The following is a 288358-nucleotide window of genomic DNA, read 5'->3' on the forward strand; positions in this document are numbered from 1 at the left end:
AATTTATATGTGCTTTGGAACCATATTCTAATTTTTGAAGGAGCTATTTTTCTTCTTTTTTTGGCAGGCAAAATGAGCTAAACTCTTTTTATGAAAACCCTTGATGTTTTTTGAATGAGTCTTCTTGAAAATTAGCTGCATTATTCAATAGCTCTTTTAAAAGCCTTTCCACAATATTAAATAAACATATATTTATTAAATAAATAGGTCTGTGCTTATCAGTATGCTTTGGGTTTGGATGCAGAGGATGAGACGCTTAGATAGCATCACTAATTCAATGACATGAATTTAAGCAAACTCCAGGAGATGGTGAAGGACAGAGAAGCCTAGTATGCTTCAATACATGGGGTTGCAAAGAGTCGGACAGACTTAGCAACTGAACACCAAAAACAGCTTGTATTCTAGGCAAAATGTAAATGCTAAAGATCTTTGTCAAGATGGTATTAACCCCTTTTTATAATTTTCTCTTTGATTAAAATTTGGCAAATATGCCTATGGATATTTTATTTGAGTAAGTGTTTGCTTTGGGAGTGACAACCACAGAAAGTATAATATTTGTTATTACTTATTGAATACTTATGAATGCCAGCCATGTGTTGAGCATATAACATATATTGTCTCATTTAATCCTCTAGATGCTCCTGTGGAAGATAAACAATAATTACTTCTGTTTTAGAGACGAGGAATTAAAATTGCACCCAAGATGATAGAGCTGAACTGCTGGGTTTAGAACCTTAAAGTGTGAGTCGATCTCAATTTGTAGAGACCTTGTGATGTAATATATTTGATATAATCATCTGCATTCTCCAGAAAAGGAACCAAAGTTCACATATGTTAAGCAATCAGGCAACTCCATTCCTACCACATTGTGTTTTCTTACCAAAATTACAATCTGATGAGATTTTGTTTTTGTTACTTTCAGCAGTATAGTGAAATGTTTCTGGACATTTACAAAAATAGGTAAATAACTACAATACTTACAGTATTTTAATAATTACTTATTATACTACCTTTCTTTTCAGCATATATTTATATATATGTATACACACATATGTAAAAATCAGTGTCAGATTCTCTCTGCTCTGATTTTTTTTGGCACAGAAAAAGGGAACTGGTTGAAATTGAATTGGTGTAATTCCTAGTTTCTGTGGTCTTTCCTCAATCCCTATGGTCACCAGATTGTGTAATGTGTCACTCTCATCATGTTGGAGTGTGTTGTGGATATGTTTTGTGTTGTGGATATGTTTTGTGGAGTGTGTTGTGGATATGTATAGAGTGACTTTTCATAAATATCCATTCCATATGTCACTATCCTAGCTTACTTCATGTTGTTTCTAGATCATTCCTAAGTATATATATCACATTAATTTTTAGACAGGAGTCTAATTATTTAGTCTAATTATTATTTAGAGAGGAAACTAATTACTCATCAGTTTAATAATTTTAAAAACTTCATCAGTCATTGTTGTCTATATTTATTAATATAATATATATTATAGTAGAAAAGAGATAACTGCACATTTTTTACATATGTTTACATTTTCTTTAATATCAATCAAGAGTGTGTGTATTCAGTTCCTCAGTTGTGTCCGACTCTGCAATTCCATGGATTGTAGCCACCCAGGTTCCTCCGTCCATGGAATTTTCCAGGCAAGAATACTGGAGACGGTTGCCATTTCCTTCTCCAGACCAATCCAGGCAGAAAAGTATCAAGTTAGATCAATCAAATTTATGAAAAATACATGCAATATAGTTTTTTTTTATACACAGGAGTAAAAATTAGTATTCCAGACTATAATTCTGCTCAGGTGTCATTAAATAGGCAAACAAGTTTTAGAATGTCATCTCAAAGAATACAGTAGTAAGAACACTCACACTGGTGTTAAGTGCCCCTCTATTTGAATTCTAACTCTAGTTCCTATTTGGTCAAGCTTTGATCCTGATGAGCTTCAGTTCAGTAAGCAACAAAATGGAAATATTAAAACCAATGGCTGCTTTTCAGATTTTATTGTGTTTCCAATAGTAAGGTCTCATATATTGCAACAATATTTTATTAAAGTAAATAAATTTGTTTATCTTTTGAGTAAATGCAACTCTAACATGTAGCCTGTAAAGTTTCTTCATTTGAATGCATATTTTCTTCATTTTAAGAAGCACAGATTTATAAGTATCCAATAATTTTTCAAGTTATTGTTTATTATCTTGTTCAAGATGGAAGCCTTCCTATCCCTCTCTTTTCTTTTCTTTCAGAAATAAAAGATTTTCTCTTTTTCAATGCCTGGAAGATTCTTTTGCTGCAATCTGATTATAATATTAATCATTACCTGGATCTTCATAAGTGAATAGCTGGAATCAAAGATACTTGATTGTCAAAATGACTTTAAGTGCAATCAGAAAGAACATTTTCAATGATCGAAGGTACTGTCCATACTGCAGAGGAGTGAGACACTCTTTTGTAGACTAAAATGTCACAGACTTCAATTATAGTTAATAAGATTAATATAAAAGAAGGTCATATGCCAACATTCCAGTTATGAGAATATATGATCTGTATTAACCAAATAATTTAAATTTTGGTACCTTATAAATGTCTTATGCTATATGAGGATCATTGAATAGTGACGGGATTTTTTTAAAGACTGCTTAAAATTTAAGTTATATAAAGAGAGATTAATATATTCAGAATTATATAAAATAAACATATAGATGAGTAAAAGATTCTTAGTTCACTCAGAGTGGCTTAGGTTAATTTAAATATCTAAATTGTCAGAAAGTTTCAGAAATAAATAAAACCCTTGAACAGAAAAAAAAAAATTAGGGCATGTGAGAGAGGCTTCTTGCATATGACTCTTCCAGCCCCATCACATCTTCAGATGATGCAGCCTCAGCTGAGATCCTGACTGAAACTACACAAGAGACCTTGAGCCAGAACCACACATAGTTAGGCCACACCAGGATTTCAGACTTTGAGAAACTGTATGAGATAATAATAGCTTACTGTTTTAAGCTGCTAGGTTTGAGGATAATTTGATCTACCTCAATAGATGACTAATATACCCTTCTAAACTACCTTAGTGGCTTTTATTGAAGACTTTTATTTCAGTAATTGTAATGATTTAACTTTGGCATAAATGAGTGTTCTTTTCCCTACCTTATTTCAGGCTACCAGAATCCTGACAGATAAATGGTACATTTGGATACTGGACTTTTTGTTTTAATACTTCTTAGTAGGTTCTAAGGAAGAAGATAAATGGTTAACTTGGTGATGGTGATTGGTGTTTCACTAGAATTATAGTGACCTTCTTCAGAAGAATATTTGAAATGGTCTTCAGGATAAATGATTACTAAGGTAAGATACCTAACATTGAAATTGAATGCCAAAAATTATTGAACATTTGAGCTTTATAAGCCACTTAATAATAAACTATAAAACTTGCATTATTCTGTCAAAATAATAATTATAAATTGACTGAAAATAAAGATACTGAATTTTTATATTATGTTTTATCTTCCTTGATATATGGGTATACAACACAAATTATAAAGCTTTAAATTAAAGGCTGGTGCACTGGGACGACCCAGAGGGATGGAATGGGGAGGGAGGAGGGAGGAGGGTTCAGGATGGGGAACACATGTATACCTGTGGTGGATTAATTTTGATATTTGGCAAAACTAATACAATTATGTAAAGTTTAAAAATAAAATTAAATTAAAAAATTAAAAAAATAAAGAGTTTAATTAAATTAACAATTTATTGGTGCTATATATAAGAAGCAAAATGCAGCATTTTCACTTTGGCTCTGAAATGGATTTGATTGGCTTTGTGCATTTTGATGGTGATTATAGTGTGCGTTTTATTTCTGTAGAAGAGAAATACACTGACCTTGGAATTCTAATTCTTGTATCGACTTTCATAACTGCTCTTCCCATATCAGCAAGGCGACCTTGGACATGTCACTTAAACTTTATGAGTCCTGGTTTCCTTCTCTATAAAACAGGGATAATAACTTGCCCTTCTTAACTACCAGATTATTGGGAAGGTCAAAACATATAGTGGATATTAAATCACTGTCAAAATTAAAGCAGTTATACTATTATTATCATTATAGCTCCTTTGTTTTTACACCTTTGATTAAAAAAAAAATCTGTTTTAAAGTAGCTACTGACATTATGCCACTAGAAATGATGATAAAATTATTAACGAGAAAGTAAAGTAATCACTTATATTGTTGATGTCAATTCTCAATTGATGTTATTGGGCATGTGAAAAGCTTAAAAGAACATTTAAGGTTACCTGAAAAAACAGGAATTTGATTATTACATAATATAAGATGTTTTATTCATGTTAGTTGAGCAATGTTGAACAAGTTAAAAAATGACATTTAAACCAGAGTGGAGGAGTTAAGTGTGAATCAAATTATATTTGCCAAAATAGGTACCTGGTATTCCTACAGATTTCATGGGTAAAAATAATTTTTAAAGTTTATTCACACTAGACATATTTTTCTTCATGTAAGCCCTGTGTTTTAAAGGCTATTACTATAACAGTTTTTGTACTGTGTTAGTTTGGCATTAATAGTATACTGAGATGAAATTTTGAAAATTTGGAAGCACTCCATTGCTGAGAAACTACAGTTATTAGGAAAAATAGTGTGAAAGAAAGAGATTCAACTAAAATTGAGTGCTATTTAGAAAGATAGCCAGTATTATGGAGAAAAGGAGGAATTGCGTTTAACCAAAATTAATGACCCTTAGATTGTGGCTCAAAACCCTGAATCTCTTAAAGGGCTGCAAATCTAAAGCTGTAAACAGGGAGCAAATTTCAGATTTTAGCAAACAATACTGTGAAACAGTCAAAGGCTTTGGCAATAGTCAATAAAGCAGAAAAGATGTTTTTCTGGAACTCTCTTGCCTTTTCCATGATCCAGCGGATGTTGGCAATTTGGTCTCTGGTTCCTCTGCCTTTTCTAAAACCAGCTTGAACATCAGGAAGTTCATGGTTCACATATTGCTGAAGCCTGGCTTGGAGAATTTTGAGCATTACTTTACTAGCGTGTGGGATGAGTGCAATTGTGCGGTAGTTTGAGCATTCTTTGGCCTTGCCTTTCTTCGGGATTGGAATGAAAACTGACCTTTTCCAGTCCTGTGGCCACTGCTGAGTTTTCCAAATTTGCTGGCATATTGAGTGCAGCACTTTCACAGCATCATCTTTCAGGATTTGGAATAGCTCAACTGGAATTCCATCACCTCCACTAGCTTTGTTCGTAGAGATGCTTTCTAAGGCCCACTTGACTTCACATTCCAGGATGTCTGGCTCTAGGTCAGTGATCACACCATCATGATTATCTGGGTCATGAAGATCTTTTTTGTACAGTCCTTCTGTGTATTCTTGCAACCTCTTCTTCATATCTTCTGCTTCTGTTAGGTCCATACCATTTCTGTCCTTTATCGAGCCCATCTTTGCATGAAATGTTTCCTTGGTATCTGTAATTTTCTTGAAGAGATCTCTAGTCTTTCCCATTCTGTTGTTTTCCTCTCTTTCTTTGCATTGATCGCTGAGGAAGGCTTTCTTATCTCTTCTTGCTATTCTTTGGAACTCTGCATTCAGATGTTTATATCGTTCCTTTTCTCCTTTGCTTTTCACTTCTCTTCTTTTCACAGCTATTTGTAAGGCCTCCCCAGACAACTTTTTTTTTTTTTTTTTGCATTTCTTTTCCATGGGGATGGTCTTGATCCCTGTCTCCTGTACAATGTCATGAACCTCATTCCATAGTTCATCAGGCACTCTATCTATCAGATCTAGGCCCTTAAATCTATTTCTCACTCACACTGTATAATCATAAGGGATTTGATTTAGGTCATACCTGAATGGTCTAGTGGTTTTCCCTACTTTTTTCAATTTAAGTCTGAATTTGGCAATAAGGGGTTCATGGTCTGAGCCACAATCAGCTCCCGGTCTTGTTTTTGTTGACTGTATAGAGCTTCTCCATCTTTGGCTGCAAAGAACATAATCAATCTGATTTCGGTATTGACCATCTGGTGATGTCCATGTGCAGAGTCTTATCTTGTGCTGTTGAAAGAGGGTGTTTGCTACAACCAGTGCATTTTCTTGGCAAAACTCTATTAGTCTTTGCCCTGCTTCATCCTGTATTGCAAGGCCAAATTTGCCTGTTACTCCAGGTGTTTCTTGTCTTCCTACTTTTGCATTCCAGTCCCCTATAATGAAAAGGACATCTTTTTTGGGTGTTAGTTCTAAAAGGTCTTGTAGGTCTTCATAGAACTGTTCAACTTCAGCTTCTTCAGCATTACTGGTTGGGGCATAGACTTGGATTACTGTGATATTGAATGTTTTGCCTTGGAAGTGAACAGAGATCATTCTATCATTTTTGAGATTGCATCCAAGTACTGCATTTCAGACTCTTTTGTTGACCATAATAGCTACTTCATTTCTTCTGAGGGATTCCTGTCTGCAGTAGTAGATATAATGGTCATCTGAGTTAAATTCACCCATTCCAGTCCATTTCAGTTCACTGATTCCTAGAATGTCGCCATTCACTCTTGCCATCTCTTGTTTGACCACTTCCAATTTTCTTTGATTCATGGACCTGACATTCTAGGTTCCCATGCAATAGTGCTCTTTACAGCATCGGACCTTGCTTCTATCACCAGTCACATCCACAGCTGGGTATTGTTTTTGCTTTGGCTCCATCCCTTCATTCTTTCTGGAGTTATTTCTCCACTGATCTCCAGTAGCATATTGAGCCCCTACTGACCTGGGGAGTTCCTCTTTCAGTATCCTATCATTTTGCCTTTTCACACTGTTCATGGGATTCTCAAGGCAAGAAGACTGATATAGGAGTCAATAATTCTTGTCTCAAAATGATTTCAAAATGAATACTATTTTGACATCCTTACAGTTTTGGTTCCTTTGTAGGAAAAATAATTAAACAAAAGAACCAAATTCAAAGAGTCTGTGTTGATTAAAAATTGGTACTCTGTATGTACTTTCAAAGTTTGGCTTATTTGCAGTTTTTTTATTCAAAATAGTTTTTATTATTATTTTTTAGTTAACAAACTGAGTCTCTTTTCTCATCTTCAGTAAAAGTTTATTGGCATTGACAAGTATATTGGTCAGTTCACTTCAGTTTAGTTGCTCAGTCGTGTCTGACTCTTTGCGACCCCATGAATCGCAGCACTCCAGGCCTCCCTGTCCATCACCAACTCCCGGAGTTCACTCAGACTCAGGTCCATCGAGTCGGTGATGCCATCCAGCCATGTCATCCTCTGTCGTCCCCTTCTCCCCCTGCCCCCAATCCTTCCCAGCATCAGAGTCTTTTCCAATGAGTCAACTCTTCGCATGAGGTGGCCAAAGTACTGGAGTTTCAGCTTCAGCATCATTCCTTCCAAAGAAATCCCAGGGCTGATCTCCTTCAGAATGGACTGGTTGGATCTCCTTGCAGTCCAAGGGACTCTCAAGAGTCTTCTCCAACACCACAGTTCAAAAGCATCAATTCTTCGGCACTCAGCCTTCTTCTTATTGATCGGGTAAATACAAATGATAAACAATGAGTCCTTTTTCCCTGGTTATAATTGGCTAAAAAATTGATTTTAATATGCATATTATCAAGATATACCTCTGTTTGGCTAGAAATCTCTTATTCTATAATTGGAAACAGTGAATACAGCACAACTTGATTGTCAATAAAGTTATTCTTCTGCTGTACAGACATTTAACACATCAGGAAGACCTATCTCCTTAACTTAGTTCTACTGATTTTGAAACATATAATGCATGTTTAAATATTTTCTTTGCCAGTTATAATTTGGGATATTACATATTTTCATCATCTGTAAAATAAAGAAAGTGAATACCTACCTCATAATTCATTGCAAAGACTAAGTGAAAGAAATTTTTTAAAAGCTACTTTGCAAATTATAAAACTCTACACAAATATTGGTTATTGTCATCATATTACTGTTGGGTGGGTACGTAAATAATTTGACATGATACATACAAAGAAACAAAACCAACCTAACATAAGAATTTTTCCATTCTGATAATTTGATGTTATTTGGATTTCATCAGACTAACTCTAGCAAAAGGTAAGAGTAGGAACATAACTAAGGAGAGCTATACTGAGCTACTTTAGAACAAACTGATACAAGAACGTCAATTTGATGCTACTCAACATAAAATACTCGTGAGCTAAGAGCACTATTCACAACGAGGCAACAACAGAACAGCTTCCACTCATCTCCCTTGTTGACAGGATCTCTTCACTAATTCAATTGTTAATTCAAGGTTTTGACTCCTCAAAGCAGCACATTCATTTCCCCGTAGCCTGTGGAATCCTGGTTTCCCAGGTTCAGTCTGTGGAAGGAAATATGGAAATAGAATGAATGTTTACTTTTTTTAGATCTGAAAAGAAGCTTCATGTATTTCCTCTGTGTGGCATTGGCACAAACATACTCTTCATTTGGAACATTTGGAAACAAATGGAAAACTGTTTTCTATTCCTTGTGATAAAGACAGTCTTCTGTATTCCTGTGGGTTCTACATCTGCAGATTCAGAATCTGCAGAAAAGAAGGGTCAACTGTACTATGCCACTAAACATAAGGAACTTGAGAATCCACTGATTTTGGTGTTGTCTGGGGTCCTGTAGTCAATCTCCATTAGCTACCAAGAGACAACAGTACTGTTACAGGTAATAGTGTTGACAGAGTGAGCAGCTAGTGGATTGTAGGAGTATGTGACTCTCACGGACTGAATTCTGACAAGATGACTTCCTGCATGACTTAATGAAACTTGAGCAGTAAGATCTTGACACTTATAAGTCAAAAAGGTACATTCTATTCCAATTAACAACCTTACTATCTCATGTCTAAAGGGGCTTGGAGTTTTATGAAGATACCAGTAGAATTTGTTGAGGATCGTTTATTCACTCCTCAAGAATGAATACTACAGTTTACAGCCTTGTATGAAGTAAACTATAATAGTTGCTTAGTGTGATCTTATGTTACTATCTTTTTTTCCTATCAGGAAGCTCATGTAATATGTAAGTTAGGAGCTAAAGAAATAGCCTGGTTTTTTTCTTTTTCTGGTTCATTGCTGTGTTGCCTTGGTTCTCTTGCCCCATGTAATCTGTGCTGTGTTATTTGGTTCTTGTTTCAGTACCATTACTTATTCAAGAAACAATATTAACATTCAGGATTTATATCTATAGACATTTTGGCTGCCTTTCAACTGGCTGTGGCTGAGTAGTGCTGCAGATTTCAGACTATAACGTAAGCTTTGTCAGTCTTTGTTTTCTTCAATAAACCACAGTGTCTCCTGGACTGATCTTTTGATTTGTTGTAGCAATGTATGGGGCATTAAAAAAAAAAAAAAAGGTCTTTGTTGAGATAGCATGATTCATTTAATTAGTGTTTGTTGAACACTTATTATGTGCCAAGCATAGCAGATAAGAAAATAGACCAAAAAAATCCTCTCAGAATTTATTCAGTTCAGTTCAGTTCAGTTGCTCAGTCATGTCCAACTCTTTGCAGTCCTATGGACTACAGTACGCCAGGTCACCCTGTCCATCACCTTCTCCTGGAGTTTACCCAAACTCATGTGCACTGAGTCGGTAATGTCATCCAACCATCTCATCCTCTGTCCTCCCCTTCTCTTCTCACCTTCAATCTTTCCCAGCATCAGGGTCTTTTCAAATAAGTCAGCTCTTCGCATCAGGTGGCCAAATTATTGAAGTTTCAGCTTCAACATCAGTCCCTCCAATAAAAACCCAGGACTGATCTCCTTTAGGATGGACTGGTTGGATTTCCTTGCAGTCCAAGGGACTCTAAAGAATCTTCTCCAACACCACAGTTCAAAAGCATCAATTCTTCAGTGCTCAGCTGTCTTTATAGTCCAACTCTCACATCCATACATGACCACTGGAAAAACCATAGCCTTGACAAGACAGACCTTTGTTGGCCAAGTAATGTCTCTGATTTTTAATATGCTGTCTAGGTCATAACTTTCCTTCCAAGGAGTAAGTGTCTTTTAATTTCATGGCAGCAATCACCATCTGCAGTGATTTTGGAGCCCCCCAAAATAAAGTATGATACTGTTTCCACTGTTTCCCCTGTTTCCCCATCTATCTACCATGAAGTGATAGGACTGGATGCCATGATCTTAGTTTTCTGAATGTTGAGCTTTAAGCCAACTTTTTCACTCTCCTCTTTCACTTTCATCAAGAGGCTCTTTAGTTCTTCTTCACTTTCTGCCATAAGGATGGTGTCATCTGCATATCTGAGGTTATTGATATTTCTTCTGGCAATCTTGATTCCAGCTTGTGCTTCATCCAGGCCAGCATTTGTCATGATGTACTCTGCATGCTTATACTCCTCTGCCTTGAGTGCTCATCCTCAGATATCCACTTTTGTCTATCAATTTCCTTCAGGTTTTTTTTTTGTTTGTTTGTTTGTTTGTTTTTTTAAATTTTATTTTATTTTTAAACTTTACATAACTGTATTAGATTTGCCAAATATCAAAATGAATCCGCCACAGGTATACATGTGTTCCCCATCCTGAACCCTCTTCCCTCCTCCCTCCCCATTCCATCCCTCTGGGTCGTCCCAGTGCACCAGCCCCAAGCATCCAGTATTGCACAAGCATTCTTTCAGCAGTGAGGTCATCCCTGATCACACAGTTAGAGTTCCCACCTTTAGGCACATCCTTTCCCTTGCTTTATTGTTCTCAAATCTGCCCATGGGATTTTTTTGGCAAGAATATTGGAGCAGGTTGCCATTTCTTTCTCCAAGGGATCTTCCTGACTTATTTATAAGTTAAATAAACAGGGTGACAATATACAGCCTTGACGTACTCCTGTTCCTATTTGGAACCAGTCTGTTGTTCCATGTCCTGTTCTACCTGTTGCTTCTTGACCTGCATACAGATTTCTCTGGAGACAGGTCAGGTGGTCTGGTATTCCCATCTCTTTCAGAATTTTCCACAGTTTATTGTGATCCACACAGTCAAAGGCTTTGGCATAGTCAATAAAGCAGAAATAGATGTTTTACTGGAACTGTCTTGCTCTTTCCATGATCCAGTGGATGCTGGCAATTTGATTATTAATATGCTCTGAAGGTGAATAGGCAACAAGTAAATAAAATAAAAATATGTGCAGGTGGTACTGACATAAGATTCCCCAGTGGCTCAGTGATAAAGAATCTACCTGCCAATGCAGGAGCCACAGGAGACTTGAGTTAGATCCCTGAGTCAGGAAGAATGCTTGTGCAAAGACCTGAAGGAAAGTGACAGAGAAAGGTGGATATCTGAGGATGAGTACTCAAGGTAGAGGAGTATAAGCATATCTTATTAAATGTATAAGTATAAGCACATCTCAGAAAAATCTGAGAAGAACTGCAAGGAGGTAAGTATTGCTAAGGTATAGTGTTCAAGACAAACTTATTGATAAAGGGAGGTAAAATTAATAAAGTCATAAAGAGTGAAGCATGGATTTTGTAGAAGTGAATGGCCTTTACTTATAATCTTAATGAGATAAAAAGTCATTGAGTGGTTTTGAGCAGAATGTTGTCATAATTCATTGTGACCAATTCCTTCATTTGTTAAATCTTTATTGGAAGCCTATGTGTTCCTTTTTGGGAACCTATATGACACCAATCTAGATAAGTGGAATGCATCAGTAATCCAACAGACAAAATTCAAACTGTATTAGTGATTGCATTCTAATGAATGGGTTGATTTTTGCTCCTGCAACAAATTATCACAAGTTTAATGGATTCTACAAGAGAGATTTACTATCTTGTAGTTTGTAGGGCAGTGTGTCACTGGGCCAAGTTCAGTGGGTTGAAAGCGCTGTGTTCCTTTCTGGAGCTTTGGGTAAATTTATTTTTCTTCCCTTGTTGGGTTCTAGAAGCTGCCCTCTTTCCTTGCCTCAGTCTCCTTCCTCCATCTTCAAAGACAGTGAGCAATGCGGGTCTGATAATTTCTCACTTTACATCTGGAGGGTTCTCTTTTCTGATTTATTTTTTTTTGTTTTTCATTTTAAAGAAACTTGTTATAACATTGGGTCTACTGGATAATCCAAAATCATATTACTATCTGAGGGTCAGTTGATTAACAATCTTATCATCTCATCTTCAATCTTTATCTCCCTTTGCCATATAACTTAATATATTTAAAGGTTTTGAGTATTAGTACATAGACAACTGGGAGGGTCATTATTCTGGCTACCACAGGGAGGAAATGAATGTACTGCATATGCTAACGAAAACCTGCTGACTGTTATGTTAAAAATAGAATATAAGCAAGAAGGCTGCAAGCCAAGAGCCTAGTGACTATGTAACTCATATTGGTATGCTTACCAGCCAGACTGTAGTCAGCCACATAGTAATGTTGCATATTTTTTTCCTTTCAAACTTGCAGTTAAGAGCAGAGTTATCTAGTTTGAAACTGTAGCCCTTCCTTCACCGTTCCAAGGAAAGCTTTATTAAAATAGACTGAACTATTTTAAAGACGTTAACATTTTAAATTAGCATATTTTACTTTTTACTTTGTTCTGCAATTGATCAAGTTTATTTTCTATCATACTTGGAGTAAAATCTAAGCACCTTATTCTTATCTCTGGCCCTAGAGGTTCTCACTCCTATCCATCCCCTTTTGCCCCTACTTTCCAGTCAGAGTAGCCTTCTTTCCTTTCCTTAAAGATGCTGACATTGTTCCCATCATTTGGTGCACTCTTCTCCAGTACCTGTTTAGTTTTGGTTCCTTCCTGATGGTTGAGTCTCAACTCAAATTATTCACTAATCCCTTACTTATTTCCAGGGGCGTTTTTTTAATTTAAAACTCCACCCATCATTGGTCAGTAGCTCTTTTTCAAATGACTTTCAGCCAGTTCAGTCCCTCAGTCCTGTCTGACTCTTTGTGACCCCATGGACTGTAGCATGTCAAGCTTTCCTGTCCATCACTAACTCCCGAAGCTTGCTCAAACTCATATCCATCGAGTTGGTGATGCCATCCAACCATCTCATCCTCTGTCATCCCCTTCTTCTCCTGCCTTCAATCTTTCCCAACAGTAGGGTCTTTCCCAAAGAGTCAGTTCTTTTCATCAGGTGGCCAAAGTATAGGAGCTTCAGCTTCAGCATCAGTCCTTCCAATGAATATTCAGGACTGATTTCTTTTAGGATTGACTGGTTTGATCTCCTTGCTGTCCAAGGGACTCTCAGGAGTCTTACCCAGCACCACAGTTCAAAAGCATACATTTTTTAGTGCTCAGCTTTCTTTGGGGTCCAGGCCTTGCATCCACATGTGACTACTGGAAAAACCACAGCTTTGACTAGACGGACCTTTGTTGGCAAAGTAATGTCTCTGCTTTTTAATACGCTGTCTAAGTTGGTCATAACTTTTGTTCCAAGGAAAAAGTGTCTTTTAATTTCATGGCTGCAGTATCCATTCGCAGTGATTTTGGAGCCCAAGAAAATAAAGTCTATCACGGTTTCCATTGTTTCCCCATCTACTTGCCATGAAGTGATGGGACCAGATGCCATGGTCTTAGTTTTTTGAATGTTGAGTTTCAAGTCAGCTTTTTCACTCTCCTCTTTCACTTTCAAGAGGCACTTTAGTTCTTCTTCACTTTCTGCCATAAAGGTGGTGTCATCTGCATATCTGAGGTTATTGATATTTCTCCCATCACTCTTGATTCCAGCTTGTGCTTTTACTTCCTTACTATTTTCCTTAGTGAGTACTTTCTAAGCACTTAATCCTTATGTTTTCTTATCTGTGGTGGTGATTAGTCTCTAAGTCGTGTCCTACTCTTGCAACCCCATATACTATAGACCATAAGGCTACTCTGTCCCTAGAATTTTCCAGGCAAGAATACTGGAGTGGGTTGCCATTTCCTTCTCCAGGGGATCTCCCCAATCCAGGGATCGAACCCAATCCAGGTCTCCTGCACTGCAGGCAGATTCTTTACTGGCTGAGCACCAGGGAAGCCCCTGTTTTCTTATTTGTATATATGTATTTTTAAATAGTCTCCTTACCCATAAAAGTTGTTCAGTTGCTAAGTCAGTCATGTCTGACTCTTTATGACCCCAGGTACTATAACATGCCAGGCTTCCCTGTCCTTCACTGTCACCCAGATTTTGCTTAAATTCATGTCTATGGAGTCTGTGATGCTATCTAACTATCTTATTCTCTGTCACTCTCTTCTCCTTTTGTCTTCAATCTTTCCCAAAAGTTGGGTCTTATCCATTGCATCACATGGCTAAAGTATTGGCACTTTAGCTTCAGCATCAAACCTTCTGATGAATGTTCAAGGTTCATTTTTTTTTAGGATTTACTGGTTTGATCTCCTTGTAGTCCAATGGGACCACCCGAGTCTTTACCAGCACCACAATTCAAAAGCATCAGTTCTTCGACACTCAGCCCTCTTTGTGGTACAATTCTCATATCTGTGCATGACTATTGGAAAAGCCATAGCTTTTACTATAACAGACATTTGTTGGCAAAGTGATGGCTGCTTTTTAATATGCCATCTATGTTTGACATGACTTTCCTTCCAAGGAGCAAGCATCTTTTCATTTCATGACTGCATTCTCCACCCGTAGTGATTTTGGAGCCAAAGCAAAGAAAATTTGTTACTGTTTTCACTTTTTTACCATCTGTCTTCCATGAAGCGATGGAATTGGATGCCATGATCTTAGTTTTCAGAATGTTGAATTTTAAGCCAGCTTTTTTACTATCCTCTTTCACTCTCATCGATAGGCTCTTTAGTTCTTCTTCACTTTTTGCCATCAGAGTAGTATCCTCTAATGAGGTTGTTGATATTTCACCTGGAAATCTTGATTCCAGATTATGATTCTTCCAGCCTGGCATATCACATGATGTACTTTTCACATAAGAGAAATAGGGTGACAAAATACAGCCTTGTTGTACACCTTTCCCAATTTTGAACCAGTCAGTTGTTCCTTGTAAGCTTCTAACTGTTGCTTCTTGATCCACATATAGGTTTCTCAGGAGACAGGTAAGGTGGTCATTTGTTTAAGAATTTTCTACAGATTGTTGTGATCTACACAGCCAAAGGCTTTCACGTAATCAATGAAATTACGTTGTATATAATCACCACTCAATCCCTAGTGCTTAAAACAATGCCTGGCACATATTAGGTGCACATACTAAATATGCTAATGGATGAATAAGTAAAGTAACATTATTGTTCATAAATACCTGACTATCATAACTGGTTCAGGAATAGTTCAGAATTTTTGATAATTTTTATCTTTTACATGTATAATTATAGACAGAGATATATGCATCCTTTTGAAGAGTGCATAGATGAGTGAACATTTAAAAGTTTTAATTGCCTTATTTTCTTCCATCCCAAGAGTAGGAAGTATGAAAGAAGTAAGGCTTTCCTATAACCATGGAGAGAGGAAGAGGAAATCAAGAAAAAAAAATGGAATCAGGTAAGTGAAAAAATGTCAAACTAGAATGGTTTCAGGCCCGAGTTAAAGCATGCATTTCTCTATAACTGGGAAACACAACATAAATAAAATCTAGTTGGATAGAGACAGGGGAAGACCAAATATTTATTAGACAAATTAATTTTCCTTACCTGATACAGCAACCCTTTGGTGCTAAACTACATTCCTCTGTTTTTATCTGATTTTATAAATATAGGTTTGTGACAGCTGAAAAATAAGCACAGCTGTTTTCAGTGTTTTCACTTGATGTTTAAATTAATTTAAAATAAATTGTTTGAAATATGATTTTTGTCAACTGTTCATCACTGACATTTGCATAATATCTTATAAAAAGAATATTCAGTTGCATATTGCTATTTAATCTTTAAAAAACCCCTGTGAGAGAGACATGAAAATCCACTATTCTCATTTAACAGAAAGTTAATTGACTGGTTCACTGTTGCCAAGTTGTAAGACTTAGCAAAATCAGATTCAGATAGTAAACTGCTGAATATTAAACTCCTTGTATATATGATTCACAAACTGTCATACACTAAACAAATATTAACTTTTGTTTTTTAAGCATATACTTGAAAACACTTATTTCAGCATCTTCGCGTTGTATGCCATTCTGGTAAGTAAAATGTTCAAGGTAAGCTGTTTGCCTTATTTCACAACATTGATTTCCAAAAAAGCACACAATAAAAATTTAAAATTTTCAATCTTATTACACTTTATTAGCCACCTCACAGCAATTATTTCCCACAAGTGAGTTTTTGCTTCCTTTTGTTTTTATAAACAGACAGAAATAAAAGGCTTTATTAAAAAGAACTTGTCACAGGTATCATCACGCGTCACACACCTAGGTTTCAAAGCCCCATATCTAAATGATTGAAATATTGTTGGTATATTTCACTTGATAATAAACCAAGCAATGCATTAGGGCTAGAATTTGGAAAGCCCCCTTAAAATGAGCCATGATATGGGAAAATATTGTATTAGTCTTAATACTAGAAAAATTGTTTTTGATAATTCCTTGAGGATAATCAATATAAGAAGCCAATAGAGAGGATTTGCTGATTTCAGTAGCTCAAGTTGTGAGGTTGGAAAAAAAATCCATGTAGCCAAGCAGCCAAAGACAAGTTTAAATAAGTTTATTTAATTTTGCTTTTAATATTTAAAAATGTTTATTATGTTTGCTTATGAATTGTTAATATTATGTCAAATAACACATTTTCTTTATTTGATTATTTCATTAATATATTTATTTTGCTTATAGTTCAAACTATATGTGCCTAACATGCTGCTGGAGATCAGTGGAAAAATAGCTCCACAAAGAATGAAAAGATAGAGCCAAAGCAAAAACGACACCCAGTTGTGGATGTAACTGGTAATAGAAGCAAAGTCTGATGCTGTAAGAGCAATACTGCGTAGGAACCTGTAATGTTACATACATGAATCAAGGCAAATTGGAGTGGTTGAACTGGAGTTGTCAAGAGTGAACATTGACATTTTAGGAATCAGCAAACTAAAATGGACTGGAATGGGTGAATTTATATCAGATGACCATTATATCTACTATTGTGGGCAAGAACCCCTTAGAAGAAATGGAGTAGCCATCATAGTCAACAAAAGAGTCTGAAATGCAGTACTTGGATGCAACCTCAAAAATGACAGAAAGATCTCTGCTAGTTTCCAAGGCAAACCATTCAATAATCCAAGTCTATGCCCTGACTGATAATGCTGAAGAAGCTGAAGTTGAATGGTTCTATGAAGACCTACTTCTAGAACTGATACTCAAAAGAGATATCTTTTTTTAATTACAGGGGACTGAAATGCAGAAGTAGGAAGTCAAGACATACCTGGAGTAACAGGCAAATTTGGCATTGGAGTACAAAACAAAGCAGGTGAAAAGCTAACAGAGTGTTGCCAAGAAAACGAACTGGTCATAGTAAACACGCTCTTCCAACAAAATAAGACAAGACTCTACACATGGACATCACCAGAAGAATAATATGGAAATCAGATTGATTATATTCTTTGTGGCTAAAGATGGAGAATCTCTATACAGTCAGCAAAAGCAAGACTGGAAGCTGACTGTGGCTTAGATCATGAACTCCTATTGCCAAGTTCAGACTTACACTGAAGAAAGTAGGGAAAACCACTAGACCATTCAGGTATGACCTAAATCAAATCTCTAATGATTATACAGTGGAAGTGACAAATAGATTTAAGGGATTAGATGTGATAGACAGAGTACCTGAAGAACTATGGACAGAGGTTCATGACATTGTACAGGAGGCAGTGATCAAGACCATCCCCAAGAAAAAGAAATGCAAAAAGGCAAATGGTTGTCTGAAAAGGCCTTACATATAGCTGAGAAAAGAAGAGAAGCTAAAGGCAAAGGAGAAAAGGAAAGATATACACATCTGAATGCAGAGTTCCAAAGAATAGCAAGGAGAGATGAGAAAGTCTTTCTCAGTGATCAATGCAAAGATATAGAGGAAAACAACAGAATGGGAAAGACTAGAGATGTCTTCAAGAAAATTTGAAATACCAAGGGAACATTTCATACAAAGATGGGCATAATGAAGGACAGAAATGGTATGGACCTAACAGAAGCAGAAGATATTAAGAAGAGGTGGCAAGAATACACAGAAGAACTACACAGAAAAGATCTTCACAACACAGCCAGACATCCTGGAATGCAATTCAAGTGGGCCTTAGGAAGCATCACTACGAATAAAGCAAGTGGAGGTGATGAAATTCCAGTTGAGCTATTTCAAATCCTGAAAGATGATGCTGTGAAAGTGCTGCACTCAATATGCCAGCAAATTGGAAAACCATTCCAGTCCCAAAGAAAGGCAATGCCAAAGAATGCTCAAACTACTGCATAATTACACTCATCTCAAAATTTGGCAAAGTAATGCTCAAAATTCTCCAAGGCAGGCTTCGACAGTACATGAACCGAGAACTTCCAGATGTTCAAGCTGGTTTTAGAAAAGGCAGAGGAACTAGATATCAAATTGCCAACATCCACTGGATCATGGAAAGAGCAAGAGAGTTCCAGGAAAACATCTATTTCTACTTTATTGACTATGCCAAAACCTTTGACTGTGTGGATCACAACAAACTGTGGGAAATTCTGAGAGATGGGGATACCAGACCACTTGACCTGCCTCCTGAGAAAGCTGTATTCAGGTCAAGAAGCAACAGTTAGAACTGGACATGGAACAACAGACTGGTTGCAAATCAGGAAAGGAGTTTATGAAGCCTGTATATTTTCACTCTGCTTATTTAACTTATATGCAGAGTACATCATGCAAAATGCTGGGCTGGATGAAGCACAAGCTGGAATCAAGATTTCCAGGAGAGATATCAACAACCTCAGATATGCAGATGACACCACCCTTATGGCAGAAAGTGAAGAAGAACTAAAAAGCCTCTTGATGAAAGTGAAAGTGGAGAGTGAAAATGTTGGCTTAATGCTCAACATTCAGAAAACTAAGATCATGGCATCTGGTCCCATCACTTCATGGCAAATAGATGGGGAAACAATGGAAACAGTGACAGACTTTATTTTCCTGGGCTCCCAAATTACTACAGATGGTGACTGCAACCATAAAATTAAAAGACACTTGCTCCTTGGTAGAAAAGCTATGTCTAACCTAGACAGCATATTAAAAAGCAGAGACTTCTTTGCCAACAAAGGTCCATCTAGTCAAAATTACGGTTTTTATAATAGTTATGTATGGATATGAGAGTTGGACTATAAAGAAAGCTGAGCACTGAAGAATTGATGCTTTTGAACTGTGGTGTTGGAAAAGACTCTTGAGAGTCCCTTGGACTGCAAGGAGATCTAACCAGTCCATCCTATAGGAAATCAGTCCTGAACATTCTTTGAAGGACTGATGCTGAAGCTGAAGCTCTAATACTTTGGCCACCTAATGTGGAGAACTGACTCCTTGGAAAAGACCCTGATGCTGGGAACGATTGAAAGCAGGAGGAGAAGGGGACGACAGAGGATGAGATGGTTGAACGGCATCACTGACTCTATGGATATGAGTTTGAGTAAGCTGTGGGAGTTGGTGATGGACAGGGAAGCCTTGCATGCTGCAGTCCAGGGGGTCACAAAGAGTCAGACAGGACTGAGTGACTGACCTGAACTGAACTGAACTGAACTGATAGTTCAGATACTGCTTGGTTAGAAAGCTTTCTTTTTTCCACATAACCTGGCAACATTAAGACATATAAAACATTACCATTCAATAGGTTATAACAAAAACCTTTAAAAGTAAATTAAACAATGCTATAAATCTATAAAATATGATCCAGCAATCCCACTGCTGGGCATACACACTGAGGAAACCAGAAGAGAAAGAGACACGTGTACCCCAATGTTCATCGCAGCACTGTTTATAATAGCCAGGACATGGAAGCAACCTAGATGTCCATCAGCAGATGAATGGATAAGAAAGCTGTGGTACATATACACAAAGGAGTATTATTCAGCCATTAAAAAGAATACATTTGAATCAGTTCTAATGAGGTGGATGAAACTGGAGCCTATTATACAGAGTGAAGTAAGCCAGAAAGAAAAACACCAATACAGTATACTAATGCATATATATGGAATTTAGAAAGATGGTAACAATAACCCTGTGTATGAGACAGCAAAAGAGACACTGATGTATAGAACAGTCTTATGGACTCTGTGAGAGAGGGAGAGGGTGGGAAGATTTGGGAGAATGGCATTGAAACATGTAAAATATCATGTATGAAACGAGTTGCCAGTCCAGGTTCGATGCAGGATACTGGATGCTTGGGGCTGGTGCACTGGGATGACCCAGAGGGATGGAATGGGGAGGGAGGAGGGAGGAGGGTTCAGGATGGGGAACACATGTATACCTGTGGCGGATTCATTTTGATATTTGGCAAAACTAATACAGTTATGTAAAGTTTAAAAATAAAATTAAATTTAAAAAAAATAAAAAAAATAAAAAAAAATAAAATAAAATAAAATTTAAAAAAAAAGAAAAAAAAATACTCAGTAATCAACTCAACAAGAAACCAACAAAAGCCATGTGTGAAAAATTATAAAACTTTACAGAAGGACCTACAGAACACCTGAATAATTGAGAAGTCAATCATGTTGCTGATGGGAAAACTTACTATTTCAAATGTATAAATCTTTTATACTTTCAATTGATTGATACAGTAACTATAATATTAATAACACGTCCAAATTTTTTGTTAAGTTTATTCACACGTTCAGCTGGAAAATAAATATATGAGAATATGGGAATAGGGAAAAAATATTTGAAAAAGCAAAGTGAAGGCTATATGCTATACCAGATAATCAAGCAAATAAGAGTTTGAGCAAACTCTGGGAGATAGTGAAGGACAAGGTAGCATGGCATGAGATCCCAAAAATTGGACACAGCAACTTAATAACTTCGACAAATTTCAAAGTTACAGCAAATATTTACAAATATATCAGTAGAATATATTAAAATATAAAGAAATATATATTTATATACAGATGGATTATTCTACATTGATATTTTGCTAAATAACAATATATCTGGAAATTAATTTAAAAATAGATCCTTATCTCACATCATCAAAATATTTAAATTGAATGTGGAGATTCTTGAAAACTTCAAAAACACAGAAGTATTGGAAGGAAATATAAACAAATGTTATTTTCTGATGTTGCAGTTAGAAAATCACCCTAAGACATTAATGAAACTTGTCTGAATGAATGAAACAAAGTGGCAAAGATATATTTGACAAAAGGATGCTTGGGGCTGGTGCACTGGGATGACCCAGAGGGATGGAATGGGAAGGGAGGAGGGAGGAGGGTTCAGGATGGGGAACACATGTATACCTGTGGCGGATTCATTTTGATATTTGGCAAAACTAGTACAGTTATATAAAGTTTAAAATAAAATAAAATTTAAAAAAAATGAAACAACAAAAAAGGCAAATCAACTGTGAATGTCTATAAAGTCAAAAGTATTCAGAGAAAAGTGGAAAGTACATAAGTTCAGATTCATCTAAAATAAACCTCAAGTCACAATTGGGGGTGATTCAAATCAGGATACAGGAGACAATGTGGAGAGAGCAAAGAACAGGAGGCTTGACTAGGAAGTCTTGAACTTCCAACTGCAGAGTTACGAGATAATATTCACAGAGTCCTCAGTCCAAAATTGCACATAGAGGACTGCTGATTCTCACTGAAGTGGACCTGTTTAGTTCTCTGCCTGCTCAACGGACCTGTTTTAGTTTTCTGCCTGCTCAGTCACTGGTTAAGAGGTGCTTGTTGGGAAGCACCTTACCTGAGTGAACCTGGAGTTAATCCAGAGGGACAATAGTGGGGGCCATGAGTCAGTATTGCTTCCCACAAAGGGAGATCTGAGTAGTGTTATTTTTATTTCCACTCCAGAAGACATAATTTTTTAAAAAGACATGTAATAGGGCTTTCAAGGTGGAGATAGTGGTAAAGAATCTGCCTGCCAATGCAGTAGACCTAAGAGAGGCAGGTTCAGTCCCTGGGTAGGGAAGATGCCCTGGAGGAGGGCATGGCAATCCACTCCAGTATTCCTGCCTAGAGAATCCCATGGACAGAAGAACCTGGTGGGCTACAGTCCATAGGGTTGCAAAGAGTTGGACACGACTGAAGCAAGCAACTTATCACACACACATGCATGAGCCATTAGGAGTAAAATAACCCAAACAGAGATGAGTAAGAATATGAGCAAACCTCAATGTAAAAAATGAATTCATATGATAAAAAATCTATGAAAATCAGTTTCATCAAAGAAAGATTAAGTGAAGAGACAGTTAAACACACATTTTTACTTATCAGATTGCAAAAGCATTCAGTTCAGTTCAGTCGCTCAGGTGTGTCCAACTCTTTGTGATCCCATGAATAGCAGCAAACCAGGCCTCCCAGTCCATAACCAACTCCCAGAGTTTACCCAAACTCATGCCCATTGAGTCAGTGATGCCATTCCAACCATCTCATCCTCTGTCATCCCCTTCTCCTCCCTCCTTCAATCTTTCCCAGCATCATGCTTTCCAAGAAATCAGTTCTTCACATGAGGTGGCCAAAATATTGGAGTTTCAGCTTCAGCATCAGTCCTTCCAATGAACACCCAGGACTGATCCCCTTTAGGATGGACTAGTTGGATCTCCTTGCAGTCCAAGGGATTCTCAAGAGTCTTCTCCAACACCACAGTTCAAAAATATCAATTCTTCAGTGCTCAGCTTTCTTCACAGTCCATCTCTCACATCCATGCATGATCACTGGAAAAACCATAGCCTTGACTAGACGGACCTTTGTTGGCAAAGTAATGTCTCTGCTTTTAAATATGCTATCTAGGTTGGTCATAACTTTCCTTCCAAGGAGTAAGCGTCTTTTAATTTCATGGGTGCAGTCACCATCTATAGTGATTTTGGAGCCCCCAAAAATAAAGTTTGCCACTGTTTCCACTGTTTCCCCATCTATTTGACATGAAGTGGTGGGACCGGATGCCATGATCTTAGTTTTCTGAATGTTGAGCTTTAAATCAACTTTTTAACTCTCCTCTTTCACTTTCATCAAGAGACTCTTTAGTTTTTTTTTCACTTTCTACCATAAGATTGGTGTCATCTGCATATCTGAGGTTATTGATATTTCTCCCAGCAATCTTGATTCCAGCTTATACTTCATGCAGTCCAGCATTTCTCATGATGTACTCTGCATATAAGTTAAATAAGCAGGGTGACAATATACAGCCTTGACATACTTCTTTACCTATTTGGAACCAGTCTGTTGTTCCATGTCCAGTTCTAACTGTTGCTTCCTGACCTGCATACGGGTTTCTCAAGAGCAGCTCAGGTGGTCTGGTATTCCCATCTCTTTCAGAATTTTCCACAGTTTCTTGTGATCCACACAGTCAAAGGCTTTGTTTAGTCAATAAAGCAGAAATAGATGTTTTTCTGGAACTCTCTTGCCTTTTCCATGATCCAGCAGATGTTGGCAATTTGATCTCTGGTTCCTCTGCCTTTTCTAAAATCAGCTTGAATATCTGGAAGTTCCCAGATCATGTATTGCTGAAGCCTGGCTTGGAGAATTTTGAGCATTACTTTACTAGCGTGTGAGATGAGTGCAATTGTGCGGTAGTTTGAGCATTCTTTGGCATTGCCTTTCTTAGGGATTGGAAATAAAACTGACCTTTTCCAGTCCTGTGGCCACTGCTGAGTTTTCCAAATTTGCTGGCATATTGAGTGCAGCACTTACACAGCATCATCTTTCAGGATGTGAAATAGGTCAACTGGAATTTGATCACCTCCACTAGCTTTGTTTCTAGTGATGCTTCCTAAGGCCCACTTGACTTTGCATACCAGGTTGTCTGTTTCTAGATGAATGATCACACCATCATGATTATCTTGGTTGTGAAGATCTTTTTTGTACAGTTCTTCTGTGTATTCTTGCCACCTCTTCTTAATATCTTCTGCTTCTGTTATTTCCATACCTTTTCTGTCCTTTATCAAGCCCATCTTTGCATGAAATGTTTCTTTGGTAGCTCTAATTTTCTTGAAGGGATCTCTAGTCTTTCCCTTTCTATTGTTTTCCTCTATTTCTTTGCATTGATAGCTGAGGAAAGCTTTGTTATCTCTCCTTGCTATTTTTTGTAAAAGCATTAAACAGTTTCAATTTGCCGGTGTTATACATGCCACTGAGCAATTTTTAAGGGCAACTGTGTCAGAATTCTAAAAATTAAATGTACAGTTCTTATTGAACAAGTTTAATCTGAGTTTTCTAGTCAGACTTATTTATAATGGTGAAAATATATGTGACATTCTATATATCCATCACTAAAAGAAGGGTAGGTAAACTATTGGGAAGTTTACTTATTTTGCCTGTTTATTTGTCAATAAGTAAAGCCGAAGGTGAAGAACTAAAGAGCCTCTTGAGGAAAGTGAAAGTGGATAGTGAAAAAGTTGCCTTAAAACTCAACATTCAGAAAACTATGATCATGGCATCCAGTCCCATCACTTCATGGCAAATAGATGGGGAAATAATGGCAACAGTGAGAGAATTTATTCTGGGGGGCTCCAAAATCACTGGAGATGGGGATTGCAGGCATGAAATTAAAAGACATTTGCTCCATGGAAGAAAAGCTATGACCAACCTAGACAGAATATTAAAAAGCAGAGACATTACTTTGCCAACAAAAGTCCATCTAGTCAAAGCTATTTTTTTTCTGGTTTTCATGTATGGATGTGAGACTTGGACTATAAAGACAGCTGAATGCTGAAGAATTGATGCTTTTGGTAACTGTGGTGTTCTAGAAGGCTCTTGAGAGTCCCTTGGGCTGCAAGGAGATCCAACCAGTCAATCCTAAAGGAAATTTGTCCTGAACATTCATTGGAAGGACTGATGCTGAAGCTGAAACTCCAATACTTTGGCTACCTGATGTGAAGGGCTGACTCATTTGAAAAGACTCTGATGCTCGGAAAGATTGAAAACAGTGAGAAGAGGATGACAGAGGATGAGATGGTTGGATGGCATCACCGACACAATGGACATGACTTTGAGTAAGCTTTGAAAGTTGGTGATGAACAGGGAAGCCTGGGATGTTGCAGTCCATGCGGTCAGAAAGAGTCAGACACGACTGAGCTACTGAACTGAACTGAACTTTTCAATAAAATAGCTGTAATTCCCTACTCACAGATTTGTTGGGTGAGTGAGGATTTATACATGACATTTAAAGTGCTCAGAATATTAACCAACATATGGTATGTACTCAATATTTGATAGCATTCATTAACATTATGTGATATTATGTAATTAAAATACTAGACAAATAAGCACATATTACTAAATGGAATGAATTCTTCATTTTTGTTGAATGAAAAAATCAAGTTGAAGAAAAAATGTTAACATGCTATTTTAGTAAAAATAAAACTTAGAAGTGTGTTAGTATATATGCATGTGTACAGAAAAATATCTCAACAGATAGTTATAAACTGTTGGAAGTGATGCACTCTGGGGAATGAGAAAGGGTTATACCTAGGAATTCACTATTACTCAAAAAAGTTCTGAATTTTGGCTAGTAGCTCTAAAATAGCGCAAACTGTTTTTTAATTCTATTTATGAATTTAAGTAAAAAAATAATAAATTAGTAATACTCCAAATAATATAGGACTGCATTAAATTTAGCACATGTGCATTTAAAGAACAAGCCAAAATTAAAAATGTGCACTAGTACTAAAAATTTCTTTGAACCTATATTAAATATAGCTCAAATACCATTTACTAATATGTATTCATTCTGTGGAAAATTCTGAAAGAGATAGGAATACCAGATAACCTGACCTGCCTCTTGAGAAACCTATACGCAGGTCAGGAAGAAACAGTTAGAACTGGACATGGAACAACAGACTGGTTCCAAATAGGAAAAGGAGTACATCAAGGCTGCATATTGTCGCCCTGCTTATTGAACTTCTATGCAGAGTACCTCATGAGAAACGCTGGACTGGATGAAGTATAAGCTGGAATAAAGATTTCCAGGAGAAATATCAATAACCTCAGATATGCAGATGACACAACCCTTATGGCAGAAAGTGAAGAGGAACTAAAAAGCCTCTTGATGAAAGTGAGAGTGGAGAGTGAAAAAGTTGGCTTAAAGCTCAACATTCAGAAAAGGAAGATCATGGCATCTGGTCCCATCACTTCATGGGAAATAGATGGGGAAATAGTATCAGACTTTATTTTTTGGGGATCCAAAATCACTGCAGATGGTGATGGCAGCCATGAAATTAAAAGACGCTTACTCCTTGGAAGGAAAGTTATGACCAACCTAGATAGCACATTCAAAAGCAGAGACATTACTTTGCCAACAAAGGTCGTCTAGTCAAAGCTATGGTTTTTCCAGTGGTCATGTATGGATGTGAGAGTTGGACTGTGAAGAAAGCTGAGCACCAAAGAATTGATGCTTTTGAACTGTGGTGTTGGAGAAGACTCTTGAGAATCCCTTGGACTGCAAGGAGATCCAACCAGTCCATTCTAAAGATCAGTCCTGGGATTTCTTTGGAAGGAATAATGCTAAAGCTGAAACTCCAGTACTTTGGCCACCTCATGCGAAGAGTTGACTCATTGGAAAAGATTCTGATGCTGGGAGGGATTGGGGGCAGGAGGAGAAGGGGACGACAGAGGATGAGATGGCTGGATGGCATCACCGACTCGATGGACGTGAGTTTGAGTGAACTCCGGGAGTTGGTGATGGACCAGGAGGCCTGGTGTGCTGCAGTTCATGGGGTCACAAAGAGTTGGACACAACTGAGCAACTGAACTGAACTGATTCATTCTTTAAAAGGAACACATATTGGATTCTTATTTGTTTGGTATTTTCTGCTCAAGGCTTAAAATTTTTAAAAATTCTTTACCTGTGAATCACTGTAAGAATAAAAAATAAAAATAAGAATAAAAAATCACTCCTAATCAGGAGTTAATGATGTAGTTGAGAATTTTATAAATTTTGTAACCAAAATTCTTGCAATGTTCCAAACATTCTCTTATTGTACATCTTATATGTGTTGTGCTGGACTGACCAATTGAAAAAAAAAAAAAAAGATTGCTTTAAAACCCCCAAAGCTCCTGCCCACTTACTATGGGAAATGCTTTTTCAAGCCATTTGTTTCAGCTATGTTAGTTCAGTCATAGCTCCTGTCACTGTGATTAGATTGTGCTCATGATTTGAAGTAAGATAACAATAGTATTATCTTTATTTAAATAGAGCAATTGAAATATGGAGGATTTACAGCCCAAAATTTACCAAGAGCACTTCCACAGCTAGAGGAAGTCTAGTCTCTAGAGGAGAGGAACTAGTCTCTCTTCTAGTTGCTAAGCTTATAATGTGTGAATGTAACTTGAATCTGGCCATGGCCTAGTGTTTCACAGCTTGCCTTATCTCTTTGGGATATAATGAAACCAGTTAGAAAATGAAAAGATTGAGGGAGCTACAAGGACAGATATTTCAATGACATCTAAGATCTTGGTCTAGGTGTTTCAATGATGATTTCTCCTCTGTTCTTTCATGTGGTTTGGTAATGAAGCAATGCATCTAACTTTTTTCATGAACAATTTTGAGTTGTATTTCTCTCGGTTTCAATAAATGGTCTTATATTATATAGATATGTGCAAATACACAAACTTACATATAATTTCTAGGCATTTTTGGAACCCTTGAAATTCTTCATGGAATCCAGATTTTGAGCCACAGTCATAGAAGCTGATTAGTCTGATTATCTAGGGTGTTTTTTTTTTTTTTTTAATCTCTGCTAGGTATTAATGAAAGTTGCTCAGTCGTGTCTGACTCTTTGTGACCCCATGAAATATTCCATGGAATTCTTCAGGCCAGAATACTGGAATGGGTAGCCGTTCCCTTCTCCAGGGGATCTTCTCAACCCAGGGATCAAATCCAGGTCTCCTGCATTGCAGGTGGATTCTTTACCAGCTGAACTACCAGGGAACCTCAGGTATTAATATGTGCGCCTAAAACAGAGAAAAAACTAATATTCTTCATGTTTCCTAACCTCTCTCCAGTCATAGCTTTTATATACTGTTGACTTTGATGCTTATCTTGAGCAGATTCTTTTTTTTTCCAGCTATATAGTGTTCATTTCCTTAGCTATACTTTATGTTGGAAATTATATCCGTGTCCTTCAGTGGATAGAGAAGGACAGAGTTAGTCATGAGCAGTGGTATAAGGAAAAATTATTGAGAGTAACACAACTCTTACTCTCAAAATATAGATGAGAGCTATATAATGATTATTGCTTGCTCTTTTGGTCAATATTCAGTCTACAGTAAAAAAAGAAACACGTAGGCCATTTTACGCATGCTGTTCCCATAAAAAGTCATCAGTTTATTTGCCAACCATACAGTCTGCAATCTTCACTTATCTTTAGTTTTCATTGTGTTACTGAAAAGAAACTTTGCCCACCAGTTGCAGTGTCCCAGGAGACTACAGAAAATACAGAGACAAAATCTTACTGGCAAGAGTTTTGTTAATTTAAGTTATCTCATGGATCCAAGGCATGCTAAGGGAACAAGTGACATAAAGCACCTCTTTCATCATAACTTGATACAGATTTACATATAGCATTAAAATAATATCCTTCAATATACAACAAAAAATTGCATTTAATATTTATTATTATTTTAATAATTATGTTAGGAGAGGAAATAGGAAATAATTTATTAACTGTAAGGTAATTCAAGATAAATTACCCCTTCCTACAATCTGGTGAATAAGAATTTCCAAAGTTTGGGCCAAAATGTCTTATTTTCTTAGTTTTCAATATTAATCCTCTATAACCATAAGGCCCTGCTACAATTTTCATATACAAATTTTCATAGTTACACATTTTTATTTGTGAATTGGGAGAAGGCAATTAAGTCTTGTTAGTAACTGAAAATGTTAACCTTGACACCAGCTTTTTAAAAATTGATTAAATTGATTTAGTTAGCTACATTACATCATTGGATAATTTCATCATTTTTCCACGACTCAGTTTTCTCATAATGGAAAAAAAAATAATTCAAACAACAGACTCTTCAAATTCTTATTTAGCTTCAAAATATTATGAAGAGATGATTCAGGAATATAATTTAGTAGGACCAAATAATTGCTTCCATGTTATACAGAAAGAACACACTTCAGTTAATCTTCTTTAAACAGCATCATTGTCCTAAGTGCCTTTATCTTCCTATTATTTCCTTAATGTAGATTCATGAAGTTGCTCTGACATAAATTAGGCAAGTGACCTTAAATTAATGGTATAAACGGAATATTTGTGGAATCAAGTTTACAACTGAGATAGTTCCTCCTTTTCAAATGCTGTGCCTGTTTCTCTCTTTACATCCTTACATTTTAACATAATTAATAGGCTTATAAATATAAACATATATGTGTATGTATGTATATGGATATGTGCCTGTCAGTAATAAAAATGTGAATATTACCTTAACTAGAGAAAGGTATTTTGCTTCTATTGCTATTTGCTATAGAAGAATGCTTAAAAGGAGAATTACTCAAACTGAAATGGGGTCAACTATATTCAGTTAAACCTGACTCACTGGTTCTGCTTGGTTTTTCAGATGATTCTTGCACATTTTTACATTTGGTGTAGCCCCAAAATAACATCTTGAATTCCATCTATTTTAAAATATTTTGTATTTTCTTTTTTTTTCTTCCTCATATTTATATCATAAAGATACATTTAAAAATGAAGCACCTATGTCTTAATATTAAAATACTGAAGATGACTTCACTACTAGTGATGAAGACGTTTGTCCCCTAAACAAAACCTGATCAGTTCATTTCAGTTCAGTTCAGTTGCTCAGTCCTGTCCGACTCTTTGCGACCTCATGAACTGCAGCATTCCAGGCCTCCCTGTCCATCACCAACTCCTGGAGTCCACTCAAACCCATGTCCATCGAGTCAATGATGCCATCCAAGCATCTGATTCTCTGTCGTCCCCTTCTCCTCTTGCCCTCAATCGTTCCCAGCATCAGGGTCTTTTCCAATGAGTCAGCTCTTCACATAAGGTGGCCAAAGTATTGGAGTTTCAGCCCCAACATAAGCCTTTCCAATGAACACTCAGGACTGATCTCCTTTAGGATGGACTGGTTGGATTTCCTTGCAGTCCAAGGGACTCTCAAGAGTCTCCTCCAACACCACAGTTCAAAAGCATCAATTCTTCAGTGCTCAGCTTTCTTCATAGTCCAACTCTCACATCCAAACATGACCACTGGCAAAACCATAGCCTTGACTAGATGGACTTTGTTGGCAAAGTAATGTCTCTGCTTTTGAATATGCTGTCTAGGTTGGTCCAAACTTTCCTTCCAAAAAGTAGTGTCTTTTAATTTCAGCGCTGCAATCACCATCTGCAGTGATTTTGGAGCCAAAAAAAATAAAGTCTGATGCTGTTTCCACTGTTTCCCCATCTATCTGCCATGAAGTGATGGGACCAGATGCCATGATGTTAGTTTTCTGAATGTTGAGCTTTAAGACAACTATTTCACTCTACTCTTTCACTTTCATCAAGAGGCACTTTAGTTCTTCACTTTCTGCCATAAGGGTGGTGTCGTCTGCATATCTGAGGTTATTGATATTTCTCCCAGCAATCTTGATTCCAGTTTGTGCCTCCTCTAGCCCAGTGTTTCTCATGATGTACTCTGCATATAAGTTAAATAAGCAGGGTGACAATATACAGTCTGACGTACTCCTTTTCCTATTTGGAATCAGTCTGTTGTTCCATGTCCAGTTCTAACTTTTCCTTACTGACTTACATACAGGTTTCTCAAGGGCAGGTGGTCTGGTAGTCCCATCTCTTTCAGAATTTTCCACAGTTTATTGTGATCCACACAGCCAAAGGCTTTGTTTAGTCAATAAAGCAGAAATAGATGTTTTTCTGGAACTCTCTTGCCTTTTCCATGATCCAGCAGATGTTGGCAATTTGATCTCTGGTTCCTCTGCCTTTTCTAAAATCAGCTTGAATATCTGGAAGTTCCCAGATCATGTATTGCTGAAGCCTGGCTTGGAGAATTTTGAGCATTACTTTACTAGTGTGTGAGATGAATGCAAATGTGCGGTAGTTTGAGCAATCTTTGGCATTGCCTTTCTTTGGGATTGGAATGAAAACTGACCTTTTCCAGTCCTGTGGCCACTGCTGAGTTTTCCAAATTTGCTGGCATATTGAGTGCAGCACTTACACAGCATCATCTTTCAGGATTTGAAATAGCTCCACTGGAATGCCATCACCTCCACTAGCTTTGATCATAGTGATGCTTCCTAAGGCCCACTTGACTTCACATTCCAGGATGTCTGGCTTTAGGTGAGTGATCACAATATCATGATTATCTTGGTCGTGAAGATGTTTTTTGTACAGTTCTTCTGTGTATTCTTGCCACCTCTTCTTAATATCTTCTGCTTCTGTTAGATCCATACCATTTCTGTCCTTTATCGAGCCCATCTTTGCATGAAATGTTCCTTTGGTATCTCTAATTTTCTTGAAGAGATCTCTAGTCTTTCCCGTTCTATTGTTTTCCTTTATTTCTTTGCATTGATCACTGAAGAAGGCTTTCTTATCTCTCCTTGCTATTCTTTGGAACTCTGCATTCAGATGCTTATATCTTTCCTTTTGTCCTTTGCTTTTCACTTCCCTTCTTTTCACAGCTATTTGTAAGGCCTCCTCAGACAGCTATTTTGTGTTTTTGCATTTCTTTTTCATGGGGATGGTCTTGATCCCTGTCTACTGTACAATGTCAAGAACCTCCGTCCATAGTTCATCAGGTACCCTATCTATCAGATCTAGTCCCTTACATCTATTTCTCACTTCCACTGTATAATCATAACGGATTTTATTTAGGTCATACATGAATGGTCTAGTGGTTTTCCCTACTCTCTTTAATTAAGTCTGAATTTGGCAATAAGGAGTTCATGATCTGAGCCACAGTCAGCTCCTGGTCTTGTTTTTGTTGACTATATAAAGCTTCTCCATCTTTGGCTGCAAAGAATATAATCAATCTGATTTCGGTGTTGACCATCTTGTGATGTCCATGTGTAGAGTCTTCTCTTGTGTTATTGGAAGAGTCACCAACCTTCATCCATAGTTCATCAGATCAGTGCTTTAAATTGATGAAGATTTACTTTTTTTAATGAAGCAAGACATTTAGTGATCTGGTTGTCCAGGGTTGCAGAAATGTCTCAGTGATGACAGCAGATACCTAGGATTTATTCTTTTTTCTCTGTTATTCATGTCTGTGACTTTCAACCTTATAGGCATCACATATGGATTACAAGCAAGAAGATGAAAGTTGAAGAGGTGAAATTGAGCATTGCAATTGAATGTTTCTGTCTTAATCAGTTTGGGCTGCTATGAGATATTACCATAGATTGGGTGACTTATAAAAAACAAAAGTTTATTTCTCATAATTCTGAAGCCTAGAGGTCTGAGAGCAGGGTGCTAGGGTGGTTGGGTTCTGGATAGAGCCCTCTTCCAGGCTGCAAACTGCAAGCTACTTGTATCCTCAAATAGAAAAGCAAGAATGAGCTAACCTTCTGATCCGTACTTAGAAGAGCCCTAATGTCATTCAGAAAAGCTCCACTTGTATGATTAAATTACCTTCAAATAACAACACAATGGGGAATAGATTTCAACGTATGTATTTTAGGGGGACACAATCATTCATTCTATATCAATATTCTTTCTGCATTTATTTCCAGGGACCCTCACCTGTGATTCCCGCATCTAATTGGCCAACATTGTTTTGTCATCCCACTGCTAGCTGTAAGAGTGCTAGTAAAATGATTTTATCTGGGTACATTCACCCACCCCCTATAAGCTCAGGTTAAAGAAAGACAGTGAGACTGGATATTGAGTAAGCAATTAGCAGCACATACCACAACACATATTACCAGTGCCAAGGGAATTTCAGTATGTTATTCTCAAAGGATTCCAAGTACAAATTGGCTGGTCATGAATCACTGAAAGGGCATGTTTGCTCAACTGATGATTAAGTTGTCATTCATGATTTAACTTTATTTAATGTACATGATGAGGCTCTTTCCCATTACCTCTTTATAGGCTTTATGGTGAATGTGTGCATGTGTGGATGCTAAGTTGCTTCAGTCATGTCCCACTCTTTGATACCCTATGAACTGTAGCCAGCCAGGCTCCTCTGTCCATGAGATTATCCAGGCAAGAATACTGGAGTGGGTTACCATGCCCTCCTCCAGAGGATCTTCCCAACCCAGGGATCAAATCTGCTTCTCTTAAGTCTCCTGCACTGCCAGGCAGGTTCTTTACCACTAGCGCCACCTGGGATGCCCATTTATTATTGAGCATATAGAAGTTGTAATATTGCTTATGAATTAATTGCAGAATCCCTTAAGGCTTTAAGATTATACTTGTAAAACTAAGAGTCCCTATTGTAACTGAATAGAGAATTAATGACAACTGTCAGACAGATGAACAAAGATAGGAGGTGTGCTCTAAATGACATGGAAGATTGAGATCAGTGTCATTACAAAACATGAATAAATAACCATTACTGAGGTCTGTTGTTCCTCAATAACTCATGTGCTATTAAGAATAGCAAGTTGCCATATGAATAAACAAAAAACACAATTTAATAATGAATTCCAATAAAAGATTAGGGTAAAGTCTTCCTGTTGTTTCGAGCTTAATGGTTCAAGCTAGATATCCATTTCTCTTTATCAATAACTCTTATGATTGGGAAGCAATGCTAAAAATCATTTAAGAAGCAAAAACAAACAAAACCAATTTTTTGAGCTTTTATTATAAATCAAAATGGGAATCTAGGTCTGATTGATGACCAGGTTCTTATTCTTAATCTTCAAGACAATGCTACATGGTAAACATTGCTATTCCAAGTTTAGAAGAGCGAGGCTGAGGGTGAAGGTGTGAAGTCATTTGTCCAAAGCAGATTCAGGATTCTTTTGCAAAACTATCAAAGGTAACCCTCTGAGTTTATTATATTACACTTTGCAGCCTTCTTATAATGTTACTCCTTTTCTCTAATATTCCACTATCATTATCATTATCATTGGTACTATTAGCATATTTCTTCTACCTTTTCTTCCAAACTTCTGAATAAACTGATAATAACTCGTGAACTTCTCTCTTAAGCATGCTCTTATAGGAGATTACTTGTTTTAGGCTGTCCCTTCTTAACACTTCTCACTGTTTAGCAAAAATGTATACCTTTTGGTTTCACAGTGTCTTGTGATGGGCTTCTTTCCAAATTTACATTGCTGATATGAGAGGAATTAATTCTTATAGGTTCATTTTCAGCACAGAAGTGCTTGGCATTATTTGCAATCAGCTCATTCCTCTACTTCCCCACAATTTGCTTACATTTATCACAAGGCTTTTTTTTTTTTTTTTTTTTTTTTCAGATCTTTCCTATTGCATGTCATGGTGTAATAAGAAAACATCTGGTTGAGGCAGAAATCATTTAGTTGAAAGAAACAGAAATCACTTACCTTAGTTCAACTTCATTTGTTCATGAGATGTCTTAGAATTCCAGTAGTAAGACATTTTAGCCAGTCTTATTGCAAGCTTAATTAGAAAAGGAAAGTCATGAGCTAAAACACACTTCTTGGTAGTTGCATAGCCTCTTTTCTTTCCCCATCTTTCAGGCTTTCTCTTTTTTTCCCCTTTGTGGCCAAGTCTCTTTGCTAACACAAAGATGCATAGGATTGTCTGCCCCAAGTCTACATGGCTTCAGTTTTCCAACAAATCCCCTTTAGGCTGTGTTTTCTGAATCCTGTCACTGAAATCCTTAGAAGACGGAATGTAAGAAATAAGAGAATGTTCTCTTTTCCCATGGATCAGCTTTCCCCTCCTGCTGTAATCCACTCTGGTCACTCAGAAGGTTGTGCAAATAGAATTCCATTAGTGGGAGCTATTGGTAAGGAGTATTTTCAAAGCAGGGGTATGGTTTTGTCAGGCACTCCAAAATTTAACTACTCTTAACACTTAAACCAGAATAGTAATAAGAGGTGAAATATCTGGCAAGGAAAGCTAAATGGTACAGTTCATCCACATTGTTTATTATGTCAGGAGTTCATTATCATATACTGTTTACCATTTACTAGTGCTTTACATATGATTGTCCTCACAACTATCCAGTGAGGAAGATGTTATGATTATTAACATTTGACAAGGAAGGAGAGTTTATGTAGATGTAAGTACTATACAGAGAGGCCAAATTATTTACTAATACTGGCCAAGATGTGAACCTAGGCAGTCTGGCTCCTTACTGCACACACATAACCTTCACCTCGCATTGTCTTCCACACTGTTTTTAAGGAAAAGGATTCCCTTTAGTTGCTACTTAATCTTATCAGAAAAGTAAATTTTACCTTCTTCTACCTTCTTCTGACTCACTTGTAGAATGGGAACAGAAAAGTCAGACTTGCCAGGTGATAGAGCTTGTTGACATTATTTAATTTTAAAATATTTGGTACTCTGTTGTAGCATTTTAGTGTTTGCTCTTTGTACGTAAACATTAAAAAGTGGGAAAGTAAAATCAGGCAGAAAGACAGAAAGTCTTGTTAATAACAAGCAAAATTTGTGATACTGTATTTTCAGACAGCAGAGGTTAATGGTGACTGAAAGCCACTTGAGTCTGATGGCTCTTTGGTGGTCTATGTGATACACATTGGTGGTTTCTCTCTTGTTACTATTGGACAAATTTTCAAACCACTAAAACCACTTACAAAATTGACACTTGTAATAGAAAAAGCCAGTTCCTTATCTTGGGAATCCTCTACCATGGAAAAGAATGATCTCAGAAGAAGGACTTGAGAAATCCACTGAAAACTCCAAACAGGGAAAAAACCCACAAGCATTCTCTATTGTAGCATTCTCTCTCCTTAAGAGATTTCCATTTTGAATGTAAAACAGTATGAAGTAGTACAGTAGAGATTAACTATAAGAATAAACAAGCCTCTCTCTTTCTCCTTTCCCTCTCCTTTTCCCATTCTCTCTGTATTAGAGAACCGTGATTTTTAAGTTAACTACGACGTATTTACAACACTGATTCAGAATACGACTTATACAACTCAAAATTAAAATCAATTAAATTACTGTCATTTGCTGTCATTTCTTTAGGAAATATATGTTAGGAGCATAATTTTGTAGTTAGAACACTATTGATTTTGGTTTATCAGAATTAAATTTGAAATCACGTAGACATCAAATTGACTTAAGGCAATAATTTAACTATCATGCACTCAGTATTTTGCTGTTTTGCTCAATCTGTGCTTCAAAATCCTAGGGTTTAGGTCAGAAAATTAGAGTGATTCACATAAGCTATATCAGGGTATTTCATAATGAAACCTCTGAATGCATAATAAATAGGGTGCAGAATTTACCTTTAAAAGAGATTTAGTACTATTAAAATGTCAAAAGAAAAACAAATATATTTTTAAATGTTCAACCACTTATGCACTCAGTTTATGAGATATTTCTTTTCAACTTCAAAACCTTTCCAGTTAGAATTGTTAGCATTTTAGTTAGCCACTCAATATAATGCAAATGTGCTTTTTAATTTTGTACAGGTTATTCCTGGAACAATTCTGAATCATTTAACTGAACTTAGAAAAACAATAAGCCTGTACAAAACATTCAGAGACCACATATTTGAACTTTCTTGAACTATTTTATTTCTGGCACTATTCAATTACCAATTTGTTCCTTTTATGCATGGAAGCAATTTTTGTCAAGAGGGATATAATGTGCAAAGTGAATCTTTACAAATTTAATTACAGAAAGAAGATCTGGAGATATTTAGAAAATATGCAAAAGATTTTCTTTAAAATTTGATTTTGCAAAAGCTTTTCAAACAAGGTGGAACATTAGTTTTGCCATCTTTTACTATTTAATATATACAGCAGAAAATAATGTAAGGTGAAAAATAGAAGAGGTATTATGAAACTCCACTTAAGAGTGTTGTAAAAATTTTCATATAGTAATCACTACAATTTAACATGTTTTGTAAATTCTGTATATGTTTTACTGCAAATAATAGGAACATTTGAAAAAAGAAAAAGCGCTTACTTTCAGAATATATTTCAAAGACATTTTAAAATTATATATATTTAAAACATACTTCTGGTAATGAAAATAAATCATTTTATTTTAGAAAATATAGATGTACAACAAATTAAAGTGGTTCTAGGTATTACAATGCAATTATCTTTTTTTTTGCAAGTGTAATACAGTATTAGGATAGATTGATACACACATACCTACCTATCAGGATATATAGATACATATTGATAGATACATACTTATCAAGATATATAGATACATATGGATATATAGATACATATATGGATATATCGATAGTGTATACCTATATATACATATATACACACACTTTTGTATATCTTTGTATTTTAATTAACATTATAAACTGAAAATTTGTTTAAATATTTTTTTAGAAAAATTATATTCACTACTAAATAGAAACCTTAGTTTTCAACTATAATTTTCTACATTATAAATTCTGCTATTTCTGTTTCATTTAGCTTTCTAATTCTGATGTTATTGACTAATTTGTAGCTTTATAGAATTTAATTTTTAACTATTTATCTTTCTACTGTATCTGTCCTTCTCAGAACTCTAACTTTAAAATTTTACATTATAGTCTATTATCTGCTTTCACTTTCACTTTTTATTGTGACTTCAAAAGTACTTTATATTCTTAATTTTACAAAGCTTATATTGCAGATGTTTCTGAAATTTCTATTTTCTGTTTATCTTAAACATTCAAGCCATAACTTTCTCCACATTCTTCCTATTATTTTGCAAAATCTTCTTTGCTCTTCTTTAAAAGAGTACATTGATAACTAGGCCAAAATATTTCTTAGCTTTTATTGCTTATTAGCCCTTGCTGCCACCTGCTGCAAATAGGAGGAACCCACTTCTTTGTTTTAGCATCCAGCATTGCTGTGGATTGGGAAGATCACCTGCAGAAGGAAATGGCCACCCACTCCGGTATTCTTGTCTGAAGAATTTCATGGACAGAGAAGCCTGGTGGGCTACAGTCCATGGGGTCACAAAGAGTTGGACACGACTACCACTTTCATTTCATTTTTTTCTCAGTGCTGCTTATTCCTGGTACTTACTTTTCCTGCCTTTTTTTAGTTTCCTTTATTGCCTCATGGCCCATCCTTCTCCCTAGAAGTGAAAGGGTTTTAGTGAGTTTCTTTCAGAAATATTCTTGCTTCTTTTCTTTTTTTTTCAACCTTTTATTACTTTTTTTTAATTTTATTTAACTTTACAATATTGTATTGGTTTTGCCATATATTTTCCTCAACACTGTTACATTTTGAAGGATCAAAGTTGAAATTAGCCATGCATATCTTATTGGCCTATAATTCTATCAAACTGTTTATGAACTGTGAATTTCTTTTAATTTCAATAGTTGAGAGCATCCTTACTAATTTTTTCAGAGACTTTGAAGAATATATTTTTAATTTAGTATTTCATCAGTAATTTTAGTTTGGAGTTTTGGCAGGCTGAGTATTAAACATCTTGCTGACATGTAGGTTTTTTCCCATATTCTGCATTACAATGTTGGTTGCAAGGTTGCTTGGTGAATTTGATTAAATTTTGCATGGTAAATCTTTGAAATATAATTTGCTCTCATATTTCTGAATTATGTTTGTTTACAGGCTTTAGTTGTTTAGTTGCATTGCCCCTGCCCCTTATCCACCTCCCCAGGCCCCTCCTTCTTAGACATACACAGTCCCGTTTGCATACAATAAGTTCTCAAAAATGTGTTTGGCTACGTCTATTGAAATTGAAATTCAGTACCCTCTTCTTTACTGTGCCAAAAGACATATAGAATGTACTTAGAGAAACTGTATGATGGCTCTGTATTACTTTTGGTCCTAACTGCCACCTGTTATTGGCATTGTGGGAATACAACAAAGGATGGAGAATGCGATTGTGTATCTCCTTTGTCTGGATGAGTATATTCTAGTATATTCAAGATTTTTGTGTATCATGGGTTTGTGTAGGACTTATTAAGTAGAGACTGAGGGGAGAGGCTTTGGATTTAAAAATATCTGAGAAGTACTAATTGGATTCCTAAAAAATAATATGACTTTCAATAATAATTTTTACATTTCTTCTAAAGAATAAAAGTGAGAAAAAGTATGTATGAATGTTTTTACTGAATAAATTAATGTTAAAATAAAACAAACATTTGATTATTTATTAGTTAATATTTTATTAGTATCCATAATGTATAAACCTTTTCTTCTGAGAACAGATATAGTTGTCACTAAAGATTTGAAAATTTACTTAATTAAAACTTCAATCTAAGTAATACATTTATCTTGGGAGATTTAGGAAAAATGTATTTACCACATTTGTACTAAAATCATACTGGTACCTTTTAAAACTAACTTAAGATTTTAAAATTAATTTTTAAAATGTGTGACCTATATTTGTCTGGGTGAAAACATTTGTGTGCGTGTGTGTGTGTGTGAAACCAAAAAATTCCATTCTCCTTATGGTATGGTAAAAGTTTTTGCCTGTCCAAGGAAATACAAAATCTAAAAACCAAAAAGTAGTAAAAATGCAATCTAGTCTTCAATAGGACTTTCAAAAGCATTATTGGAAGGCCCTGATTCACATCCCTCAGTGACACTTCTATGAAACATATTGTCTTTCTCTTTCTAACTTTCCCACGTCTTATAATTGCTTGGGAGATTCTTATTTTACAACTGCTTTAACTCTTGTATTTCCACTCTTAGTTTCCCCAAATCCCCAATCTGAGTTTTCACTCCCAGATTGCTTCCACTTCTCCCGTTTCTGCGTAACAGAAGGCTGAGAACCTGAGGGGCAAAAAATGTCTTAGAGGGTAAGATAGGAGCAAGAGTTTAGCAAGGAAAATAAAACCTCTTATGCTCTGAGTGCATCTGTAGGGGTGTGTGTCTGAGAAAAAGGTCTGGTGGCAGGAAGAGATTTGGGTGGGGAACACACTAGTATTAATAAATCCTTTCCTCATCACATTCATATTCATGACCTATATCCCTATTATGTTCACGTTTTTATAGCTTAGATGAAACTCTGATGAGAATTTTGATTATTACTAGTAGTGAGAACTTATAAAGATGATGTCTCACCAGCTACATTATCTTACTACCCTTTCTTGAAGACTCCCTGCTAGAAGTGTTTCTTGATACTTTCTCCTTTTCAGTAAAGCAATGATTGTTCAATGACTCATTTAAATTTTTTGTTTAAAGATTTAATGTAATAATGCTTTTTTCATAAAATGTAATGAGATGGGGTTTGTGAAAACACACATTATAATTTAACAAAGAAGCCTGCATTTAAATAATACATGCACACCCACACACATGTATGTGTATATGTGAAGTGTTCTCACATTAAAATTACTTCTTAAATTATGATGAGGAGGAAAGTTGCCAGGGAATAGTAGGACTTCACTTATTAGTCATGTAAAAAATGAACATCCCACACACACTGGCTTTAGTACTGTAAAATGATGAAGGTGCTGGGTCAAGTCATCTGGTATTGTGATATTGATAATTACAGGGAAAAATTAATTTTAAAGCCTATATAGAATTGTTTTGATTTTCTTTAAATATCCTTCCATAAAGAAGAGATACGCTTCTAATTTGCATGTCACCTATAATATACAGATTGCAATAAAGCAGTTCTATTTGATATGGCTTTAAAATTAATTTTTTTTTAATTTTATTTTTAAACTTTACATAATTGTATTAGTTTTGCCAAATATCAAAATGAATCCACCACAGGTATACATGTGTTCCCCACCCTGAACCCTCCTCCCTCCTTCCCTCCCCATAATTTGTTTCTTTTGCTTCTATTCAAAAACTATAAATTTTAATTTTTGAAAATATAAATAAAACCTGTGACAAAAATAAATGCTAATACAACTTTTGATCTAGTGTCAGCTAGTCAACCTGAGTTTTCTGCACTCCATGTTCCTTAGATTTAAAATTTAGACAATATATTGCTAATGCACTTTAAAAACTTAGAAAAGTAGTATGTGTACTCATGTGGTGTACACATATATGGATGTGATCATTCTTACACCTAATTTATGAAAGAAAATACAAAATTACTCAGGATATAGAGGAAACAAAATTTACAATTTTTTTTTTTTTATGATTTCAATTCTTTTATTTTTTTTTTAATTTTATTTTATTTTTAAACTTTACATAACTGTATTAGATTTGCCAAATATCAAAATTAATCCGCCACAGGTATACATGTGTTTCCCATCCTGAACCCTCCTCCCTCCTCCCTCCCCATTCCATCCCTCTGGGTCATCCCAGTGCACCAGCCCCAAGCATCCAGTATCGTGATTAGGAAGAAATGTAAAGGTAAAATCTTGCATTTGATATATTTTTTAAAATTAATTTTAAGGTAAAAAATAGACCCAAAATCCATAAGAACTATTACATATACTCTCTCAAATTATACCTTATTTTTATGAAGGAACTCTCTCTGTACCTTGTTAATTTATTATAAGTTTTCTAATGTTAGCTTAAAAGAATTTAATGAATTGTATACTTTGTATTCATATCCAGTTGATCACTTCCCAAAAATACATGCATGGGACATTATATTTGGGTTATCACTGGTAAGTAGAGTCCACTTTGCATTCTCATTATTGGCTTTTCCTTTAAAAACTGGAAGAATGAATTCATATAGACTTCCTTACTCATTTAGTTCCATAAAATAGATGAAAATTACAGTGCCTTTGAACTACAGTGTACTCCATCAAATATTAAATACTAGACTTCAAAACATGTATTACTATTACATATTATTATGTATTATTATTATTTTGCAGTCACATGCCATAAAATATTGAGACATATACTTAAGATAAACAGCTTTTCACATTGGACAATTTTGGCTCATTTAATACACAAAGATTGATACCTCTGTGGAAAATATTAATGTATGTATTATTATTTAGCTATATATATCAGCAATACCATCAAATATTTTCTTGTAGCATGCTAAAGTTACTAAGTATTTTTAGTTTGAGTAATGGGAAGGTTTAGACACTTCTTTTTTTAAAATTTATTTATTTATGTATGTATTTGGCTGCATCAGGTTTTAGTTGCATCATGTGGGATCTTGTGTTATGCCATATGGACTCTCTGGTTATGGCACTAAGTCTTAGGTGCTCTGTGGCATGTGGGATTTTAACTCCCTGACCAGGGATCTAACCCATGTCCCCTGCATTGCAAGGTGAATTCTCAACCACTGGACCATTAGAGAAGTCCCAGTTTCAGACACTTCTATACACACTAGACAATATACTGAATTTAAAAATAATTGAATAAAATGTGTCTTGGTATCTTTGACTACTTCAAGTTATAACAATGTATCAAAAACCTACAGAAAACAAAAGGCACAATCAGGAGTGATTTTTGAGAAGGAGAATTTAGGTAATGGATACTTTGCAGAAGAGTGGCTGAGTTGCAGCGACTGAAAAGTGATAACTGAGTGTCCTAGGTTTTAGCTATAGTGGAAAGCTATAGAGGCAAGACGGAGAAGGCAATGGCACACCACTCCAGTACTCTTGCCTGGAAAATCCCATGGATGGAGGAGCCTGGAAGGCTGCAGTCTATGGGGTCGCTGAGGGTCAGACACGACTGAGCGACTTCACTTTCACTTTTCACTTTCATGCATTGGAGAAGGAAATGGCAACCCACTCCAGTGTTCTTGCCTGGAGAATCCCAGTGACTTAGCAGCAAGCAGCAGCAGCAGCAGTGTTAGGGGGTAGATGAGGAATGGAGATGATTCGCACAAATGTCAAACCTAGGACTTTAGTCATCCAGTGTAAAAATTCTTTCTCACTGTCCTCTTCTAATATTTCAGGCCTTCTTTAAAAAAAAAAAATAAATAAGTATATGCTGCTGCTGCTGCCGCCGCTAAGTGGCTTCAGTCATGTCCGACTCTGTGCGACCGCATAGACAGCAGCCCACCAGGCTCACCCATCCCTGGGATTCTCCAGGCAAGAACACAGAAGTAGGTTGCCATTTCCTTCTCCAATTCATGAAGGTGAAAAGTGAAAGTGAAGTCGTTCAGACGTGTCCGACTCCTAGCGACCCCATGGACTGCAGCCTACCAGGCTCCTCCATCCATGGGATTTGCCAGGCAAGAGTACTGGAGTGGGGTGCCATTGCCTTCTCCATACATAATATCAAAACCCATATTTCCCAAGCATTTAGATTTTGTGTAACAGCATTAGCCACATGATGATTTCAGCAGAATAACATCTAAACCATAGGCTTACAATTATCACAAAAATGACTCCTCTCATTAAGGCTCCTTAAATTGGGTACAGCCAAGACTCTTTTTCATTGTGTTTTACAGTTTCCTAAGCAGATTTCTTGGCAGCAAAACATCTTTAAGAAATTAGCTAAATTAGGCCTATTTACTCAATTAGAACTCCACCCTTATTGACTAAAAAAAGTTGTAGAGGATTATCCTTGTCTCATGTGAGATAAGTATAAGCAGTCTGATTCATTAAGTGCCTGATTTCACACTATTTTCAATACAAAGCTGTTTCAACTTGTAGTCTGCCAATCAGCATAACTTTAGAAGCAAAAGTTGAGAAAAGGGAGAAGAAATTAAGTTTACACCATTTATGCAGACCATAGAAGAAAGAAGAAAGTTGGTAAAATGTGAGAGACTATACTGACAAATAAAATCCACCCATCATGTGGTCACAGGATTACTTTCTTTCAATCACTGTTGATTGTCTCCCCTATAACAGGTTACTTGCTCTTCCTAGTTTCCTTACCACCCTGTTATCTATGGGCATCCCTGGTGGTTCAGACCATAAAGACTCTGCCTACAACGTTGGAGACCCAGGTTCAATCCCTGGGTTGGGAAGATTTCCTGGAAAAGGGAATGGCTACCTACTCCAGTATTCTTGCCTGGAGAATTCCATGGACAGAGGAGCTTGGAGGGCCTCAGCCCATGGGATCACACAGGCAGACACAACTGACAGACTAACACTGTTATCTATACCTTCTCCTTTATTTTCAATTCCAATACCACAGTATGGACTGCTGAATAATTAGGAATTTTTGCCATGATGCTATCAATAAGGACATATGTAGAACAAGAAATTATTGCTGCAGGAAATTGTTTGTTGCACTGTTCATGTTAGTCACTCAGTCCTATCCTACTCTGTGTGATCTCACAGGCAATAACCCATCAGGCTCCTCTGTCCATGGAATTTTCCAGGCAAGAATACTGGAGTAGGTAGCCATTCCCTTCTCCAGGACACTGCCAAGCTTAATTCAAAAACTAAGACAAGAAAGTACTTAATTCCCTCAAAAATCCAAAATCCAAATATGAATCCAAATTCATCCAGATATTTTTCTGCATAAGCAGACTTTAAAAATCAATTATAAGCCTAAATGTAACATCTCTAATTTAAGTTTTGGTAAAAATGAAGTCATGTGGTAAAATAAAGAGAATCTCGAGACAGACTAATAGACGTACTCAGCACTACCCTGTGTTACCCTATCAAACCTTTTTTTTCTAACATTTCTACTTCATATTTGTCATGATTATTTTAAACACATGGTTCAATGACCAATTAAAGATGTCACTGCCTTTTAAAAGTAAATATACAACAATAACTCAAAGAGGACATTTAAAGTTGTCTTTTCATTTAGAAGAAGATAAACAAACCATAATATTACAAGAGTTGAAAGTAGGTAGTTAGATAATGAATTTGTCTTAATATTTCAGGGTTGGAGCCATGATCTTCAGGAAGGATATCCCAGTCCAACTCTAATGAATCACTAATAAAATCTCTACAATAAGCTAATCACAATTAACGTTTGTGGTGCCATTAGGAGGGGAGAGAGGTGCAGCAGGCAGGGGACTGATTAAAAGCCTCAGTCTTTCATTGCTTTCAGAATCTTGTGTTCTTCTAGAGGACACCAAAAAGTAGTTGTATAGAAATAAGAGTAAATCAGCCCCAGGGAGCACCTTGTCTGTGAGATGCCAACTTTGAACTGAAATTGAGATGGGTTTCAAGTGGCTGAATACCCCCATACAGCGGTAAAAAGATGTAAGACATCAATACGGTCAGCTGCATCTTGTTAAAAGCTTCCTGCGGGTTGGCAGAATGAAATCTTTATTTAAAATACACAAATTATTATCAAGGGAAAGATGGAGAACACAGTAAAAGGGCCAAATGCTTTGCTTAACTCACCAGAAACAGCAGAAAGGGAGAAGTAGTCACACTGTCTTTGCAGCAACAGCAACAGAAAAGGTGACTCAACAACAGGACGGTCGGTCAGCATCCATCCATCTGCCCCTCCCATGGTTTCAGGATGCATTATTTCTTTTATTATTAATTATATGTTTTTCCGGGGGAGGGCAAATACATGATTACAAATAGCAGGAGAGGAAATCATTTCTGTTGCCACTTGGCATTAAGTACAGTAGTTTAGTAATGAGTGAGTGATGACAGGAAACACAGCAGCAGCGATGAACACCAGCATCTCTCCTACCAATCTGTTCCAACTCGCTCTTGGTAGTCAGAGGCTGTCTAACAGAAAGTTCATGTAAAACCATTATTGAGCACTGACAGGAAGGATCTGAGACGGGTGAGTGGTATGCATTTGTGCAGAGGGAGAAGGAGGGAGGGAGAGAAGGAGAGAGAGGAAGAGAGAATGAGTTAGTGATAATCTTGCACAGAGAACACCATAAGGGGGGGGCAGGTGCTTTGCGTAATTGCAAAGATAGACACGCAGTACACATGCACACACACTTGCACACATACAGGAGAAGTCTTTTTGGTTTAGAGCCTATCATTTCCGAGAGCAGCTTTAAGTAATATTTATTGTGTGCATGTGAACCTTCTTAAATGGGTGAGCTCAGTGCAGTTTAAGGAGGCAGATCAGGGAGGTTGGTAGGAGATGGGTTCAGAAGAGGGGTCACTGCTGAGGAGCAAAGGGACATGGCAAGCAATGAAGCAGGCAGAAAAGAAAACAGACCCTGGGGAAATGTCACCTATATTGATTAAGCTTTATTTCTCTTTGGTAGAAAGTGACATTTCTACTATTAGATCCTGGCCAAATAAGGCAAGTGGATGGCTCACAGCTTTCTGTTTGTATCCACAATGCTAACAGCCCGTTTAACTAGAGGGTACCTGGATGGCTCTCTGTTGCATTATTACAAACAGAATAATTATTATTTTCTTTAAGTATCAACGTAGTGACATTGCTCTCTCTTTAGTAAGAAAGACAGCATTAAAAAAAAAAAAAAAAAGTTGCCATAGTTGTGTGCCCTGATGAGACATGAACGAAGGTAGAGTGATAAAAGCTTTCTGCGAAATTTATTCCAGCCTGCCCACCCATCCTCTTCCCCAGCTCCAGTCTCCTTTTCTAGCTTTGCTCAAGGGATCTAAGTTCCTCTCCGAGTCTGTGGTACACCACCTTACTGGCATTGGCCGCTCTACGGTGGGGTACTGAGCAGGAGGGGAAGAAATTACTCCCCCAATGCCCGCCCGTGTCCTCTCAACAGCGAGACTGTTTCCCAGCAACTCTTTTGCAGTCCTCCCCACCCCAACCCCCTGCCTTTCTCAACTACCACTTGGGCAGAGCCCAATGTCTCCTTCAGTCCAGTCAGTCAGGCTGCCAAACCTCCCAACTGACAGCTGCATCCTGTGTCTGAGATACAGAACACCCCGGGCGCCTCGCAGCCTCGCTCCCCTTCCCTACCTCTTACTAAAGGGGATTCTTCCCAAGCATCCACTGTGCTGTAAATTTAATCTCTGCCCCTTGCATTTTCAAACCCTCCACCCCCTAACCCTTATCGCCAGCTTCCCTCCAAATCAGAAAACCCAAAACACCTGTAAAATTAATCGAAAGCACGCGAACACCTGAAGCAGCGCAAGCGGGATCCACACCTGGGCAAGTCCTCTGTGGCTTTAGTGGTCGGGAATAGCCCGTGCCTGACATGGCCTCCTCTCCCCGCTCCGACCGCTTGACCCCCAGAGCCCTGGAATCCAGCCAAGGTCTCGGGGGCGCAGGGTCAACCTGGTCAGCGTCGGGGTGGCTCTTCTCCCCTCATCCCGCCCCAGCCCGCGCGCCCGCACCGTCGCCGCCGCCACCGCCGCCACCGCCTCCCGGGTGGGCCCTCGGAACATCCCGCGCCGCGTCCTCCCCTCCCAGGCTCCCGCTTGCCCGCCCGCCGGAGCCCGGCCCGCGCCGCTGGCAGCCATCAAGTGGCTCGTTAAGGAAATGCAGGTGAGTGCGTGCGGAGGGGCGGCAGCCGCCGGAGACGTGGGGTGTGTGCCTGTCTGTTCGAGCGGGAGCAGGAGGGAGCGCGAGCGAGCGGGCCAGCGCGGGAGCGACCGGGAGAGGATCGCCGCCTCGGCTCCCCGCCCCGCCGCGCCCGCAGCCGGCAGCCCGAGCGCGTGGGGCAGCGCCTCGCCCTGACGGCGGACGGTCCCTCAGCTTCTCCGCCAGCCGCTTGTCGGCCTCCCCCGCCCCGCGCTCCCTCCCAGCCCGAGCCCTCCCGCTGCTCCTCCTCCTCAGCCTCCTCCCTCCTCGCGCCGCTGACAGGCAGCCTCCGCGGGGAGAGTGCAGGTACTTTGCCTTCAGAATAATTTGCAGGACCCCGGCGAGCTTGCGGAGCGCCCAGATTTTCTCTTGCCCTCGCCCCCTCCCTCCCGAAAAGACGATCCCACTTTTGAAACAAGCAGAACCCCCGAAGCAGAAGCAGCAGACCAAAGCCAGAGCCCGACGGGCGGCTGTGCATGTGCTGTCCTTTCTTGCAGTTTATTCTGGGCCTGTGTGGAATAGAAAGACAATTCTTTATTTGACTGAAAGGAGAGAAAAGAGAAGACTCCTCAGGGTTTCCAAGGAAGACTGGAGCGGCTGCTTTAGTAAGTAAACTGTGCTTCCGTATTTCTTGTCTTAAAGTGAGGCATATGCTGAATGAATGCTTCTCCCCCGATGGTATGGGCGGGCAGTTTGTTCGTTTTACCAGGGAACAAGTTGACTTATATAACTTCACTAGTTCTTAATTGAGAAGTGGTTTGCTAAGCATTTTTTGGGGGGTGGGGGGGAAGAACATTGCATTGAGCAGACTTCAGTGTGGGCAACCATACTGGAGATCTGTTTTTTAAACGCTCATTGTTCACGAGCTATGGGAAGCTTGGTGTTTGAAACGCTGGTTGGTTCAAAGATTCAAGGATGGGTTCCTAGGGAGAAAAAAAAAAAAAAAAACTTGAGAATTCTAACCCTACTGGTACCCCCCTACTGCTGCCTTCAACCTCAGTCTTAATCCACAGCAACTCCCATCCTTCACTGACTTCTCTTGGTTGCTTGTTTTATCTTTAGTTGTGAAGAGAGCTTGTTTAAAAAAAAAAAGGCGGGGGGGGGGGGGGTCAAGGGAAAGTTAATATAGGTGGTGTGGAAGACTGGAATAAAAGCCTTTTGAGGTGTTTTGTTTTGTTTTGTTTTGTTTTTAATGCTTGTAAATAAATGAGATGTGGAGGAAAATCTGAGAAATAGCCTCGTTTAGAAAAAAATGCATGGAATTAATTTGGAAAAGGAATCTGAAAAATGTTTTGGAGAGGGCAGAAGCTGAGGCTGTGACTTTGACACAGCAGGTTATAAACTGTGACAGGGCTCAGCAGCCTGTGACAGGTTTAAGGTGTCTCCTAGGGCTGAATATCTCTGCATCAAAAACTTTTGCAGGCAGTATTCCTCTTGGGGTTAACATCACCATGTCAGTAGCTGCAGCATTTCTGTAAAAACAAGTAGGACACTGTTCCTTTCTCTGTGAAAGGGTTAACAATATCTTAAAATTTAAAAAAAAAAGATACATTTGGAAATATTTTGTGATATCTAAATAAAATCTTTGTGTTATATCAGGACAAATATAGTTGAGTCAGTTTGTTTTGCAGAAGAGGGAGAGAATCAATAACATTTCAACAGTTTTTTTTCTTTTCTTTATCACTGCCAAATGGATCCTGAATCCAATTCTTCTCGCATTGTTACATATACAGTAGATACAGTAGGAATTACAGTTTAGTTAAAACAGACTGATTAACAAATTCAAAGTTCTTTGACATAACACTTATACTGACTAGTATAGAATACTGATTAGAAAAAGTTTGTTTTTTCTTTAACTTTCAATTTTCCATGTTGGTATAAAATACACTTTTCTAATCATTTTAAGAGTTAAAAACCAGACTGAAAATTAAAACCACGTGTCTCACAGATTTTATTTCTAAGAAAACACCGTACTATCAAATAATACCTAAGGGCTTTCTTATATTTAATTGATGATAATGGTAAAGTGAAAAAACACTTACCTTTTTATTTACTCAAGTTATTATATAAAAGCAGCTATATTCTTTTGACACTGAATTTTAAAAAATTGAAGAGTGAACTAATGATCACTGATTTTAAAAAGGGAGAGATCTTTCAGAACTGTTATTATCCAATGTCAAAGCTCTGAATATCTTAAGACATAAGTTTTTAGGATAATGAAATAACAGTAGGACAGTTGATGAATTTGTTGACATGAAGTTACCATACATGGAAATCACTTGGTAAAGACTTATCAATATTTCTTGTATATTACTTTATTTTCTATGCAAATGTGTTTTATTATACATATTACTGCTCTCAGTTGCCACTTCTACCATTAGTTTAAAGTAAATTTAAATAATTTAAAATAAAGACCCAGGTTGATCAGATTTGGATTATAGCAAATGCCCTCTACTCATCTGTGACCTCAAATATCTGAAAGAATATCTGATGTTTGAAAACATAATTATTGAAAAATAAAAGGTGAATTTGTACTGAGGTAACCAAATTTGAGTGGGCCAAACATGTTATTGCCTGTATTACTGTAAGACATGTATTCCACAGAAGGAAAAACATGACAGAATTAACATGAAGACTAATCTGACACAGATTCTGTTTCTAATTATGTCATAGTGCTGAGGAAGATAGCCTGAATTACAACCATTTCTAGTAAAGCTTGCACATATTATGTTTGATCATTGTCCCTATATAATAAGAGAAAAGAAAGTCAAAGCTGAATGGGGCAATTTAATTGTCAGGTCTTTTGGCCACCAGCTTTTTGTGCAGTCCAGAAGTGGTTGCAACTTTTAAGTTGAAAAAAAGAAAGTTGCTAAGGTCAGCAGTAATATGTTTTATTATGCAATTGTTCTTGTTATTCAGATCAGATAATGGCCCTATGAAATACATAAGCAGTCTGCAGGGAATGAATGATTAATTCCTCTAAACGTGTGCTTACTAAAGGAGTTCTTACTAATAAAGTGCTGTACAGCTGCATTTGCTTACAGTTGCAGTTGGCGAAGGCAAACATACTTTTCTTTTAATAGTAACATCGAATTTACAGGTATAGTCCTGAAACTATCAATATTTAAAGATTTTATGGACCACATGATCATATATTCTCTGGAACCTTTTGGATGTGATTATTATTTCCTTAAAACAAGTGAGACATTGTTAATTAGATGCAATTCTGAAATATGGTTAAATTACTTTGTTTTTGCGTATATGAAATGACATCCTTTCCTTCCTGTGTACTATTAGTAGGGTGCGGATGCAATCTGCAAGAGCAAAGGACGTTTTCTTTAGTAAGGTTAAGTGTAAGAGAAAAGCTAAAATATTGCTGGTTTATATAAAAAATTTAGTTGGATACTATATTAAAATTTTAGTAATGACTAATAGTACACATGACAAGTGTGGCTACCACTGGTGTAAATGGTTTTGCAGTTAGGAGAGTTTCAGTGATTTAACTTTTGCTATCTCTGCATTTCTAAGACTGGCTTATGGGAGAAGGTGGGTAATGGATGGATTTTTTATGGAAATTTGAGAACAGGTGATCTGAAATGTATGCTACATATTTTAAATTCACCTACCCAATGGCTTCTTTTATAGACATTTCTGAAAAAAGTGTGATTTTCAAAGCTGATTAATTAGTCAGGTAATTAGAATATCTATCAATATGTCTTTACATATGTATCTCTCAAATGTCATATCACAAATAACTTTAAAATTCCTCTGTCGTTTGAATAAAATACCTCAACTCCAGCAATGTCTTTTTGGACTTATACTGAATTTAATGCATTTTAACCATGCAAATTATATGAAAATACATATTTGATAATGCTAATTTAAAAGTTATAGTGAATATTGGATGAATAGTATTTTGTATCCAGTTTAGTGCCACTTGAATTTATCTCCTTATATATTTAAATGCAAATTCTTTATGGTTACTGTCAGTTCACTGGGTTCTAATCAGGTTGTTCAAAAGTAATTTGACATCCATAAGGAGTAAATGAATTTCCACCAGAACAGTTAAAAAATATCTAAGTTAAATGTACTTGTAATAACGGTTATGTTTCTTCAAACACTTTAAAGTGTGTTGAATGAAGGAAAATGAACAACCAAAAATGAACGTTACCCACAAGGTAAACATTTATGTGATTCTAGAATTGTTTTGAATTTTCCTCTGATCCTTATAATTGGCTGTGTGACCCCAGGGAGGTAACTTGGACTCCCTTACCTGGGTTTTATTCTCTGTCAAGTAGAGAAAGTGGGCTACAAATTGAGAATACTTCAATAACAAAATCTTAGAAACAAGTTAATATAATTACTAATATATGAAATACTAGTGTTTAGCAAATTGTTGAATTACACTATGTCAGCTTGATAATCCCTGTAGGAGCTGGGGCAGCCATCTTGTTTGAAGGAAGTCTAAGGATATTTTCCTGAAGCAATGTTGGCAGTGCTTGGACATTGTTTCTTTCTTGGATTAAGTGTTTATTTGAGTGGTTTTGAAGGAGGAGGATGGAGATTATCGAAGGAAGGGGCTTGATTAATTTTTCTCTAAACCTCCCTTTCCTCTTGCTACTGAAAGAATATTGCACAAGTATTTTTGTATTTGTTACTCTATTCAATACCAGAAGGATATAAAAAGATAAAAATGAGAGGAATTTCTTAGTTTGTTTTGACATCCCTTTTTCTCCTCTTAATTACTTCATATAAGCTATTTTACAATGTCATGTTTAGGTAAATATGTACAATTGAAATTAACTCATGTTTTCCCCTGTAACACCTGTAATAGATGTCACAGCTAGAAGAAGCTATAGAAAGAATTATTTCAACTAATATTTTAAAAAGGAAATTAAATACTTCAAATATTAAAAATTATAAAGATGAGATAAATTTCCAAAATTCACAGAGAGGCTTTCCATCACGGAGCAATATTATCTAAGGTGCTACATTAACAAGAAAAGAGTAAGTTATAAGTTAAAAAAATCATTGATGATATAGAATACATTTCATATAAAATATTTTATAATCATCATACTTATTGTGGAAAGTGAATACAGAGAAAGAAGACATATGGTGTTAATTTTAAGTACTTGTTTTTTAAATAGAAACCAATCATTTCTTCCTAGATGCAGTTCATGTTGTATAATTGATTAAATTAGACACTTCCTCCCCTCTAACAAAATCAGTGTGCCTAGTCTTCTCCTTTTCTGATACAAGTCTCTGAAATGTAGCAAGTGATCTATATTTCTACAAATGTTTTATGTTTTATATCATTGGAGATTGGGAGGTCATGCTATATTTAAACTTATTTACTTTAGTTCATGGGGTTGCAAAGAGTAGGACACAAATGAGCAACTGAACTGAATACAAGTTATTGCTGATTAATTATAGAGGGTTCATTTGCTTTTTGTTGAGTATATCTTCATATGTGTCCATGAGTATGTGTTTGTGTGTTTAAATACATCTATTAAAGATGAAACTTAGTGAAATTAGTATGCTTAAAATTTTTAGAAGTGTATATACAATAATTGAATAGTCAAAGAGAACATACCTTAGAGTGTAATGTATCAAAGTGCTCTCTGATTAGTCCTTAAATCAAATGAAATTTCAACAATATACCATTTTACTAAGGCCTTCCCCCTTGTAATAATTTCATATATTTTCCAAATGTTTGTTTTTAATCACTAACTTGTGTCTGACTCTTTTGCAACCCCATGGACTATAGCCCACCAGGCTCCTCTGTCAATGGGATTTCCCAGACAAGAATACTGGGGTAGGTTGCCATTTCCTTCTCCAAGGGATCTGCCAGACCCAGGGATTGAATGCATGTCTGCTGTACTGGCAGGCTGATTTTTTACCCCTGAGCCACTAGGGAAGCCCATATTTTCTAAATACCACATAATAATAATTATTAAATATTCCTTTTTAATATAAATTTATTTATTTTAATTGGAGGCTAATTACTTTACAATATTGTATTGGTTTTGCCATACATTGACATGAATCCACCACAGGTATACATGTGTTCCCCATCCTGAAACCCCCTCCCACCTCCCTCCCCATCCCATCCCTCTGGGTCATCCCAGTGCACCAGCCCCGAGCACCCTATATCATGCATCAAACCTGGACTGGCGATTCATTTCACATATGATAATATACATTTTTCAATGCCATTTCCCAAATCATCCCACCCTCGCCTTCTCCCACAGAGTTGAGATGTATAGGATTACATAGAACCTAATTGCTGTTTTTTTTTACATGTTCTTATGGACTTTACCTGATTAAGTATATGTACTTAGATCCTAAAAAAATGTAAGAAACAAATTAATATTTGGTTGTGACATGGTTTATTACTTTAGAACAGTCATCTTTAACCTCAGATTGGTGGTGGTGGCTTGGTTTACCAAGTTGTGTCTAATTCTTGCGACCCCATGCACTGCAACGTGCCAGGCTCATCTGTCCACAGGATTTCCTAGACAAGAATATTGAAGTGGGTTGCCGTTTCCTTCTCAGGTTAAACATATTTAATTTTAACTGAAATACCTTGCTGTAAGAGTCATTGCATATAGGATGCTATCTGATTTACTTTGCCAAAGAACAAAAACTATTAAACTTAAATACAGAATTAGTGAACTTTTAAAAAGTCCATTTCAAGCCTGCAAATATGTAAGCAATCAGCTACATAAGTGTATTAGTGCACTTATTATATTGGGACCTCTGTGAATTGTACCTTTTAAAGACTACCCAAAGTTATATTTCTCAAATATAGTTTGTATTGTTGAGAAAGAGACCCCCTTCAGCAGCTGCATGCACAGAGAACAAAGCCAGGCAAGCATATGTGCACATACTCCTTTTTACTACTTACTAAACACCTAGATGGAATTTGTATCACAGGATGTACTGTTTATTTTATTAGATTGTCTTGGGAGGCTTAGCACAAAAGCAGTAATACTCTACATGCTGTATCACTGAGTATTGTCCAAGTACAGTGACCTAGAATCTTCATGATCATAAATTCTACTTAGAGGTAGAATAAAGGATGTAGAGAGCAGAAAATGGAGAAAAGGAGAGACTTGTTAATCTCGCCCTAGATACTGTATCCTTCCACTATTTTTCTTCCCCCAAATGTTTGAGATATGACTTTCCACTTGGGGTGAATGGCCATGAGAGTAACAGGGAACTTGGCTTGCACCTTCACTGTCCCAGTCTTTGCCATTTCTACCTTGTATCCATCTAGAACCCTTAGGGAGGTCAGTTTATCAGTTCATGATCTATATCAATTCCTTTGATTTTGCACAAAAATTGAGGGCAATAATTTAGGCACCATATGCACTACACCTAGAAGTTAATTTCTCTTCTGTTTCCCAACTTAGATATATTTTCAAGTCAGAATCACTACTCAGGATTATGTAATAGGTACCACAAGGCAGCATAATCCATATAATATTTGATCGCCAAATATTTATTGTCTCCAATACTCCACGGAATGCTGAGTAAACATTCATAAGGGAGCAATATAAAACTGCCCAAATTGTGGTTATCTTGTATTCTTAGTAAATCTTTCCCTGTTATCAAGAATTTTTTTTTATTCCATAGAGAAAATATAATTTTCCTAAAGAATCTTTTAAATTACAGAAAAATTTCCTCAGTTCTTGGCTTCCTTTATCACTTTCCCCCTCTCATTGGCTGTCATCCTGAGTCAGCAGCATCTCTCTGGAAGCTGGTAGAATCCTTGTTGCTAGTGTAGCAGCTGTAGGCTATGTTCTATTCCTCTGCAGTTAGTTGATATACTTCATCATCATCACAGTTGGGTTACTCCATTGCTAATTGGGTAATGTGCCCACTGTCCAAAGTTCCAGAGAGGCAGGTATGATAAGCATAACACTATACCATCCTCATGTTGACAAAATATGGGAAACACAAATAAATCTCCAGCCCACTGTAGCAATTTACAGTCTATGTACCAGTCCTTTGTATTTTCAAATTCATGGCACACAAGTTATAGTCAATAATTGTGCTGCTGTTTCAGTTACAACCAAAGCATTATTGTAGGAGAGCATGGGGTTTTCCCGGTAAAAAGAACAGAGAGAAAGAGAGGAAATTCTGCCTGCATATTTGAATGTGTGACTTATTTTCATATTTTTTGTAATATATACTTTGCATCAAATAACCAAAGAGGAGGACCAAAGTATAATTTAAATTTTTAGAAACTTGCTTGGATTGTTAGATATCTTTGGAGTTAAAAAATTACCCTAAATTCATCTTTTGCTTTCTTTAGTTTATAACTTAATTTTAAAGAATTTCTCTTTTTATCTTCCTTAAAAGCCCTTGTCAAAGATATATTGATGGTACTCTTCAACAGTAACATTTGACAGTCCTGAGACAATATATGGTTTCACCTTCAAGGAAAATTGCATTTTACAATATGCTATTAGTTCTTAATTCATATTTATTAATGTTATTTATTTCAGTGGCTCGTTGCTTGTAATTTTGGTGTGTGAGGATGTCTGGTGGCTTTTCCTCTGACTGGATGCATTTGTCCTGTGTCATATGTGCTATCCATTTGTTTCCTCCTAGGAAACGTGTGGTTAGCTCTGTAAGACATGGCTTAGTCTCGTGATTTATACCTGTGTGGCTCAAGACAACAGAGCTTTCTTGCAGTAGAAATGTGTGCTTGTGGGACTGAGATCAGCACTTCAGTGTCCCATTTCCCTGCCCCTGAGGATCGCACGCCTTCCTCTTGTGTGCATGTGTTTTAGGTGCTTTCTGTTTTCCCATACACCTCTCCATTCTTGGTAAGTGGCCAGACTTAAGAACATAAATACACAGTCACGAAGACATACTAATAATTGCTAATTTTTTTGAAGTAGTATATCTTAAGAAACAGTCTAGTTATGTTTATATAATATACTACATATGCTTATTTCCAGGGAAGATATTTCAGGCAATATTTGTTCTGGTGTGAAATCTTATGTAGGCTGAACATGGAGATTAATCAGTTTAGGGAGCTAGGTCAGAAGAGATCTTATGTTTCCTACTATAGTAGGCTTTCTTTCTCCCTTATTCAGTAGGGTTTGGATATCTCTTCCCATTTCTGTTTCTACTGCCAAGTTTCCCTTTTATGCTCATTTCATTGCCCTTAATGGGTACCTGGTGCCATAGTTACCCAGGGATGAATCTGTTGGCCACATGAGACTCTAAAAGTATATTGTTAAGGTTTTTAAAAATAGATTCTATCATTGTTTGTATTTACATGTCCCTTACATTTCAGCCATCACTTTCAATAACATAATCCACATTTCCTAACTAGTTCATTACTTCTTATGATTCTAGTTATCACTTCTTATTACATCAGTGATGGCATCAGGGTCTTATTTTCATTATGGGTTTGGGAATAATTTTGTCTTATAGAATCTTCTCACGAGCTTTGAAAAAGCCTTAAGATAGAAGGTGATAATAACAGCTAAACATCTTGACTCTTTAATGTATGCCAGTCACTATTTTAACTGCTTCATGGGCGTTAACTCATTTTATCCCACCTCAGCCCCATGAAGTTGGTACAGTTATTATTTTTAATTTACAAGTGAGGGAACTAAAGTACACAGAAGCTAAGGAAAGTTGCCCATTTTAGCAATGTAGTTGCCATTGTAGCAGAGTGCAAAGTGAAAAAACTTTGCACTCTGCCTGCAGATCCCAAATTTTAAACCACTTTGCCATTTTGAAATAGGTCTGTTCTCCCGTCTGTACAGCATTAGTGTATAAAAATTCTGCAATCACATAGGTTATATGCATCAAATGTGGACAACATGAGATATCCAGCTCAGCTTTCATGATATAATTCCTTTCAAATGAAGCCAACACAAAATTTTGAAAGTAACAGCTAACATACAGGGTCAGAATACTGTGAAAGCATTGCTCCAGGATAAAAGTAAGAGAAGACACGAAACACAAAAGCGAACTATTTCCAGATAACTCTTTCCAAAGTTGAGTGGGTCAGGGTGGCACAAGTGCTTTAGAGTGCATTCCCTTTCTTTTTTTTTTTTTTTTTATATTGGAGTATAGTGTATTTACAATGCTGTGAAAGTTTCAGGTGGCCAGCAAAGTGAATCAGTTATACATATGCATATGCATAAGTTGCTTTAGGCATGTCCAACTCTTTGTGACCCAATTGACTATAGCCCACCAGGCTCCTCTGTCCATGGGGTCCTCCAGGCAAGAATACTCGAGTGGGTTGCCATGCCTTGTCCAGGGGATCTTTCTGACCCAGGGACTGAACCCTCATCTTTTGCATCTCCTGCACTGGCAGCTGGGTTCTTTACCACTAGTGCCACTGGGATATAGCCACTCTTTTTTAGAGTCTTTTCTCATGTAGGTCATTACAGAGTATTGAGTAGAGTTCCCTGTGCTATATATAGTAGTAGGTCCTTATTAGTTATCTATTTTACATATGGCAGAGTTTATTTCTTTTTTTCCTTGGAGACTGTTGATCTGATAGAAGGAGAATCTGATGTGCCCTCTGTTTTTGCCAGTGGTGTCTGCCCACATAGGCCCCTTCTCAGTAAATTGAGTGAGGTGGTTCCCATCAAACAGGTCCCTATAGACCCTTGGCCATAGATTTTATGCTGCATCAAGTGTTTACATACTTTGCTACACTTAGTGACTGGTGACCAAGAGCCAGAATTTTTTAGTCAAGCAAGATGTTTGAGTCACTTTGCTTTGTGTAGAAGGCATAGAGGAATAGAAATGTGAAGACAGGGAAGATGAGTTCTGCATGTATGATGCAGTGAGATTTAGGGTCCAAAAGGCCCCATCTGCCAGTGAATATAATCCAAGATACTATAATGCATGTTTCCCATGATAAGGAAATGAGCCTAGCATAATTAACTGATACAAAATATAAGTGATGCTGATGATGAGCAGTAAGGAAATAAGAAGAGGAAAGCCAAACAATTGGTCCTATAAGAGTCATTTTAATTACAATTACTTTGGTGCACTCTTAGTATTTATGTCTCATTGCCACATAGTCTGGGTAATATTTACACCGTTGTATCATGTTGGATTAAATTTGTTGTAATTTTAATTTGATAGCAATAGTAAAATACTTTCATATGCTTCTTTTCTTCCAGTGTGTTGATCAGTGTTCTTGAATTTTTGTGCAATTGCTTACTTGAAACTTAAATTGAGGGAATATGAGTTATAGCATAAATCATGATTTAATCTTTAGGTTATAAGAATAGAAAAGTTAAACTTGTATAGTAAAAGATTAAAAAAGACTGAATAATATAATCTTGTGTGTGCAGTGTGCTAAGTTGCTTCAGTAGTGTCCAGCTCTGCAACACTATGGACTATAGCCTGCCAGGCTCCTCAATACATGCAATTCTCCAGGCAAGAATACTGGAGTGGGTTGCCATTTCCTTCTCCAGGAGATCTTCAGACCCAGGGATGAAACCCACATGTCTCTTAAGTCTCCTGCATTGGCAGGCATGTTCTTTACCACTAGCATCACCTAGAAAGCTTCAGTTCAGTTCAGTTTAGTCGCTCAGTCATGTCTGACTCTTTGCAACCCATGAATCGCAGCACGCCAGGCCTCCCTATCCATCACCAACTCCCGGAGTTCACTCAGACTCACGTCCATCGAGTCGATGATGCCATCCAGCCATCTCATCCTCTGTCGTCCCCTTCTCCTCCTGCCCCCAATCCCTCCCAGCATCAGAGTCTTTTCCAATGAGTCAACTCTTCGCATGAGGTTGCCAAAGTACTGGAGTTTCAGCTTTAGCGTCATTCCTTCCAAAGTCCCAGGGCTGATCTCCTTTAGAATGGACTGGTTGGATCTCCTTGCAGTCCAAGGGACTCTCAAGAGTCTTCTCCAACACCACAGTTCAAAAGCATCAATTCTTCGGCGTTCAACTTTCTTCACAGTCCAAAAAGCTTACTAAACATTTATTTGATTTCTAGCATATGAGAAATACTCTAGCTTATTGATAGAAATCTGGTACCCTAACTTTGAAAGGACATGAGAAGTATCTTTGATGTTCTGTAAAATTATCAGAAATGTGTGACATTTTAAAATCAAACTCAATAAAATATTAGCTTTGTTCTTCCTTAACTTAATCAACACTTCTTATGTCTATGGTATACATTTGTCAAGTTATCATTTTATTTAATACCACAAGATGTAACACATGTATTAATACAAAAACTTTCATGCTCCCTATATTTGGGGAAATACAGAATACCAAATAGAGAAGGTTAAAGTTATATTATGGCTCATATTTCAAGAGGCACAAACCTCTTCCTTTCAGGTGTGAATGATATGGAAACAGCTTAATGAACAGTTTTATTGGATTACCTCCCCGCCCCTCCCCCCCCCAAGATCTTGGTAAGGTCTTTCCTCCCTAAGGTGTTCTGATTACTTGCCAAGAAATTCAGTGATTTTTCCTTTGTAAATTAGAATTAAGAAATAGAAAATGTGCCAGACTGGGCAGTTTTATGATGTAAACGTGTCCACTGGAAATGGTTAAACTGTTAAAACTCTTGTTGCAAGTTAAGATCTGGCCTTCTATCACTGAAAAGCTTGGAGGAAGAGTAGTGTCAAGCCTAAAAAACAAAGAAGCTCTGAACTCTTGCACACACTGACAATAATATCTTTGTATTTCTCTTGATTTATGAATAAATATATCATAATCTTAAGGTCCAAAGTATTTTTAAATGGGTAGTTAATTATTCTTAAAATGTAATATACTCATTATATACAGTATAATTTGCATATACAATATGAGTTGTGCAAGATATCTTGGATTAGATCTCTGCAGGCAAACAAATCTAACAGATCCAGAAAATTAGCTAAAATAAGCAGAATCTGCAACTTCAAGAGAGTAAATTTTTTAAAAGTCTAGTTGTCTCATCAGTTCTATGCTGGCATCCATGTTTATCTGTGAGGTCCTACCATAAAAATGATACTATCAGGACCAAGCTCTGTCAAGCCCACCCTCTATTATTTACTAAACTTTTCCCTATGCAGTGATTTTACTTCAGGATCTTACTGAATTGCTATATTCCATTCAGGCTGCTTTGACAAGAATACCATGAACTGGGTAGTTTATAAACAACAGAAATTCCTCACAGTTCTGGAAGCTGGCATGCCCAAGGTCAAGGTGATAGCAGACTTAGTGTCTGGTAAGAGCTCATTTCTTGGTTAATAGACAATCACTTTCACTTTCATTAGACAATCTTCTTACTGTATTCTCACTTGATAGAAGGGGCAGGAGAGTTCTCTGTAGTCTCTTTATAAGGGCACTGATTCCATTCATGATGATTCTACCTTCACTACATACCATTGAATAGGGGAATAGATTTCAACATAAGAATTTTGGAAGGATGCAACATTCTGTCCATAGCACATGTCTTACCTGGATGACTACTTCCCATCTTCCTACTTCCACCCTATCTCCTCTGTTCTTCTCTCTTCCACCAAACGATTTTTTTTTTTTAATGCAAATCTGATTATGCTTAAAACATTAAAGGATTCCTTATTTCATGGAGTATAATGTTAAAAACAGAAACTTAGTGTGATGTAAAAGCACCTTCCTGACCCAGGTTGCAAACTACCTTCTCATCTTTATTTCTTTCTTGTCTTCTACCACACTATGTACTCTATAATAAAGTCATATACACAGGTTGAAGTTAACACTTAAATAATTTAAGTAGCTTGTTATGAAAATTAAGAGACTATCTCAAATTTTGTATTGTTACATGTTTGTGTACTTCAGACACTAACTTTGAATCTGATTTCAGAGTATCATGAGTATTCTTTTCAGGCAATGACATAAGAATGGCAACTTTGAGGGACTTATTTCTTTTTGTGGCTTTGCTCAAGTTGAACCAGCTACTATATTATTTCTGCACAACAAATCGATCAGTTTTCTGTTGCTTCCCAGCAGCAGCCAGTATCTGCCATACAAAGTAATGATGTCTAGCAAAATTTTATGTTGTGTTTCCCCTGCCAACTCCAAAGTGGTCAGCTTCCTTTGGTTTACCATCCTGGAACTGTGTGGGATTCTTACTGTAGCCCAGCCCCCACAGGCACAGACTCTGCTGCTCACAGCTTGGCTGGGCTCCAGATCTTTGTTGCTGGAAATGCTACTGTAACATCTGTTGAGTATTGCATGTATGTAGTTACTCACATCAATCTTAAAAATTTGGGTGCACTTTCCAGGATCATGGCACACATTGTATAACAGAAAATTAAATGTCTTGAAAAGAATGTTGCAGATCAAAAAGGGAAACAGTTAATAAGTTTTTACAATGTTGCTTTCATACTAAGACCTTCCAGAAAAACTTTGTTGAATATTTGGATAACATATGACTGATTTTCTGTGGAATTAACCAGGTAGAAAGTTTTTTTTTTTTAATTATTTTTTTGAACGATAATTGCTTTATAGAATTTTGTTGTTTTCTGTCAAACCTCAACATGAATCAGCCATATGGAAAACTGTTTATATAAGGGCTTGACAAAATAATTGATTTTTTAAAGTTAATCAGTTTTGTCTTAGGAAAAGTACTCAGGATTTTAAAGTGATATATCATGAGATAAAATAAATATGTGCTCACAGCTTCCATGTCTGTATTTTTCATGACCTTGGAAAATACTGCACGAACCCCTTCTTTAGACCACATATCCAAAATAATGTGATGGCTACAGAAATGTTGATTGGCTCCATAGTAATATGTTTCTATAGTCTAAAGAACCCATTATATTGGATCTGTTTCTTTTTTTATCAGTAACTAAAGCTGATAAATATTGAGTCTGATCTGTTGGAAGATTGGAAAGACTGGGAAGGGGGAAAACTGAGTAGAAGAGGAAAGAATCAAGATGTTATTGCTGAAAATAACACAACTGAAGGGGGGAAGGCCTTTTTAAAAAAATTGAGTAATCTTATTTTAGTCTTTGCAAAATCTTGGAATTGAGCTTTCTGATTAAGTAAATTAACAACTACATGATCAGTGGAATAGTTTAGAAACCTATAAAATATTCATGACCAAACTTTGAAAAAAGAGGTGCAATATCAGTCCAGGTAAGCAGTTATTTGTACATTTGTTTTTTTCCCATAGAGTAACCAATCTAAGAATTCTGGAGCCCCATCCCCCACATTTTGGCTCATTTTTCAGGATTCCTAATTGATTTAAAATTAAATGAATTTAAAGTACTTATTTGCCCATAGGCTACACTTCAAATAATTATAGTCAACAGTCAATAAATCAGATTACAGTCTAAACCTTTATAACCATGCGACCCCAAAACAAAGTCTTTGAAATGAAATAGAAATATTTTTCTTACATAATAGCTTTAAATTGAGTGGTCCAGGCTGATGGGGTGACTCTTGTTTCACAAGGGCATTCATGAAATTCAGATTTCTATCGTCTTGTTGCTCAGCCATTACCTAGAGAGGGGTCCTCAACTGCGGAGTCCCATTTAGATAATAAGTAGATAGGAAGTCTAGGGAAACAGCTTTGCTTTTTTATATCCCAATCCCATTGTATCTAGTCACATGGTCATAGCTGGCTGCATGGGAAATTGGGAAATGTAGTGCGTAGCTGGGGGTTATGTACCTAGCTAAACAGGGACATTGCTGCTATTAACAGAGGAAGAGGAAAATGGACATTAAAGGAATTAATATTTCTACTTTATTTAGTTCTTTACCTTATGAAAAATTGGTGAGAACTTAGTCTTTTTTTTATGTGTATCTTATACTATCAAGAATTTAGAATATGTATTTGATATTTTGTCATCTATTCTGTTGTTCGAATTAGAGAAAAAAGTCTAGTTCAAAACATTTAATATCACTAATAATGAAGAAGAGACTCCATGATATTCAATGGCCAGATTCTTATAAATTTTTTTTTTTTTTTGCATGTAAAGGTGAAATTAGAACCCAGGTAACTTAACCAACATTCCAGACTTCTGTGCAATAAAGACTGTGTCTGCACGTCTATAGAAGTTTAATTTTGTACAGAGAATCACCTAAAAATGTACAAGTTTAAGAATACTGCTAAAATGTTGCTGCTATTTTTTTAACCTTCATTTTCCTTCCATGATAGTAAATCTGTCTGTGCTGTGTGGGTTGAGCTCACAAACAGAAATCATGGGCTGAGTCTTATTTGCTTTAAATTATGATAGTAGGTCAGTTCCTTTTTCTCATGACACATCTACTTTGAGCTAGGAAATTCAAAATGCATAATACGATAAAACTGAATACCGTGAGATGAAATCAAGGAATGAATTAATAAAAACATATAATTGGTATTTTATAGTTACAATCCATGTCTTTTCAGGTTTTGTAAAATTTTCTGAATTTAGAAAACAGAGCCTCAATCTGTGGCTTGCTGGTCACCCTATCCACAGTGCAGTTGTCTGATAAGACTATCTTGGTTTCTAGTGAATCCTGCTGGTAGATTTGATGAGGGCAGCTAATGCCTGAATTTTGCATCACACCCATCCATCAGGAATGTGTTAGCCTTCATGCTTTCTCAGTGAAGAATTGTTATAAAGTCACCCAGGAAATCAGAATAAAATGATAACTTGCAGCAGGCTCACCTGGAAAGACCCAATATTGGATGGAAGTCATGTTATGTTGTTAATATACACTGTAGAATTACTTATGAAAAGGTATAAAATGCTTCTTTCTGACATTCTGGCTGTAAATAATGCAAGAGTAAACACCTTAATAATTTCAATTAATTCTGAAGTATAGCTTTAATTTTTCTAATTAGAGCTGATATTCCTAAATCTGAGACTTCTGGGGGAAGTTAATGAAATCTTTGCTTACCATTGCAGTTACATTATAGAACTTGCTGTTGAAATTCAGGACACTTTAATTAAAAATATTTTCTAATCTAAAATGTGCTGTTTTAATGCTTTGAAAAAGTTTCAAGTCATACATTATTTTAAAATGGATTTTAAATGAATCCAACTGCACTTTTCGATTTCTGTTGATTTACTCTTTCAGTGTTAATAAAATGCCAGTTTTCTTCATAGAGTCAAATGATAACTTATTGAATTAGTTCTATAAATTCATTTGAATGAAACTCTGATAGTGCTCAAAGTATATTTATACAAAGAATAGTTTGTTATCAGTTTGCTTTGGAAGACAAAATAAAATAAGATATTAAGTTATTGTAGGCTACAAATAAAGCATTTAACAAATATATTTGCATAAGGTAAAATTTTTAATAGATAATATTCGTTCAAATAATAGCATGCTTCCTTACTAAGAGTATGGATAGTAAGCAAGGACATAAAAGGGCTCCTCCCAGATTTCTTCCCCAGACATGCTATTTGTTGCCAAAACTACTTAACAAATGTATTTACATAAAAAACCTTCATGGACAGTCTTTGTACCAAATAATGACTTGCTTCATTACCAATAGTACAGATAAAGTAAGGGCATTAAAAAGGCTCCCCCTGAATTTCTTTCCTAAATATATTATTGGTACCAGATAAACTATTTATTTATTTATTTTTTCAGATCATGAACTCCTTATTTTCTTTCTTTTTTTTATTTTATTTTTTAACTTTAAAATATTGGTTTTGATAAACTATTTAAAATGTGTATTTGTATATGATAAATAATTTAATGGACAATCTTGGTACCAAGTAATAGCATATTTGGGAAATTTTGAGAGCCCTTTTATATTCTTATTATCTGTTCTATTGGTGATGAAGCATGTTTTTCATGCAGTCCTTAACAGTAAACTATAATAGCGGAAAATTAAGACCTTGATGTTGTTAGAGAAAATACTTTAATAATCATGACATAGATAGCTCTTCATTGTCTTTAGCCTTTTTGAATCATTCTTTTTAGAAATACTCATACATTTTTCATGTTTGATTTGATTTACTTGACAGAAGTTACATAAAATACCTAGGACTTGGTCTTTATTACCAGTCAAATATGTCATGGTCTGCACATACTATATGCATGCCCATATGCTGTACTAAATATTCTAGTAGTAGATTTAACAACTGTGTCTTTTAACTTTTAGTTTGGTTGTATTTTATATGTGTAAATTATATATTTCCTAACAAAATAAATTATTTTTCTTTAACTTCAACTCCTGACCACTAATTTCTCATTTTTTTACACTTTACCAGCTCATCAAGGTATTCACTGTCAACCCAATTTGAGGTCACAGATAAATTTAACTAGTGCTCCATTTAACAAACATAACTAATGTTCATTTTTAATGAACATTAAATGAATGTTCATAAAACATAAAAATGAATGTTCATTTTTAATGTCTGCTTATATTTCATTCCTTTTATTTCATACTCTCTTTAAAATTTGGTCATTGTTTATAACCACAGAAACAATATACTTTTAGGAAAAAAAACTTAGTAATTGCTAGACTATAAAGGTCTATACTAATTGTGTGTAGCATGAACTCATTGAATATGAGTAGATTAACATATATACACGTGCACACACACAGTACATGTGGATATGGGTGTGACATATATGCTACATATAAACGTAATTAATTGCATTGGGGAAGTTTTGACAATTTTTGCTTTTTGCTCAATGTACATCCTGTAACAAAATAAGTAACAAATTTGATAACAAAATAGCAGTTCATTATTTTTAAGTATAGTGTTTAATAGTCACATTGATTAGGAACTTGGGCTTTAGAATTGTCAAACTCAGATCAGTTCTAGCTCTATGAATTATTAGATTCTTGGTCTTTGTCCAGTTACTAATTTAAAAAAACTTCAGTTTTCTCATCTATGAAGCAGAAATCCTGTTACTTAACTTTAAGATTTTTCTAAAATTAATTAAGTCAAAATATAAATGTAGATATAAACAAATGTGTCTTTATGTATGTGACCAAGTTTATGAGGGATAGAGAAAATATTTGAAGGAAAATAGATTATTTTTAAAGGCTACAGTAGAAATATATTCATAAAGGAGAAGGGGTAATGACAATATCTGATATTTTCTCTTTTAGAATGTACAATATTTGATTAATATACACATTTTTGTTTTTTGTTCAGTTACTAAGTTGCATTTAATTCTTTATAATCCCATGAACTGTAGCATGCCAGGCTTCTCTGTCCTCCACTGTCTCTTGGAGTTTGCTAAGGTTCATTCACTTCCATTAAGTTGGTGATGCCATCTAACCATCTCATCTGCCACCCCCTTCTCCTCTTGCCTTCAATGTCTTTTCCATTGACTGTTGGCATTAGATGGCCAAAGTATTGGCACTTCAGCTTCAGAATCAGTCCTTCAAATAGTCAGGGTTGATTTCCTTAGGATTGACTGGTTTAATTTCCTTGCTGTCCAGGGGACTCTGAAGAGTCTTCTCCAGTACCACAAATTGAAAACAATTCTTCAGAATTCACCATTCTTTATGGTCCAACTCTCACATCCATACATGACTCCTGTAAAATCAGTAGCTTTGACTGTACGCACCTTTGTCAGCAAAGTGGTATCTATGCTTTGTAATACTCTGTTTAGATCTGTCATTGCTTTCCTTCCAAAGAGCAAACGTCTTTTAATTTCATGGCTGTTGTCACCAGCTGCAGTGAGCCCCAGAAAAGAAAATTCATCACTGTTTCCACTCTTCCCTCTTCTATTTGCCATAAAATGATGGGACTGGATGCCACGATCTTAGTTTGTTAAACACTGAGTTTCAAGCCAGCTTTTTCACTCTCTTTCATCCTTATCCAGAGCATCTTCAGTTCCTCTTTGACTTCTGCTATTAGAGTGGTATCATCTGCATATCTGAGGTTATTGATATTTCTCCTGGCAATCTTGATTGCAGCTTGTGATTAATTTAGCTTGGCATTTCACTTGATGTACTGTGCATAGAAGTTACATAAGCAAGGTGACACTATACAGCCTTGTTTTATTTTCCCAGTTTTGAACCTGTTTATTGTTCCATGTCCAATTCTAACTGTTGCTTTTTGGCCTGCATACAGGTTTTTCAGGAGACAGATGGGTAGTCTGATACTACCATCCCTTTAAGAATTTCCCAAAGTTTGTTGTAATATACACTGGACTAATGCATATCCATTTTTTATCTCTTAATAAAAAAGTGAAAAGTACTGAAAGTGTGAAAGCTTAGTTGTATCTGACTCTTTGCGACCCCATGGACCATAGCCCGCCAGGCTCATCTGTCCATGAGATTCTCCAGGCAAGAATACTGGAGTGGCAACTCATTTCATACATGATATTTTACATGTTTCAATGCCATTCTCCCAAATCTTCCCACCCTTGATGCACGATACTGGATGCTTGGGGCTGGTGCACTGGGACAACCCAGAGGGATGGAATGGGGAGGGAGGAGGGAGGAGGGTTCAGGATGGGGAACACATGTATACCTGTGGCGGATTCATTTTGATATTTGGCAAAACTAATACAGTTATGTAAAGTTTAAAAATAAAATAAAATTTAAAAAAATTTAAAAAAAAAAAAAAAAAAGAATACTGGAGTGGGTATCCCCTTTGCAGGGGATCTTCTCAACCCAGGGATCAAAACCAGGTCTCCTGCATTGCAGGCAGATTCTTCACCATCTGAGTCACCAGGGATGCCCTTATCTCTTCCTACATGAGACCATCATGTTATGTTCTTAATTTTTAAAGGCTTAAATTTATTATGGAAAAAGTACTTGGTACATTAGATGTTAATTTTTTAAATAAAGTAGCTGTAGCTTGTAGGGAAAGTATTTTAAAATGTACTCTAAGATGGTCTTTGAAAAATAGCTAGTGCTTATCATTGATACATAATTCTAATTTCAATTTATTATAGAAATACATAGTAACATACATAAAATGTTTCCAGAACTATTAAATAATGTGGGCAAATGGCATTTAAGATAAGTTATGACTCTGAAGCTGCACAGCAGAATGAGCCAAAAAGCAAACCCAATTGCCTGTGGAAGATCAACTTATTTGGTGAATGAACTGAGAAGGAAACACTCTTTCTGAAAAGCTCTAGTTAGGTTTGCTTCACTTTGTAGAAATTTAAAGCCCCAATGGCTTACTGAATTATCACTGATTTTTCCAACTTACTTGGAATTATTGGTTATTTGAGGGAAAATTCATGTAAAACTATTCAGTTAGTCATAAATTGCCTCATTATTTTTTATAGTTCATCTATGTTTTTATTTTTTTAATTTACTTTTACAATTACTTTTCTTTAATTAGCAATTAACAATAAAAAACTTCTTTAGCTGCCTAGATCCACTCCTATGGATTTCTGTGGAGATAATAATATGTTAATGAATGCTTTCATTTGACCTAAGCCTCATTTTTCACTCTGAAAATAGTACCTGTACAGAGTTAGACAAGAGCCACACAATGTAAGCAAATTGGTTATTTTAAATTCTGAGGTTAACATATGGTCTAATTATCTACTATAAAAAGTTACCATTTGAATAATTAAGTCAACCTGTCATTGAGCTTTTTTGGGAGGGGGGAATACACACAAACTCTCTGGAGGGTTTTTTTTTTTTTATTCTTGACAACATGAAAGTAAAATTTGTATCACTTCTACCTCTTTAAAGTGCAAATTATTTCATAAAGAAGTGGCATTTTTCATTTAATTTGATATTGTGACAAGGATCCACTGAGAAATGTGTACACATACTTCAAGTAAGGATATGACTTTTTTTCTCTCTGCTGCCCTAACACACACCTTTGAACTAGTAGACATCTCATGATACCTCATTAGACAGAATAACTGTGGCAAGGGTGTGACCTTGTGTGTCTAAAGCATTCTCCCATTCGATGGATGGTGTGAAGGATGAACTGGGTCAGTCCCAGTTGATTATAAGCCATTCGTTCTCATTAGGCTGCCAACCACAAAACTCCAACAACATACCAGGTTGTTTGAGAAACACAGCAATTTATTGAAGACATTTTTATACCTGCCTCTCTCAAAGCAATCAGCAGTTCAAAGAACATAAATTAACTGAAAATTCAGGTATAAATAGCATCACTTTATTTTTTCTTTATTAAGCTCCTTGCTTGCATTTAGACTGATTTGATATTAATCAGTGATCATAATTGTATAGGTGCTTTCCCTTTCTGAGTTTAGTTGAATGAAGATGAAATATAAAAAGTCATTTCTTGTGTCACTACAAAGCACTGAAAAAGCAATATCCAGTTGAATTGTACTCCAGACATGTGCAATTTAATTTACCTTTATTTATTTTTAAGGAAAGTAGAGAACACACACTTTCTCAAAACTAGATGGAAACTGTCTTCCATAATTGCCGGTAAAGGAGATTATATAATATAGTTGTTGAGGCTTATTCTACAAATGGATGTCAACTAATAAAAACAATTTAAAATAAGTAGGAAAGATAGAAGCGTGACTCAGAAAGGAGTTTAATTTTTCTTTTTAGGATGATAGGGTAAAATCTAAATACTTCTTTTAATGACAATGTGATTTTTTTCATGCACTGAATATGTATTTTTAAAAACAAAGGAGAGGGCAATAATGATAATGAGAGAAGAACGACCTGAATTAAGAGAAAAGGCAGCACCATCCTGGACAGAGGAAATATTTTCAAATTGTCAATTTTGTATTTTCTTTCTTAGCAGTAAGAAAAAAAGAATAACAACAGTAACAACAAAAAGAATCAAAAACATATTTAGTCAAGGTGACAAACAGGCTTAGGTTTTATTTTTCTTAATAGAAATGCGTATTTTGCTTCAAGCTTTCCTTTCATTTGAAAATGGTTCATTTAAATCTCTTTGGCTCAAGTTCCAAAAAGCTGTCTCTCTGCCAAAAATCTTAGAGAATCCCCAAACTCTTTGTATTAATATGAAATGTGTCATTTATATTGAAACAGGATTATGCCTAATATTTGTAGAGATATACAGACTAGGAGATATCCGATTAGGTTTGAACAGCATTGTCGAATTTAACTCCGTGTTTTTCTGATTTGATTCACTTGTCAAAGTGTCCTGTCTGCCAAAGGGACATATTGTCACTGCTTTCAGTTTAGTTCAGTTGCTCAGTTGTGTCTGACTCTTTGAGACCCCATGGATAGCAGAACACCAGGCTTTCTGTCCATCACCAACTCCCCGAGCTTGCTTAAACTCATGTCCATTGAGTCAGTGGTGCTATCCAACCATCTCATCCTCTGTTGTTCCCTTCTCCTCCTGCCTTCAGTCTTTCCCAGCATGAGATTCTTTTCCAATGAGTCAGCTTTCACATCAGGTGGCCAGAGTATTGTAGTTTCAGCTTTAGCATCAGTCCTTCCAATGAATATTCAGGACTGATTTCTTTTAGGATTGACAGGTTTATCTCCTTTCAGTCCAAGGGACTCTCAAAAGAGTCTTCTCCAGCATGGCAGTTGAAGAACATCAATTCTTTGGTGCTTTCTTTATAGTCCAACTCTCACTTCTGTACACGACTACGAAAAACCATAGTTTTGACTACTTGAACCTTTGTTGGCAATGTCTCTGCTTTTTCATATGCTGTCTGGGTTGATCATAGCTTTTCTTCTAAGGAGCAAGCATCTTTTAATTTCATGGCTGCAGTTAACATCTGCTGTGATTTTGGAGCCCCCCAAAATAAAATCTGTCACTGTTTCCATTGTTTACCCATCTGTTTGCCATGAAGTGATGGGACTGGATGCCTTGATATTAGTTTTTTGAATGTTGAGTTTTAAGCCAGCTTTTTCACTCCTTTCACTTTCAGCAAGAGGCTCTTTAGTTCTTTGCTTTCTGCCATAAGGGTGGTGTCATCTGCATATCTGAGGTTATTGATTGTGCTTCATCCAGCCCAGCATTTCCCATGTCACTGGTTGGCCAATTGTAATTGGTGTGGCTGTTATCTCTAGCTGGGATTGCAACTTTTTTTTTTTCCTTGTTTTTAATTTTTTAACTTTATAATATTGTATTGGTTTTGCCATATATCAAAATGAATCCACCACAGGTATACATGTGTTCCCCATCCTGAACCCTCCTCCCTCCTCCCTCCTCCCTCCCCATACCATCCCTCTGGGTCGTCCCAGTACACCAGCCCCAAGCATCCAGTATCGTGCATCAAACCTGGATTGGCGACTCATTTCATATATGATATTATACATGTTTCAATGCCATTCTCCCAAATCATCCCACCCTCTCCCTCTCCCACAGAGTCCAAAAGACTGTTCTATACATCAGTGTCTCTTTTGCTGTCTCGTATACAGGGTTATGTTACCATCTTTCTAAATTCCATATATATGCGTTAGTATACTGTATTGGTGTTTTTCTTTCTGGCTTACTTCACTCTGTATAATAGGCTCCAGTTTCATCCACCTCATTAGAACTAATTCAAATGTATTCTTTTTAATGGCTGAGTAATACTCCATTGTGTATATGTACCACAGCTTTCTTATCCATTCATCTGCTGATGGACATCTAGGTTGCTTCCATGTCCTGGCTATTATAAACAGTTTTTATGAGATGTTTGTAGTATTCTATGTTTTAACACTTACTCTCAACCAGTAAGCAGTTTCCCCCTCCCTTAACTTCACAGAAAAAGAAACCATGCTGTTATTTTAAACAAGCAGACTGCTTCAAAAATGAATTTAATAGAGAACATGTGGACACAATTGAAGCAACTGTTCATGCACATATGTGTTAATCCCTCAGTCATGTCTGATTCTTTGCAACCCCATAGACTGTAACCCACTAGGCATCTCGATCTATAGAATTCTCCAAACAAGAGTACTGGAGTGGGTAGCCATTCTCTTCTCTCAGGGATCTTCCTGACCCAGGAATCAAACATGGGTCTCCCACAGAGCAGACAGATTGTTTACTGATTGAGCCACCAGGGAAGCCCCTAAACAGATGAATACATTTTAGTGTATTCTTGTAATGGAAACAGTTCAGTTCAGTTGCTCAGTTGTGTCCGACTCTTTGCGACCCCATGAATTGCAGCACGCCAGGCCTCCCTGTCCATCACCAACTCCCAGAGTTCACTCAGGCTCATGTCCATCAAGTCAGTGATGCCATCCAGCCATCTCATCCTCTGCCGTGCCCTTTTCCTCCTGCCCCCAATCCCTCCCAGCATCAGGGTCTTTTCCAATGAGTCAACTCTTCGCATGAGGTGGCCAAAGTACTGGAGTTTCAGCTTCAGCATCATTCCTTCCAAAGAACACCCAGGACTGATCTCCTTTAGAATGGACTGGTTGGATCTCCTTGCAGTTCAAGCAACTCTCAAGAGTCTGATACTATATAGCAATACAGACCAAGAATGCAAATAAATCTCAGAAAATATATGCTTACCTAAAGAAGACAGAAAAAAATTAGATATGTTTTTGTTTCTATGAACTTCTAAAACAGGCAATACTAATTCACAGTGTTAGAAATAAGATCACTGGTTGTCTGAGGGAGGGGGAGATAGAGAATATTAACTGCAAAGGGCACATTTTGGTAATTTTAGGATAATTAAAATGTTCTATATCTTAAGATAATTACCTGGTAATATATATTTGACAAACTGTTCACTAAAGTATTTGCAATATTTACATGGTATTTTCTAACTTCCACCTAGTATTATAATATATTATAGATTGAGTTTCAGCCTGAGTTCTCTGGTTCATATAAATTTTCTTATTGAATTTTCTGCTTATCACTATATTTGTGGAATGCATGTCAAATAAGTTTAGTTTTAAAATTATGACATTGTAGATTTTTTCCTTTGACACAGGTGTCAAAATTAGAGAATTAGGCTTCATTTTATACAAATTTTAATTTATTTTTGTACTTGTTTAATTGACATGAGTTTCTATAGGCCTCATTATCCAGTGGTTACAAACAGAGTCACATTAACAGTACTAGCATAAATTTAACTTTTTTATTGAAACTTCCTAGTTCATTCATGTTCTTAGCCTTTGGGAAAAATGCTCCCTAGATTTGGTCTGAGGTGTCCCAGACAGGCTATTTTACATGTGTTCAATCACAAATTCAGTCTGGGTACAAATCAGCTATTAGTTGGCCTATAGTAATGCTTTCCCCTTTTCCTGATTCTAAGCCTTTTGCTGGGTAATGGTACATCCAAATGATATGCCCAACTAATATTGTATGGCTGCTACCGGATCCCTCAGGTTCTTCTGTATCCTTTCAGGGATTCGCTGGGCCCTGGGTTTCCCTCTGTCTCCTAGCTGCAGCACTGGAGGCCTCTGGCTTTTTCCATGGCAATACATTACTGAGCTAGACAAGAATGTCTGCTCCTCAGACCCTCTCCCTTTACTTTTTCTGTCACACTTTAGGGTTTCTGTTTGTGCTCTAAGGCTTTAGTCATTTTGTTGAAATAGTTCCTTCAGTTTTAGTTACAAGTGTCCTTGCAACGCTTTGTTCTGTAGGACTCACATGTAAAACTCAAGGTAATTAGAGTGTCTGGTTCCACTCTTCACTGATCATTTATTTTATTCTTCTGTAACTAAATCTCTTTGATTAGGTCAAAGTCAACATTTCTGGTTCCCTCTTCTCTTAGGCTATGTTCTATTTGAAGGATATTCTCAGTTTCTTTGGATAATTCCTAGATTCTTTTGACCTGTGTATCAGACCCATACAAACATTTCTGATATCTCTATTTAAGTTTGTTGAGGATTCCTACTGTTTCCTGACACTGTTAGACATGATTCCAAGAATTAAGTAATTATGATTTACCTAGAATTAAAGACCTTAATCCTTATAATAGTCTATGTAAGAGATGAACTTAAGAAATTCTTTTAAGAATGTGACAGGACCGTGAGATCTTTTTTGGGTCCAGGCCTGCGAATTCATAGAGCAAGTCTCAACTCCATTTTTTTCTATCTGCAAAATGAGAAACTTTCCTTCATTAATTCATTCAGTAAGATCTCGTTTTGTATGGCTTATATCCTAGTGGGGGAAATAAGTTAAAAATTTAAAATATACATAATATATTAGATATTAAGTGCTAAGAATAAAAAAAAGTGATGAAGGAGGTGTAGGCAGTGGGGTATAAAATTTTAAATAGGGGATCAGAGAGGCTTTCATTGAAAAGAAAGCATTTGAGGAAAAAGCTTATAGAGGAGATAAATTTTTAAGTGCCTTCCAGACGCGTGTTCAGAAGGCATCAAATATGTAATTTCTCACAGTGAAAGATACTTAGTAATTTCTTGTTCAGTAGCAAACTTTTAGTAACAAGCAGTGTTCCTTTACTGAGTATATGCTTTATGGTTTTGAATTCTCTGTCTTTGAACTGTAACTGTGATATTCTTCTAGTATCAGTATTACAATATAAGTTCTAATTCTATGAGCTATTTCTCCAGATAATTGAGATTAACCTATGTTTAGCTTTATTGTTTGGACAACCACATGTATTTGTGTGTACAGCAAGCCACAGTGACACCTAATTTGTGATCCTCTATAGGCTGTCAGCATAGTTACTTGGTAGCATTTTAAAAAATCACCACCAAGTGGAGAATTCTCACTGCCAGAATTCTTGTTTCTCTCATGAACACTGTCTTAGTTGCATATTTGGATTGCCTTTAAAAAGTCCACACTTTGGAGTCAGAAAACTTTTGATTTCAATCTTGGATCTTAAATTTAATGTCTGACCAGGTGCTGACAAACTCCTAAACTTGAATTATTGCAGCTATAAAACTGAGACCACTTATAATTCAGTGTTGTTGCTGAGCATCTATTTTAAGAGCCAGGCAATGCATAAGGTATTGAGTGTAAAATGATGTCTAAAATGTCACCATCATGAAACAAATACTTGCTGGCCTCACAGATGGGTTATCTTACTCCCTTTTTAAAACATGTTTTACATAGTGCTTTATACTTTCAAAGCTTTGTTTCTGTGACCTATTAAATGTATGGTACAAAAGGTATCTGCCTGCAATGCAAGAGACCCGGGTTTGATTCCGGGAAGATTCCCTGGAGAAGGAAATGGCAGCCCACTCCAGTATTCTTGCCTGGAAAATCTCATGGACAGAGGAGCCTGGCATACAGTCCCTGAGGTTGCAAGAGTCGGACATAACTTAGCAACTAAACCACTACCACCACAGTAGGTATCAGGTTCATCTTTGTAGGAATGATCCTTACATGTGAGCTGTAATTCCTTCTAGTAGACTAAGAATATAAACGTTTTGTCAGAAGATCTGCTATCATTCATTTTTTGGTTCTATCCCCCATTTTCTGTTTTCGAGCTCTTGGAGTTTCTTCCTTCCTCTGTGTTTACAGAACATTTGTACGTATGCCTGAGCTCTATGGTCCCCTCACTAGAGTGTGTAAAAGGCAGAAGCCACATCTTCGGATTTGCATCTTGAGTACCTTGTTCAGTGCTGAGAACAAGGTATATATGAATATAGTCCTTACTTGCTGCTGCTGCTGCTAAGTCACTTCAGTCGTGTCCAACTCTGTGCGACCCCATAGACGGCAGCCCACCAGGCTCCCCGTCCATGGGATTCTCCAGGCAAGAACACTGGAGTGGGTTGCCATTTCCTTGTCCAATGCATGAAAGTGAAAAGTGAAAGTGAAGTTGCTCAGTCGTGTCCGACTCTTAGCGACCCCATGGACTGCAGCCTACCAGGCTCCTCCATCTATGGGATTTTGCAGGCAAGAGTAATGGAGTGGGCTGCCATTGCCTTCTCCAGTCCTTATTTGGAGAGGTGTAAACTGACGTGTTCTCCTCTGGTGACAAACTGTGTGCTCTTGGCCATTAAGTTTCTCTAAGTCAGTTTCTTCTGAAAGAAGGGATGTAAATGTGGTATACCTTTCAAAAGTTTGTTGTGAAGTTTAAAAGTAGTAATCTGGAACAGATACTTTTAACAAAGTCTACTATCTCATCTTCTCCTTTTTTCCCTTATAATAACAATTATTTTAAGTAATGACTATATGTATAATTATATTTTATTATTATAATGAAAATAATATTAATAATTATTATCAGTATATGTTCACCTTTAGGAAGTAGATGCAGTTTGTATTGAATTTTAAATACTGTATATACCATAGATTTTTATTAATTCAAGTTGATAAATCATGTTTATTAAGCCTCTATAAAGGCTTTAGCTCTGTAATACATGTTGTGTAAAATACTGCTGAGTGAGTATACTTTTCTCTACAGTATAAGTTTGTGGAGAGTATTTAAGAGTTTGGTCTTCAGGGAAAGATCATCCTAAGGCGGTCAGGCCTGCAGATGCCTGAGCTGCTCTCAGCTGCTTCCTTAGCTGAAAGTAGGACCTTTGCTGTCGGCTGTTCTGGCTTGTGCCTCATCCGTCATGATGCATCTCTTCATGCCTCCTCCTCCGCCGCTTCACTTTATCGATTTATAACACCTCAAGTGTTCTGTTGTTAGTGGTAAATATCACCTTGAAATTTTAACATGGATTCTATTTATCTATATTACATTTCTAGAGTCTTGATGGTAAAATAGCCTTTCTTTAATGTCTACTGTTAATTTCATTGAGAAATATAAGTGAAGTATTTTCATATAAAATACAAAGGATAAGTGAAAGAGTGTTAATACTTTATAGAGTTGGAAAAATAAGGAAAATTTTTTGTGAACTGGGAGTAGTTATCCATCTGGAACTTTAATTTTATCAACCACAAAAAGCATTGGTTTTAACAGTCGTGTGTATGTGTGTGTGTGTACACACATAAATTTTTGAAGAATCGTTTCATGGTTGACAGTACCTTGCTCTTTTCTGGGTATTAAGTAGAAGGAAATAAGGCTTTCTCTGTAGTAAGTCATTACTAACCTTAAGTTTTCAAGAAAATTTTATTCCCATATGCAAACCTAATGAAAGACATGAGAATGTAGTTCATTCTCTTTGGATTCTTACTATCAGTGTGGTTTGTTTCCTTTATGACTAACTGCAGATTTATTCTCAAAAGCTACTTTAGGTAGAATTGCCATGTAATTTTTATGCTTCCTTTTGCTTTTTTGACATCTTTTCTGAATATTTTCATTCTCATGAATGTTCGTTTCACTTTTTATTGAGCTGAATACAGCAATTTGAGGTTGGCATGATACCAGTCTATATTTAGCATTCTTTCTTGTAAAAGTCTCCTCACCATTTTTGTGAGGCTACAAAGATGTAAGGTTCACTTTTTTTTTAATATTATGCTTGTAGCTCGTGCCATTTAATCCTAGATAAAATAATTGTGAGTCCTTATTGAGTCTACCTACTAAATATTTTATTGCAAGATGTGGAGAGAGATTTGCCTAATAGCCAAAAACAGAAACCTCAGAAAATAACCTTTTATTACTTAAATATCTTGTCATTTATTTTATGTATTTTTTTCTGGATTGTGTTTTAAAAGGCACATCTTACTGATATAGCTTCAAATACATATCTCATGTGAAGTATGCATCTTATCATGCAGTTATATTTATAATTTTGTGCTCACACTGTATTACTTTCCATTTATCAGCATTAAATTTCAGGTTCTCCTTGCTAACCTAGTTACATCACTGAGTAGAATTCATTTACATATGACTTTTTCATGCATTAAAAATGTGAAATGGGTTATTTTTGTTATTGAACTTATTAAAATGATCAAAAATGGATAACTCAGCTATTATTCTGAAAAGTCTCCAGTGTTTTAATAGGGAAGGCCTTTTCCCAGCACACCTGTATGTTTGTGTTTTATTTTTTAACGTTATGGCCTTTTGAGTCTACTCATAGGACTTCGAGATATTTTAATTTTCTTACATTCTTTTTATTTGAAGAAAAAAACAGCATGAAAAATCATGTATTTTTGGATTTAATATATGTTTCTGTAGTACTTACCATAATGTGATGTGAGCTTTCTCCACCAAGTTTCCAGCCTGAAATACTTTTGAATTTAAAGTATTCATTTTCTAAAAGCCTTCTTGAAAATATAAGTATGTTTTTCCTGGATTGGATAATATATTCATCTTTTGATTTTTCAAGATGAATTTATTTAATCAGATAAATCATTATCTCTTAGCCAGGTGAATCTGGAGGAGTGTCATATGGTTTCTGAAAGGTGCAGAACATGTGTTATTATCTAAAGCGTGGCCTTCCATCAATAAGAGAATTGCACAAACAGTAATGAATGGGAGAAGGAACACTAAAATATGTGGTCAGTTGCTCAGTCGTATCTAACTCTTAGTGGCCCCATGGACTGTAGCCCACCAGGCTCCTGTATCCATGGAATTTTCCAGGCAAGAATATTGGAGTGGGTTGCCACTTTCTACCCCAGGGGATCTTCCTGCATCTCTTGTGTCTCCTGTGTCTCCTGCATTGGTAGGTAGATTCTTGACCACTAGTGCCACCTGGGAAGCCCCACTAAAATATAATAAGTATTATTATAAGCCCATTTCATAGTTTACTTTAGGATGGTCAAAACTATAAAACATAATTCAAAAGAAAATAACATTAGTTTACCATCACTTAATTATTTTCTGCAAGCTGAAACTTGCTAGTTTATATATCATGTTAGTTTGGGCTTAAGAGTAGTTTGGGTAAAGCTGTCAGAGGTGCAACTTAAATATTAAGGCCCCTCTAGCAGTGGTGTCAAAGTTCTAGCTCAAAAAGAGTCCAAGAGGCTTCCTCTTATTAAACAGCTAGACCTGAATACTTGTTATCATTCATTCATATATTCATTCATTGAACTAACTTCTGCTGCACCCAAGTCTGTGTTGCATCTTTAAAGATAAATAGGATCTGGCCCTTGCTCTCAGTGAATTATCTCTACAGGTATATTTTTTTGGCGGGAGTTTGTGAATATCTTATTCTCCCCTCTATGTTAACAGAGAATGATAATAATGTAGTATCTGCAAAATGTAGAGTATCCTTAAAAAACTATATACTCATCTTGGGACCTGAAGTTTGAGGAATAAGGTCTTGATGAATGATAAGCTATAGTCATTAGTTTAAGCTTATACTTTTATTTTGTATATACTGAGATTTATGACTTTGATCAAAGACTTACCAGAAAATATAATTAAGCAGAATATTGAGGCTACATCAACATTCTGTTTTGCTTGATGAGCTTGGGTCAGTGTTATACTACACAAATCACAAAAGTCTCATCAGTAATTTGGTTGAAGTCATTAAGCATATTGATTATACTTGTAAATGTTTATCAAATCCAATATAAAGTTCCTACCATGACTACTAAACCCATGGGTGCCAGCAACCCATCAGTCCTCTTGCAGTCTCCCAGTCTTTTTTTTTTAAGACTTGATTTACTTCATCAGATTTTTATAGTTTTCAGCTACAGATCCTCTACATAATTTGTTACAGTGGTGAATTGGTCTGGAATGTTGTTATTTAGGTTTGGGTTTCCAATTGCTTCATATGTCGAAATGTATTTGAGAGGATGTCTGGATCAAGATGGTGGAGTAGGGAGATCCTGAGCTCAGCTTCCCCCATTGGATACAGCAAAACTACAGCTACACAGAGGATGACAATACTGACAATGAAGAGACGACTCAGGGAATGTATTCTCTACAACTAAGAATATAAAGAAAAAGCCACATCAAGAAAAGTAGGAGGGACAGAAACAATCTATTCAGAACTTGCATCCCTGGAATGGCAATCCACAAGTGGGAAAGATAATCACAACCTTGGAGATTCCTCCTGAGAGGTGGAGGTTCTGAGCCAAATATCAGACTCCCTAGGCTGGGTAATCTGCACTGAGAAGACAAGACCCCTTTAATATTTGGCTTTGAAAACCAACAGGACTTATATTCAGGAAAGCCTAAAGCTGTGAGAAAGAGTCAGCTCTTAAAGGGCTTGCAAATAAAGTCACTCACTCCAAGTCACAGTTCAGAGGCAGCTGCTTGGAAAGCACCTGGGTCATTAAAGGAGATTCACTGTCTAATTTTAGGGCATGTGCTGGATGGGTGGTAGGGATCTGGTAGAACTTTCTCTGGGATGAAAGTGGTGGATATCTCCCCCCCCCCCCCCCCAACTTCCAGCTATCTGGTCTGGCACTAGCGGTGCCATATCTGTCATTCTCCATCTACTGAACTAACACCTTGTGTCTCACCCAGGTGCTCCCCTGAGCAATGGCCCCAAGAAACCAGCCTGTTCCTCCAAAGCAGCCCCAATCCCACCCTGCAAGCATGTGGCCTCGGTTGGCACCAGCACCCTTCCAAAATTGATCCAGGGGACAGCCCCACACATCAGTGAACTCATAACCATCATGGCTTGGCCTCAAAGCCAGTCACGGTGGGGGCTAGTCCTCAGTGCACCTGCAGCAGTCACGGCCTACAGCTCTCAGCCTGCCTGGGTGGTCCCAGTCCTGTGCACCTATGTTCTTATAGCAGTTGCAGCCCAGCTGCACAGGATGACACACATAGTCCATACAGAGGATACCCCTGAAGTCCCTCATTGTGTTGACCAGGGGAATTCTGCCCCTGGAAACAAAGGACCCTTACTACATAAGAGTCTTATTCTTATGTACGTAAGAGTTCATACTCTTACTACAAAAGGTACCCTTTCAAGACTGGAAGACATAGCTGATGTACCTGATACCTAGAAAACTAACACAGAGAATTAGCCAAATCGGAGACAAAAGAAGAATTAATTCTTCCAAATGAAAGAATAAGACAAAGCCCTAGAAAAAGAACTAAAAGAAAAACATAAGGAATTTATCAGATAGAATTCAAATAAATAGTCATAAGGACACTGACTGAACTCTGGAGAAAAATTGGTGAACTAAGTGAGAACTTCAGGAAAGAAATGGAAAATATATATAGAAAAAGAACCAATCAGTACTGCCTAATATAATAACTGAAGTGAAAAATGCACTTGAGGAAGTCAGCAGCAGATTAGAGGATGCAGAAAAGTGAATTACTGATGTGGATTATAGGGTAATGGAGATCACCAAATCTGAACAGCAAAAAGGGAAAAAAAAAATGAAAAAGAGGATAGTTTAAGGGACCTTTGGGACAATATCAGCCATAGTAACATTTGTATTATAAGAGTCCCCGAAGGCCAGAAGGAGAAAACAGAGAGAAAGGGCCAGAGAACCTATTGAAAGAAATAATGGCTGATCTGCCAATTTTTTATTGGATTATTCTTTTTTTTTTAATATGGAACTACAGGAGCTGTTTGTTTATTTTGGAGATCAATTCTGTGTCTGTTGCTTTGCTTGCACATAATTTCTCCCATTCTGAGGATTGTCTTTTCATTTTGTTTATGGTTTCCTTTGCTGTATAAAAGCTTTTAAATTTAATTAGATCCCATTTATTTATTTATTTATTCATTACTTTAGGAGGTGGATCAAAAAATATCTTGCTGCGACTTATGTCAGAGAGTGTTCTGCCTATGTTTTTCTCTAAGAGTTTTATAATGTCTGGCCTTACATTTAGGTCTTTAATCCATTCTGAGTTTATTTTTGTGTATGGTGTTAGGGAGTGCTCTAATTTCATTCTTTTATGTGTAGCTGCCCATTTTTCTTAGCACCACTTATAGAAGAGACTGTCTTTTCTCTATTATACATTCTTGCCTCCTTTGTCATAGATTAGGTGACCATAGGTACATGGGTTTATCTTTGGGTTTCTATCCTGTTCTATTGACTGTATTTATGTTTGTTTTTTTTTTTTTTTTTTTTTTTTTTTTGGTGCCAGTACCATACTGTTTTGGTAACTGTGTAGTATAGTCTGAAGTCAGAAAGCTTGATTCAAACAGCTCCATTTTTCTTTTTCAAGATTGCTTTGGCTATCAGATTGCAATATTTCCACACAAATTGTAAAATTTGTTTCCAAACAAATTTTTTTTAATTTTATTTTATTTTTAAACTTTACAATATTGTATTAGTTTTGCCCAACATCAAAATGAATCTGCCTGTGAAAGATGCTGTTAGTAATTTGATAGGGATTGCATTGAATGTGTAGATTGCTTTTGGTAGTGTAGTTATTTTCACAAATTTGGTCTTTCCAATCCAAGAACTCACGTGAACTATCTCTTCATCTGTTTGTATAGTATTTGGTTTATTTCATCCGTATCTTATATTTTCCTAAGTACAGCTATTTTCCCTTCTTTGGTAGGTTTATTCCTAGATATTTTATTATTTTTGTTGCAGTGGCAAATGGTATTTTTTCTTTAATTTCTTTTTCCGATCTTTCATTGTTAATGTACAGGAATGCAATCGACACTTCTCTGAAGAAGACATACAGATAGCCAACAGATATATGAAAAGATGCTCAACATAACTTATTATTAGAGAAGTGCAAATAAAACTACAATGAGGTATCACCTCACACCAGTCAGAATGACCATCATCAAAAAAATCTACAAACGATAAATGCTGGAGAGTGTATGGTAAAAAGGAACCCTCCTGTGCTGTTGGTAGGAATGTAAATTGGTACAACCACTATGGAGAACAGTATGGAAGTTCCTTACAAAACTAAAAATAGAACTAATATATGATCCAGAAATCTCACTCCTAGGCTTATATCCAGAGAAGACCATAATTTGAAAAGATACATGCACCCCAATGTTAGTTGTGGCTCTATTTACAATAGCCAGATCATGGAAGCAAGTTTAATATTCACTGACAGATGAATAGATAAAGAAGATATGGTGTATATAAACAATGGAATGTTACTCAGCAATAAAAAAAAATGTCATGTGCAGCATGGAGGACCTAGAGATTATCATAATTAGTGAAGTAAAGTCAGAAACAGAAAGATAAATATCATATGATATCATTTACATGTGGAATCTAAAAAAAATAAAGATACAAATTATTTAAAAAACTGAAGTAGTGTCACAGAAGTAAAAAACAAATGCAGTTTCCAGGAGATGGGGGATAAATTGGGAGACCGTGACTGACATATACACACTACTATATATAAAGTCGATAACTTTTAAGAACCTGCTCAATTCTCTGTAATGGCCTATATGGTAAAATAACTGATTCACTTTGTTTTACACCATTCCCTTCTTCAGAGGATCTTCCTGACCCAAGGACTGAACCCAGGTCTTCTGCATTGTAGGCAAACTCTTTACCATATGAGCCAGGGAAGACTTGTACACCTGAAACAAACACAATTAGAAAGAAAGAAAGAACGGCTGAAAACTTCCCTAACCTGGTGAAGGAGACAGAATGCAAGTTCAGGAAGCACATAGAGTCCAAATAAGATGAACTCAAAGATACTCATTACAATCAGAAAAAGAATCTTAAAAATGATAAGAGAAAAACAACTAATTAATTATGAGGGAACCCCCATAAGGCTACCAGCCAGTTTTTCAGCAAAAAGTTCACAGGCTAGACGAGACTGGCACAAAATATTCAAAATACTGATAACAAATGAAAAATACTTAAAACTAAGAATATTCTACCTGGCAAAGATATCTTTCAGAATTAAAGGAATGATTAAGAGCTTCCCAGACAGAAAAGCTAAAGAAACTTGTCACTACTAAACGAGTCTTACAAGAAATGCTAGAGGTACTTCTTTAAATGGAAAATGAATGCCATCACTAAGAACATAAAACTATGAAAAAAAAATCTCACTGGTAAAGCCAAACAGTAATGGTAATGGGTCAACTATTTACAGAACTAGTATGAAGGTTAAAAAGCAAAAATGGTAAAAATCATGTATATTTAAGCTAATTTGTTAAGCTATAAACATAAAGTATGACGTCAAAAACATAAAATGTGAGGGAAGTAAAACTGTTGTGTTTTTTAAAAATGGGCTCATAGTGGTTTTGATTTGCATTTCTCTGATAATGAGTGATGTTGAGCATCTTTTCATGTGTTTGTTAGCCATCTGTATGTCTTCTTTGGAGAAATGTCTATTTAGTTCTTTGGCCCATTTTTTGATTGGGTCATTTATTTTTCTGGAGTTGAGCTGTAGGAGTTGCTTGTATATTCTCGAGATTAGTTGTTTGTCAGTTGCTTCATTTGCTATTATCTTCTCCCATTCTGAAGGCTGTCTTTTCACCTTGCTAATAGTTTCCTTTGATGTGCAGAAGCTTTTAAGGTTAATTAGGTCCCATTTGTTTATTTTTGCTTTTATTTCCAATATTCTGGGAGGTGGGTCATAGAGGATCCTGCTGTGATGTATGTCAGAGAGTGTTGGGAAGATTTGGGAGAATGGCATTGAAACATGTAAAATATCTTGTATGAAATGAGTTGCCAGTCCAGGTTCGATGCACGATACTGGATGCTTGGGGCTGGTGCACTGGGACGACCCAGAGGGATGGAATGGGGAGGGAGGAGGGAGGAGGGTTCAGGATGGGGAACACATGTATACCTGTGGCGGATTCATTTTGATATTTGGCAAAACTAATACAGTTATGTAAAGTTTAAAAATAAAATAAAATTAAAAAAAAAAAAATGGGCTCAAACTCAACCAGTCATCAACTTGAAATAGACTGCTATATATATAGTTTGTTATGTCTGAACCTTATGGAAACCACAAACCAAAAGCCTATTTAATATAGGGTAAAGAACATGCTACTAAACCAATAACTCAACAAAGAAATCAAAGAGGAAATCGAAAAGTAGCTTGAGGAAAATGAGAGTGAAGACATAGTATTTTGAAATTTATGGGGCACAGCAAAAGCAGTTCTAAGAGGGAAATTTGCTGCAATAAAAACTTACCTGAAGAAACAATAAAAATCTCATATAAACACTCTAACCATATACCTAAAGATACTAGAAAAAGAAGAAGAAACAAAACCCAACATTAATATACAAATGGCAATAATAAAGATCAGAGCAGAAATAAATGAAATACAGGTATAAAAAGCAGTAGACAAAGGTCAATGAAAGAAGAATGAGTTTTTTGAAAAGAAACAAAATTGATAAACTTTAGCCACACTCATAAAGAAAAGAGATGGGACCCAAAGAAATAAAAAATGAAAAAGGAGAAGTTGCAACCCATACCCTAGAAGCACAAAGAATTATAACTGATTTCTGTGAACAATTAAATATATGCCACCAAATTGGATAAACTAAAAGGTAAAGAATCTGCCTGCAATGCAGGAGACCCCTGTTCGATCCCTGGGTGTGGAAGGTCCCCTGGAGAAAGGATAGGCTACCCACTGCAGTTTTATTGGGCTTCCCTGGTGACTCAGATGGTATAGACTCTGCCTGCAATGTGGGAGACCTGGATTTGATCCCTGGGTTGGGAAGATCCCTTGGAGAAGGGAATGGCTACCCACTCCAGAGTTGGACATGACTGAGTGACTTTCCCTTTACTTCAAAAGAGATGAATACTTCTTAGAAACATGTAATATTTCAAGATTAATCCAGAAAGAAATAGATCTGAACAGACTCATCATTATTAATGAAACTGAATCAGTAATTAAAACCAAATAAGCAATGACAACAACAATATTCCTTCAAAACAAAAGTCCTGGGCCAGATGGCTTCACAGGAAAACTCTACCAAACATTTAAAGAAGAATTAATACCTTTTCTTTTCAAACTTCCAAAAAATTGAAGAAGAAGAAATGCTCTGAAGCTCATTCTGTGAGGTCAGCATTACTCTGATAACAAAACCAGGTAAAAACACTACAAAAAAGAAAATAAGAGACTGATTCCAGGTGAAAATAGATGCAGAAATCCTTAACAAAATATTAGCAAACCATATTCAAAAATACATAAAAAGTATTACACATCATAACCAAGTGGAATTTACTTTAGGAATGCAAGGGTAGTTAACTATCCACAGTTCAATCAGTGTGATACACTATATTAACAGAACAAAGGATGAAAATCATATGACCATATCAAAAGATGCAGATAAAGAATTTGAGAAAATTCAGCATCTATTTATTATAAAAACTTTTAATGTGAATATCGAGGGAACATAGCTCAACATAATGAAGGCCAAATATGACAAACCCACAGGTAATTCAGTGGTAAAAACCTGAAAGCTTTTTTTCTTTAAGATGAGGAGCAAGGATTTCCACTCTTGGCACTTTATTCAACATAATATTGAAAGTCTTAGCCACAGCAGTCAGATGAGGAAAAAAAAAATCACCAGTTGGAAAGGAAGAAGAAAAACTATCACTATTTACAGATAACATGATGTTATACATAGAAATCTTAATGACTTGACAAAAAAAAATTAGGACTAATACATGCTTTCAACAAAATTGCGGAGTATAAAACCAATATACAAAAATCTGTTGCAATTCTATACACTAATAACTAGCTATCAGAATGAGAACTAAGAGAACAGCCCCGTTTACAGTTGCACCATAAAGAATTAAATATCTAGAAATAAATTTAATTATGGAGTTTAAAGACCTACACTATAAATGTTATATCACATTGATGAAATAAATTGAAGATGGCACAATTGAATGGAAAGCTATACTATTATATATATATATAAATATATATACAAACACACTCAAACATATATATGTGTGTGTGAAATTCTGAGTCTGCTTTTTTTAAATGAGAATAAACAATTTGTCTATACAGTTTTGGTAAAGTAGAAAATTAAGCTAATGTTTTATATATATATATATATTTAAATACTGTAAATTTCAAAAATGGTAGCATTAATTCTAGTTAATGCTACAATTAAATATTTTCAAGTTTTTAGTATAACATTATTTTCATATTTCATTGAGACTTCCTGTTTTGGAGTGGAACATAATGTCAACAGCATAAGCACAATTATAAGAAAAAGGGAAAAATAGAGGAGAAATGTATAGAAAATAAAAATCTAGATATAGAAATTGACCTTCATTGTTGAAAAATGGAAGATGGCTCATGTTGTTTACTGTTCACTAACAGCTTTGCCTTGATGCCCACTAATCCAGAAGCATCTTGAGCTATGTAATGTCTTTAATATATCATGTCTCTAATCTGCAGTTAGATTCCACATGACCTGGTTTAGTTTCTGTGAGGAGTAAACAAGACTTCCAAGAGCATTTGATCACATATCTAAAAAAAAAAAGTATTTTATTTTTCACTTCTGACAAAAAGTTGCCATATTTTCCCAGACTTTTCCAGTTCCAGAATCCATGTGTCTTGGTGTGATAAGACTTTTAAATCCTAGATACTTGGTTTAATTTTTTTTTTTTGGTGATAATGTTAGAAGATTCCACTTCCTTATCAGCAATATAGCTTGTTGATGCTTACCTTATGAGAAATATTTATAGTAACACAAGAACCTGCATTTTAAACTGTATGTCTAAGAGGAAATTAAATGTTTTCAAGTTTTTATAAGATCATCTCCATTCTATTTAATATTCTGATATCCCACAGAAATGACTTGAACTGCTGAGACCAAACTGATAGATAGTGAAATAAAATAGGTGATTTACCCAATTAACACAGCAAGTGAGTTGTCTCACTCTAGCATGCAATGAGTAATTGTACACAAAATACACAACCCCTGCTAAGTGCACTGGCATTAATTTGATTCCTGGTTACTATCATTGAAAATAGTATCATAGTCCTAAATTAATTGAAATGATGCTTTTTGGTCACTTATTGAGTATTTCCTCAAGGACTATTTGACAAGAGCTCAGTTCTTTATGGGTTTCCCTTTGAGCTCAGTCAGTAAAGAATCTGCCTGCAATGCAGAAAACCTGGGTTTGATTCCTGGGTCAGGGAGACCCCCTGGAGAAAAAAATGCCAACCCACTCCAGTATTCTTGCCTGGAGAATCCCATGGACAGAGGAGACTGGCAGGTTATAGTCCATGGGGGTCTCAAGAGTCAGACACTACTTAGCGACTCAGTTCTTTATTCCTTCTATGACATTCATCATAATATTTAAGTCTTTGAATAAATGAATCAGCAGTCTATAAACTTGTCAATCTCCTTTCAAGTGTAGAGTGGTTATAAGACAAATATCTTTTCTTGTACTAAATAAATAAATAGAATACATTATGTAAAAGCATACACTCCAGAATTTGAAATACAGTAAGCTCCCTACATACGAACAAGTTCCCTTCCAAGAATAATTTCATAACTCCAGTGTGTTCATAAGTCCAACAAATTTAGCCTAGGTATGCAACTAACACAACTGGCTAAATAGTACTGTACTATATTAGGTTTATAATACTTTTCACACAAATAATGCATAAAATAAAAATTAAAATAAATTAATTAATAAAAATTAAAATAAAATAAAAAATAAATCATTTTTAATCTTACAGCATAGTACCTTGAAAAGTACAGTAGTGCTGCTGGCATACAGGGGCTGGCATTGAGTGAACAGGCAAGAAGAATGATTGGAGGAGGGAGAGGAGGTGGGAGATGGTAGAGCTGAAGAATCATCAGCCATATATATGGAGGGCAGGCTGCAGTTTCACTCACACCTGATACTGATGGCACAGGTTATGATTCCTTGCTGAATTCAGTAGTGTCTGACCTCTTGAAAAATTATCTAGTGATGTCTGGGTAGTGGCTCTTTTTTCTCATCATAGATGACATGGTAGCACTAAACAGCATTCTGAATGGCTGCTGCAACCTTTGTGTACCATTCTTCATTCTGGTCATAAGCCTCAAAAACCAACATGCCTCCTCAAATAAAGAAAATTGCCTTTTCATTTTCTATGTCTTGTATCTCTTCAGTTCTTCAGTTACTTCTTCTTCCTCTTGCCTCTCTCTGTCCTTTCTCTGGGGCTCCATTTCCCAACAGGTCTTCATTAGTAACCTCCTTGTGTTGCACAGCAGGGAGTTCAGTGAAGTTGTCCTCTTGCAGATCTATCTCCAGCTTATCATTAAGGGTCACTAAATTGCTGAAGACCTCTTTGGACGTCTTGTCCATCTTCTCAAATCCACAAAAATCATGAATAAACTGTAGGTAAAGGTTCTTCCAAACCCCCAATATGGTGATGGCTGTATCCTCACACCAAGCAAAGCCAATGTTTTTTATGGTCTTGTAGACGTTATAGTTCTTCCAAAATTTTTGCAAGATTGTTCCTGATTTGTCATTTGCCTTCACTGCCTGATGAAAACTGATGTAAATAATATGAAAGTGAAAGTCATTCAGTTGTGTTCGATTCTTTGCGACCCCATGGACTATACAGTCCCTGAAATTCTCCAGGCCAGAATACTGGAATAAGTAGCTGTTCCCATCTCCAGAGGATCTTCCGAACCCAGAGATTGAATCCAGGTATTCCACATTTCAGGTGGATTTTTTTTTTACCAGCTGAGCCACCAGGGAAGCCCAGGAAAACTGGAGTGGGTAGCCTATCCCTTCTCCAGTGGATCATCCTGACCCAGGAATTGAACCAGGGTCTCCTGTGTTACAGGCGGATTCTTTACCAGCTGAGATACTAGGGAATCCCTGTAAATAATATAGGGTTGGGTATAAAGTTCATTTGGGTTATTCATAAGATGTTATGGAAAAACCAAAACAGAATTTTTGACCAACCCAATATTTCTTGAGAGTTGCCATAACTCACTGGTCCATAGGTTGGATGAACAATGTGTTATTCAGTGGTACATGCACTACTTTGATGTTAAGATGAAAGTCATCCATGAATAGGGAATGGCCTGGATCACTGTCAAGCAGCTAAAGAATGTTTAATGGAAGGTTTTTCTCCAAGTAGTATTTCTCTACTTCCAGGATTAAGTGATAGAAAAAAAAAGGTCCTGGAAGATGGCCTATGGAACCCAGACTTTGGGGTTACTTTTCCACAAAACAAGAATAAAGCCCTAAGCTGTGTTTTTAAGGGCTCTTGACTTTTCTGAATGATAAACTAACAGGCTTCAGCTTCATGTCACTGGAAGCACTGCCATCAAACAGCAGATTTAGACTATCCTTTGCTGTTTTATAGCCTGGCATCAACTTTTCCTTCTTACTGATGTAACTTTGGTCTTGCATCCTAATTCCAGTACAGTATTGTCTCATCCACATTAAAAACCTGCTTGGGTAAATAACACATCTTCATCAAAACTTTCTTGAGGCATTATGGGAAATTCCAGGGCAGCTGTTGTATCTTCACTCATTGCCTCACCACTTACTATTATATTCTGAAGGTTGACTCTAACCTTGAGTCAATGAAACCAGCCCTGGCTGGCATTAAAAGATGTGCTGTCTAATACTTCACTGCCATGTTTCTCCTTCAAGTCCTCATAAAGGCTTCTAGTTTTCTTTTGAATCAGCATTAAGCTGAGTGAGACTCAATGCTGATACTGATCCCTGCATCCACACACTAAGAAGTTTTTCCAAAAACAACAACAAAAAAAGAAGTTTTTGTATTTCCTCCATCATTTTTCCATGCTTCTTCAATGTTATTGTTGACATCTTCATCACAAGATTTCATATGTCCCATGATCTTGAACTTGGAAGTTCAAGATCTTTAGCACTGTGCCAGTGGCTGTCGGGGGAGACTTTACAAATAGCTGTGAAGAAAAGAGAAGCGAAAAGCAAAGGAGAAAAGGAAAGATATACCCATTTGAATGCAGAGTTCCAAAGAATAGCAAGAAGAGATAAGAAAGCCTTCCTCAGCAATCAGTGCAAAGAAATAGAGGAAAACAACAGAATGGGAAAGACTAGAGATCTCTTCAAGAAAATTAGAGATACCAAGGGAACAGTTCATGCAAAGATGGGCTCGAGAAAGGACAGAAATGGTATGGACCTAACAGAAGCAGAAGATATTAAGAAGAGGTGGCAAGAATACACAGAAGAACTGTACAAAAAAGATCTTCACAACCAAGATAATCATGATGGTGTGATCACTCACCTAGAGCCAGACATCCTGGAATGTGAAGTCAAGTGGGCCTTAGAAAGCATCACTATGAACAAAGCTAGTGGAGGTGATAGAATTCCTGTTGAGCTATTTCAAATCCTGAAAGATGATGCTGTGAAAGTGCTGCACTCAATACACCAGCAAATTTGGAAAACTCAGCAGTGGCCACAGGACTGGAAAAGGTCAGTTTTCATTCCAATCCCAAAGAAAGGCTATGCCAAAGAACGCTCAAACTACCGCACAATTGCACTCATCTAACACACTAGTAAGTAATGCTCAGAATTCTCCAAGCCAGACTTCAGCAATATGTGAACCATGAACTTCTGGATGTTCAAGCTGGTTTTAGAAAAGGCAGAGGAACCAGAGATCAAATTGCCAACATCCACTGGATCATGGAAAAAGCAAGAAAGTTTCAGAAAAACATACGTTTCTGCTTTATTGACTATGCCAAAGCCTTTGACTGTGTGGATCACAACAAACTGTAAAATTCAGAAAGAGATGGGAACACCAGACTACCTGACCTGCCTCTTGAGAAACCTGTATACAGCTCAGGAAGCAACAGTTAGAACTGGATATGGAACAACAGACCGGTTCCAAATAGGAAAAGGAGCATGTCAAGGCTGGATATTGTCACCCTGTTTATTTAACTTATATGCAGAGTACATCATGAGAAATGCTGTGCTGGATGAAGCACAAGCTGGAATCAAGATTGCCAGGAGAAATATCAATAACCTCAGATATGCAGATGACCCCACCCTTATGGCAGAAAGTGAAGAGGAACTAAAAAGCCTCTTGATGAAAGTGAAAGAGGAGAGTGAAAAGTTGGCTTAGGCTCAACATTCAGAAAACTAAGATCATGGCATCCGGTCCCATCACTTCATGGGAAATAGATGGGGAAACAGTGGAAACAGTGTCAGACTTTATCTTTTGGGGCTCCATCTGCAGTGGCAGATGGTGATTGCAGCCATGAAATTAAAAGACGCTTACTCTTTGGAAGGAAAGTTATGACCAACCTAGATAGCATATTCAAAAGCAGAGACATTACTTTGCCAACAAAGGCCCATCTAGTCAAGGCTATGGTTTTTCCAGTAGTCATGTATGGATGTGAGAATTGGACTGTGAAGAAGGCTGAGCACTGAAGAATTGATGCTTTTGAACTGTGCTGTTAGAGAAGACTCTTGAGAGTCCCTTGGACTGCAAGGAGATCCAACCAGTCCATCCTAAAGGAGATCAGCTCTGGGTGTTCTTTGGAAGGAATGATGCTAAAGCTGAAACTCCAGTATTTTGGCCACCTCACGCGAAGAGTTGACTCATTGGAAAAGACTCTGATGCTGGGAGGGATTGGGGCCAGGAGGAGAAGGGGGCAACAGAGGAGGAGATGGCTGGATGGCATCATCAACTCAATGGATGTGAGTTTGAGTGAACCCCGAGAGTTGGTGATGGACAGGGAGGCCTGGCGTGCTGCAATTCATGTGATCGCAAAGAGCTGGACATGACTGAGTGACTAAACTGAACTGCTCTGAAGTGGTTGAACAATCTGTGTTATAAGAACAAATGACATCTCCCATCTTTTCGTCTTGTCCCACCATCTCAATTATTTTCACTTTTGTTTCCATCATTATCGATTAGTACTTCTTAGCAGTACCAATTACATCACTGATGCTTTTATGTTTGTTTCTGGACATCCTGGTCTTAAGATAAAGATACTGTACTACTGTAGTCTATGCAGAACTGTGTGGTAAAGTACATAAAAGCTTGTAGAGGATGCATGCATATGACAGTGTACACCAGACATATGAACTAACTTAATGTGATTGGAGATACATATGTACATTTGCATCTTTTGAAGTTCCCAGTATAAAGGTTCATAATTTGGGGGCCTACTGCACAATTAAAATCCACTTGTTCATTTTAAGATTGATAAAGCTATTTTGAGACTTCATATTATTTCTCATTTATTAAATAAATACTTCCACTGTACCTTATATATGTGTGTGTGTGTTAAGTCACTTCAGTCGTGTCTGACTCTTTGGGACCCTGTGGACTGTAGCCTGCCAGGCTCCTCTGTCCTTGGGATTCTCCAGGCAAGTATACTGGAGTAGGTTGCCGTGCCCTCTTCCTGGGGATCTTCCAGACCCAGGGATCAGACCCAGGTCTCCTGCAGCTCCTGCACTACAGGTGGATTCTTTACCACTGAACCACTGGGGAAGCCCTGTACCTAATATACACCAGATACTAGTCTAAGTGCTCTATAAATATTAACTAGTAATCATAATATGTTAATGGGATAGGGATGATTTCTATCTTAATACTGGAAAAAAGGAAATTGAAGGATAGAGGTGGCATATAACTTGTGTAAATGTACACATCTGGAAAGTGGAAGAAGTAAGATGGGAACCCATGCAGCTTGACTCCTGTCTTCACTTAGACTCCTGTGTTTTGCTGCTGCTTATTGTAGGAAGAGTTGCTATCAATTGAGTGTTTACAACATGTAAAATGTGTTCATTGAAGCCATAATGTAAGGGTATTTGAAGATGGGGCTTCTGGGTGGTAATTAGGTTATGAGGTAGAGCCCCTGTGATGGAATTAGTGATTTTATTAAAAGAGGAATAAAGTTAACCCCTTCCCTCTCTCCATCATGTGAGGATACAATGATAAAATGATTGTCTATAAAACAAGAAGTCTGTAAATCAGGCCTTCACCAAGAACCTTATCATGCTGGCACTGTGATCTTGGACTTCCCCTGCAGAACTATGAGAAATAAATGTTTGTTGTTTAAGCTACTCATTCTATGGTATCCTGTTATAGCAGTCCAGACTGACTAAGACAGCGATGTTTTCCGATAAACATTTCCTGTGTTTGAGGAAATCGTATGAACCGTTTGTTTCCCATTACACATGCATATCTATGCTATATTAAGATATGTATGTGTCTAATGATAGTTTAAGTGTAGCATATATAATTATATTATAGAAAGGAATTTGAGTTAAGGATCAAATACTCCTGGGCATGTGTCCAGATATACTACCCATGTGATACAGTGAAAATAACTTTATCTCCCTGAAACCTAGTTTATTCCTCCATAAGATGAGTATTGTAATTTTCCTATATTATTCATATATAATGAATTGCTTTTTATTTTATGGCAGTTACTAGAAATACTACTAGTATTGAGAGGGAGGGAGGCCTGGTATGCTGCAGTCCATGGGGTTGCAAAGAAACTAATACAGTTATGTAAAGTTTAAAAATAAAATAAAATAAAAAAAAAACAAAAACAAAAACACAACTTAGTGACTCAACAACAACAACAATACTACTAATATAATTATTGTTATTACTAGTACTGCTCTGTCTTCTTAGAGTACAAAAGTTCTGACAGAATTTCTATTCTCTTATTGGTCATGACATCATTGAAGTGATATGTATTGGTAAAATTTTGTTCCATAAATGTAGAAGAAATTAAGAAAAAAAAAACTAGAGTAATCAAGAAAATTTAAGAGAATCAGAAAATAAGCCAACATTTTATTCACAGAATATAGGCATGTACACTTGTACAGCTGACCCTTTAACAACATAGCTTTGAACTATGTGGGTCCACTTACACTCAGAATTTTTTCAGTGAGTATATAAGACAGTACTATATGGTCCTCCTTGATTAAATCCACTGATGTAGAACTACATATAGCTGTAATGTTATGTGTGGATTTTTGACTCCTCAGGTGGGTGGACACTTCTAACCACCATGTTGTTCAAGGGTCCATTGTATTTTATTTTAAAGGATGAATATAATACCACAGTTTCATATACTGATGACTGAAATAAAAACACATTACCAAGACACGGAATGAAATGTTTTATTTCATTTATTTATGTAAAAAATGACAGACTCATAAAATTATTTCTACATTGTAGCTAAGAAGAGCTAAAAAGTTTGTCATAACAACCAATTTTTTTTTTTTTTTGCATTTTTAACCTTATATGAGCTAGAAGTTTTGCTAGAATTTGTTGTTATATTGGTTCTGTATGGAAAAGAAGTTTGGCTAGATTCTTATAGGTTTACTAGACAATGCAAATAAAGTGCTTCATGATTATTGCTTATTCTTAATTTAACTAGAACAGTAGTGAGTTAAAGCTCTGATCCCAGTTTCTATGGAGTTTAAAAAATGAATGAAAAGCTAACACAAGTGGAAATGACAATGCTGTAGTCTGTTACTGATTTGTAACATACATTTGAACATATAGTAGGCTTAATTATTATTTGCTTTAGCAGAGGATGATGAGGTTCTGAATTCCCAATTATCAATCAATCTCATTTCTTTGTAAAAATGCAAGCAATTCATAATGTCACAGAATAAGAACTGAGTAATCAATGATTTCTGTTGGGTACCTGGCTTAAATCTGTATTCTTAGATATTATTCCTACCACTGGGTATCCATACTTTTATATAATGGGAGTGAAAAAGGTGTAAGAACCTCTAAAATTAGAAAAATACACTCAGAACTAACTTTAACTATTTGAATGTAATATAAAATTTTTTAAGTATGAGTTTGCACTGGTTCTCTATCATAAAGTAATATGCGTTATGGTATCTTCCTAAACCATTAAATTATTGATATCTGGGTCCATAATTGTCTTTAGAGCCTTCATTCAAAAACTTTTCAAGAAATATTCATTGAAATACTTTGACACTGGAAACATGAATTATAACATTTTTTACTTTAAAGATTTCAAATTATTTTAGTAATGATACACACATCCAATATGTATGTTAGTTTTAACCAATAAAATATCTTACATTCTGAGTTCATTTCTAATTTATTGAAAAAGTAGATTGCTTTTTTTTTATTTGAAAAAAAGCAATTGAAAAAGTAGAAAAAGTAGATTGCTTTTTTTTTTACTTTAAAGATTTCAAATTATTTTAGTAATGATGCACACATTCACTCTGTATGTTCACTTCAGTTCAGTCGCTCAGTCATGTCCAACTCTTTGCAACCCCATGAACCGCAGCACGCCAGGCCTCCCTGTCCATCACCAACTCCTGGAGTCCACCCAAACCCATGTCCATCGAGTCGGTAATGCCATCCAACCATCTCATCCTCTGTTGTCCCCTTCTCCTCCTGCCCTCAATCTTTCCCAGCATCAGGGTCTTTTCCAATGAGTCAGCTCTTCGTATCAGGTGGCCAAAGTATTGCAGTTTCAGCTTCAACATCAATATGTATGTTAGTTTTAACCAAAAAAATATCTTACATTCTGAGTTGGTTTCTAATTTCTAATATAGATTAAATTTTTAATGGTCTAGTCTGTCAAATCATGTTTGTTCACTGTATTAGTTTTCTATTACTGCTATAACAGATTATTACAAAGTTAGTGACATAAGAACTGAAATTCAATACTTTTACCTTTCTGGAGGTTGTAAATCTAAACTTGGGCTCGCTGAGTAAAAGTCAAGTTGTCAGTAGCATTCCTTCTGGAGGGTCAAGTGGGGAATGAATTGTCTTGTTTTCTTTTCACTTTCTCAGGATTCCTAGGCTCTTGACACATTTCCATCTTCAGGGCCAGCAATTGTTCATTCTTTCTGAACTCTGCTTCCATCACCAACTTTTTCTGGCTCGATTCTGCTGCCTAGTTCTTTCATTTAAAAGGAAAGTCTTGAATACCTTGAATCCATGAGATAATGCATGATAATCTTCCCATCTCATGTCTTTAGTTAAATTATATCTGCAGAGTTTTGCTATGTAAGGTAACATGTTCAAAGGTTCCAAGGATTAGGGTATGGACATCTTGAGTGGAGAAGAGCATTCTTCTGCTCACCCCAATGAGTACAATAAACATTCCCAGGAGGTATGTTTAGGTAGCTGCCTATAACAGGGCCTTTCCTTTTTTAGAAAACTATCCCTCTATCCATAGTGAAATGCTCCTCTATTTATCTTATCTCCATGTGCTTCCATAATCCATATATTTCTCAGGAACTTACCACACACACACACACACACAGAATTACAATCACCGTCATCATTGTCACCATACAGAGATGGTTATTACATTCAAACTGAGCAAAATTGTCTCTCCAGAAAATTGGTATACTCAAGATTAAGAATGCTCATCAGTATCTTCTAAGACTTAAACATAAATGCGGTAAGAAAACCAGATGAAAAGACCTTTTGGGTAAAATACGTACTAAGAAGAAAGTGAGGAGTGCCTCTCTGCCTACAGAAGAAAATCTAAAGCAGATGTAGAAAGAATAGAGAAAGGACCCCATCTGGCTATTAAGAAACACAAGAGCATTCTCATTTATTTGTGCCTTCCTAGTTCATGTTTCCTAATCCCTGTGAGGCCTGCCTATTCATATTGCCCTTGAGTTTTATGATAAGCCAATAGGGTGGTAGAACCAGATTTGGAAGAACAAGTATGCGTATATCTTCCTAACACTGTTTTCAATGGCGTTATGTCCGAAGTTTGAATGTGACTCTGATGGTAATATTTACAGCATGGAAATCAGCATATGCTACAAATGAAAGCTATGGTACATATACACAATGGAGTATTACTCAGCCATTAAAAAGAATACATTTGAATCAGTTCTAATGAGGTGGATGAAACTGGAGCCTATTATACAGAGTGAAGTAAGCCAGAAAGAAAAACACCAATACAGTATACTAACGCATATATATGGAATTTAGAAAGATGGTAACAATAACCCTGTGTACGAGACAGCAAAAGAGACACTGATGTATAGAACAGTCTTTTGGACTCTATGGGAGAGGGAGAGGTTGGGAAGATTTGGGAGAATTGCATTGAAACATGTAAAATATCATGTATGAAACGAGTTGCCAGTCCAGGTTTGATGCACAATACTGGATGCTTGGGGCTAGTGCACTGGGACGACCCAGAGGGATGGTATGGGGAGGGATGAGGGAGGAGGGTTCAGGATAGGGAACACATGTATACCTGTGGCGGATTCATTTTGATATTTGGCAAAACTAATACAATTTTGTAAAGTTTAAAAATAAAATAAAATAAAAAAAAAAAAGAAATGTATAGTGGAGAGCCACTTGTTGAATATTTGTTAGCACACAACCAGACTTATTCCTAGATCCTGCAGTCAGTTTCTTTCCCTCTGCATAAGTTAGTTGAGTGAATTTTCTTACTTGCAATGAAAAGCACTTTCACCAAAATAAAGGTGATTCATTTAGGACACTGATTCTTGACTTACTACACACTAAAACACATTTGTATCTTTTAATCTGGACATTTTAGCTTTTATTTATTTTTTATGAAGTGAACTACCATATTTTGTAGGAGACAGGCAAAAGCCCAACCAACTGAAGTAGAAGAAACAATAAAAGACATGTCTTATTCATTAAGATTAGCTGTTAATTCCATGCAGGCATGTTGGAAGAGACTTGTAGGATGAAGTGACCAATTAGCTTAGCCTATGCTACAATTGGTAGCATAATTTACGTGTTACAACTCTGAGGTACTAGTGCAAACCTAAGCATAGATGGAAGAAATTGCAAAGCAAAAGTAGCTGATTAAAGTGTTTTTTTTTCTTTATTGATATGTTTTTTATTTATTCAGGGATTCCCTGGTGGTTCAGATAGTAAAGAAACTGCCTGCAATGCAGGAGACTTGAGTTCAATCCCTAGATTGGGAAGATCCCCTGGAGAAGGCAGTGGCTACCCACTCCAGTATTCTTGCCTCGAGAATTCCATGTACAGAGGAGCCTGGCGGGCTACAGTCCATGGGGTTGCAAAGAGTTGGACACGACTGAGTGACTAACATTTAATCACTTAATCAGAATAAATTAACTTCTGGTTCTTAATTGCAAATCTTAAAAAGAAAAAATCAACCTCAAATGTTTTCTACTCCCATATTACCATATGACTTTGGTAATTACCGTATGGTAATATGAATTACCATATGACTCTTGTTTTGATAACTTACAAATAAAATTGTTAAATAGATGATGGTGGTTATTGGCTTAGTTGCTAAGTTGTGTCTGACTCTTGTGATACTATGGACTGTAGCCTGCCAGTCTCTTCTGTCCATGGGATTCTCCAGGCAAGAATACCAGAGTGGATTGCCATTTCCTTCTCCAGGGGATTTTCCCCACCCAGGGATTGAACCCTGGTCTCCTGCATTGCAGGCAGATTCTTTACTGACTGAGCTATGAGGAAAGCAAATATATAAATACAGGGTGAAAATGTAATATGACCCAGTCATGATAAGTTGGGAATTTAAAAAGCCAAATCTGATCTTTAACACCATTGGCTCAGATGTTTGCTTTCAGTCTGTAATTTTATTTTTTTAATTTACTATGGATGATCAGTTGCTCAGAAGTGGTGACAAAGAATAATGAAGGATTGCTAATCAGTTGTTAATTATAATTTTTGTCTAGTTATATTGACTAAACATAGAACACATTAATTTCTAAAACTAAACATTTGGAAAGCTTACTGATATGGGAAGGTCTATTAAGTTATTCAGAAATGGATATCTGTTATGAAAGAGTAAAGGCATGATTTTCTTTTTTCAATAAGGTTACCCCAGTGTGCACAGTGGTTTAAACATTAAATTTTAGAGTTTTAAAATAGGAAAAGCATTGACTTTTTAAATTATTTTTATGACATTTTAAAGAACAATTTATTTCTTTGAAACAGATGTTCTCCATTTCTATTTCAAGCCCTTTAAATGTTATAAAAAAAAAGTGAAAGCCAAATTGCATGAAAATAAGTATCAGAGATATGCCCACAATGAACATATTTAAAGATAAGGGTGAATGATAACAATTAAGACATTTTCCATTTGGTGGCATCTACCCTTGTTAACAATGATGCATTTAACTTGGTTAATTTTTTGTTCACAAATCTCTAGTTTATATTTTAACCACCCGTAGTGTTTATGACAATGTGAAATAATAATTAAAATACTCCCATGGAACTATTGAACATATGGCACATTGAGTTCTCTGTTGATTTCACTGTGACACTGGTTCTATTTTTTTGTATGTTTTCTCAACATGGTTATTTTAAGTTTTGCTGAAGCTTCAGCAATGAGACAACCATTAAAAAAAAAAAGAAGAATCAGAGGCTTTTCTGTTTGTTTTTTGGTAGGGAAATGGCTATGTGATATCTTTGATACATGCTTTGTCCAAAGTTAAATATATATATATATATATATATATATATATGACAACTTGATGTATTTGAAGTAATTAGGATAAAGTGTCACCCTCTACTAAATGAAATCTAAACTAAGAGACAAGAGCCTTACACTCTGGTGTCATTTAGTTACCTATTTCAGTGTGGAACATTAATTTTTAACAACCAGTCAGCCCTGTATCTACATACTGTATTTGATGCCTGCAGTAAAATGTTTCGATTTCAAGTAGGTTTAGAGATTCTGTGGGCTTCCCAGCTGGTGCAGTGGTAAAGAATCTGCCTGCCAATGCAGGAATGCAAGAGATGCAGATTTGATCCCTGGGTTGGGACGATGCCCTGGAGGAAGAAATGGCAGTGCACTCCAGTATTCTTGCCTTGATATTTTGATGGACAGAAGAGCCTGGCAGGCTACAGTCCAGCTGGTTGCAAAGATTCAAAACACAACTGAGCAACGGAGCACAGATCACCCCATTGGGATTCTACATTTTAAGAGGAGGGTTACATATTACACTTTATAATGGTGAATTAAAAGCATCATCTAAACACTGAGAGTATGAAGTGAACCATATTTTTAAACAGCTGTGCATCAAAAAGAGACATAAAGTTCTGTTTTAAAATCACAATGTGTTTCCAAGCAGTTATCATTGGTAAATCATTCACATCCTTTTCCTCAATACTGAAAATTCTTATGAGTTATCATTAGACTGTTACAACTTATAATGGAAAAATCAATGCAGTAAGAAAATTAAATTTTACTGATAGCCTTTAGGCAAAATGCAATGTTAAAGTGCATTTTAGTTTCCCATGTGGTTCATAGGCAAAGGAAGAAATGGAATCTGGTTTAGCTGTCAGGGAAAAATAGTTTTTAGAAGGCTGCAGGCCTGCCTGTGAACCAAACTATTTTCTAATGCATTTGTTTCTTGATTACTTAGTAATGTGAAAATAACCATCCTAATCTGATCATTTGAAAGGTCAGAAGTCTGTTCCACTTAAAAAAAATAATTCTCAAGTCAAAATCAATGAAGAGATCCTCAATCTTCCCAGGAAAGGGAGCTAGCAGGAAGAAAATGGAGTCCTCTCTTGAGCAATGGAGTAATGACATCTGACCCCTAGGGAGAGAAAGGATTGAGGGGAGAAAGAAAAAGGATCAGAGGAGAGGGCCAGACAGAAAAAGAGGCTGGTGGTAAAAAAGAAAATTCATCAAGCTGCCACCAATCTCTTGAGAAGACATGACATATAGACTACATCTGATGTGGTTTGTAATCCATAACTGACCACTTTCTGTTGGCAGACTGATACAATAGACCTGGATTACCACTCATGCATTTTACTGATCCTGCATTCTTAATAAAGTCATGCTTTATAAGAGTGATTTAAATGACAGTGTTCTTTGCTTAATTACCAAGGGGAATGTGTACAGTTAATTTCTAGATCATAAACAAAGACACTAGTGTTTTACAACTCCTTTCCTACTCTAGACAATGACTAAAAAATTCATTTATTGCCATCATAAAACACAATGACTAGGTAGAGCACATTTTTTTTTCCCATTTGATTTTCAGAAAAACCTTTTTAGTGTTCCTTTTTAAATTTAATGTTATTTAATAAGTTAAGTTTAGTCGTTCAGTTGTAATAGCAGATATCAATGTTTTCAATTTTCAGTCTTCAAAACAGTATATTTAGTTGTAGTTAGTATTTGAAATTGTTCTCAGTCAGCTTTAAATTCTTGGTAATGATTAATATTTTTGAAAGCACATAGGTAATTTTGTTGATGTCTAGAGTATAAAATGGGCTTTCCTAGTAGCTCAGATGGTAAAGAATTCACCTATAGTGTGGGAAACCTGGGTTCAATCCCTGGGTTGGGAAAATCCCCTGGAGGCGGGTATGGCAATCCACTCCAGTATTCTTGTCTGGAGAATCCCCATGGACAGAGAAGCCTGGTGGGCTGCATACAGTTCATGGGGTTGCAAAAAGTCAGACACAGCAGAGCGACTAAGCACAGCACAGAGTGTTAAATAATAGGGAAGAAAACAGTTTTATCTTCTAAGTGAGGATAGCCAATGGTTTCGGTAATCAAAATGATATTGGTTATACTGCCTAATATCATCACAATATTAGAAGTATTTTTCTTATTTAAAAAAATAAATTTTGTATCTTTTCTGATGATTTTTGCTTTGTTGATTTTTTTTAATGCACACTGCACTTTTTAAAAAGTTGCTTACTGTGAGGTTATTCTCAACAACTTCTGAAAACTTTTTTATTTTCAAAAAATATTTGAAATATGAATCATATTTCATATTCCTAACAAAATGGCTGGAAATATATGCAGTATGTGTATATCTTAACCCAAACATGAAAAATTACTGGATGAGTATACTGAAGTAAGTTTGGTGAATAAAAGGTTTTCAGTTTGAAGAGCTTACATTTGGAGCTGAATATGTTTATTGGGATTAGATAACATTCAATAACTGATTGTTATGTTTTAATGGAATAAAAATTAATATATATATATATATATATATATATATATAAAGTGATATTATCCCTTTTAGTAATTATAACATATTTTCATTCTAGGATATGATATCATATTCTCCTATATTTGTTTGTTTTTTCCTCATAAATGTCTTCTATTGGGGCCACTTATATACTCCCAAGTCATAAACCTACTACTTCTGTAGGAGGTTGCACAGATTCTGTCACATTTCAGTTGACAACTCAATGATCGATCTCCCACCCAAAATACAACAGTGGTTCTACACCATATCCTTTCTGGAATGTACCCATCCTGTATGATTTCAACGTAAGTCTTCTGAAACAGAGGCATCACAGCACCAGAGCTAGCATGTGAAAAAAAGGACATGAACTCTTTTCAGTGGACAGTACAGTCAGCCCTTGTATCCAGTGGTTCCACATCCTGAGATTCAGCTGACTGTGGATCAAAGTTACCAAAAGTAAAACTTGAATTTGCCATATGCTGGTAACTATTTACAATTATTTACATAGATCCCCTGGAATAGCAAATGGCAACTCAGACCAGTATTCTTGCCTGGGAAATTCCATAGACAAAGGAGCTTGGCAGTCTACAGTTCTTGGGGTCATAAAGAGTCAGACATGACTGAGCATGCATGAACCACACCACAACATACATAGCATTTACATTGTATTAGGTACTGTAAGTAATCTAGAATTATGTAGAGTATGCAGTATGATTTGCACATATGCCATTTATGTAATAAACTTGAGCATCCTCAGATTTTAGTCCTGGAACCAATCCCCTGTGGATATCAAGAGGCGATTGTAATTCATTCTGGTTACAGGGAGATACCAATTTGCCCCCACAAATGACACTTCTATCAGTAAATGCTCTTCTCAATATATTTGCAAGACTCTTCATGGAGTGTTGAATACATAGAACAGTGTTCTATGGAAATAATCCTTAAAATTCATTGCTTGCTATGAATTATAAATACATCATAGCCAAAAACAACTCCCCCCCCCCCCAGTTGGTAAGAATAGCTCTCCCTATTCCATCCAAGTGTTGACAGCTTTATATTTTGGATACTTGATGGTGTGCCTTGTGATCAGCTTCTTACATCATTGTTTGAGACCTTGGGACCATTATCCTTTCTTCCAGTTTACCTCATAGGAATAAATTTAAAGAGTTGATTAAGTAACATTCTTCACAGTGTGGTATTGAGGCGATTTGTCCAGAAAACAATTGACCATCAGTGACTTATTTCACTCTACTGTACTTTGTGTTTTAAACAACTCTCCTTCTCCTCCAGGAACAATACTATTAGAGAAGAACCCATAAATCGTGAGCCCTAGTAGACCTACAGTAGTACAGTGATTTAGACATATTGGCTTAATGGCTATTTTGACTTTTTCACAGCTTTACAGCACTCACTATAGTTCCACATAAGGCCCTTGAGTCTGAGAGAGTTAATGACTCGCAGAAAAGACTGTACTTTACTGGACAGCCACAGTTCTTATATGATACACATGCAATGAAAAACTATAGTTCAATTTCTAAAAATTGTGAACATGGTGCTAAAAACATAAAGTCCAATGTTTCCCATCACCCTCCCAAGTACCGTCCTGCACTAGGGAGAATGCACAGCAATTGAAATTTTTATATGATTGGATTTCTACATATGCAGTTTTAAGGTAAGATTCTAGGATATTGGTTATGATCACTTAACAGATGAGGAAACTGAGCTCACAGAAAACTGTACAATTCCAAGACCACTTATCCAGTTAGTGACAGAAAATGGAAGTGTTAGTTGCTTCAGTCGTGTCTGACTCTTTGCAACCCCATAGACTGTAGCCTGCCAGGCTCCTCTGTCCATGGGAATATTGGAGCAGGTTACCATTCTCTCCTCCAGGGGATCTTCCCAACCCAAGGATGAAACCCAGTCCTCCTGCCTTGCAGATGGTTTCTTTACTATCTGAGCCACAAAGGAAGTGACAGAACCTGGATTTAAATCCAGACCTCTCACTTTCCAAAGGCTAGTTTTTCTAATATATCCTAGAAGCCTTTAGAAATTAATGAACATTTATGATATCTGATGACAAGACATAAAGTAAAAATAGCATTCTCTCAGATTATCATAAGGAAAATACACAGGTGTCTTGAAAATATGCATGTACAGAAGTTAGGCATAATGTACATGTCAGAGGACTGTGGCATCAGTTTTTAGTGAACTGTAGCAAAGTCTCCATGATGTAAATCTAAGTTAAATTTTTATATCTACTGATAACCCAGTGTGATCTGTTGGTGCCTTTATAAAAGAAAAATCAGATTAAAAATTGAAGTGAATCATTAATGTCACATATTTTAACAATAATATATATTTTTAAGAATAACAAAATGTGCCGCATGCTTTCTACAATTCCATAAATATTAAAAAAAGTTACACTATCATGGCATAGTCATAAGTTAGCAAGGCAGATGAATGAAAATGCCATGGAAATCAGCAGTGAAACCTTCTGATACATTCAGCGTCAAACTGTTACGGGTTTCAGGTAGAGTTCTGTTTCTGGAATAATTTCATTCATTCTTCTGCCTACAGCACTGTGAGCTAAGAGAGCTGTACATGAGGGAAAATGTAGCCAAATATACACAAAAAAATGCCTTTATTAATAAGTGGGCAAGCTACCAGGCATACTCAGGACTGTGGACCACATAGGAAATAATAAGCCAGTTACTGCATGGGAAGTTGGAGCTCCAGGCTTTAAGACATGGTATCCTGGAATCTCTAGTTCAGTGCCGCCATATGAATGTCCTGAATTTCGATTGATTACATTTACAAATTTTTAGGTGAGGGATGGAGCTGAAATTGCCAGCTACAACTATCAAGACCATCCCCAAGAAAAAGAAATGCAAAATAGCAAAATGGCTGTCTGAGGAGGCCTTACAAATGGCTGTGAAAAGAAGAGAAGTGAAAAGCAAAGGAGAAAAGGAAAGATATACCCATTTGAATGCAGAGTTCCAAAGAATAACAAGGAGAGATAAGAGCTTTCCTCAGTGATCACTGCAAAGAGATAGAGGAAAACAACAGAATGGGAAGGACTAGAGATCTCTTCAAGAAAATGAGAGATACCAAGGGAACATTTCATGCAAAGATGGGCTCAATAAAGGACAGAAATGGTATGGACCTAACAGAGCAGAACATTTTAAGAAGAGGTGGCAAGAATACACACAAGAACTGGGCAAAAAAGTTCTTCGAATCCCAGATAATCATGATGCTGTGATCACTCACCTAGAGCCAGACATCCTGGAGTGTAAGGTCAAGTAGGCCTTAGGAAGCATCACTACAAATAAACCTAGTGGAGGAGTGGAATTCCAATTGAGCTACTTCAAATCCTAAAAGATGATGCTGTGAAAGGGCTGCACTCGATAACGCCGGCAAATTTGGAAAACTCAGCAGTAGACTGGGGTTTTGGATTGGAAAAGGTCAGTTTTCATCCCAATCCCAAAGAAAGGAAATGCCAAAGAATGCTCAAACTACTGCACAATTGCCCTCATCTCATATGCTAGTAAAGTAATGCCCAAAATTCTCCAAGCCAGGCTTCAGGAATATGTGTACCATAAACTTCCAGATGTTCAAGCTGGTTTTAGAAAAGGCAGAGGAACCAGAGATCAAATTGCCAACATCCGCTGGATCATGGAAAAAGCAAGAGAGTTCCAGAAAAACATCTAATTCTGCTTTATTGACTATGCCAAAGCCTTTGACTGTGTGGATCACAATAAACCTTGGAAAATTCTGAAAGAGATGGGAATATCAGACCACCTGACCTGCCTCCTGAGATATCTGTATGCAGGTCAGGAAGCAACAATTAGAACTGGACATGGAACAGACTGGTTCCAAATAGGAAAAGGAGTATGTCAAGGCTGTGTATTGTCACCCTGCTTATTTAATTTATATGCAGAGTACATCATGAGATACGCTGGGCTAGATGAAGCACAAGCTGGAATCAAGATTGCCGGGAGAAATATCAATAACCTCAGATATGCAGATGACACCACCCTTATGTGCAGAAAGTGCAGAAGAACTAAACAGTCTCTTGATGAAAGTGAAGAGGAGAGTGAAAAAGTTGGCTTAAAGCTCAAGATTCAGAAAATTAAGATCATGGCATCTGGCCCCATTTCTTCATGGAAATAGATGGGGAAACAGTGGCAGACTATTTTTGGGGAGCTCCAAAATCACAGCAGATGGTGACTGCAGCCATGAAATTAAAAGACACTTACTCCTTGGAAGAAAAGTTATGACCAACCTAGACACCATATTAAAAAGCAGAGACATTACTTTGCCAACAAAGTTCCATCTAGTCAGGTTTATGGTTTTTTCAGTAGTCATGTATGGATCTGAGAGTCGAATAATTGATGCTTTTGAACTGTGGTGTTGGATAAGACTCTTGAGAGTCCTTGGGACTGCAAGGAGATCCAAGCAGCCCATCCTAAAGGAAATCAGTCCTGGGTGTTCATTGGAAGGACTGATGTTGAAGCTGAAACTCCAATACTTTGGCCACCTGATGTGAAGAGCTGACTCATTTACAGACCCTGATGCTGGAGAAGGCGATGGCACCCCACTCCAGTACTCTTGCCTGGAAAATCCTATTGGTGGAGGAGCCTGGTAGACTGCAGTCCATGGGGTCATGAAGAGTCGGACACAACTGAGCGACTTCCATTTCCTTTGATGCTGGGAAAGATTGAAGGCAGGAGGAGAAGGGGACGACAGAGGATGAGATGTTTGGATGGCATCACTGACTCAATGGACATGAATTTGAGTAAACTTTGGGAATTGGTTATGGACACGGAGGCCTGGCGTGCTGTGGTTCATGGGGTCACAAAGATTCAGACATGACTGAATGACTGAACTGAACTGAACTGAACTGAACTAGCTAGAAAAGTCCTGGAGGAAGCTGGACAGAGAGTAACATAAGGTTCCCACCTCAGTGTGTGGATGCATACATGGATGCTTACATGTGTTTTCCTAGCACATGATCTGAATTCATCTTCAGGTTTCCACATTCAGGCAAAGATTATTCTGTTCTTCCTCTCAACACCATCTCTATTAATATCTTTCTTTACAATATCTTTGTAGTTAGTTAGATGCAAACAATCATGTTGCCTTCTCATAGGGTTGGAAGAAAGGAAGAAAAGTTCATTGCTGAAATAAATCTCAGTTTAGCAATTTAATTTCACCATGATCATTTTGACTTTTACGCCACTTTCTTGCAGTGACTGCTGTGTAATATCCTGTGGAATTCATAATTAATTGAGACTGATAAGCAGATTTTCTTGAATATTAAAATAGGATAGATACTTCTGGGTCTTCTAGATTATCAAAATGGGGGTGTGGATAACAAATGCCAAAACAAATGGCATATGGTCCAGTGGTTTATGAAATGGATAGATGGGTGATGGAGTCATGGACTCTTTCCTCAATATTTTGTTTTTAAATATAGAATCTGAGTTAAAAAGTTGACTAAGCAACTTAAATGTTAGGAAATATTATAGTGTCAAATGAAAATGATTTTTTTAAATGTATGTAGGCAATTAGATTAATGCTAGCTTATTGTGTAGATGTACTGATTGTGTTAATACTGTGCAAAAGCTATTTTTATAATCCAAAGACAAGTCGAGGTCTGATTTAATCTATTCAGCATATTGTTTTCCCTAGACATTTTATATCTTTTAAAATTTCCATTTTTAAATATAGCATGATTTCTGCCTTATAAACAGTGTTCTGTCAGTTTTCTGCCTTTAGAGCTACTACACATTCTCTACATGATCCATACAGATGAAGCATCAGTTCTTATGAGGTTTCCAACTCTCCTGAAAAAAACCCAGTAACTCTTTCTTTTCAGGTTTACCATTGCATGTACATTATATTTCCTGCTTCCTGACAATTTAAGAACAGAGGCTCTTGTATCTTCATCATTACTGTCTTCCCAGTATGTACAACAATTTGACGTATACAGTAGATATTCAGAAGCTGTTTATAAATTAGATAAATAACTCGTGGCAAAGTCTATTGCATAAAGCTGTTGTTTTATATAGCATTTAATAAAACATAAGTAGTTTGTTGAGTGCCTATAAGACAGTTCAATTGCCTTACACACTTAACAAAAATTTTATTTTTTTGTTTATTTAAAATACATTTATTGTATATCTGCTCTGTACAGAACACAGTGCCACGGGTCATAGGTAAATGTGAGAATTTGATGCCTCCCATTACATCTAAGGGGGCTGTAAGCTATGAACAGAAATATCTATTATGCAAGTTTGAATGTGATAAATGTTATAGAGGAGCACTAAAGAAAGTTTATCAGTACAGTTCAGTGGCTCAGTCATGTCTGACTCTATGTGACCCCATGGACTGCAGCACACCAGGCTTCCCTGTCCATCACCAACTCCTAGAGCTTGCTCAAACTCATGTCCATCGAGTCAGTGATGCCATCCAACCATCTCATCCTTTTTCATCCTCTTTTCGTCCTGCCTTCAATCTCTCCCAGCATCAAGGTCTTTTCCAAGGAGTCAGTTCTTCACATCAGGTGGCCAAAGTATTGAAGTTTCAGCTTCAGCATCAGTCCTTCCAATGAATGCTCAGGACTGATTTCCTTTAGGATGGACTGGTTGGATGTCCTTGCAGTCCAAGGGACTCTCAAGAATCTTTTCCAATGTCACAGTTCAAAAGCATCAATTATTCGGTGCTCAGCTTTCTTTATAGTCCAACTCTCACACTCATATGTGACTACTGAAAAAAACCAAAGCTTTTACTAGACAGAACTTTGTTGGCAAAGTAATGTCTCTGCTCTTTTAATGTGCTGTCTAGGTTGGTCCTAGCTTTTCTTCCGAGGAGTGTCTTTTAATTTCATGGCTGCAGTCACCATCTGCAGTGATTTTGGAGCCCCCCAAAAATAGTCTGTCACTATTTCAATTTTTTCCCCATCATTTGCCATGAAGTGATGGGATTGGATGACATGATCTTAGTTTTCTGAATGTTGAGCTTTAAGCCAACTTTTTCAATCTCCTTTCACTTTCCTCAAGAGGCTCTTTAGTACTTCTTCACTTTCTGCCATAAGGGTGGTGTCATCTGCATATCTGAGGTTATTGATATTTCTCCCGGCAATCTTGATTCCAGCTTGTGCTTCTTCCAGCCCAGCATTTCTCATGATGTACTCTGCATATGAGCTAAATAAGCAGGGTGACAATATACAGCCTTGACATACTCCTTTCCCGATTTGGAACCAGTCTGTTGTTCCATGTCCAGTTCTAACTTTTGCTTCTTGACCTGCAGACAGATTTTTCAGAACCTAGATAAGGTGGTTTGGTATTCCCATCTTTTGAAGAATATTCTACAGTTTGTTGTGATCCACACAAAGGTTTTGGTGAAGTCAGTAAAGCAGAAGTAGATGTTTTCTGGAACTCTCTTGCTCTTTAAGTGATCCAGAGGATGTTGGCAGTTTGATCTCTGGTTCCTCTGCCTTTTCTAAATCCAGCTTGAATATCTTGAAGTTTGTCATTCATGTACTGTTGAAGCCTGGTTTAGAGATATTTGAACCTTACTTTACTAGTGTATGAGATGAGTGCAATTATGCGGTAGTTTGAGCATTATTTGGCATTGCCTTTCTTTGGGATTGGAATGAAAACTGACCTTTTCCAGTCCTGTGGCCACTGCTGAGTTTTCCAAATTTGCTGGCATATTGAGTGCAGCACTTTCACAGCATCATCTTTCAGGATTTGAAATAGCTCAACAGGAATTCTATCACCTCCACTAGCTTGTTCATATTGATGCTTTCTAAGGCCCACTTGACTTTGCATTCCAGGCTGTCTGGCTCCAGGTGAGTGATCACACCATCGTGATTATCTGGGTCATGAAGTTCTTTTTTGTAGTTCTTCTGTGTGTTCTTGCCTCCTCCTCTTAATATCTTCTGCTTTTGTTAGGTCCATACCATTTCTGTCCTTTATTTTGCCCGTTTTTGCATGAAATATTCTGTTATCACTGAAGGAAGTACAATAGACATCTTTAAAAGAGAGAATATTTCAGCAGTCTTTTTTTCATTCAGTAATATTTTTGGAATAACTGTTACATGCCAAGCAGGATAGATACAGTGGTGAACAAGATACCTCTACTTTTAAAATTTTATAGTTAACTAGAACTAGATATCTTTAGGGTAATGTTGGAAATTCAGGTGAGTGGACAAAGAATTCTTGTACAATACCCTGACTACCATGATAGGGACAGAGCATAGAAAACGTCTCTTCAAAGCACAGAATAGGGATATCAAATGATTAACATTGTTCTGTCATTTTAGACTATCTATTGTGTTGAAACCATTTTTTTTCCTATCCAAAAATATGCCTGAGATTATTTATATACATGATTCTAATTCACTTAAGATAAAACATTCCAAAAGTATAACTTACCTGGAAAATAGGTTGTTGCATGATCAAATAAAGCATGATTCCATAATGTTCTTGCTTTGAAGGAAGAAATATGTTTGTGATTGAACCTGACAGATTTAGAAAATTAAGAAAAAGTATGTTGTGGAGAGACTGTTGTAATGAATTATATGGCAGTGAAAACAGTCATTATAATTTATCAACCAAGATGCTAGATAAATGTGCAATATGCTTCTATTGCATTTATTCAGTGGAACAAAGGCAATGGCACCCCACTCCCATGGACGGAGGAGCCTGGTGGGCTGCACTCCAGGGGGTCACTGAGAGTTGGACACGACTGAGCGACTTCACTTTCACTTTTCACTTTCATGCATTGGAGAAGGAAATGGCAACCCACTCCAGTGTTCTTGCCTGGAGAATCCCAGGGACAGGGGAGTCTGGTGGGCTGCCATCTATGGGGTCGCACAGAGTTGGACACAACTGACGGGACTTAGCAACAGCAGCATAGACACATATCCATGCAAACAGATGCACAGGATGGATTTTGATAACTTAGATGAAGCGATACATATGCAAATAGGTTAATAGAATAATATTTAAAAAATCAGAAAAGTAGGGCAGGGAAAGGGAGAAGGAGGAGGTACCTTTGTTAATCAAGAGTATTGACACAGTTGTGAAGTGTAATGCCGCTTTGATTCTGAGACTCCTAGAAATGAGAGCAGATACTGACCCTTACCATAATGCAAAGAATATTTTGATTGGTTCCAGTTGTTTAGTGATGGGAACAATTGCTTTGATTAAAATTTTGACAGTTGAAATTCTAAGTAATATAATGCATATATGCATGCTTAGTTGCTCAGTTGTGTCTCTTTGTGACTTTGTGGACTAATGTAGCTTGCCAGGCTACTCTGTCCGTGGAATTAATTCTTCAGGCAAGAATACTGGAGTGGGTAGCCATTCCTTTCTCCAGTGGATCTTTCCAACTTAGGGATTGAATATGGGTCTCCTGCATTGTAGGCAGATTCATTACTGTCAGAACCACCAGGGAAGCTCAAATTATATAATACCTAATTATAAAGTTAAATATCATATATACATAAGCTAAAACTTAGAGACTGATTTTTTGTGGTTAGTAGTTCAGCTGGTAAAGAATCTGCCTGCAGTGCAGGAGACCTGGGTTCAATCCCTGGGTTGGGAAGATTCCCTGGAGGAAGGTATGGCAACCCACTCCAATATTCTTGCCTGGAGAATCCCCATGGACAGAGGAGCCTGTCCATGGGATTGCAAAGAGTCAGACATGACTGAGTGAATAAGCACAGCACAGAAGAAGTAAGGATTTATATAAAGCAATGCATACTTAATGTCTGCACTTTTTGTACTGTTTATTAGTATGTATTTTGCACAATGTTCAGTTCAACTCCTGAATTGCAAATAGTAACTTTAGAGACCAAATTGTGGGTATTAAGGGTAAACATAGGGCAAGTCTTCAGACACAACCCTGATGGAATCAGACCTGCTTCAGACTGTCTTCCAAAAGAAGGTCACTCTATAAGAGTGTACTTTTGAAATCACCTAAGGATAATATATCCCAGAATTACAACAGCAATCTTATCACAAGAAAATGGAGCTTCAATATTCTTATTAACTTTAAACAAGCTATTCTATGTGCCTAAATAACACCACAAACTGAAATTTTGTATGATTACTGATACATAGTAGATTTTTCTTTGAAAACTATTAAAAGGTATTTTTTTTGTGACCAGTATAAATTAAACTGCAGAAAAGTATGGATTCTGTAAAATTCATCTTAAAAAAGGTTCTTGGCATATGAAATGTAAAGATAACTTTTGCTTTTAAAAGCACTCCTAGTCCATCAAAAGAAAGAGACACTCTTGCAGTGCTGCTGATTAAATATCAAGAAGGGAGGACACACTATGGAAACACATGGGAGGTACATGTAATATGGGGATTAATTGAGAAGGAAAGAGGAAATTTCACAGAAGTTTTTATAGGGTAAATAAAGCCTCTTAAATTGAGTCTTAAATTTTAAGTGGGAGTTAGCCATGTGAAAATTAATGGAAACTTTTAAAAATTACACTTTTCTGTACTTTTTATTAACAAGGAAAATCATGAAGTTAATGCATACCAGAGCTAAGAAATGAAATGTCAAAGGCTCAGATGTATAAAGGAGTATGGGAATTTTGAAAATTTTATTATAGGATGCTAGGTTGCTACTAGAGTGTAAGTTAGGGACTGGTAAGAGAGGAAGTCTGTTTACTGGTTTTTACACATTATTGTAAAGAGGTTTAAAGTATCTGTAACCATACTTACTCCAACATAATTTCCTACATTATCTGTTAGGCTGTTTTTGAATGCATATCTCCTTTGCTGTTGTTGTTTAGTCACTAAGTCATGTCTGACTCTTTAGCAGGCCATAATTTCCTTGGAGGCAGAATCATGTCCAATTTGCCATTCTCAACATATTATGCCTGCTGCATACTCATAGCTACAAAAAATTTGTTCAGTGATATGAATATATCTTGAAGACAATGCAGAATCAAAGAGGGGTTTTCAGTTCAGCTCAGTCGATCAGTCGTGTCCGACTCTTTGTAACCCCATGAACTGCATGCCAGGCCTCCCTGTTCATCACCAACTCCCGGAGCTTGCTCAAACTCATGTCCATCAAGTCGGTGATGCCATCCAGTCATCTCATCCTCTGTCGTCCCCTTCTCCTCCTAATATGGCACAAAAATATAAGGGTGAATTTAAGTGTCAGGGAGACAAGTTAAAATTCTTTTTCAGTAGACAAAGGTGAGAATAAGTTCTACATTTTTGGTCAGGACATTTTGGTATATTATAAGGCCTTCTTATGAATGAGGTTCTTAGAAATTTGTGCCTGCTTTTATGTATGGATTTCTATATAAACAAGTGATGAGACACATATGACCTATGAGAAATATTAGACATTCTTTATAGAAAGTCCTTCATCTAATAGATAAGAAAATTGAGGCCTAAAAATGGTCCAGTTCACTCAAAGCTTCTCATTGAACTTCACTTTCTTGTATAGTCAACTGGTTATTTCTGGCTGACAGAAGATCAACTTCCAGGGGGTTATTTATTGAATAACATTTATATCTTTCTCATGACTAAAGAAAACTGAAATGAAAAAGAATGCTATATTTGTATCTGTCAGGACCTAGGCTTTTAAACATAAACCACTCTACTTATTTCAAAAGGGGGAAGAGGGCAGTACAGTGAATTTGTCACATAGGAATTTGAGCAGTTCGAATAGCAAAAGAGAGATAGGAATGGCAAGTCTGGGAACAAAAAGTTACATTAGTGATCCCACAAGTCTCCACCTGTTTCTGTGCTGTTGGAGATGCTGTGATAGTCAGTCCTGGTTTCAGCAGAGAAGTATCACCTCTCTCAGAGCTGGAACTGTTGTAAAAGGGAATAGCTCTTCTCAGGTTACCTGAGTCTAGATTGAACCATCTCAACTCAGCTAATACTGCGTCCACTCCAGGAACTGCTATGTAGCTGGTACAAGAAGCAGAATATGTTCTTTTTTTTCTGCTTCTTACTTCCTTTCTAGATGTTTTCTACTCTATCAAGATCACATTCCTTATAGATTTAAAATCTATTTAATTTTCACCTAACATTTTGAATAGCCATCATATAGATATTAAATAATTTACTTAATAATTTGCCTAATTTTTAGTATTTAGATCAGTTCTAATCTTTGCTACCCAAAATAGTATTTGGTAAATATCTTTATTTGCAACTATTGTTTGAAGTTTCAGATAATTTTTTAGGTAAGGGTCTCAGAAGTATGAAGAGTAGTTTCAAAGACTTTTTATATTTTAAGACTACTTTGTTGCTTACCAAAAGTTGTTTAATTCCAAAGGTTTATAACTAGAATTTATTCTCTCCAACAATGAAATCTCATTGTTGTTTCACTAGCATAAAGTATTTTTCTTTCTTTTCTCCATAGCCTTGACTCTCTTTCTTCTGCTCTGCCTATGTCTATTTTGTTTTATTTTATTTACTATTTTGACATTTTCTTAGTATTCAGTCTTCTTTACAATGTGTTTTTAATGGAAGCACCTTATAGGTCTCTTGGTTTTTGTATCTTAATCAAGATTATCTTAGACTTACATTTATATATATATATATATTTGCTATTACTTGTCTGTAAAACTTTCAGATATCTTTAATTGTCCATTCTGAATGTTAGAGGTTATTTGTTATCAATTCATAAAAAGGATTTTTCTTTTTTATTAAGAAAAGAACATTTCTCAGGGCCAATAATTATATTGATGGATATTCTTGCCTTTTGTAGGAGACTGGGTTACTCTAATGCCATTTAATTGGAGGTGGAGGAAGGGATGCTAATGCTGCAAAACACAAATTCCTCCTAAGAGCTTGGCTTTCATCCCAGAACTGCAAGGGAATACCCCAAAACACATCTGATGGCTAGCTGCTATTATATGATAGGAAATATTTCCCTGCCTATTTTTTTTAATGGTAATCAGGATTTTTTTTTTTATTTTTTAATTTTATTTTATTTTTAAACTTTACAATATTGTATTGGTTTTGCCAAATATTGAAATGAATCCACCACAGGTATACATGTGTTCCCCATCCTAAACCGTCCTCCTTCCTCCCTCCCCATACCATCCCTCTGGGTCATCCCAGTGCACCAGCCCCAAGCATCCAGTATTGTGCATCAAACCTGGACTGGCGACTCGTTCCATATATGATATTATACATATTTCAATGCCATTCTCCCAAATCATCCCACCCTCTCCCTCTCCCACAGAGTCCAAAAGACTGTTCTATACATCAGTGTCTCTTTTGCTGTCTCATCAAGACAGTATGGTACTGGCACAAAGACAGAAATATAGATCAATGGAACAAAATAGAGAGCCCAGAGATAAATCCACACACCTATGGATACCTTATCTTTGACAAAGGAGGCAAGAATATACAATGGATTAAAGATAATCTCTTTAACAAGTGGTGCTGGAAAAACTGGTCAACCACTTGTAAAAGAATGAAACTAGAACACTTTCTAACACCATACACAAAAATAAACTCAAAATGGATTAAAGATCTAAACGTAAGACCAGAAACTATAAAACTCCTAGAGGAGAACATAGGCAAAACACACTCTGACATACATCACAGCAGGATCCTCTATGACCCACCTCCCAGAATATTGGAAATAAAAGCAAAAATAAACAAATGGGACCTAATTAACCTTAAAAGCTTCTGCACAACAAAGGAAACTATAAGCAAGGTGAAAAGACAGCCTTCAGAATGGGAGAAAATAATAGCAAATGAAGCAACTGACAAACAACTAATCTCAAAAATATACAAGCAACTCCTACAGCTCAACTCCAGAAAAATAAATGACCCAATCAAAAAATGGGCCAAAGAACTAAATAGACATTTCTCCAAAGAAGACATACAGATGGCTAACAAACACATGAAAAGATGCTCAACATCACTCATTATCAGAGAAGTGCAAATCAAAACCACTATGAGGTACCATTTCACACCAGTCAGAATGGCTACGATCCAAAAGTCTACAAGCAATAAATGCTGGAGAGGGTGTGGAGAAAAGGGAACCCTCTTACACTGTTGGTGGGAATGCAAACTAGTACAGCCACTATGGAGAACAGTGTGGAGAGTCCTTAAAAAACTGGAAATAGAACTGCCTTATGATCCAGCAATCCCACTGCTGGGCATACACACTGAGGAAACCAGAAGGGAAAGAGACACGTGTACCCCAATGTTCATCGCAGCACTGTTTATAATATCCAGGACATGGAAGCAACCTAGATGTCCATCAACAGATGAATGGATAAGAACGCTGTGGTACATATACACAATGGAGTGTTACTCAGCCATTAAAAAGAATACATTTGAATCAGTTCTAATGAGGTGGATGAAACTGGAGCCTATTATACAGAGTGAAGTAAGCCAGAAAGAAAAACACCAATACAGTATACAAACACATATATGTGGAATTTAGAAAGATGGTAACAATTCCCTGCCTATTGATACAATTCAAAGTAGGATAAATCAATCCTCAGTTATATGGTAAAATATTTTGCTAATTTTATTCCCTGTATCTCTCGCTGACGTGTCTTATTTATTTATCTATTTTTCTTCTGAAAACACTATGAAACCATGATTATTTTGACAACTATGTTTGACTTGATTTTACCTAGGTAAAATTGGGTAAAGCACTGTGACTTGGAATTTGGAGCTTTTAGTTATATAATTTTGCAGTGGAAAGTTTTTTTGCTTAAGTTTAAAGGTTTCTTTTTTTTTTTTTTTTTTTTTGACATTTTATAGAGACTAAAGTTGAACCACCCAAAGAATTTAAGTTGATTTCATAATTGAGGACACTAGGAATGGGTGACAATTTAATAACTACTTTAATGTTTTATAAATAGTAGATGCCATGGTCTTTGGAAATATATAAACCTGTTAATAGCAACTGTTAAGTAATATACTGTCTGAGGAAATGGAATCCTCAAATATTGGATGCTATTATGAATATAAAGGGTGAAGGCACAAACTGTGGATAGTATTCAATGATTAGATTATTTAACTGGGATATTGAAATAAACCTGAAAGAGAATAAAATATTACTTCCTAAATATATTTTGCAACCATACAGGACTGACAGAGTATGAAGCTAAGAAGTTTTAAACTGGCAATGATCCTGGAAATTATATATAGTTTTCATCCCCTATTTTTTCCTAGAGAAGAAACTAAAGATCCATAAGACTATAAAATAATTTCTCCAGAAAAGTAAGATCCATTGAAGAAAAATAATATCCTGAGAAAAGAGCCAGCTTAAGGATTAAGAATAGTAGAGTTCAAAGGTGAGTGGTAAGATACTAAAAGGCTTAATCATTAAAGCTTAGCCAGATATATTTGAAATGAGTATTTGAATGGAACTAGGAGATGATAACTTTGCTTGTTTGGAAGTGAGATAGGCAAGCCATGTAAAACAGATGTTTCCCACAATACCCTTTCTAGATAGTAATAAAGTAGATATTAAGAGAACAATATTGCTAGGGAAAAAATAAGAGCATTCTCCCAGAAATTTGAGAATAATTGCCAAAATGTGAAACTCATCCTTTGTTCTAGCAGTTCTATAAATTTAATCAATAGGCATACTTGTATAAGTTACCAAAAACCTGTATTGATAACATTCACTGACCAATTTGTATAACTACAATATTGAAAACACTATAATATCCATTTATAAGAAAAGTAGTTAATTATTATATAGATGCACAATCCTTAAAAAAAATGTGTAGAGTGTATGCTCACTACCATCAAAGGAGTCCTAAAATATGTTGAAAAGTAAATAAAGTCAGGTGAAACTCACTACAGACAATGCAATCATATTTGTTTTTTTAAAAGGAAGTGTGTGTGTGTGTAAATGTCTGTCCTTGTAGGAGGGACTGTGTACATGCCTGGATGGTTGGAGAAAATCTTTAGAAATACACATAACAAATGAGATGCAGCTGTTTCTTTAAGGGCTGTGATGCAGGAGTGATAAGATTATTATTACAAACCTTTTGTGCTATTTGATTGTTTATATACATGCATTACCTTTTTAATCACAGAAATTAAAGATAAAATAATCTCACAATCTATGACTTGAGTCATCTCAGAAAAATCATAGACATTTTAAACTCTCAATTTTTTTTTGTTTTGTTTTGTTTTATTTTTAAACCTGAAACACCGTATTAGTTTTGCCAAACATCAAAACGAATCCGCCACAGGTATACATGTGCTCCCCATCCTAACTCTCAATTTTTAGAAAAATTCCTGACACATTCATAAATGATGATTCACTTGCAACTCTTACCTCTTGAAGTACTACTTTATGTTTCTCTATGGGCTGTCCTGCCACCTACTGTATTCTGTTCCCCAGGGCAGTATGGATAGGAACATAATAACTCATGGATGTGCTCTGGTGTCTCTCTGCATAGAGATATCACTAGAGATCACTGTGCTGGGCCTGGGTAACTGTCAACAGGAGGTACAGATGCTGCTTCTCAAAACTCATGTTCTACCTTGATCATAATTAAACCTACTATAGGATAAATGCTTATCATAAGTTCTATCATCAAGGATGACTCTAGCAGGTATCTTGAAGTCCAAGAAACAGTATTGTGTTCATTCAGATAGTCACCAGACCCAATCCAGGGCAAGAGATTGCTTTCCTTTTCTTCATAGAGAAGATAGGAATGCTTCTCCCTTTGGCACACTTGGACCTGTGTTATGGTCACCTTGCTCTGTGAGGTTACTGCTGCTTCTCTAGTATAAAGGTCTTTTTCCTTCCATGAAGCAAAATTGCCATTTCTCTCTCCTTTCACTAGAGGACCGAAGGAAAATACATCTCCTGCCATAAATCTGCAGTGTCTCTTTTCCACTCAGGCATGTTATTTTTGTCAGAAGAGTGGAACTTGGAGAAAGGAAAGATGAATTGACTGATAGAGTGCTGATAGTGGTGGAGATTTAAATGTGATACATTATGAGATTCTTGGATAGAGACAGGAGGAAAAAGCTGTAAAACTTGACAGACAGAGGAGTAAAGAGACTATCAAACATGATCAAGTAGAAAGAATAATAATGGAAGAATGAAGCCACCAGTGCCAAAATAACAGGCTTGGGCCAGTAGAATAGTGAACTTAAGATTTCAGTGTTATTGTGGTATTTGTTGGTGGTAATGTTTAGAGTATGGGGACCACAATAGCTGTTTCAAAGCTTGAAGTGAGAAGTTGATGCTTAGGAAATTTGGAAATTTGGGGCAGGATTGTTGAAATTGTCCATATTCATAGTATGAAGAAAAGATTTGGTTTCATTTTCTTGAGCCATGTAAGTAAGTGACCCAGCAGTCATAGAAAACACAACAACAACAAAAAATGTCGGACCTAATACTGGCTGAAGACATTAACATGGAATGGCCTACATGCACATCAGTTTAGAGTTACACAAAGAGCACCACCGCCTCACAACACCATTGGCAGTGTGCATTCAAAAGTGAACCTCCTGCAATTATTACAGGTTTGTATTCAGCAAAGGAGCCAGTCATGAATTTAAGCAAGATAGTATAGGATTGGTTCTTTGAAGAAGCGAAATATGGAGGTGATGTTTGGTTAAAGACCTCAAAGCACCTGATAGAAAAGCTGGTAGCCCTGGCATGCAAGGTAGAATATTAAGTTTGAAAGGGATATGTGGAAAAAGAGTCCTTGGAGAAATAATCAAAGCTGGTGGACCTGAAAAGCAGCATGTTCTGATCCTAAGGATTAAGTCAGTAAAGTCATTTTTGACTGGTACTTCTGAGGTTAAGTTGTTACTTTTTCAACTTGGCTTATAGCAAAGCCCATGGTGAAAACTTCTGGAGCAATAATGAGAAGGAAGGGGAATAAATCATAGTGGTAAATGTGCAGTTGTTTCCATGCTATGAGAAGAGAGCTAGATTTTGTTTCATGAAAAGCAAGTTTAAAAATGTTTGGATGACAATTGGAGAATAAAAGTTAATGTCAAAATGAGTAAGTCCATAAAAGCTAAATAAAATGGGTGGTGGTGTTGTGTAACAAATAATCTTTAGATGGAGAGGCAGAGGTGGAGAAGAAACTTGTATTTGGCCACTGTGGCAAATACACACCCCTTTTGCACAATCAATTTCACAGCAACTGGGATGGGTAGTTCTATGTGCATTGCCAGCATTCCACCTGAAGCACACACCATGGAGTGTTTCTGATTTTCTGCTTCAGGCATTCTGTAAGTTGAGCCTCTCAGCCCAGAACGTAACTGTGTTTGTGGGTGTAGATGGATGTTGCTGCTGCTGCTGCTGCTGAGTCGCTTCAGTCGTGTCCGACTCTGTGTGACCCCATAGACGGCAGCCCACCAGGCTCCATCATTCCTGGGATTCTCCAGGCAAGAATACTGGAGTGGGTTGCCATTTCCTTCTCCAGTGCATGAAAGTGAAAAGTTAAAGTGAAGTCGCTCAGTCATGTCCGACTCTCAGCGACCCCATGGACTGCAGCCCACCAGGCTCCTCCGTCCATGGGATTTTCCAGGCAAGAATACTGGAGTGGGGTGCCATTGCCTTCTCTGGTAGATGGATGTTAGTGCTTCCAAAGACCGTCTTCAACTAGTCTTCATCTAATAGTAGGGGAAGATCTGTCATTTCACCAACCTCCCTGAAAGAAATTTCAGGGTAACCATTCTGAGATGATTCCTCTACAAGATTTCTCAAAGTCTCCACAAATCTCCAGATAGATTGATTTCTAGTTGCCTTGATCAACAGCCCCCTCAATCAGGCTTTCAACTTCCCTAGTTCCTTACTTTTGCCTCCTGGAATTAACTCATAAGTTTTCTGCACCAAAATCCTCGTGTCAGGCTCTTCTTTAAGAAATCCAAATTAAGACAGTATGTTACTTCCTTTCTCAGTAAACAGCTTAGCAGTGGGAATTTGTGGATAATAAATAATGTTTGCATTAGAAAACTGTAGTGACTATTGATTAGCAATGGGTTTTAGTGAAGTGTGGCTTAGTATTTACATTTACAATTAGACAATTCATTGGATCCAGTTTTCTCTTCTTTCATGTGTGATGTGCTTACATTTTATCATTCTGAGATTGTTTTCTGTAGAGTCTCTCCTATCTACCCTCATCAATTCTTGGAAACATTCAAGGCACTACATAAAGTTGGCTCTATTTAGAGCTAAAGATTTATACTTCCCTTAAGCCAGAGATATAATCTCCTGAAATGGGCATAAACTGATGAATAGAGACATGGTCCTCAGAAGACCTAACCTACCTCATGGTCTCTGGCTAATGCTCACTAGCTATGAGGAACTTTGTTATATGGTTTCGTGCTCCAAGGTGCACCCAATCTTCACTATAATCAGTTCCGCCACCTTCTTCTTACAACTCGTTTCTGTTGGTGCGGCAGACGGGAGGGGGTGAAGCTGGTGATTAATTTGAAGTAACAACAAATTAAAATCTCTCTCTATTTTTCCAACTCTCCCATTCCCCCCTTTTCCCTTCGTTTAAACTCTAAGCCTGTGTGAGAATCAGCTGAAGTTCAAGCCTAATTAGGAATTAGAGGATGTTAGCTCTGCATGTAAAGGTCCACCAGAGGTTAGTTGACACAACATTGCATGTATTCAACTGCCATTTTAAAAATTCTTGTATTAGTTAAGTATACATGGTTAAGAGTTAGAAACTCCAGGCAAGAGACATTTTTTATATACTTTATAGTACTGTTATTCTGTAATTCTGGGTACTGTATAGAGCATAGAATGATAAGAGCAAATAGCTATAATTTGATATAATTAATATAATGTTTTTATTTTTGAATTGAACAAAGACCATAGAATTTGAACTTGTGATCGTCATGTTCTACATGAAGATGCTTGTAGAAAATGTTCAGAAGCAAATTATCATATGCAATTTTTTTTCTTATTTTCCTCTCTGATTTATTGGTTATGTGTTCACAGCTGGTTGCTAACCCAGAATTTGATGCACATTCACAGTGTCCTGATCATTTGCATTTCTCCACTGAGATATTGTGCTTCTTCCCCGTCAGTCCCTTGCAGACTCTCTAATTATGCTGAAACCTTTTGTCTGTGACTTTGGCAGTTCTCCTGGAGTGCACACATCTCCCAGCATCCTACAGATGTGGCTCAAAATTAATCTAGTGGCAAAGGGTTCCTGGTTTCCTTCACAAACTGGAAATCACTAGTGAGAAAAGTGCCACCACTTTTTTCTTTGTCTTTGTAATTTGCACAAGTTATTCAAATCCTCTGTGTGATGCCTGAAGCCAGGAACACCACATGGTCATTGGTTTATGATAAGACTCTAAGCTGTATTTTTAGGTCTTTCAAATGGTTTGCTTTTCAAGGCTTTCACAGCACAGCTGAGCCCTCATTGGTGGTGGCTGAGCCTCATGGGTTCCCGTTTAAGTACTTAAGCTCCTATAGTGATTGATGCCATAGATGAAAATACATCAGTAGGCCTGATAGATGAAGTAGAAAATATACATTTCTCCATTTAATAGCTGTGTGCCAGAGAGTATCTACTTCTGTGTGTGATTGATAGCTGCTGCTGCTCCTGCTGCTAAGTCGCTTAAGTTGAAAAGACACAACTAAGGTCTGTGCAACCCCATAGACGGCAGCCCACTAGGCTCCTCTGTCCCTGGGATTCTCCAGGCAAGAGTACTGGAGGGGGTTAAGGTCTCCTTATTCTTAGGTAGGAAAAAGGTCTGTATAGAGACTAAGAATCCTTACATTTAAAAGGAGACCGCATTTTATATCTGTGTTGCTGTTTCACTTTACATTTGTGCTTCAGTCAACCAATGTGTGAGTTTCTGCAGCCACTCAGGCTTGGGCCCAACATGAAATATTGTTAAGTAGTCTAATTTAGATTTTGTTTACCTCTCTTTACAAGCTTTGCCAATGTTGAAATTAATTGTCTGAGAATTCTGAGAAGGCTCATAAAATGTTTTGCCATCCACAACTACTGTTATAGCTTTGCCTTTCCTCTCCCTCAATAACACTTCAGATTAATCTGAATTACCATAGTTGTCAATACTTTTTTATCTCATGACTGATTACAGTCTTGGAGAAATCAATCTCTAAAATTAGCATACAAGTACATCTCTATTAAAATTCTATCACAAACAAATAGCATATTGTCTGCTTTATGTAGTACCAAGGGATAAAAAATAAATTGCCAGGATACATTTCTTGGTAAAAAAGAAAATGATCTGTTGTTGTTTTTTCCTCTATTGCTTTACCTTTTTCTCCTCTTCTATATTTTTTGTTTGCCAGGTGTTAATATGTCTACAAATTTTGGTGAAATCTATAGTTACTTGAAAAATATCTTGATTTGCAAATTAGTACTTATTAGAAAATGCATGGTCACTCCTCTATTTGCACAGATTCTGCATTCACAGTGGGTTGAATCAATAGATGCAAAATCCATGGATACAGAGTGTCAACTGTGTGCCACCTTATAAAAAGGACTTAAGCATCTGTGCTGGGGTTTGGAAAACAATCCTCTGTAGATACCCAGGGACAAGTGTATTAGAGACAAGCAGTATACATATATTATTAGTATGTGAGTGTGTTTTTTTTTTTTTAACTGACTAGTCAAAAGTTACTCTGAAAAAAAGTTGGTATTCTATAGTACACTACCTTCAGAGAAGGTACTGAAGAGTCAGTATTGTTTTTTCTTCAAGAAGCCCCAGAACATGGTAGTATCTTCATGTCTCTAGTGTAGCCTAGAGCCTGACGCTAAAAGTTTGCAGTTCTGAAAGAGAGACTTGAGCACCATATCCAGAGGTGATTAAAATAATAAATTATTGGTAAAAAACATGAATCAAAATTATATATTATAAATCAATCATGATTATGAAGTTATGGATGAGAAGGTATTTCTAAAAATAGAAACTGTATAATTCTGTATCAACTCATACTCCCAGCTCTTTTACTGTTATGGATGTATGTTATAAACTAATTTGAAATAAGGTAGTTGATTTGTTAGACTGTCTTTAAGGAAGGCTCATGTGACCTGAAGGACTATTGTTGTGAACCTTGGTGAGACTCAGTGAAATCTACAGCAAATGATGTGCCTCCAACGACAGCTTGACTTATTTCTCTGATGATTCAGAAACTTACCTCAACACTGGTGAACTCACATGGCCAAGATTTGCTTCTAGAACATGGTTAACAGCTTGAATATGACTAGATATCCACTCATCAGTCATAATGGGGAATTTTTTTTTTTTTGCAATATATCTGTTTTCCTACTGAAGTTCTGTAGTGTACTGAACATTACATTATCCACATGTTCCTCTTCTATCTAGCCCATATTTTAAAATGTTGCTAGAATCCTTTTTTAATGGCTCAATTTAATATATTTAAACAATAGTTTAATAGTGCTTCATTCATGGGGTTTCATTGTCAAGCAAGTGATGTTTGATATAAATGAAAAAGTAAAAGTATTAGTTGCTCAGTCATATCAGACTCTTTGTGACCCCATGGACTGTAGCCCGCCAAGGTTCCTCTGTACATGGAATTTTCCAGGCAAATATTGGAGTGGGTTGCATTTTCTCAGGGGACCTTCTCGACCCAGGGATTGAACCTGGGTCTCATGCATTGCAGGCAGATTATTTACCATCTGAGTCATCAGGGAAGCCCAGATATAAATGAATCAGAGAGACATTAAATTCTAAATTTTTATCTAGAAGATTGTGTCAGCTAACGTTAGTTGCTTGCACCATATCTATTCTCTCCTTATTTTTAATTAACATTCCAGTTTGTTCTAGGTGTCAATGATCCAGTGAAAAAAGTCTGTTTCTCAAAATTATTTGCAATAAGGGTGTCCATGTTATTCAGCTCTGGCCAATGAGAAGCAAACTAGAACTTGCTGAGATTTCTAAGAAAGTTTTCTTTCTTCCTTGTCATTTCCTTCTCTTTTTTTGCATGAAACATTGATGAGCCACTGATCCTAAACTAAGAATACCTATTTCCAGAATTTTTGTCACATGAAAAAATACATATATGTGTTTCTTATATGTTCATTTGTGTTTTAATTTATCCATAAACCAAATTATCCCACACTAATACAAACACATTGTTTTCAAGAGATATTTGTAGTTATTATCAGGATAAAGGACATTGGTGATTTTCCATTGCTAAATAAGTTAATGATAATATGGTGAGCTAAAAAAAGATTAAAAATTATTTTGACTTCATGACTTCATAGATATTCTAATATGTTAAGAAGCATTTCTATTCTTTAGGAATGTAGATAACAATCCAAACTAATTTGGTCAGGGAATCCATTTTCAAAGAGGCTTTACTGTGACTAGTGTCCATGGAATAATGGTAGTAGCATAGAGAAATATACATATAAACATAAATTAAATATGATAAAGAGAAATAACTTTTTGTCAGCTAATGAAAAAGAACTTGGCTCACATGATGTTTTAGAAATTAGAGTACTGAACTGATTTATTTTTCAATGTTTTTCTACATCCAGCCATCTACTGACACTAATTTGTGAAAATCTCTCTTGGTCAATATGTATTTTATAACTCACTTTTGAATAATTATCCAATTACCTGCTATATCTCTGAATGGAAGAACAATTGTACCTGGATCAAACTAAACAAATTGGAAATTAAAATAAGCTTTAGTTTTTAAAGCTCTGTGTTATAGCCAGCTGAACTAAATTGGCTGTAAGCTGGATTTTACAAAGCTCTATGTGTACAGTGTGGGTTTCCCAGGTGGCCCAGGGGTAAAAAATCTGCCTGCTATACAGGAGGTACAGGAGACAAGAGTTCAGTCCCTAGGTTGGGAAGGTCCCCTTGAGAAGGAAATGGCAACCCCCACCCAGTATTCTTGCCTGGAAAATTCCATGGGCATAGGAGCCTGGTGGGCTACAAATCCATGAGGGTCCCAAAGAGTTGGACATGACTGAGCATGCACTCATTTATTTGCTTTTCATCTTTATAGGGGACTTCAGGCAGTCAAGGGCAGAAATCTTTCTTCCCACCCTTTATTCCTCAATCAGGACCCTTCAAAGCAGAGTCCTTGATTCATCTCTTGACATTTAACTCCTGGTCAGGCAGCACTTAAGGGCTGTGTATAAGGAGGGAACCTATGAAAAGTTCCCTGGTGTAGGGGTTCCCTCTGCCTAATTGTCTTAGAAGTCTCTTCATATTTAAGATGACATAGTACACTATGCCTCTACTGCAGTTCGGTTTCTTAGCATTTCTCCTTTTTACTTGTCCAAAACTTAAACTTTACGCAAGGTAAAGAAAAAGATGTAGCTATTCCGTGAATTAGAAAAAATTATGTATTACTTGATTTGTTTTTTCCTAGAAAAAGATATCAGATGGAATTTGAGTTTGAACATTACTTTGTATCCGAAAAATATTTTTCTATTTTTCAACTTTTATAAAATAATATACAACAAAATAAAACTTATTTTATGGTTGAAATGTAGGAACTTCAGAAATTTTGCTTATTATAAGCCATAAAGCTAACTCATGATATTGGCTGTGGCTTTGTATATTCAAGTTGCATTTTGGTTAGTAGGAAAGAAACATGCTTTTCAAAAAGTAGTTGCTGTCAGACTGCACATCTGGTATTGATGAATCTTTTAAAATGATTGTTTGACCTTGTGTGTACTAAAAAAGTGGAAACTGACTATAGTCCTGGAACATTTAAAACCTGGTTGCAGTTAAGCAAATAATGGGCAATAATTCTCTGTGCTTCAGACGAAGTACAAATAAGTAAAGACAAATTGCTTTATCCTATTATTAAGAGATATTTGTCACATTATCATTTGAAATATGTTTTTAAGCAGGCTTTTGAGGAAAAAAATTTTATAGTATTAGTCTGATAAGCTCATATTATTTTTGCTTCTCTTCAGATGTGTATTTTTTGTCTTCTCATTTATATATACTTGAAAGAATAACATATTTTAGATCATTTTATGAAGCTCTCATAAAGTTAAAATGAGACACTCAAGATGCAAGAAAATTTGGAAAACTCAGCAGTGGCCACAGGACTGAAAAAGGTCAGTTTTCATTCCAATCCCAAAGAAAGGCAATGCCAAAGAATGCTCAAACTACCACACAATTGCACTCATCTCACATGCTAGTAAAGTAATGCTCAAAATTCTCCAAGCCAGGCTTCAACAGTTCATGAATGGTGAACTTCCAGATGTTCAAACTGTATTTAGAAAAGGAAGAGGAACCAGAGATAAAATTACCAACATCCTTTGGATCATTGAAAAAGCAAGAGAGTACCAGGAAAACATCTACTGCTTTATTAACTATGCCAAAGCCTTTGTGTGGATCACAAGAAACTGGAAAATTCTTCAAGAGATAGGAATACCAGACCACCTTACCTGCCTCCTGAGAAATCTGTATCCAGGTCTAGAAGCAACAGTTAGAACTGGCCATGGAACAACAAACTGGTTCCAAATAGGGAAAGGAATACATAAAGGACGTATATTGTCACCCTGCTTATTTAACTTGTATGTAGAGTACAGCATGCAAAATGCCGGGCTGGACAAAGCACAAGCTGGAATCAAGACTGCCTGGAGAAATATAAATAACTTCAGATACATAGATGACAACACCTTTATGGCAGAAAGCAAAATATAACTAAAGAGCCTCTTGATGAAAGTGAAAGAGGAGAGTGAAAATGTTGGCTCAAGACTCAACATTCAGAAAACTAAGATCATAGCATATGGTCCCATCACTTAATGGCAAATTGATGGGAAACAATGGAAGCAGTGAGAGACTTTATTTGGGGGGGGCTCCAAAATCATTGCAGATGGTGATCATAGCCATGAAATTAAAGATGCTTGCTCCTTGGAAGAAAAGCTATGACTAACCCAGACAGCATATTAAAAAGCAAAGACATTGCTTTGCCAACAAAGGTCCATCTAGTCAAAGCTATGGTTTTCCAATAGTCATGTATGGATGTGAGTTGGATTACAAAGAAAGCTGAGTACCGAGGAATTGATGCTTTTGAACAATGGTGTTGGAGAAGACTCTTGAGAGTCCCTTGGACTGAAAGGAGATCACACCTGTCAATCCTAAAGGAAATCAGTCCTGAATATTCATTGGAAGGACTGATGCTGAAGCTGAAATTCCAATACTTTGGCCACCTAATGCGAAGAACTGACTCCTTGGAAAAGACCCTGATGCTGGGAAAGATTGAAGGCAGAAGTAGAAGGGGACGACAGAGGATGAGATGTCTGGATAGTATCTCCGACTAGATGGACTTAAGTTTGAGCAAGCTCCAGGAGTTGATGATGGACAGGGAAGCCTGCCACGCTGCATCCACAGGGTCACAGAGAGTCAGACACGACTGAGTAACTGAACTGATGAAGCTCTCTTTCTGTCACGATTTTATCTTTAGTATTTTATTTCCAGGGCCAACCATAGATGATGATATTTTCAAAGTATTTATGAAATGCTTAAAACATGTTTATTTCAGTTTTACCTTATATATATATGGAAGTATAAATATGTTGAAAAAGCATATTTATACAGTAGGCAAGGACAAATATTTTTTAATAAATGACAGTTATATTTGATTGCTTTTTCAAAGCAGATTCAAGTATTTATTTGCATTTACAATACACATTTATGTCTAAAAAAAATCAAATTGGGCTTCCTTATTCTGTTTTATTCTGTTTTTTGTTTTGTTCTTAAAAAATTTTTATTGGGGTATAGTTGATTTACAATGTTGCATTAGTTTTGCATGTATAGGAAAGTGAATCTCTTATGGGTATGTGCTCAGTTGTGTTTGAGTCTTTGTGACCCCATACATTGTAGCCCACCAGGCTTCTCTGTCCAGAGTTTCTTATACATACACTTATATCCACTCTTTTTAAGATTATTTTCCCATAAGGCCACTGCAGAGTATTGAATATAGTTTCCTATGCTATACAGTTAAGTCCTTATTAGTTATCTGTTTTACATATAGTTTTGTGTTTGAGTCAGTCCCAATCTCCCAATTTATCCTTCCCTTACTTACCTCATGGTAACCATAAGTTCATTTTCTACATCTCTAACTCTATTTCTATTTTATAGATAAATTCATTGGTACCAGCTTTTTTAGATTACACATTTAAGTGATATCATGTGATATTTGTCTTGTCTGATTTACTTCACACAGTATGACAATCACTAGATCCATCCATGCTGCTGCAGATGACATTATTTTGTTCTATTTTTTTTTTTTTTGGCTGAGTAGTATTCCACTGTGTACATATACCACATAATACCACATCTTCTTTATCCACGCCTCTATTGATGGACATTTAGGCTGCTTCTGTGTTCTGGTTACTGTAAACAGTGCTGCGGTGAACATTGGGGTGCATGTATTTTTGAATTATGGTTTTCTCTGGATATATGCCCAACAGTAGGATTGCTGGATGGCAACCCACTCCATGAAGATTCCATGGACTGAAGAGCCTGGTAGGCTACAGTCCATGGGATCGCAAAGAGTCGGACATGACTGAGCGACTTCAGTTTCAGTTTTTTCATGGTAGCTCTAGGAGCCTCCATATTTTATGAAGTTTTCTAAGGAAAGTCCATTCTCTTCTCTGTAGTGGCTGTACCAATTTACATCCCCAGCAACAGTTTGGAGAGTTCCCTTTTTGTTACACCCTCTTTTGAATTTATGCTTTGTAGACTTTTTGATGATGGCCATTATGACTGGCATGAGGTGATACCTCATTGTAATTTTGATACCTCATCTTAGTTTTGATTTGCACTTCTCTGATAATTAGTGATATTGAGCATCTTTTCATGTGCCTTTTAGCCATCTGTTATGTCTTTGGAGAAATTTCTATTTAGATTTTCTGCCCATTTAAAATTTTTTTTTTTTTTTGTACTGAGCTGCATGATCTCTTTGTATAGGTTGGAGATTAATCCTTTGTCAGTTGCTTTGTTTACAAATATTTTCTCCCATTCAGTAGATTGCCTTTTGGTTTTGTTTATGGTTTCCTTTACTGTGCAAAAGCTTTTAAGTTTAATTAGGTCCCATTTTAAGCATTTTTATTTGTATTGCTCTAGGAGGTGGATCGGAGAAGGCAATGGCAACCCACTCCAGTACTCTTGCCTGGAAAATCCCATGGACGGAGGAGCCTGGTAGGCTGCAGTCCATGGAGTCATAGAGAGGACTGAGCGACTTCACTTTCACTTTTCACTTTCATGCATTGGAGAAGAAAATGGCAACCCACTCCAGTGTTCTTGCCTGGAGAATCCCAGGGATGGGGGAGTCTGGTGGGCTGCCATCTATGGGGTTGCACAGAGTCGGACACGACTGAAGCGACTTAGCAGCAGCAGGAGGTGAATCAAAAAAAATCGTGCTGCAATTTATGCCAAAGTGTGTTCTTTATTTTCTTGTAAGAGTTTTGTAGTATTCAGCCTTACATTTGAATCTTTAATCCATTTTGAGTTTATTTTTGTATAAGTATTAGAGTGTGTTCTAGTTTCACTCTTTTTCATGTAGTTGTTCAGTTTTCCCAGCACAACTTGTTGAAGAGAGAGTGTCTTTTCTCCATTGTGTATTCTTGCCTCCTTTATCATAGATTATGTGACCATAGGTGTGTGGATTTATCTGGGCATTCTATTCTGTTCCATTAATCTATATTTTTGTGTTTGTGCCAGCACTATATTGTTTTGATGACTTTAGCTTTGCAGTATAGTCTCAAGTCAGGGAGCCTGATTCCTCCCGTTCCATTTGTCTTTATCAAGATAGCTTTGGCTATTTGGGATCTTTTTATTTCCTTAAAAAGTGTGAAAAAAAGTTTGTTCTAATTCTGTGAGCAATGCCACTGGCAGTTTGATAGGGGTTTCATTGACTCTGTAGAGTGATGTAGGTAGTATAGTCATTTTCACAATATTCTTCCAATCCAAGAGCATGGTGTATATCTCCATCTGTTTGTGTCATCTTGTATTTCCTTCGCCAGTATCTTACAGTTTTCTTAGGATAGGTCTTTTGTCTCCTTAAGGTAGGTTTGTCCCTATGCACTAAGAACAAAAGATCAGAAAGATAAATCAAGGAGACAGTCCCATTTAGCATCATATTTGATTGCTTTTTAAAATTACTGAAAAAATAAAGTTACAAAGACTAAGATTAAATTCCTTCAAGGAAATAGTTAGGAAAATGTAAAATAATGATCATAGTGTGATTGAAAAATGATTTTGAGATATGCATTGACAAGATGGGACTTTGTGTTGACAGCCATCAGTCAGACTCCATTTTGGCTCTTTCCTACCACAACTTGATTCTTCCATATCTTAGAACCTGGACATACCTCTGGACTATGTATGATTCAAAGACTACTGTTTATTTCTGTTGAGATGTTACATCGTGGTTGTATACAACCATCATTTATCCCAACAGTGCAAGGTTATTTAGCAGCAATGTATTAATGGTTCTTGGCCCCAGAACTGGCCTTCCCCATCTCCTGGCAAGTTATTTTATTGAACCTTGAAATTTACCATAGTTTTGATATCCTGCTTCTAAGAAATTAGCCCATCTTGTGCTTAGGCATAATTCCTTAAAATAGTTTCTACCTGAACTTATTTTCCAGTAATGCTGATAGATGAGAAAGTTATTTGTGATCCTGGAAATACTTTTTTAACTCCTCAAACTTCTAAAGTTAGGAAAACAAAGATTCTAGTCTTTTATAACATACAAAGTTTGTTATCAAATTTTTCAACTCTGGAAGGTCCTCAGTCAGAAAGTTGTCAACTACAAGGCTCTTTCCAGGTCCAGATCTATAAATAATTTACATAAATAGTAACCACCTTGCCCAAATGCAAAGATAGGCAAACTGAATTAGCCTTATGCTTTCTACTTTATTCCAAAAAAATGGAAATATATGGCAAATAATCATGTTATAAATTTCACTACAAAATATACATGTTTTTATAAAGGCAAGAAACTAATACCTATTATAGCTTTGACAGAAAGATGAATAAAGAATAGTATTGAAGTCATCTTAAGTAATTGCTCTTACTAATAAGAAAGTATTTCCAGTTTTTTTTAATAATAAAATATTTCAATATGAACATGTTTTAAAAATTCAGCAAAATACATTTAGCACTATACAGACTATTAGAGGGCTTAGCTGAGAGTCACAGAGTTTTCACAGAGAGTACCCTGACACTAAAATATTTTAGATTCATGTTATTCCTCTTCTTTAAATCCTTATGTAGTGATTAAAGCCAAGCAATGAGTGGATAGTAAGTAGAAAACCATATTTTAAATCCTTTCAGTGAACTAATAAAAAATTCATGCTGTTTTATAATACAGTATGAGCTGATGCAGAATTACCCTGGATTGGCAGGAGGAGACTATTCTTAGTATAAAGCAGCTGTGTTTATTAAGTAAAAATTGTCATTATAACTGCAAGTAGATTTTGATCTAATTTATTATATCAGAAGTTTTTTTTTATTAATCTTTCAAGATGAGAAGGAATTACAAAATGGTGCAGTGTAAGACTTATTTCTCATTTAAGAAGTAATTGGTGAAGTGAATTAATTTCTCAATTAGTGTGTTTAGAAAAAAAGCTTGAAACATATTTTTTTAAGTTAAATAACATAGTAATTATGTCAATTAATTCTGTGATTTAGTGGAACTTCAGTTTGAACTACACAGGGAAAATGTAAAATGCATAGTCAAATTCATCAACAGACTTACATTTTTATTGTTTTATCTTATTTTGTTTGTTAATTACTTTGTCTGTTTTGCAAGGATCTATCTTCAGTTACATGTATTGGGCTACATTATAAATATCTCCTTATGCTTTATTATATAGAAACTAAATAATTATAAAATTACCTGATAAAATACTTAGACTTTCTTTTGCCTTTTTTAATCTGTGTTGATATATTTGCTAATACAAAATATTAACCATCAAGATAAAAAAAATAAAGAATTACTGAGACATCAATTTAAAATGTACCAATAGTAATGGTATTTTAAAACATTGCTTTATATATGTGTGTGTGTGTGTATGTGTTTGTGTGTGTGTCAAAATATATAAAGCAATAAGGATTAGGGAAAAATCAATAGACTCATGGTTTTCATACTTTAACAATCAAAAGCTATTTATTTAAAATTTATTTGCTTTTAGAATTTGACACATGCAGTCCTGTGATTCTTCCTGTGGGCAAGAATCACTTAGTAGAAATGGAGTCAACAGAAGAATCCGAAATGCAGTACTTGGGTGCAGTCTCAAAAATGGCAGAGTGATCTCTGTTTGTTTCCAAGGCAAATCATTCAACATCACTATAATCCAGGTCTATGCTCCCAACCACTGATGCCAAAGAAGCTGAAATAGACTGGTGCTATGAAGACCTACAAAACCTTCTAGAACTAATAGTGGGTATCCTTTTCGTCATAGGGGATTGGAATGTAAAAGTAGGAAGACAAGAGATACCGGGAATAACAGGCAAGTTTGGCCTTGGAGTACAAAATGAAGCAGAATAAAGCTAACAGAGTGTTATCAAGAAAACACACTGAACATAACAAGCACCCTCTTATGACAAATGTAGAGACAAATTTACACATAGACATCACCAGATGGTCAACACTAATATCAGATTGATTATGTCCTTTTCAGTCAAATATGGAGAAGCTCTATACAGTCCGCAAAAACAAGGCCTGGAGCTGACTGTGGCTTAGACCATGAGCTCTTTATTGTAAAATTCAGGCTTAGCTTGAAGCAAGTAGGGAAACCATTAAACCATTCAGGTATGACACAAATCAAATCCCTTATGATTATACAGTGGAGGTGATGAATAGATTTAAAGGATTAGATCTGGTAGACAGAGTGCCTGAAGAACTATGGGCAGAGGTTTGTAATATTGTTCAGGAAGTGGTGACCAAAATCACCCCAAAGAGAAATAAATGCAGGAAGGCAAAGTAGATGTCTGAGGAGGCTTTAAAAATAGCTGAGGAAAGAAGAGAAGAGAAAGGCAAAGGAGAAAGGGAAAGATACACCCAACTGAATGCAGTGTTCCAGAAAATAGCAAAGAAAGAAAATGAACAATGCAAAGAAATAGAGGAAAACAATAAAACAATAGAATGGGAAAGATTAAAGATCTCTTCAAGAAAATTAGAGATATCAAGGGAACAGATCATGCAGAGATGGACATGATAAGGGATAGAAATGGTAAAGACCTAACAGAAACAGAAGAGATTAAGAAGAGGTGGCAAGAATACACAGAAGAATTGTACTTTAAAGGTCTTAATGATCTGGATAATCACACTGGTGTGGTCACTCACCTGGAGTGTGAAGTCAAGTGGACCTTAGGAAGAATTTATTCGAACTAAATTAGTGGATGCAACAAAACTACAGCTGAGCTATTTTAGGATTTTACTAAAAGATGATTCTGTTAAAAATGCTGCACTTGGTATGTCAGCAAATTTGGAAAACTCAACAGTGGTCACAGGACTGGAAAGGGTCAGTTTTCCTTCCAGTCCCAAAGAAGGGCAATGCCAAAGAATGTTCCAGTATACAATTATGCTCATTCCATGTGCTAGCATGGTTATGCTCAAAATCCTTCAAGGCTAGGCTTTAATAGTATGTGAATTGAGAGCTTCCATTTGTACAACATGGGTTTCGAAAGGACAGAAGAGCCAGAGATCAAACTGACAACATTCTTTGTATCATGGGAAAAGCAAAGGAATTTCAGGAAAAAAAGAATATCTACTTCTGCTCCATTGACTATGCTAAAGCCTTTGACTGTGTGGGATTGCACAAACTAGAAAGTTGTTAAAGAGATGGGAGAACCAGACCACCTTACATGTCTCCTGTGAAACCTGTATGCAGGTCAAGAAACAACAGTCAGAACTGGACATGGAACAACAGACTGGTTCCAAATTGGGAAAGGAGTAGGATAAGGCTGTATATTGTCACCCTATTTGTTTAACTTATATCCAGAGTACATCATGTAGAATGCCAGGCTGAATGAATCACAAGCTGGCATCAAGATTGCCAGGAGAAATAGCAACAACCTCAGATATGAAGATGATAGAACTCTAATGACAGAAAGTGTAGAGGAACTAAAGAGCCTATTGATGAGAGTGAAAAATAGTGAAAAAGCTGGCTTGAAACTCAACATAAAAAAAAAAAAAAAAAAAAAACTAAGATCATGGCATCCAGTCCCATCATTTCATGGCAAATATTAATAGAAGGGAAAAAAGTGGAAGCAGTAATAGATTTTATTTTCTTGGACTCAAAATCACTGTAGATGGTGACTGCAGCTGTGAAATTAAAATATGCTTGCTCCTTGGAGAAAAAGGTATGACAAACCTACACAGCATGTTAAGAAGCAGAGGCACCACTTCACTTACAAAGATCCATATAGTCATAGCTATCATTTTTCCAGTAGTCATGTATGGATTTGAGAGTTGGACCATAAAGAAGGCTGAAGGCTGAAGAATTGATGCTTTCAAATTGTGGTGCTGGAGAAGACTCTTTGAGATTCCCTTGGACAGTACAATAATCAAAGTGGTCAGTCCTATAGGAAATCAACCCTGAATATTCATAGGAAAGACTGGATGCTAAGCTGAAGCTTCAATACTTTGGTCACCTGATGGGAATAGCCAACCCAGGGAAAGATTGAAGACAAAAGGTGAAAGGGGCTGCAGAGGATAAGATAATTTGATAGCATCACCCACTGGATGGAATGAGTCTGAGCAAACTCCAGGAGACAGTAGAGAACAGAGGAGCCTGGCATGCTGTAGTCCAAGGGAATGCAAAAAGTCATACAGGACTTAGCAGTTGAACAACAACAATATTTTGAAGATCATGTGAGATAATATACATGAAAATACCTTGTGATCATACAGTACTGAATATTGCTAATATTTTTTAAAAAATCAGTTGGATAAGATTTTTGGGGAAATGTTAGGAACTGACATTTTTCTGTTCTTTCTTAACATCAACCAGTAGACAGCTTAGAATGATATGATTCTCTTCTCATATCAGCATTTAAATGATAAGTACATTTCTCAATTCTTGTATGGCAATAACTTTGGGAATAAGAATAATTAGGTCCTATTTCATGCATAAACCATACCAATAAAATTAGATCATAGGGTGTTGGGGAATAAGATGGTATAATTAAGTCCTATTTCATGACATGTCCTATTTCATGGACTTCCCTGGTGGCTCAGATGATAAAGCGTCTGCCTACAATGCAGGAGACCCAGGTTTGATCCCTGGGTTGGGAAGATCCTCTGGAGAAGGAAATGGCAAACCCACTCCAATACTCTTGGCTGGAAAACCCCATGGACAGAGGAGCGTGGTAGACTACAGCCCATGTGTCGCAAAAACGCAGTCATCGCTTCACTTCATGACATAATCATAAAAGTAAAGAATATGGAAAACTAGCCTGTCTTCCATCTTTGGTCAGTGTGTACTACACATTGATTTTTAATGGTTTCCTTTTTTTTTTTTTTTACTTGGTACAATTTTATTTCTTGTGAATATGAGTGAGTGATTGCGGGAGCTAGAGCCAGGCAAGCATCCCCATACTCCTCTGCCAGTCTGCTGACCTACAACACCCCTGCTATTTCTTTCCCTGGCCTCTGCTAAGTGGATCCTACCAGTCATTTTAAACTGTGCTAAACTACATGGTGGTTTTGTGATGTGAAAAACATCCATTAAGTTCTAGTTTGAGTCTACACACCACTTCATATTGCTTGTAAACAAAGCCAAATCTCAACCTCAGCCTTGAGAATTGTATACTTTAAAAAAATTACAGAAATTTTCCTTTTAGCAGAGAAATATGACAGCTTCACAGTGTCTCTGGAACATCTTACAAATTCTAGCTTTTAGGGGTCACTTGTATTTTATTTTAGTTTTTGCTATAATGCTAGTAGATTAAGACTCTATTTCTTGCTTCATGGCAATTACCCAGTAGGTGGAGGTTGTGGATAGGAACCTGCTTATACTCAAGGTTAGTCCTTTGCCTCCATGCCCTGCAACACCCCACAGAGGCGCCAAGAAAAGAAGGACTGTCCTCACACAAAAACCCCATCTACTCTGGAGATGAATATAAATTTCCCAATTTCTTTCTCTTTTAGTTTTCCTTGAATAACAGTGATATTTTTCCTTCTGCATCAAAAGAATAAATAAGTTTGAATCAGTTGAGTTTTCATTTAGTTAAAAGCATTGGATGTATTTAGGACAAAGCCACTCAAATTTATCCATAAATACCTCTGAAGGTAAATATATATACATATATATATGTATATATAATATGTTATTAAAGAGTTTAGGACCAGTCACAGAAGGTTTCGACCAAGATAATATTTCATAGGGCTATTTATGAGACTTAAAATATTAAGCCCTTAAAATATAAGTCCCTTGTAAATGGTTAATCAGGAAAAAAATATAAAATGAATAGTTGATAGTGGATGAAAAGAATCAAGTAAAAATGAATATGTGCAGAATGTGAATAAAAATTCTGAAACTTGAAGTTAAAGTATCCATAGAGAAGGAATAACAAAATATAATTTCATATTCCTACTCTCCTTCCCACAATATTCAGAAGGATGATAGGTGTTCTTTGCAGGCACATTCAAACCTTGGAAGTGATGATCCAGAAACAGTGATTTTCACATTGAACACAATTTAAAAGAACAATATATATTTTTCCTAGTTTGCTACACTCTGCTGAATTAATTTGTCTGAACATGAATAAGAGTTTCAGAGAGGGAGAAAAGTAAATCATTGTTTAATTGGCATATAGTCACAACTACCATTGGTGTGGATACCGCACAGAAGTGAGATAAACTCTTCATCCAAATATGGTTGACTATCAAGACTAATGATGCCACACATATATCCAGAAGTGATGAAAACATTGAGACTTTCTTGGAAAGCAGAGCAGGTTCTCAAGCAGGTTGGGAAATGGCTTGAGCAGGAACAAGGATGAGTGACTGTCATTGAATTTTGTGATGGTTAACATGTAGGCCTAAGAAAATTGGGACTGTATGCATACAGGCCTGGGTGTTTGCACAGTTCTAACTTCAAGCTGGCACCTAAGGAGAAAGTACCTGGGTTTCCTTATCAGCTTGCTCATTTGTGAGACAAAAGGGAAACAAGTAATAGGATTTGCAAGCTATCATATCAAATATGAAATGTAGGTCTAATTCTATTATAATGATGAACAGTAATGATAAATGCAAGTGATGTTTTCCCTTGAAAAGATTGTCCCTAATCCCACCTGTAGAAGAGGTACAAGTTTTGGATGATTAGAAAGCAAAGTTTCCATTTCTCAGAAATAATCACATTAATGTTGAAGAAAATGGCATTTTTGATCTGTGGAACGGCCAACACCAAAGCCTGACTGTCTGGAGAATGTCCTGCAGACACAGCCAGGTGCCCCAGGAAATGACTGTATAACTGAGTGTAGTATCTTGAGTGAGTGTCCTGGGTAAAGAAATGTAAATGATGAGAATGAAGATGGTAATAGTTGATTTATTTTATTTTATTTATTTATTTTTGAGTACTTATGTGCCAAGTACAGTGCTAAGCACTCTAGGAGTAATAGGTCATATTTCCCCCCCAAAATGACCTGATGTGGTGGCCCCCTCCCTTTGTGTGTGGGTGTGGGTATAGGTGCCAGGCTCTGTCCATGGGATTTCCCAGGTAAGAATATTGGAGTGGATTGCCATTTCCTTTTCCAGGGGATCTTCCCAACTCAGGGATCAAACTTGCATCTCTTATGTCTCCTGCATTGGTAGGCGGATTCTTCACCGCTAGTGCCAATAGATGAGCGCTTTAATATCCAGAGTATTAGCAAGCCAGGGAAAGGAAGAGTCAAGATTTGGACTCATTTTATAACTTTATCAGATTTCAAGCTCAGTCTTTACTTTAAAAACAGTTATGTTTTTGTTTTGTGTTTTTTAAAAATTTATTTTTTAATTGAAGGATAATTGCTTTACAGAATTTTGTTGTTTTCTGTCAAATGTTTTGTGCTTTTTTTTTTTCTAATCCACAAACAGAAAGCAGAATAAATTAGCAGATCAAATACAGAGAACAGAGTGTAGGTCACCAGAGAGGAAGGGTGTTGGAGATGGGGGAAGGATAAAATGGTAAAAAAAGATCAGCTATACGGTGATGGATGGAAAGTAACTTTTTGATGGTGAGCACAGAAATTTCAGAAATTGAAATATAAGTACACATTAAATATGTATAATATTATAAACCAATGTTATCTCAATAAAGCATAAATTTAAAAATGTTTCATAATTTAAAAACAGTTATACAATTGTTGCTTATTTTATGTAGCTTACATTGAAAATATACATCTTTTATGAAATTTTACTATTTTCTTCTATATTTATACTAGAATTATAGTGACTAAAAATAAGGGAAATAATATTTTACTTGTCAAGAAATATGCAACTGTTGGGGATCTTTTAGGAATGTCCTCAATGGGATTTGCATGACTTCCTCTTTCTATTCTAAATCACAGTCTGATTGTGTCAGTATCTTCCTCTAAAGCCTTTAATGGTTTATTTCAACCTGTAGAGTCAAGTATAAATTTATGTCTCTCTAAATTTACATAAGTCTTGTTTTTCAAATTTAAAAAAATCAGTCATTATATTCAATGTGACTTTATTGAAAACTTTGTATAAGCCTACATTTCTAAGAAAATTAAGTAGAGGGAGCCCACTCAATATAGTCTGTTGGAATGTACATAACGATTCAAAATATTATTCACGTTATAAGATCCATATCCTCAAGACAGAATTAAAATATATTAAACATTTAAAGACAAAATCATATCTCAAATCTTTTATGTGACTAAGCTTGGAATCTAAATAATGAACAAGATTAATAACAGAGGTATATTTATTAATAATCCCATATATGGAGCACTTTGCAAAACATAGGAAAGAACCAAAGGGGAAATTTACTGTCTAGAAGAATCTATAATGTAGTCAAGAAACCAGTAACACAGGGAAACTTGCATGGGAATAATCACAAAGGATTTGTATAAGCCATGTTATTTCAAAAGTAGTAAGACTGTGTTCAGAGGGGGGGTGGTGGATTGACCAAGGAATACTCCCTGAATGTAATTGTTTTTGATAAGATCTAGAAGAAAGTAGGAGAAGGCAATGGCACCCCACTCCAGTACTCTTGCCTGGAAAATCCCATGGACGGAGGAGCCTGGTGGGCTGCAGTCCATGGGGTCGCTAAGAGTCAGACATGACTGAGCGACTTCACTTTCACTTTTCATTTTCATGCATTGGAGAAGGAAATGGCAACCCACTCCAGTGTTCTTGCCTGGAGAATCCCAGGGACGGGGGAGCCTGGTGGGCTGTCGTCTATGGGGTCGCACAGAGTCGGACACGACTGAAGCAACTTAGCAGCAGCAGCAGCAGAAGAAAGTAAGTGATCACAGACACTTAGACCATACTTAGAAGCTCCAATACTTTGGCCATCTGATGTGAAGAACTGACTCATTGGAAAAGACCCTGATGTGGGGATATTTTGAAGACAGGAGGAGAGGTGGACGACAGAGGATGAGATGGTTGGATGGCATCACTGACTCAATGGACATGAGTCTGAGCAAGCTCCGGGAGTTGGTGACAGACAGGGAGCCTGGCAGGCTGCAGTCCATGGGGTCACAAAGAGTCAGATGTGGCTAAGAGACTGAACTGAACTGAACTTAGAAGAAAGGGAGAGTGGAAAAAAAGGAAGAGAATCACTTGAGATGAACAAAACAGATTTGTCCCCCAGGTTCCTCTCTTTAAGGAAACCACCCCTCTCCTATTCCTTGTAGTCTAATGGGACATCCCCACCTCTGTATCCACTATGGTAGGCTTATGATCAAGGTTAGGCCAATCATGTCACTCCATTTATCTGGCCACAGTGATTGGTTAATGTTGGGCATTATGATTCAAGCTGGACCTATTCTAAGTTAAGCAGCTTGTTTAAGATCATACAAGTAAGTTGAACTCAAAATCAGATCTATCTGACTTCAAAGACATTTTTATATAGTATATGAGAGTATCTCTGATTTTAAACTCAAAAGCTTGTTAAAACATCTTGTAGGTTGATTCAGAAATCATATTTTCTGATTCAGTAGATCTTTCCAGGTGGCGCTAGTGGTAAAGATATAAGAGATGCAGATTCCATCCCTGGGTCCCTTGGAGGAGGGCATGGCAACCTACTTTAGTATTCTTGCCTGGAGAAGCCCATGGAGAGGGGAGCCTTGCAGGGTACAGTCCATAGGTTCACAAAGAATCAAACATGACTGAGACAATTTAGCATGCACACAGGTCTGGCTTGGAGCCTGAGAATTCATTTTTTTTTAAATATTTCCAGACCAGATATGCTGGTCTGGCTATCTCTTGTGATGACCACATTGCTTCACACAAGAATATCTGCATAGAGGAATACTGAAGAACATGAAATGCTTGTTTTGGTTTAAATGTGTAGGATCTAGTTAAAAGGAAATTTCTAGGTCATAAAAAAATTTTCAGTTCAGTTCAGTCGCTCAGTCGTGTCTGACTCGTTGCGACACCATGAATCGCAGTACGCCGGACCTCCCTGTCTATCACCAACTCCCGGAGTTCACTCAAACTCACGTCCATCGAGTCAGTGATGCCATCCAGCCGTCTCATCCGCTGTCGTCTCCCTCTCCTCCTGCCCCCAATCCCTCCCAGCATCAGAGTCTTTTCCAATGAGTCAACTCTTCGCATGAGGTGGCCAAAGTACTGGAGTTTCAGCTTTAGCATCATTCCTTCCAAAGAAATCCCAGGACTGATCTCCTTTAGAATGGACTGGTTGGATCTCCTTGCAGTCCAAGGGACTCTCAAGAGTCTTCTCCACACCACAGTTCAAAAGCATCAATTCCTCAGTGCTCAGCTTTCTTCACAGTCCAACTCTCACATCCATACATGACTACTGGAAAAATCATAACCTTGACTAGTTGGACCTTTGTTGGCAAAGTAATGTCTCTGCTTTTCAGTATGCTATCTAGGTTGGTCATAAGTTTCCTTCCAAGGAGTAAGCACCTTTTAATTTCATGGCTGCAGTCACCATCTGCAGTGATTTTGGAGCCCCCCAAAATAAAGTCTGCCACTGTTTCCACTGTTTCCCATCTATTTCCCATGAAGTGATGGGACCAGATGCCATGATCTTCATTTTCTGAATGTTGAGTGTTAAGCCAACTTTTTCACTCTCCTCTTCACTTTCATTAAAAGGCTTTTTAGTTCCTCTTCACTTTCTGCCATAAGGGTGGTATCATCTGCAAATCTGAGGTTATTGATATTTCTCCCAGCAATCTTGATTCCAGCTTGTGCTTCTTCCAGCCCAGCGTTTCTCATGATGTACTCTGCATATAAGTTCAATAAGCAGGGTGACAATATACAGCCTTGATGCACTCCTTTTCCTATTTGGAACCAGTCTGTTGTTCCATGTCCAGTTCTAACTGTTGCTTCCTTACCTGCATATAGGTTTCTCAAGAGGCAGATCAGGTGGTCTGTTATCTCTTTCAGAATTTTCCGCAGTTTATTGTGATCCACACAGTCAAAGGCTTTGGCGTAGTCCATAAAGCAGAAGGATATTATAATGGAAATATAAATGCAGATAATATAGACTTATTGAAGGAGAGCACAGAGATACATTAACTGTTTGGAGGCAAAAGATGAGAAGAAAAGCATAAAAGATTAATGGGTAGGAGAAAGAACAGGCTAGTTAGCAGCCCAAGAAATAAAAACTGGTGGAAAAAGAGTTGTAGAGACTAAAAATTATAGGTGTTTCATTTTTGACAATTGTTAGCTTAGATTCATGCCCAAATTTTTATATAGCTATCCATTTTCTAGCCAATTATGATTTACATACTTGATGTCATATTATAAAAATAAATACAACAGCATGAATTATAGCAGCAAAAACAAGTTCAGGACAAAAATAGGGAACAGAATGTGGTGTTGAGATCCTTAACAAAATTTGGAATCAGAACTGACATTAGCAAATCTGTGTATGAAGGCTGAATTGTAAGAGATATCATGTCAGCACTAGAATAAACTGTTTAATCACTAGATCTTAGAAGCATATCTTTCACATACAAATGTGTTGTTTAAACCACATGACCTAACTTTGTAATTATAATCTGATAGAATTTTCCATGTATCTTTATTTGGTGACAATAGTCTTCTTATCCTTTTTAGAGTTCTTTCTCTCTGAAAAGATGCTGATGCTGTCCATTTTACAGAAGGTTATTCCAGGGCTGGAATAAAAATGCCCAACTCAATTATGACATAGTTTAATGTAGTTCAAAAGGAAAGTAATCTTTGAAGCCTTCATTTGAAATACTTCACTGATTTACCATCAGTCGCTGCTTTAGGTGAATCTCTTATAGCAGGAAATAAAGTGTTGTCACTTACTAATTATCAATAGATTTAAAACAAGATTGGTTGAATCATGAAATAGGGCATGTTTGGATGGAGACAGTCAAACCTCAGATAAAAGAAGAGTGGTTCTAAGGTATTAAGTCTGCATCTAATTAGACAGCTGACTTTTCACTTACATGTTCTCTGCAGCATACCCTGGGCCCATCTTTATGCAAGCATTGCATTCTGCTTTATGCAGAAAAAGACTCTGTTTACCCAGTGTAGAGTGCACATTCTTTACATTGGAACTGAGCAGCTCCAACAAAATGTGACCAGAAAACACACTGATCACATTTTCTAGTTCCACTTGTATTGCCTGTGTTGGATGCTCTTTAAGTGAGCGGATCTGAATGCTAGCAGAATAGGGAAGTTTATAGAAAATTATTGTTATTAAGCATGCACATGAAAATAAAAAGTTAATTCATTAGTTATAGAATGTAAGAAGTTCTGAAAGGACAAAAAGGAAAAGGAAAAGTCAGGAAGTGGAAGAAACCAATTAAGTTCTTTGGACTTCCAGAAGAATTTCTTTGCATGCTCTGACTTTTTAAAGGTTCAGTATCTGTATAAGAGATGAGGTGACACTAATATTTATGCACTATCTTTTCTCATTGCTTCAGTGGTTCTACTGTATAAGAGTAACAGGAGGGATTTGCTGAACAGACATATTCCCTTGACCCAACCCTGGAGAATTGTGATTGTATAAATTACAGTTTGGCCCAGGAATATAGACTTTAGTATCACAGCCTATGTACTAAATGATTCAGTTGCAGGAGAATTCCTATCCACTGTTTGATAAACTTTTAAGTTCTCAACACTATTACCCTTGTTCCCTGCCAAAAAACCTCACAAAAACAAAACAACAACAATAAAAAAACACCTTGTATTTGAATTTCTGAAACCAAAATCCAACTGTTTGAGTACTAAGAAAAACTCACCTGTGTGAAACTTATGTCAGCTTTTTCACTGTGTGACAATACAGGCCATAAAAGGGTAAAAGGGTATCTTGGGACAGATTATACCAAATGCTTAGATTCCCCTGCAACATGGAGAGTTGCTGGCATTATTGTGGATATCAATTTTCATCTTGCACTGCATAGTTCCTTAAGGCTGAGAACAGCTGCTGTTTTCAGTTACATTGAGGTTTTATATGTAATGAAGAAAGTCAAGTATATTATTTTTATTTAATGGATACCACCCATAATATCCCTGTAAAATATCCCTATGTCTTTAGTTATTGGCTTTTTTGGAAAACAAGACTATAAAAATCCTTCCTGTGGTCATTTGATCATTTCATTTTGTAAAAAAATAATAAGGTGCATTTTTCTGTACCCATTAGGAAAGCATATCCTTGAATACTTTGTCTTTTTTGACAATGTTGACATACAGCTAGTTCACCAGATCGCAAATAAATGGCATTGAAATAGCTCACAACAGTAAGTAGATGTAAATTTTCTAATGAATTAGCCCCAAGTCATTAAATATTTAGTTTGTTTAAGGGAGAGAATCTAAGTAGTTAAAATGGATTTCTTATGAAAAAAAATTTTGAGAATCATCAAGATAAAGCAAACAGATACAAAGTATTATAGCATTTGAATTTTTCCTCTTTTTTTTTTTTTTTCCACTCGAACACCTGACTGAAATCCAGCATTCAGCATTAAAGCAGCAATCTGCTGCAGAGTGGATGAATTTGTGATAAATGGTCCCTTGAGGTTTATAAAACATATTCTCCATAAAACAAGCCACAATATGTTTCTTCACATTAGTCAACTCCTGACATTCAGGCTGCTGAAGCTCCAGTCCAGTGTTGGTACCTGCCATCCCTAAGCTGTAAACAACTCTTTGTTTATTGCAGCAAAGCTCATACATCCATTTCAAGGTTTTACAGCGATAAAAGGCTGACTGCCTACATAAACTGAAGTGGGCTGCAATGTTGTTATTTTGTTTATTGCTCTTTTACTGTAGTGGTCAAATAGTTCCTTTGAGACCAGACATGGTTTTCTGCCATCTGCACATGCAGTGTCAGAAAACTTGTGTCAACTGAATCACTCTGGAAAATATTTATAATGAGAGAACTAATTAAATGAAATGTTGCCTCTGAAAAATTGAATATAAAATGCAGATGATTAAAAACAAATTAAAAATAATCTACCTTTTTTCTTCTTCTTAGTAGAGGGTAGCACTTGCCTTGGAGACTTTGAAGGGTGTAAATTGTGTGTATCTACTGAGCAGGGATCCGTTAAACAGAAGTTTTGTCCTGTTGTGTTAAGGTTTTGTGTTTCCACTGGTGAAATTCATATTTAAATGCCTCTGAACAATTTTAACTGCATATTTACATTTATGGACTATAAAAATCTACCAGAATGCTCATATTTAAAGCTTATTTTTGCCAAATATCCAAATAAATCCGCCACAGGTATACATACAATTATGTAAAGTTTAAAAATAAAATAAAATTAAAAAAAAAATAAAATAAAATCTCAAAAAAAAAAAAAAGCTTATTTTTGTCTTCAGACTTGTTCTATGAATCAGCAGGTTCAAAAACAAAACCACAACTTTAAGCAAAAACTAAAATTGATCACACAGAATTATATTCAAGTAAAAAAATCAATACTGAGTAGAGGTAATCAGTTTTCTTCCAGAGAAAAATCATTGCATGTTAATTTGAAATTAAGAGGGATTTTTCTAATAAAAGTCAGATTTGCTTTATTTTTAAGTCTCAAACTCTGGAGGATGGTTCCATGGTATGATTCTGACATCTTTTTGGAACTCTGATATTGAAGTTTAAAAGATGTACCTCAATATGGAAAGAGTATTGCCTTCTCTGCATCTCATCACATTACAGAGCTGACATAAGCCTTGAACAATTTGATGATGACAGAAAGGGTTTACTTTAATAAAATGTGCTGTAGAAGAGTTCCTGTGATTTTAAACTTTTCAATGAAATTGGTTTTGAACAAAAAATACATTTTACTTACTATTTTGAAGTAAGGACAAATTTATTTCATATTTAATATCAAAATAAAATGCCCACTTTGAAAAAATATGAGTACAAACAACTTATAATTGAACAGTTTTAATTTAAAAAGATTTCCTATGGGGGAGGGCATGAAATTACATTGTATGCATTCTGAAATGCTTACCAAAGTGTTTTTAAGATGAGAGAAAACTGGCATTCAGATATTATATATGAAATGTGACTTTAAAACACATATAATAATGGAGATATTTTTATTTAGCATTACATTCACACAAGCCTATTGATTCTAGGAAAAAGTTCTTAATTCCCTGATATTTCTAAAATTGCATGCATGATAAGTCAGCTGGAGGAGTTAATGTACATCATTTTCTAATGCATGCAATATTATTTATGGCTATGTAATATGAACTTCACGCATACCTTAATCTTTACTGTATTACTGGTTAAAGGAAAAAGAATACTCTACCCATCAAAATAGACTGATTAAATGAAATGGAACTAAATCAGCAATTTGAGACCCAGTGAGATAGTCATGTATATACCTTTTCCATAATTATGAATTCTTCCCTAAAAGGCTTTTCTCATTACAGAGGATACAATATGAATATATTTTTAATGACAGCACCTAATGAGTTGCTAAGTAAATGAATGATGCTTGGATGGGTAGGTGGATTTCTGAAAATATACATGAAGAATCATAAATTTGCAGAAGCAGGTAAATAAATGAACACTAGTGCCTGGGAGATTTATAGTTATGAAGTACTGCACTTCGGTCTGAGTCCTCACAAAACAAAACATATATATATATAATTAAATGGTATTAAATGGCTCTAATTGTCTGAAGAAATAAAATGTGCTATTTAGGAAAGGTGTTTTTCTGATACAAGATTACTAAAGAAATATGTAGTAGTCTTTATACAAAGGGATTTTACATCACCCCAGTGGATTTCAACGGAGGTCTTACGTAAGATGCACAAATGTTCATGTGGTCCTGGTGGGAGCATTTTTAAGACTTAGTGTGTGTGCTCAGTCATGTCTGATTCCTTGCCACCCTTTGGATTGTAACCTGCCAAGCTTCTCTGTATTGGCATTTTTCAGGTTGCTATTTCCTCTTTCAGGGAATCTTCCAGACCCAGGGATTGAACTTGTGTCTCCTGTGTTTCTAGCATCACAGAGGATTCTTGACTGCTGAACCATCAGTGAAGCCATTTTTTTTTTTTTTTAAGATCAACTGTTCTGCAAATTAATGGCATGTAATGCGATTTGTTACATTATTAATGATGTGACCTCTGATCATTTGGTTAAGGTGGCATCTGTCAAATTTCTGCACTGTAAAATTCAATTTTCCACTTACCAATTAATGAGTACAGTTAGTTCTGCTGTAACACTTCTTTTGAAAATGTAAATTTGTTCTAATGTGATTGATACATCAGGAAATGAATGGAACATAACAATTACATGCTTCTTTATGTGTGATTTTGCCCTGGAGAAACATCAGGTGAACACAGAAAACTGCATCCAGTTGAACCAAGCCATAAAGGAATATGCAAAACTCACACATGCACACACCTCAGCCATCTGCCCTTACCTCAGTTAGTTACGTGGGTTGTGAGGCAAACTCATCCATATTTGATGTTACAATTTCCTACCCAATCTCAGATAACCTTTCTTTAATCACTTCACAATAACTCATACACAACTCACTAAACAGGTAAGCTGCAAGCCAGTTTTGAAACTTTTTCAAGGTTAAGTGTCATGTTTATTGTTGTATTATGTATTTCTTAACCACTTAATATACTGTCATTTTTATGAGGTTTCTATGTTTTCTTAATATGTCATTACTGATAAATTTGGGCTTCCCTGGTGGCTCAGTGGTGAAGAATCTACCTGCTAAGCAGAACTGAGTTTGATCACTGGGTTGGATAGATCCCTCGCAGAGGAAACGGCAGCCCACTCCAGTATGAAATTCCATGGACAGAGGAACCTGGAGGGCCGCAAAACATAGCAACTAAATAACAACAAATGAGGAGTGTATCCTTTCATGTAAGCCCTGTGGTCTTTATTGTGCAATTTTGCAGAGCATGATGATTTGGGGAAACATATATCCCATTATGGCAAAATTACTTGTAATCTGTTGTAGATGCTTAAAGGGTTTGTAAATACCTTATTTTTCATCAATATTTTACCCCACGGTTTTAGCTTACGTTGATGATTGTTGACTGTAGAATTAAGGCAGTTTTCTAGCTCTCCTTCATTTAAGTAGATGGTATTCTGCTGTCAAGATTGACTTTCATTTCCTCCCTTTTAAAAATATATGTGTTAAATTGGGAATAATTTTCAAAATGCAGTCCATTTTTTTCCATTAATGTCATTGTTTATTTTAGTAATCAAAATTTTTCAATTTGATTACCTACACCTTTTTGCCATGTTTCCATCATTTTCTGCACTCTTTCTTATGTTCTCTCTCAGGTAGCTGTTCCAGACATGTTCTGGATGCTTTGGGGAAAGGTTGCTTTTAGTTAACAATGATACTTGGAAACCAAAACCTGCTAGGTGTGCTTGTTGCTGAGTGGCTATAGAGCTTTCTGAGGACACTTGTTCTGAAACTCTTACTTTTTGAAACACAAAAGTGAGTTTGTAACAAAAATGCATTTAGGGTGGATGGGACTTAAGATTTCTGCCTTTGGTTAACCTTTGCCTTCGTTTTGCATAAATAATCATTTCGCTTTTTCCTTCCCTTTAAATGGACACTTGTGTATACTTTCCTATTTCCAGCACCTGGACATCTTTAACTAAAGAACTTAGAATAAAACCAGTTTTGTAACCCATGGATATGTAGAATGATTTGGGGTCTAAGTCAGGGCATATTCAATTTGAGTTAACAAGAAATTTATAATTTTACCATAGATTCATTTTAGGTGTATTATCTAGTTTCCTAAATATTCTTGAACATTAGTGAAAACTACCAAAATCAACTTGTCATTGTTAGAATAGTTGAGTTATGAGGAGAAAAGGGTATCTGAATGTAGCAATAAAAAAAATAAGAAGGGTAAAAGTTCTCTTCTGTTGTCATCGTCATGAAAAAGAATGAATTTTAAAGCATGGACAATTAAATTTAAAAAGCTGAACTAGAGACTTCACTAAGCCTGAACACTCAACTTTTTCAGAATTACCCATCAATCTAAATTTAAAAGAAAACACTTTTTCTCTCATCATTAACTTTTCCCTCTTACCTCCCCATATGCATACACACAAAAACAGGCCTATTCATTCAAACATATAGTTATATAAATCTGCCTTAATTGCATTTAGTGATATTAAAAATTTGCAACAAAATGTGAAAGTATAATTATGAGCTTCATTTGATATTTTGAAATATTATAGAAATAATTATTTAAAATATTTGAAGAGACTATGAATTCTACAAGTCACAATTATGTATGCAAAGTATCAGTTCAGTTCAGTTCAGTCCAGTCACTCAGTCATGTCCGAGTCTGCAATCCCATCAACCGCAGCACGCCAGGCCTCCATGTCCATCATCGACACCTGGAGTTCACGCAACCCCGTGTCCATTGAGTCGGTGATACCATGAAATCATCTCATTCTCTGTCATCCCCTACTCCTGCCCTCAATCTTTGCCAAGATCAGAGTCTTTTCAAATGAGTCAGCTCATTGCATCAGGTGGCCAAAGTATTGGAGTTTGAGCTTCAGCATCAGTCCTTCCAATGAATATTCAGGACTGATTTCCTTTAGGATGGACTGATTGGATCTCCTTGCAGTCCAAGGGACTCTCAAGAGTCTTCTCCACACCACAGTTCAAAAGCATCAATTCTTTGGTGCTCAGCTTTCTTTATAGTCCAACTCTCACATGCATACATGACCACTGGAAAAACCATAGCCTTGACTAGATGGACCTTTGTTGACAAAGTAATGTCTTTGCTTTTCAATATGCTATCTAAGTTGGTTAAAACTTTCCTTCCAAAGAGTAAGCATCTTTTAATTTCATGGCTGCAATCATCATCTGCAGTGATATTGGAGCCCATAAAAATAAAGTCAGCCACTGTTTCCACTCTTTCCCCATCTATTTGCCATGAAGTAATGGGACCGGATGCCATGATCTTCGTTTTCTGAATGTTGAGCTTTAAGTCAACTTTTTCACTGTCCTCTTTCACCTTCATCAGAGGCTCTTTAGTTCATCTTCACTTTCTGCCATAAGGGTGGTGTCATCTGCATAGCTGAGGTGATTGATATTTCTCCCAGCAGTCTTGACTCAAGCCTGTGCCTCCTCCAGCCCAGCGTTTTTCATGATGTACTCTGCATAGAAGTTAAATAAGCAGGGTGACAATATACATTCTTGACGTACTCCTTTTCCTCTTTGGAACCAGTCTGTTGTTCCATGTCCAGTTCTAACTGTTGCTTCCTGACAGGAAGGTTTCTCAAGAGGCAGGTCAGGTGGTCTGGTATTCCCATCTCTTTCAGAATGTTCCACAGGTTATTGTGATCCACACAGTCAAAGGGTTTGGCATAGTCAATAAAGCAGAAATAGATGTTTTTCTGGAACTCTCTTGCTTTTTTTGATGATCCAGAGATTGTTGGCAATTTGATCTCTGGTTCCTCTGCCTTTTCTAAAACCAGCTTGAACATCCAGAAGTTTATGGTTCACATATTGCTGAAGCCTGGCTTGAGGAATTTTAAGCATTACTTTTCTAGCATGTGTTATGAGTGCAATTGTGCGGTAGTCTGAGCATTCTTTGGTACTGCCTTTCTTTGGGAGTGGAATGAAAACTGACTTTTTTCCAGTTCTGTGGAAACTGCTGAGTTTTCCAAATTTGCTGGCATATTGAGTGCAGCCCTTTCACAGTATCATCTTTCAGGATTTGAAATAGCTTAACTGGAATTCCATCACCTCCACTAGCTTTGTTCATAGTGATGCTTCCTAAGGCCCACTTGACTTCACATTCAAGGATGTCTGGCTCTAGATAAGTGATCACACCATCGTGATTATCTGGGTCAGGATGATGTTTTTTGTACAGTTCTGTGTATTTTTGCCAGCTCTTCTTAATATTTTCTGCTTCTGTTAGGTCCCTACGATTTCTGTCCTTTATTGAGCCCATTTTTGTACGAACTGTTCCCTTGGTATCTCTAATTTTCTTGAAGAGATCTCTAGTCTTTCCCAGTCTATTGTTTACCTCTATTTCTTTGCATTGATTGCTGAGGAAGACTTTTTTATTCTCCTTGCTGTTCTTTGGAACTCTGCATTCAAATGGGTATATCTTGCCTTTTCTCCTTTGCTTTTCACTTCTCTTCTTTTCACAACTATTTGTAAGGCCTCCTCAGACAGCCATTTTACTTTTTGCATTTCTTTCTCTTGAGGATGGTCTTGATTCCTGTCTCCTGTACAATGTCATGAACCTTCGTCCATAGTTCATCAGGCACTCTGTCTCTCAGATCTAGTCCCTTAAATCTATTTCTCACTTCCATTGTATAATCATAAGGGATTTGATTTAGGTCATAACTGAATGGTCTAGTGGTTTTCCCCACTTTCTTCAATTGAAGTCTGAATTTGGCAATAAGGAGTTAATGATCTTAGCCACAGTCAGCTCCTGGTCTTGTTTTGCTGACTCTATAAAACTTCTTCATCTTTGGCTGCAAAGAGTGTAATCAGTCTGATTTTCGTGTTGAGCATCTGATGATGTCCATGTGTAGAGTCTTCCCTTGTGTTGTTGGAAGAGGGTATTTGCTATGACCAGTGCATTCTCTTGGCAGAACTCTATTAGCCTTTGCCCTGCTTCATTCCGTATTCCAAGGCCAAATTTGCCTGTTACTCCAGGTGTTTCCTGACTTCCTACTTTTGCATTCCAGTCCCCTATAATGAAAAGGATATCTTCTTGGGGTGTTAGTTCTAGAAGGTCTTATAGGTCTTCATAAAAGTGTTCAGTCTGCTTCTTCAGCGTTACTGGTTGGGGCATAGAGTTGAATTACCATGATATTGAATAGTTTGCCTTGGAAATGAACAGAAATCATTCTGTCGTCTTTGAGACTGCATCCAAGTACTGCATTTCAGACTCTCTTGTTGACCATGATGGCTACTCCATTTCTTCTAAAGGATTCCTGCCCACAGTAGTAGATATAATGGTCATCTGAGTTACATTCACCCATCTCAGTCCATTTTAGTTCGCTGATTCCTAGAATGTTGATGTTCACTCTTGCCATCTCCTATTTGACTACTTCCAGTTTGCCTTGATTCATGGAGCTAACATTCCAGGTTCCTATGCAATATTGCTCTTTACAGCATTGGACCTTGCGTCTATCCCCAGTCCCATCCACAGCTGGGTATTATTCTTGCTTTGGCTGCATCCATTCATTCTTTCTGGAGTTATTTCTCCACTGATCTCCAGTAGCATATTGGGCACCTACTGACATGGGGAGTTCATTGTTCAGTGTCCTGTCTTTTTCCCTTTTCATACTGTTCATGGGGTTCTCAAGGCAAGAATACTGAAGTGGTTTGCCTTTCCATTCTCCAGTGGACTACATTATTTCAGACCTCTTCACCATGACCCTCCTGTCTTGGGTGGCCACACACAGCATGGCTTAGTTTCACTGAGTTAGACAAGGCTGTGGTCTGTGTGATCAGATTGGCTAGTTGTCTGTGATTGTGGTTGCAGTCTGTCTGCCCTCTGATACCCTCTCTCACTTGGGTTTCTCTTACCCTGCCAATGATATTTAACTTCTAAATTACAGGATCAATTTTGTCATCTTATTTTTATGTACATGCCAATTAGGTTACCATGATAACGTAGTCAAGCATCTACTTGTACAGTATTGATTGTCATTATGTACTGGCCACTAGGTTAGGTCCTGAGGATACACATTATTTAAATTTTATATTTTTAATTTGTATTTTGCATAGGTTTTAGGAGAGTATTTTTTTGTTTATATCAATATGCTGACATTCTTATGACAACAGATATTGTAATATATTGTAGTAAGTCCTGTAATAGATATAACTATTTAATAGTAATAGTTAACAGAGTAACATTATGTCAGATATTGTTTGAAATACTTCTTTGATCTCAGTTCATCCTCTTGCTTGATACAAAAATTAAGGCAAAGAGAATCTAAGAAACTCATACATGGATGTGCAGGAGGTAAATGGTAGAATTGGGAATCAGAAAGTCTGGCTGTAGAGTCCATGTTCTTAACAGTTTCTCTCTGTAGCCTCATAATGAGAAAAAAAATAAACACTTCTGCTGAGGGGATTTAGAGCAGGGTTTGCTGCTCAGATTCACACTAGATGCTTGTTCCATGGAGGTTTCAGTTTAGTGTGTGTATGTTGTGGAGTGTAATCTGAAGGAACTGAAGGTTTTGTGGGGAAAGACACTGAATCAGTGAAACTTTAGGGTCATGATGAATTTTATTTTTTCTGTTTTAAACTTACCCTTAATTATCATGGAAAATATAATGCATAACAAATGCAAGATATCTGTAATCCAATGTTAATTCACAGGGTAAAACTATATAACTCTCTGTCTCATAAAGCTCTAAGTATTGAATAGCCAATTATTATTTTGAATCATGTGGAATGAATAATATGCCTAAGTAATTATTGTTAAATAAAATCCTATTCTTGATATAATATATCTGCATTTTACATGAACTTAAAATGCAAATTATTCTAGTGGTGTTAATAAACTTGTCAGTGTGAATCATCTTATGTTGATTACATTTGTAAGTCCTTAAACTTGATTGAATTTTAGGGAAAATTCTTGAATTAACTTCTTACTGTTCCATTTTACAATGACTTACATATCCAGTGTGGCCTGTCTTTTCAATATGTCTACATTTAGTAATCTTGATGCTTGTTTAATTGTATGACAATGTACAAGCTATTTATGGCTTTTCTTTGGAATTGTGTCTTCTTCCAGTTCACTTAATGCATGTGAAATTAGCTTGTACTCCTACAGTTAATTTCTGTTTATTAATGGATTAATCATCTGCATATAATAATTCATGTATTTTAAAATTAGAATTCCTACGTGTGTCACTATCTACTGTTACATATTCTTTTGTCTCTGGGCTGTTTGGGTTTCTGTTCTTTTTGATATCAGTATTGTACCATGTCATAAATCCCCACCTCTCTTTATTGGGAGGAATGAGCAAACTTTGGAGCATAAATATGCTCCTGACTTAATACCTGGCTTAAAATACCTGACTTAAAAATAGGAGGAAAAGTGACACAGCCTGAAATCAATTAAGTTGTTTATTCTTAGTTTCCACCTATCCATTTGCTATCTTGGTGACAAATAATACCTTTCTTAATTGTATTTATATTTTGTCTAGTTTGTTATTCTGATGTGTATGAAGGCTGTTATATAAAGTTGCTTTTTGATTGTGCATTTATATTGAGTGATCCTTTCACTGAAGCAGGCTAAGATGGACAGAAGTAATAATGTAACTGGGGTCTGAATAAAAGATAAAAGATAAAGCATGACTTCTGTATTTCCTAAGATCCTCACTATTTTTCTGACCTGCACTCAGGATGAACACATAGACTATGAGATTTTTCCTGAGAGATACATAACCTGATTCTTTTAACCATTCCCTCCTTCTGAGGTTTGGTCAGTTATTCTGTCATCAAGAGTCTACAACCAGGACAAGCACCTCCTCCTCTACTGGGATGTTGTAAATGTAAGGAACCTCAATCCCCATTGCCAGAAAAAAAGAAAGGAAGAAATGATGGTCTTGACCTTTGGGAACTCTTTTACATAGTGAGTAATGACATAACTGAGTTAGAGAACTAAGGCCTGGAGCTAGGAGGGCAGTTAGTGGAAACTAATCTAAAATAATTAGGAGTTAAGACATTGGTTTAAGGGATTTCTGAATTAAAAACCAAAGGAGAGAGTTTTGGATAACACCCTTCAAGAGCTTTCCCAAAAAATTACCTAAAATAAATTTTAAAATGATGTATAACTTATACTTTTATAATTAATTTTAAATCTGTCATTTTCTTCATAAAGTGAATAGTGCAATGAATATAATTTATAGCATTTATAAAATATTTTAAATATTGTATCTCAATTTGAGAGTATCCTGTGGTATACTTAACCTGTGTCAATATGATACTCACAGTTAACCATCTTCAAAATATGTGCCCAAACTCTAATTGTCAGAAATTGTATGTAATTTTTTTCATATATACTTCATTTCCTAAGTTTATCTGAGTAAAATACATCATATTCTTTTTTAAATTTAATTTTTAAATTTATTTTATTGAAGTATAGTTTACAATACTGTGTTAATTTCTACTATACAATAAAGTGATTCAGTTATATATATAGTTATATGTATATGCATTTGTATATTTTTTCATATTCTTTTCCATTATGAATATTATAGAATATTGGATAAGTTCCCTGTATTATGCACTAAGACTTTGTTTTTATACATCCCATATATAACTGTTTACATCTACTAATCCCAAAGTCCAAATCCATCCCTGGCTTTTTTTTTTTTTTTTTTTTGTATTGTGGCAATAGGTTAAACCAATAGCTATCATAGAAACAAATCCAGATATTTTCAGTGTTACTATTATAGGCCTTTTGAAATTTGTGAAGAGAAATGCTAGTAGATATTCAGAAATTCAGTGGGTCAATATTTTATATAGCTTTACAAATCTGGTAGTTGCAATGCTATGTAGTTAAGTAATAGTTATTCATATACCACCTTTGTTCTGTAGGAATCAAAGAACTGTCAGAACTAATACCTCTTCTTCCTGATAGCACCCTTTGAGAGAAAGTGGAGACTGTTACCCTGAAAACAGAAGCACTTGTCCACAGAGAAGAGATTTAGGGTTCAAGTCCTAGCATTTTAATATATTTAGTTATATGCTCACCAAGAATTCATTATACCAACTTTGCTTATTTTGCTATAATATTCTAGCTTGTCTTCCTACTTTATTTCTTAATTTAATTCATCCATAGTTATGAAATTTAAAAATAGTAACAGGAAAACTTTTTAAGGCAAAAAGGAAAGGAAAATAGTCAGTGTTATACTGTGAATTTAATTGGTAATTGCTTGTTAGTACTTGTCTCTGAATTGGATTCTCACTTCTCAAAGTGTGATTGCAGGTTATGAGGACATAGAAAAATACCCCTTAGTGAGAAAATAGTTGACTTATTCAATAAATGTCAAACTTAAATTCTAAAAAGAACTTGACCCCTTAAAGATAACACATATTCTCTTCAAAATACTGATTTCTCCAAATGATGTTTAACAAAATCAGATATTAACTTGCTGGAGGATGTAGTTTTTTAAAATGATGTTTCCCTCAAACTTTTGTGATTTTATATATTTGTTGTTTCAGTCGCTCAGTCATGTCCGACTCTTTCTGACCCCTTGGACTGTAGCACCCCAGGCTTCCCTGTTCTTCACTATCTCCCTGAGATTGCTCAAGCTCATGTCCATTGAGTCGATGATGCGATCCAAGCATCTCATCCTCTGTCACTCCCTTCTCCTCCTGCCCTCAATCTTTCCAGCATCAAGGTCTTTTCCAGTGAATTGGCTTTTCACATCAGGTGGCCAAAGTATTGGAGCTTCAGCATCAGTCCTTCTAGTGAATATTCAGGACTGATTTCCTTTAGGATTGGCTGTCCAAGGAACTCTCAAGAGTCTTATCCAGCACCATAGATCAAAAGTATCAATTTTGTATATTATGGCATTAGTAAATTTTTATTTTTCCATTTTAATAAGTTACAGATTGAAGTGTGTGTGTGTGTATACTTCAGCTATAGTTCTGTAAATTTAAATAATAAAGAAGTAGTAGGTGATTTTATCACATACTGATCTACATGTCAGACCTTATGCATTTAGGTTTTAAACATCCTAATAAGGTAAATATTATTATTGATATTATTTTATAGGTGAGGACAGAGAAGCTTATTGAGAAAAATATTTTTGTAGAGGTAGTAAGAGGAATAGCTAGGTCTCAAATACCAGCCTTTAGTGCTCTTGCCTGGTAAATCCCGTGGATGGAGGAGCCTGGTAGGCTGCCATCCATGGGGTCGCTAAGAGTCAGGACAGGACTGAATGACTTCACTTTCACTTTTCACTTTCATGCATTAAAGAAGGAAATGGCAACCCACTCCAGTATTCTTGCCTGGAGAATCCCAAGGGCAGGGGAGCCTGGTGGGCTGCTGTCTATGGGGTTGCACGGAGTCAGACACAACTGAAGCAACTTAGCAGCAGCAGCAGCAGCAGCAGCAGGCTCCAAAATTGAGTCAGTTAATCTACAACCTCCCTGGACTTAGGAATCATGTTAAGTGCAAACATATCTTAAAACTCAGTTGATGCTTTTAATAATCTTGATAAAAATATTAGAACTATATCTAGTGTAAATGTAACTAATATTTCTAAATAATATTTTCTGCTTGTTTCACATAAGTGGGGCTAGTTATTAAGCACAGAAACAGTAATACTCATAGTATAAAAGTTGATAAATAACATTAATTGAAAAAATTACTCAGCATTGCATCAAAAGGTTTATTGCATTTTTTTACATAAATATCATTTGCTTGGATGTAAGTTCAGTAAAATTAATGATTCTTGCCCATTTTGTTTATTAATGTAATCAAGATTCCTAGAACAAGGCATGCCATACAGTAGGCATTCAGTAAATAGCTCTGAATAAATTGAATTTTTATCTTTAAAACTTGAAGACATTTTTCAGTAGCTTTTCCTTACATGTGCCAAATATGTGTGTAATAATTTTATTATATAAATAATATATTAAAATTATGCAAATTGTAACTAGTAGAAGTCTACTTGAAATCTAGTGAAGTCAGAATTTGCACTTCATAATTTTTATTCACAGAAAAAGTTCAAAGTCTAATTCATTTTAGAGTGGATACTGTTAACTAATATTTGGGTCTTATAAACAAGATGTTTCTCCAAGATGCTACAAGCTTTATTCCAAATTCCCCAAATTTTACACTTCTCCAAACAAAGGTAAATTTGTTAGCTACTGGTGTGATTACTAGAGACTTCAGGACATGCTTTGAACTGAATTTTGTCTCCCTCCAAATTCATACATTGATAAACCCATTGGAACTCTTTGTAGATAGAATCTTTAAAAGGTAATTAAGTTTAAATGAGGTTGTAAGGGTGAAGTCCCAAGTCAATAGTATTGGTGGCCTTAAAAGAGAAGGAAAAGAGAGTTTTCTTTCTCTTCCTGCTCTGGGGAAAGCCTCTGTGAGGACACAGTGAGAAGGTGGCTGTTTGCAAGTCAGGAAGAGAGCCCTCACCAGAAATCAGTCACGCTGGCCCTGTGATCTCGGACTTCTGGCCTCCAGAAGTGAATTTCTATGGTTTAAGCCACTTCATCTATAGTGGCTTTTGTCACAGCTGACCAAGCATAATGAGAGGACATTTTACTTTGTATTAAATGGCGGAACGTATGGCATCCATAGTGCAATTAGCGTCACCTGAAATCGGCATTAGCACCAGGATATTTGACTGTTTGATGTTAACAATGGACACACTATATTTTTAAAGGAATTATAAAGGGAATCAGTGGCCACATAAAATTTTACTTACAAGGACATATTTTGGAGCCACTTGTTATTTTTATTTTTATATAGATGAGTATACTTGAAAAGTATTGGTGACTTTATGGATTTTTTTCTTATAATTCTCTCCATTTATTTATATTAAAGGGTTGAAATCTGGCTTGTTTGCAGGAAGATGAATGCCTTTATGACTGCAGAGCATGACTGAGAAAAGACTGAAGTGGGAACAGTGGTAGAGTTGCTGGGCTAGGAGGAGAAGTGTTGTTTGGGACAGATGATTTGTCATTGATACCTAATATATCAAGGAAGCTGGAAATGTGCATGCCTTCTGGAGAACCTAGACTGGAAGCACATGTTGATTAAATGATTCTCTATGTGCAGTAGTGTGCAGTGGTAAGTTGTAGCAATTATTGTATGATTCCTTAGAGGACTTTGCCAATCCAGGCATACTGTTTTTTGAACTAAAATGCCACAAGATGTGCTTTTAAAATATTACTGTATATTTCTTAAATGTTGCAGTTGGTAATACCTACCATTCTGATTTTATTTTTAAATCACAGACAGATTTTGATGAAGCATGTTCATTAGGCTGCATTAATTATACATGCAACAACCATGAAACAGGTGTTTGGCTGAAAGAGGGGTATTTAATCAAAAAATTGATCTTACACTAGTATTTCATATTCTGTCCTTATTTATGGACTTCTTTACAGAGTGTTAATATAAATTATGCATAACCACCTAGATTTTATTTTGGAAAAATTTCTCTGTAGACAAAATCTAGTATATTTACACTATGAAAGCTATTTTTATTTATATTTTTATAAAATGGTTTCAAATTTTCTAAATTTCCTAAAATTTAAACAAGATTCTTAAATGGAAAAATTTGAAAATTATCTGAAATGCATTCAAGCATATACCATCATATAGACAATAAATGAAAATTGAAACATAATATGATTTTTCAGATTGAGTCTTCACTTCTCCCTTGGTCATGATGCCTTCACAGTTATAAGATTCTCCCCAAAATCAATATTTTCTGTAAGGATTTGAAGTCACCTTTCTTGCTATTATTTTTAAGTGGCACAGATTTCAAATGTTCTGGCATAAGTAAGTAATCAAGTATTTTTATTTCTCCAGAAATATCAAGTTTTGCAAATTGCACCAGGTGGTGAGAAGTCTTTTTTTTTTTTTTTTTTTTTAAGTGAATAGCTTTTTTTCAGCCTTTCATGTAAAAGGTCCTCTGATAAGCTTTGTCTAAATTTTAAATCATATCTAAGCTCAACTGCAGAGGATTCTTGTTAGCCACACAGCTAATGGATTTGCATTTGGAACCCCACATTTTACTTCCCAGAGATTTTGCAGATGTTGGCCCTGACAGTGGTTTACAAAGAATAATTGCTTCAGGAATCAGTTAGTGTATGAGTTCCAAAATGGCAGTCTTCCCCTCATGTCCACAGCTCAGGGAGAAGAAACAGGATGAGGGGGTGTTATAGTAAATCTGGAAGAGCAGATCTTTAGCTGGTTGAAGGCATGCACCAGCTGTACTTTTACTTCACACCTAATCTCTCAATATTTCTTAAATATATCTTTGCACACTCACACACACATACACACACACACACTTTTTCTACCAGTACATATGATATATTTATGGATCAAAAATGCACTGTATGTTGAGACTTATCCACTAAGCTCCAAGAGGCTATTTTCAATGGAACTCATATTATTTTATCCTATAAAAATTTTACCAAGCACTTTATTTGACATGTATTAGTTGAGTGCTAGATGCTTGAAACTTTAAAAAATTATATTATTTTCTAACATGTTTTGAATCATCATATTTTTCTGATCTTAGTATAATTTGTATATACTTAATGTCTAAAGCATGCCACCTCTCCCCCACAAAAATTTGCAGGTCACTTGATTTTATGGGGTTGCTTTTCTTGTGAAGGAAATGAGAGGAGTTCTTCTAATAACTTTTCTTGCTGAATAGAATGACCTAGATTTGTTGTATACTGGCAAAACTGCTAGAGGATATTTTTACCTTGCCATTTGTCCTCAAGAGTTATCTAACTGATTTCACCATATGAAATCCCTTTCAAGTTTCTTGTCTGACAATGTGGATAGGCTGTTGGATTTGCAGTATCAGAAAGCTGGATGACAAGGTAGGAGTTAGCTGAAAATAGGAGATAAAATTTCATATTTCTTCTGACCATTAAAAATATCTACCAGGAAAGAGAAAGTAGCAAAGTCTTTTTTATACAACTCATTGCTTTGTAGGAACTAAAAGGATTTATGTTAATTATTATCAAATATCTTTTTATAAAATCTTGAATTACCATGAGAGTCCCCTGTTTGAAATTAGACAGAACAATGTGAAAGATCTAAACGTAAATTTTAACCTTGGCCAAATTGTAGATAATTGCCTTGTAATCTCTTATTCTAATTGGATAAAATGAAACTTTTTTATTTTAAACTCAATTTCCAATGAACTGATTGTCATACATGACGCTTAATTTGTCCCTACTTGTACCTAATTAAGAGATGTGATAAGTGAATTCAGTAATCTGCAAGTGAGATGTACAAGAACATATGTCAGGCTCCATAGCTTCCCTAGTACAACATTATTCATGATTTGTATATCTGATAGGCAGTTGAAAGAAATTAACTTTGTAAAGCATACAATTCTTGCCCTTGAATTTCTCTTTTTTAATATCAAATGTAAATTATTTGTCAGACAAGCAGTACTGTGTTATTCAGTTACAGTTATATTGTGTTCAGTTTGCTGGAATAGAACAGTGGATTTCAGTTTGTGGTCATTGAGGCTCATTACCTGTCTGAAATTTCTGTCACTTCCTGAATAAGTGGTTATGGAATTTATGTAAGTGTGTTTTACTAATAAAAAACTCAATAAATTCTGAACTGTCTCCAAAACTCTGTGCCTTAGAACAAGTTGATCTATTTTAGCATCTAGAAGAATAAAGTTGTTCTCTCTTATTGAACTATCAATATGTAGTGTATCTGAACACACATTCTAAATCCTGTGTCAACACTTAAAAATGGAAAGATAAATAAGGGAAGAGGTTACCAATGTTAATATTTCTAATTTGAACAACAAACACCCTTACCTTTTTCCTCAACACTGCACCTTCATCAACAACTGTAAGGCTGTACTACATAAGGAAAGGCATATAAATAGGTAAGCATATAGCTGTAGCTGTAACTATTGATATTGATTCTGTTATTTTTTTGTGTGTTTAAAACCTATACACACATGATTATACTTTATAAAATATTTTGTTCTATTTTACTGGTTTGAAAATAAGAATAAAAATAAGAATGAAAAAAGATATAATGGGCCCCAAATAAATCATGCTCAAGAATAAAGAGATTTTAGAAACATTTTCATGTTTCTAAACCTACATTGTACTTTTTCCTGTTATTCTATCTAGCAATAGTTAATATCAACAAATATGTTACCTTTTTATGATAATAACAGACCAAATACTGCATAATTGTGTTTGTGAACACCAGAAGCTTTATCATTAGATACACAATAACTTTAATATTTAGCATTTTTCAACAGACATGGGGCATAAAGAAGTCATGTTTTTCTTCTCTCAAAGTTCATGGGAATTGGTATCTCAGAAGACGTTAACAGCAAGCATCGTTGACATTCTACTTTACATTGTAAACTTGGTGCTTCGTTAAAAATGGTATAAGACAATGATTTTGATCTCAGGAAACCTATTAATTAGAGATAAGGCTAGGATAAATCTTTAAGTACAAAAACTCTAATGTCGCTTGTTTTAGTGATTTTCAAGTGATTCTACTACATTAGTATCTGTGTAATAATAATGCCCTAATCTTTCATCTTCAGAAAAAGTTAATGTGATAAATCATACAGATACACAGTAGTCACTGCTAGTTGTTGTTAAACAAGCAATGAAGGAACTCATTTCTTTTAATCTAACTTTCTTTTTTTCAAGAACAGTCTCTTTTTTTTTTTTTTTCCTTTTTTCAAGAACAGTCTCTTTAGTAACTAGTTTTTGGAGGTTTTCTGTTTAGTCATATTAACAAGATACAAGCACAGAACTTCAGAAAGCCTAATTATTATTAAGCAAGATATGTGAAAAAGCCCAACAATTAGATACTATTTTATTGAATGTATGAATTATTCTAAAGTGACAGAGTGTATCTTTCTGAAGTTTGAGTACTTGAGGCCAGCCTTTAAATTATTGCAGATTTTTCAAAATTGTGCTGGATGAATTAGATAAATGTGATTGAAAAATGAATCTCAACTCTAGATTATTCCTTATACCAAAAATGGCCTCATAAATTATCATAGACTTAATTTCTAGAAAAAAACAGGAGAAAATCTGTATGACCTTTGATTTGGTAAAAGCTTTCATATTTAATACCCAAAGTACAGTTCATAAAAGAAAAATGCAGTAAATTGAACCTTATTAAAATCAAAAATTGTTTTGTGAAGCACACTGTTAAGAGAATGAAAAGCAAACCACCATATGGGTGAAAATATTTGCAAATCATATTTCTTACACAGAACTTGTTTCTCGAATATATAAAGAATTCTCAAAACTCAACAATATGGGAACAAACAGCCCTACAAAAATGTGCAAAAGACTGAACAGACACTTCCCTCAAGAAAATATATGGAGCAAAAAATATGAAAAGATGTTCAATAACATTAATCATGGAATTGCAAATCAAATCCACTATGAAATACTGCTACATGTCTATTAGAATGTCTATAGTTAAAGAAATGAATGGTAGCATCCAATGTTGGTGAACATGCAGAGTTATTGAAACTTTCATATGTGGCTGGAAGGATTGTAAAGTGGTACCGCCACTTTAAAGGCAGTTTTGCAGTTTCTTATAAAGTTAAAGATACTCATATAATATGACTCAGCAATCCCATTCTCAGGTGTCTTCCTAAGAGAATTATTAACTTATTCAATTAAAATACCCCTATCCATGAATGTGTATGTCCCCTTACTTCATAGTTGGCAAAACTGTACATAATCCACATGTATCTTTCACCATGGAAAGGGTAAATAAATCTGTGCTACATACATACAATGAAATTCTCGTCAGTAATAATAAGGATAGACTGTTGATTTAAACAATAACATGGATGAACCATACATACATTTTTCTAAGTGAAAGAAGTAAGATGCTAAAGGCTGCATATTACATAATTCTGTTCATGTGACACACATAAAAAGGAAAAATCTTTAGGGAGAAAAACCAATTAGTGGTTGCCAGCAGCTAGGGGTAAGGGTTGCTTATAAAAGTGTATAAAGTGAGCATTTTGGAGACATGTGACTGTTCTATGAAACAGTAGTAATGAACTGTATTCATTTGTCAAACCTATATGATTGTGCACCACAAAGAGTGACATTTGTGTACAGAAATTAAAAAAATCAAAATGTGGGGTAAAATATAGAATGCAGGCTGTGACAAATGAATCTGTGTTGAAAATGAATCATATAACTACACTGAATGGGATGGGAATAAAAGAGCTGACCTAAGTAACTTTGTAAAAATGATGTTTGAGTAAATATTCTAATGCTAAATATAAACAAACAGTATATATACTGGAGTGGGTTGCTGTACCCTGCCTCCTCTAGGGTATATTCCTGACCCGTGAATTGAACTTGTGTCTCTTAACGCCTCCTGCATTGGCAGATGTGTGCTTTACCATTAGTGCCACCTGAGAAGCCCTATTTATGTATTCATAAATATATATATATATGCGTATGCATGTGTGTATATATATGCACGTGCATGTATATATATACATATACATGTATTATACACACACACACACACACACATACATATATAGGCATATCGAAAGGACATGGGAGCCAACATGGAAGAACATTCAATGACTAAAGTTGGAGCAATGAGAGCGGTAAAATGGATAATTATATCATTGAATTATAGTCAAAAGAATAAAATATATCCAACATGATATGCATAAATAATTAATAAATAATGAGAGAGAAGTGACAGCTCTTTGTTATAGAACTCCAGCTAGTAACTGTAGAATAATGAGGGAAATATAAAATCACTATCATGACACCATATTAGGCATTGTTGCAGGAAGAATTTTCTCATGGGTCCTAAGATGAGTGAGGGAAAATTTATGTGGAAACAAATGATTTACATAGTCTTATATCCTCTTCCCCTACGTATTTCATATTTAAAAGGAAAAAAAATATTAAGTTTACAATGAAGAATTCTAACAGATACCACCTTAACCATAGGATCAAATTTGATTTTATCAGAAGCAGGTATTAACATCATATACCTTCAAAGTAATGCACCAAGAAGGGTACAATGCCTCTGTGAAATTCCTCTCAAGAATGAGTAATTTCAGTCTAATCATGAGGAAGTATCACATGTACTCAATGCGCATCTTAAAATTGTATTAACCAGTGCTGTTTAGGAATCATGGTCATAAAAGACAAGCAAAGATTGTGTCACAGGTTGGAGGGAACTCTGGAGACATGACAACTAGAGTAGCAACAAAAACAAACATAATACATAGGTGAAACTGATAAAATCCAAGTAAGTTCTTCACTTTGGCTAATAGTAAAATAACTGGATTTCCCTGGTGGCTCAATGGTTAAGAATCTGCCTGCAATGCAAGAGATGTGGCTTGAGCTGCAGGTTTGATCCCTGGTTCAGGAAGAGCAGTGGTTATAATAATAAAAGATATATAATGGCAAAATAGGGTGAAGGATATATGAAACTTATCTAAACAATTTTTGCAGCTCTTGTAAAGCTAAATGTTAGTCACTCAGTCATCTCTGACTTTTTAGGGCCTTATGAACTGTAGCTCTCCAGGCTCCTCTGTCTCTGGAAATTTCCAGGCAAGAATCCTGGAGTGGGTTGCCATTTCCTCCTCCAGGGGATCTTCCTTACCTAGGGATGGAATCTGGGTCTCCTGCATTGCAGGCAGATTGTTTACCATCTTGGCTACCAGGGAAGCTAAAATCGACTCAAAATTAAGCAAAATAATCTCAAATCTTTAATAGTACCCACTCCTTCCTGCCCTTCCACTCTCCTGGAATCATTGAGAATCATCACATTCTTCCATAAAATGTTTATTAACAAACATTGCTACTAGCAAGTAATTATGTTTGTACTGTATATGTGTCTTCTAATGAAACCTTGATTTGACATTGGAGTTTCCCTGGTGGCTCAGTGGTAAAGAATCTGCAGGCAATGCAGGAGACTTACCAGCAATGCAGGTATATGCAGGTTCAATCCCTGGGTCATTATTTAGTTACTTGGGGTTTATGTGAGTAATATTGTCTTTATAAATGACTTTGTATTTACTTATTTATTTTTAGTCACTAAGTCCTGTTCGACTCTTTTGTGACCCCATGGACTGTAGCCCACCATGTTCCACTGTCCATGGGATTTACAGAGAAGAATACTGGAGTGGGTTGCCATTTCCTTCTCTAGGGATCTTCCTGACTCAGAGATTGAAACTGTGTCTCCTGCATTGCAGGCAGATTCTTTACCACTGAGAATCAGGAAAGCCCTATAAATGACTTACCTCACAGCTATTGTTGCTGAGTTATTAACTCCCTCATTTTTTTAACAGACCTTCCTGTTGATATGTTCGGTAATACGTCAATGCCTTTAATTATCAGTGCAGTTCAGTTCAGTCACTCAGTCGTGTCTGACTCTTTGCGACCCCATGAATGGCAGCACTCCAGGCCTCCCTGTCCATCGCCAACTCCTTTAGAGGATTGTCTAAATGTTTTATAAAACATTTTTCACTACAAATCTTCTCATAACTTTATATTGTATGAGCACTTTCCCTTCCTTGGGATACCAATGACCCATGATACATAGATCAATTAAAATAGTATTGAATATTTGTTTGATAACATAAAATTATAACTGGGTAGAATCTGAAACTATATGTTTTTCAACTTTCTGCTTTTCTGTTAGAGAAAGATTCAGCTTAAGTGTATGCTTCCTTTGAGTCATGACATGCCTGGAGAGACATACAAAAAAAAAATGTAAGCTTTATAGCAACCCAGTGCTTCCTAACAGACTTTATCCTGGCTTTTTGAAGGTATGTGTTTCAGTTGTTTCTTGATTACCCAATGGTGGCAGGTGGGAGCTTCACAGCTGTTTGATTTGGTGGCTGATGTGTCTGTTCTTTGAGAGTACAATTGGCAGCTTGGCAGTCAGCATTCTTCAATGATCAGTGGGGCTCAAACAGGATCTCTTGTTTTATGCAGCTCTTTCACGAAGACTTCAATCCATGTGCCAGCTGAAAAATATCATATATAATGAGCCCTAAACTTTAAATCCAGTGAAGTCTAATTGCCTCTCTTTGGAATACTGTTGCTGCTGACTATAACAACACTTCTGCAGTGCCTTACATAAGCTGAATGAATTTGAATTAGACTACCTTAATCACATTGAGAAACCAGAGTGAAGGACATTTGTATTCTGCCAGCAGACAATCTACTTGCTACACAAACTTGAATATCTGTTTCTTTTAGGTTTTTCCTTTTTTTTTTTTTTCCTCCTTTGGCAAGCCCATGATTTCTGACAGTATCCTAGCATCTCTAGCTATGACAGATCCTGCATTAAGACTGACATGGTATCTGAACAAACCAGAATTACTTGACGTGTATTTAGATCCAACATTGTAGCATATATGCTACAATTTGATTTGACTTTATAGCTGCTCAGTAGCCCCCGTCTCTCACCCCTTTTAATACTAAGAGCACTAAGAGTAGGATCCAATAGCAAGTTGAGTAGTTTCTTCTGGAGGAGAAAAAGAATGTGACGGGAGCAAGAGAATGAAATAGGAGAAAACCTCCATGTATTAAAACTAGGAACATGGATTTTAGTATCCAGTTCCCCTGTATTTATTATCTATGGGGAAGTCATTTTAAAGTTCTCGGTCTCAGTTCCCTTCTTTGTAAAATGCAAATAAAAGCAACTTTCCTCTTGACCGCACAGACTTGTGCATTAATGAATTTGGAAGACTTGCTGTGTAAAATGAAAAGTCTAAAACACACTGACGTAGCTGTTGTCTCACTCTTGAGTTGATTCAGTTCGGGCTCCAACTCTGAAGTGCTCATCTTTGGCAGTTTTCACTAAAAAAAGTTTCTGAATGTCCAGAGTTTCTGAGGTGATAATACCATGTGGCAATCACATAAATTCACCTTTCTTTATTTTTTGTTCAGTCGCTAAATTGTGTCTGACTCTGTGACTCCACAGACTGCAGAATGCGTCTTTCCCAGCATCAGGGTCTTTTCCAAGCTGGGAAAGATAGAAGGCAAAAGGAGAAGAGAGTGGGCCCTTATACAGAAATTAAATTTATGCACTAGCCTACTGAGTGGAAACAAAGACAAAAAATGTTTTCCATCATTTAGAGCTGGATATTTTCTAAATTTTAAAACATTGTAAATAAAAAGGCTGTAGGGTGAATTTTAATATTAACTTTAACACTAGCTTACAGTAACATTCATTTTTAAACTGCTGATGTATGGAAAGGAGAGAGTTCAACATTTATATCTTCCTCACTTTAGCAAGTTTCCTTCTCTGTCTCTGGACTTAAAAATCACTATTTCTATGAGATTTTCCTTATGTGTCTTTTTTAAAATTATAGTCCCTTTCCTCACCCAAGACACTTTTCCCCTCCTCCATTTTTTCCTCCCAAACACCCACAATTAACTCATTTGAAATTAACTTTGAATTTGAATTAACTCATTGTTAGTTGCTCATTTGTGACCCCATGGGCCCCATGGACTGTAGTATCCATAGAATTCTCCAGGCAAGAATACTGGAGTGGGTTGCCCATTCCCTTCTCCAGGGGATCTTCTCGACCCGGGGATTGAACCCAGGTCTCCTGCTTTGCACACAGATTCTTTAACATCTAAGCCACCAAAGAAGCCCATTATCTTACTTACTATATGTAATATTTGTTTATCTTTTTCAGTGTCTATCTTTTAGCCAACTAAAATGTAAAGGCCAGGAGGTAATGTAGTTTTGTCTACCAATTTTACTGCTATACGTTCAGTACCTACAACAGTGATTGGCATAGCCTCTCAAAATCATTTTTTATTTTGTTGTTATATAAATGATAAAACACTAAGAAAACTTGGGTTAAATATCATTTTCTAAGTCTCCTTTCCCCCTATCTAAACATTTCAAATTGTATTAGGTGCTATTAGGAAATATAGTGATAAAAATAACCAAATTTGAATTGACCCTTTTGGTTTCATTTGGTATTTTTGGTAAAGAGTATTAAGTAAAGTGTATTTATTATATTTGAAAGTGTAATCACTTTGAGTGTCATATTAATTTACAAGAAAAACTTATAAATCCATTTTTGCTACAAATGGGTTAGTTAGTAATACTAATGGTCATGGTAAAAGGACCTGCTGCTGCTAAGTCGCTTCAGTTGTGTCCGACTCTGTGCGACCCCATAGACGGCAGCCCACAGGCTCCCCCATCCCTGGGATTCTCCAGGCAAGAATTCTGGAGTGGGTTGCCATTTCCTTCTCCAATGCATAAAAGTGAAAATGAAGTTGCTCAGTCATGTCCGACTCCTAGCGACCCCATGGACTGCAGCCCACCAGGCTCCTCCATCCATGGGATTTTTCCAGGCAAAAGTACTGGAGTGGGGTGCCATTGCCTTCTCCGAAAAGGACCTGGATTTATCTAATTCATTAAGCTCTCCAAACTTTCCTAGGAAAAACAATCTCTTTGTATTATATTATTATAACATATTATATGTATTATACTACTTCTATGTCCCAATGAACTCTGTACTTTTCAGTCTCTGGCGAGACCATTCTTTTAATTCTGTTCATTATTATACATTAATATAGAATAGAAAGTTGCTCAGTCGCGTCCAACTCTTTGCAACCCAATGGACGATATAGTCCAGGAATTCTCCAGGCCAGAATCCTGGAGTGGGTAGCCATTCCCTTCTCCAGGGGAAACTTCCCAACCCAGGGATAGAACCCAGGTCTCCTGCATTGCAGGTGGATTCTTTACCAGATGAGCCATAAGGGAAGCCCTATTATACATTGTCAGATCAAAATGGCAGTAATGATCACAGTCATAGTACTCATAGTTCAAAATGAAAATTAACATTTTTAAGAAAAGCAAAGATTGTCAGTGATCAAAATGATTTGTTTCAAAGTGAAACAAACACCACAAACTAAACCTAATGAACTCCTCATTGCATTAGTGAGAAAACATTTACTGATTCCTTGATCATTTGCTATGTATACCTATATTTGCTGTGCATGCTTTAGAAAGATGACTCAGAAATTCATTTCAAAATTAAAATTTTGTAATTTTATTACTTTATCATGTTCTTCTCTAAAATACATTCAAGTGAATCTTTTTGTGAATCAAATACATTGTTTGCAGGATAACTATAATCAACAATGTAAGTCTATTAAGTCTGAAATGATTTCATGAATGAAATTCTTGAGTATATATGAGTATTTCCATGCTAATTTAAAAAGTACCTACATATAATATTCTTACTGTGTTGTATGTGGGGGGTCTGTGCTTGCATATTATTGAATATTTCTTTATGGCCTGTTTACCATAATGGAATAGTTGGATTTAAGAGACCTCTGTGCAAAAAATATTTGCGATGGCAGGCAACGTCAAATAGTAGGGTGAAAATTATGCCTACTGGTGTTAACCTTTACTGCCTTCCTGGGTGCTAATGATCAGATACTACAAAACCTTAAATTTGCAAAGAGCTAAATTGCTTATAATAAAAAATAATGCAGTGTTTGGTTTTTGTATATGTTCCACCTTTGCAATTTCTATACACTGATTAAATCTGAATCTATAAAATTTGCATTATTTCTCTTTATTTTGTATCATATTTTAATTACCAGTGTAGTTACAATTTTTAATACAATCTTAATTTCATTTAATTTTCAGACTATTGGATTTTTTTTCCTGTTTCAGATTTTAAATAGGTTTTGACTAATTTGACAATGTTTATTTAAGCCACCTCTCTTTGCTAATTTGAATTCCAATGTAAATGGTGATTTTTTTTTTTCTGGGCTGTGATTAATTTCACAGCAGCATACTGATTATTCATTAAATTTAAGTTCCAAATTCATTATTATCAGTTCTATAGCAGTGATCCTCAACTTTGCACATTAGAATCTACTAGGGAGCTTCAGAAACACAGTGATGTCAAAACCCTATATTGAACCAATTAGATCAAGATCTCTCATGAGATAGACCCAAGGCAATGGTTCTTTTTGTTTTTAACTTCCTGAGTAGATTCTGATGTGCTTCCAGGATTGATAAGTATTAGTGTAGTCATGATGAACTTGTCAACAAAATAATTTGAGGGAATTTCTTTTGTTATTTTAATCAGAAAGAATACTTCAAGTCCCAGTTTGTATATTCTCCCATATGTTGTTTCCTAATCATTATTAGAAAAGCATTGATATCTCATCTCATTATTCTCAAAGATAACTTCCCTTTTCTTTTAACTTCTTCAAGTTTGCTTTCCCCTTATATATGCTTTCATGCATTGTTTTTCATCATTATTAATGATGAAATTTTCATCATTATTAACGAATGATGTGAACTTTAAGCTTAGTTAACTCTGCTTGGTATGAATGATTAGCTAGATCAGACCTTCAGATTGTCCATGAATCCTCTGAAACTGTAAATTTATGTACATTTTTTTGGCGGGGGGGTGAAGAAACTGCACATTGTATTAAGTTCAGAGTGAAGTCTGTGACCTACAAAGGAGAGAACAATCTCAGGGAGAAGTGCTTGTAGATGCATTTCATTCTGGAAAGTTAGTTTTCTGACTCACAGAAGGCTTGTGAAGATAAAATGAGATAAATGTGTATGAAAGGAAGTATGGATGATAAATACTGCAAGATATATCTCAAAACCATGGTTTCCTATGAGAGAAACAAGTTATTAAAAATATATGTATTTGGTGACTTAAAAAAATCTACTCTTGGGGAAAAAAAGGGTGATTGTCTTGAAAAGAGTAGCTTTGCTTAGGGAACACAGGAAGAAGATATGTCATGAGCAAAACTCTAAAGTTAAGATGAGACTATTATTTGTCCCTAGAAAACTCGACTGTTAAAAACTAAAAAAGGTGGCAGAATTTTTAAAGTTTTTTAAACAGTTTATTTTAGAAGATATATCTATAACTCGTTAGATAGCTATTTTTAAAAAATTCTACCATTTGCTATGTGAGAGAAAATATTACAGAAAAGTTTCAATAATGAAAAATAATGACAAAGGCAAGCTGCTGCTGCTAAGTTGCTTCAGTCGTGTCCGACTCTGTGTGACCCCATAGATGGCAGTCCACCAGGCTCCCCTGTCCTTAGGATTCTCCAGGCAAGAATACTGGAGTGGGTTACTATTTCTTTCTCCAACGCATGCATGCATGCTAAGTCGCTTCAGTTGTGTCCGACTCTGTGCGACCCTATGGACAGCAGAGCACCAGGCTCCTCTGTCCATGGGATTCTCTAGGCAAGAATACTGGAGTGGGTTGCCATTTCCTTCTCCAATGCATGCATGCATGCTAAGTCGCTTCAGTTGTGTCTGACTCTTTGCAACCCCATGGACTGCAGCCCACCAGGCTCCTCTGTCCACGGGATTCTCTAGGCAAGAACACTGGAGTAGGTTGCCATTTCCTTCTCCAGGCAAAGGCAAGAGAATTAAGTAAAATGTGGTGGTCATAAGTAACAGGATGAGGACAAAATTTCAAATATATTTGAAAATCAGACCTCAAATTGAATTTACAACCGAGTGTATATTGCTCCTTTAATCACACTGGCTTGTAAATGAACTTTTAATTTCTATTTAGTAATTACAGAACAATCATATAGGATTTGATCAATTTTAGACATTCAAATTTGAAACATTTTTATTAGCCATTCCTGATAACAGTCCCATAAAATTAATAATCTACAGAATATTTTTACGAAGAAAATAATGAAGTGTGTCTCTTTATGTGGCCACTATGGTTGACAGTAACTGAGATTTTTAAAAGATTTTGTGCAGATTCAAAGAAAGTTAGACATAAGCTGCCTATACAATATTCAGTTATCCCTAGTGAGCAAAAGTAAGGAGTTTATCAGGAATTTTTCATTGTAAAATCCCAAGTTTCATTTGTATAATGAAGGGTAAAATTATAATGGCTGGGTAGACTGTTCAGTTTCATTACAATGCCTTGAGTTTGTCTGAATTTTCTTTGGTAATGGTTTATAATATTAACTAATATATAAATGAACATCCTTTTGTTTGGGTAATGGAGGTTGGAAAAGATTGTTTTTTACTTTTATTTTGGGTTTTTTAGTATGTTTGTTGTGAAAATTTTAATTACTGTTTCTAAGAGAATATTAATTTTTCTTTCCACATTTTCCTTGTCTCAAGCTATAAAATATATATGATAGTCAAATAATTTTAAATCTTGGTTTATTCAAAAATATACGTATTTTAAAAGTAATATTTTTTATGTTATAGATTTGAGAAAATATTTATAATAGAAAGATTATTGACCTGTTTTTACTCAGGTGCAACAAAGACTTATCTTAATGTGTGGAACAAATTGTCACAAAGCAAATGATGGGATTATTATTAGGACTTATAAGACTAAAGGCTGATTTTTGGTGTTCAGGCACAATTACTGTATTTTATATTGCTTATTATAAATTATATTTGTATTTTTAATTAAACTTTTCTCTCATATGCCTTGTACTTTATTTTGTTGCCTTGACAAGACATTATGAGAAAGCAGTAACTGTGTATTTTAGTATACTGATCCTCTTTTACTACAAGCTAAACATTAGAATCCAGGGTGGCATGTTAGGTACCCAAGAAAATCATGTCTTGCTACTCATTACAAACAGTATTCCTAAAGGGAATTGAAACAAATCCATGGAGCAGCTGAATGTTAATTGTAATATTGCTCTGCTGCTCACTTTGTTCAAATGGATTATAAATTATGCATGAGGCAAGCAACATTCTAGCAATATTTCTGTTAACTGAGATCATGACCCTTCTTTTAGCTAATCTTATAATGTGAAGCTAATAATAAAAAGTCCAGTTATTAACTAGAAGTCTAGGTAAGCAATTCAGTATACGGTATATAATGATTCACACATTCTATTTTTAAAAAATATTTTCAACTATTAATACTAGTTGTTTAATGGCAGTTATGAGAACATGGATTTTTTTTTATGAAGCCATAAATATTAAGTATAAGATACATGGGAAATACATACAGAATAATAGGGAAAATTAAATTTTGGGCACATGTCTTTCTGTCTCTTTTCCCTGAGTAGTATTACATACTTGATGTTTATATACACAAATTAATACTTATAATAATTTTATATTGTTAACAATGAATTTGCTTAAAAAGGTTGAAAGTAATTCAGTATATCCACCATTATGTTCATGATGGAAATAAGAGGAATAATCTTTCCACTGTAAAATTTTCAGAAAATATCAATATTCTGCAAAATAATCATACAGTTTAAAAATACCCAAATAAAAATATACATGAACTAAATTTACATATGTCAAAAAATAGATGCTTAAATTTATTTACTCAGTAAATTAAGACTTCTTGCGCACATACTGTGTTTCAGTGTATTAGAGGCTGAGAATACAACATTACAAGAGAATGGTGTGGCTGTTGATTGTGAACTTTAATATACATGTATATATTATGTGCAGTTTACTGTGTAGAAAAGAATATAGGTATTTAAGATGTTAACACTTTATACGCTAACTATTCCTAATGCTGAAACAAATGGAAAAAATGTGCTTCTAACTAATGATTTACTCTCTAAAGCAAAGGTCATATCTCTTTGCCTGATTCAGCCTCAAAAATGCAATAGATTGTGAATAGTGTAGTACATATTTGGGAAATTTTATTTCTAAGTACGTTTTTATCTTCATGGGAAGTTACTGATAAAGCTAAAAGCTCTCCTAAAAAATAAATGATAATAGGGCCCTATATGTTATCTTCATTAAAAAAGTTGTGTTTTGTAACAGTCAGTAAAATTAAACTAAGATTCTGAGAAAATGAGTGACAATTATGAATTTGTTTTCAATATTAAAGTAATAGTATTAGTATATATTAAAATATACTCTAGATTAAGAATATAATTTAAGTATTTTAATAAATCAATCAAACGTTGTTAGAAAATAGATATTATTGATGTACCCAAACATACAATTCTAAAATAAAAACCTGATGAAATGTAAACTCAGTTAGCCAAATGTCTATTCTTTCTATATTGCATCTGAAACATAAGCTCACTAGTTTCCTTAATCAAGGATTTTAACTGGCTAAATTCTACTCCTTCTAGATAGAGCTTCTGAATGACATTATATACCATTAGTTGTAATTGTTAATATTTTAATTTTTCTGATTTGAAATGCCCCATACCAGAAGTCATTTTTTAGGATTCATTATTTAATTGTATACTTATAGCTTACAGATTTTCTTATAATCTTTTCTACTTAGAAATTACATGCATTTCTAAGTATGATAGAATCTTTTTATCTGTGTTGAAATTTTTGCCTATTATATACCTGCCTGAACTTAAACAAGGTAATAAGTGCAAAGTACTTACAATAGCGCCTGGTTCATAAAAGCTGTTTGAGTTATCACACTTTAGTAACAGAGGATAATTCTAGGCAGACCCAATGCCTGTAGGAGAATAGTAAAAGGTGGATGGAGATTCATTTTAGGTGAGGAATTCTCTGATTGCAATAAACCTGACATCTGGAAGCCCAGATTCCTCCCTTAACAACAGAACAGTTGTGAAATAAGTATTGAAATGAAGCATGTTTTCCATTTAAATTCTAACCCTCATTCGTATCTCTCAATTCTGAATGACTCTGACATGGCTTTGCAGAAGAGAGATATTCCATCAGTAAAGTACCCCAGTGCACTCTTTTAAGTCTGAGATATTCTTGCTGGTTCCTGGTAACTCTCCATTTCTCTCTGTTAATCTTCTTTGTGATTGTGCAACATGAAGAAACTGGGATATAGATATCAAAGAAACTTCTTCCCTACTACAATATTTTTTAATAATTTTATTCTTCTAAAATTTATTCTAATCTTTATAAAATATTTTAATTGTTAATTCATCATAGTCATATTAAAATTTGCTAATGAAGTGTCATTATAGTCTACAAAAAATGAAGGGCAGACAAGAATTAGGCAAAAGCAATGTTAACATACATATTTCTCACATAAGTAAAATTTAGTTGACAATTTATCAGCTATTTGCATTGAAGTAAAACTTGAAAACATTAGCAATATTCTTTTTTTAAGACAGTCTTTGTAATTATGTACATCTTATTTCCAGTGATATATGATAACCAAATAAGCATGCTAGCAATGTCAAATATGTCTTCTAGAATTTTTCATAATGATACATTATAAGCTATAATTTGCCTAAGCTAGAATCTTTCAGAAGAAATATTATATTATTATTCTAATATGTAATATATAAAACAGATGTTAATTATACTGTGATTAAAGAATCTTGGAAAACACCAGATTTATCTGAAAAATTTTTTAAATGACATATTTGTGTTATAATTTGAAAATATTTTCAAGTTTTACAATTACCTATCTTTAGTGACAATGTGTTAGAATGGAAAAATTCCTTAATTGGAAGGAAAGACCTGGAGTCTACTCTGAAGTACTTTCAAAAACAAACCATAAAACTGATGATCTTGAAAGTTCTACCCTGCTAATGCAGTCATTTAACCTTTTTGAACCTCAGTTTCATTAGTGGTTAAATGGGAGTACTGACATGTAAACATGTTTCAAAAGATTAGTGTAAAGCCAAATTCTACTAAATCTTAAAAATATATTAAAAATATGCCTCTGCACATACAAGTAATTTTATCATGATGATAGTAATTAGAGCAGAGTATCTTTGTAATGGTCTTATATAGCATTTATGAAAATAAAAGTCCATATTTTTTCTTTAAAATAAATGCAAGTAATCAGTGAATTTGATTATATGTTCATGATAAGTGTTTTGATTAGGAAAAGAGGAGAAAAACTTAAACTTCACTTTGATTTACTCTTTAACTATCTTTTGGGGATACTGCTTATAAAAATGTAAGAAGAATGTATAATCGGGGCTTAAATTGAACTGATTATGTAAATATATTGAAAGTGAGTTGGAGGTATAAATCACAGATGTCGACTTGATGGAAAGTTTGTTACAAGCAAAATCTACTGCTCCTAAATCCCAACGTGTTAATTACAAGAAGGCAGCTGGTATACAAATTTATGCTAAGCTAAGAAACAGAGAGATTAATGTTGAATACAGTATGTCAAATAGATATGGTACTATCTACTTTTACTCAATGGGTGGTTTAAGCTATAATTATTACATTACTGTACATGACTTAAACAGATTGTAATTATTAAGTACAATTAATAGTATTATAAGTGAGAGAAGTGTATTTGTGTGTATATTGCCTACTTTAAAAGTATACTTAAAAAGTTAAGAGTCTAGAAGAACAAATATGTGAATTATTATACTCTGAGATATGTGTGAATCATTATATATATACATATAATATATAAATCATTATACTCTGAGAGAAAAAGAAAGGTATTTTTAACTTTAGAGTATAAATATCTCTGAATACTAAAGCTTTAAAAAATAATAATATAAGATACAGGTCATTTTATATTTATTAGACACAGTCCTCAACAATTGATCAAATATTCTTAAACTACAAATTATGCAGTTGTCTTCATCAGAAATACAACTTCCACTCTATAAGTCAGCCTCAATGTCTTTTTATGGGATCAAAAATCTTTCTTCCTCTTATTATAGATGATCTGTGAATATATGTTGTCATCCATATGAATCTTAATAATGCTGGTCATTGTCTTTAGTTGATCATGTAGAGTAGCACTGAAAAAGACATAGCACTTAGGCCCAAAGATTCCATGTTGACCTTTACATCCTAATTCTCCACAACTGCCATACAAATTAAAAGTGATTTCATAAAATATAGTAATTTTTTGTCTTCAGAGATCTAATTCTTATGTCCTAATTGATAAAAATGTGCAGGATAATTGCAAACATGCATTTCTCAATGAAAAGAAAGGATGTATGACTAATAATTTTATGAAATAAAAGCTAATGGGTTGGGATTATATACTGTAACCTCACTTGCAAACATAAATCTCATCAATATATAGCCTTTAAGAATTAAAGGCTCCTTTATGTCCTAATTTATCAATTACTTTTTGAACACAATGTATGCTATGTATGCATATAGATATGGGGTATATAACAGTGAACAAAACAAACTCCTTACATTCCAGAAATTTATAATCTAGTGGAGTTATCAAGTCAGTAGAAATGTTTAGAGTCAATAAATATTGTATACAAAGCTAATAGTTAAGTTTGTTGACTATGCCAAAGCTGTTGACTGTGTGGATCACGACAAACTGTGGGAAATTCTTCAGGAGATGGGAATAACAGACCACCTGACCTGTATGCAGAAATCTGTATGCAGGTCAGGAAGCAACAGTTAGAACTGGACATGGAACAACAGACTGCTTCCAAATCAGGAAAGGAGTACATCAAGGCTGTACACTGTCACCCTGCTTATTTAACTTATATGCAGAATACATCATGTGAAATGCCAAACTGGATGAAGCACAAGCTGGAAAAAAGATGGCCAGGAGAAATATCAATAACAGCAGATACACAGATGACACCACTTGTATGGCAGAAAGCAAAGGGGAACTAAAGAGCCTCTTGATGAAAGTGAAGGATGAGAGTGAAAAAGTTGGTTTAAAGATTAACATTCAAAAAATAAATATCATGGCATCCGGTCGCATCACTGCATGGCAAATAAATGGGGAAACAATGGAAACAGTGACAGACTTTCTTTTCTTGGGCTCCAAAATTACTGTAGATCGTGACTGCAGCAATGAAATTAAAAGATGCTTGTTCCGTGGGAGAAAAGCTATGACCAACCTAGACAGCATATTAAAAAGCAGAGACATTACTTTGCTGACAAAGGTCTTTATGGTCAAAGCTATGGTCTTCCCAGTAATCATGTACAGATGTGAGAGTTGAACCATAAAGAAAGCTGAGCGCCGAAGAACTGATGCTTTTGAACTGTGGTGTTGGAGAAGACTCTTGAGAGTTCCATGGACTGCAAGGAGATCCAACCAGTCCATCCTAAAGGAGATCAGTCCTGGGTGTTCATTGGTAGGACTGATGTTGAAGCTGAAACTCCAATACTTTGGCCACCTGATGTGGAGAGCTGACTCATTTGAGAAGACCCTTATGCTGGAAAAGATTGAGGGCAGGAGGAGAAGGGGACGACAGAGAATGAGAAGGTTGGATGGCATCACCGACTCAATGGACATGGGTTTGGGTGAACTCCAGGAGTTGTTGATCAATGGGGAGGCCTGGTGTGCTGTGGTTCATGGGGTCTCAAAGAGTCAGACACAATTGAGCAACTGAACTGAACTGATTCATGAAGTTAATCATAATGAATTAGGAGAAAGCTTCCATTCACACTCAAGTGGTTAACGATTGAGGATCTAGCAGAGTTGTTAGCAGTTGATGAAGAGAAAAATGACAGAAAAATGGGATGGACTGTATTTAAAATGGAATCACTTGAATATCAACATTTTTATAACCCCTTGGGAACATAAGAACCTTTAGGATATTTTTACAAAGCCATGTATTATAAAAATCAAGTATGATAATGTAAAATGTGTCATCATGTACTTTTATTAGAAAAATTGTGACAAAAATCAACACTAACATTTGAGAGGTTGTGTACTCACCTTTACTGTAATAGACTGTGGTTACCTCTTGGTGTATATACAGTTTTATTTTAAGGCTCCTTTAACATTTTTTGATACTGTCTTATTTTCTTTCTCATTTAAATAGTTACATTTATTTCTTCATTTCTATCTTATCTCTGTGAGTAGAACTTAAGTTTCATGAAGGCAATACATTTTCTTAGGTTAATCATTATTATATGCTTATTATCTAAAAGTGTGCCTGATTATGGAAGATACTTAATGAATGCTTAATTTTTATTGTTGAAAGTATCACACAATATAAATAAAATGTATATGAATATAGGAAAGACATTAAAATAGTCAATGGTGCAAAATGCTACTGAGAAATGAAATACAACGAGGACTAAAAAGTCCCCCCAGTTTTGTTTACCCAGGCATAAGGAGCATCATTAGTAATGGCAGTAGGACCAGCTTCCAAGGATTAATGGAGGAAGGGAAGGTAATCCTAGAGTGGGTTAAGGTTAATGATGAATGGAAAGGGGGAAATGGCTGCATATATGCAGATTTGTTTCTAATTTTAGCTATGAGTGGGGCAAGAAAAAGTGTTATATTGCAATATTTTAGTGTTGGCATTTCACCTGCTTTTGTTTTCTTCTTCATTGCAATTGTCTTTTAACTTTGATCATACCATTTCTACCTTTAAAAAATTATAGACTTTTATTTAATGAAAAGCTTCTCTTCCATGTCCTAGTTCATCAAAGCATAGTCTGTAATTTAAGGTTTTAAATCTAATAAATTCTACAATTGCATTAATTTTTCTATTTATTCTCTTAGGATTGATAGCTCTTTATTTCAATCAATCTATTTACTCATTTTACCCTTATTTCCTCACAGCCCCTGTTTTTAAAACATTTTTCTGTAGTGTTGAGATTGTTTTACTTATCCAACCAGTCCATTCTGAAGGAGATCAGCCCTGGGATTTCTTTGGAAGGAATGATGCTAAAGCTGAAACTCCAGTACTTTGGCCACCTCATGCGAAGAGTTGACTCATTGGAAAAGACTCTGATGCTGGGAGGGACTGGGGGCAGGAGGAGAAGGGGACGACAGAGGATGAGATGGCTGGATGGCATCACTGACTCAATGGACGTGAGTTTGAGTGAACTCCGGCAGTTGGTGATGGACAGGGGGGCCTGGCATGCTGCGATTCATGGGGTCGCAAAGAGTGGGACACTATTGAGCAACTGAACTGAACTGAACTGAATTTTCTTTTCTTAATGGAGGGCTGTTTTTCCAGTCATCTCTTTATGGTCTTTTGCATGCTGTGTTCCTTTCTTTGTTCTTTACTCTTTTCAAAGTTTATGAAAATTATTACTCTTCTTTTCCTATTTATTAATCTTTGAATGTATTACATAGTTTAATGTCAAAATAGTATTTATCACATCACACTGACTCACCCTGTTAGGCATATACAATTTCTTGTTTCATTCTCCTCTTAATGCCTAGCAGAGTGAATGGTATAAGGTTGAAGTCATGCCCAATTAGAATGCAGATTAAGTTTTGATTTCTCTTTTGGGTTCCCTTAATTTTCTTCAGTGACTTTCAAAGAATGGTTATTATAGGTATTTCTTTTGTCTTCACATTTTCCAGAAAGATATGTGTTTCTATTTAAAAGATTGAAATCTGAAAGTTAGCCTGTGTTGTCCATATGATAGACAAGTAGCCATAGAATTGTTGTTCTACCCTCTGTGTAAATGCCTGGAAAAGGGTTTGGAATATCATAACTAGATACTAATTTGGATGTAGAAAAATCTGTGCAGTAGATTCTTAGCATTCTAAAAAGTCTAAGATAATGAGTATTCTATTTATTCCATTTATTTTAGCCTACTCAACACTCTGTAAGTAAAATCACAACCAGAAAACTTTGCTTCTAATTTAATTACATTGTGTCTTTTGTAAAGTTCTTTATTGGTTTTGAACTGTTTAAGAATCCTTTATCATTTTGAAGGATCTTTTAAAAACTCTTTGTTCTGTATTTTTTAAAATAAAAATTATGTTTTCTAAGACAAAGAATGTGAGTCATACATTAGCTTCAGAATTTCATTTTAGGATTTCTTTGGAAATTTTATGCCAATATTTTGCTAAATTTTCTTACTTATTCCATGGCAGTTTTCATAACAGAAATATAGCATTTTGATCTATAGACAACAGAGTAATTTCTGAAAATTTCTTCAACCTGGATAACTGCATACTTATTTGAAAGATTTTATGGAAATGGTGAATGAATTTTGATATGTTATATAATTATCTCTAGATAAAATGAAATGTGCTAATGGAAGGCACACAAATACAACTAAACCGGTTTTTGAGTTCACATGTCTTTAGAGGAATTAAATCTACTCTGGTACGTGAGTTCGAGAGAAATGTTTCTACTTTCAAGTTGAATTTTGGTTTTTCTGAAATATTCTATCTTCATTATCTATGCTAATCTTTTGGTATTCTGCTTTCTTTGAATTTTTCTTAAGAACCAAAATTACACACAAAGCTGACTGAATTTAATGTGGCCACACATGTCACATGACAAATAATGTCAAATTTTCATGTAGACCAATATGAAGCACTTGCATGAATTTCCAATATTGTAGGGCACTATAACAGTTTATTTTAGATGACCATAAATAATGAAATAATCATAATACTGTAAGTTAACTACTAAATTATTTGTAATATAATATCTTTCTTTACTCAAATTTAATTGCTTGAAAAATGCTATAACACATTCCATTTAAATATTTTTCTCAGAGTGTTGTTTTGAAATTGTTTTAAATACATTTTTATTATAATGATTTTCTTAATAGAAAAAATATTTTTTAAATTTTTGTCTTTTTTAAAATTATTTTCTTTCATTTTTTTTGTTATGAGAATATGATAACACATTTACAGGAAATTTGCAAAATACAGAACAAAGTTACATATAGTTCCATTATATGTTACAGTTATTTTTAAGTTGATAAATTAAGATTTTTATTTGGAGTTTCACTATTGAACTCTCAAAAATTAATAGAATGAATAGAAAAGTAGAAGGGTATAGTAGACCTGAAAGCACTATGAACCAATTGAAAACAATTAAGATTTATATGATTTTCACACAGCAGCAGGATACAAATTCTGTTCAAATTCCCATAGACTATAAACCAGGAGATACTGGAACTTATCTAGTGACATAAAACAAAGTGCAAAAATTTCATGGTCTAAAGGTTTTGAAATCATATGGAAGCTGTTCTCTTACCACTGTAGAAACAATTTAATTTTGATATGTGAGTTATGCATTCAATTTGAGTTTTTTAGAGTGTCATCAGGGGCTTCCCAGCTGGCACTAGTGGTAAAGAACCAGCCTGCCAATGCAGAAGATAGAGGAGACTTGGGTTCAATCCCTGGGTCGGGAAGATCCCCTGGAAGAGGACATGACAACCCACTCCAATATTCTTGGCTGGAGAATCCTGTGGACCAAGGAGCCTAATGGGATACAGTCCATGGGGTGGCAGAGAGTTGGACATGACTGAAGCAACTTAGCACACAGCATACACGGAATGTCATCAGTGTATTTTTGTGTGTGTATATATTTAAGTGAAAGTGAAGTCGCTCAGTCATGTCTGACTCTTTGCGACCCCATGGACTGTAGCCTATCAGGCTTCTCTGTCCATGGGATTCTCCAGGCAAGAATACTGGAGTAGGTTATATTTAAGAACTCTAACCATGTAAGCACTGAAGAAAAAGGGAAAGAAAAAATCTGATTCTGAACATTTCATGTTTTTCCAAGCATTGGGTTAGTTCAAAAGAAGGTTGTTAACTGTTCATAGCCCAGTTAGCCCATCCTCCTATTCAGTCTTGCCAAAATGAAAGTAGCTTATAGATTATAGTTAGTGGTACTTCCCTGAAATCTTCACATATCCCTGCCAGCCCCTGGTACTCCATCCTGCTTTAAAAATGGGTTCACTAGACATCCTGTGTTAAAATAATTCAATATTTGTGGACCACAGTTTGGGGACATTAATTTTAAATTACTGAAACGTGAAGTCCCACTCCTGTTACATGAATCTTAAAAATTTAATAGCACAAACATTTAATTTTAAGATGTTTTGGATTTTATAAAATAAGTTGCAATGTCAGTGACTTAAGTATTGGAAAACAGGTTCATTGTGTATGAAGTGCTAAAGCCAAACAGCAGTTTCACACTTTTTTTCTCTCTAAACTTATTCTAACACTTTCTAAATAAAGACTTGAGAAAACCAGTTAATTACCCTATTCTAATTAAAGTAATGAATCCTGTAATTTAAAATTTATGTTGAACATCTTGCATTTACTAACATACAGCAAGAATTTTCATATTTTATATTTCATAAAGTTTTTTACTGGATATATTTTCACTTGTTTGGTTGTTTATTTTGACATGGGGCACAGACTAAAAGACTCACAATACAAATCATTCTTTGTATCTGTCTGGACTTACGGCTTCTGCAGTATTTAACTGCTACTGATGTTTTGTGTGCTATTTTTGATCACATTTTTCCAGTCAAATAATTACTTTCTAGTTTTCATTTTGAAGCTAAAATTGACCATACAATATTTTTAGAATCCCTTTGGTTTAAAAAAAAGTCATTTTTGGTTATGTCTCTGACTAATGATGAGTTATTTTTCCACATATAATAAATGCTTCTATAATGACTTCTATAACAAAGTAATATTAGTTAAAACTGTGAAGAATTTTGTTTTTGGGTGCCTATTATGTTTTAGGCAGTGGGCTAAATAAGACTTTTGAATGGACTATTTCATTGAATTTTCACAATTATCAGATTTGAAAACAGGTTTGGAGAAAATGGGAAGCTGGTACAAAATCATATAAATATTAAATATTAAGCCAGATTACAAACCAAGACAGTGCCAAACTAGAGCCACCATGATAAACAACTGAGCTGTACTGCTATACTATCTGAGTTCAGCTCAGGACTGCTCAGTCGTGTCCGACTCTTTGCGACCTCATGAATCACAGCATGCCAGGCCTCCCTGTCCATCACCAACTCCCGGAGTTCACTCAAACTCACGTCCATCGAGTCAGTGATGCTATCCAGCCATCTCATCCTCTGTTGTCCCCTTTTCCTCCTGCCCCAAATTCCTCCCAGCATCAGAGGCTTTTCCAATGAGTCAACTCTTCTCATGAGGTGGCCAAACTACTGGAGTTTCAGCTTTAGCATCATTCCTTCTAAAGAACACCCAGGGCTGATCTCCTTTAGAATGGACTGGTTGTATCTCCTTGCAGTCCAAGGGACTCTCAAGAGTCTTCTCCAACACCACAGTTCAAAAGCATCAATTCTTCGGTGCTCAGCTTTCTTCACAGTCCAACTCCAACATCCATACATGACCACTGGCAAAACCACAGCCTTGACTAGACGGAATTTTTTTGGCAAAGTAATGTCTCTGTTTTTGAATATGCTGTCTGGGTTGGTCATAACTTTCCTTCCATTGAGTAAGCGTCTTTTAATTTCATGGCTGCAGTCACCATCTGCAGTGATTTTGGAGCCCAGAAAAATAAAGTCTGACACTGTTTCCACTGTTTCCCCATCTATTCCCCATGAAGTGATGGGACCAGATGCCATGATCTTCGTTTTCTGAATGTTGAGCTTTAAGCCAACTTTTTCACTCTTCTCTTTCACTTTCATCAAGAGGCTCTTTAGTTCCTCTTCACTTTCTGCCATAAGGGTGGTGTCATCTGCATATCTGAAGTTATTGATATTTCTCCCGACAATCTTGATTCCAGCTTGTGCTTCTTCCAGCCCAGTGTTTCTCATGATGTACTCTGCATAGAAGTTAAATAAGCAGGGTAACAATATACAGCCTTCATGTACTCCTTTTCCTATTTGGAACCAGACTGTTGTTCCATGTCCAATTCTAACTGTTGCTTCCTGACCTGCATATACGTTTCTCAAGAGGCAGGTCAGGTGGTCTGGTATTCCATCTCTTTCAGAATTTTCCACAGTTTATTGTGATCCATACAGTCAAAGGCTTTGGCATAGTCAATAAAGCAGAAATAGATGTTTTTCTGGATCTCTCTTGCTTTTTCCATGATCCAGTGGATGTTGGCAATTTGATCTCTGGTTCCTCTGCCTTTTCTAAAACCAGCTTGAACATCTGGAAGTTCACAGTTCACGTATTGCTGAAGCCTGACTTGGAGAATTTTGAGCATTACTTTACTAGCGTGTGAGATGAGTGCAATTGTGCGGTAGTTTGAGCATTCTTTGGCATTGCCTTTCTTTGGGATTGGAATGAAAACTGCTGGTGACACTTTAATGTTTCAGAAACTCCAAAAATTTGTAAGAAGTACAGAACCTAATGTGACTGACACTCATGCCTCTCATAGTCAATAGATGTTAATACTTTGCCTCTCATGTTTTAATTCATCTCTCTCATGTTTCCTTGCCGGGCCTTCTCATTTTGAGGATGAATACTAATGATTTAGTCTCCTACAATAGTTCTCCACTGGAGGCAGTTTTGCTACTAGGGGAATTTTGATTGTTTATAGTGACAGTTTTGATTTTCGGGATTGGGAGTTGGGATGTTACTGTCATCTTGTGTGTAGAGGAAATTGTTGTTGTTCAGTTGCTAAGTGATGTGTAACTCTTTGAGACCCTGTGGACTATAGCACCCCAGGCTCCTCTGTCCTTCACTGTCTCCTGGAGTTGTTCATATTCATGTCAATTGAGTGGATGATGCTGTCTAGATCATCCCATCCTCACCCATCCCATTCTCCTTTTGCCTTTGATCTTTCCTGGCATTGGGTATTCTCTAAGGAGTCAGCTCTTTGCATCAGGTGGCCAAAATATTGGAGCTTCAGCTTCAGCATATGTCTTTCCAATGAAGAATCAGGGTTGATTTCCTTTAGGATTGATTGCGTTGATCTCCTTGCAGTCCAAAGGACTCAAGATTCTTCTCCAGCACCATAGGATGTGCTGCTAAATATCCTACAATCACAGGATAGTCTTCACAGCATAGATCCTGGTCTACCTCATTTTTCCCATGCTCTTTCTCTCCAGAAGGTCAGGAAGTTAGTGTAATCATCTTTCTGCAAGTTTTCATACTTTTATTACTGGTTTTTACAGATGATGCAACCAAGATATTCCCTTGAGTATCTAGGCTGTGGTAATTGTGGTTCCTGTGTTTCTACCTTGAGAAAGACAGAAATCTAAAAATTAAAATTATTAATGGAAAAAAAACAATAAGTATAATCCTATCCATTTATATTTTAAATAATCATGGTGATGTTTTTAGAGAACAGGAAGGTTTTTAACTCAAACCATTTGCTGTTATAATTTTATTTGCTGTAGAGTTATAATATATTTTAATACCTTACATGTGAATTACCCCTTTCTTATTCTTACATTACTATCTTTCTTTTTACTGTTCCTTGAGCTTTACCTAGAGCTTTTCATGTTTCATAAAAAGTTTAACTGGGGTTTTAACTGAATGTGCACTGTATCTATAGCTCAATACTTTGTTGTCTTTAATGATCTTTCTTCCAAGGAAAATTATATTCCTGAAAAAAGAAAATATTTTGTCCTTAATCATATTTTGTAAATTTCTCCAATTATTTTGTTAAATTTTCCCCATGTACCTTACAGTTTTATTCCTTTTGTAAATGCTACCTTTTTAAAGATATTTTTCTGGTATTTTGTTGCTTTTCTGATATTTTGTTATGAAAATGAACTTCCTAAACATACTTTAGAACAGTTTAAATTTTCTGTGTGGAAAACTACATTATCTGTGAGTTGTTTCTTCCTTTTTTATCTTTATATCTCTTTCCCTGCTTTGTAATCAAGAACATTGTTGAAAAAAGAATGAATAGTGTACCTCCTTATTATTTCCCTGTTTTTAAGATGGTCTTTTTTAGTTTTATCAATAGTGTGATATCACTAAAGTTTTCAATAATTTTTACTAGGTTCAAGAACTTGTCTTCTATGTCCATTCCATAAATGTATACTGACTTTTGCTAAATAGGTTTCCTATATTTACTGGCAAGAAAATATATATTTTTCTTTAATCTATTACTTCGAGGAATTAAATGTATTTGTAGGATAACGTTGAACTATTTTTGAATTTCTTGGGTGAGTCCTGTTTGGTCATGAAGCATTGTTTATATAAGCATGTATATACACATACAATCACTTCTGAACATGTTTGCCATTAAGAATACAGTCATTCCCTTAAGTATTTTATGTTTTGTGTTTTGCTTTAATAAACCTTTCTTTATGGATAATCTTAATATCTGTCTTTGGTATTCTGCATTTTCACCAAAATGTTTCAAGGTGTTGTCTTCCTTAGACTCTAAATGTTCAATTTGAGAGTTCATATCACTCACCACCTCTGCGAATTCTCAGCCATTATCTCTTTAAAATACTGCTTTAGCCTTATTTTTTTTCTAGTCTCTTTTACTATAGCTAATATTAGATAAATTTTGGACTCTCTACTTGATGACACTTAGCCCTCTATGCATATTCTAAGTGACTTAGCTCTGTCAATCCACAAATTCTTTTTTCAAATATAATAATACATTTTATTTTGGTTATTATACACTTTGTATATAAAAGTTCTTACCATATGAATTTATTTTATTTTTCCCTTTTAATCAATAGACTGGTGTCTTACAGTCCCTTTTTAGATTATTGTTTCATTAACTTAGGCTTGAAGATTCCTATTTTTGTGTCCGGTGACACTGAAGGCAGATTGTTTTCCTTATTTTTTAATAATATTCTACTTTCAGAGAAATTTGTTTTATTTCTATTTGTAAACCCTCTGTGGTCTGTGGTATAATAATTCTTCTAGTGTAGATTTGCTTCTGCCAGGTATCTTAGAAAAATTTCTAGTTCAAAATCAAGTTTTATATTACATTTTTGGCATATTGATTTTCATATAAGAAAATTAGTCTTCAAGACAAGTATTGACCAATTTCTACGAGTCTTTCCCCTCCGCCCCATTCAGACCCAAGGTAGAGAAGTTTGTTTGCTTATGGTCCCACTGAACCAGTAAGCAGGTTTTCCTAGATCAGTTTAATGAGGATATCATCATAAGTAGGGATTTATTTCAACTCCCACCCTTGTATAGTCCTAACGCCTTATTTCCTATCCTGATGTGGATACTAAATTTCAAGGATTCTGTTAGTCACTGATTGTTTCCATTTTGTCCTCTTCACCCATCCCAGAACATCAGCTCACCGATTAATTGCTCTTGCTTTCAATGTATTTGTTCCTGGGCACTTGGGATTTCTATCTTGCCCTAAACTATGTGTGTTTAAAGTGAAGTGAAGTGAAGTCACTCAGTCGTGTCCGACTCTTTGTGACCCCGTGGACTGTAGCCCACCAGGTTCCTCCTTCTGTGGGATTCTTCAGGCAAGAATACTGGAGTGGATTGCCATTTCCTTTTCCAGGGGATCTTCCCAACCCAGGGATCAAACCCAGGTCTCCCACATCGCAGGCAGACACTTTAACCTTTGAGCTACCACGGAAAGTTGTTAGTTAAATTTCATATGTTTATAGTGAGAGAACTTCTGGACTTGTTTTGTTCATTCACTTTCTGCAACAGGAACACAATGAAAAGCAAATCAGAATTACTCTTTTTATCATGTATAATCAGCAGTATATAATAACACATACTTTATTTTATTTTTAATAACATAATTTAAATGTACTTACTGAAAGGAAAATAGAATAACATCAAACATTGTTTTATAAATTACAATATCTAAGGTTCCATTAATCTAACACAGTTATAGATTACTTTATGATGTGTTTTGCATACTGCTTCCACATATATATCTAATTTATCAGAACTGCATTGGATTGAACATGGCAATTTGTGGTGTGCTATTTTTATGTCATATAAAATTTTCTCTCCTTCTCTAAATATATTTTAAAATCTTCATAAAAACCCAGTTGAATCAATTTATAGTAATTTTATATCATCATTCCCTAATGTTGAAATTTTAGCTTGCATCCAAATTTTGGCATTACAAAAATGCTGCAAAGAGCATCTTGTAACATGTGATCTTTTCTATATGTATAAAGCTTATTCTCTAAAATATGGTCCTAAACATGAGATTTCTGTTTCAAAGGAATGATCAATTTTGTGGATTCTTTTTAACATATTACTTATATTATTTGCCTTTTAAAATATTGTACAGACAGATATATCATCCAAGAATTCAATTTTAATATATTATCTTCAGCCTTGGCTTATTTTATGTTTGTAAAAATAAATGAGATTTGCTTTTGGTTTACATTTCTCTGCTTTGAATAAACATCTCCTCCTTAGTTTTTTTCTGTTGTTGTTGTTTCTTTCCTTCCCTCCTTCTACTCCACTTATTCCTCATTCTTGATTACAATGTGTTTTTCTGGCTTTGTTTATTTTATTCAGTTCAGTTCAGTTCAGTCACTCAGTGCTGTCCGACTCTTTGCTACCCCATGAATCGCAGCACGCCAGGCCTCCCTGTACATCACCAACTCCCGGAGTTCACTCAAACTCATGTCCATCAAGTCAGTGATGACATCCAGCCATCTCATCCTCTGTCGTCCCCTTCTCCTCCTGCCCCCAATCCCTCCCAGCATCAGAGTCTTTTCCAATGAGTCAACTCTTCACATGAGGTGGCCAAAGTATTGGAGTTTTAGCTTCAGCATCATCCTTCCAAAGAACACCTAGGACTGATCTCCTTTAGAATGGACTGGTTGGATCTCCTTGCAGTCCGAGGGACTCTCAACAGTCTTCTCCAACACTACAGTTCAAAAGCATCAATTCTTCGGTGCTCAGCTTTCTTCACAGTCCAACTCCCACATCCATACATGACCACTGGAAAAACCATAGCCTTGACTAGATGGACCTTTGTTGGCAAAGCAATGTCTCTGCTTTTGAATATGCTATCTAGGTTGGTCATAACTTTCCTTCCAAGGAGTAAGCGTCTTTTAATTTCATGGCTGCAGTCACCATCTGCAGTGATTTTGGAGCCCCCCAAAATAAAGTCTGACACTGCTTCTACTGTTTCCCCATCTACTTCCCATGAAGTGATGGGACCAGATGCCATGATCTTAGTTTTCTGAATGTTGAGCTTTAAGCCAACCTTTTCACTCTCCTCTTTCATTTTCATTAAGAGTCTCTTTAGCTCCTCTTTACTTTCTGCCGTAAGGGTGGTGTCATCTGCATATCTGAGGTTATTTTATTGTGTGCCCATAAATACATTATTCAATTTTTAAAAGGTTGATATTCATGTCATACATTCACATATTTTGGGCTTCCCATGTGGTGCTAGTGGTAGAGAATCTGCTTGCCAAAATAGGAGACAAAAGAGACATGGGTTTGATCCCTGAGTTGGGACGATCCCCTGGAGAAGGAAATGGCAACCCTCTCTCAGTAATTTGCCTGGGGAATCCCATGGACAGAGGAGCCTGGCAGCTATAGTCCATGGAGTCACAAAGAGTCACACATGACTGAACAAACACACACACACACACACACACACACACACACACACACACTCACATATTTATGTAATTGATGATCATTTCTAATTACAACTATCCCTCTTTTATCTCCACACATATATATTACACACACACACTTCTACGTTTTTCTATTTTTCTTTTCATTTCTATGTAGGAAATATATTTGTAGGCACATATTTTTTCCTACGTGTCAAGTGAAAGGGTGTGGATTTTATTAAAATTTGTGATTTATTTAGAGTACTGGTAATATGAAAAGGATGCTGAGTGTATGTAGAAGCTGTTGAGGTAAAGATTAGAGTCTTGAAGGTAGATAAAGTTGACTCATGAAAAGAGATTGACACAAAGCCTCTGTTCTTGGGTGCTCCCAGTAGGAAGGCAGGAGAAGGTAAGTATGTTTGGGAACAGAGTCCCTGAAAGGCAGGGGGATGATAGTATATCTGGGCAGCAATTATGTTTGCATACTCTGTAAAGAAGAGAAATACCCTTAGGGTCCTTTGGCAGAATTTTCTACTCCTACCATATCTTGCTCATCATCTCTCTTTTATATTGACAATCAATGACAATGTCTCTAAAAATGATTTCTCTCATTTTTTAGAGCTTTCCAATAATAATGACTTTCATCATCAACATATTAATAATAAAAGCATGAAAAAACAACTTATTAAGTGATTCTCCAAGAATTATGCAGGTGTTTTACATGCAGATTGTTTCTAATTGTTTAAACAGTACAGTAAATTTGTCAATGTTACTGCCTTTTTGCAGTTGCTCATTTTTACATCCCACAACTACTAAGAGTGGCATCAAGTTTTCAATCTGCCTCTGTGCTACTGAAATTCTAGCATTTCCCTAACTATGTACTGATAACACTGTCGTTGTTGTTATTCAGTTGCTAAGTCTTGTTGGACTCTTTGCTACCCCATGGACTGAAGCACTCCAGGCTGTCCTATCCCTCATCATTTCCGAGTTTGCTCAGATTCACGTCCATTGAACCAATGATTCCATCCAAACATCTCATCCTCTGCCACCCTTTTCTCCTTTTGCCTTCACTCTTTCCCAGCATCAGGGTCTTTTCCGATGAGTCAGTTCTTTGCATCAGGTGGCCAAAGTATTGGAGCTTCAGCTTTAGTATCAGTCCTTCAAATAAATATTCAGGATTAATTTCTTTTTGGATTACTGGTTTGATCTCTTTGCTGTCCAAGGGATTCTCAAGAGTGTTTTCCAGCACCATAGTTTGAAAACATTAATTCCTCAGCATTCAGCCTTCTTTATGGTCCAACTCTCACATCCATACATGACTATGGGAAAAACCACAGCTTTGACTATCTGGATCTTTGTTGGCAAAATAATGTCTCTGCTTTTTAATATTCTGTCTAGGTTTGTCATAGCCATCCTTCGAAGGAGCAAGCGTCTTCTAATTTCATGGCTGCAGTCACCATCCACAGTGATTTGGGATCCTAAGAAGAGAAAATCTGTCATTGTGTTCACCTTTTCCCCTTCTACTTGTCCTGAAGTGATGGGACTGAATGCCATGATCTTCATTTTTTGAATGTTGACTTTTAAACCAGATTTTGCACTCTCCTCTTTCACCCTCATCAAGATGATCTTTAGTTCCTCTTCGCTTCCTGCCATTAGAGTGGTATGATCTGCATATCTGAGGTTGTTATTTCTCCCAGCCATACTATTGATAGTATTAGGATTGCACAATGGAGAAGGCAATGGCACACCACTCCAGTACTGTTGCCTGGAAAATCCCATGGATGGAGGAGCCTGGTGGGCTGCAGTCCATGGGGTCGTTAAGAGTCAGACATGACTGAGTGACTTCACTTTCACTTTCCACTTTCATGCATTGGAGAAGGAAATGGCAACCCACTCCAGTGTTCTTGCCTGGAGAATTCCATGGGCAGAGAAGCCTGGTAGGCTGCAGTCCATGGGGTCGCACAGAGTCAGACACGACTGAAGCGACTTGGCAGCAGGCAGCAGCAGCAGGATTGCACAATAGCTTAAAACCTTTACTTGCATCTCCTCATGGTGTTTATGCCTGGCAGGCATCAGAGCAGTTGACTATGCGTTACGATTGAGGACAGATGGGTAATGTCTGGTCACTGGCCAGAGTGAATAGGACACAAGGTTAACCTCTGTGTGGTAGACTGGCACCGCCATCCTTAGAGTATCTGGAAGTATAGCACATTCAGTATCTCTATTGTATATTCATAACTGATATGTGCTATAAGTTTGATGTTCAACAGGAACGTTATTTTAAAGCAATATGTGAGTTGTGGTTCTAATTTCTCCTTTCCCCTGAGTTGCTATGTAATTGTCACAAAACTGTCTATTAATAATTCCCCCTTGTTTTGAAACTCTCACTTTACCCTTTTTTAAACATTTTATTTGTGATTTTCAGGTGCCTGAAATTTGAAACTGTATATTCTGCATTCTATTTTGCATATCTAATTTTCTGCTTTAGTGAAAGGCCCACGATATCTATCAGAAGCATTGTTTTCTGAGAGGATTTATTTTTTTGTTTTCAAATGATTGAGTAGAACAGTAGTGTCTGCCTACATTCAAGTCTTGAGTCTATCATTTTCTCTGTGTAAATTTAGGCAAAATATTGTTTCCTGAGCACCATTTTTCTCACATAATTTGAAAAAAGGTCCATCATAAATCATCCTCATTAGATATTTGGAGGATTAAAACAAAAATTCCATCAACAAATCATAGACAGGAAGCACCATAATATTTGCAATAGTAGCAATAACAACAGCCTAATAATTACTGTTATATTTTAAATATCACTCATTAATATCTTCAGTGTTTTTTCAATCAGTAATCATACTTTCAAAAACTGTATTTTTATTGTGTTTGGAATCATGCTAAACCTATGTATATATTATATTCATATAATATTTACTATTTGGGATTGTGTAGAAATTAGTTTATTGTATTTAGACTGTGTATATTATTGTTAGTAATAGTTGGACTTGTGTTAAGCCTGTATATTTACTATATATATACATATATACATACAGCATTAATTGAGAGATCCACGTCTATTTTACATATTTTCATTTTCCTTTATTCACACCTTTTTCTAAAACTCAAAATTTTATTAACAGCTCTTTTTTGCAGGGAGGGGGAGGGTGATTCAGAAGAATTTTGTTGCTGAAAGTAGGAAGGATGGCTAAGATTTTACCATCATGCAAACTTATTTTTTCGATAGTTCTTTCATTTGTTCCTTTCTAATGGTCTTTACTAAGGTGCATAAATGTTGAATTGTGTATTGTTTACCAGGATTCATGATTGAGTTTTTTTTATCACGACTAGTAGGGATTTAGCTGATTCCTTCCAATGCATGAAGTGTTATCTAGAAATACTAGCATTAATTTCTATGACAATATCCCTATCCATTCTTGCTTTTGAATTATCAAGAGCATCTCTAATGTTAAACAATATTGATAGCAGTAGATATTCTTTCTTGTTACTAAATTGAAAGGGGTTATCATCATCATTTTGCCATTATTAAATTGTTGGTTTGGGGTTATGTGGCTATTTCTAAAGAAACTCTTCTATTTTTTGAAATCACCTTATTGAGAGAGATGTTAAATTTTCTCTTTTCATTGAATTTTGAGTGAACAGCAATTTAAATGTTTTAGCCTAATAATATATTAACATTGCTACGTTGACGTATCTTTCCATTTCTGCAGTAAATGACATCAGTAAATTGTTGATTTATTTGTTACATTTTTATTCTGTCAACTAATAAGGGTAATCTTTGATTTCATTAGATTTTTGAATTTAAAATTATAACTAATTAACAGGGAATATTATGTATCCCTATTATAATTTTTCTTTCCTCCTTCTTTATCATTTCGTGTAAGGGATGAATGTCTTTCTGTATGCTTCTTTCCCCTCACAGCAGACATAATGGTCAGAAACATTTTTCTAGTACTAATGCTAAAACTTTAAGTATATTTATAACTACATATCTACCTCAAGCTAACAAATGCTTGTTCTTAAATTTTAATGTAAACAGTTATATCCTGATCTTTGTGTATAGTAATCAACTTCCTTGTGCAGGAATTCTTCTATTTCTTAAGTTATTTTCTCAGCCTCTGCAAAATAAAATGGGTATCTTTGTGGTAAATTTTACGAAAGTTCACAGGTCTAAAACTTTCTTTCTATTATCTTCACATAATAAATGAAAACTGGCTTGGGTAAAGCAGAGTTCTTAGATTACATCTTTTTGGTAAGACTGACTTTTTTCTCTGTTACCTTCTGATGCTCACTGTCACAGCAGAGAGCCTGGAGACAATATTTGCTTTCTTTGAAAGATTTTTGCTTTTGATCTCCTACATCAAAATAATGTCCCCCTTTTCTTGAAGTTTAAAACTTTTTCTTTGGCAAATTTATTGAGGTCATTGTGAATTCAATCTCAATGCTTTTATGAAGTTCTGAAAAGTTTTATTTAATTTTATTTTTCCTTTTCAAATTCTTTTGTAAAAAGGTGTAAAAAAATGAATTGCAATCAGCAACTTATTCTTGATTATTGTCAGTTGTATTTCAGTGTTCTATGATTTCAGTATCTGTCATCTCCTCTTGCATTCTTTTTGTCTCTCTTTAAGTTTTATGTGTCTATGAAATATCTTAAATGCATTTTTTCAGCTTACCTTCTGTTTTACTAATATATTTTTACCCAGCATAAATCCTAATCTAAAATTCTCTGACTTTTCAGGTAAGTGCATTTTTTAATCACAACAATAAACACCTCTAAAACCAGCATTCAGAAACTATGATTGGTTCATATTCAGAAATATGTAAGCACATATGGTATCATAATATATATGTATTACCTATTGTACAGAGTGAAGTAAGCCAGAAATAAAAACACCAATACAGTATACTAACGCATATATATGGAATTTAGAAAGATGGTAACAATAACCCTGTGTACAAGACAGCAAAAGAGACACTGATGTATAGAACAGTCTTATGGACTCTGTGGGAGAGGGAGAGGGTGGGAAGATTTGGGAGAATGGCATTGAAACATGTAAAATATCATGTATGAAACGAAAAAAAAAAAAACATTTATGTGAAATGTTTCAGAGTTATGTATACATTTTGAGTTTTCATTATATTGTAGGCATTTCTTATAACATCATAAAATAGATACATTTAAGCAAAGCAAGAAGAAAATACTTTTGTAATAGCCATATCCAAAGATAATGACTACTATTCAACTTAGTGTCACTAATGAGGATTTACATAGAGTTTATACAGTGATCCTATATTATATTGATTTAATTGATGTAACATATCTTAATCATTTCTGTGGTCTTTATAAATTTTGTATTTATTTAAATGGCTCTGTCAGTATGAACCCACTTTATGTACTAGTGTCTTCAACTATTCCTGTATTCATGTATAAATATATGTCTGTGTTATCTCTGTGTGTTGGGGGGTATGGGTATGTAATGAATAATGCTGCAAAGGACATTACTAAACAGAAATCCATGTGGACACTTCTGCATATTTGGTTAAGAAAGACATTTAGTAATGATTACGTACATATTGTCCTGGCTTTTTTCATAGCTGCAGTGAACTCCCTTATTAATATGTGAAGAGATATTTAATACTGTCCACTTAATTTGCATACTAGAAGAGTGTACTATCTCAATTTACTGTCAACTGATCAGTTTGGTTGAGGCAATCGGTCATGTCCAACTTTGCAACACCACGGACTGCAGCTCACCAGGCTTACCTCTCCTTCACCATCTCCAAGGGCTTGCTCAAATCCATATCCATTGAGTAGGTGACGCTATCTAAAAAATCTCACCTCAGCTGTCCCCTTCTCCTCCTACCTTCAATTTTTCACAGCATCAGGGTTTTTCCTAATGAGTCAGCTCTTCTCATCAGGTGGCCAAAGTATTGGACCTTCAGCTCAGCATCAGTCCTTCCAATGAATATTTAGGGTTGATTTCCTGTAGGATTGGCTGGTTTGATCTCTGTGGAGTCCAAGGGACTCTCAAGAGTCTTCTCCAACACCACATTTCAAAAGCATCAATTCTTTGGCGCCCAGCCTTCTTTATGGTCCATATCTCACATCCATACATGACTACTGGAAAAACCATAGCTTTAACTATGGTTTTTGTACAGGTCTTTGTTGGCAAAGTAATGTCTCTGCTTTTTAATATGCTGCTAGGTTTGTCATAGCTTTCTTCCAAGGAGCAGTTCAGTTCAGTTCAGTTGCTCAGTTGTGTCTGACTGTTTGCGACCCTATGAATCACAGCACACCAGGCCTCCCTGTCCATCACCAACTCCTGAAGTTCACTCAAACTCACGTCCATCGAGTCTGTGATGCCATCCAGCCATCTCATCCTCTGTCGTCCCCTTTTCCTCCTGCCCACAATCCCTCCCAGCATCAGGGTCTTTTCCAATGAGTCAACTCTTCTCATGAGGTGGCCAAAGTATTGGAGTTTCGGCTTTAGCATCATTCCTTCTAAAGAACACCCAGGGCTGATCTCCTTTAGAATGGACTGGTTGGATCTCCTTGCAGTCCAAGGGACTCTCAGGAGTCTTCTCCAACACTGCAGTTCAAAAGCATCAATTCTTCGGCGCTCAGCTTTCTTCATAGTCCAATTCTCACATCCATACATGACCTCTGGAAAAATCATAGCCTTGACTAGAAGGACCTTTGTTGGCAAAGTAATGTCTCTGCTTTTCAATATGCTATCTAGGTTAGTCATAACTTTCCTTCCAAGGAGTAAGCGTCTTTTAATTTCATGGCTGCAGTCACCATCTGCAGTGATTTTGGAGCCCCAAAAAATAAAGTCAGCCACTGTTTCCACTGTCTATTTGCCATGAAGTGATGGGACCAGAAGCCATGGTCTTGGTTTTCTGAATGTTGAGCTTTAAGCCAACCTTTTCACTCTCATCTTTCACTTTCATCAAGAGGCTTTTTAGTTCCTCTTCACTTTCTGACATACGGGTGGTGTCATCTGCATATCTGAGGTTATTGATATTTCTCCCGGAAATCCTGATTCCAGCTTGTGCTTCTTCCAGCCCAGCATTTCTCATGATGTACTCTGCATATAAATTAAATAAGCAGCTTGACAATATACAAACTTAATGTACTCCTTTTCCTATTTGGAACCAGTTCAAGGAGCAAGCGTATTTTAATTTCATGGCTGCAGTCACTGTCTGCAGTGATTTTGGGGCCCAAGAAAATAAAATCTGTCACTTTTTCCATTGTTTCCCCATCTGTTTGCCATGAAGTGATGGGTCCAGATGCCATATTCATTTTATTGAGTTTTAAGGAAGGATTTTCACTCTCCTCTTTCACCTTCATCAGGAGGCTCTTTAGTTCCTTTTCAGATTCTGCTGTAAGAGTGGTGTCATCTGCATATCTGAAGTTATTGATGTTTCTCCTGGCAATCTTGGCTCTAGCTTGTGCTTCATCCAGCCCGGCATTTTACATACTGTACTCTACATATAAGTTTAATAGGCAGGATAACAATATACAGCCTTTATGTACTCCTTTCCCAATTTTGAATCAGTCTGTTATTCCATGTACAGTTCACCTTCATCCATTCAGACACTCTGTCTATTAGATCTGATCCCTTGAATCTATTTGTCATTTATACTGTATAATTATAAGGGATTTGATTTAGGTCATATCTGAATGGCCTCATGGTTTTCCCTACTTTCTTCAATTTAAGTCTGAATTTTGTAATAAGGAGTTCATGATATGAGCCAAAGTCAGCTCCCCCTCTTGATTTTTCTGACTGTATAGAGCTCCTCCACCTTTGGCTGCAAATAATGTAATCAATCTGATTTCAGTATTGACCATCTGGTGATGTCCGTGTATAGAGTCATCTCATGTGGTTGGAAGATGCTGTTTGCCATGACCAGTGTGTTCTCATGTCAAAACCCTGTTACCCTTTTCACTGCTTCATTTTATACTCCAAGGTCAAACTTGCCTGTTACTCCAGTTATGTCTTGACTTCCTACTTTTTTATTCATTCCCTTATGAAGAAAAGGACATCTTTTGAGGGTATTAGTTCTAGAAGGTCTTGTAGATCATCATAGAACGATTCAACTTCAGCTTTTTCAGAGTTAGTGGTTGGGGCATAGACTTGGATTACTGTGATACTGAATGGTTTGCCTTGGAAGTGAGCAGAGATCATTCTCTCATTTTTGAGATTGCACCCAAGTACTGCATTTCAGATGCTTCTGTTGACTATGAGGGCTACTCCATTTCTTCTAAGGGATTCTTGCCCACAGTAGTAGATATAATGGTCATCTGAGTTAAATTTGCCCATTCCCATCCATTTTAATTCACTGATTCTTAAAATGTTGATATTCATTCACTCTTGCTATCTCCTGCTTGACCACTTGCAATTTACCTTGATTCATGGACCTAACATTCCAGGTTCCTATCCAGTTTGTTCTTTACAGCATCACACTTTATTTTCACCACCAGACACATCCAGAACTGGATATTGTTTCCACTTTGGCTCAGCCTCTTCATTCCTTCTGAAACTGCTTCTTTGCTATTCTCCAGTAGTGTATTGGGCACCTACCTAGCTGGGGAGTCCATCTTTCGGTATCAGTTCTCTTTGCCTTTTCATACTGGTTCATGGGTTTGAATGATAACCCAGTAATGACAGGGGAAGTCTATTGCTATACAACAACAGACCAATCCAACCTGCCTTGCAAACTGAGGATAAAAACCCACAATTCTGTGCCTATGAATGTTCCAAACATCTGCCCTTGAGATATTCAGACATTGGCTGGATTGTGGTTATTCAGCCACTAAGTTGTATCTGACTTTTTGTGACCCCACGAGCTGCAGCATGCCGGGCTTCCCTGTCCTTCACCATCGCCATCTCCAGAGTTTGCTCAAACTCATGGCCAGGTTAGAGCCAATAAGTTTTGCTTTGAAGGAACCAGCTGGAGGGTGCTTTCACCCTTTTGTTTCTAAGATTATAACACAGTTGTTCATTCTAGTAGCTACCTCATGGTATAAATTTTAAATGACTACTTTTCCTGCACTAGTATCCTCCACATGTATTTGCTGCTACTATCACTGCACCTTTTCTTGGGATGATAGTTTGTATCAGTGCTTACAAGAATTTGGATTTTTGCTCTAAAGATATTTATTAATTTCAGTATATGCTGAAAGTTTTGCACACACGTTCCAGTGTTTGTGTGAATTGATTTGCATCCCATAGGTTTCTGTTGTGAGTCAAGGAAGAAGAAAATTGAATGATCAAAAGGAAAAGTGAAACTTTTCTATGACATGCTAGTTTTCACAGATTCTCAATAGATGCTCTTTGGAAGATTCACCTATTAGATAAGTTTAGAAATACTGGATTACATGAATATAATGGCAAGGTGTACAGACTTGAATGTACTAAGGATTTTTAGCATTTTTAACATTTAGCATTTTTAACATTTTAACATTTAACATTTTAGCATTTTTAACATCTATAATTTATTTTACAATATTACACTACTTCTCCCTGAACAGCAAAGCATATGGCCTGCAACTAGTATTTATTGAGGCACAGTTTGTGAAATGCAGCATTTTTTTTTTACTCACATTAACTTTCTTTTTTTTCCAAGATACCTCACCCCTACCTCAGTGAGCTACTAATGATAACTTACTCCCACTATTCTGGAAGGGGGAAATCAGGATATCTCGTACTTTTATCCTAAGGATAAATGTTTCTGATGCCTCTTTTTTTTCCTGGACAGTTTGCCATATATCCTGATTATATCTTATAGTATGGGCTCCATATTTTAGGATGCTATGAAGGAGATAGGTTTTTGACTGAGGCAGACTGATTCCCCTGACTCCTCTGCCATGTACTTCACATGTGATATTTAGTAAATTATTTTACCTCTCAGGATCTCTGGTTAATCATATTATAGTAAAGATACTGTTACCCTTCTTAAAAATCACTGAAATAGATAAAACTGATTTTCAGACTATATAAAGTATACCTAGAAATATTTTTAAAAATGGAAACTATCAAAATGAGCAATACTCACATAAAACCATTTTCAAGATCTGTTCTCCAACAAATAAATAAAATTTTAAACTACAATTATATACCACAACAACACACTCAGTAGTGTGATTATTTATTGACAATTTGAAATTTTGCAAGAATATAGAGAAATTTTAACACTGTTCTTTTTATGGTGAAAATGAAAATTGCCATAGCCACCTAGGAAAACCCTTTGGCAGTTTCTACTGAAGTAAATATATGCTTGCCCTATGACCCAACAATTGTACTTCTAGAGTATTAAGCATTCATAGCAGTTTTAGCTACAGATAAGTCAATAAGAGAAGGAATAATGTTTGACATGCTTATAAAATAGAATTCTACACTTATGATACATATGAAAACATTGAAGGATATGCCAGAAAGAAACAAGATGCAATAGACCATCTGATGTAGAATTTCACTGATACAAAGTTCATGAACAAACAAAGCTAATCTATGGGAATAAAAGTACAAATAATGGTTGCCTCCATGGAATGGGATAGTTAGTGACTAAAAAAAGGCAAAAGGAACTTTCTGAGTGTTAGAAATACTCAATATATTGATACAGATGGTGATTTCATATGTATAATCTATGTAAAAATGTATTCAACAGTGAATATAAGATGTGCACTTTATGCATTTACTTTGTGAAAGTCGTGTCCAACTCTGCGACCCCATGGACTGTAACCTACCAGACTCCTCCGTCCATGGGATTTTCTGGGCAAGAATACTGGAGTGGGTTGCCATTTCCTTCTCCAGGAGATCTTCCCCACCCAGGGATTGAACCCGGGTCTCCTACATTGTAGACGGACGCTTTACCATCTGAGCCAAGAGCAAAGTCTAATATACACTAATTTAATTATAAACAAAACAAGTGATAAGGATAACAATGAGATATAATATGTGTAATATATAGTATGGACATTTAGTACATCTTCAAAATACTGAAGCTATTTTGACTTGTGTATGTTGGTATTAGACCAGTATATTGCATATAAAATCATTTTGAAAAGAAAGTGTGCTTCATATTCCTAGTTACTGACTTAAATGTGAGTTTTGGACGACTACCAGTACATAAGTTGGGATCAGCCTATATATATGCAATGAACATCCTAACAAGGAGAGTGTAGAAACAGAAATGAGTTATATGCCGTATCATCTGTAGGCTGTTTGAAGAAAACTAAGGAATGATAAAATAGAAAGACTATAAATTTGTTCTCCTTGCATTACTGCAAGTGATGGGTAGTAAGAAAAGATGACAAACTGAAGGAGATGGGACAAATCTGGTGTATCTGAGTCCGCATCAAACCTCATCTACTGTTGTGTTGAATTTTTCTTCTTTTTTCAAGAAAAAAATTGCTGGCTGCTAATTAACTGCTTCATAATGGTTGTTACTGAAAACAAGCAAACAAATAAGGAAAATAGAAATTTTAAAAGTAGGTCTAAGTTATAGTCTGAATCTCTGAATTTAATGTCACTGGAATTAGATTTCTCCCATTGATTTTTTTTTTTTTGAAAATAATACAAATGAGTGGAAATCCATCCACACCTAATAGTGCTAACCAAAGCTATTGTGTTCATCAAACTTGCATCCAAATTGCATGGATGCAACACACATTACACAGATGGTTTGATTCATTTGATAAATGGAGCTTTCAAAATGATTATCAGTTTTTTAAACAATGGTAGCTATGGAAGAGTGTTTCAAAACAGCACTTTAAAACTATACCCTTTTAATTTGTTGTCTTCCTGTTATATTTTTATAGGTTCTCATTTTTCCTGCTGTTGAAATTGCTTAGCCTTATCTAGTTTTATGAATGGAGACATAGTCTCAAATAGTTTATTTAATGAATCCAGTATATCTGTGCACTTCATCTTTATGTAATATACAAAGACCACAAGATTACCTTCCACATGGTTCCATTAAGCCTGAGGCATAAACAGTTTTTAGTTGACTCATAACAAACAGAGCAGCATAACATTATTCAAAGAAAACAGGATCAGAAGATTAGAGACAACATTTTATAACTTTACATTAAATCATATTCTGTGATTTCCTAACATTTCAAGCAAGAAAAGAAACATGACTGATCATGTATTTCTCATGATCTATTTCAGGTAATCTTGTTTAATAGGACTAATAGTTCTTTTCCTTATAAATGAGTGCTGAAGAAGAATTTATACCATGTCAATGTTGAACAAGCTAGTGAGCAGTGGTTTATTGGCCCAAACCAAAAGATGAATGCTTCCCATGAAGTATCTATCCAAGTGGTGGACTGAAGATGGCAGAGGGAAAACAAAAGACAGAGAGAGAAAAAGTGGGTGGGATTGCCAGTGAGCGGGAGGCAGAAAAAAAGTAGGAGTAAAAAACTACAGTGAGGTAAAATCCTAGGTGATTGCAGGGTTAAATTGATGATGTTTAATAAAGTGTGGCTGATGCCTCTGTGTGAAGATGTCCAAAAGATCTTTGGATGTTCAAGTATCAATTTTAAGGTGATCAGGACAAGAAGTATAAAGAAAGAGATTTCTATCCAAGTTGAGAGTTGAGTGCATGAGATTTCCAAGGGGAGGGATAGAACCAAACACTAACTTGGTGACTGATAGGTTTTTTAAGAGTTAAAAGAAGAAAGAACTAGTATAACTGAAGTAGAGGAATAGAAGGAAAACAAGACTTGCTTTACTCAGGCTTAATAAGGAGATACGTTTTTAGAAAGCATTGCAACAGAGGTTCTAAGGAAAACAGAAAATAGTCGATCTTCAATTTGTGTCAAAAAGATCACTGGTTAGCTTTGAGTGAAAAGTTTTCCTACCAAGGAGGGAGATAGAAAACCAGTGACAACAAAAGGGTTAGTTGGACTATTGAAAGTTCAGTTCAGTCACTCAGTCATGTCCAACTCTCTGTGACTCCATGGACTACAGTATGCCAGGCTTCCCTGTCTATCACCAACTCCCAGAGCTTACTCAAACTCATGTCCATCCAGTCAGTGATGCCATCCAACCATTCAACCACTGTCATGCCCTTCTCCTCCCGTCTTTAATCTTTCCCAGCATCAGGGTCTTTTCCATTGAGTCAGCTCTTTGCATCAGGTTGCCAAAGTGTTGGAGTTTCAGCTTCAGCATCAGTCCTTCCAATGAATATTCAGGACTGATTTCCTTTAGAATGGACTGGTTGGATCCCCTTGCAGTCCAAGGGACTCTCAAGAGTCTTCTCCAACACCACAGTTCAAAAGCATCCATTCTTCAGTGCTCAGCTTTCTTTGTAGTCCAACTGTCACATCCATACATAACTACAGAAAAAACAATACCCTTGACTAGACAGACCTTTGTTGGCAAAATAATGTCTCTGCTTTTTAACATTCTGTCTAGGTTGGTCATAACTTTTCTTCCAAGGAGCAAGCATCTTTTAATTTCATGGCTTCAGTCACCATCTTCAGAGATTTTGGAGCCCCAAAAATAAAGTCTGTCACTGTTTTCACTGTTTCCCCATCTGTTTGCCATGAAGTGATGGGACCAGATGCCATGATCTTAATTTTCTGAATGTTGAGTTTTAAGCCAACTTTTTCACTCTCCTCTTCCACTTGCATCAAGAGGCTCCTTAGTTCTTCTTCACTTTCTGTGATAAGGTTGTGTGTCATCTGCACATCTAAGGTTATTGATATTTCTCCTGGGAATCTTGATTCCAGCTTGTGCTTCATCCAGTCCAACATTTCTCATGATGTACTCTGCATATAAGTTAAATAAGCAGGGTGACAATATACAGCCTTCACATACTCCTTTCCTGATTTTGAACCAGTCTGTTGTTCCATGTACAGTTCTAACTGTTGCTTCTTGACCTGCATACAGATTTCTCAGGAGGCAGGTTAGGTGGTCTGGTATTCCCATCACTTTAAGAATTTTTCACAGTTTGTTGTGATCCACACAGTCAAAGGCTTTGGCATAGTCAATAAAGCAGAAGTAGATGTTTCTCTCTGGAACTCTCTCTCTTTTTCAATGAAACAATAGATGTTGGCAATTTGTCTATGGGAAGAGACAGGAATTTTTAAAGCATAATGTATTTAAAAAAAAAAAAAAAAAGGAAAGCTGGAAAAACTACTTTAGAAGCATTCCTGTGCACCTTTCAACCTTTAATTTCTCACTTTTTACTGTTGTTTTTGTTCAGTCACTATGCCCTGTCCGACTCTTTGCAACCCCATGTACTGCAGCATCCCAGGCTTCCTGGTCCTTCAGTATCTCCCAGAGTTTGCTGAAATTCATGTCCATTGATTTGGTGATGCCTTCCAACTACCTCATCTTCTGCTTTTCCCTTCTCCTTTTGCCTTCACTCTTTCCCAGCATCAGGGTCTTTTATTGTTTTATTTTATTTAATCCCTACAACAACTCTCTATGCTTTCATCTGTATTATAAGAAAATAAGATCAATATAAAACTTTTTATAATTAAAAACAAATGCATGCTTTCTTTAGTTGTGTGTGTGTGTGTGCATGCTAAGTCGCTTCAGTTGTGTCCAACTCTTTGCAGCCCTATGGACCGTAGACCACCAGGCTCCTTGGCCCATGGGATTCTCCAGACAAGAATACCGGAGTGGGTTGCCATGTCCTTCTTCAGGGCATCTTCCTGATCTAGGGATTGAACCCACATCTCTCATATCTCCTGCATTGGCAGGTGGATTCTTTAGTACTAGCACCACCTAGGAAGCCCATTCTTTAGGTACATGAAGGCAAATGATTGGGAAAAAAAAATCAAAGAATGGGTATTGATGCAGAATCCCATGTGAGGCTAGAAATCATAGCGTAAAGAATAAAGCTTCAGTAAGGACACGTATTCTAAGTCAAGAACTCTGGGAGAGATGAGGTTGAATATGTGGAATACATTTACAGTGGAAGAAATAGAAGATTTCTTCTAATGGTTTATACTTTTGCAATCAAGTAGGAGACATGTTACTTGAATAACAGTGGTAGGAATGGTGAAATGGTTATTGAGAATAGTTTGTCTTAATATAGCTATATTTGGTGATGATAAAGAAGGACAGGAATTCAACATTAGATGGAAAAAAATCTTGAAGAGTTTCTGTGACTTGTGGAGCTTGGAGAACATTTATTTTCATGATCAGACTATAAAGTCCTGTTATCTTCTCCAAAACCATCAGCAGGTTAGGAATATAAGGGAGGAACAGAGCAGGGCAGTTACAACTGTTGTTGGGAATAGGTGGCAGATACTCAGGAAAGTAAGGAAATAAAATGTGACCTTTATGACTAATTGAAATGATAAAACAAGAATCCTGGTAACTAGATTCTGGATATGAGTGATGGGTGTTTGTTTGCTAGATATAGTTTGCTAATCTTTCATTTAAAACAAACTCAAATGACAAGGTACTTCCTCCATCATAGGGCACTGAAGATTGGTGGTCAGCATCTTCTTTTATGTTAATTTTCAGAAAATATAGAATTGAGTCACTAAAAAGACTTTGGAAATTGGTCTGTAGTTTTGAGATAGCCTATCTTAAAAAAAAAAAAAAAAGAAAACTAAGAGCAAAATTTCTAAAACCAAAAAAATAACTGATGTCAGGTTCCAAAATGCTATGTTTGTGAGCAATGGATTTACTCAACAAGCAGTATTTTAGATGTGGGCCTTCTTAGGAAATACCTCCTTCATGGAGTTGCTTAAGTAACTATGTATATGAGTCTCCTGCAGTTTCTTGAACCTCTTTGATTTTGGCTTCCAGAAGACTTATTTATGTGGGCATCTAAAGCAAACAAATAGAAGGAAAGCAGGTTGAATCAAGAAAGATGTGAACAGCAAGAGAGAAGGGAGGGTTTGGAAATTTGGAAATTACAAGGGCAAACAGATTTAACTGGGGTACACTTACTAAATTAAGTTATGCTTACTTTATTTCTTCACTGCCCACTTATTCTTTTTTATTTTCTCCATTTGGATTTTTTCCCCAGTGCTAAAAGAAACTGCTCTTTTGAAACTCATTAATGACTTTCCTCTTTTTTTTTAAATCTCATTTGGTTAATTGAATCCTTAGTATTCTCCTTTGTTTCTATTTCGCTTTCCTTTTTAAAACCCTACTCCTTCACCAACTCTGAGAACGTTCTGCCCTAGAAGCCTTCTTATATCTATGAATATTCCTGCCCTCACTTCTCTGGGGACCCATTCTCTTCCTGCTTTGTAACTGTAGTCATTGCAAAAAGCCTTTTTACTAAACATATACACTTTCTGGCTCCTTTACTCTTTTATTGCTTAACTGTCTCTTGATTGCAGTAAATATTTTGGAAACAAAAATGAAAATTCATACAATAATTTTCTCATAGTAGATATTATCTCCTATCTAATTCTAATATATAAAAATTCAAGTCATTAGTAATGAATAGCATAGAATTTTTATAGACATATACTTTATAAGTTAAACTGAAAGATACTTGGATATTGTAAGGTTTAGAGTTTGGACATTTATTGAATAGTTAATAATTTTAAAAAAAATCACATGTAAATCTACATGCTCTAGGAATACAAATTTTTGTATGCATTCTATTTGAATATAATAATACATTAATAAGGGCTCTTTGAAGGACTTTGAAAATGCTCTTGGACTAGTAGTTTCTTACACTAATCTCATTGATGAAATAAAAATTGTAAATTGGAAAGGACATAAAAAGAGATATTAGAGATTTTGAACTCAGAAGTTTGTCAGGAAGACATATTTTGCTCTTGGGTATGCTTTATTTGTTTATCTTCCTCTCAGATAAAAAAATAATTAAGTGTTAGCTTTGAAATAATACCTTAAACTGATACAGTGAAATCCCTGTAGTATCCAGAACATAACTAGGGTCAAGTTTAGTTTTGTTTAATTTTAATCAGATGAATGTTCTAGTTGCAATTCAAGAACAATCTAGTAAAACAATCCTTAAACCTTAATATAAGGACTAAGAAAGCATTGATATTAAGAATAAAGAATGAAAGTGGACCTACTTTCTATTGGAAAATACACATAAATCCTTTGAAAGCCATTCTATTAATGAAAACCTTTTGCACATTTAAATATAAAAATAATAGGGACATTTTAAGAACTTTCTTTTTGTTACCTACTGATCCAGGTACAGAATAGTCCAGCTGAAATTAATTGTTTAAAGACAGTATCAGATAGGTAGATATTTTTTTAATCTCTGGTTTTCAGATAATGAACTGTGGTGGAAACATGGTCAAGGTCACACAAGTGGGACATGGAAGAGTCAAAATTCTAAGTCAGGGGGTCTGCTTAAGGCTCTCACTGCTGTGCTAAACTCCATTTCACTATCGAAAAAAAGCCATAAATGTCATAGGACTTATTTTATCATGTAAAATAGAATGATGGCATCTGTTAATTGCAGGCCACAGACATTTCATAAACTAATACTCTAGTGAACTGAAGAAGTAAGCACATAGAACTTATCAAGCAGAACAATGATTTATTTTTCCCTTGGCTCCAGAATACCTTAAAACATTGTTTTGATCATGAGCATCTGAGACTCCTATTTATTAAATTAATGAATATTTTGCTGTTTGAGATGTTTTCAACCATGTGCTGAGCCAAATTTATCATAAATAAATAAATAAATAGTATACTTTTTAAAACCTCTTAAAATGATAAATTAAAAGCATTTAAAAATTCCTCACTTCAGTAAACTGGAAAATAACTTATCAAGTGTTGTTGAATAGCACTTATCATACCTTTTAGTGAATTAAATATGTGTCAGGAACACAGATTTTGACCTCTCTGGATACAAATAGATTTTTGTAAATTGAATGTGTTAAGAGCAATTCAGAGATGTTGGAAACTTAAATAAGTAACCATTATTTTCTTATCAAAGACTGTTAAGTGCTCCAACAACAACAGCCAACAGTTAAGTAAGACAATGGTGAAAAGTTGTTGCTGAACCATGAAAGATGCTGGGATTCTGGGCCTCCAGAGGAGAAGAATTCAATTTAGAGCCAGAGAGGAGGCTTGATTGTTCAGAGCTTTTGTGTAATATAGTTTTATTAAAGTATAAAAGAGATAGAGAAAGCTTCTGACATAGACATCAGAAAGGGGCAGAAAGAGTGCCCCCCTTGCTAGTGTTAGCAATGGAGTTATATACTTTCTAATTAGTTATTACAAAGAATCAAAAGAATCTCTGGAGGTTATAAAGATCTTACTAGACCCACTCCCATAATTTACATTTTAAGATAACAGGATTAGCCCAGAAGGTTTTTTTTCAGAAACTGTCCGCAAGCAGGATACATATTGTTATATATTCCTTAGTGCAGAGTTTAAACTGAGTTGTTTGTTGTGTAATCATCAGTTCAAGGCTTAAAGATAAAAATGTTTTATGTGACTAAGACTAAGTAATGTAGAGGAGAAAAAAAATGTTTGTCCTTTCCTCCTCCTTGAGAATTCCAGAACCCTATCTCCTCCTTGAGAACCCCAGACCCCTCTCTCCTTGGAGACCCCCAGACTTCTTATAAACCTGCTGAGAAATTGACTCTCTCAAAGGTAAGATGGAAGACACATTTGTTGAAATCTTAAGTGTTCTGAATCAAATATTTTCATACCAGCAAACACCAATAGAATGGTTTTAAATAATCACTACAAACTGATCAGTGCATGGGTGGAGGAAAGTACATTAGCCAAAAACATTATCCAAACATGATAGCAAAATATATGACCAAACTTTAATAATACAGTTCTTTCCAAGGGCAATAGCTTAATTTGAACTGAAATTGGACTCCTCTCTTACTTTTTGCATACTTAAAGAATCATAAAATATATACTACAGATTAGGGACTATAAATTCTGGAAGGCTTTAGATAAAGCAATAAATAATTGTGATGCACATTCTTAAAATCTCTCTGAATTATTGACAAATAGCATGACTTCAAGATTACAGATTGCTCCTAGTTCCCAGCAGTGGACTAATATGACAATTAGATAAGGAAGTTAAGCATATATCTTTCCATGTGGCAAATACATGAGGCATTTTTAAATCCTGTTGATTTTCTTTTTAAGCTTAATAAGATATGAGTGAGCAGTATTTTCATTAAATAGAAAGATTACTAAGTTAATGAAACATTTAGCAAAATTCTAAATTTAGAAAAGTACAAAATATTAGTAGAAGATGATAATGTGATTAGAGGATCCTCTTTCCCTTACTGGAGAGAATGAGCTCTCTTAGGTATGCAAGATGCCCATGAGTATGATTCTGACACGGTGAACAGAGCGTAGGATTGGAAGAGGAGCAAATGTAGACTCTTCTCTCCATCTGCCAGGTATTAGGCTATCTCCTTGACTGAGGAAATTAAAATTTCTGATATCTAGTATTAAATATGTAAAGTAAGAATGAAAATAATTTTCATTTTAGTAGATAGTTGTGAAAAGGAAATCAAACCATACATGTAAAGTTTGTAAAACAGTGTGAAATATATGTAAGGTGTCCATTAATAGTTGCAAGCTTATTCACTTCCTATTATTTGTATTTTTTGTGTGTGTTTCCATGAGCCATTCTTCAGCAAATACTGTATTTTGTGCTCACCTGACTTTCATGATCTCAAGAGAGAACATGAACTCAAGGGTCCTTAGAACCTAACCACTGTGAAATTTCCTGTAACTTTTATCCTCAGGGAAAAGTAAAAGCTGTGGCTGTCTATATACACAGAAATACACCTCTGTGTTGTCCACAGTCTGGCTAGTGTTTCAAGATCCAGGTGACACCCAACTCTCTAATTATGGGTTATCTGATTTGCAGGACTCAAGACTTTCAGTCAGGAGTTTCTCCATAGCATTTTGTCACAGTAGAACAATGGAGTCGAATTAATGCTATTATAAGGGCCAGAAAGATTTGAATATGTAGTCCAAGTTCAGTTCTGGTACTGCATGTAATCCTCAAATGAGTTAAAATATTTTGGCCTCTATTTTCTCATTTATGAGAAAAATAGGACATATATGCCCACACTTTTATATATACACACACTTTACCTAATACAATGGACTGCTCTGAAGTTATCCTGGGATATGTGAGTCAGTTTCTGAAACTGAAAGGATGCTCTCACCATTCTCAGAACACAACTTGTGCTGGATCTAGTTTCTCTATTAATGTAAAGTCAGAATAGCCCAGCTATTTTCCATTGTCTTTTACGTGAACCAGTATGCTGCTTGTACTAACTTACATGAAGTAATAGAGCAGGAAAGAATAGTTAGAGAACATCAAGTCTAATCTTCTCACTTGAAGAATGAGGAAGCCAGTTCTGTGAAGTAGGTCAGAAGCTCTTGCTCTGTTCTCTCACTGGTATGAAGCATCTCTGCTACCTAGGACCTAATGCATGGACTTTTCTGTAACTCTCTCTTTGTTAAGAGCTAAAGACAAGTAAATATTTGTATGTAGTTTGATTAGTTATCAGAGAAGGCAATGGCACCCCACTCCAGTAATCTTTCCTGGAGAATCCATGGACGGAGGAGCCTGGTAGGCTGCAGTCCATGGGGTCATGAAGAGTCAGACACGACTGAGCGACTTCACTTTCACTTTTCACTTTCATGCATTGGAGAAGGAAATGGCAACCTGCTCCAGTATTCTTGCCTGGAGAATCCCAGGGACAGCGGAGCCTGGTGGGCTGCCGTCTATGGGGTCGCACAGAGTCGGACACGACTGAAGCAACTTAGCAGCAGCAGCAGCAGCAAGACAGAGAAGGCCATGTCAGCCCAATCCAGTACTCTTGCCTGGAAAATCCCATGGATGGAGGAGCCTGGTAGTCTGCAGTCCATGGGGTCGCTAAGAGTCGGACACGACTAAGTGACTTCACTTTCATTTTGATTAGTTATACTGTTGCTTCTCAGTGCTCCAAAATGTGAAATGTGTGAAGCTGGGAAATGAAGGTGAGAATGATGAAAGGTGACTTGTAAGGAAGAAGGAGTGGATTTCTAAAAATACTGGCAAAATATGTACCTGATAGCAGAAGTATAATCCATGTTTCTCCTAAGCCCCTTAGAAGCCACAATGTTCATAGGGAGGTGTGAAAGTGAAAGTGAAGTCGCCAGTCCTGTCCGACTCTTTGCAATCCCATGGACTGTAGCCTACCAGGCTCCTCTGTCCATGGGATTCTCCAGGCAATAGTACTGGAATGGATTGCCATTTCCTTCTCCAAGGGATCTTCCCAACCCAGGGATCGAACCCAGGTCTCCCGCATTGTAGACAGACGCTTTACTGTCTGAGCCACGAGGGAGGTATATGTCTGTAGAAAAAACAAGAGGATTAAGAGTAGCATTCGATTCAGTTCAGTTCAGTCACGCAGTCGTGTCCTACTCTTTGCAACCCCGTGAATCACAGCACACCAGGCCTCCCTTGTCCATCACCAACTCCTGGAGTTCACTCAGCCTTATGTCCATCAAGTCAGTGATGCCATCTACCCATCTTATCCTCTGTCATCCCCTTCTCCTCCTGCCCCCAATCCCCTCCAGCATCAGAGTCTTTTCCAGTGAGTCAACTCTTCTCATGAGGTGGCCAAAGTACTGGAGTTTCAGCTTTAGCATCATTCCTTCCAAAGAAATCCCAGGGCTGATCTCCTTTAGAATGGACTGGTTGGATCTCTCTGCAGTCCAAGGGACTCTCAAGAGTCTTCTCCAACACCACAGTTCAAAAGCATCAATTCTTCAGCGCTCAGCTTTCTTCACAGTCCAACTCTCACATCCATACGTGACCACTGGAAAAACCATAGCCTTGACTAGATGGATCTTTGTTGGCAAAGTAATGTCTCTGCTTTTGAATATGCTATCTAGGTTGGTCATAACTTTTATTCCAAGGAGTAAGTGTCTTTTAATTTCATGGTTGCAGTCACCATCTGCAGTGATTTTGGATGAGTGCATAAAAGTACCTTCAACCAAATTTGATGAAAGCACAGGATCTGAACGACAATGCAGTGGGCCTAACATACAGAGAGTCTGCATGTTAATTCCCACAGCATTTATTTCTCTGAACATTGTGTGCTCATGTGAAGGCAGCTAGATTAGCTACCCAGGGCACTTCAGTATGTTGCCACACAAGCTTAAATGGACCTCTTTTTATCTGCCAGTGAAGGTCAAATAGCTTGTTGGGCATCAGGAAATCTAGAAAAAAGGACCCTTCTTTTTAAAAGCTATTTCTGTTACAGAAATCATCCTGCCAGGACACATAGGATGAAAATTTATAAGAATTTTCTTTCTGAACTACTAATTCTCAACACCCATGTAGGCAGATTATTGTTGTTTTGGAGTACTTAGATTTACCAGTGGATAATTGGAAAAATCATCTTACTTAATAGCCTTTGCAGTAAATGGTGTGTTTTCTTATGCGTATATAGATTTTGTTCCATATTCTGCATACCTGGAAGTTTATAATTATGGCTAGTGTGTTATTGCATAAGCATTAGGCCCCATGATTTCTAAAAATGTCATTGTGGTTGTTTGCAAAACAATCACTCTCTTCATGGATTCACAGAGTTTCCTTTTAAACACATATAATATTAAAACAGTTTGTCTCTTTGATATGCATAAGTCTCCTGAGGTTTAAAGGTGACTAGGGCAGCAGACTTTCTTGCAAATAAATCAAACATCAAGTGCAGTGGCTTCTTGCCTTGTATACACAGTGTCTAACAACTTCACTTAGACACACTTAAGTCATATTTTATTTAATAATGTCTTGCTCCTCAGTTTGAAAAGAACACTTTTATGATTTGTTTTAATCTAGAGTATAGTATGTTTACTACAACCATTTGATATTCTTGAAATCTTTAGGAAGTATATCGGTTCCTAAAAGTGGGCGATTTCAAAATACTTCATCTTTGAGCTCTCTAATGGTTGTCACTGCAAAGGAATTGTTTTAATAAGAAGTTCAGCCAAACCAGCACTGCTGCTTACTAGTTCTTGCATTCATCTCTTCCTTACTTTCTTGAACATTCCACAGAGCTGCAATTTCAGACCCTTTCCATTTTCTTTAAAACTCCGTCTCCCATACATGACTACTGGAAAACACCATAGCCCCGACTAGACAGACCTTTGTTGGCATGTTATCTGGTGTAAGAAATAATAACAGGGTGCCATTCGCATGCTCTCAAGATTTCTTGTGACTGTAAGATGTATAGGTCAACAAAGAAAATGTTAACTGTCTTGTCTTTCTCACGCTCTTCTGTATAAATATGAGATGTTGAATAAAGTTGGTGTCAGACTGCATCCCTTCGTGGAGACGTGTCTGAACCTCTCGACCCCAAAAAAAAAAAAATAAAAAAAAAATAAAACTCCGTCTCCTTCTGCACCTCTGTCCCCTCCACATGTTTAAAAGATGACACGCTCTGCCACATTGTTAGGTCAAAGTTGTGCACTGCGACTCTTAATTTCTTACATTTCCATCCCAGACTGTCCTTGTGTCTTCACATCCTTTCTCCTGTATTGAAAGATAGCAAATCTACTTTCATTTTTCTAAGGGCTTATCTCGACTTAAATTTGGATATCTCACCCTCTGGACATTGTGTTCTTAATAATCTTTATGGAATTCTTGGCATTACCCTCTCTGTCTCTTTTCACTTTTCAATAAATATGTTTTCTTCACTTCGGTTTACCTGCTCTTAAAACATCAAACAAGCAAGCTCATTAAGACCCTAACACCTGTTCAAAGTCTTCTCTCTTTGTTCTTTTTTTAGCACCACAATTCTGGAAATTAGGACTCACTTGTTTTCACTTCCTCACACTGCACATCTAATCTTGACTTTACAGCTGTGCTTCTGGTACCTATAGTTCCTTCAAGCACAGTGTTTTTGACTGTTGTGTTAGTATTTCCAAAATTATGTATCCTCTGAACAACCCCTGCTCTCAAGCCAGGCTTTGCCACTGACTCACTATCTTATGAAAGTGAAAATTGGAAGTGTTAGTCTCTCGATAGTGTCTAACTCTTGGTGAGCCTGCTAGGCTCCTCTGTCCTGAGATTCTCCAAGTAGTATACTGGAGTGGGTAGCCATTCCCTTCTCCAGGGCATCTTCCAGACCTGGGGATTGAACCTGAGTCTCCCACATTGTGGGCAGATGCTTTACCTTCTCAGCCACTTGGGAAGCCACTATCTTACAGTATTTTTTTTCCAGTCATGCAAAACAAATTCTAAACACACTTCAACTTTTCTCCCCTTTTCCATTTCTTATTGGTTAGTGAGTCCAGTGTGAATGGATTTTCTATATATATTTTTACATGCATTTGTTCTTTCCAGTTCTGTGTCCACAACCACAGTTTAAGGCCTTCCTTTACTTCATTGTTCCTCATGCAGATGCTCTCTTGTGAGTTTCCTAGTTTCTAGTTTCTCTCTGCTCCTGCCTAAACAAAGGTGATTCCAAGAATGCTCCTCTTCTGCTCAAGTTCTTCAAATGAATGACTGGAACTCAAAGACGTTCTAACACCTTCTCAAAGGACAAGGCCTTCTGTGTAATTGCCTGTTAATATGAGTTTGGGAGAGTTGAATAATTCTCACTATATATTTTTGACATTTATATATATATAAAAGTTTTCCTACCTCCATATATATTATAGGATTATGTATTTTTCAAATAGGTCATATTTCCCAAGTCATTATTATTTAAAACCCTTGTCTATTTCATCTATTTTTAAATATTTTGTCTATGTTGTCTGTTTTGAAAATATCTAAATTGCATATGCATTGTTGTTGTTCAGTGGCTAAGTCATGTCTGACAGTGTGTGTTCACATGGGCTGCAGCATGCCAGGCTTCCTGTCCTTCACTCTCTCCCAGAGTTTGCTCAAATTCATGTCTGTTGGGTTGGTAATGCATATGCATTACATCTCACAAAAAATAACGTATCAGAACAAAACAAAACAGGGCTCATCATCTAAGGAGTTAGAGTAGATACCTACATAAACTGATGACTTTTACTGATTCTTATTTGGTGTCTAGGTATTCTGACAGTTAAGACCCAAACATAAATATGTTGGGTAGTCACTGAATACTTACTGACCCTTGACTCCAATATGTATAATCTGAACTTGGGAGAAATGAGAATTTTCATGACTGGTTTAAAGATAGCCACAATAAGGACTCAGAGTTGCCCACTAATATATATGTGCTTATTCTCTCAGTTGTGTCTGACGATTTGTGACCCCATGGACTGTAACCTTCTAGGCTCCTCTGTCCATGAGGATGCTCCAGGCAAGAATACTGGAATGAGTTGCCATGTCCCCCTCCAGGGGATCTTCCCAACCCAGGCATTGAGCCCAGGTCTCCTGCATTGCAGGTAGATTCTTTACCATCTGAGCCACCAGGGAAGCCCAATATATATATATATATATATATATATATATATATATATATATATATATAGTAAAACAACATATATGTGATACCAACAAATGAGTTGATGAAAAGCAAACACTAAGAATTTCTCACAAGAGATTGTGGAAATACACATGTGGGCTTGTGGCAGATAGCTCTAAGGTAGTTCCAATTTCTAACTTTCCCTTTTTCCCTTTTTTCTTTTTCTCCCCCCCCCCCCTTTTTTTTTTTTCTGCATATTCTGAAGCCAGGGACTTTGTGAAATATCACTGAATTTAGCAACTAATGGTCACTGGTATGGAGCATAAATTCTAGGGAAAGGCAAGTACACCTCACTGAAAAGCTCTTTAGCAGTAAATCTTATTTGATTTGGAAATATCTATCTGCATTCCAAGTAAAGAAAAAAACATGTAGCATCAAGTAATGTAACTTAAAGGTGTAAATAGATATATATTGAAGTAAGGAAATGTGTTTGAAAGGGATTTTCAATTACCTTACTTAGAATATTTCTTTTCAAAGTATTACTGTGAACCCTTTGTGACCTCATATAAAAGAAAATTTTACAGGGAGATACAAATATGTCAAATTGGGTTTGATTCAAGGGACAGTTGTTGAACACTACATTGAATCTGGCTTGCAGGCTAAGAGAAGTTAGTTTAGAAGATTTACTACCATAGATTGAATCTAGCATCTCACCATAAATCCAATTTATCATCACACATTACTTTATCAGATAGTTCCACAAGGTAGAAAAATTATGCTACAGGTCTCATTAATTTTTTGGCATATGTGACTGAATTCTAAGGATACATAGCCTCACCATGAACATTTTATTGTGGACTGACTTATTTTCATCAGTCCACATTGAACAAGGGACTATATCTTTAATAAAAAACACAAACATCATCCAGGATAGTGTTTTTTTTTTTTTCTTAAATTACTCACATTGGAAGAAAGACTTCTATTTCTCTGTCCATTTTCCTACTTATTTTGAAATAAAGAATTGTCCATAGAAGAGAATTATCCCTTATGTTTATTCCTTTTAAAATTTATATGCTGATAAATTTAATTAGCACTAAGATGTAGTTTTCTTACCCATAAACATGTCTTACTTTGACTTTACTCTTTAGCAAACATAAAAACCATAAACGTTACATAAACTTTGATAGCTAAATTGACTCCTATAGTCATAAATTGTAATCTCTTGCTTCTAGATGAAACAATTCTGTTTTGAGTTTGTTTTTTTTGTTTTTGTTTTTTTTTACAATAAGATGTCAACATTTACTAAGCACATACTGTTGTCAAATATTGTTTTAAATACTTTGCATATATTAAATTATTTGTTCCTCACAATAACTCTATGGTGAAAGTACTATTATTCTTATTATTTTGGTGTTTCTAAACATATTCATTATCTCATAGACTTACCATTTTCTTCTTTTTTCCTAATCTGATGCTTCTTCTTAGAACTGTAAGAGGGATCTGTGTGTATGAATTCATCTCTAACACATACAGCAGTCTCATAAGGCATAACAACAGAAGCTAATTTCTCAGCTCTACAAAAAATTTAAAATAATTTGAATGTCATTCTATGTACTATATTCTAATAATTACCATATTTTCTCTCAGCAAGTAAAATAAATGCCATCACACTACCGATTTTTTTTTTAGACAAGCATTAAGAAAAGAGACACTGATGTATAGAACAGTCTTTTGGACTCTGTGGGGGAGGGAGAGGGTAGGATATAGGAGAATGGCATTGAAATATGTATAATATCATATATGAAACGAGTCACCAGTCCAGGTTCGATGCACGATACTAGATGCTTGGGGCTGGTGCACTGGGATGACCCAGAGGGATGGTATGGGGAGGGAGGAGGGAGGAGGGTTCAGGATGGGGAATACATGTATGCCTGTGGCGGATTCATTTCGATACATGGCAGAACCAATACAATATTGTAAAGTTTAAAAATAAAATAAAATAAAATTTAAAAAAAGATTTAAATTTCTGACTAGTAAGCTCAAACAGGGGCTTCCCAGGTGGTGCAGTGGTAATCTGCCTACCAATGCAGAAGATGCAAGAGATGTGGGTTTGATCTTTGGATTGGAAAAATCCCCTGGAGTAGGAAATGGCAAAGTACTCCAGTATTGCAGGAACACTACCAATTTTAATTCCTTTTTGATGTAAACAGTACTTAACAATTGTGTTAAAAGCAGAAAGACTTATTTGTATTTATCTTGGTATTTCCCTTTTTATTTACTTTTAATCTACAAACTTAAAGTGAATTGATATGGTTATATATATATATATATGTATGTATAAATAGTTTTTTTACAGTAGGCCCTTGTATTCTATTTTTAATATAGCAGTGTATACTTGTCAACCCCAAATTCCCAATCTATCCCTCCCACCTACCTGTCCCCCCAGCAAGCATAAGTTCCTTCTTTGTCTGTGAGTCTGTTTCTGTTTTGTAAATAAGTTTTATTTGTGGCGCATTTTTATCAGATTCTGCATATAAGTAATATTATATGATATTGTCTTTCTCTGACTTACTTAATGTGATGCTCTCCAGGTCCATCTGTGTTGCTGCAAATGACATTATTTCATTCTTTTTAATGCCTGATTAATATTTTGTTGTATTTATGTACTACATGTTCTTTATCCATTCTTCTGTTGATGGACATTTAAGTTTCTTCCATCTCCTGGCTATTGTAAATGGAGCTGCAGTGAACTTCTGGGATTGCAGGATTATGTGGTAGCTCTATTTTTAGTTCTTTATAGCACCTCCATTACTTCTCTGCATACTGACTGTAGCAACTTACATTCTCAACAACAGTGTAAGACAATTAGGAAGTATTTTATTAATTTTGATGTCATGGTAAATGAGATTGTTTCTATGATTTCTCTTTCTGATATTTCGTTATTGGTGTACAGAAATGCAACAAATTTCTGAGTATTAATTTTCTATTGTGCAACTGTGTTGAATTAATTGATGAGCTCTGGTAGTCTTCTGGTGGCATCTTTAGGATTTTCTGTTTATAGTATCATGTAATCTGCAAACAGTGACAATTTTACTTCTTTTCCAATTTTAATTCCTTTTATTATTTTCTCTTTTCAAATTGTCATGGCTAACACTTCCAAACTATATTGAATAAAAGTAGCAAGAGTAGACATCCTTCTTTTGTTCCTGAATCACAGAAGAAATCAAAAATAAAATAAAAATACCTAGAGATAAAGATAAATGAAAGCACAACAATTCAAAGCCTACAGTATCCAACAAAAGCAGTCCTAAGAGGGAAGTTCACAGCAGTAAAATCTTAACTTAAGGAAAAAGGAAAATCGCAAATAAACAACCTAACCTACACTTAAAGCAATTAAAGAAAGAAGCACAAGCAAACCAATACCTACATTCAAGGTATTATAGCTGAAGCTGCTGATTAAAATCAATTGGATTTGACTAAGATCATATCAATAACCTCAGACATGCAGATAACATCACCCTTATAGCAGAAAGTGAAGAGGAACTAAAAAGCCTCTTGATGAAAGTGAAGGTGGAGAGTGAAAAAGTTGGCTTAAAGCTCAACATTCAGAAAACAAAGATCACGGCATCCGGTCCCATCACTTCATGGCAAATAGATGGGGAAACAGTGTCAGACTTTATTTTTTGGGGCTCCAAAATCACTGCAGATGGTGACTGCAGCCATGAAATTAAAAGACGCTTACTCCTTGGAAGGAAAGTTATGTCCAACCTAGATAGCATATTCAAAAGCAGAGACATTACTTTGCCAACAAAGGTTCATCTAGTCAAGATTATGGTTTTTCCTGTGGTCATGTATGGATGTGAGAGTTGGACTGTGAAGAAGGCTGAGCGCTGAAGAATTGATGCTTTTGATCTGTGGTGTTGGAGAAGACTCTTGAGAGTCCCTTGGACTGCAAGGAGATCCAGCCAGTCCATTCTGAAGGAGATCAGCCCTGGGATTTCTTTGGAAGGAATGATGCTAAAGCTGAAACTCCAGTACTTTGGCCACCTCATGCGAAGAGTTGACTCATTGGAAAAGACTCTGATGCTGGGAGGGATTGGGGGCAGGAGGAGAAGGGGATGACAGAGGATGAGATGGCTGGATGGCATCACTGACTCAATGGACATGAGTCTGAGTGAACTCCAGGAGTTGGTGATGGACAGGGAGGCCTGGCGTGCTGTGATTCATGGGGTCGCAAAGAGTCGGACACGACTGAGCGACTGAACTGAACTGAATATCAAGAACTCAATTTTTTAGAATTCTATCAGAAAATCAACTGTGGTTGGTGATTTTCTTGGTTCTTCAACAAATTATATCTAGCCTATACTAAAATTTAAAAAATGACTCTTTTTCAATTTCTCAACTGTATACCTCCAGTAATTTTTTTCAGTCATCAACATACAATTTGTCTTGGATCAACAGACGGGTTTAGACTTGCCAACTAACAGCCATTGATTGTAATTGGCTAGTGGACGTGGTAATGCACGTGAAAACATTAAACAATCTAAAAAGTAGCTTTTTGTATAAGTGTTGCTAATGTATTTATTTGTGTTGTATTTATTTGTTTCAAACCACTCATATATTTATATATTCTGATTTATTAAGTACCTTTTGTATATGGCAGATGTGGACTGGCATTGAAGAGTTTTGGAATATTGCCAATGACCTTCATTGATTGGTGATTAGGTGGAAGTATGAACCCATAAACAGATGATTAAAGAAAAGTGATAAGCATGATAATAAGAATGAGTTGTCTGATAGGAACATAAAAGAAGGCATGATTTCTTGGAAATGATTGGAAAGTTTCCAGAGAAATTATGGCAAATAAACTGGGACTTGAAGTATAAGTGTAGTAAGTATATTGAGTGGCAAAAGGAAGAAAAGCATTCTGCATAGGAAAAAAAAAATCATTTGAAAAGAAGAGCAACCTGAAGAACCTGAAGAAAACAAATTGGCTAGACTGTCTGATGCATAAGACAGGAAGAAGGGAGGTCATGATGGTCTCATAGTACTTGTACTGTGGTGGTCAGGGGTAAAATTAAGAAGGACCTTTAACCCTATGTTCCAGATATGGACCTTTATGCATGGAAAACAATGGAATGATTTTAAAGTCAATAATATTGAGAACTTTAATTTAAATGCTATCTTGCCCTGCCTTTCTGTATATCTCTTTTTCCCCCCTTTTCTCCTTTTTTTCTTATACAGTTCTTTTTATTCAGTGCTCCAGTTCATTTTGTCTTTACTCATGAATTGCCAGCAAGTTTCCAGCTATTGCTTAAAATATTTCTTTCTTGGGAGTCTTGATATCTATACTGACATGATTTATAGGGCAGTACTGTATATTTTATAACATGATATTTTAAAGAAGTTCTCTTTAAAAATTCATAGCAGTAACTTTAAAACCTAATTCAATTGACAATGAAAATAAAGCTTGTGTAGTCTTGGGAAATAGCATTTAAACTTACTAAATATTTAAGGAAACACCTGATGCTACAAACTAAAAGAATTATTTGTTATTGTCTTGTGTAATATACTTAATATTAGTTATTATCACAAATTAAATTTAAGAACATTCAGTAATAACATTATAGTAAATAAAAATTATATCACCAAGTTACAGTTATTTTTATTATTATTAATAGTATTCAGTAGATTTTTTTACCATTTGTGTAAAAACTGAATTGAGAATTTAAATTAGAAGACCCAAAATTTATATTTGGAACTCTTATGTAATTTTTCTGACTTTATGCTGAAGCTATTTAAATAAGCACATCCATACATTTAAGTACTTTGAATTTTTCAACTCAATTTGTAGATAAAGATGGATTAAAAATAGTGCAGTGTAAATGCATATACCAAGCAACACTATTTTTTTTAAAAAATTATTAGGGTATAGTGGCTTTATAAGGTGTTAGTTTTTGTTTGTTTGTTCACATATTGGAGTATAGTTCCCTTACAATGTGTTAGTTTCAACTGTACAGCAAAGGGAATCATCTATATGTACACCTATATCCCCTCTTTTGGAGATTTCCTTCTCTTTTAGTTCACTACCTAAATTCCATGCTGCAGTCCATGGGGTCCCAAAGAGTCAGACATGACTGAGCAGCTGAACTGAACTAGGTCAGCACAGAGCAGGGAGTAAAGTTCCCTGAGGTATACAGTAGGTTCTCATTAGTTATCTACATTGTATCCAGGTGAAAGTACAGGAGTGGGGTGCCATTGTTGCCCTCTCCACTACATTGTATCAGTCATATACATATGTCAATCCCAATCTCCCAGTTCATCGCAACCCCTCTTCCCCTTGATATCCATATGCTTGTTCTCTAGTCTGTGTCTCTTTTTCTGCTTTGTAAATAAGATCGTCTATATATATATATTTTTTTTTTTCAGATTCCACTTATATGCATTAATATATGATATTTGTTTTTCTGTTTCTAACATATCTCATTCTGTATGACACTCTCTAGTTCCACCCATGTCTATGCTAATGACTCAATTTTGTTCCTTTTTATGGCTGAGTAATATTACATTGTATTAATATATATGTACCACATCTTCTTTATCCATTCCTCCCTTGATGAGCATTTAGGTTTTTTCAATGTCCTGGCTCTTATAAATATCAAGCAAGAAACACTATTTGTAAAAAAAAAAAAAAAGTGTTAGATATCCACCACCACTTTCTTTGCCTAGTCTCTCTGTCAATTCAATATCATCACAGAGAAAATGCAAGAAAAGGTAAAGAAGAGAGAAAACATAGGAGAGAAGGAAAAATAATTGTGGGAAAAATTTTCCTGAGAGTCAAAGTTTTCTTATTTTCCTTTTGGTTTGCTTTTTTGTTATTTTGTTCTTACTTTTCAAATTCAGTTTATGATTTGCATAAAATTATCTCATATTTGGTTTTTGCCTCTGATAATAGTTTCTGCCTAACTAGACAATTAAAGTACTGAATTCAGGGAGTTTCTCATTCTATTCTTTACCCTTTAATATATGCATTGTGAATAAATATTTGAGTCTGACTGCACTGCAAGCAGTTCTCTATGACTTTTTCCTTGAATAAATTATAATCAAATAAAAGTAATCTAGAGTTATGGGTTTTACTTATTTGTTGATAACTTACCATAACCAAAACACCATTTGCCCTAGACTTAGAGGTAGTTTGATGCTGGAGGCACACTGTTTCTCCCTAGCTGGGTCATAAAATTTCCTCCCAGAGGGACACACTCGAACATTTGATTGCAACAAAACATGCAGAGTGTGGGCCAAAGCTTCTGTATCAGTTGCCCATTGCCGTGAAATAAAAGATAATGGCTTAAAACATGCTGCAAGTTGAGAGTTAAGAGTTGGATTTCAGGGAGTTCCCAGCAGCAAGAAAGGATGAGCTCCATTAAGTAAACACTTTTCAAACCTGTGCTCGTGTCACATTTTTTTAATGTTCCATTAGTAACCCAGTCATTTAGTCAAGCCCAGAGTCTATGATGAAAGAGGCTACAAAAGTCATGGATACAGAGAAATGAGTCTCATTGGTGTCATTATTCTCACGTGTTAACTGTGGCATCTCTCACACCATCTCTTTCAGCTCAGTTAGGAGGATTGTGGCCATGAAGTAGTTGACTACTATGCATCAGACGCTCAGAGGATAAATAAAACCTTTTTATACACAATAACAATCTATGTTCTCTATTGTAAGAAGAATCTGAATAAATAAACTTTATGGTATAAAGATTACAAAATTATTTATTTTGTCTCCCCTAATATTTCAAATATTCTGCTAAACTGTGAGTGTTGAGATCTTAGGAAATATTCATGTATACTGCTAGAAGAGAAATTAGTAAATAAATAAAAATAATAATGGATAAGCAAAGAAAATCAAGTAAGAACTGTTGTCTTATTGGAATATAAAATCAACTAGTTTCTAGAAAACCCAGAAAAGACATTGACTGAGGGTCTAAAGACTAATAAACTCCTTGGGATTGGTGTCCAACTCTGAGTTCCCATAGTTTCCTCGATGCCTAGCATAATGTCTGCCTAAATATAGGCACTTGGTGATTGACAATGAATTATAAATGTATCATTAAAAAAGACAATAATGACTTAATGAAATCTTTGCTGAATCTTAGACCTAGCAATTAATAAACATGCCAATTTTAATAAACAACATTTTTCTCAACATTGGTTTTTGTCCTTAATACATTTATGATATCAGAGAAGGTGATGGCACCCCACTCCAGTACTCTTGCCTGGAAAATCCCATGGATGGAGGAGCCTGGTAGGCTGCAGTCCATGGGGTCACAAAGAGTTGGACATGACTGAGCGACTTCACTTTCACTTTTCACTTTCATGCATTGGAGAAGGAAATGGCAACCCACTCCAGTATTCTTGCCTGGAGAATCCCAGGGATGGGAGAGCCTGGTGGGCTGCTATCTATGGGGTCGCACAGAGTCAGACATGACTGAAGCTACTTAGCTGTAGCAGCAGCAGCATTTATGATATAACATGTATTTGTTTACCTGTTAAATAAAAATGGAATAATCTGTTTAATAGATGAAAATTTTTTTAGAATAGAAATCATGCCACTTAAAAAAAATAATATAACTACTATTCAGCACAATGTCTTGCATTGTTTTGGTTGTTTAGTACTATGTTGTGTCCGACTCTTTGTGATCTCATGGACTTCAACACGCTAGACTTCCTTGTCCTTTACTATCTCCCAGAGTTTGCTCAAACTCATGTCCATCAAGTCAGTGATGCCATCCAACAATCTCATCCTCTGTTGCCCTTTTCTCTTCCTGTCCTCACTCTTTCCCAGCATCAGGGTCTTTTCCAGTGGTCGTCTCTTTGCATCAGGTGGCCAAAGTATTGGAACTTTCAGCTTCAGCATCAGTCCTTCCAATGAATATTCAGGGCTGATTTCCTTTTGCTGTCCAAGGAACTCTCAAGAGTCTCCTCCAGCACCACAGTTTAAAACATCAATTCTTTGGCACTCAGCCTTCTTTATAGTCAAACAGTCACATCCGTACATGACTATTGGAAAAACCATAGCTTTGACTATATGTACCTTTGTCAGCAAAGTGATTCCTCTACTTTTTAATATGCTGTCTAGGTCTGTCATAACTTTTCTACTAAGGAAGATGCATCTTTTAATTTTGTGGCTGCAATCACTGTCTGCAGCATTGTTCAGTTCAGTTCAGTCACTCAGTCGTGTCTGACTCTTTGTGATCCCATGAACTGCAGCATGCCAGGCCTCCCTGTCCATCACCAACTCCAGGAGTTTACCCAAACTCGTGTCCATTGAGTAGGTGATGCCATCTAACCATCTCATCCTCTGCAACATTGTAGACATGCTCAATAATAGGTAGAAAAAAGTAGACATAAACACAGACATGCACATATTTACAACATTCATTGAAATAGCTCTCAAAACTTAAAGGAAAATTTCAAACCCTGAATAATCAAACATTATTCACACATCAGCTAGTATCCTTGATGTAACTTCTGCTATCCAGCTGTGTTAATTTTTGGATTAGAAGTTTCATGCTGATTTTGTGCTACATGATCTGAAAATCAGACTGAAAATACTACATTAGTGCTGATCAAATTTAATTGGCAACACCTTAAATAGTACCTGGAAATTCAAAAGGAGAACTATCAATTTGAAATACTTTGAATATATTTATTTGTTCAGTCTAATTTATGTGAAAAATTTGTATCTGATGCATTGCTGATTTTTTGTCTCACATTGTTTTTTGTTCTGTTTTGTTTTCAGAGTGACATTTTCTTTTTCTCCTTTTAGACAGTTTTTTTTTTTTTAAGTAGCTTTAGGTTTTCAGCAAAATTGAAGAACTATAGAGACTCCCTATATCCTTCCTGCTGCAACGTATGCAGAACCTCCCTCTTTAGCAAAATTCCTCACCAGAATGGAACACTTGTGGCAACTGAGCAACCTACATTGACACATCCTTATCACACAGAGCCGTAGTTTAACTGAGGATTCACGTTTATCTTTTGTGCGGTCTGTGGATTTGGACAAATGTAAAAAGACAAGTGTTCACCATTATAGTATCATACAGAGTAGTTTTATTGCCCTAAAAGTCCTCTTTGCTCTACTTATTCATCTTTCCCTTCATTCTAGCCCCTCTGACCCACAGATTTTTTTTAACCATTTATATAGTTTTACCTTTTCTGGCCGGCCATATAGTTGGACTCATACAGTAAGTGTATAGCCTTTTCGTATTGTCTTCTGTCCTATTAGTAACATGCATTTACAGTTCCTCCATGTTCTTTCATGACTTGATACTACATTTCTTTTTAGCACTAAATATTATTCCATTGTCTGGATGTTTTATTTATTCATTTATCTACTGAGGGGCATCTTGGTCACTTCCCCAGTTTTGGCAGTTATGAGTAAAGGTGCTATAAATACCCAATTATAGGTTTTTTCTCTGACCATAAGTTTTCAAATCATTTGAGTTCATATTCTGTTTGTTTGTTTTTTAATAACTTACATTTTTAAAAAAAGGAAAAAAAAAAAACCTCCCTCTAAAAATGGTCTGACTATCTAAAATTCAAATATGGATTTCAAACTGTATTTCAAATATCAGAATGTCTTATAAGGGTCAATGATGATGAAGAAAAGCAAGTATATAGGGATGGTAGGTCTTAGGAATTTATCAGGCTTAGGGAAACTAAGGATATCATAAAATTAGGTCAGTAGCTCTGGGAAGTAGTGGTTATTGTACAACTTATCTCAGCAGTTAGGAAAATGCTTTCAAAATGAATACACAGTTAAGCCCACACACTAGAACTTAACTGACAAGTTGGCACATATAAGTGGACACCTTGCACCCACATTTAGTACATGTTTAGTTCCCTGAATATATTGGTTCTTAAACTTTATATTCAAGATTTTCTTGGCCCAAGCCTCAGGCATAGTCTCCATTCCTACTTGGCATTCTTGAATATTTGACAAGCTCATGGGCATAAAACCTCTGTGTAAGTATTTTTGACAGAGATGTAGCCAAATGAGTTAGGAAACACTAGAGATAAGATGAGAAATAGCATCTTAAAATTATTTCATTATTTTCTTAAATTGAATAGCCTTATTTTAGGCAGTGGAGGAGATTACAGAAGAGTCCACTCATTCTTGATACATACAGGACAAAATGTGTTGAAATTAATTCCCAGTGATTTTGTCTCTTTTTCAAAAATTCTGCATATTAATTCCTGTAGTAATTCTTATCTTATACTTTGTGGTGCAAAGTGTGATAAGAACTTTGAATGAAAAGTCCTTGGCAGTGAAGAGAGGGAGGAGAGCACACTTTTTTTTCTGTTAATTTTAGATATAAGTGAGGACAGAGAGAACAAGTTATGCGTGTGATTTTTGTGTATATATGCATTCCTGTATACATTCATATACATGAATATGTTTATGGAGAAAGATGTAAAGACAGAGAAAAAGAGAATTAATTCAGGATTTTGACCATAGCGCTGTCTTTTCACAAAAGAATCATATTTGTTCTTTTGGCATGTTATAATCTTCAGATGAGTCCTAAAAGAACAGTTTATACCAAGTGTTTTTCTTCTCAGGAACCTGGGGAAGTGATCACAGTGATACTATGTGACTTTTCAAGCCTCTTTCATTTGGTGCTAGAAAGATATCAGTTCAGGCGTGTCTGACTCTGTGACCCACGGGACTCCTCTGTCTGTGGGATTTCCCATGCAAGAATACTGGAGTGGGTTGCCATTTCCTTCTCCAGGGGATCTTCCCGACCCAGGAATTGAGCTCATGTCTCTTGTGTCTCTTGCATTGGCAGGCAGATTCTTTACAACTAGCACCACCTGGAATTATTCTCTCTGTGTAGTGCATTTGTGTGTATATATATTTAGGAAACAAAATATAGGTAATTTTAAAGGAACAGATGAACCATCATATACTGTCTCTTTATGGGTCTTAAGCCACAAAAAAGTTGTCACTTCTGAACTCTTGATTTGTTTTAGTAGAGTGTATTTTAAAATTTATCTTTTAATCTCTTTGCTATGACTCTTGTGTGAGAGCCAAAATATAAAGCCTTCATTAAATATCTATACAAGATCATAAAACATGTGATATGAATATTAGTGATATTCTAGTGAATGCTAGGAAATTAGTGATTTCCTAGTGAATACTAGGAAAACATATAGATTTCCATTTGTTTTCCTAGTGTACTTTAAGCATTTCTTTAAACATCTTCAGATATTTGTGTAATGAAGAGACAATGTAAATATATTAGAATGCTATAAAGGAACGATTTATAATAGAGTTCTAATGCAATGCTGATCAACTTGATATTGCAAAACAAAAGAAAAAACCAGCAAATTTGGATTGAAAACTTGTCTCGGTCCATTATTAGTTATAAGACCATAGGCAAATCACTTCATCTGTCTGTCCTTCACTTTCTTTCTATAAAATCAGAGATAAGAAGCAATTTGACAATGAGTGTGAAAGTGCTTTGACAAACTTAGGATGTATGAGTGGTTTATACCACTTTTATAGCCTTTATAGGGCTCTTAAGATGCTGTTTTGCTGTATTTTAAAGACAGCACTTTATGGAAGATATGGATTTCCTGCTGGATCCTGTTTATTTGCATGATTAGCACTGGCTACAATTGAGTGAACAATCATTTACCTTGTTTAGTTTCGATACATTGTGCTTTGGAAGATTAGCTTCAAATAATGCCAGCTTGCATTGTCTTTCTTGGGTCCTTGAAAGAGGAATGCCTCTTCTGCAGGAAATAAACAGCAAAACTGCCTTTGTAAAATCCCCATTCTACACTCCCAATATAATTGAAAAATAAAAACTTTCTAGTTTCTATTTGCTCTTTGGTTTTTTCTGCACAAACCCCTACTATCTATCCAGGACTTGAAGAGAAGCGTAGGGTTTATACAGCACTCAAAAACTCAAAAATGTTTTCCAAATGTTGAGGTGCAATAAAGACATTCAAGAACTAGTGCCATGCTTAGTGAGAGTTATCATGTAGCCAGATTTACAAGATTCAAAAAAAAAAAAAAAAAGAAATGGAAATAAATTTAAAAAAAATAAATTCTTAATAAATTGCATGAAGAGGAAAAAAAACATTCTGCACCAGTAGCAGCCATGGGGGAAAGTGTTATTTGAAATAATAATTATTTACCTCTAGAATTTTCAAACAATAATTTTAAGCATAGGCTTTGTATGAGTCTATTAGCATTTACTAAGGATCTAAATAAGGATATGTTATAAAAGATAGTGCTAATCAGCATATTCCAATTAAAAAAGCATATTCTTTTATAGAGAAAGAATGCCCTATATCTTTTATTAAATCATTCAGTATTTAAACTCAAATGGTCTAAATATTTTAAGTAAATATTTGAGAAGTATGCTATGCTATGCTAAGTCGCTTCAGTCGTGTCCGACTCTGTGCGACCCCAGAGAGGGCAGCCCACCAGGCTCCACTGTCCCTGGGATTCTCCAGGCTTAGATAAGTGTAAAATAGGCGAAACCAATGATTTTTACTCTCAAATTTTGATCATTTAACTTAATGTCTTTAAATTGATTATTAATTTTAGTTATTAATTGAAGAATATACTGAATTCCTATAGTTGAGATGTTGTCATCTAATATATTTGCATCATGCTTTCTTGTTTAAAGATTGCCTTGAGGTACATCCACCATCCAATAGAGGTTGGGGTTATTATTTTGAAATAATACAAGTTTTTGTTATCTTTTTATAGGAGACTGAGAGATTCATAAGAAATTTATTTAAGTATATATATATACTGAAAACTAGATACTAAGAGATCTTTACAAAAATGTTTAATTAACTTACTATGTAAGTAATTGAAAACTCACAAAAGCTGGAGCACATGGTGATTTTTATTAATGAAATTTATGTAATTTGAAATGAACATGCAATGAGTCTTCTATTTAATGAGATTTCAAAACAATTTACCTTACTATTATATCCCAACTCTACATTAAATGTTTAATTAAGTACAGAAACAGTCAATTAAATTTGGAATAAAACATGTATCTGTGCTAGTGCATCACTGCAAACATACTTTTGTGGGCTACATGAACTAGTTAAGGTCTTTAAGATGTCTCTTTCCTATCTTGACATTTAAAATGCATTCCTGAGATTTAAAGATTCGTATTAATTGTGTTCATCCTTTTCTAAACTACCATGGATGTCTTTGGAGTTAAGAACACAATGTTTTTGTTTTTGTTTTAGTTTAATTAATTTATTATATTGACTTGGCAACTCAAATAAATACGTATTAGATTAAAATACAGCATTATTATAAATTGTGAGCTTAAAATAATCCATATTTTATTTTGTATAATCTGCCATTTTTTTTAACTTTCTAAAAAGGATTTTAAATATCTACTTTAAAGGCCCTCTTTGATGTAAATTCATTTCTACTATGGCCTGTTTCCGTAAACATGGACCCTGGGGCCTAACTTTTAGTTTTACACCTTAACTAATTATAAAAGTATTCCATTTTTCCTCATAATGTTTTGTTTTCTCCCATCATATTTATCTATTTCCAAATAGCCATGCAATTAGATTCTATTTTTAGGTGCTTTCCTTCTGAACTCTTCTCCCTCTCATTAATTTTATTTTTTTTATTTTTTTTTTAATTTTATTTTTTTATTTTTTTTTAAATTTTATTTTATTTTTAAACTTTACATAACTGTATTAGATTTGCCAAATATCAAAATGAATCCGCCACATAATTTTATATGCTTCATAAGGCTTTTAAATCTGATGATCACACGCTCCCAATTAGGTGACAAGCATTTTTTTTTTTTAATGTTGTAACATCCAACAGACAGATGTATGATAATATTAGATAGATGACATGAGAGTATATGCTTTCCTAGGTGAAAAAATCACAATAATAATGTAATTTTCATAGTTGAAATGGGAAGAACAGGCCTACCTGGAATTAAGGGTAGAGGTTAGGACTGACTTTAAAGTAAATGAGACCCTTGAACTGTAACTGCAGCAAATAGGTGTTTGGTTTACATACCTAGATTGCAGAACCAGAAAGCTTTTGTAATGAGATTCATCAAACATTTCTGCATGGTAACTGCCAGCATGCATCTTAAAGAGATATTTGTATATTAATGAAGACAAAGCAAATGGCATGAGAGCCTGAGTTCTTGAACTTATATATATGCACATAGGATTAGGTAAAGGAATAAGAAAGATAAACAGGCCTCTTTATATATGGGCTTTCACATGAGTAAACTGCATCATGACTGCGTTAGAATAGTCAAAATCTTCCCTGAAGAAAAAGAAAAAAAACAGGCATACTTTTCTCTGCCCACTTGGAAATGTAAGAATATGTAAAGCAATGCCATTATTGAAAATAAAAGGAGGGGCTCAGATAGATTTATGTGTGGACCTCACAAGAAAGGCTAATGAGTGTGTTCTCATGAAATGCTAATCTGATGGGAAATTAAATGGGGAGGGGCCATTCTCAGTAAACTTCAGACACCATGAGCAAAAATAAAGAGGTATGAAATCAACCTAACATCTCAGGAAATATGAGTAATTTATTTAATTTCAGCATCTATGCAGACAGGAGACACTTGGCTGAAGGAGTGTGTAGGACGGTGGTCCTGCAGCTAGAAGGCAAATTAAAGATCAGAAGGACATTTTCTACTGTTTCCATCTAAAATTTTCTAACATCATTCTTAGATAACAGTGGGTGGGGAGGGGCACTGATGTTTTATCAGTGTAACAAAATCATCAGCGTGGGAGTTTAAAGAGTCATTTGAGTGGAATTATGGAGAAGGGATGGGAAAATTCAAAGACTGTGGTCAGTGATGGTTTTATGAATAAAGTTCTGAACTGAAGTTCTGAATTGAAGTAAGGTTCTGAACTGAAAAGTAGTGGAAATTGAGAAGAAAAATAGGTATTGGCATTTCCCCTAAAGTCAGGAACAAGACAAGGGTGCCCACTTTCACCACTACTATTCAACATAGTTTTGGAAGTTTTAGCCAAAGCAATCAGAGCAGAAAAGGAAAGAAAAGGAATCCATATTGGAAAAGAAGAAGTAAAACTCTCACTGTTTGCAGATAACATGATCCTCTACATAGAACACCCTAAAGACTCCACCAGAAAATTACAAGAGCTAATCAACGAATATAGTAAATTTGCAGGATATAAAATCAACACACAGAAATCCCTTGCATTCCTAGACACTAATAATGGAAAATAGAGAAATTAAGGAAATAATTCTATTCACCATTGCAATGAAAAGAATAAAATACTTAGGAATATATCTACCTAAAGAAACTAAAGACCTATATGTAGAAAATTATAAAACACTGGTGAAAGAAATCAAAGAGGACACTAATAGATGGAGAAATATACCATGTTCATGGATCAGAAAAATCAATATAGTGAAAATGAGTATATTACCCAAAGCAATCTATAGATTCAATGCAATCCCTATCAAGCTACCAACGGTATTTTTCACAGAGCTAGAACAAATAATTTCACAAATTGTGTGGAAATACAAAAAACCTCAAATAGCCAAAGCAATCTTGAGAAAGAGGAATGGAACTGGAGGAATCAACCTGCATGACTTCAGGCTCTACTACAAAGCCACAGTCATCAAGACAGTATGGTACTGGCACAAAGACAGAAATATAGATCAATGGAACAAAATAGAAAGCCCAGAGATAAATCCACACACCTATGGACACCATATCTTTGACAAAGGGGGCAAGAATATGCAATGGATTAAAGACAATCTCTTTAATAAGTGGTGCTGGGAAAACTGGTCAACCACTTGTAAAAGAATGAAACTAGAACACTTTCTAACACCATACACAAAAATAAACTCAAAATGGATTAAAGATCTAAACATAAGACCAGAAACTGTAAAACTGCTAGAGGAGATCATGGGGCAAAACACTCTCCAACATAAAACACAGCAGGATCCTCTATGACCCAGCTCCCAGAATACTGGAAATAAAAGCAAAAATAAACAAATGGGACCTAATTAACCTTAAAAGCTTCTGTACAACAAAGGAAACTATAAGCAAGGTGAAAAGACAGCCTTCAGAATGGGAGAAGATAATAGCAAATGAAGCAACTGACAAACAACTAATCTCAAAAATATACAAGCAACTCCTACAGCTCAATTCCAGAAAAATAAACAACCCAATCAAAAACTGGGGCAAAGAACTAAATAGACATTTCTCCAAAGAAGACATACAGATGGCTAACAGACACATGAAAAGATGCTTAACATCACTCATTATCAGAGAAATGCAAATCAAAACCACTATGAGGTACTATTTCATGCCAGTCAGAATGGCTGTGATCCAAAAGTCTACAAGCAATAAATGCTGAAGAGGGTGTGGAGAAAAGGGAACCCTTTTACACCATTGGTGGGAATGCAAACTAGTACAGCCACTATGGAGAACAGTGTGGAGATTCCTTAAAAAACTGGAAATAGAACTGCCTTATGACCCAGCAATCCCACTGCTGGGCATACACACCGAGGAAACTAGAATTGAGACACATGTACCCCAATGTTCATCGCAGCACTGTTTATAATAGCCAGGACATGGAAGCAACCTAGATGTCCATCAGCAGACGAATGGATAAGAAAGCCATGGTACATATACACAATGGAGTATTACTCAGCCATCAAAAAGAATACATTTGAATCAGTTCTAATGAGGTGGGTGAAACTGGAGCCTATTATACAGAGTGAAGTACACCAGAAAAAAAAAACACCAATACAGTATACTAACGCATATATATATGGAATTTAGAAAGATGGTAACGATAACTCTGTTTGCAAGAGAGGAAAAGAGACACAGATGTATAGAACAGTTTTTTGGACTCTGTTGGAAGAGGGAGAGGGTGGGATGATTTGGGAGAATGGCATTGAAACATGTATACTATCATATAAGAAATGAATCTCCAGTCCAGGTTCAATGCAAGATACAGGATGTTTGGGGCTGGTGCACTGGGATGACCCAGAGGGATGGTATGGGGAGGGAGGTGGGAGGGGGTTTCAGGATAGGGAACACATGTATGCCCGTGGTGAATTCATGTTTATGTATGACAAAACCAATACAATATTGTAAAGTAATTAGCCTCCAATTAAAATAAATTTTAAAAAAATAGCTAGAGATTTTAGCCCTTGGTAAAGGATTTGTTTTGGGAAATGAGAAAAATAAGTTGAGAAACTGAAGTTGGAAAGAAACCTTTCAAACAGTGGTTGTGAACTGATGAAATTTAGGATAATAAGGAAAAGGAAAGAGAATCAATAAAATGAGGCTTTTAGAGTTCTCTTGGGAGATTAGTCTTGATGGAATTGAGAAACTCTTGCTTTGTGCATTATTTTAAATATTATTCACTTGTAGACTTATTATATATACTTGTAGTTAGTTTGATCTGTGATAAGCACAAAGTTGGCTTTGTTGGGTTAGGTTCTTATTCATATATTTATGAAATATGCATATTTTGGTAGCCAGTATTGCTCCAACTTTTCAAAAGTTTAAAACTCCACATAATAAAACTTTCAAAACTTTTCTTCAACCTTAAAGATTGTTGTTGTTATTATTGTTGTTCGGTCACTAACTCATATCTGATTATTTACAACCCTATGGACTGCAGCATACCAGGCTTTCCTATCCTTCATTATCTCCCAGAGTTTGCTCAAACTCATGTCCATTGATTTGGTGATACTATCCAACCATCTCTTTCTCTGTTGCCCCCTCTCCTTCTGCCATCAATGTTTCCCAGAATCAGGATCTTTTCCTGTGAGTCAGCTGTTCACATCCGGTGGCCAGAGTATTTGAGCTTCAGTTTTAGCATCAGTCCTTCCAATGAATATTCAGGATTGATTTCCTTTAGGATTGACTGATTTGATCTCCTTGCAGTCCAAGGGACTCAAGAGTCTTCTCCAACACCACAGTTCAACAGCATCAATTCTTTGGTGCTCAGCCTTCTTTATGGCACAACTCTCACATCCATACATGACTACTGGATACACCATAGCTTTGACTATATGAATCTTTGTTGGCAAAGTGATGTCTCTGCTTTTTAATATGCTGTCTAGGTTTATCATAGCTTTCCTTTCAAAAAGCAAGTGTCTTTTAATTTCATGGCTGCTGTCAGTGTTCTCAGTGTTTTTGGAGCCCCTGAAAATAAAATCTGACACTGCTTCCACTTTCCCTGCTTCTATTTGCTACAAAGTAATGGGACCAGACTGTGGTGTTGGAGAAGACTCTTGAGAGTCCCTTGGACTGCAGGGAGATCCAGCCAGTCCATTCTGAAGGAGATCAGCCCTGGGATTTCTTTGGAAGGAATGATGCTAAAGCTGAAACTCCAGTACTTTGGCCACCTCATGTGAAGAGTTGACTCATTGGAAAAGACTCTGATGCTGGGAGGGATTGGGGGCAGGAGGAGAAGGGGATGACAGAGGATGAGATGGCTTGATGGCATCACTGACTCGATGGACGTGAGTCTGGGTGAACTCCGGAAGTTGGTGATGGACAGGGAGGCCTGGTGTGCTGAGAGTCATGGGGTCGCAAAGAGTCGGACACGACTGAGCGACTGAACTGAACTGAACTGAATGGGACCAGATGTCATGATCTTTGTTTTTTGAATATTGAGTTTTAAGCCAGCTTTTTCACATTTCTCTTCCAGCCTCTTTAAGAGACTCTTTGCTCCCCTGGTGGCTCAGATAGTAAAGAATCTGCCTGCAATGCAGGAGACCCGAGTTTGATATCTCGGTCGGAAAGATCCCCTCAAGAAGGGAATGGCTACCGACTCCAGTACACTTGCCTGGAGAATTCCATGGACAGATGAGCCTAGTAGGCTATAGTCCATGGGGGTTACAAAGAGTCAGCTCTTTAATTCCTCTTCACTTTCTGCCATTAAAGTGGTATCATCTGCATATCTGAGGTTGTTGATATTTCTCCCAGCAATCGTGATTCATCCAGCCCAGCATTTCGCATGAGGTAGTCTGCATAGAAGTTAAATAAGCAAGGTGACAGTATACAGCCTTGTCGTACTCCTTTGCCAATTTTGAACCAGTCCATTTTTTCTATGTACAATTCTAACTGTTGTTTCTTGATCTGCATACAGGTTTCTCAGGAGACAAGTAAGGAGGTCTGGTATTCCCATCTCTAAAAATTTCCCACAGTTTGTTGTGATCCACGTGTTCAAATGCTTTAGTGGAGTCAATGAAACCAAAGTAGATGTTTTTCTGGAATTCTCTTGCTTTGTCTATTTTAGATATAAAGAGCTTCTAAAAATTAAAACTACTTTCTGAATTATAGACATTTAAAATTTATGTTTCAAATAAACTTTTTTCATTTATTTTCTGATATACTAAGTAGTTTCATATGTCAAAATTTTGTGTATATTTATGTATGTGTATACTTAATATAGACAGAGATTATTTTACAGAGGGAGAAGAGAGACAGAGTGACCAAGATAGAGAAAGGCATATATACATATGTATAAAATTATTTGACCATTACTTAAATCATTTTAAATGTTAAAAAATATCATTTGAGATATATATTCTCCTGGGTTTTAATTTCTTCTATTTTTACAATTAAATTTTAAAAATAATTTTGAAATAAATTTATCAATATTTTTCTACAATGAGAAATATTAAGGATATAAAATTATCTTATAAAAATCACTTTATAAGAGTTACACATTTTCTGAATTTCTTGATCTGGAAATTCAGAAACCACCTAAAGTGGTTTGTCCATCTAGAATGTCTTTTACGGAGGAAGATACATGAAGCCTGTTATACATTTATTCATGCTATGTTATTTATATAGAGTATATCTCTTTTTAGGACATAAATTATTTATAAATGATGGCCTGTAAAATGTAGCAAACAAATTAATTGGTTTGGTACAGAGAGCTAGTAAAAAGGAGTGGTATAGAAAATAGGATAATCTTGGGTTTAATTGTACATTTGATAACAAAAAGTTTTGTGAATTTATGCAAGTTCTTTCACCATTCTGAGCCTAAATTGCCTCATTTGAGAAAGCGAAACAATGTCTTACTTTTTAGAGTTTTGATGTCAATTAATAAAATGTCTTTAAAAGGAATTAGTGAACTAAAGCTGCTATACCAAGTCATTCACTACTTTTTATTGATACAAATTGTATAAAATTAAATAAGATTGTGATTAGTTCCAGAAAATTTAAACCTTAGCTGAACTAGATGGTAATAATAATTAATTTGCTGAATATGTAGCAATTATTAAAGACTAATTGTGCCCTAAAGTGAAAGTGAAAGTCGCTCAGTCATGTCTGACTCTTTGTGACCCCATAGACTGCAGCCCACCAGGCTCTTCTGTCTGTGGAATTCCCCCGGCAAGAATACTGGAGTGAGTAGCTATTCTCTTCTGCAGGGGATCTTCCTGATTCAGGAATCACACCCAAATCTCCTGTATTGCAGGCAAATTTTTACTGTCTGAGCCACCAGGGAAGCCCTAATTATGCCCTAGGCATTGTCTTATTCAACACTGTGAGATAATTACTATTATCATCCTTATTGTAAACTAACGCCTTAGAAAATTTAAGAATGTTGTTGAAGGCCACACCTAGTACATGGCAAGGTTCAGTGTATATAACTCCAGATCCTCTACTTTTCATATATATACTGGACAACATTTCCTTAAATCAAAAATAATGCAAATATTTTAATTTTTTTTTCTCTCAAATACTCCCATTCATTATTTACTCTGCCAAGAAGTCTGACATGCCATAGACTTGGTAAAATGTTACAGAGATTTTAATAAGTAATGTTTGGCTGAAGTGATTTTTTGCTCTGACTTGTTTTGACCCTTTATGTTGACCATTTAATACTTGTTCTTAAAAATAAAATCATCTCTGAGCTGATATTTGGCCTAAGAAGACTAGGATCTTGAGAAGGTTAAGTCTTTTAAGACTTCTTTCACATAAAGTTTTATTACTCTCTAATACTCTCTAAAACATAAAGTAAATGCAGCTATTACATTATTGAAAATTAAAAAAAAATAAAAATAGTTGTTAGTGATATATAATGCTTTTAGGAAATACGTTATCTGAAGTTGTAGCTTATTAGTTTAAAAAAGTTGGCATGTAAAGATTTATGTTATGAGCTAGCTGTCTAACTAAGGAATTAGAAAGAAATTCCTCACTAAAAAATAATTAAATGAAGCGTAAATTTGTATTTGTTTAAACATATTGGTTAACTCAAATATTAGATACTTTTACAACCATGATTATAATAGTGGCGAACTGATGTAAGGCATTGAAAGAATATGCCTAAGTTAAAACATGCCTTTGTATCCCATTCTTCATAAAAACGATGCACATTAAACAGCCTGGAAAACTGTTTAAAGGAGTTGTTGTTGTTTAGTGATTAAGTCATATCTGACCCTTTGCAACTCTGTGAACTGCAGCCTGCCAAGCTCCTCTGTCCATGGGATTTCCCAGGCAAGAATACTGGAGTGTGTGGCCATTTCCTTCTCCAGGGGATCTCCCAGACCCAGAGATCGAAACCTCATCTCCTGCATTAACAGGCAGATTCTTTACCACTGAGTCACCAGTGAAATGAAGTGAAAGTTGCTCAGTCGTGTCCGACCCTTTGCGATCCCATGGACTATACAGTCCATAGAACTCCCAGGCCAGAATACTGGAGTGGGGAGCCTTTTCATTCTCCAGGGGATCTTCCCAACCCAGGGACCTAACCCAGGTCTCCCACATTGCAGGTAGATTCTTTAAGCCCAAGAATACTGGAGTGGGTAGCCTATCCTTTCTCCAGGGGATCTTCCTGACCCAGGAATCAAATTGGAAGTCTCCTGCATTGCAGGTGGATTCTTTACTAACTGAGCTATGAGGTGAGCCACCAGGGAAGCCAGTTTAAAGGAATAGAAGAGAGCTTATGGCAGTTTGCAGTATTTGTAGTGGTCTATCAGTCCCCCAAAATGTGTCAGCAAACTTTTTCCATTCCAGTGGGGATATGTTTTGTTATATCCAAGCGGAGCTTTACAGTGAAAGTGACAAATTATTTTGTATCTAATCAGGACAGGCAGTACATGTCAGTTCAGGCTTTGATCGCTTTGATCCCCTTTATTTAGTGAATGTTTTATGATTGGCAAGTAGTTCTAGTGGATTTTGCCTGAATGACAGTTGTCAACCATCAGTGGACCATATGCTCTGATGAGTAGAGTTGCTGTCAGCTGCCAATTGGCCATCTGGAATAATGCTTACTAAGTAGTGTAAAGATTGCTCAGAAGTTACAGAGGAGAGTCTGCAGCCCCTGCAATAGGTCTTGATCCTTCCACACCAAAACCGGATGTCACCTTAGCAATTAAGTGTTTTAAAGATATAATAAAGTTTTTTTCCCCCTTGGCATTATGTGTTAAAATCATATTTAGCAAGGCATAGGTTCATAGAGATGTGAAGCTCTACGTTCTATTTATTTGGAAGAAATCTAGACATTTTAACTGGAAAGATGATCAAAGCTAAAATGACAGTATGAATGCTAGCCAAAAGCATAGCTAATAATTTTTAGCTATGCCATCAAAGGAGAGACTGTTATTTAAAATACAGATTTACTTACTGATTCTGTTTTTAAATGCTTCACAAACAAGTAATAAGTTAAAGGAAAAATGAGACCCCCAAGTGCCTCTTTTCAGCAATAATGTAGAGCCTTTGTGTAGAATTTCTCTTGGAGAATAATTCTTTTGGTGTTGACATACTGGGGTGTCTTTGACATCTTTGTTATCTAAAACATGTTTGAGAAATATACTTATCTCTGAAATTTATGACATTTGGGATTGTTGGGAACACTGACAGTCCTCCTTTGCCAGTGTGTATTCTACACACATGTAGGTAGAATAGAAGTTTGGATAATGCTTATGACCATAGTATTGTTCGGTCTAGCATCCCAAAAACAAGAGTAATTTTTATTTTCTTCTCTCCTTCTCAGAAAACTAAAATAGACTTAGGTAGAAGCAAAGATAGAAAGTGTAAAACTGTTCCTTATTTTGATTGTTATGCATCACCAGTTGTTTCTGCTGTAAGGGAGACATCCCTTTGCCATTACCAAGCACATGGCTATCTCATCCAGCCTCCTTCTTAACTAAGAATGGATTTCTCTTTAAGACATAAAAAAGAGATGCATATAAACTGAAGCTTTAAAACAAAACAATATTCACCATTTCCCATAGGAACACCTTTAATATTTCTGCTTTGGTGAAAACTGGAGTTTTTTTGTTTTTGTTTTTTTTTAGTGAAGCTACACATAAATAGACACATAAGTCCTTTGAAGACTCTTAAGCTTTTGAAGATATTAAGTGCAAACAGCAGCTGATAGAAAAAACAAGAATATGAACTTCATTAAGGAAAAATATAACAATTCTAAGCAATGAGGTTTACCCATGAAACATGAATGATTTACCTTAGAGTTTTATTCAATATCTTTTAGTAAAGATTAATTTTATCATTATAAAAAGCCAAAAGAGTAGCTGATTTTAGCAGAAATGCCAGAGTAAAATATGGAAAGTAGTATTCACATGAAAGGCAAGGAGTCACAGTGATCTTTTAAGTACTAGCTTAGAGTTACATTATATTCTATTATAAAAATGTAAACAATGGCATGATTCACATTTAAAATATGGTACTGAGAATTGTGTTATTTATATGTGCATGTGTGTATGTGTGTTTGTGTGTATGTGTATATATATATATATGTATAATTGAATATGTATATACTAGTATCTCCAAGGAAATAGCACAATTTTGTAAGATGAACAAAAAGTAAATAAAAATTGTATATGAGTTATGGTTGTAATCACATGTACATCATGTCTTTTAATATATTTTGGAATAATTGAGTCAGCCTGCTATTAGCTTAATTAAATTTTTTACACCTTCTTGATTAGACAGCTAGTTTAATGACATCTTCTACACTTTGAGCTGTGAAGTGTGGCTCATTTTAAAGTTCTGTAATGAGAAGGAAGATGTATATCTGATGAACATCTACACAGAATTTTTAAAAAATGAGTTTTAACTTGTGCAAAAACATCAGAAACAGGGATGATTAGCATTTTGCTTAAAACAAGTTTAGTATAAGCATGATGTAACTGGCCATTCAGTTCAGTTACTCAGTTGTATGTGACTCTGTGACCCCATGGACTGCAGCACACCAGGCTTTCCTGCCCATCACCAACTCCTGGAGCTTGCTCAAACTCATGTCCATTGAGTCAGTGATGCCATCCAACAGTCTCATCCTCTGTTGTCCCCTTCTCCTCCATCCTTCAGTCTTTCCCAGCATCAGGATCTTTTCCAGTGAGTCAGTTCTTAACATCAGGTAGCCAAATTGGCCATTAAATGGGTGAAAACCAGCAAAAATCTTTATATTATCCCTATATTCTATTGAGACATACTTCAAGTGCTCGGTAAGCAAAATAGAAAGTCTTGTGTGTGTGTGTTTGTGTGTGTGTGTTGATACACATTTAGGCAAATATTATTCTTGTAGGGGTGAACAAAGAATGTTCTGGTGACTTGACAGATAATTTAAGAAGAAAATACTCATCTAAATTATTATAAAGTATATATAAGACTGGGTATAAAACAAGAGTGGCTTCCTTTATTTAACACTTTAATATTCCAGTGATTCCTTTATGAAGCAAACATTTGGATACCTCTAATGAGCTGAGTATAAGCTGCCAGGATGCTCAGCAGCCATTTTATATTTAGTAGAAAATTATAATGGGGTCTCTAGAGCTGGTTATTTATAGTTTGAGTCCTTAGACTCTTATCAAGTTGTTTATTTTTGTATTGGTTTGAATTATATGGAGTTTCATATAAAAACATGAATTCTATGTATTAGAACTCTATTTTCACCTTTATTCAGCTAAAAAAAGTAAAGAAATCACTTTGTCTTTATACTTTAAATTGGAATCAAAAGTCTAAAGTTCTTTAATGCATAAATCTCTACTATTCTGATAGGGTAAGACTATTCATTTAATTATTCACATTATGTTAAAAAGTAATTATTAGGAAAACAGAACCAGCATGCTATTCAGTAATAACCAAAAAATATTAGTATCTCTTACACTTTCATTTATTTCCAACTGGATATTTGTTTTAGTTTTTAAAGGAAACTATTATCAGTGAATAGTTAGCATATAAACCCTTTGATCATTGGCCATTTACCATTTGTGAACAGTAGAAACTCAATGACTCTAGGCATCCAAATGCCTTTGCTTGTTTCTGATTATGGTACATAGAATTCTTATTTTTCCACACCTTATTACCTACTTCTCTTTTGTAAGAGAGATAGCAGAAAGAGAGCGTATCAATAGAACACAAGGAAAGCAACCACAATGAGACTGTTCTGTCTGACTGCTGATGTGTTATTTTTTTTGAAAAATTTATAGGTTTCAATCCTTCCTGTTTAAATGATGAATGAAGATTTATATGATGGATCATCGGCACAGAGACCCATTTGTGGACGTTATTGGTGTTGTGGAAATAATAGATCTAAACAGTTAACTAAAACTATAATAACAGATCTCATAATGCCTGTGAGAGAGGAACAAGGGAAAACAATACTGTTAATCTTTACTTATGGCTATTTTCATTTAGATACCCTATTTTGCCAACCCTCAAATTTAATTACAATACATCATGGCTTCATAACTTAATAAATATAGTACATGCCACATCCATCTAATATTAATTCATTTTTCTTCATGAGGTCCTCAGATAAGAACATGTTGTTGCCATTAACTCTTCATTTTGAACTCCCCAGTGTAGGCCTTAAACTTCAACAACTTTTTTGAAATATAATCTTTTTCTGTGCTTCTAAAACAAGTCATTTTTTTCCCAGTGGCTTTATGCAATTAATGTATCAGATTATAAAAGGGAGCATACACTCTACTAGAAAATCTTAGTGAGAAAATGAGACTTCTAGAGGATTCACTCTTTCATCAATATTTAAAAGAAACAGAAAAAAAATACTGGAAAGAATTGTACATTCTAACTCATGAAATAAAAAGGATGCATTCCATACCAAAAATATACACTGAAACTCACCAAGCGTTCATATTCATCATGAACTTAAAACTCTGATATGATTTTAAAGTATGAATACACTTACTTTCAGATACTTGAACATTTACATTTCATTTCTTTTTTTTTTTCTTATAATATATGACTGTAAAAATTACCGTGACTGTTTATTCAGAGAAGAATCTTTGAAAAATGCCTTTTTGACCACCACATGAAATGTTACTGCTTTTAACTCATTATTATGATTTGCTTCAAATGTTATTGGGAACTACCTTTAAGAAATTTACTAATAAAGTTAAAAAAAAAAAACAGAAAAAATAATAGTATGTCTATATTTTAAAAAGGTTACCATGGTCTTTTTTAGAACATGAACTGTGTCATACTCATCTTAATTTCAGGGCCTGGAGAATAGTAGGTACTCAGTGAATATTTATGTGATGATTTTTTAAAAATTATTAAATAAGTCTCCATACTAAATTATAATACTGGGTCTGGATCAACTTATCTTGAGTTTCCACTGAGATTTTTGGAATAATCATAAAAGCCTTGTGTTACCAGCAGAATGTCAATAGTAAGCTAAAGTAAGAAAAACTAAAATGAAAGAACCAAGATTGTAACTGAAATGGAGGAGTACCAAGTAGGAATAAAAACAGAAATTAAGTGAAAGAAAACAGGAAGACTCTTCAAAAGGGATGGCTGCTTAAGTGTGGCTAGGAAACTAAATCTGTGAATGTTGACCATGTAGAACAGTACAGCAGTTATGTATGATATAAAATGCCTTGTAGAACTAGTATATAGAAACTGAAGTGTACATCATGAACCAAATTGGGCAGTAAGGTCTGTTATAATTTATCATCATCTCCTTAAAATGGCTGATTAAAAAAAAGTGATATTTTCTTACATTTGTTATTGTAGTCCATCAGAAATGGCTGAAGAATTTACAAAGAAATATAGTTCATAACTCTTCTGTCTGACCCACTCTCACCAGTTTTATTGAATACTGTATTGGAAGTCATAGCTACAGCAATCAGACAATGAAAATAATTAAAAAGAATCCAAATTGGAAAGGAAGAAGTGAAAGAAACTGTCACTGTTTACAGATGACATGATCCTATACATAGAAAATCCTAAAATGAAAGTGAAAGTCACTCAGCGTGTCTGACTCTTTTCGAGCCCATGGAATTCTCCAGGCCAGAATACTGGCGTGGGTTGCTGTTCCCTCCTCCAGGGGATCTTCCCGACCCAGGAATCAAACCAGGGTCTCCTGCATTGCAGGCGGATTCTTTACCAACTGAGCTATCAGGGAAGACCCCCCACCCCCAAATTACCAGAACTTATCAATGAATGCAGTAAATTCGAGAGGTCAAAAAATTACCATACAGCAATCTATTGCATTTCTACACACTAACAACAAATTATCAGAAAGAGAAATTAAGAAAATAATCCAATTTGCCATCATATAAAAAAGAATAAAATACCTAGGAATAAACATACTTAAGGGCATCCCAGGTGGCTCAGTGGTAAAGAATCCTGCCAATGAAGGAGATGCAGATTCTGTCTCTGGGTAGGAAAGATCCCCTGGAGAAGGAAATGACAATCCACTCCAGTGTTCTTGACTGGTGGGCTACAGACCAGGGTGTCACAAAAGAATTAGACCAACTTAGGCAATGGCACCCCACTCCAGTACTCTTGCCTGGAAAATCCCATGGACAGAGGAGCCTGGTGGGCTGCCGTCTGTGGGGTCGCACAGAGTCGGACACAACTGACGTGACTTAGCAGCAGCAGCAGCAACCATACAGCAATTATAACAACAAACCTACTTAAAGAGATGAAGATCTGTATCCAGAAAAGGACATGACACTAATGAAAATAATTGAAGAGGACACAAACAGATGGAAAGATAATGTTCTCATGGATTGGAAGACAATATTGTTAAAATGACGATATAACCTAAGGCAATCTACAGATTCAATGCAATCCCATAAAAGTAACAATGATGTTTTTCATAGAACTAGAACAAGTTATTTTAAAATTTTTATGGAAAAACAAAAGACCCTGAATAGCCACAACCAATTTTCAGAAAAAAAAAACAGTAGGAAGTATCATGTTACCTATCTTCAGACTTTATTACAAAGCTACAGTAATCAAATATGGTACTGGCACAAATACAAACACATATATCATTGGGGAAGAATAGAGAGCCCAAAAATAAACCCTCACACTTATGGTCAGTTAATGTATTACAAAGGAGGCAAGAATATACAGTGGAGAAAAGACATTTGCTTCAGTAAGTGGTGTGAGAAGACAGAACAGCTACATGTAAAAGGATGAAATTAGAACATTTGTAACACCATATATAAAAATAAACTCAAAACTCCTGCTGCTGCTGCTAAGTCACTTCAGTCATGTCTGACTCTGTGCGACCCCATAGACGGCAGCCCACCAGGCTCTGCTGTTCCTGGGATTCTCCAGACAAGAACACTGGAGTGGGTTGCCATTTCCTTCTCCAATGCATGAAAGTGAAAAGGGAAAGGGAAGTTGCTCAGTCCTGTCTGATTCTTTGCGACCCCATGGACTGAAGCCTACCAGACTCCTCCTTCCATGGGGTTTTCCAGGCAAGAGTACTGGAGTGGGTTGCCATTGCCTTTTCCTCAAAACTCCTAGAGCGGGGAAAATAGAAAAAACTCATAGAAGAAAATGACTCTTTGCTATAAATTGTAGCAATATATTGGGAGGACTGTCTCCTAATGCAAAGAAAACTAAAAACATAGGCAGGCCACTGTTTGATATAAATCACAGCAGTATCTTTTTGGATCTACTTCCTAGAGTAATGAAAAACAAAAATAAACAAATAAGACCTAATTAAATTTTAAAGCTTTTGCACAGCAAAATGAAAGACAGCCTACTGACTGGGAGAAAATATTTGCAAATGATGTGACTAATAAGGGGTTAATGTCCAAAATGTATAAACATTTGCATCAAAAAACAAATGCCCAATTTTTTAAAAAAAAATGAGAAGACACAAATAAACATTTTTCAAAGAAGTCATAAAGATAGCCAGCAGGCACATGGAAAGATGCTCAATATTGCTATTCATCAGAGAAATGTAAATAAAACATAAAATATGTTGGAGAAGATGTCAAGAAAAGAGAACCCTTCCACACTGTGGGAATGTAAGTTGGTACAGCCACTGTAGAAAACAACATGGAAGTTCCTAAAAAGACTAAAAATAGAACTGCCATAGGTTCCAGCAGTTCTACTCTTGGGTATATTTCTGAAGAAATAGGAAATACTAATTTGAACAGATATAGACACACAAGTGTTTACAACAGCATTATTTACAGTGGCCAAGATATGTCAGCAACCTAAGTGTCTGTCTCGGGGATAAGTGGATAAAGAAGGTGTGGTGTATACATATATGAACACAAGCAGGAAAACAGAATGAAATTCTGCCATTTCCAACAACATAGATGAACCTGAAGGGTATTATGCTTAGTGAAGTAAGTTAGGCAGAGAAAGAAAACTATTGTATGTTATCATTTATGTGTCAAATATAAAATGAAAATCAAACTAGTGAATATAATAAGAACAACAACAACAACAAAAAAAAGAGTCACAGATACAGAAAACAACCTACTGCTATCAGCAGTGGAGAGAGCTAAATGGAGGCTGGGGCAGGCCAGAAGAGGTAAGGGATTAAGAGACACAATCTACTGTGTATACAATAAACAACAAGGATAAAGTACAGTGCAGGGAATATAGCCAATATTTTATGGTATCTATAAATGGATAAAGAAAGCTGAGCGCTGAAGAATTGATGCTTTTGAACTATGGTGTTGGAGAAGACTCTTGAGAGTCCCTTGGACTGCAAGGAGATCCAACCAGTCCATCCTAAAGGAAATCAGTCCTGGGTATTCATTGGAAGGACTGATGTTGAAGCTGAAACTCCAATATTTTGGCCACCTGATGCGAAGAGCTGACTCATTTGTAAAGACCCTGATGCTGGGAAAGATTGAGGGCAGGAGGAGAAGGGGACGACAGAAGATGAGATGGTTGGATGGCATCACCTACTCAATGACATGACTTTGAATAATCTCCAGGAGTTGGTGATGGACATGGAGGCCTAGCATGCTGCAACCACGGGGTTGCAAAGAGTTGGACACGACTGAGTGACTGAACTGAACTGAACTGATAAATGGATTATAATCTGTAATATTTTTGAATCACTGTATTTTATACCTGATAGAATATTATAGATTAACTATACCTCAATAAAATAAAATATAATAATTAAAAAATAACCTTTCTATCTGGATATGATTGCCAATCACAATAAAATGAGGAAAGTTAAGGTGGGAAACACAAGGAAAGTGTAATTTGAGGTCTAAATGACTTGGAAATATGATGAAGGAGCTCCTCCACTAATCTGTGATGTAGAACTCACTTTCTGAGGTAGTAAATTTTGTTATAAATGATAAATTCAAATTGACCTCCTAAATGAAGAAAAGATGAAACAATTCCTATAATAGTACAGAAAATTTAGAAATATTAGAATGGTAGGGCTAAATCAAATAATATCCATTTATTATAACTGATAAAAAGTGAAATGAAGGATAAATTTAACTCTGACAGTATAGGAAGCACACAGAGCTTTTTAAAGCATATTTAAGTGGCAAGAGCACACACATAATTGAGAATAGATAAGAAAATGCAGCTCAAAACTATAAGTGCTATTTGATGAAATTTAAGACATGAGTACATTATGTGAAATGCAGGACTGGATGAAGCACAAGCTGGAATCAAGATTTCCAGGAGAAATATCAATAACCTCAGATATGCAGATGACACCACCCTTATGGCAGAAAGTGAAGAGGAACTAAAGAGCCGCTTGATGAAGGTGAAAGAGAAGAGTGAAAAAGCTGGCTTAAAACTCAACATTCCATAAATGAAGATCATGGCATCTGGTCCCATTGCTTCATGACAAATAGATGGAGAAACAATGGAAACAGTGACAGACTTTATTTTCTTGGGCTTCAAAACCACTGCTAATGGTGAGTGCAGCATGAAATTAAAGGATGCTCGCTCCTTGGAAGAAAAGCTATGACCAACCTAGACAGCATATTAAAAAGTTAGACATTACTTTGCCAACAAAGGTCCATCTAGTCGAAGCTATGGTTTTTCCAGTGGTTATGTATGGATGTGAGAGTTGGACCATAAAGAAGGCTGAGCACCGAAGAATGGATGCTTTTGAACTGTGGTGTTGGAGAAGATTCATGAAAGTCCCTTGGACTGCAAGGAGATCCAATCAGTGAATGCTAAAGGAAATCCTGAATATTTATTGGAAAGACTGATGCTGAAGCTGAAACTCCAATATTTTGGCCACCTGATGCAAAAAGCCTATTCCTTAGAAAAGACCCTGATGCTGGGAAAGATTGTAGGCAGGATGAGAAGGGGACGACAGAGGACAAGATGGTTCGATGGCATCACTGATTGAGTGTACATGAGTTTGAGCAAGCTCCAGGAGATGGTAAAGGACAGGGAAGCCTGTGTGCTGTAGTCTATGGGGTCACAAAGTGTTGGACATGACTGAGTGACTGAACAAGATTAAAAAGCCATTTGAATCCACTGGGACAAAGTAATACAAGTTCAGTTATTTCTTTGGAACAAGAAAATAGCAAAGTAATGTACCCATTTCTTGGAGAAGAATGTAGTATGTTTCTCCTGGCCCTTTAGCTGGCCCAGTCTACTTCTCATTTATATATTGAATAATAGCAACAAGAAATAAAGAGTAAAAACAGAGTAAATTGCTCAGCAAACATTTGTTTCTGACTCAGAATCACTCCTATCCTTATCCAAAAATCTCTAAATCTTCTTAATTTAGTTCTAGTCTCTAAGTCTATATTAATTACATAATAATGAATACATTTGCAGAATTCCTGAGCTACTATCAATATTCCTTGAGAAACCCTAAAGATTTTTACAGATCTCAAAGGACGAGAGATTACTTGTTCCTCATCTGAATAAAAAAGCATAAATTCTCCTTGAGGATAAACTCAGTGTAAATTCCTATCAAGAAAAAAAAGTGTAATATCAATTATGAGCTGAATTTGAATTAGAAAATTGATCAGTGATCCTTTTAGATGCTAATATATGATGATTAAAACTGTATGCAAATTATTAATATCACTGTTTCCATTATTCAGAGTTACATTTTACCATTATGTTCAGGACCTGGATATTACATAATGACATATCTAATTGTTCATAATTATAGTGTTGTGAGTTGTTGATTCTTGTAATGTTGAATTTCAACATTATGATGTTGAATTTTCATCTTTGTTAAGCCCTGGGGATCAGCAAGATCAATACAACAAGAGTTCTTGAATTTAGTACACATGAAAAAGCAATAGATTTTTGTTCAGAGTATAGATTCCCATTTCTTCCTCTAGAGATTCTGATTCAGTACAATGGGAGGTACAGTCTGGGGTCTTTATTTTTATAAACATTTCAGGTTGCTAGGATACACATGGCCCTTGAACCTCATTCTGAGAAATACTGAATTTAGCCTGAGTCAGAAAATATATTGAAAACATCAACTTTGAGGAATGTTATAATTAGAAAAATAATCTTTAAATTAGGCTCCAATGATTGAGGAATACAATGTTATTCACTAGAATTTAGGAGGACTATATTAGAATTCATATTTATGTTTGTTTCTATTACAACAACTAAGGAAACACACTTTTATGGTAATTACTACACAGATCATTACTTGCACCTTCACTGAGTCTCACATTTTTGTTCAGATAGTCATGTCCTACTCTTTGTGACCCCATGGACTTCAGCATGCCAGGCTTCCCTGTCCTTCACTATCTCCTAGAGTTTGCTCAAACTCATGTCCATTGAGTTGGTGATGCCACTGAGCCATCTCATCCTCTGTGGTCCCCAACAGAGTCTCATGTTAGAGATCCTGATATCATACACAGTCTAAGGAGTGTCAGAGATATTGTATATGGTGGTTAAGGCCATGCACTCTGAAGCCTGGCCTCCTACATTTGAGTCCTGGCTCTGCTGACAACAACGGGCAAATTCTTTCAGATCCTTGTGCCCCATTTTTTTTTTTTAATCCATTAAACAGGAATTATAATATCACTTACTTCATGGTCAATGTGAAGATTAAATGAGTTAATACATGTAAATTATTTAGAACAATTCCTGGTACATATTAAACTTAAAGAATAGTAGCTTCTGATCTATTCTATTCCCTCTTCTTCATCCCCACCCCCCCGTAATCATGTTTTTATTATTATTGCCATTACTTTTCTGATAATTTTCATCTTAAGGGGTAAATGGAAATTAAACAATCCCAAGTGTGAAGAGTGATACTCTTTATCTTTTGCTCACAATGAATACATTGCATTAGAAACTGAATTACCCATGAAAGGTTAAATTGAGTAATTACTGAAGTAAACATTCTAGTATGGGAGTGAGAGTGGTTAGGAGTTAACCTTAACCAAATAAATAAATATTATAAATAGTTTTATATATTGAATTATCTAGTTATCATTAAAATATTGGAGAAGGCAATGGCACCCCACTCCAGTACTCTTGCCTGGAAAATCACATGGATGGAGGAACCTGGTGGGCTGCAGTCCATGGGATCACTAAGAGTCAGACACGACTGAGCGACTTCACTTTCACTTTTCACTTTCATGCATTGGAGAAGGAAACGGCAACCCACTCCAGTGTTCTTGCCTGGAGAATCCCCGGGACGGCGGAGCCTGGTGGGCTGCCGTCTATGGGGCTGCACAGAGTTGGACACGACTGAAGCGACTTAGCAGCAGCAGCATTAAAATATTCCTCACTAAATGGGTGTGTGCGTGCGTGTATCACTGGTCTCTCAGTCATGTCCAATTCTTTGTGACCCATGGTCTGTAACCTGCCAGGCTACTCTGTCCACAGGGTTCTCTAGGCAAGAATGCTGGAGTGGGTAGCCATTCCCTTCTCCAGGGGATGTTCCTGTCCCAGGGATTGAACCTGTGTCTCCTGCATCATAGGAAGATTCTTTACCATCTGAGCTACCAGGAAAGCCCGCTAAATGGATGGACAGTTTTAAAATATCAATGCAAAGAAAATTTAGGTTGTATGTAATAATAATAATGCATTCTCAGGATGTAGCAAAAAAATTACATAGGAGAACCTGTCTAAATCCTAATTAATTCTCTCTGTTGGCACTTCATGAGATAAAAACAAAAGATCAGTCTAAAAGTTTGTTTGTTTTTTATCAAGAAGTCTATTTGAAATACATTTTCATTATTAATGATACATCTCCCCTCCAATGTATGTTCTACCATTTCTAGTATTTGCAAATGATTGATATGAAGCTTTGCAACTGGACAGCTTTTAAAAATATTATCATTTTATATTTATCTCAACTTTTTTTCCATTTTATTTTTGTATAGTATTGGAGAAGGCAATGGCACCCCACTCCAGTACTCTTGCCTGGAAAATCCCACGGACGGCGGAGCTGGTAGGCTGCAGTCCATGGGGTTGCTAAGAGTCCGACACGACTGAGCGACTTCACTTTCACTTTTCACTTTCATGCATTGGAGAAGGAAATGGTAACCCACTCCAGTGTTCTTGCCTGGAGAATCCCAGGGACTGAGGGGCCCGGTAGGAGGCCGTCTGTGGGGTCACAGAGAGTCGGACACAACTGAAGTGACTTAGCAGCAGCAGCAGCAACAGTATTTATACTGTCAGTAATTGGTAATAAAATCGCTGTGGACGTTTGCTCTATTATTTTTCAATGGATAGAGCTTTAGATTAAAAAAAAAAAGAATGTCTTCTATATGATCCATAGGTCTGTTAGGAGTAGTACCATCAGTAAAGGTCAGAGGAAAGGAGAGACCAGTGGGCTAGGAGCAAAGCAGCAGAGAACAGTGTCATGAAGTCAGAATAACAGAGGGCGTAAGAGGAAGTTGGGCTTCCCTTGTGGCTCAGCTGGTAAAGAATCTGGCTGCGATGTGGGAGACCTGGGTTCGATCCCTGAGTTGGGAAGATTCCCTGGAGAAGGGAAAGGCTACCCACTCAAGTATTCTGGAGTTCTCACAAAGAGTCAGACACAACTGAGCAACTTTCACTCCACTTCACTTCACTTAAGAGGAAGTTAGGTCATCTTTGTTGAGTTTTGATGAGATAGCATCTAATTGGAGGCCTGACAATTACCTGGTAGATTTGGCAATGTAGAAGCCATTGGTGATTTTTGTACAAGTAGTTTATTACTGTGGCTTTGTCTCCAAACCAACGTAAACCCTATGGTGGAACATCTTTTGTGTAGAGAGCACTAGGAAAAGAAAACTTTCGTACTAAAGTCAGACCATCCTGGGCCCTGGGAATAAAGCAGGAACAAAACAAAGTTTCTGTGATTATGAGATGAGCATTCTAGGGTGGAAGTGGGAGGGAGCAAACCTTAGCCAATTAAATGATATAAAAGTTAAAATTAACAGATATGCCAGATGGTAGTGAATGCTATAGAGACAATGCATAGATAAGGCTAGGAAACATACGTGTGTGTGTGTTAGGAAAAGTTGTATTTTAAAAAGTGTGGTCAGGGAAGGCCCCACTGTGTGGGAAAGCCCCCATAATTGAATCCTACCTTCTGTTTTATTAACCAAGGGCAAAGGGACACACAAAATTAGCCAAGGACAAAGCACACATTTTTCATTGATAGTGTTTTAAATTATACCATTGTGAAATACATAATACTAATATATTTGTCTTGAGCTAGATATGAGCTTAGCCTTGCTGCATTAATAGATCTAATGCTTTTAGACACTGAAGAACTTCAAAGATTTATAATTATGCCATTATTATGCTTTCTTCATTTCCACTGCCTTTTAAAAAAATAGCAAGCACTATATATTTCATCCTGCCTTGTAGTTTTAATAGAAAACAATCTACGTTACTAATCATTTATCTTTCATGGTTCTTTTGCATTTCTTCTCCCATTCCTCTGCTTTCAGACATGTCATTAACTAATCTCTTTAAATCCATAAATAAGTAAAATGATATATTCACAGTGTAAATGTTTTAAAACTTGAAGAAAAAAACCCTAGAATCATTTAATGAAATCCCGAAGATGTGTTAAAACTGAAGTGTTGCTGGCACACCAGTGGAAGTTTTGAATTTTCCAATACTGAAGACTAGATAGAATGCTTCTCTAGTTGGAATTAATTTCAGTTGGCTGTACTCAGAGCTGCTTGTCTTAATACCCAGTAATCCTTGTTTCCTCATAGGGATAGGTCTTCCTTGACACTATCATTTTCCAGTTTTAAGTTTAATTGTCTAGTTTGTTTCTAATATTAATTCACAACATGTATTATTGAATGCTTCAGAATCTAAATTCATTCTTTCATATATCATTCTGATATATAATTATTAGGAGGCACATAAATATCACTGTGTTTTTATAATCAGTTCAGTTCAGTTGCTCAGTCCAACTCTTTGTGACCCCATGGACTGCAGCACTCCAGACTTCCCTGTCCATCACCAAATTCCAGAGCTTACTCAAACTCATGTCCATTGTGTCAGTGATGCTGTCCAACCATCTCCTCCTTTGTTGTCCCCTTCTCCTCCCACCTTCAATCTTTCCCAGCATCAGGGTCTTTTCAAATGAGTTAGCTCTTCGCATCAGATGGCCAAACTATTGGAGCTTCAGCATCAGTCCTTCCAACTGATATTCAGGACTGATTTCCTTTAGGATGGACTGGTTGGATCTCCTTGCAGTCCAAGGGACAGGGACTCTCAAGAGTCTTCTCTAACACCACAGTACAAAAGCATCAATTTTTCAGTGCTCAGCTTTCTTTATAGTCCAACTCTCACATCCATACATGACCACTGGAAAAACCATAGCTTTGACTAGATGGGCCATTGTTAGCAGAGTAATGTCTATGCTTTTTAATATGCTGTCTAGGCTAGTCATAACTTTTCTTCTAAGGAGCAAGTCTTTTAATTTTATGGCTGAAGTCACCATCTGCAGTGATTTTGGAGCCCAAGAAAATAAAGTCTGTCACTGTTTCCATTGTTTCCCCATCTATTTGCCATGAAGTGATAGGACCAGATGCCATGATCTTAATTATATTAATTATAATACTCTTTAGCTTAAATATTCAGATCATAATAACCTAACAAAAGCATATTATACTTGCTATGCTTATTAGTTATACCATCAGACTAAATATATTAAGATTATAAAGAAAGAATACAGGCATGTTCTATCAGACAAGGGATCTTTCAAGGATCACTTGGAGATCTCAAAGATGAGTAAAATATCAAAATTTGAGTAAAAAGGAAGCCTTGAAAATCTTTAAAAATACATATTCATAAATTTCATAAGAATATGGCTACACTGTTAGACTATTAGAATGTATTGTGTTTTGAAGGTTTCTAATAGTTTTCTTACTATCACTTGATTGATTATGGCTGAACTATCTCTGATATTCTATCAACATCATCCATTCCTAGGAAATGAGTTCTTCCTGTATATGTGAAACACTTCTAATTCTATGTAAGAAAGAAATGAATGTAGCATAGAAACATCTATACCCACAGAGCTAAGTGTCTTCACTAACACAAGCTTATTAATTCCACTACTTCATTATCATGACTTTACTCTTCAGGGAAACTCTTGCCAAGGAAATTAAAAGTCATGAAGAACTTCTTTATTTCAGAGCCTTTCTGTGAAACTCATTCAAGTGAACATCAGGCTGAGCAGCTTTTTGATGAAATCAACCAAATGCTTAGTTTCTAAGAGTTTTTGAACCCTAATATCAAAACCTTCCCTTACTTTGTCCCTCAGTTTTAAACTATTATGTCATAATTTTTACCCAATCTGGACTTAGCCCGGTATGGAAAAACCCACTTTGAGCCAGATCCCCACATTTCATAAATATACTGACATTGCTCTCCCTATGGAGACAAGAATTCCTAAGTCTCTGTTGAGGTAGTGATCTGCTTTAGTGACTAAGAATAAACTCACCTTTTCCATATCCACAGTTATGTTGTGGTATTTTCTTGGAACCTGTAATTTACAGGGATGAATTTGAACTATTTGCTCATTAGCATCTTGATTTTACTTAAACTTTTTTTCATCAGTTTATCCCCACACAATTTTATTGACTTATAATTAGCATATAACATTGTATGCAAGGAGATCAAACTAGTCAATCCTAAAGGAAGTCAATTCCAAATATTCATTGGAGGGACTGATGCTAAAGCTGAAGCTCCAATACATTGGGCACCTGATTCATTAGAAAAGATGCTGATAACTGACTCATTATGAAAGACTCTGATGCTGGGGAAGATTGAAGACAGGAGAAGAGGACTACAGAGAATTAAGTGGTTAAATGTCATCACTGTTTTAATGCACATGAGTTTGAGCAAGATCCAGGAGATGGTAAAGGACAGAGAAGCCTAGTGTGCTGCAGTCCATGGGGTCATAAAGAGTCAGACATATATATATATATATATAATTATCACAATAAGTTTATTTAAGATATGTCAGGGGAGTGTGTAACTTCCTCGGTTGTCTTGCCTCAGCAAAGATTTGAAATGGCAGACCAGTGTTACAGCTCGGTTACAGCTCAGCTTTTTTTGGCAAGCAAAGGAAAATACACTCTCAATGCCTGAGGGTGAGCTGACTCCAAAGGCGAGGCCTCAATCCGTCTTGGCTTTCTCCTTTTATACATTGGTCTCCTCCCCACTCCTTGAGCCTGCCCTATGCAAAATGGGCTGGCCAAGAAGGGCTTGTGTTTGTTTCACCTGAAGTTCTCCCTTCTTTCCTTATGGATTTTCTTTTGTTCTATTTTTGTAGGCTTTTCTCTTTTTTGTCTTTTAGGCACTGTCATTTTGGACTCTGTTTTCCTATTCCAACTACCTAACATTCCCCTCTCAAGAGATGGGAGGCCTAATTCTTTTGGAATAGGGGCATGGAGATCTCTCTGGCTACATCCTGCTGAGCTGGGGTGGTGAGAGGCATTGGGCTCCCCCTCTTGCTAGTTTCAAGCCTCAGAGTCCTTAAAGCATTGTCCATCTAAGGGTGAGTGATATTTTCTGTGGTCAGGTGTAGTTTTATATATGTTTGTTCAACTGGTACTACATGTTGTAGCTTGACCTGGGTAAAGACAAAACGGGTTAGACAATTGAAAACACATGAAGCAATCATAAGCAGCATCAAATGGTGATGGCAGGGATTTGTAGGGGTTTTAGCCTACTCCAGATTCCCCCTCGCTAGGAGAAGGATCCCCCAAAGAGAGATTATAGACACCCTGAGGACTCTCCAGATTTTTTTTTTGAGATTCCATAGGACCTGAATATTTTTCTTGAGAACTATGAGATTTTCTTTAACTTAGCTGGAGGTATTTACCCAGAAACAACACGACTCATTCAAGATGGCTCAAGTCCATCCTTGTTCAGGGATCAGGAGATCTATCTCCTGTCTACTTTGGAGTAAAACACCTGCAAAGCTGTGTTGGCTCTTTAGAGCTATCCTGAGAAATCTTATCCCCAGAAACTTGATTTTGGGGGTGTTAATTAGAATGGCACTTGTTTGTAGTCCTGAATAGGTATCTGAGATCTCCCAGTGGCTCACAGGAGTATTGAGTGTCCTCTTCTGTTTTCTTCCATGACTTGACTTGTGAGTAGTGAATCCAGGAGTCATGTCCTGGTCCCTAGACTTCTGTGTGGATAGAAAGTATTACAGGATAGGGACCCTTCCATGTGAGACCCTCAACTCCTCAAGGAGTTGAGCCTTTGGGGACCCATCTTTCCCGACTTTAATTAGAACTTAAGTTCCTGGAGCCTATAGTGATGGCTCTTTAGAATCTTTTGGGTCCCATTGACACCCCATAAGCATATATCTTGTTGGAATTGCCCAATGGCTATAGTATAAGACTGGAGGGTCTGAGCCTCTGGATCTAGGGAGAGGTCATTGACATAAACAAAAGGTTTCCCATATAGCATCTCATAAGGGCTAAGACCAACCTGTTCCTTGGGGGCAACATGGGTGGGGAGGAGAGCTATTGGTAAGCCTCCTTCCATCCCAGGGAGGTCTCCTGGGTTATCCTTTTTATTGCTGATTTTAAGAATTGGTTGGTTTTTTCTACTTTTCCTGAAGACTGAGGCCTCCAGGCACAATGGAGGTAATAGGTAATGCCCAATGCTTTAGAGACCCCTTGGGTGACCTTAGAAGTAAATGATGTCCCATTGTCACTTTGTAATGACCTGGGAGGACCAAATTGTGACATGATTTCATGGAGTAGTTTCTTTACCACCTCCTCAGGTTTTCTCAGTCCAGGTGGGAAAGCCTTCAATTCATCCCGTGAATGTATCTATCATGACTAGTAGGTATTTATACCCTTGAGAAACTTGCATCTGGGAGAAGTCCATTTGCCAGTCCTCCCCTGGGTAGCTCCCACATTGTTGGACAAGCTGGACCAGCTGTGCTCTTTGAGCTCCTTGGGGGCTGTTTAATTAGCAAGTGGGACAAGAGGAGACCACTTGCCTTATAGTCATTTGGAGGCCTGTTTCTCTGAAGGACCTTTCTAGTAATCTTTGGAGGGCCTTCTACCCCAAATGAGTGGTGACATGTAAGGAGTTACTCAACTTCCACTGGAGGTTCCCAGGCAGAAAAAGGAGTCCCTCCTTTTGGAATCACCACATATGATCCTCTTGAAAGCCCCTACTCTTAGCTTTAAGAGTCTCACCTTCAGTATATGAAGGAGTTTCTGGCAAATTAGTCTGTGGAACTAAGGTGACAACACCTATTAGGTCCCTGTTCTGTAATACTGCTCTCTTAGTGGCCTGATTGGCTGCTTGATTCCTTCATGCCACTTCCGTGATCCCTTTTTGGTGTCCTGTATAGTGGGAGACTGAAACCTCAGTGGGCAGATGGACTGCCTCCAAGAGCCTAAGGATTTGATCACCATATTTGATTGGGGACCCTCAGGTGGTCAAGTGGCCTCTTTCTTTCCAAATAGCAGCATGTGCATGTAGCACCAGAAATGCATACTTGGAGTCAGTGTCAATGGCTACTCTTTTTCCTTTTCACAGCTCTAAAGCTCAAATAGGGCTATGAGTTCAGCTAATTGGGCTGAAGTACCTGGTGGCAAAGGTTTAGCCTCTGTGGTCTCAAAATTGGAGACTACTGCATATCTGGCTCTTCTTTTTCCATCCAAGACACAGCTGCTTCCATCAGTGTACTAGATTTCCTCAGGATTGGTCAGAAGTTATTTTGACAGTCCCTCTCAGGGTTTTGTCCAGTGGTCCAAGGTTTCTAGGCAAGAGTGAAAGGGGAGAGAGACCTTAGGGGTAGATAGGAGGGCAGCAGGTTTAAGAACCTCACAAAGGGCTATAGTCAGGCCTGGATTTTCCATCAGCACTACTTGATATCCGAGGATCCTTTGATCAGACATCCATAAATGGCCTCTCACATTCAGGAGTTGTTTCACTTAGTGGCTGGCAAAAATAGTTTGCCCCCAAAAGAGAGTTTTAAAACATCTTCTGTAAGAACTGTAATAGCTGCAAGATTTCGAAGACAGGGAAAGATCTCTTCCCAATAAGGGAGGAGTACACTCAGGGACCACCAGAAAGCGGTGGAAAAATATTTGTCCATCCCAACAACAAAGAAGTGCTTGGATGAATCTTTTTGTAATTGTTTTTCCTGTACCACCCAAAATGGTACAGGTTTGGGAGGAGAAGTTTCCGGAGTAGGAGGTCAGGACAGAGTAGGTAGCCTCTGGTCAGCCAAGAAATTCTCGGACCTGCCTGCCACATCCAGCTGAACCCTTGGCTCCAGCCCTGTGGTGTTTATCTGTGACAGATGGACTGGCTGGAGCGGGCCGCTTCACTTCTGTTGAACCATCATGATGGAAGGTTTGGCGCTTGACCTTGAGGCTCTTGGGTCTCAGAGGCAGAGTGCTGCCCAGTGTCCCAACTGATGGCATTTGTAGCAAGCCATTTTAGAAGACTTGTAATGGTTTGGACACTCTTTAGCCCAATGTCCTACCCATCTACAGATTAGGCATTTGCCTTGTACCTTGTCCTTTAAGGACACGAGGTTTGACATAGGGCTTCCCTGGAGGTTGGCCAGCATCAGAGTATGCCTTATCTCTTTCCTTTTCTCCCTTTCCTGGGCCTTGGCCTCTGTCTCCTGTTCTCTGTTATAAAAAGTATTGGTGGCTGTCTGGACCATCTCATCTATAGAGGCAGCAGGGTCCTGCTGCTGTAGCTATTATAATTTTATCCTGACGTCTGATGCATGTCGGGACAAGAATGTGTCCTTTAAAATCATCTGTCCCTTGTAAGAGTCTAAGTCCAGATTGGTAAACTTTTGGAGGACCTCTTTTAGCCTTTCTCCAGAAAGGCAATGGAGTTCTTATTAGGCTCCTGAGTTATTGCTGAGACTGGGCACAGTCCCACAACTAATAGGCTTCCTTCTACTTCCATGGGTGGACTTCCTTAGGGGTGAGTCTTTCTGAAGCTTATCCTATCCAGTACTCTTGAAACCTGAGAGCTGGGCATCCTTGGGTCAGGGTGCAGATCCCCAGGCAGGCTGAATCATGACCATCTCCTGGAGATTAAATCCCCAGGCAGGTCCAGGCATGTCAGCTTCCTGGGACCCCCCAGACTGGTGGATCCCTGAGCAGGTTGAGGTGTGACAACCTCCCAGGGACCAGATACCTAGGCAGGTCAAGTCAGGTAGACCTCCTAGGACCCCAGGCTGGAGTTGGGAATCCCAAGGTCCCCAGCATTGACTAGTGGTAGAATTAAGGGGTTGTAATCTTAACTCATTGTCGGTTTGTCCACTGTGGATGGAAATAGATACGTTGTTGTCAAGCAACCCAAGCCTGTGCCCTGAGACTGGAAACCTGGCTAAATAGCCATAAGCTTTATCCTCTTATTGCTCTGAGGGAATATGAGTCACTGATTTTCTCCCCTAGTCCTCCATAAGTGCAGCTTAGGGTGTTTCCAAAGGTAAACATTTCATTGTCATAGATCCACTGAAGGTAATAAAAGGAGTAACGATAAAGGAGTGGGTTATCTGGTCCTGTTAGGGGCATTAAGTATTTTAATAATAAACTCCGTGGAGTGATGTTGCCTAAAAAGGGGCAGAGTCCTGGTTGCAGGAGTTAGTAAGTGGCTTAAGAAAAAATTGATAAGAGGCAACAGACTAGATGTTCCATAAAAGTGGAGTGGAGATTTGATCCCAGGGTATGTTTGTAACTTTAGGAGAAGGGTGGTAAGGGTTTGGGCCCAAACGGCCTACAGGGCTAACTCCCAAAGTGGCAAACATTATCCCTGGAAGCCAGTTACCGTGAAGAGATGCCACCAGCAAATGGACTCCTAGTAGACATTGTGTGTCTGTCACCTCACTTAGCAGCTTCATGAGAAATGGTGTTGTTGCACATGTTGTAGGAAACATGGAGGATGAAGGCCTGAATATCTAAAGGGATTGGATATTATACAATATTTCCCTCCCAAGGTCCAGCTGTTTTCTTGTTGTCCCTCCAGAAGAGTGTTCAGTTCAGTCACTCATTCGTGTCTGACTCTTTGTGACCCCATGGACTGCAGCACACCAGGCTTCCCTGTCCATCACCAACTCCTGGAGCTTACTCAAACTCATGTCCATCGAGTTGGCAATGCCATCCAACCATTTCATCCTCTATCCCCTTCTCCCACCTTCAATCTTTCCAGACATCAGAGTATTTTCCAATGAGGCAGTTCTTCACATCAGGTAGCCAAAGTATCCAGAAGATTGTAGAGGCAACATTGTGGCCTTGGACAGGGCTCAGGAAGAGAGCATGAAACAGGCAGGGCACAACTTTTGAAAGAACAACCTAGCCCAGAGGCATAACTCAAACCAATTAAAATCAAATGGGTCCAAAATGGCAGACAAGTCCAACTCAAGTAAATCTTGATTCTCAATCTGCAAGCTAAATAACACACAGCCAGAGGCTCTATGAAAATTCCAAGGCACTATCAAAAGACCAAGGAGTGGGTTGTTCCCCAATTCTTGGAATGATCCTCCCACTCATTAGCATATGAAATCACCCAGTGCTCAAAAACTAACCACACATTTCATGGCCCCCACATTCACCCTCTGCAATGGCACACACTCTGTGCTTCTCTCTGAACCAAACCTATCTACCTCTTACCTATCGCTGTGTCTCTCACTGAATTCTTTTTGCAATGAGACATCAAGAGCTTGAGCTTCACTAGGTCCTGAAACCAAGCACTGTGGGTTTTGGGTAGGCTCAAGTCCGGGTCAGATATGACTTAGTGACTAAGCATAGCACAGAGTCCCTGCCGTGTGGATTTAAGTCCAAATCTTAGGAAACAGTTTCAAATACAACTTTCAGAAATGGAAAGATGATGACCTATGCAATCAAACCGTGGCATAAATGGAGAGAGGAGCTGAGGAACAGGAGGAAAAAGCAGAGTGAAAAACATGCTGAGGAACCCCTTTCATAACTTGCCAGAAAATCTGCTAAATGCCAGACCTGTGCCCACAGTTTTTATTGGGCTGCTCCTTGACACAAAGGAGGTTAAGGACAGAAGAACTCTCACCCACTTGGGCAACAGCTATGAGGGCGCAGAGAGTAGTGGAGCCTTCGGGACACACTGGGAAGTAGCCCCTACCAGAGTCCCTCAATTGCATCCACTGCCACTCGCCTGTTCACAGGGGGTTCAAGGAAACAATAAATGAAATGTTGTAAAGGAATTAAGATTTCGTTAGCCATATGGCCTTGCAGACATAAGGGTGAGGGCCTCCTACCTTAACTGGAGGTCTTCTGAAATCTGAGACTGAGTCACCTGAGCTTTCTGCTGAGTTTGTTCTTGTTGTCCTGGTTTCCAGCACATTAGGCTTCTTGTCACCTCCACTGCACTGGTTTCCTTTGCATTCTGCTTCTACCACATGAGCTTTCCCTGAGTTGGTCTTCTGCTATGCTTGGCCCCACCTCGTGGGGCCAAGCCAGGATTGTTTCAGCCAGGTTACATCCAAGTCACAGCACCAGGTCATGTCAGTTCAATTCAGTTCAGTTCAGTTGATCAGTCGTGTCCGACTCTGCAACCCCAAGAATCGCAGCATGCCAGGCCTCCCTGTCCATCACCAACTCCCGGAGTTCACTCAGACTCACGTCCATCGAGTCAATGATGCCATCCAGCCATCTCATCCTGTCATCCCCTTCTCCTCCTGCCCACAATCCCTCCCAGCGTCAGAGTCTTTTCCAATGAGTCAACTCTTCACATGAGGTGGCCAAAGTATTGGAGTTTCAGCTTCAGCATCATTCCTTCCAAAGAAATCCCAGGGCTGATCTCCTTTAGAATGGACTGGTTGGATCTCCTTGCAGTCCAAGGGACTCTCAAGAGTCTTCTTCAGCACCACAGTTCAAGAGCATCACTTCTTTGGTGCTCAGCTTTCTTCACAGTCCAACTCTCACATCCATACATGACCACAGGAAAAACCATAGCCTTGACTAGACGAACCTTTGTTGGCAAAGTAATGTCTCTGCTTTTCAATATGCTATCTAGGTTGGTCATAACTTTTATTCCAAGGAGTAAGCGTCTTTTAATTTCATGGCTGCAGTCACCATTTTCAGTGATTTTGGAGCCCCAAAAAATAAAGTCTGACACTGTTTCCACTGTTTCCCCATCTATTTCCCATGAAGTGATGGGACCAGATGCCATGATCTTAGTTTTCTGAATGTTGAGTTTTAAGCCAACTTTTTCACTCTCCTCTTTCACCTTCATCAAGAGGCTTTTTAGTTCCTGAAAGATTAAAGATGATTATGTCAGAAAGAAAGTGAAAGTGAAGTCGCTCAGTCGTGTCTGACTCTTTGCGACCCTGTGGACCCTGTGGACTCTGTGGACTGTAGCCCTTCAGGCTCCTCCATCCATGGGATTCTCCAGGCAAGAATACTGGAGTGGGTTGCCATTTCCTTCTCCAGGGGATCTTCCCGACCCAGGGATCGAACCCAGGTCTCCCACATTGCAGGCAGATGCTTTAACCTCTGAGCCACCAGGGATGTCAGAGGAGTGTGTGATTTCCTTGGTTCTCTCTCACTGCAGCAAAGATTTTGAAACAGTGGGCCAGTGTTACAGCTGGTTTACAGCACAGTTTTATTTGCCAAGCAAAGGAAAGTATACCCTTGAGGCATGAGGGCAAGCTGACCCCAAAGGCCTTAATCTGTCTTGGCTTCCTCCTTTTATACATTTGTCTCCTCCCCACCTTGAGCCTGCCCTATGCAAATTGGAATGGCCAAGAAGTGGGTGTGTTTGTTTCACCTCAAGTACTCATTTCTTTTCATTTGGATTTGCTTTTGTTCCATTTTTGTGGGCTTTTCCCTTTCTTTGTCTTTTAGCCATTGCTATTGTGGACTCCTTTTTCCTGTTCTAACTACCTAACATATCAATCAGCTCACAGTGTTACAACTTTTTTTGTTGTTATGAGAACTTTTAAGATTGGCTTTCTTAGCCTCATCACTTTTTTTTTTCCCTCCATAACAGAGCATGCACTTTAAACTAACTACCCAGTAACTGTGAAGTGCTTATATTCTTACTTCATCCCTTCTCTATTTTTTGTCAAATTCTTCAGTCTATCACTCATCTTTCAACATTTGTATCTCAAAAAGTGTTATGAATATTTAATTTACTCTGTTTTTCCTGTCTTTCAAACAAAACAAACAAACAAAAGTCTCTGTTTTCTTTCAAGGTTAATCTTGGAAGTTTACCTCAATAAAACCTTAAAAATCAATCTTGGTCACTGTGAGACAATGCTTACTTCTTAGCCAAAAAAAGTTAAAAATTGCAAGAGATCTCAAAAGCAAATATAGATCTCTTAAAGGCAAAAAGCATCATATTATTTATTATTAAAAGCAACATTTCAAGAAAACTTTGGAGAGAGAATCTAAATTCAGTCTTGTCCTAGCCCATGCCCAACAAAATGCATTTACCCAACTAGATTTAATTCAGTCTTAGAAAATCCTGATCATGCATACCTCTTTCTTACAGTGGGCTATGATCTTATTTGACTGTTTTATAAATTTTTGACAAACTTCCCAAATATCAATTTTTGATTAAAGTTCTTTTAATTTCCAGCTAACTTCGGGATGCTTTCAAGTGTCCCTGAGGTATCTCAAAGAGAAATATTTAACTATGATTATTTGGTATGTTAAGTGGAATCATTCATAATTCTGGTTATTGTAACCATGTTTCTTTATCGATTGCAGATGTTTAACCATGCCATTGAGTCTTTTGTCATTTATAGATATTTTAATACTCTGATGCGTTACAAAAAGTACTTTATCATTAAAATGATGGCTATGTGAGGATTCTAGGCTCTATGACTTAAAGCAAGGGACTGCCCTGCCCCCAGGGCCCCTAGATCAAGCATTCAGAGATTTTTATTCCCTGAAAGACAGGCCACTGCCCCTACTCAGTCTTAAAAAAATTACAGAGGACAGAACTTCAATCTTCAGCTTCCCATAAGAATATAGGAGTAAAATCTCTGAGGTGGGGAATGAATCAGAAGGGAAGGAGGCAGAGCGCATTTAAAAGAATGACATAGCCACAGCATATGGCAAAAACTGGTTAGAACCAACTAGGTCCAAGATGATGAAAGAGTAGACCCTGAGCCTCATTGTATGCTCACTGTAATACATTAGCTAAATGACACACCCATGAGCACCATGACATTCTGAGACCAACCATAAATGGGCAAAAAGTGGGCAATGGCTCAATTCCTGGAAATCCCCACCCCTTCCTTGACAGAGTTGGAATAATCCTCTACTCATTAGTCTATGAAATTACCCAGTCCATAAAATCTAACCACTCCATATTAGAGGCTCAAGAGCCTCTTGCTTTCTGAGATGGACCATACTCTGTATGTGGAGTGTGTCTCTCTCTAAACAAACCCACATCTTACCTAAAAAAAAAAAAAAAAAAAAAAGATCCTAGACTTGTGCTGTCCTTATTCTCCTATAAATGTCCTCCCCCTTTCTTTCCCTCACTGCTTTCTTCTCACTCTGTGCGTTATCTCCATCACTGTCTCTTAAATTTTCATAATGGCCTACTTGATGATATCATCTTTTTCTATCTCATCTTTAAACCCTCCTTTTCACCATATCCATTTTACAGTTTTAAGTTACTAATGCTCACTATTATTTCATTATACACCTAAGAATTGGTGGATAAAAGAACTACATATTTTGTTTCCATGGCTGTATCAGTGATTAATTTTTAAAACTTTGCAATTTGGTTTCAAATCATGTCACTCTACCAAAACCACTTTCAAAGAAAACTGATGCCTTTCTAATTGCCTAAATCTAATTGCCTTTTCTTAATATTGTTCTTTAAAAACATCAACAAATAATCAGATAAAACCACAAAAAAGCTCTTGCCCAGTATTTCTTTAATGACTCTCTCTCTTAAATGTCATTCTTAATACCAGTTTAATTTTAAAAATTATAACATGATGACCATCCCAATGGCAAATATAAAAAAAGTCCGTAGCATTTGTTGACTAATTAAAACATTTATTTTTCCTGGGAATGTACAATAGAACTTTGCCAACAATTTTAGCAGAAATGAGATTATATGTGTATATGTATGAAACATTCTTGTCTCCTGAGGAACTGTGCCTACATAATGTGCATTAGTGTGAAAGTCAGTTATTATGTTATCCCATTCAACCGTTATAACAAAACGTATTCATTTTCAGTCACTAGTTTACAGAAGATGTAGTTAAATTACAGAGAAGTTACTTGATTTGTCCAAACTATATATTAAGTCAAACATTTAGTCATCAGCTTCTTCTTGTTTGGCATCAATCTTTAAGTTCTTTTCAATATACTGCATAGCTTTAGATAAATAAGATTTATCAGGGAATGGACACTTATCATAGATTCAACAAATTATAAAACTTAGTCTCTATAATAACACATCTAAATACATGTTGATGTTGACACACAAATTATTTTTTAAAATTAAGAACAGTTTAAGTACTTTTGGATCATATGCATTCTTGTTTGGTATCATGAACATTTGAAATAATTTTACCTCACATTTATGTATTTATACATATGTGACTATGATCAATAACTATGTGTGATATTTAGAAGTTAATATCAATGTTTTCTCCCTATCATCATGACATATCTACTCCCAGCTTTTTCATTAGTGGGCCACTGGAATTACTAATGCTTATGTAAAGTCTTATTAGATCAATAAAGGGTATATTAAGGAAGCATTAATTGCTGTAACAAAGATAACTGAGAATCCAATTGCTCAAGCAAGATAAAATTAATTTTTACCTGTTTAAAAATTTAGGCACAATAGAGAGGATCATCAAGAGCTCTAATTCAAGGCATAATTTAGGAATTCAGGATGAAGGTGGCTCTGCCAACTTTAACACATTGTCTTCTAAATCACGCTGAATATCACTATTCTGGAAATCAAAGAGCAGAAGTTCAGAGTAAAAGAGTTCCTCTTAAGAAATTGAGGTAGAAATTACACATATTTCAGTTACATTTCATTAGCAAAAGCTTATGTGAGTGTAGCCTTTTGAGGTGGACTGGAAATTTCTGTTCCTAAATGGGAAGCCAGATACAACTTGCTTTACTATTTACATAAGGAATAAAGAATGTTGATGGCTAGCTAGCAGTATTTTTTCAGAAAAGGTCTTTGGTGCAATTCCCCTTTCTTAGATGATATTTTTTCCATTTTAAATTATTTATTTATTTAAATTTCTTCCCTTTATTTTTGGCCGCACCAGGATACTGGTGGGATCTCAGTTCTCAGACCAGGGATCAAATGCAGGCCCTTGTCAGCAAAAGCTTGAAGTCCTAACAACGGGATTCCTGGGAAATTCCTCGGATCACTTTCATTTTTATTGAGATATAACTGATATACAGTACTTTATAAGTTTAAAGTGTAAAGCATTGTGATTTGACTTTCATGCATTATGAAATAATTACCACAATAAATTTAGTGAACATCCATCATCTCTTATAATATCATAGATACAAAACAAAACAAAAAGAAAATAAGATTGTTTTTTCTTGTGATGAAAACTCTTAGGATTTACTTTCTTAGCAACTTTTATATGTTAGATAATTTAAATTCCTATTAAGGATACAAATAGAATCCAATTCAGAATGAGTAAAAATGTGCTGAAAAGTCTATATTATTCACTTCATCTTTGTCATGTCTGTCTACCATTAACCTTATTCTAAATAACGCTGTAATAATAAAAAATGTAAGAGAACATTTGTCTGCCTATTACCTTGTGCCAGGCTCTGTGCTAGTTCTTGACATAAATTTTGTTTATTGCTTACAAAAAATGTTTAAGTACAACAGTTTCTATGAGTCAGGGATTTGGGAGCTGCTTAGCTGGACAGTTCAGGCTCAAGGTTTCTCATGAGGCTGCAATCAAGATATTGCTGAGGTTGCAGTCATCTGAAGGCTCAACTTGGACAGAGAATCTGCTTCCAATATGACTTACACACATGGCTATTGCTGGCTATTGTGAGAAGTCTTAGATTCTTTCTAGGTAGCATCTCCAGGGTGTATTCAAGGCATGACACTTACCTTTCTTCAGAGTGAACTGGAAAAAAAGAAAGAAGACCAGAAGGAAGTTATAATTTTTTATGCCTGTACCTTTTAAAAAATAGAGCATAGTTCTACTGCTTTTATTCTTTAGAAGCAAGCCTACCAACCTGTCCCACACAGGGGGGAATTAGGCTCCACTTTTTATAGAGAAAACTATCATTTTTTTTTTCTAATGAAGGCTGTCATATTTTAAAACCATGGTGTATCTAAATACACACAGTAGTACTTGAGGGAGTATGGTATGGCTGGAATTACATATTTACTAAAGAACTGAGGGATAACATTTCCAAAATGAAAATAGTTTGATCTTGAATATTTGATGAAAGAATTTGAACATAATCCTTTATTTTTATTATGTATATATGTATATATTTGAGGGAAATTGAGTGCTATGGTAAAAATGGTACTATAGAATGATTAGTGTGACCTTGATATGAAGGATGAACTGGAGGGGGGAAATGGTAGGAAAGAATAGAAGCTTAAAGCTATATAAGTGGTTACTAAACTATAATATTTAGAAATGTGCTAATTCATACAGGAATTTAATCAAGGGAATTTCCTAAGATTTATTTTTCTCAAAAGATATTCCTATATTTTTAACTGAAGTCATGATCTATAGATTATTTATAGCAAGGGTTAACAAACTTTTTCTGCAAAGTGCTAGATAATAAATATTTTAGGTGAGATGGCCTACTACAGTCTCTGTCATATATTCTTTTTGTTTTGTTTGTTTTGTATAGTCCCTTAACAGTGTGAAAATCATACTTAGCTTGCTGGCAGTACAAAAACAGACAGAAGACCAGATTTGGACATGGTCCACAGTTTGCTGTCTTCTGATTTATAGCATTACTTTTAATTTAGTTTTGATTAATATCCTATGTATATTCATTTAGCAGCTTTATAGTGATTTCTTGATTAACATATATTTGACACTGAAGTGTACCAGATGTGTTGCAAGGCATTTGACATAATTTTTGTATTTCCCACAATAGCCTAGGATGTAGGAATAAGGAAAAGTAAACTGAATCTTAGAAGGATCAGGTAACTTGCCCAGGTAGGGGAACCAGGAATTAAACCTGGGTCTTTAGGCAATAAATGCTGTACCAGTAGCATACAAAAAAAAAAAAAAGAATATGATCTGTCACTGGTTTTCTTCACACCTAAACTCTGTAAGAAGAAACAAATAGCAACAGAACTACTTCATTCAGGAAAAAGGCTAGAAATGCAACTGTAGAGATCGATATTATATTATATTAAGCAGAGCAGGGGATATGTAGTCAACCTAAATACCAAGTTTCTCACCTAGCCCCAATTCTGAGCTGGATAAACTTGTGGAGTCATGAAAACTCTCTTCTGAGATTCTATTACATCATCTTTGATATGCACTCCCTTATTTTATACAACTTTTTATACAAGTAATAAGCTCTTAGCTTTTTCATGGACATAGGAAATGGCGACCCACTCCAGTGTTCTTGCCTGGAGAATCCCAGGGACGGGGGAGCCTGGTGGGCTGCTGTCTATGGGGTCACACAGAGTCGGACACGACTGAAGTGACTTAGCAGCAGCAGCAGCAGTGAAAGATAATGGTCTCGAAAGTTCATGTGACATTCCTCTAAGAAAATAGCAGAGACTAAGACAAGCAAATTCAGTGCAGAAACACACTCTTGAGAGAGACTAGAAAGTGCCTCGCCTGAGAAAGCTTCATTCCCAGTCCAAAAATCATTTCCAAAAATTAATTCATTTGTTCAAAACCAATCCCTTTGGTTGGATGTCACTTGTTCTTAGATGAATGGGAGTGACAAGAAAGACAAAAGAATAAAGACATCAAGACAGGGAAGTACAGTGTCTGTTTGTAAAATTGTAAGTCATTTTGTGGCAAGGAATGAAGTAGTAGACTATGGGAAGAGAAAAGAACTGAAGATACTTACTCGTATAGCCAATATTCTTTCATTTCAGCTAAAAATGATCAGATAGCCATTTTTATCAAAATATTTAAATACCCTCCTAAAACCAGCAATGATTTTATTTATTTATGGCCATGTAGGATCCCATGGGATGTAGGATCTTAGTTCCACAACCAGGGATTCAATCCACGCCCTTCTGCAGTGGAAGCGCCGAGTCTTAACCATTGGACAGCCAAGGAAGTCTCAAACAGCAATAACTTTAGAAAGACAACTAAAACTTGGTGTTTATCATCAGAGTAAATAGTAATGTTTTTACTTCTTTTTTTTTCTGTCTGTGTATTCCATGTATACATGATATAAGATCTGCAATATAGAATATTAGATAAAACAGTTTTTTGAGAATTCATCAATGTCTCTCATAAATTCCCCCATTAAAAAAGGATTATCATGAATGGATCATTGATATTTGCTCATGTTTTGCTAAACAAAAAATTGAATCATTTTCAAGGTATAACTTTCTAGTACAAAATATGATTCCCTTATCTTTTATCTAGCTGAATGTTACCATTTTACTTGAAAAGTTTGTGTCCATGCACATGTCATCATTTTCAAAATTGGCCCTGAATTTATACATACTGGTTAGAAACCCATCATCGATAAACTAAATTTACAGTAGAGATTAATGTTGGTTACGTTTCTGACAGCTTCAAGCAAGGTATAAACCTTTGAACTTAGAGCTGAAAGTTCTTCTCACATTTAAACATGTATATTATCATATGTGAAATAGATCGCCAGTCCAGGTTCAATGCATGAGACATGGTGCTCAGGGCTGGTGCACTGGGATGACCTAGAGGGATGGGATAGGGAGGGAGTTGGGAGCGGCGGTTCAGGATAGGGAACACAAGTACACCCATGGCTGATTCATGTGAATGTATGGCAAAAACCACCACAATATTGTAAAGTAATTAGCCTCCAATTAAAAAAAAAAAACTCTTTGGGGAAACAGTATTAGAGCTATTTGCAGTTGCTGTCTATTAGAAATGGTACAAAATATTCAACTATTTTAATAGATAGACTATATATTTTAATCCATTTTTTTGTTTGGTCTCAGTATGTCTGAATACATGGAAGTTTATTTTTGGTAAAACTCAAGAGCATCTAAATTCTGGAAATTCCCTGGCAGTTCAGTGATTAGGACTCAGTGCTCTCTCACTGCTAGACCAGGTTCAATCCCTGGTTGGGAAACTAAGATCCCATAAGCTGCATGGCATTCCCCACCCCGACCCCCAGAAAAAGAGAGAATCTGAATTCTGAAGAAAATGGCCACATTCTAACAAGTTTACAAATTCTGTGTGTGAATGACATTTCTTATATATGCATTTAACATTCATACTATTATTAGATCAAATGCTTTTCAACCTATAATCTGAGATCTTGTTTAGTATAATAACATGATAATATAGAGCAGTATTCTATGTTTAATGTTATTATAAATTAAAAAGTGAACCTACTTCTGATAATGATGCTTTACCTTATCTTCATAAGTTTAACATATAACAATCGTACTTTGGTGAGAAGGGGGTGTGCCTTGAAATACTTGGTAGATAATAGTGATGATGGTCTTATGGTTTTACTGAAAAGATAATTGGGAATTGTTCATTTAATTTAACTAGAAGCAGAATTGAATATGACGAGCTTTTTCTAGGAAATCAGTAGGTGGGTGATGCCATCTGTCTCTTGCCATTCCCACTCACTAAGGGAAACTCTTAAGACCATGAGATCAGAACAGACTATGAACATCTTTAGTCTAATAATTTTCAAAATATTTTCTTCATTCCTTTTTTTTTTTTATCAACTGTGCTGTTGTGTGAAAGTTGGCTCTCACCTATGATTTTGTGTTGATTAAATTGAAACCACCCTTAGACTCAGCAGTGGCCACAGGACTGGAAATGAACAGTTTTCATCCCAATCCCAAAGAAGGGCAGTGCCAAAGAATGCCCAAATTACCAAAAAATTGTGCTTATTTCACATGCCTGTAGCATTAGGCTCAAAATCCATCAAGCTAGTCTCCAGCAGTATGTGAACCAAGAACTTCCAGATACACAAGTTGGGTTTAGAAGTGGCAGAGGAATCAGAAATCAAACTGCCAACATCTGTTGGATCATAGAGAAAGTGAGGGAATTCCAGAAAAACATCTACTTCTGCTTCACTGACTACAGAAGGCTAAAATCTTTGATTGTGTGGATCATAACGAATTGTAGAAAATACTTTAAAAGAGTCGGGAATACCACCTTACCTGTATTCTGAGAAACTTGTATGCAGGTCAAGAAGCAACAGTTAGATCCAGACATGGAAAAACTAACTGGTTCAAAATTGCGAAAGGAGTTCGACAAGGTTATATATTGTCACCCTGATTATTTAACTTCTGTGCAGAGTATATCATGTGAAATGCAGGGCTGGGTGAACCACAAGCTAGAATCAAGATTGCCAGGAGAAATATCAACAATCTCAAATATGCAGATGACACCACCCTTATGGCAGAAAGTGAAGAGGAACTAAAGAGCCTATTGATGAGGGTGAAAGAGGAGAGTGAAAAAGCTAACTTGAAACTCAACATTAAAAAAAATACGATCATGGCATCTGGTCCCGTCACTTCATGGTGTATATTCATAGAAGGGGTAAAAGTAGAAGCAGTGACAGATTTTATTTTCTTGGGCTCCAAAATCACTACAGACGGTGACTGCAGCCATGAAATTAAAAGACACTTGCTCCTTGGAAGAAAGGCTATGACAAACGTAGACAGCATATTAAAAAGCAGAGATATCACTTTGCTAACAAAGGTCTGTATAGTCAAAGCTATGGTTTTTCCAGTGGTCATGTATGGATGTGACCATTATGGACCATAAAGAAGGCTAAGTGCCAAAGAATTGATGCTTTTGAATTGTGTTCTTGGAGAAGACTCTTGGAAAGTCCCTTGGACTGCAAGGAGATCAAACCAATTAGTCCTAAAGGAAATCATCCTTGAGTATTCATTGGAATGAATAAATTCCATCATTGGGTGCTGAAGCTGAAGCTCCAGTATTCTGGCCACCAGATATGAAAAGCTGACTCATTGGATAAGGCCCTGATGCTGGGAAAGACTGAAGACAAAAGGAGATGGGGGGTGGCCCAGGATGAGATGGTTAGATAGCATCACTGATTCCATGGACATGAATTTGAGCAAATTCCAGGAGATAGTGGACAACAGGGAAAACTGGTGTGTTGCAGACCACGAGGTTGCAAAGAGTCAGACATGATTTAGTGACTGAACAACAACAACACCCTTAGAGAGAACTGATGCACATATGCTAAAATTGAAATTCTCCTTCATAGATATTTACAGCTAAAGATTCACTGTATACACAAACTTCTACACACCAGCAATGTGTTGCATATAAATTTCAGATATTTAGTTTTGCATATTATGTTTTTTTTTGGTTCTAGTAAGACAAGTGTTGATGGAAAGCACATTTTCCTTTAGGATATGGGTGGATTTTTCTAGTTTCCAAAAGCAGATTATTGTCAGGGTTTAATATAAGATATATGCTAAGAGTCGGACACGACTGAGCGACTTCACTTTCACTTTTCACTTTCATGCATTGGAGAAGGAAATGGCAACCCACTCCAGTGTTCTTGTCTGGAAAATCCCAGGGACGGGAGAGCCTGGTGGGCTGCCGTCTATGGGGTCGCAGAGTCGGACACGACTGAAGCGACTTAGCAGCATCAGCAGCATCAGTCCACTTTTACTGTATTTACTCAAATGAAGGCTATGAAACATATGTAAATATGGCATTAATATTTTTACTGTTTCTGTAATTTCCCCTTTTTACTCCACTTTGATATTAGGCATGTTATACAAATGTGAAAATATATTATTTTATAATTAACTCATGTTATATGATAGCTTAAAGAGACATCAGATCAAAAAATATGTAATAAATTTTTCTTGTTTTAAGATTGTTATGACAGTTGCTGAAATCAGCTCTCTCTTGACCATATAGAAGTACTAACTACCATTTTTATTTCAGCTTTTATTTAAGACATCTGCTAGGGGACATAGTAACCAGTAATTTCTGAAGAATATGTGTTAGAACATCTTATCTGTTAGCAACAAGATTTGATCTGAGCTAATATATCATATAGTAGATAGTTTCAAACACATTCCATGATTTATTCTTTTTTTTTAATATAAATTTATTTTAATTGGAGGCTTATAATATTCACATATTAAGATAAGAATACAGTTTAACACTATTGATATTGTGGTACACAATTGAGGGAGAACAATCTCAATTATTCTCATTCATTTTTTACATCATCTATTCCTACCATCAAGCAATTGTTTTAAAATTAATTTGAATAAGGTCTTCATATCTATCAACTTCTCCTGAATTGCTATAATTAAGCTTTCCCAAACCATTTTGCCATGGAGTGTATTTACATTTACTAGTTTAAGTTATTCTATTGGGCCAGATTAAACTATTGAATTTCTATTTTATTGCACTTATTTGGAGATATAAACCTGCTGTTAGACCTTTATAAATTTTGTGTTGTATAAATTTTGTGTTGTATATGCCTTATTAGTGTTTAAATATAATTGTATAAATTACTATAAGTGATTTAGAAGGTTCTGCACCAGACAAGAAAGAGGAAAAATATCAATATCAGTTGCTTTTATTAGTTTTCTTGTTTAGTGATTTTATTATACTTCTAATTTTTCTTTTGTGCTGTAGTAATTATATTTTTCTCTAACTCTGCACTGTTATTCTGATTGCAATATCACTATCTGTTATTTTCTCCCCTCCTCGTCATGACTGTTTACTCCTCTTATTAACAGATTTCTAAAAAGTAGAACAAAAGTCTCAAGTATCTGTCACTTTAATAAGAGGTTACTTTTACTAAACAGTTACCCATTATAATGCTCTTATCAAATGAAAATCCATCACAGCCTTTGACAGACTTTGAAGTTTGCCAAGGTCTCCCAGTTAAGATAGTGATCTGAGATCTTGACATGGATACCCTAAGCCCTGACCCCAATTTTTCCTTTTTTTTTCTGGAAGGTTGATTTTGTAATTTCTTCAGCATTTGCCTGCCAGGTATATATCCTTGGCCAGTTTATCTTTGGTTATTCCAACATGTGATACAATTGTTCTTCTGATTCTTCACGAGTCTGCAGAAGGAATGAAATTATATCAGTCCCAGACTGCCTCATATCATTGCCACAGGGTTTGGTGGATTTCATGCATGGGCATGGAGAATGAGGTTGGAACATCATCTCACAATTACTGTTCTCTCATTCAGGTCACCCAGCTCTCCTCAACTCTAAGGAAGGAAGTCATATCCTAATTCACTATGGCAAAGGACAGGTAGACTTCCCTAGACACTTAGGTTGGCGCATGTATTTGCCAGGGCTAAGTATCTGAACTAAGTTTGGGAATTTTGGAGGCTTTACTATCAGATATGAAAATATCTTGTTATTACAATTTGATATTTTACAGTGATCCTTTTGTATTAATACGGCTGGACATTTCAAAAGAGGAACTAGAACAAGAAGTAATTTCTGGAATTTAACACTCAATAATTATTCACATTATTTATGTTCATTGGTTGATTTTTTGACATATTGTAAAATGTAAAATGTCTCAAGCTTAAAGTAAAGTTGCATTTATGGACAAATATCTTTTGAGTATTATGATGATCTCGACTGTTAATATAACTAGTTAAGGAAAAAGTATATACTTTTGAGAAAATAAATATAGACTGTAAATAGAAATCATCAAACTAAAATCCATTCAATAGCTCTTGATGAACTCTGTGCCAGGAGTTCTCTATACTTAGAAAAACTCATGGCATTGCCAACTTTTTCTCAAAAAGTTAAAAAAATGTGTGTGCACATATATTACACAGTCTCTTAATGATTATACTGGTGCTTTGAACCTCAAAAGTGACTCTCGAAATCTTTAACTAGCCTCCTCCTGAAAACCCCTGGTGAGAACCCCCAGATCCACCTATTAAAATTATTTAAAATTTAAGATTAAAAAGCATATTTAAAAAGACTAAACTTTTAAAATAAATTATTATTTAATTATCCCTTTCTGTCTTTTTAAATTCTCATTTGTTCCTTTCAGCTGTGCTATTTAAAATGTCAAAGTTGTCTTCCTTAACATTTGTTCTTCCAGTATATTTTTCTGATGAGGATGATATGTATATGTAACTGTATGTGTATGTCTATATAAGTAAATGTGTTTATCTATAGATATAATTATTTTTGTTTCATTTTTGTGTTGCCTTTGTTTTTCTGTTATTACAAATATTAAATTTATGTCTATAGTCATGCATATTGGTGCTGCTGAATTAAAAGTTTTTTGGTTGATGTGGGCTGAGGTTGAGAATTTAGTTTTAGACAGCTTTTCTTAGTCATTTCTAAGGATTAAATAATTGATCTGCTGTGAGGAAGTGGGCCATTAATATAGTCAAAGAAGCACACCAATTCAAATAGATCTAATGGCTACATAGAGACATAATAAATGTCTAGAATCCTGTTCTTCAGGCTCTAACGCAATAAAGACATTTACTCTTTTGAATGAAAGAGAGGCCTTGGTATTCTCTCCATATTAGCTCACTGGAGGCCTTAGAAAATTTAGGTTTGATAAAATGAGATGAGTTTAAGGTAGATTGGAAGTTGTCAGAGATAGACTAAATAAGGCTGGAAAAATGATTTATATGAGCTAAAAAATAAGACATTTTGTTTATTTGGTTTAGTTTCTTTATGTAAATTCAGGGAATGGAACAACTATTTTCTTGTCAGGGGTAACATTATTTATAACTTTTATGTCCATGTACCCTGCAGTTAATAAAAAAGGTATTTTAGTGTGACTTTTACCACAAGGTGCTTTTCAAAAATCTTCAGTTACTAAAAGAATACTTTATGTTGCTTTATGGCTCATTTTAAATGTTAAAATTTTCATCTGATGCCCAGTAAATCTGAAAGTATATCTTTAAGTATGTTTTTATTGTGGTCACAGAGTAGCTTGTCATATAAAATATTTCCTAAGAGTTTTGGTAGGATTTCTTTAGAATCCCAGAAAATTCATTAAAGAACTGTATCAGCTATAAGTAATTTTAATCAATTCTACAACCTCAAGGTATTTTTATACATTTCCATATAATTATTTATTGACAGGATTTTTCCATCAGCCAATCTGTAGATACCTAGGTGATATTTAAGTATTTATCTCTTTACAAAACAGCAACTGGCCAATGATCTGCTTACTCCTTGCTGCTGCTGCTGCTGCTAAGTCGCTTCAGTCATGTCCAACTCTGTGCGACCCCATAGATGGCAGCCCACCAGGCTCCCCCATCCCTGGGATTCTCCAGGCAAGAACACTGGAGTGGGTTGCCATTTCCTCCTCCAATACGTGAAAGTGAAAAGTGAAAGCAAAGTCACTCAGTCATGTCAGACTCTTTGCGACACCATGGACTGCAGCCTAGCAGGCTCCTCCGTCCATGGGATTCTCCAGGCAAGAGTACTGGAGTGAGGTGCCATTGCCTTCTCCACTTACTCCTTAAGGACCTTTAAATTTTATTCCTTTTGAAATGTATTTTGTCTTCTGAATTACAGTCATTTTCTATGTCTGATTTTAGACTTCGTGAATATTTTTAAGTTCTCACTTAAATTTCTTAGAGGGTAGTTCATTCCAATGCCATACCTCTGAAATATGCTCAAATTATATATCTAACTTTATATTTAGGGCAAATAGGTAAATTAGAAAATACGATTATTAGATATAAATATATTCATGTGAGAATTTGATCCAACCTGAGGGCTATAGAATAATTGGGATCAGATGGCCCTCATTTGTATATGTCCTTATAAAGGTAAAGCATCTTTTATATGTAAATTAATCTAATATTTTTTCTCTTCTGTCCATGGAATATTCCAGGCAATAATACTGGAGCAGGTTGCCATTTCCTACTCCAGTGGATCTTCCTGATCCATGGATCAAACCCACATCTCTTTGCATCTCCTGTGTTGGTAGGCTCATTCTTTACCACTGTGCCACCTGAGAAGCCCATTATTTTGTAGGTGTACATGAAAACCCAACATAAAAAGTTATCCAAGATCATCATTTCTATATGTTTTCTTCATTATCATCAACCAAAGGAATCTTTTTTCCTAATCCTCCCAATACCCATGAAGTTTTAATACCATAGATATACCGTAATAACAGTTTTACATTATAGTGAAAGTGAAGTCACTCAGTCGTGTCCGACTCTTTGTGATCCCATGGAGTGTAGTCTACCATGCTTCTCCATCCATGGGATTTTCCTGGCAAGAGTACTGGAGTGGGTTGCCATTTCCTTCTCCAGGGAATCTTCCTGACCCAGAGATCAAACCCAGGTCTCCTGCATTGCAGGCAGACGCTTTACCCTCTGAGCCACCAGGGAAGCCCTTTACAGTATATATCTGTCCATATATTGCAATCCTTTGGAAAGTTACAGGCCATCTTCATATATAAGCTTTTTCTTTTATTTTTTTGCCCTCGAGAACTAATTTAATCCCTTTGAGATGATTTTCTCCCCATTGGGAATGCATGTCCTTTACTATATCCCAGGAGATTTCTTTTTCCAATTAATGTCTCCTTGATAGATTTACCCATTTAGAGATCAGTTCAGATAAATTACTGCAAGTAAAATAGAATCTAACCCCAGTTCTTGAGAAATTTATTATTTCCAGACATGATACTGCTGTGTTAAATAAAATAAAGTAGCTTAGTTTCAAGTGAGAGGTAATAGAACCCCACTCTAGTACTCTTGCCTGGCAAATCCCATGGATGGAAGAGCCTGGAAGGCTGCAGTCCATGGGGTCGCTAGGAGTCGGACACAACTGAGCAACTTCACCTTCACTTTTCACTTTCCTGCATTGGAGAAGGAAATGGCAACCCACTCCAGTGTTCTTGCCTGGAGAATCCCAGGAACGGCAGAGCCTAGTGGGCTGCTGTCTCTAGGGTCGCACAGAGTCGGACACGACTGAAGTGACGCAGCAGCAGCAGCAGCAGCAGTTTCAAGTGAGGTCAGAATGTTCAGACAAAACTGAATAAATGGAAAACAAATGAGGTTATTTTTAGATAGAAAGTTTAAACTTCCTGGAATCTGAAAATGTGGAATTGGATTTCAAAATATGTGATAGCTCAAAATGTTGATAATAGGAGCCCTCAGTAGGGAGGAGTAGCAAATGCAATATGACAATAATTAAGTAAAAAACATGACGGACATTGACATGAGTGTAAGAGGTATGAGAAGAGAAATTGAAATGTACAATAAGATACCTGATTGATGGTTAATCTTAAATATTGAAGTAGAGTGTTTTATATTTAATATCTAAATTAAATAGCTAGTCCTGTAAAAACAAACAATAGTAAGATTTTTGGGGGTCTTGACAGGATTGGATATTACCTTTGGGGAAAATAATTACAGCTGTAGAAAATAAACTTTGGGTATAAGTAAGTAATCATGTGGAGTAAAGACAGGAGTTGAAGGAAAGGAAATACAAAGAAATAAATCATCATAGAATAAACACTTAGCCCCTAATTAAATTATCAGATCGTTGCTTATGAGGGGCCAGATATATAAAATTCTTAAATATAATATTAATGAAACTAAGATGGAGATAGGGAAAACATATTTGCATTTTAAAATTATTTTTAATAAGCCTATTTAAAGTTAAATAGACTTAGAAATTCAGTTGAAATTTTGGTTCAGGGAAATTTTGACTAACTATTTCTAACTTGCTACATTTTCATCATTATTCCATTTGATGTTTCTTAATCTGCCTAGAGTGATACAAATTCAGAAGCTGATTTTTACAGATTTATTTCATTTTTTACTTTGATCCCTCTTGAAAGCACTTTGAAATAACTTTGTTACCTATGGTATCAGCATTGGCTTGCCTATTATTAATTTGGAAAAACAAGGGGGTTTACTAGTAAAAAGGAAGGCAGTTTAATAAATGCATGAGGAATTATGTTTCTTTTCAAATCCTCATGTTTAGATATAGATTTAGATTTATATCTATTTAGATTATTATATCATATAATAATCACCACATTAAAAATTAACATTTATTAAAACTTTCTCTGTTGTAAGTATTTAATATGTATTATTTCACTTAATTCTTATAATTCTCCAATGATTGGGAAGTATTCCTATCCTTCCTTTAGATGAGAAGACTAAATGTCAGAGATTAATTGATCTACCTAAGACACTCATTGGAAAAGAGTCTGATGCTGGGAGGGATTAGAGGCAGGAGTAGAAGGGGATGACAGAGGATGAGATGGCTGGATGGCATCACGGACTGGATGGACATGAGTTTGGGTGAACTCTGGGAGTTGGTGATGGACAGGGAGGCCTGGTGTGCTGCAATTCATGGGATCGCAAAGAGTCGGACACGACTAAGCGACTGAACTGAACTGAAGGACACAGCTAGTACATACGTGGAGGAGACAGGAATTGAGCCCATTCCTTTAGGCTTCTGTGAATATATACTTAATCACTGTATCAGAGTTCTGCTCTATAAAATGCAAAGTAACTGAGTTTTTCTCCAAAATGTAATTTTAAGGGAATGCTATTTTAATATACAAATTTGATGTCACTTTCCGACTTGTAGTGATTTAGGGACACCCACTACTGACAAGATGATTCTAAGTTCCTTAAAATAACACACAAGCCATGTAGTCTTCTAATCCTACCTGTTTCTTTTAACCATGCATCCTCCTACTCAAATACTTTCTCTCATCCCAACACTTGTAAATTTCACCCTAGAAACACTACTATTTTCAGTTCCTTGAACGTGCCATGCTTTTTCTTACATTCTCATGGCCTGAGATATCTTTCTCCTGCATATTGTCTGTTTCAGTTCAGTTCAGTTCAGTCGCTCAGTCGTGTCCGACTCTTTGCGACCCCATGAATTGCAGCACGCCAGGCCTCCCTGTCCATCACCACCTCCTGGAGTTCACTCAAACTCATGTGCATCGAGTCGGTGATGCCATCCAGCCATCTCATCCTCTGTTGTCCCCTTCTCCTCCTGCCCCCAATCCCTCCCAGCATCAGGGTCTTTTCTAATGAGTCAACTCTTTGCATGAGGTGGCCAAAGTATTGGAGTTTCAGCTTCAGCATCAGTCCTTCCAATGAATACCCAGGACTGATCTCCTTTAGGATGGACTGGTTGGATCTCCTTGCAGTCCAAGGGACTCTCAAGAGTCTTCTCCAACACCACAGTTCAAAAGCATCAATTGTCTGTTTAAATATTCCTAATCAGTCTGCACGAGAAGGCAATGGCACCCCACTCCAGTATTCTTGCCTGGAAAAGCCCATGGACGGAGGAGACTGGTGGCTGCAGTCCACGGGGTTGCTAAGAGTCAGACACGACTGAGTGACTTCACTTTCACTTTTCACTTTCATGCATTGGAGAAGGAAATGGCAACCCACTCCAGTGTTCTTGCCTGGAGAATCCCAGGGACAGGGAAGCCTGGTGGGCTGCTGTCTATGGGGTCGCACAGAGTCGGACATGACTGAAGCGACTTAGCAGCAGCAGCAGCAATCAGTCTGCAAAACTGGTTCAGATGTCACTCCTCTAGAATCTTACCTGAGTCAGGACCACGCAGGCCTAGTTAATCTCTCCTTATTCCCTATAAATAACTTTCTAATGAATTATAACAACACTGAATATTGGTACTCCATAATTATGTATCATCATGAATCATTTTAAGGATGGTTTCATACAATTCTTTTTTTTTTTTTTTTTTTTTTTTTTAATTTTATTTTATTTTTAAACTTTACATAACTGTATTAGATTTGCCAAATATCAAAATGAATCATATCATTAGGATTTATAGTGCTGTTTGATCACATTATAGAAAGTTAATCATGTTTGTTGCACTGATTCATTATTTTTTAAATGTTGATGATTCTTTTAAAAAATGCTCTTCAGTTTTAATGTCTTCAATTCAGTTCAGTTGCTCAGTCATGTCCAACTCTTTGTGACCCCATGAACCGAAGCACGCCAGGCTTCCCTGTCCATCACCAACTCCCGGAGTTTACCCAAATTTATGTCCGTTGAGTCGGTGATGCCATCTAACCATCTCACCCTATGTCGTCCCCTTCTCTGCCTGCCTTCAATCTTTCCCAGCATCAGGGTCTTTTCAAATGAGTCAGCTCTTCGCAGCAGGTGGCCAAAATATTGGAGTTTCAGTTTCAACATCAGTCCTTTCAATGAACACCCAGGACTGATTTCCTTTAGAATGGACTGGTTGGATCTCCTTGCAGTCCAAGGGACTCTCAAGAGTCTTCTCCAACACCACAGTTCAAAAGCATCAATTCTTCTGTGCTCAGCTTTCTTTATAGTCCAACTCGTTTTGCTTAAAAATCACTATTATGTTTTCTCTGAATAATAATATATACATTTTCAAAGCATTTAATATAGAAGTGTTCAGTAGGGGACATTTCTGAATGGGAAAAAAATGTATCTAAATATTTTCCACATTAAGTCCAGTTATCAACTGTTGCACATTTTCATATCCCTCTCTAATTTACAAATAGCAGAATCTTTCCATTTCTTACTATACTGATCTTGATGAGTATATTTGATTTAGTGATATCACATTCTTTAACAACCATTCTTTATTTTAAGTAAAGGCATCATTGCTGCAGGAGGAAACCACTAGGGATCTTTCACTAGGGATCATGTTCTGAGGGAAGCCCTCCAAAAAAGAAGTCCTCTCAAATATACTGAGTACTCTCCTTGTGCCACGCACAGTGTTAACAGATTTCCCTGTGGGAGCTCTTATGGTGCTTTGAGTAAAATAACAACTTTGGGCCTAGATAAAAGTCCCAGTTTTGTTATTTCCTAGCAGTGTGATTTTAGTCAATTACATATATCCCTCTGCCTCAGTTTTATCGTTTGTAAAAATGAGGATGATAATAGTATCCTCCTTATAGAATTGTTGTGGGAATTACATGAAAGCTCTTTGACAACATCTTACATAATAAAGATGCAATATGCATTAGTGACTGCCATTGTTATCATCATCATCATCATCATGTCAATTAAAGATTATTTTCATCTGATTCAACTGAAATTAGTTGGAAGTAGGCTTTTGCATTGAATTTTAACCTGTGTCAGGCTGAAATGCTTTTCGTTTGGTCATCTAGCTATAGTTTCAGGCTCAATTATTAGTCATATAATAGGTGCTTATGTAAACCACCTTCACTTATGACACCACCTGCAATTTTAGGGATGCTCAAGATCATTTTCATGCTGAATAAGTTACTAAAAGAATTGGCAGAACTCACTGAAAGCTGTTTAGCTTATGGTTGTGGTTTATAATAGCAAAGAAAGTAAAAGTGAAGTTGCTCAGTTGTGTTTGACTCTTTATTATCCCATGGACTGCAGCCTACCAGGCTCCTCTGTCAATGGCATTTTCCAGGCAAGAGTACTGGAGGGGGTTGCCATATCCTTCTCCAGAGGATCTTCCCCACCCAGGGATGGAACCCCGGTCTCCCGCGTTGTAAGCAGACGCTTTACCATCTGAGCCACCAGGGAAGTAGGTTATGGGTTAAAATCAGCCCAGAGAAGAACATGGGGCAGGGTCCAGGGAAGTTCTAAATGTAAAGCTGTCAGTTGTCTTCTCCCACTGTAGTAGTGGACAGTGCTAAATAACTCCTCCAGACAATGATGTGTAACTATTTTCATTGAGTGTTGCCAACCAGAAAAACTCACCCATGGCTTTGGTGTCCAGGGTTTTTATTGGGGCCTGTTCACATAGATAACTAGTTGACTGCCTGGAGTCTTCAGCCCATCCAGAATTTGAACTTTTCTTATGGTTCAAATAGTCCAAAGTCCACCAAAAGTCACTTTGTTCACATAGACTACCCAGTGTTGTCAAAGCCTCCAAATAAACAAAGGTCTTCTTTATGAAGTACATTTGTGGGCTTAGAGATTACCTCTCTGAAGCCAAGGGCAAAGACCAGATCTTCCTTTGAGGGTAGGAAACACTCTGCTACATAGTGTTGAAAAATAATTTTGAATTCATGGTGTAGACTTTGAATCCAAGTAACAGAAACAGAGATAATCAGATCTTCCCAGGGCTAAACATGGCCTTAAGGCTTTTACCTACCTTGATTTTAAGAGAGATTATACTGGGAATTAGAGCAAGGTGGTGTATCTATTAAAAATTCCTTTTTGTCAGTTGTGTTTACAATGTTGTAATAAATAAGGGACTTTTGTACAACTGAACTGAGATAGAAAAGGTTATCACAACTCAGTAGTTTATTTGTTTGCTTGTGTGTTTTATTTATTTATTTTTTTGCCACCTCTGATGTGTGTGTGTGTTTTTTTTTTTTTAATATTCAGGGAAAATATATTAAACTATAATGAGATGCTTTGCATTTTTTTTTGGAATAAACATTAAACTGATACATCTAAATATATGAAATAATACAAAATCATGCCTGGTGCCCACTCTTTCTTGTCTTCTTGGGAGATAGGAAAAGTGACCAGAGCAAAATTGGAATTATGAACTGTGATTAACTATACCTTAATTTCCCAGCTGAAAGCAAAGAATGATCTGCAAGCCATCCCTGAAACATATATACAACGTTCCAGGAAAGCTAGCTTTTAGCAACCTCTGTTTTTACTGATTTACCCAATTTTCCTCAAAATAGCATCAGAAAGAATAAGTTAGAAAATATAATCCCTAATTTTCTCACTGAATAGATGCTCATTTCTTTCATGAACCCTCAATACTTATTTTAGGCCACTGTGATGTGTACAAATGTATCTTGGTTAATATATTCTTTATTTTGCTAGGCAAACGGTGGGAAGCCAGGAAATATTATTCTGACCTGAGAGACATTGGAAGAATGTAAAATGTGTTCTAGTTCAGTGAATATTTAAATTTTTACCTGCTGCTAATGAGTATATACAGTTGCAAAATTGTGTCAGTTATGATTAATCTGCTATCATTTTTTTTTCTTGTTTCCTCCCTAATAACAAAAGGATTGAGGTTAGAATTATAATAGGCTGACAACAGCAAAAACAGCAGTAATAACACTCAGTAACAAGTACAGAGCGTCCATGCCCTAGTAATTTGCTGTGACATTAATATTTTGTTAGGCTGGCATATGCTTGTGACAGATGTATTGCTACCATGCCCATTATATAGATAAGTCTACAAAGAGAGTAATAGTTGCTTTGACTCAAGTTACATAGTTAATACTGGTACAGTTAGGATACAAATGCATGGCAGATCTTGTCAATATTACACAATTGTTGTTTTTTTCTTTGCCATTTGGTTTTGTGCACTTGCTGTAGAAGGATAACAAGTGTATTTCAGTAAGGGAGTGTTGTATTTTGGACTGCAGTTTCCTAATATTGGTGTTGAAGCAAATGGTATATATTTTTAAGCTACTTGTAAGGTTACTATAGACTTGCTTGCAGTTTCTTCAGGTGCAAAGCTAGATGTGTGACCTACAATTGTCAGTTTGTTTGGCTGAAAGTATCAAGAGTGGGATTCCAGGGCCTCAAGTATGAGGGAGGTGCCTGCAGTGTGAGCTATATAATTTTGTTCTCAACTCCCTTCAATCTATGCCTGCCTCCCCACTGGGCCAATTTATACTGCAGTGTAAAGTAATGAACAGTTACAGTGTCCCTGGGGAAAATCAGCAAGTTTTACTCAGTATTGAATTACAGACAATTGTTATGTATATTTCTCCATTAGTCAGGTTGAGCTGACATAAATGAAATCCGCAGATATTTCTCAAATCTCATTAAGACATCACGTTACCCTTATTTCCACCAATTTTTTTTTACTAGGTGGCTAAGAGATAACCAGATACATTGATTTCAGCTTCACTGTTTTTGTAATACTTTTCCTGGAATCTGGCAGGGGGATTAATAGGATTAAGGTTCTTTTTGAAAGAATTGGCAGCAAAATAAAACTAGGGGGTGGGGAAATAAAGGATGATTAATAATTTAGATAATTATGTCCTAAATAATCAACATGTTTTACAACCCTGCCTAGTAATTTGATTCCAGGAGACCCAGAAATCTTAAAAATTGCATGGTCTATTGTCCAGCCTTCTCAACCTTCCCCAGCTTCTTCCTCCCTCAAAACAGTTTCCCTCTTCCCTGTGATTATAAAGTTTCAGAGACCTTAAAATAACATTACTGTTTCTAAAATAAAGTTCAGAGCCTCCTGCTTTCCTCATTAGATCACATTCATTTTAATTAAAACTATTGTTTGTAAGTAAATAATTTACCTTGTGTTATTTAGAGTAAAATGGGAGGAGAGCATGTAACAATCAGAAGGCTTTTCATTGACAGGTACTGTCTGGCTCATGAAGAATTGGAACCAGATATTAAAAAGTTCTAGAGGCGATATGGGAATTATTTACTCCTCTTTCTTTCTCTGCCTCTCTTCATCTTTATCTTCCTCTGCATCCTTGGGACCATGATGTTTCCAGGACCTGCTGCTCTATACACATCTAGTTCATTGATTTGTTCTGAGCATTTCACAGTTTTTACTGTTTTGCTTGCCTTTTTCATCTGCATTTTTGATTATTTCCCTTAGAAACTAGGATCTCTATCCAAATGTAACTCCCTGGGAATGATAGTTTGTTAGGCCAGCTTGGGTCGGCTCATGTATATACCAATCACAGATATGGCCTTCAGAGGCTGCCTGTAGTGTATAGAACAGCAGAGCAACTACTGATCAGTTGTATGTATACTTGCCTCTCAAAGCAGGAATATCTTTGAGGTCAATAATCACATCTTATTTTATTTTGTTTCACTTGAAACCTGGCACAATGCCTTCTGTTGAAGAAGTGACACTTCAATTGAGTGTTTTTAAATGATGATAGCATTTTGAAAGAATGGAGGACATGACCATTGCTCTTAGAAACCATGCAGAGTTAGAGGTTCCCAAACAGACATTTCTCAGTGTTTACCAGCCAGTTGAAGGCAATGGCACCCCACTCCAGTACACTTGCCTGGAAAATCCCATGGACGGAGGAGCCTGGTGGGCTACAGTCTGTGGGGTCACTAAGAGTCGGACACGACTGAGCAACTTCACTTTCACTTTTCACTTTCACGCCTTGGAGAAGGAAATGGCAACCCACTCCAGTGTTCTT

At 36.2% G+C, this 288358-nt stretch overlaps 1 protein-coding gene across 1 annotated transcript; it reads left to right on the forward strand.

The window, feature by feature from the left end:
• The first annotated feature begins 47068 nt into the window (after positions 1–47068).
• LOC129650934 (uncharacterized) lies at positions 47069–162641 on the forward strand. The gene is made up of 5 exons (XM_055579703.1): positions 47069–47297; positions 47359–47700; positions 47892–47999; positions 155755–155909; positions 159876–162641. The coding sequence occupies exons 1-5, from the start codon at positions 47069–47071 to the stop codon at positions 159906–159908; spliced, it is 867 nt and encodes a 288-aa protein (XP_055435678.1). The 3' UTR covers positions 159909–162641.
• The last annotated feature ends 125717 nt before the right edge of the window (positions 162642–288358 follow it).

Source organism: Bubalus kerabau, chromosome 4 (genome assembly GCF_029407905.1).
Source record: "Bubalus kerabau isolate K-KA32 ecotype Philippines breed swamp buffalo chromosome 4, PCC_UOA_SB_1v2, whole genome shotgun sequence".
Taxonomy (NCBI): domain Eukaryota; kingdom Metazoa; phylum Chordata; class Mammalia; order Artiodactyla; family Bovidae; genus Bubalus; species Bubalus kerabau.

What these genes read in the sequence shown, in the direction of transcription:
- LOC129650934 (XM_055579703.1), top strand. Translation starts at nt 47,069, where the DNA reads ATGGCCTCCTCTCCCCGCTCCGACCGCTTGACCCCCAGAGCCCTGGAA. An exon ending in TCCCAGGCTCCCGCTTGCCC is followed by an intron (nt 47,298 to 47,358) that starts GCCCGCCGGAGC and finishes AAGGAAATGCAG; the next exon opens with GTGAGTGCGTGCGGAGGGGC. An exon ending in CCTCCGCGGGGAGAGTGCAG is followed by an intron (nt 47,701 to 47,891) that starts GTACTTTGCCTT and finishes CCTTTCTTGCAG; the next exon opens with TTTATTCTGGGCCTGTGTGG.